This window comes from Pogona vitticeps, chromosome 4, assembly GCF_051106095.1.
Source record: "Pogona vitticeps strain Pit_001003342236 chromosome 4, PviZW2.1, whole genome shotgun sequence".
Taxonomy (NCBI): domain Eukaryota; kingdom Metazoa; phylum Chordata; class Lepidosauria; order Squamata; family Agamidae; genus Pogona; species Pogona vitticeps.
In genome coordinates, this window is record NC_135786.1 from 62,139,074 (window position 1) to 62,381,181 (window position 242,108).

General features: G+C 40.7%; 7 protein-coding genes and 1 long non-coding RNA gene across 28 annotated transcripts; 5 read left to right on the forward strand and 3 right to left on the reverse strand.

Annotated features, from left to right (window-relative positions):
• The first annotated feature begins 282 nt into the window (after positions 1–282).
• HPDL (4-hydroxyphenylpyruvate dioxygenase like) lies at positions 283–12,608 on the forward strand. Of its 4 annotated transcripts, XR_013544876.1 has the most exons (4): positions 283–501; positions 3,407–3,567; positions 4,636–7,094; positions 12,263–12,608. XR_013544876.1 is itself a non-coding variant. In XM_072997554.2 (3 exons), the coding sequence occupies exon 3, from the start codon at positions 4,794–4,796 to the stop codon at positions 6,000–6,002; it is 1,209 nt and encodes a 402-aa protein (XP_072853655.2). In that variant the 5' UTR covers positions 283–501; positions 3,407–3,567; positions 4,636–4,793; the 3' UTR covers positions 6,003–9,102. The 4 variants fall into 4 exon arrangements, 2 of the variants coding, with proteins under 2 accessions (XP_072853655.2, XP_078248965.1); XM_072997554.2 differs by lacking the exon at positions 12,263–12,608 and having other exon boundaries at positions 4,636–9,102; XM_078392839.1 differs by lacking the exon at positions 12,263–12,608 and having other exon boundaries at positions 344–501; positions 4,633–9,102.
• Positions 8,587–24,011, reverse strand: MUTYH (mutY DNA glycosylase). 9 transcript variants are annotated; one of them, XM_072997546.2, is made up of 17 exons: positions 23,852–24,011; positions 23,227–23,342; positions 22,324–22,445; positions 22,164–22,203; positions 21,652–21,725; positions 21,477–21,518; positions 21,287–21,358; positions 19,413–19,460; positions 18,006–18,119; positions 16,727–16,824; positions 14,274–14,418; positions 13,292–13,379; positions 12,638–12,829; positions 11,694–11,836; positions 11,026–11,187; positions 9,997–10,044; positions 8,587–9,230 (listed from the first exon to the last, which is right to left on the reverse strand). In XM_072997546.2, the coding sequence occupies exons 2-17, from the start codon at positions 23,333–23,335 to the stop codon at positions 9,111–9,113; spliced, it is 1,617 nt and encodes a 538-aa protein (XP_072853647.2). In that variant the 5' UTR covers positions 23,336–23,342; positions 23,852–24,011; the 3' UTR covers positions 8,587–9,110. The 9 variants fall into 9 exon arrangements, 8 of the variants coding, with proteins under 8 accessions (XP_072853647.2, XP_072853646.2, XP_072853648.2 ...); XM_072997545.2 differs by having other exon boundaries at positions 23,820–23,932; XM_072997547.2 differs by lacking the exon at positions 23,852–24,011 and adding an exon at positions 23,430–23,553.
• Positions 24,012–24,461: 450 nt separating this feature from the next.
• On the forward strand, positions 24,462–36,231 carry TOE1 (target of EGR1, exonuclease). The gene is made up of 8 exons (XM_020783300.3): positions 24,462–24,575; positions 25,676–25,796; positions 27,586–27,626; positions 29,207–29,303; positions 29,561–29,719; positions 31,253–31,512; positions 33,995–34,169; positions 35,073–36,231. The coding sequence occupies exons 2-8, from the start codon at positions 25,680–25,682 to the stop codon at positions 35,832–35,834; spliced, it is 1,611 nt and encodes a 536-aa protein (XP_020638959.3). The 5' UTR covers positions 24,462–24,575; positions 25,676–25,679; the 3' UTR covers positions 35,835–36,231.
• A 10,921-nt stretch (positions 36,232–47,152) lies between these two features.
• On the reverse strand, positions 47,153–143,644 carry TESK2 (testis associated actin remodelling kinase 2). 4 transcript variants are annotated; one of them, XM_020783302.3, is made up of 11 exons: positions 143,252–143,644; positions 129,056–129,363; positions 93,205–93,326; positions 86,100–86,148; positions 76,565–76,711; positions 71,267–71,349; positions 68,979–69,054; positions 65,755–65,838; positions 61,349–61,435; positions 56,651–56,798; positions 47,153–51,218 (listed from the first exon to the last, which is right to left on the reverse strand). In XM_020783302.3, exons 2-11 carry the CDS (start codon positions 129,275–129,277, stop codon positions 50,203–50,205), a joined length of 2,034 nt encoding a protein of 677 aa, XP_020638961.3. In that variant the 5' UTR covers positions 129,278–129,363; positions 143,252–143,644; the 3' UTR covers positions 47,153–50,202. The 4 variants fall into 4 exon arrangements, with proteins under 4 accessions (XP_020638961.3, XP_020638962.3, XP_072853645.2 ...); XM_020783303.3 differs by having other exon boundaries at positions 143,274–143,457; XM_072997544.2 differs by lacking the exon at positions 143,252–143,644 and adding an exon at positions 138,697–138,825.
• Positions 143,645–143,961: 317 nt separating this feature from the next.
• LOC144589031 (uncharacterized) lies at positions 143,962–150,574 on the forward strand. Its single transcript, XR_013544878.1, has 2 exons — positions 143,962–144,069; positions 150,467–150,574. It is a non-coding gene; the product is annotated as an uncharacterized LOC144589031 (long non-coding RNA).
• Positions 150,575–157,221: 6,647 nt separating this feature from the next.
• LOC110073758 (uncharacterized) lies at positions 157,222–179,163 on the forward strand. The gene is made up of 5 exons (XM_020783311.3): positions 157,222–157,544; positions 172,246–172,638; positions 174,642–174,950; positions 175,531–175,697; positions 176,366–179,163. Exons 1-5 carry the CDS (start codon positions 157,460–157,462, stop codon positions 176,408–176,410), a joined length of 999 nt encoding a protein of 332 aa, XP_020638970.3. The 5' UTR covers positions 157,222–157,459; the 3' UTR covers positions 176,411–179,163.
• Positions 179,164–180,588: 1,425 nt separating this feature from the next.
• LOC110073757 (uncharacterized) lies at positions 180,589–197,171 on the reverse strand. Of its 6 annotated transcripts, none has more exons than XM_020783309.3 (12): positions 196,945–197,171; positions 196,222–196,288; positions 193,818–193,851; positions 191,725–191,885; positions 190,818–190,899; positions 188,475–188,655; positions 187,902–187,969; positions 187,683–187,759; positions 185,621–185,721; positions 184,785–184,879; positions 183,578–183,706; positions 180,589–182,852 (listed from the first exon to the last, which is right to left on the reverse strand). In XM_020783309.3, the coding sequence occupies exons 1-12, from the start codon at positions 197,154–197,156 to the stop codon at positions 182,716–182,718; spliced, it is 1,344 nt and encodes a 447-aa protein (XP_020638968.2). In that variant the 5' UTR covers positions 197,157–197,171; the 3' UTR covers positions 180,589–182,715. The 6 variants fall into 6 exon arrangements, with proteins under 6 accessions (XP_020638968.2, XP_020638966.1, XP_078248966.1 ...); XM_020783307.3 differs by having other exon boundaries at positions 197,013–197,123; XM_078392840.1 differs by having other exon boundaries at positions 196,222–196,389; positions 197,013–197,073.
• Positions 197,172–223,487, forward strand: MMACHC (metabolism of cobalamin associated C). Of its 2 annotated transcripts, none has more exons than XM_020783312.3 (4): positions 197,172–197,446; positions 217,350–217,544; positions 220,092–220,244; positions 222,441–223,487. In XM_020783312.3, the coding sequence occupies exons 1-4, from the start codon at positions 197,366–197,368 to the stop codon at positions 222,750–222,752; spliced, it is 741 nt and encodes a 246-aa protein (XP_020638971.2). In that variant the 5' UTR covers positions 197,172–197,365; the 3' UTR covers positions 222,753–223,487. The 2 variants fall into 2 exon arrangements, with proteins under 2 accessions (XP_020638971.2, XP_072853658.1); XM_072997557.2 differs by lacking the exon at positions 197,172–197,446 and adding an exon at positions 199,304–200,297.
• The last annotated feature ends 18,621 nt before the right edge of the window (positions 223,488–242,108 follow it).

Sequence of the window (242,108 nt, forward strand, 5' to 3'; positions counted from 1 at the left end):
CAGAGATGCGCGCTCACATTTTTCACCGCACACCACCTCGCGCATCCCTCTCGCCTTACCCACATTTCCCACCGAGAATGTCCACTCCCATATACAGTACTAGTCAGTGCACGGCACGGTGTTTCAAATTTTTTTTTTTAAGCTTACGAAGGCGAGAAGAAAGATTCCTCTTCCAAGCTGTCCTTGCCACACAGCTTGCGCCACCACAGCGTCTCATTTCCCCACCTCTCTCTCTCCCCCCCCCCCGCAATCTAAGACTGCCTGCTCTGCGTGGGGTGACTCATCAAGGACTCGCAGCTGGGGCGGAGTGGCCCACGTGTGACTTCACTCGCCCATTTTCCGCTTCCGACCGACCGCGTGCTGTCGAGCTCCTTCGTTACTGGAAGCTCAAGCTAGTGGCTCCCCGGCCCGCGTGAAAAGTCTTTATGATCTTCAAAAATACTGGATTCACACAAGACGCCGGAGGCAAGCTATTCAAGGACTGCGGGGAGAGGAGAGGAGGTAAGGCATGGAATCCAGCAGTAGGAAAGTCACGGAAAAAGGGAGGGAGAGAGAAAGAACTCATCGACTTATGACGACCCTGAGAGGTATTTTAAGGAGTTTCTATTGCCAAATGGGGATTTTATTTTACTTTCAGGGCAATCCCAAAGCATCAGTTTGTAAGCCTATTTTCAAAGGAACAATTTAAAGACGTGTCTTTAAATTCGGAGAACAAGAATGGTATTACTGAATTGTCCAAAATGCCCCATTTGACAAAATTGTTGCAATTTTATCCCACAGTGGCATGTGTAAGATCAAGCCGCTAGACAACAATATTTGAAATAGGAGATTCTTGTAATGTTAAACCTTCCACAGCAAAGCCGTTTGTAAGTACTGTACCAAAAAAATTAAAATAAAAAAAATCAAAGTGGTATCCAAGTCACAACACAGACACGCTGAATTGGATCAGTATTATGTCCAAACAATCTGGAAAGGATTAATATTTCATCTCCTGTAACAGGCAGTGAGATAGTGCAGTTGTACAAAATGGACACACCCTGTTTCCCCTAAAATAAGACCTAACCTGAAAATAAGCCCTATTACGATTTTTCAGGATGCTCATAATATAAGCCCTACCCCAAAAATAAGCCCTAGTTAAGTGAAACCCCACCTTCCACCATTGTGCAGCATTGTGCAGCACCCAGAAGATGACATGACAGTAAAATAAAACATCTCCTGAAAATAAGCCCTAATGCAGTTTTTGGAGCAAAAATTAATAAGACCCTGTCTTATTTTCGGTGAAACACGGTAAAATAATCAGAGGTTGGCAAAATACAGTCATTTGTGCAGCCCCCCCCCCCGAAGCTGTTTTTGTGTTCCCCATCCTCAGACTTGTCCACTGCCCCTCCCCCACTTCTCTGAGGGTCTGGAGTGTGATTTGCCATTTAAATAGGTTGCAGCCAAAAAAACCAACTTTTTTTTTCAAAACTAACAGTGGCTCTCTGAGAATTTAGGGCCCCCTCCTTAGTTCTTTGGCTCTCTTGCACACTTGGAGGGGGACAGCCTTATTACATTTGCTTGGTCCATTGTAAACCAATCCAAAAAGTACAAAAGATGCGATTATAAACAGTGATTTGAACTTCAAAATTTCCAGAGCACATTGGCTCCAGTGCCCTTTCCATGCAGTAGGTGGGTTTGTGGAATACTGATTTGCAAAATATTATCCAGTCAAAATTCACAGTTCTCACTAGATTTTGTAACTCACTGCATCATTCCCCTTTGAGATATCTTAATCATGGTCCACACATTTGGTTTCCTTTGGAAGTCAGCACCCCATGTATACTCATGGCAACGTCAATCAAGATACAGGACTTTATCTTATACTTTATACTTATACTTCATTTTATACTTTATCTTAACCTCAGCCTTACCAGTTCTGTTTGGATCTAAGGAGGAAGAGCTGGACACCACCCTTGACCTTGTGCTTTTTTTTTGCATTTCCAATGGGTCTTGCACACTTTGCTTCCTTTTCTTTTCTTTTCCCCCTTCAGCCGGAACGGATTAGTCGCGTTTCCGATGGGTCATGCAGTGGTTTGTGGGGTTTTTTGGTGATTTTTTTCTTCGGCTGGAACTTATTAATTGCATTTCAATGCGTTCCTATGGGAAATTGTGTTTTGACTTATGATCATTTCGAGTTATGACCGGAGTTCCGGAACCAATTAAGTTCGTAAGTCGAGGCACCATTGTAATGCCAATAAAGGACAATATTCCATCAACTTCAGATCTACCAAAGTGTAGTTCAACTACAATGACAATCTGCACTCTGGCCTTAAATGGAAGGTTGGGATTTGTTGTCCCATTCAAACTGACAAGTAGATTTGTAGACCTCTAATGGTGGTGCTGTGGGTTAAACCGCAGAAGCCTCTGTGCTGCAAGGTTAGAAGACCAGCAGTTGTAATATCAAATCCACACGATGGAGTGAGCTCCCATCACTTGTCCCAGCTTCTGCCAACCTAGCAGTTCAAAAGCATGTAAAAATGCGAGTAGATAAATAGGTACCAACACGGTGGGAAGGTAGCGGTGTTCCATGTCTAGTCACGCTGGCCATGTGATCACGGAAACTGTCTACGGACAAACACTGGCTCTTTAGCTTGGAAATGGGGATGAGCACTGCCCCCTAGAGTCGGACACGACTGGACCAAATCTCAAGGGGAACCTTTACTTTTACCCAATTAAGCATAATAATCATAATACTCATAATAATGATGGCACAATTAAAAGTTGCACAGGGCATGACTAAAATTTGGAAAATTGGAGCAATCCTGTTTTTGCTTAAAATTTTCTTGTATTTGGTGTGATTTATTTTATATACCAGTTGAGCAATCCTTCCATTCACATGGGAGACATTTGTTCTCCTGTGAGAAGGATCCAAACAGCTCTTGGGATTTCTCCAATTTGTCCCCCTTTTGATTGATGCCCCCATCCCTGCGCACACATTTTTTCATGGCCATAATTTCATGGGTCATGGCAACATTTAAGGTATCCTTTATTCATCATACAGAGTGTCTAGCCACTACTAAGACAGTAGATGATGCTCTAATGACTAAAGAAGCAGTTTCTTCTACTTTGCATAAGGTGAGATTGGATCTCTTTTTCATGAGGATCTTTCAGGATGGGGGCAAAATAGCTCTCCTTGGGAGCCACAGCACCCAGAAGCAAGGCAGTGACTGCCAATACTAGAGCATTTCCATCACCTCAGGAAAGGACATAAAGGTTTCAGCCATAATGTTGCTCTTCCTACCTTGTAACAAGGAGGCTCACTTAAGGAAAATACTGGGGAATGGACTTCCTAGAGGAAACTTTTATATTCTGGAAGCCTGTGAAGTATTGTCTAAAATAACAAACTGTTGATAATTTTGTTTCTTAGGTTGGAGACGAAAAGCAATAACAGCCTTCATGAGGGAACAAATTGTCAGCACTCAATCTGGTTTTCGTGGACTCTTTAGGCTGCTCTTGGTCTAACTAATCTGCTTCATTCTTGCCATACCATTTATTAGGAACAGAAAATTGGAACAAAACTAAATCAAGGTCAGAGTCTTTTTTGTAATGTTTTGCAGCCACTAGGCCTGGGTTTGAATTGTCAGTAGTGGGAGTGTACTGAAGGGGGATTTGGAGTTTGAAGGGTTTATAGACTGGGATGAGGACTGGTTGAAAAACAGCAATGCAAAATACAGCAGCTAGCTGTGAGGAAGGACCAAAGGGAAAATCCTGGTTGCCCTGAACCCAAAGCCAAATTGAGCAGCTTATTGGCATCTCTCACAACTCCTGCCTGCTTCACTTGAATCTCTCTTCATTAAGGAACTAATCATTTAATGATTGAAGTAGGGATGAAGGGAGAATGAGAGGAAAGAAGGACACAAACTGATGTGGAAAGTCAGATTGCCCAGTACCAGTCTGAGAAAGCACAAAATGGGTGCACTCATATATGGTTGCAAGAAAATGCTGCCCCAACAGAAGGTAGGAAACCTTCAGAGGTTAGAACAGCTGTAAGATTTTGGTGTGTTTTTTCATTATGCTGTACCACAGCCATGCTGGGAACCTGTTCACTGTCTCTAGTCTCTGGGAATAGGATAAGGAGGCAAGGCACCTCTTCAGTCATTGTCTGAATCATCCATTTCAACAACCAAGGGTTGATCTGTCTCATTGCTAGCAAGAGGAGCTGAGGAGAGATCAGAGAGCATATATTTGAATTATAGCTATCTCTAGAACTGTATTTCACTGTCTTCATTGTCAACGTTAATGTTTTGTAGTTCTTCTGTAGTCATAATTCTTAAAGTTTAATTTCAGTCCTGCTTTGGAATTTCTTTCACTTTCCCTAACAGTTGTTTCAAGTCATTGAATATAGTAGGATATTGTTACTATGATGACTCATGTACTGCCCCATAGTGCTAGAGAACTTCCTGAGCAGAGGATAGTGACTACAAGGTACTTTTAGGACAATGAAGAACATCAGCCCCTAAACCTCCTTTGTAATTTATTGCCTGTGTTTGATTTTTTTAATGTAGGGAGGAGGTATGTGGAGAGTATTGTCCTTTGACAGGGCTCTTACTTTGCATGTCAGTTCTGGCTTTAATGTTTGTGTTTATGTTTCAGCAGAAGAGTGGTGATACAGAGCTTTTTCCTCCTGCTCTTGACATTTCCCTTGGAGCAGCAGCATAACAGGCTCTGGTTTGCATTCCATTCTGTTCCTCTCTCCCAAACTTCATAGACCTTACCACAAAACTGTATACTGCAACTAAGTTTCACATCCTACAATGGCTCTTTTGAACCGGTTGTGCCACATTGGGTTCCATGTTCCTGAGAGACAACAGCTGGCCAGTGATCTGGTATGTAAGTTTGGCTTTGAGCTGTTTGCCACACGAGTAGGAGAATGGAGGAGACAGCTGGCTTTTCGAAGAGGGGGTGCCATTTTTGTTGTCAATGAAAAACTGCAGCCAGTGTCAGGAAAAGCTCCACCTATTTCATCATCAGGTCACAGCATGGATGGAGGGATGCTATACGATGTGGATCCACAGCATGCAGTCAGTACTGCCTCTAACATCTGCTTTGAGGTAGAGGATGTACCTGGCATCTCCCAAAGTCTCCAGGAACGTGGCTGCCATATCCTAATCTCTCCTACCACTGTAGCAGATGAAGATGGCTCTGTCACTTACTCTGTGGTGAGATCCATTGTGGGCAACATCAGCCACACGCTACTTGACCGAACACAGTATTATGGACCATTTCTGCCTGGCTTTCATGTTGTAAAAAGTGCCCTTGAGAAGCTCCAGGGGGCAAAAGAGAACACATATTTTGACCATATCACCTATGCATGTCCTCAAGGTAGTTCACAAGCTGTGCTGGAGTGGTACAAGAACTGTTTTGGTTTCCAGCGCTTCTTCGTCCACTCACAAGACAAAGCTGCGGAAGGCTACAGAATCCAGGGAGGTGGTGTGGGTCTTCAACTTAGTGCTATGCGACATTGTAGGAATGGCTTGACTCTGCTTGATCAACAAGACTGTAAATTTGTTCTGGCTGAGTCACTGCCAGAGCAAAGAAACAACCAGGTGGATACTTTCTTGAAACAGCATGGTGGAGCTGGCATCCAACATGTGGCACTCTACACCACAGACATTGTAGAGACTATTGCAGCCATGACAAAGTCTGGGGCAAGCTTTTTCAAACCACCTGTAACATATTACACTGAGAAGAATAAGGAGCAGGAAATACAGCAAGCTGGGCAAGATCTTCAGCTCTTGAAGGACCATGGCATCCTTCTAGATGCTGAGGTGGTTGGGGAAGGAGATAGCAATGGCCCTGCCCATCACAGGAAGCAATACCTGATGCAGATCTTTACCAAGCCACTCTTTACAGAGGAAACATTTTTTCTGGAATTCATAGAACGACATGGGGCTGAAGGTTTTGGTGAGGGAAATGTCCGTGCTCTCTGGAAAGCTGTACAGAATCACATGGACCAGCAATAGAAGGACACACCTCTGTTCCTTCTGAACAAGCTCTGACAATCCTATTGATGTGCATCATGAGCTCAAGGCATACATTAACTTTAGCATCAGTACTACTACAAACCTACTTGTGGCATAGGCTCCTGTGTTCACAGTGGCACAAGTGGGGTCAGAATTTGCATCTTTAAGGCATAGAAGGGTTAACAAAAAAATTTAAGTAGAGCTCACGTTTTTAAAGGCAGCTATCTTGTGATGAACATTTTGTACAAAGATGGACATGATAAAGGACAAAAATGGGAGGGACCTAACAGAAGCAGAAGACATCAAGAGGTGGCGGCAAGAATACACAGAGGAATTATACCAGAAAGATCTGGATGTCCCGGACAACCCAGATACTGTGGTTGCTGACCTTGAGCCAGACATCCTGGAGAGTGAAGTCAAGTGGGCCTTAGAAAGCCTGGCTAACAACAAGGGCAGTGGAGGTGATGACATTCCAGTTGAACTATTTAAAAGATGATGCTGTTAAGGTGCTACATTCAATATGCCAGCAAGTTTGGAAAACTCAACAGTGGCCAGAGGACTGGAAAAGATAAGTCTACATCCCAATCCCAAAGAAGGGCAGTGCCAAAGAATGCTCCAACTACCGTACAATTGCACTCATTTCCCACGCTAGCAAGGTTATGCTCAAAATCCTCCAAGGTAGGCTTCAACAGTATGAGGACCGAGAACTCCCAGAAGTACATGCTGGATTTTGAAGGGGCAGAGGAACTCAAGACCAAATTGCTAACATGTGCTGGATTATGGAAAAAGCCAGCGAGTTCCAGAAAAACATCTACTTCTGCTTCATTGACTACACAAACGCCTTTAATTGTATGGACCACAACAAACTATGGCAAGTTCTTAAAAAAATGGGAGTGCCTGACCAATATGAATTTGATTTCAAGTGGAAGCTAGGAGGGCCTGGCGTGCTCTGGTCCATGGGGTCATGAAGAGCCAGATACGAGTTAACGACTAAACAACAATCTTCTGATTATGGTTTCTTGCTACTCCACAAGCATTTTTCTAATGCAAGTATTATGGAGAGTTCAAAATTTGCTCCAGTAGTTGCATGGAGTAAGTAGTATTTAATCTAATTATTTTGATGCTCCTTGATTTCTCTTCCGTACTTAAGAGACAGCATACCTTATTGAGAGAAGGCAGGATGTTATTACTTACTTATGAAGTAGTAATGTACGATTTATATCTTAACATAACATACAGATCTGCTGCTACAGTACAACATAATCAAGGTGGCAACTGTGGTTCCTGTGTTTTCTAAATAAGCTGTTCTTTTTTCAACCATTTCCTTCTATGAAACACCTGTTCTTGTTTCTTCTGTTCGAATATGAAGAAGAGTATGTGTGTTTCTGCTGGGTAGACTCTGGAATACCATATTTTTCTCAGAAACAAGCTTCATTTATATTCCTGGAAATACAGGCACATCTCCATCTGCAGTCTTTTCTTGGTTAAAACAACTAAAATAAATGCAAAAAAGAAAAAGACATACAAGAGCATGTCTGTAACTCCTATTTGGGCCCCCAAAGACCAGGTGTTTTAGGAACCTTGACATGGAGAAAGAAAAATTTTGGGGTGTATCATAAATATAATGGAAATATTTTGATACTGTTTAGTGCTGTCTCCAAGCAAGGAGACCACAGCATGTATGAAATCCACCATGAGCACAGCAGATGCTTGTCTGTCTTTCTTAGCCTTTAAAACTGTTTCTTGAATTGACAACAAGGTTTAGTTGTTAACGTTTCTCAGTTTAAAGTCCTTTACATCTGAGATATTTAGAGGCAGAATGAAATATTGGAATGCCAATATCTACTAAACACAGTCTGCCGCATTTTTTTGAGCTTGCTATTTCTTCAGTTTTGGCAGATAATGCAGTTTAACTGCACATTATACAGCAGCAGTTGGCTACCTTACTAATAGTTGTTACTGAGAACACTACCAAAGAGGCCTTTTTTGGCTATGATGGTCAGGACCTTGGGTTTTTTAAAAAAATGTTATTTGCATACAGGTATTTGCTTTTTAAAGCCTCATGGCACAGTGGTTAAACTGCAGTACTACAGTCAAGAGTTTGATCCCAATGGGTTGAGGCAGCCAGCTTAAGGTTGACTTAGCCTCACATCCTTCCCAGGTCAGTAAAGTGAATACCCAGTTTGCTGTAGGGAGGACAATGTGTAGCCTGCATAATTAAAATTGTAAACTGCCCAGAGAGTGTTTTAAGCAGTATGAGATGGTATATAAGTGGCACACTTTGCTTTAAAGAGGAATAAACATCTTTTATGCATATTTGAAATGATGCATATTGGCAGGTGTGGTATTACCAAGGGAAAAATGTCCTCATTTGTATGAATAATAATGAAGTGCATATGTTTTTAACAGGGTTGTGGTCACATAGTTTTGAAAGCTCTTTTGGTTTTTTGCCAGTATAGTTACCATCACTGTATTAGGCCTTAATTTAAGCATTCCAGAGACAAACTCACTTTACAACACTTTAGTAAGGATACGGTGATGAATTTTGGAGAAGCAAGCATAAATACTTTTCACTAACAGTATCTTTGTAGAATTTCCTTTAAAATTTTATTAGCCAAACTAAAATTAAAATGGGTAACTGTAACTAATAAACCGGCCCATGAGCTAGAGAAATTCTGGCCTTTAGGACAGCACTAGGTGCTGATTCACAAGCATGCCAGCCTTCATGCAGTGATAATGGTATAATTTAGTTGCCACATCTACTTGCATGGTGCACTTGGGTGTTCAGTCTTAGATGGTGCATTTGTAGCAACCAAAGTGGTTTCGCACCATACCTGGACCTGTTGATAAACAATTTGTTCCTTATCGGTCAAGCTGTCAGAGAAGGCACCCTGTAGATGGCTAGGAAATGTAGAGGAAACAATGCAACTGACAGCACAGCAGTACACCTCATGGCATGGCCAGATAGATCAAATACGGAATCCCCAGGTCCTAGATGTTCATCATCTAGAGGAGGCACCAGTGGAGTTTCCAAGTACAGTATAGAGTTGCTGGGAGTAGATATGCATGTAGCCTTCCAGATGTAAAGTCAGGCAAGGTAGAGAGACTTTAGTTCTTAGGATTTGTTGCAAGAAATGAATCCAGAGAAAGCTGCTTCTTAGAAAAGCTGCCATCTTCTTCAGATTTTGACTGGTTGGTACAAAGAAGGTCCCGTTTCCGCTTCACAACCTGTACATTTAATAGGGAAAACTTTGAACTGCTTATATATCCCATCCTCCCACCTGATACTGAGAAGTACTATCTTCTAGGTCTAGGTTAGGTGAGGCCTGGTTTTCAGATTGGTTGGCTGATTAAGGGGGCACAATTGGAAATAGGTTTGAACAAAGGGAAAGGGGGCTTGGGAAAATGGCTAATTAGCTATTCTCTCCCCCCCTTTGTTTTCAAAATTTTTATCTTACATAATTAATTTTTTAATGTCTGAAAATACTATTCCTTACAAAATTATCTTTTCAGTTTACATGGACTCTCAACTTTAGATACCTTTAATTATTAAGATAAGTAGCAAAGTTATAATAATAAAACTTAAATTAACACTAAGAACACCTTGCTTATTACCTTATTGGGGTTCCTTTATAATATTTAGCAATTTGCAACAAACGTTACTAGAAAACTGCAATCTTTTTTGCTTTTACAGTTTTTTGGAGAAACACTGAGGAGAAACACTGAGGGACAAGGGGAGGCAACGAAGGACACATGCAAGCTGTGGGTCATACTATCTGTGTTCTGCACCATGGAATCTAGGGGCAAAACTGAACAACCAGTATGATTAGAAGCATGTGTAATTGCCAGAGCTCAGGTTATCTGCTTTTGATACATAAAATCAATTCTAGTGCTCAGAAAGATGGGTAAGAGATCGTTTTGTTTGAGAACATTCATGGAGAATGTTCTTAAGAGAATGATGAGATGCTGAGCACCAGCAAAATGTTGAACTCACCTTGGCAGAACTAATTTTGGAGCTCCACTCTTCATATGCTTTGAAGACCTGAAAGAAATACAGAGGAGGGGCAGGATCTGTTCTCAATCATCCCTAAGTGCAGGACACATAATAAAGGGCTCAAATTACAGGAAGCCAGATTTCAGTTGAACACCAGGAAAAACTTCCTGTTAGAGCAGTATGACAATGGAACCATCTGGGAGGTGGCAAGTGCTCCAGCGTTGGAGGCAGTAAAGAGAAAATTAGACAACCATCTGTCAGATCTGCTTCGATTTGGATCCCTGCATTGAGCAGGGGGTTGATTTGATAGCCTTATAGACCCCTTTGAACTCTATTATTCTATGATTCCATATTCTAAGACAACACTAAAGTACATAGCAACCTATGCTGTCATTCAGCTGCAGATGTGACATGGCTGCTGCTATTGCATATGCAAATCAATGTCCCTGTGCACCTAACTCCTGTAGAAATCTTTGTCCACTGAACATGAAGGTGTGTGTGTGTTTATGTTCAGCTGAAACAATATGCAAACTTACTTCTGACTGGGAACATTGGTTAAGGAGTCAAATGTGCTTATTCTCCCTTGGGAGACCTTAGTACTAAACATGAAAAAGTTCATAGTGGCATCCAGTTGTGCATGCCCTTGTCACATGTGCAGGCCGAACACCTCTGTAGGGCTGTCTCCATATATAGGGAGCAGGATTCTCTCTCTCTCTCTCTCTCTTTTTAACATGCACTAAAGTTGTCCTTCACTATCCTCAGGAGCAACCTATTACTTGGGCTAGCAATACAATGAAGTAGTGTTCACACAAAATGGCGCAAAATGGAAAGAGAGCAGGTGTGTCTTTTGCCTGACAGATATGCACTGTTTTATCCACTAGTGCCACTGAACATTTAACTTTTCCCCTCAGATTTTGTGGCTAATATTCTCTATTCTTCTGTACAGTATTTACCATGTGCCACTCTTTAGAGGAAAACCTGGCAAATCATGGGCAGGTGTGAAGTGGCTGAGCCATAGATTCTCAGTACCTTCTTCATGGCTGTGGAAATGGCTGAGTTCATGAATTCTGTTTTGGTCACCCATCGGGATGGTGGCAGCTCCATCTCTCTGTTCCAGCTTCCCTCACCCTTCTCCAGGTTCAAGAAATAGATCACATATGTTTGGCGGATGTGGGAGAAGATATGGAGAACCTAGTGAAAGCAGAGATGTGGGCAAGATCCTAGAAAAATGCTCCCCTCCTCCCTTTTTGGCAGTCAGGAGTTCATGGGCCAGGAAGAAGTGGAACCAAAGAGATGCTTTTGGACAGGGAAACCGAACACCAGGGTTCTGAGCAGAGAAGGACCTCTGGATTTCTCCTGCCACTGCTTTGAGTCCAGCAGCTGCAGGTACTTCAGCATCATAGTTTTGGAACAACAAATGGCAGGGAGGAATTGTGGAAGCACAACTTGTGCCAGTCTAGAGATAGTCAGCACTGAACGTTTGAGAGGGACATTACTTTTGAAGTCAGCATCTTTTGGCAATGGCCAAGATTTTGAAGTCTGGAGAGTGGCCAGTCCCACCTCAGATACAGGTAGGCTGTAAATCCCATGCATAGCTGAGTATGGGCTGGGAGGAGTTTGTGGAGAGAGGTTTTGACTAAGCAATGACAGATCTTGACGAATCGTTCTGCTGCCATTCTATCTGGGACCCCATTTACCTCTCCGACATGCTGCAGGCACCCCACTGCCACGAAATTGCCAACCCAGGCCTGGAGGTGATGTGCCAGTGCCACTTTCTGCTGCTTCTCCTGCCCTGGTTCAAGGATGAGGCTGGGAAATTCCCACAGCCCTGCCAACAAACCTACAAGGAAATGTATCACTGTCAACACAAGCTAATGTAGCAGTTTGCTTATGAGTTTGAAATAGGAATCCCTGGATCAAAAAATTGTTTCGAGGCATAAACATGACATCTGTAAGAATAACTATCCACTCTCAAAAATGGGACAGTACAAGCATTCTTGATAGGGTTCCTGAGGCAATCATTATAAAGCAATTAGAAATGCAATATAGAACAGAACTACTGTTACTACTATTGTTATTGTTAGCATTTAAATAGAGCCATTACCTATCAGATAGAAAAATCAAGTATTAAGGAAGTACTGTTTTCTTAGTAACTCAGCAGTGTTCCCAAGGAGTATGTCTGTGTCAGGGCTGAATGCTCTCTGCCTTGTTTAATGGAGAGGAAGGATTGCTTTAATAACCAAGTTTGTTTTTTCTTTTCTTTCAGCTGCAGTAGGATTTTTCAGCTGCTTAAATAATGTCCAACAGAGTGTCAGACAGAGCTGCATAGCTGTCCCATGGAGATTGAAATGTTAAAACAGAAAAACACTGGATCTGACCTGGCTTTAACACTATGGACGGCCACGACCAATACCTTCTGCTCAAAGTCATCAACATGCTTTGTAAAAAAACCCAACTGTTTCTTTCATCTATCTTAAGGAAAGCCCCTGAATACTCACCTCACAAAAATCATCTTTCTTTGTAACAAGGGTTTATTGATCAGACAATGTACATCTGCATTTGCCCAGCTATGGGTGAGGCCAGAGTTAGAGAAATAAAGAATATGAAAATACCCCCACTGTCTTATATCCAAGTCAGTTACCTGAGCTGGGTCTCTGCACAATAAGGTACTCTAGTTTCTCGTCAGCGCCTCTCCGTTGTAGCAGACATATGGCTGTGTGTTCTATTCTGGGCCGCTTCTTTGTGGCTTTCCTAGGGAAATTTGCGACACCAAGACTGGGATCCCATGGGTCTGAGGGAGGCAGGCAGAGGGAGCAACTCCCTGTGACGGCAGCTGCAAATTAGAAGGGAAATGCCTTGTGTTTAACTTCTGGCAACACACAGCTGCAGTTCCTCCATGAACCTTTTTGTGAAGCTGGAGACCATCCTTACGATGTAAGCTGGGTTTCACTTAATGCCGCCCATCCCAGGGATGGTCAATCACATGCGTCAAATTCAAATTCCTCCAAGAATTCTCTCTCATTTCAGTCCCTCCCTCAGTGGTGCCACACGTTAAAGCAGATCAGTGCTAACGTGGCTGTGAAACACACCTTAATTAGAGCAGAACAATTTTCTTGTGATGCTTCTTCCAATTTCTTCAGCCACAATCTTGAATAATGGGCATTGGTGCAAACAGAATCAGAAAAGAGGTTTGCTGGGGATGAAGAGCCAATGATTTTTCCTCTTCTTTGATGCCTTAGTGAACCCAAACCATCATCCTTCTAACATGACAGTGCCAACTCTTATCAACACTTACCACATTCTTCAACATCTAGGAGCTGAAAGGACTTAGAGCCAGCTTTTCCCAACAGTTTCTTGGCAGAAAGTAACTGATCCTTCTTCACCTGTGAGAGAGGAAGTTTTCAGCCATCAGGAAATACCAGAGATGTTCTGCCATTTCTAGTTTCTTCAAGATTCCCTTTTCAGCATCAAACCTCATGCTAAGATTACTAATGTTTCCAAGATTAAGATGAAGTCCAAGTCTGATGTATCCTATGTAATATCAACTCTAAAAAAAGTCATAAATGCAGCAGAATTATGTGATGTCTGTCATTTCACCTACAATGAAATATAAACACTGCAATAAAACCACATTAACTAGCTTTGTTAGATTAATAATGCAGACCTATACTTGTTTACACAAAAGTAAATCAAAGTATACTGTATGCAATTAAGAATTATTTCTCGGCAAATATGATTAAAGCTGCAATTCTAGACACAGGTGCCAGGGAATATACCCCAACAAAACTATCTTGAGGAGACTGCAGTCTTGAGAAATAATCAAAATACTGTGTGAACACAGATTTATTTCTGAGTAAATGTGCCTAGGGTTGGACTGCTAAAAACCCTCCCTGCCAGCAGCATGTATACGGTTGAACAGCTGGTTAGAGAGGAAGAGCCTTGGAGTTCAAATCCAAAAGAGCCTTCTGGAAGAAGAACCCCATGTAACCCCCAATCCGTGCCATTTATGAAGTCTTGGCAGGGTATACACTTACAGAATCCCATCAGAAGGAGGGACGTCTGAACAAACCACTTTACATCTAGAAAACCTTGGGAGGGCTGCCATAAGCGAGAACTGATTTCCCAGCACTTACATGTTATTCATCTATATAAACAAATGAAGGTTTTTGCTCTAGGATGTGACGTAAACTACTCATCGAATGAAGTAACTTCTCCTTCTCCCCAGATGAACAACACAGCCTCAGCTGGAATAAGGAAAAAGAAAGGCGCCCACTTACCATGTGGTAAGCTCTGCAGTGCCGCTGTACAGGACATTTCGTGCACAGTGGGGCCTTAGGGGTGCATACAGTTGCCCCCAATTCCATCATAGCTTGGTTAAAGTCACCTGGATGGGCCGGATCCACCAGAGTGTGCGCTAAAGCCCTAAGAACAGGAGCCATTAAAAACAGACATGTCCAAAGCATCAGGCCAGACAAAAACATTCTTGAATTCTCAGTGTCTCCAACTACACCTGTGGGAATGGACTGGGAAATATCTGAGTGAAATAAAGGCATGGAGGAGAAAAGTATTTGTTTAGTCTAAAAACTGCCTTAGGGATGTTGACTGTGGCTGTGTTTAGTAGGAAGGCATTGAATGAAAGGTGAAGATAATCTCTGTAACTTTAGAAAAAAAACTCTTGAAATTAGTCTATATTTAACATAAAAGCAGTATCTTGCTAGCTGGATGGATCAGTGAGATGGAACACTTGGGGCTTAGGAGTCCAGTTCCTTATTGTGCCATGCAGGAGGGGCACTGGTAAAACCATTGCTAAATCCTCTATATTTAGGAAATCTTGGAAAGGGTTGCCATAGACTAGAAGCAACTTGACAGGACATTATTATTAACACAAAACTGAACAACACTGGTTACATGATTGAGTTTTTCCTTTCATTTCAAGGGTAAATTTGTAATCCACATCATTGTGAACAAATACTGTATTTTCCCTTGTATAAAACAACACTTTTTCCTAAAATAATTAAGAGGAAAAATTGAGTGTCGTTTTATACACAGAAGGAAGCAGTCGTGCGCACACTCAGGCGCCTCTTGCTGCTGCTGCTACCCAATTGCCTCTTCCAGAGCTCACGGCTTGTCCCCTCTGGTGGCCCCAAGGCAGCAGGAGGTGGAGGCGAAGGAGCATTCACATGCACTCGGGTGCCTATTGCTGCTGCCTTCCCCGCCCACCCGATCACCACCTCCAGAGGGACTGATGGGCTCAGCTCACATCGTTCCCTTGTCCCCTCTGGTGGTGGAGGCAAGAGGAGGCAGAGGTGGAGGCAAACAAGCACTCAGGAGCCGCCGCCAGATCACCTCCTCCCACAATCTCCTTAGGACAGGGGACAAGGCGGCGATGTGGGCTGGAGGTGAACCCCAGCAGTCACACTGGAGGAGGTAATCAGGTGGGCAGCGGAGGCAGCAGCAGCAGGAGATAGAGGTGGAGGAGCAGTTTCCCATTAACTGCTCCTCTGCCTCCATCAAGGGTCAAAATTAGGGGGGCATTTTATACATTGGGGTGTCATATACACAGTAAAACACGATATTTAAAAGATGTGAGCAGCAGTAGCCAGAAATAGCAATCTGAAGTGTCATAACATGAGGCTTCCACAAAAATAGAAACAGTATTTCTAAATAATCTGTATTCTATCACACTCTAGAGCAGCCATTCTCAACAGGGGCCATATGCCCCCCGGCACATTTGAAGGGGGACAACAGACTGGAAGCAGTTCTTCACACACCACCTTATAAGGTTTGTTATGTGACTTGTACAATCCCGATTTGGCCTATATTTCTTTCATATTGTGTTTATGGCTGTGGCCAAAAAGGGTTGAGAATGGCTGCTCTAGAACAGTGGTTCTTAACCTTTTTGAAAGAAACGCCCCCTTGAGCCATTGAGGAAGTTATCGCCCCCCTCCCCACGGTGATATCTTGTTTGTTTGTTTGTTTGTTTGTTTACTTATTTATTTACTTATTTACTTATTTATTTATTTATTTATTTATTTAAGACACTTGAATCCAATGACCCCTGAAAACAAAATTAAATTCCAAGAAAATGAAATGCCCCCCAAAAAGTAACACTTAATGATTTAGTTGCAAGTTAATTTTAAGACACAAAAAGAAATATAAAAAGGGCATAAAAACAAATGCAGGAACTAAAAATTTCAAGACAAAAAGTTTGAAACTAAATTAAAATTGGAGGAAAATATATATTCATGTACACTGTAAAAGGCTGCAGCCATCTTCACAGGTTTGGCTTGCTCCAGCGCCCCTGTACCGCCCCCTTTTGCTCCAGCGCCCCCATGCCGCCCCTTTTCTTTTTACCGCCCCCCTGAAAAATGAAATCGCCCCCTGGGGGGCATTATCGCCCACGTTAAGAACCACTGCTCTAGAAGAAAGACTAGGAGCTACAGACTAATTCTTAACCTCATCTTAAACCCATTTACTTGTAAGCTCCAAAGATCTGGATGGGATCTACTTACACATAAAGGACTACATTTCTCTCCAGTCTTCTATGGGTCTCTTACCCCAACTGTCTGGGCAGAAATTAAGGCTAGCTGCAACTTGCCAGACAGTGTTGTTCTCCACTTTGGATTTTGAATGGGTCCAAGATGGATTTCCCCATTTTTGCTTCCACAAATTATCCTCTTTTCACCATCCTCATGTCAAATAAGTGTGATGGCACAATTGCTTTCCTTACCATAGTCTGTCCGCAACAGCTGAACTGGTGGGATCAGCACCAATGGCTCTTGAACGGCATAAGACTCGAATGACGTTCCCATCTACCACACCTGTCACCTAGGTGCATTTGGACAAAAAATAAAATAAAAATCTCTTCACATACTTGTAAGGACTTATGTTCAAGCACCGGATGAAGGGGTCTTCTGCCATCTAACAACAGAAGACATTTTAAAGAGCAGAAGCATGACCAGACACACTCCCGGAGTCCAGACTAAGACTCCATGGCAACTAAGTTCAGCTAAGCGGCCAAGTGACAAGTGAGTTAGCAATGAGGAAGACCTCCAGGGGTGGCATCTCAACTTTCCTTTCATCTCTGTTATGAAGGATAACCCCAACAGCCGTTGAAAAGATTCTCATTCTGGTCAAAAGGCACTTTATCTTGTCATACTTGGAACTCTCTTGTATGAATTTTCTCTTGTGAGAAAATTAGAACCCATTTCACTGTCTTTAAGGGTGTCAACAACACAAGAGTGGCTAATGTGGGTAGGTTGGTGGTCCATGCCAATGCTTAAATGTACACCCTATTACTACATGTGTCCTTCCTTGTGTACACATGACCTGTCCCCCTCTCCAGTGCAAAAGGATCAGGAGAAAGTTATGCCTCTCTGTCATACTGCCCTAGCCATGTCCACAGGCACTCCTTCCTCCATTCCTTGATTCATGGAAGAGGGCATAGAAGTTTAAACACAAATAGGATTTATTCTAATGGGGTAAGGTAAAGGTAAAGGTTCCCCTTGAACATTTTTGTCCAGTCGTGTTTGACTCTAGGGGGCGGTGCTCATCCCCATTTCCAAGCCATAGAGCCAGCGTTTTGTCCGAAGACAATCTTCTGTGGTCACATGGCCAGTGCGACTTAGACACGGAACGCTGTTACCTTCCCACCAAGGTGGTACCTATTAATCTACTCGCATTTGCATGCTTTCGAACCACTAGGTTGGCAGGAGCTGGGACAAAGTGACGGGCACTCACTCCATCACGTGGATTCGATCTTACGACTGCTTGGTCTTCTGACCCTGCAGCACAGGCTTCTGCGGTTTAGCCCACAGTGCCACCACGTCCCTTCTAATGGGGTAGGGGATACAAATAAACAGTCACTCAGCTATCCTGGACTATTTTAATTCATTTCCCACAAGTCTCTCTGTGAATCCATCAACACTCCAGTTAATGCCACCAGAAGGGGCTTTAATTTGGTGCAGTATATTTGGTGGGTTGCTCATTCAGAGTGTGGCCTTATTTACCTGGCCAAATGCAATGGATGCAATAGCTCCTGCCGTATATTTCCCCACTCCGGGCAACAATTTTTGCAGCTCCTCTGCTGTCCTGGGCAAATGACCTGCCATCTGGGACACCACCTGCAAAAGACCAATGAAGCAGAGCAATCAGAAGCAAATGAAATGGAATAAGAATGGAAACCACGAAACAAGCAAACTTGTCATGTAAATGGCAGCAGCAGGCAGCCTAGTGATGGAGTGACCAGGACTGCTAGCTAAACCACAATGGTAAGCTGTATTACCATCTGTCAAAGCAACCCAAGGGCGTTTTTACTAACATGTACCATCTTTGGAGGTACTTATATAGACACTGGAGAAACTTCTAGTAGCCCTTTAGGAAGGAAGTGTCCCTTCTATTACTAAAATCCAGTGACGTTAAAATGTTATTCTGAATTTTGGGGAACTAAAGGATGCAAATGTAACAAGTAAATATCAGAAACAGGAAAGCTAACAGAAAAAAGTCAGAAGTTCCATTAACTGTTAGTGGGCTGAAAAATCACATTCATTTTAAGTTTCAGTTGTGAGGGGGGGGATTTGTTAACAGTTACGTTTACACTGAAATCAAATGGCTACAATAAAGTCTTACCAGAAACACAAAAATCCTATCCACAATTTAACTGTTCTCTCCCCCATCCTAGCCTGGAACTTCTGAACTCTCTCATTTCCCATTCACTCCACTGTAATTTACTCAGATTTAAACAGGAGGAAGTACTAGTATGTTCAGCAGGCCTTATACATTTATCTGTTTATTATATATAGTCATGTGCCATCAAGTCAGTATCTGTTAATAGAGGAAGCAAATAAAAAAAAAATCAAGCAAGGGACAACCAAGGGTATGTGTGTGGGGGAGGGTTGTTTTTTGTTGTTTGGCCAGATACATAAAATTATTGGTAGCCTATGGCCTTTAATGTAAAATCTGAATTGTTCTGCAGTTGTCAACAAGGATAAGGTTGCAACAGACAGCATGATGTGACTGATGGGCTTTGCTATCAATCCTGCTGCCTCTTTGCTCACATTCCTAGGAAACTTAGTCCAGTGAGTCACTAGTACAGAATTGCATCAGTTCTCTGTAGTGATTATATAGAGGACTGTAGCCCATTCATTACCTTTGCTATGATCTAGGGGAAGGGGTCTTTTTAGCAGACAGTAGAACATGCCCAGGTGAGTAATTAAGCAAGGGATGCTTAAAGTGTATGAAGGATCCTAGGGTTCAAACTATCCTGGGTGGGTCCTGGAAAGCAAAATGCAGGCACCTTCACATCCACTTCCCCCTATTAGTATTTTCCTGGGGAAGAAAAAATTAGATGAAACTTTCAAAGGTGAACTACACTCTCAGATTTTTGTACATTTAGTATGGCTACACACAAACTCAACTGGGATCATTTGTGGGGCTGCTGTTAGCAATCTGTCTGCCATCAAAACCTACAACAAAGAAAAGAAAAACTATTTGCTGTCGAGATTAAAAATTGTTCTGCCAAAGCACGTTCAAACTATAAAAGTTGTCATAACTCCTTTGCCACTCATAATTTTTTCTTCGTTTTTTGAAAGAAGAACTAAGTGAGTTTGGCACTGAAAACTGCAGTCTTTGCTGTTATGATAGGGTGGGTGGGAAAAGCATGGGAAATCACAGCTTTGCTGTAGCTCACACTGACATTAATTTGGTAATTTTAAAGATATCACAAGACTAGTTTTGCCTTTGTTTTCTTTTGTATTTAAATAGGTAAATATTTTGTGTTCTTCCTTCCCCTCCTCTCCCATGTAGCCAAGAGTAGATCACTCTCCCATCTTAGGGGGGAAAGGGTGTGTGTGCATTTCCTTTTTTTTTGGTGGGGGTTGCTAGAGGTAGCCAAAGGTAGATGACCCTTCCTTCTCATTTCTTATTTCTCTGATGGGGTCCTATTTCTTCTTTTTCCTCATTCTTCTTCCTGCTTAGGAACAACTTGTTCTTCAATACAGTGGACCCTCGGCTTACGAAGGTCCCTACTTATGAAAATTTCGAGGTACGAAAAGCTCTGGCCGCAAAATTTTGGTTTGATTTGCAGCCAGAGCTTTGACCTACGAAAGGCAGGGGGAAAGGGTGAGAAATTCAAAGCTGTCCCCGCTGCCCTCTGCCTCCCCCACTGCCCTCTGCCTCCCGTCCCCATGGGGATGGGAGACAGAGGGCAGTGGAGGCAGCTCTGGAAGCCCAGGAAGCCAAAAGCCACCCCAACCTCCTGCGGGGATGGGAGGCAGAGGGCAGCAGGTGCAGCTTTGGAAGCCCAGGGTTATTTTTTCTTTGGATGGAACAGATTAAATGGTTTTCAGTGCATTCCTATGGGAAATGGACCCTCGACCTACGGACTTTTCGACCTGCGGCCACCATTCCAATACGGATTAATTCCGTAAGTCGAGGGTCCACTGTACTTCTTCTCCACTCACATGACTGTCTGGATTAAGTCAGAGTTGACAAGTTCCCATGTAACAGAATCAGGAAATCACAGAACTAAACAGCTGGAAGGTACCCAAATGATAATGAAATCCAGCCCTCTGCAGAAGCAGGAAATCCACCACTCAAGCAACTCTGAAAGATAGCCAAACAACTTCTACTTAAAAACAACTTGTGAAGGAAAATCCATTGCTTCTGGAGGTCTTCTGTTCTGCTGTTGAACAGCTCTTGCTGGCTGAAAGTCCCTCCCAATAATAAGTCAAAATCACAGAATCTTGTAATTTGGATCCATTACAGTCTCACTGTCTGGTGCTGGAGAAAACAAGCTCTCTCCATCTTCCACATGACAGCTCTTCAAATATTTGAAGACCATGTCAAGAAATTTTATTTTCCCTCAATCCTCCTCCTTTCATGTTTATAAATGACAATGTTTAGAAATGACCACGTTAACAGTTTTGCAAACAGAGGCAAAGTAAGCTAGTGTTTTTTCCCCAACACTACTGGAAAATTCTACATGTGACTTAATTATGTTAATCTAATGTTTTGTGCTGATTTCTGGGAGGTATATCTTGGCTGGTTTTTGACACATCTTTCCCGAGAATCTTACTCCCATTGTAGAGGCCTCCAACTGTAAACTGTTTGGGGAACAGCAATCTTGAACATAGAAAAATATTTACAGTACACAGACATTTGATATCTGTCATTTTCCAAAGTGGTTAGTTAAGGACAGCTCTTCGTAGAAGGAGAGCTGTTTTCTTATAGTAAGTTAAGCATCACAAGCCCAAATGCACACTGATTAACCCAATGCTACTCTATGTAGTACCTTACATGCACCTTCCTGAAGCCGCTTTCCTCGGGAATAGTAGCCAAGTCCTGACCAGAGCTCATTCACCTCCTATTTCCAAAGAGAAGAATTTCAGGAAACTCTTAATATTGAATGGAGATGGGAGAAATCAAAGGATTTATATATACATGCATGTACACAAAACGTATTTCTGCATTCTCTTTCTTACCTCTAGTGAAGCTTTAGCAAGTTCCTGCAAGGTTGGCCATTTCTACATTAGAAAGAAAAGTGCAGATTTACTTACAGGCTTTGCAAAGAAGAATGGTATGTAACGACGTAGTAAGTAAGAAGCTTACTAATATAAATAAAAATGTACCACAGAGAAGAAGGAAAATCAGCATCACCTGCATCCATTGATTGTAGTAGCTGATCACTGAAGCCACCTGGGTCTGTTGGAGCATGATCTCTGATACCCACACTACAAGATAAAAAGAAGCAGCAAAAATATTAACTTTCTAAAACTTCTCAATTTTACTTGGAAAGCATAAAGTGCCACTAAATGGATGTAATATACAAGTGTAAGGAAACCAGCATTCTGTATATATTTCCCATGTCAAAGAAGGGACATGCAGCTGAGGAAGCCTTATTTTCTTTGATGTTCCCTCCTGCCCTTTTGAATACTACACTACAGCCAAATTAGTGCCATTCACAAATTTACTATCTTGCTCTGCCAGAGACTCTCTAACATGCTTAACAGATTTTAGCATAAAATATTTTTTCTGTGTAGCAAAAGTGATGCCCCACAGTGAAACTGACAACAAGGCAGTGTCATGCATTATCTATGTAATAATATCCTCATGGGCCCTTGGAAGTAGACAGATCTTGGTGGAAGTCTTTGGAGTGTTCTCTTTCTCACCAGCATATGCTCGTCTGTCAGCATCTGTTTCACCTGAAGCCTGTAAAAAGAGTGGTCAAGGGATTTTGATAAAGAGAATGCAACAGGACTATCTTTTTGAAAAACAAAACAGTGTGTTTTTTTTCCCTTAACATCTTACATTCTACACATTACACCATACCATTTTTCTCCAAGGAAGGTCCCGTTTGCATTTATTATACCAGGTAAGCAGGCTTTTCCGGAAAGCTCTAATTTCAGTTTCATTGCTGAAGGTATGGAATAAAGATTGTTGACTAGGCACATCTGCAACAAAGAGAGGCCTGTTAAAATTTTTGCAGTAGCCATTCCTATGTGTAGTGTGAAGGAGACAAAAATACAGGGCAGTGAAGAAATGTGTCACAAACCCTAAATGGCACACATTTTTGAGAAACATTTGACTAAGGGCATTCCTCTTGGCATCATCTCTATGTTTTCCAACGATCAAGTTTTGCTGCCATTTATAACAACACATACCCTCAATAGATATATTTCTTATTTGACCATGAGAACATGCCAACACAAAGGAGAAAAATGAGACACTGTGACTGGAAACTAGCATCTAGTCTGCTTCTATAAACTTGTCACAAAACAGAAAGTATTTCTGTTGGTATCTCAGATAACTGTGCTGACATTATATATTCCAAATAAATATCTTTTGTGTGTGCGATTACACATCGCTAAATCTGCCAGGGTATTTTATTAACCTTGATAATTATGTGGAGCAGTATAAGAATGGAGACTAGGAAAGTACACATTTTCTGCTTCTGTATTGTTAACTAAACAACTTCACACATTTCCTTGCCTAATTTCCTTGTCAGGAACACTGCATCTTTACTGCCTGTCACAAAGTCAAGCCCTAACTGATGAATCAGTCCAGAATTTTTGTAGTTTTTGCAACTCAGTCTTTGAACATATAAACAAAAAAAAAGTTGAGAGAAGTTATCAAAAAAGATGGTGGCAAAAATATTATCTTCAGCTTCCTTTCACGCTAAATTGATTGCAATTGTTCTGCTTCTTGGGCAATATCTTATCCTAAACCAATTACCTTTCAGAAGTGCAATACTTTCTTCCAAATTCTTTGGTGATTTCTGTTGCCTCCGAGTATCCTGTTGTGTTCTGAGCTTGCTTTGTTTTACCAGCCGGTGTTTACTCATGGTCAGGCTAGGAATATCATAATATGTGTTACTATCAGATTAGAAGCACCCTCCCAACAGTCCATAGCCCTGATTAAGTACTGTATTCATATACCTCTTTGTGTGTGATGCCTTGCATTATATAAACCCAGGATGTAAAATAGAAATAAGAAATACAAATAGAAGCCCCATTTCTATGTTGTTCCTTAAGTGATGTACAACAAAAATACAGAGTTAATAACAACAGTTCTGGAGAGTATTTTTAAAATGGTAACCTCTATCTTCACATCGCAGCTATATCTTTAATGCCATTTAAGAAATCTCACATTAAAGAGTTGTGGGCAAGTACACAAACTAGCGTACAAGGGTGAATATTTTCTCCAAGCATTATGGCATATGTTCTATTTGCATTAAGCCTTTCTCCGACTCAGGAGAGCTGAATTCCAAAATGAGATCCTTTTCGTTATGATTTTTTCGGTGGCACAGTCTCTACCACCTTATTTACCAGGGCCTCCTCTTCTCGCACGCAGGACGTACCATGAAAACTGGAGAAGCCTTCTATGCTAGTCAGAGCGGCAACAAATATTAAAAGAAAAAGTGCAAGCTTCTTCACTTTCTACCCGATTCTACTACCGGAAAGCCTCTTTGTGTTCTTTTTTTTCCGCGCGTCTGAGTTGGACCCTCCCCCCGGGATTGCGGAGAGCCAATCAAAGCGAGCCATCAATTTACCAGCGCGAGCAGCAGGAAAGAAGGAGTGAGTTTTATGACGCTATAGAGTTAGGAAAAGTATGTGTTCTACCGGCTACTTCCTGGTTCCCTATAATGGTGTGTCTGAGAAACATACACAGGATTGCGCTTTGAGGTCTGCGCAACCTCACGGATTTGGGAATAAGTCCCATTGAATTCAGTGTGGTTTATACGCAAGTCAGCATTTCGTGATTTGACTTCATTAGAGCTTATTCCCGAGTAATTGCACAGGGTTAGAAAGAAAGGGATTCATAGGGACAGCTCAACCCGAGCACCGCATAGAGAAGAAGGACCCCCAAAGAGAACGACGGCCCGGAAGTCACTCTACAGGAAATCTGAGAGGGCTATTTTGACGCGCCGGAAATCAGTCTAACAGCAAGGCCGATGTTGCCATTTTAACGCACCGGAAGTCAGTCTAACAGTAAGGCCGATGTCGCCATTTTGACGCGCCGGAAGTCAGTCTAACAGCGAAGTCGATGGCGCCGATTTGATTATTTTCTGACGGTAATAGAAGGTATGGAAACGTCACTTGGCATCCGCTGTAGCTAGACGAAGGGGCTTAGGATTCTTTCTCCATAATATTGCAATAATTTAAAGGACACTCTTTCATTTGAAGGGTCGCGAAAGGGCAATGGTTCTTTTGAAGGTCTTCAGTCGTAGGCCTGTCCAAATGAACTCTGATTTTAAAGTACTGTAATTAAATCTTAAAACCAGAAGGAAGTCATTTAGAAGTCTTTAAGTTGCTGATCTACAGGAACATCTGTTTGGCAGACTAAGCAGGGATGGGAAGTCCCTTGATCACTATCTCACCCACATCAGGCAAAATCCAAAGAAACAAGACAAAAACATGTGACACCTTAAAGACTATTATATTTTAATGGCTCAAAACTTACATTAAAATATAATAGTCTTTAATGTGCCACATGCTTTTGTCTTTTTTTTTAGAATTTAACCTGATACGCTTGCACAGACTAACACAGCTACCTCTCCCAAAACTATTTCGCCTACTTGAATGACATTGTTGTACTTGTGTTTAAATTATAAACATCATTTCTAATATTGTACCTATTCATATGGATCTGTATATGCAGTGTTATGCACATCGTTGCCCTCTTTTGCCCTCCTTAGAGAGTTACATTCTCCTTTTTTTGGCAATGTTTAACCAGTCACCCTAAATAGGAGGCAGATACAAGGACAATGGAGAAGCACAAAACAAAGCACAGTCTCCCCATTAAGCCAGATGTTGTGTAGATACTGTTGTAAATTATTATTTCCATTTAGGATTTTTGTGAAATTCAGTGGTAAGCCACGCAACTGGTGTCCATGGAACTATTTGAATGTGTGTGTCCAATATGTACTACTTCATGTATCTGAAGAGAACTGTGAGCTGCAAAACCTTCGGCCAAATACGATTATAAATGGGGGGGGGGCACAAGATTCTTCTTTTGTCTTGGTTTCTTGTAACATGAAATAGCTTTTTATTTTTATTTCTGAGTTGTTACTCCATGAGTACTCAGTTGGTGGTTTGTGGGATGGTGTCTGTCTGTCACTGGTTCCCAAAAAACAAAACTATTGTCTGAATGTTTAAAATAGTACATGTATGATGTTTAACAGCTGTATGAGAATGACTTCATTGAAGGTGCCAGTCATTGATGTCCAGAATGACAACTTCAAAGAACTGTGGCCATCCATGCTCTTGGCCATCCAGACTTCTAGCTTTATCGCTATTGACACAGTGAGTAGAGTGTTCTTCCTTATATTCTACCAAAAACATTGGAGGACATTTTGTACAATAAAATTCTTGAGGGTTATGCCACAGATGAGACTTTGGATGGTGACTGGATATCTGCTTTGCCTGAGGAAGTGGCCGTGATATTCTTTAACTGCTTGTTAGAAACAAAGGGACGAACTTTAACTTCCCTTATGTAGATTTTCTTCTGGCCCCCTTCTAGTTAGTAGATAGTAGCATTTTGGAAAATGAAGAACAAAAATAGTACTTAAATTCAGATTTTAAAATACACATATCTGTTTCTTCTGATTATTTGGGGAGAGAATTTTCTCTCTCTATAAGCGAGGCCGTAATGTAATTACCACTGGTTGATATTGCTATGTATTGTCTAAGTCGGAGGTCGTCAATGACCAGTCTGCGGCCCATTGCCGGTCCCTGGCTTGAGCCCAACCGGGCCACCAAGACAGACCTCCCCCTGCACCCCCCCCGCACACACTCCTCTCCCCATAGCTGCTTTGCACGTGCGGACCGGCGTGAGTCCTCCCTCACCCCTTCCCGCAAGCCCCCGCGGGCACAAAGCAGCTGTGGGGAGGGGAGGTTGTGCATGGGGGGGCGGGGAGAGGTCTGTCTTGGTGGCCCGGCCTGGCGGCGGCGACCAAAGTTGGCAAGAGCCGGGAGGGAGAGCAAGGCCCGGGTGCTCTCCTCCCAGCAGCAGCGGCGACGGGGGTGGGAGTTTGGCAAGAACCGGGAGGGAGAGCAAGGCCTGGGTGCTCTCCTCCCAGCAGCAGCGGCGGCAACGGGAGTGGGGGGTTGGCAAGAACCGGGAGGGAGAGCAAGGCCCAGGTACTCCGGGTGCTCTCCTCCCGGCAGCAGCGGCGTCAACAGGAGTGGGGGGTTGGCAAGAGCCAGGTAAAATAAAATAAAAATAAAAAAGACTCACAGGCTTCTGCCGCTGCCGCCGCCAGCACACACTCCCTCACCCCTTCAAGCATGCGCCAGCGCGCAGGACTGGGGTGGGCGCGGGGGTGTGCAGGCACTCCTGCGCATGCATGAAGCAGTGAGGGAATGTGCGTGCACTCCCCAACCACTGCGCGCGTGCATTGAAGAGGGCAAGCGCAAAGGGCCGCCCCACCTCCGTCAGAGACTCCCCCGGTCCGCACTAGTAAAAATGTTGGGGAACACTGGTCTAAGTGATACTTGGTGATTCTCTAGTGTTTCCAGAGGAAGATGCTCTTTAGCCTTACTTAGAGCCAGCAGAGATTGAAACTTGCAGTTCTGCTTGTAAATGTATCCTCTGCTACTGAGCCGCTGTCTGTTCCCATCTATCTATCTATCTATCTATCTATCTATCTATCTATCTATCTATCTATCTATCTATCTATCTATCTATCTATCTATCTATCTATCTATCTATCTATCTATTTGACTTATATGCTGCCCATCTAAACAATGTTTACCTTGGGCGGCTCACAATAGAATAAAACAATAGTGATATTACAACAATTTTACAAGTTTCACAACAATAGACAGTCATTCAAGATGGAAAGTAAAAGGTAAATTAAGTAATGTCCGGAGGGAAGGCTTGCCTGAATAGCCAGGTTTTAAGTTGGCTTTTAAAAATGCCCAGCAAAGGGGCCAGACAGATCTTGGAGGGGAGATGAGGCATGATCTGTGATCAAAACTTCCTGCATCCTGCATTGCTGGTTGGCACCATTCCTCACCTATCAAGATGGAATGTTGGTAAGTAACTACATAATCCAATCCATCAGGAAGTCTAACTTTTTTTTGTCTGTAGGAATTAAGTGGGCTTGGAACAAGGAAGAGTCTACTGAATCAGTAAGTAATAAACTAGTTCAACTAATGCATGATCATCTCAAGTTCTTATCATTCAGTTCTTCATTGTAACTGCACCCAAATGGAACCAGAAGCCAATTAGCCAATTTTTCCATTGTAGCAGATCTGGGAAAGGGGCAATTTCCTGGGTGGTGGACCCTGTCTTTAAAAGTGTTTCCCAAAAAGAATTTGATAGGATGCCATCAGCCAGGATGAACTCCTGGGCACTCTAGCCCAAGGATAGTAGATGTGTGGCTCTACTGATATTGCTGGAGTGCAACTGCCATTAGTCCTAATCAGCACAGCTAAAAGTAATAGAAAGTGATGTTCAGCAACATCTGCAGGGCTGTATTTCTCTTTCCCATCTGTCCAGCTGGGGAGTTCTGAGTTGTTTTGCCAAGACACTTACCTTCAGCCTGGCACTGGTGGGGAGGAGGTAGCCAAACTACTGTTTTTGTTTCTTTGCCCAAAACCTACAGTCCTGGTACTTAACATACTGTATGAAAATCCTGTAAAGACAAACTGTAGTAGCCCTTCATTTGGAGAAGAAATCAGTGAGAAGCTCATTTTAAAAAACTGTTGCCAAATATAAAAATATTTGAAATTTATTGGTGGGGTGAGAAACACAGGGGATGACCACAGTCAAACACACGGAATTCTAAATAAATCAGTCAGACTTAGCTAGTTACATATTACCTTGTTGAGTAGAGTCTTGGGCATCAGAACATAGCCAGGGTTCTTCAATAAGGATGGTCTGAGAGAAGGCCTCCAGTTAGATATTTTTAGAGTGAACAAATTCTTTTATGGAGATCTGAATTCAGTTTCATAAGAAACAATGACTATTACCAAACAGAGCAACATTTTATATTGTTGTTGCTAGTGGTCTAGTCAGCAATCTGAAAGTGTCTTAATGGCTAAATCACCTTCATGAAAAATTCAAATATATCTTTGAAAAACTGCAAGTTTAAACTAGTCTGTAACAAAAAAGAGCTTAAATGCTAAATAGAATCACAGAAGTTAGTTGGAAGAATATCTAAAACAGAGCAAAATTTGATAAGCGTATTTCAGCATAATAAGATGCAGTAAGAGTAGGCCTGCTTGAATTAATGGAACTTACAAAGCAGCTGAATCATGAAATCCCCAGATTAATGAGCCTACTCTACTTTGATTTACTACATTAAGTAATAGATTTTGGGCAGTGTTGTAGACATACTAAATAGAACGTTCTGTGTTCTAAATCTCTACCACTTGAGGAGGGGGAAGCTTCAGAATCTCTGAAGCTTCCCCCTCCTCAAGCGGTAGAGACTTGGATGAGTGCACTTTATCATGTGGACATTTGTTGGTTTTAAATTCTAGACAAAAGTGTTTAAGGTGTGATTGCTTAATATTAAGTACTCACTCTGTTGAAGAAAGAGAGTATGATAGCTGTAGAGATCAGACCTGCATACATCTAATACTTCATTGGAATTGTAGAGTGTTATTGAGAAATATAACCAGTTTAATGGGGGGAAGAAACTAGGGAATCTATGGCCTCCAATCCCTTTGACTGAGTTTGCTATTAAGTTTGATGTTTCTTTCTGCAGATGTATTGAAGAACGATACAAAGCTGTTTGCAATGCTGCTAGAACACGCTCCATTTTGTCTCTGGGAATTGCCTGTTTTAAGCAGCTTCCTGATAAGGTATGATGCTCAGCTAGTTGTGTTCACTCCATGGTTTGTGATTCTGTTGATGAGTTAAGGACATATTCCGTATGGAAGATGGAACATTGCCAGTTAGCTGTAGCCACTGCATATGCATATGGTGTGTATATATAATTGGCCAACAGTGGTTCTAAACCAATAAAGGGGACTTTTATAAAGATAATTTCTTGTATATTACTAGTCTCTATTTTCATATTGTGCTGTTTTCAATTTTGTTCTTCCGCCTGCATTTACAGACAGAGTACACATACCTCTCCCAGATATATAACCTGACTTTGCTGTGTATGGAAGATTATATCATTGAACCGCAGTCAGTTCAGTTCCTGGTGCAACACGGCTTTGACTTCAACAAACAGTATTCTCAAGGCATTCCTTACCATAAGGGCAATGACAAGGTACGAGGGCTTCTTACCCTAGGCATATATTTTCATTTGATCACTTGAGTGATTTTTAGCTGTCACTGCGTTTTTATTACTTTTTTAAAAAGAAAATGTATTAATAGGTAAGCAAAATGTGAGTACATGCAGAAAGTGATTGTGTACTAGAAGTGATCTTCCTAGTCTAAACACCTCAGGAGAAATTTATCTGTAATATCAGAGCTATCATATGGGAATCAGCATTAAATCTTGAGCTCATAGTGATACAAGTATTTTGAGTGAAAAGCTCCCTTCTAAATATATAAGACACTTGTTCAAGAATGCTGAGAGAGCAGTGAGAGTCTTGCTGAGCCAAAAAAGATCCCTGGTATTGTTATCCTTCTGAAGGAAAAAAAAAAGACATTATTGATAACAATTGAATTGATCTGTGTTCTTCATACCAGTGGTTTACCCAATACTCAGCAAAGACAGATAAGAACAGCCCTGCTGGATCAGGCCAAGGGCCCATCTAGTCCAGCTTCCTGTATCTCATAGTGCCCCCCCCCCGATGCCTCTGGGAGCACATGAAACATCTAGATACCTGTCTCCTGATACCCCTCCCCTGCATTGACAAAGTAATACTTTATGCCAGGGGTGAATGTTCTCTGTGGGGATGAGTACCATTTTTCAAATTTCTTGCCAACCAAAGGGTCACACTTTCAAGGTGTTAAGACCAAAGAGGCTACTTTATATACTTATTGGCCAAAATCCTGTTGCTTTGTGTAGTAAATTGCACTACAGTAGGCCTGTTGAATCAATGAGAATTTGGTAAGTTATCTCTGTAAGTTTTGATTCAATGGGCCTTGTTTGAGTGCATCTTACTATGTTAAAGTAAATTGTAGTCAGAGTAGGCCCATTTGAATTAAAGGAAATTTCAGAGGAGTTGACTCATCAAATCTGCATTAATCAATGGGCAAACTCTAAGGCAGTTTATTAGGCTGAGCAAAAAAGATTTTGTCCAATATTTTTGTTTAGTGTTGTTCTTATGTATCCTGAGAGTTGTTACATTAGGTTTTTGTTAACTCAAAAATAGGTTCAGCTAAAGGGAGAGAGAGAAAGAGAATTTTTAACTGAAAAGGCCCCTTTGTGCCTCTGATGGTTTTTTTTAAAAGAACGTTTTGGAGATGCTGGAGGGGCCTTTCAAGATAAGGCAAAACCACCATCCACATCCCTAGAAGACAGAGTTTTTAAGCAATTTTTTCTAACTTTTTTTCAAACAAAAAATTGGAGGAGGTAAGCCACAAAATGCCTGAGGCTACAAAAATTCTCCTGGTTACCTATGGGATACACGGGTTACATGTTGCTCATTTCTGCTTCATGCCATTCATCACATTCTGGGTTGGATTGTATTTATATAACATGTAAGGAGTGGATTCTGCTGCCTCAATTTAACTTGTGAGGGCAGGGTTGAGCTCTCTGGCAGAGGAGCGATTTCACTGGTAGGGAAAGTAATTGCAGGTGTTCAAAATGAGTTAGGTAACTTCTTTTCCTCCTTCCTCTCTCTGCTCACAGGGAAATGAAAATGTGAGCCAGAGTGTCCGTACTTTCTTCATGGAGCTTATCCGAGCTAGGAAGCCCCTCATTCTGCACAATGGCCTGATTGATTTGGTCTTTCTGTACCAGTGCTTCTACGCTCACTTGCCGGACAACTTAGGCACCTTCACTGCAGATCTTTCAGAGATGTTTCCTGCTGGCATCTATGACACTAAATATGCCGCTGAGTTTGAGGCACGTTTTGTGGCCTCTTATTTAGAGTATGCCTATAAGAAGTGGTATGTATCCCTTTCTCAATAAAGTTGCAATAACCTCGGCAAGAATTCCTGGACATAAGCGAAGGATAATTGCTGGACATCAGACTGCTCTTCTGTTGCTTATTATTTTGTACAAGAATAGTGTCTGATTTTCATATGACTGGATAGGAAGAGGGAAAAAGTAGGATTTAGTCTTGTTTGTCAGGAAAAGAAGTTTTTTTCATATGGGTTATTCTTTTTACGCATATTCTTGGGTCAGTGTCATTAATGGCTCAGGGTCTCATGAAATGGCCCTTATCCATTGCTTGGCCTTTGGAACGCTAGCAAAATAAAATTATTATCTGAAGCAGTAAGGGGAAGCAGTCGAATTTCTGAATCCTTTCCTTGACTTTGTTCTTGAGAGTTGGGGTGTGTGAAATATAATTTTGTCAACTTCTCTGCTGGCATTTGTGACACCAAATGTACCTCTGAGTTGAGGCTCTTGCAGTCCTTTTGTGCTCTTGCAAAATGTTTTCAGCAGAAACTTGTGGTATAAAGTTCTGCTAGGTTAGGAAACCCTAACAACCATAGCTGCTTGAGAAGACTTCTGGGAACTGCAGTCCCAAGAATACTTTGGTTACCCAGGCTGGAAACCCAGACACTGATCGTGGTTAGTACTAGGTGCTGGATTGTGAGTAAAGCTGAAATCCACAAACTTTTGATGGCTATATTACCTATTCTTATCGTTGCTACTTGCTAGATTTCAGGATGGATTTGATTTAAATCAATTTGATTTAAATCCTACTTTCAGAAAACATGGATATTTTTAATGATTTAAATTTTAATTTTTTTTAAAAAAAATTAAATCAATTTGATTTTTAGAAATCATTTTTATTCACCCTGCGGATGCTGAAAACAGTATGGAAAAATAGTCTCTTGGTTCACACTGCCTTTAAGACACTTCATGGCAGGAGAGATTCTAACAGTGTGGAATTAACACTATCATAAGAACATAAGAAGAGCCCTGCTGGATCAGGCCAAGGGTCGATCTAGTTCAGATCCCTGTATCTCACAGTGGCCCTACCAGATGCCTCTGGGAGCATGCAAGACAACTAGATAGCTGTCTCCTGATACTACTCCCCTGCAATTTGAAGTGCCTTCCTTTTAAGCCTGGAGATTATACATCCCCATCATAGATTGCAACCTGCAATGGATTTTTCCTCCAGGAATCTGTCCAATCTCCTTTTAAAGCCATCTAGGCCAGATGCCATCATCACATCCTGTGGCAAGGAGTTCCACAGATTAACAACATGCTGGGTAAAGAAATATTTACTTTTGTCTGTTCTCACTCTCCCAACTCTGTTTGAAGGGATGTCCCCTGGTTCTGGTATTGTATGAGAGGGGAAAGAGTTTATCCACTTTATTCATCCCGTGCATAATTTTATACATCTCAATCATGTCCTCCCCCCCTCCCCGGCGCCTTTTCTCTAAAGAGCCCCAAACGCTGTAGCCTTTCCTCATAAGGGAGGAAAGCCCAGTCATCATTTTAGTCGCTCTCTTCTGCACCTTTTCCAGTTCCACTGTCTTTTTTGAGATGCGGCAACCAGAATTTTACACAATACAGTACTACAGGTGTGGCTCTACCAGTGTTTTGTACAATGGCATTATAATGTTGGCTCTTTTATTTTCAATCCCCTTTTTAATGATACCTAGCAAGTGCCACCACACACTGGGTTGACACTTTCATTGAGCTGTCCACCAGCACGCCAAGATCTCTTTCCTGATCTGTCACGGACAGCTCACATCACATGAAGCAAATTACAGACCCTCCCTTCCTCCAAATTCTCTGTATGTGGCAGAAAATTGGGGGGGAGGGACAACATTAGCCTCTCCTGCCTGGTATTGGGGGAAGATTCTTACTGTTTCACTTCTCTGTTGGAAGAATGGAGAAGTAGAATTATTTGCTTTGGGTTTGTCGACAGGGTGGGGAAGATGATCACGAAGAATAAACGTGTGACTGCTACTGGCAACCTCATCTATGAAACTCTGGCTTATACATTCCCTGCAGTGTTCTGGGACTAACTGCTATTCTCCATGCTTTTTGCTGCCCACTTGAATTAATTATTAAAGGAGATGTGTGTCTGTTACTGAAAGAAATCTTGGAGATTCTTATACTCTGTATCTATGGGTCAGGTAGCTTAGCAGGAAAAGAAAAATGCAGCTACTCTAATAATACATTTACATTACTGTACATAGAATTAGTCTAGAGGAAGAAATAAGTTTTAATCCCATTTTCCACACATAAAGGGCTTTTTCTAGAGTAAGGGTGGGCAGCTTGTGATTCTCTTAATGTTGCTGAGCTTCAGTTCATGTCATCCCTTACCACAAGCTATGTTGATTAGGGCTGATGGGAGTTACTGCCTAACAACATCTGGAGGACCACAAGCTGCATTAGATTTGGGAGAGAGGGTCTGATTTCTTGGCTGTGCTCATCTTCTCACATCCAAATTTTCTTCCATTCCAGCAAGCGAGAAAACTGCAGATTGAAAGACTCCCAAAAGCAGCACCTCATCATAGAGTTCTGCAGCTACCCTGCCAGCATAGCTTCCTATGTTGACTACCGCTTTTGCTCTCTGTCTGATGCCAACCTATCTGGGACTGACACTTCAAACAAAATTGTTATCTGCCAGACTTTTTCGGTATTTATCACTTCTCTCTGCTTTCTATAGCTTAAGAAATGGTTGGCCAACATCTTTAAAACACTGTTACACAGTAGCTGCCACCACCTCTTACCATTAGCAATGTTGATTAGGGACAATGGAAGTTGTCCATCTTTGGTTTAGGATTGGAAAAGAAAGACAATGTAGCATAGGAGCTAAAAGAGTTTTGGACTGAAACTTGAAAGATCCATGTTCTAGTCTTGATTGATCCGTGAAACTCAGCAAGTGACCATGGAGTAGTTGTTTTCTTCCATCTCATCTAGATGAAGGCTTTCCATCTCATCTAGATGAAGGCTGTATGTGACCCGGTTGATGCATGGGCTGCTCTCAGCTTCATATATAAGTCAAGTTTAATTTCTGAAGCTAAATGGCTCTTAACAATCAGGTTACATGTACGTGTCACCTGGAGCTATTTAGAGACAAAATGACATAAATGTGATAACATAGCCTCTCAAAACTGCTGCTTTTGTCCCTTGAATGTTGTAAGATAACTTATGGGGACAGTCCATCAAAGATGATAGAACTTTCATGCTTGGTTCTTTCTGATAGCTCTTTGGCTATACATTTGTGCTGACTAAAGGGTGTGGTATACTGATTCTAGGGTGGATTACTTGGAGAGTGGTGTTGCCTTTTAATATGAGAGTAAATTTAAAAAGGTGTAGGTGATCCAGAATATTATTTAAACACTTGTTCTATATGGAGGTCAGCATGTTATGATTCCAGATATTGCAGTGTTCAGCAGTTGAAAACCGCTCTAGGAAGACTAGTCTCACTGATTCATAGGGACCCCTCCAGCTCAGCAGTTCTATGATGACAATGATAATGAAGACTTAATCAGGACTGTTTTTAATCTATACTAATGGGTTACTTACTTTCTTGCAGGCCTATGGCTGGTGTCCAGATGGGGTGAAGTGTTCACAGTCTCACAATATTGATCTGATAATCACTGAGGATGAAAACCACAAAGAGGAAAAACGGAAGAGAAGAAAGCAGAAATGGAAGCGTCGTAAGAATATTGCTGAGCCCTCAGAAAAACCTGAGCTGGGAAGTTCTGAGAAGGATGGAAAGGTGTCTTGGAACGTGGAAGATGGTCCTCCCTCCAAGCTTTCTTGTCCTAACAATAATACTCCTGTTATAGATGGTGTAGTAACAGAGACTACATCTAGTAAAGAGGACAGTTTTATGGATGTGGAACAAGAAGTTAGTTCTGACAGTGCAACTGATGCCAAGACAGATGAGGAACAAGCCAGTGCTATGGACAGTCAGTGCATCATTTCACCATCTGAAGATGGTCAACTGAAAGGAGCAATAAGATCAGAGCAAAAGGCCCAGCTAGAGAATGCAACTGCAACATTCTCCTTGCCTGTCACAGAGAAAACAGTGACACCATTGCCTAGCTGTTCAGAGGGAGGCATTCATAGAGCTGGCTTTGATGCTTTTATGACAGGCTACATCATGGCATATGTACATATGCTGAAACATGGTGAACACAGAAACTCAGGTGAAGGGCCTTGGTTGCCAGACTGTCACAACAAATTGTACCTCAGTGGAAAGTCTGTGCCACTTCAGATAGTGAAAAGTGTGTTTTCAAAATCCTCAAAAGCCCACAACCAGAAGATGAAATTGGCTTGGGCCAGCAGGTAGAACCAGTAGTTTTGCTGTATGGGACTCCTCAGAACAGAACAGTTTCTAGCCATAATCCAGAAACCAAATGAGGACTGTAGGATTCCAAGCAGCTCCTTGGACTAAGTAGCACAATAAAACAGTCTGTGGGTTAATTTTTAAACATCTGAATGATTAAATTAGTCTGTTGATAGATCTTCTCATTCATTTCAAGAGAGAACCTTTACATTCATAAGATCAGACAACTGTCTTCAGTAAAAAGTCCTAATTTGCAGCAGCTTAGTTTAGTCCACGTGTTCATCCAAACAGCATGAAAACTAGCACCTCATTTTTGTAATGTCCATGGATACTCTTGGTACTTCCACAGAATCATTGGCAGGTGTAGATAATACAGGAATTAAATTAGTACAGGACCTTATACCTTCCGTGTTTGTCATGTTTCTGTGTTTTACTACAAGCAAACAGAGCTGAAGTGCCAGTCGTTACGTGAATAATACTAACATGCACATGTTTGGTGTAAATAAGAGGTGAAGGGGGAAAGAGTGACTAGCACTGTGTCTATAGTCTGCCAGTGGAAGTTGCTATTAATATCCAACCTAAATTGATTTAAATCAAGATTTAAATTTAAAATTGGATTTTTAAATTATTTAAATCAAAAAATCAATTTTTAAAATTTAAAGTATGATTTAAATCAATTTGATTTTTAAAAATTGTTTAATTTTATGCACTCTGCATATCAGACAAGAAGGCTATGTCTGAGTAAGCATGGTACACTGGGCACTCGCGAGTGGGTGTGTTCCATTCTGGCAGGTAAAAAGAAGGAATCCACTAGAATGGGTTTATCTGATCAGAATCTTTTATACATGCAATTCTGCAGGAAGAAAAAAAGTACAGACAAGGAAGCCAAAAAGAGAAAATCTGTCAGGTGAACATCTTAGAGGTGGCCTCAGATAATCCTGTAGTGGTGAAACACTTTTTCCTCCAAAATATACATCTTGCCATCCCACTTATACTCAAAGCAAGAAGCAGAGCCAGTCTGTAGTGAAGGGACCCCTGAGGAAACAGGTCCAGTAAAGATGGGAGAAACCAAGGTGGGGACATGGCTAGACAATGGATTTCTGAAAATCATGGTCTCCTCAGCCATAACGAAGCTACTAGGTCAGCCTGTTCCTGTTCCACAATTCTCTTGCAAATAACTTATGCCAGAAGCAGAAAGGGAGGAAGGAGGTAAGAGAGCTGAGGATCACATGGGCTTAAGAACACTGAGTCCATGGAGGGTCACTGATGGCCTGTGAAGAAATTCCACAGCTTCTTGTTCACCAGAAAGGCAAACATTGAGTTCTAGCAGGGTGAATATTTGGCAAAAGATGTCAACACCATAGCTCTAATCCCATGGTAGAAGCTGCATTCTAAGGAAGTCTGCTTATGTGTTATGGAGTCCCTGCAGATGCTGAGCAGAGAGGAAAGCCAAGCTGCATTTCAGCCACTGGAATAGCAGCGATGCTTCCTTGAGCAGAAATGGACCTGGATCCCCCTTGCTCTGCAGCGTAGGATTTCAATTACTTATTGTCATTTCTCACTGTTCTCACTTAGACCAGGATGCCCCCTGAAGAGGGTATTTTAAAATGTTAGAAAGCATTACATGCTGCCTTGAATTCCAGCCAATTTGTGCTGTGGATGACTTCTGAAAATCATAAACCCTGCATAATGTGACTTTTGTAAAGGACTTCCCATCACAACAGGCACCCAATGTAACTAGGAACTTCTTTTGAACTACAAAGGGAAAACCTCTAGAAATGTTTATTTTGAGATTCCACCACATGTGGGAGAGTTTCACTTATTTGGGAAGAGGAACTGGCACCTTGAGCTTGTGAGTGATGCGGCTAAAGGAAGAATTGTAGAAGCTGGTGAGAAATCTGGCTCAGAATGATTTGGATAGAGAAGATTATGAGCCCCAGCACATGTGTCTGGGAAATGAGAGGAAGGAGCCTGGAGAATATAGTCCTCTCTACCTTGGCAGGATAGAGGAAATTCTGGCTGGAAAAAAATTATAGCTTTCTGGGTATTGATTCTGGCACCCAGATGAACAAGCTGTTGAAATGGAGAGAGAAGAGCACTTGCTAAGAAATCACAATCATGTAAGCATTCGGTGTCAGATAAATATTTTCCTCAGCCTTGTCAACACAAAGGGTACCCACACCAAGAAGTTCTCCAAATATGGATAAACATGCAACCCCTGAAGGGGAAAAGTGCTCCCATGAGTTTAGTGAATACAGTGATGCTTAAAGCCAGGTCAAAGGTTACTGCCCTGAACTGAAAGTACTTTGTATTCTAAGCAAAATGAAGGAAACACGTGCACCTGGGAGCAATAAACATCTGAAGATGCACTTTAGTGAAATCCACTGAGGATAAGAAATTCTCTTTTTGAAGAAATCCTTGAATCATATAGAGCACTGGTTCTTAACCTTGGGTTACTCAGGAGTTTTGGACTGCAACTCCCAGAAGCCTTCACCACCAACTGTGCTGGCTGGGGTTTCTGGGAGTTGCAGTTCAAAAACATCCGAGTAACAAAGGTTAAGAACCAGTGATATAGAGGATCTCCATTCAAAAACATGTGCAGGCTATGAAGTAAAGATACTTTAGATTGAGAAAGTAAGCTTCAGTCAACCCCAGCGCAAGAAACAAAAGATGGAACTGCTCTAACGAGCAGGCACTGCTGAAGCCTCTGAGAAATAAAAACTTATTTTTGGTGTGCATGTGGCCAGAGAAGAACATTGGAAAATGCTACTACGTAACCTTCAAAGAGTATTTGGAGGACCCACTTGTCAGAGGTACAGTAGTTGTGGAACAGTTTTGCACAAAGAATAGAAGCCAGCCCTATTTTTAGAGCTGGAGTATTGAGTCAAAATTGGCACTTTCCACCACAGGAAAAATGGGTAGCATTTTTTCTTCAGATGGGAGGCAACTGATCTCTTACAGGAAAATGGGACTTAGACTAGGAAGGCCTGCTTGCAGTTTTTCAAAGTTCTGTTTATTCCCAGAAAAAAAAGGAACAGGCCTCTAACTCTGATATTATTTGTTTAATGAACTATCTGAAGGATCCACAAGAGCTGTGGTACGATACTTGCAACTTAAAATGGCATAAAACAGGGCCCATTTGCTGCCGTGTATAAGATCAGACTGACTAAGGCCCCCAATCCCAAAGAAGAAAACAGCACACTTAGGGCCTATGAGATTGCTTGCGGGGGATCTGACTGGAGAGGGTGGAGAAACAACACCAGTTGAAAACCCATGATGGGAATAGCTTGGTAGAACCATGGTTTCTGTATCTGCCAATGTGAAACAAAATCAAAACGGCATTATATCTGTAGGTTGGAGAAAGTGGTGGGAACTGTAGGGGAAAAGCATTTACTTGGTTGACTTAGAGGAGCCTTGTGGCACAGTGGTTAAACTGTAGTACTGCAGCCAAAACTGCTCAAAGTCAGAGTTTGATACCAACATATCTGACAGATGGTTCGTAGTTCACTCAGCCTTCTGAGTTTGGTAAAATGAGTACCCAGCCTGCTGAGGGAGGGGCAATGTGTAGCCTATATAATAAAAAAACTGTAAACTGTCCAGAGAGTGCTTTAAGCACTATGGGGCCATATAGAATCAGCACACTTTTTAAAGGGGGAAACTGCAGCCTCCCAGAGGTCTCCTTTGTCTGACTTACCTTATTTTGTGCAGGGTGGAAAGTGCTGCTGCCTCAAAAATTAAATGGACAAGAAGGGCTGGTGCTGGTTTCCATCACAATCTAGGGAGAAAGCTAGGGAGGGGAGCCTTGTGGATCCATGTAACAAGCACTGCAGCAGCTGTTTCAGTGGCTGCATGTTGTTTCTCAATGTTAATGTGAACTTTGATTCATCAGGTGCCTTCTCACGTTTGGTGGGCAGGGAAGTCCTGCTACCTTCCTCAGTCAGAAACATCTGAGAAGGGTACCAGAAGGAGAAAGGTTTTCGTAGAGAAAAGAGGATGACCACAGAAACTGAGAAGAAAACTGAGCTAGAGGAAAGACCAAAAAGAGAGAGAGAGAGAGAGAGAGAGAGAGAGAGAGAGAGAGAAATCAGAAGGGCAAAACTAAGGAGACACATATGACAGAGCTTGCATTGAGGATCTGACTTCAGGAGAGCCAGGAAATGAGACTTTTGGAAGAAGTTTGAATCCAGTTAAAGCTCTCAATGTCACTTGGTTCTGCCTCTTGATCTTGACAGTGGTAGGATTAACCCATTCTATGGACTCCTTTTCTGCACTGTCCAGAGAACAGGAACAGGGTTCACCAAAACCCCGAAAGACCACATCAGAGTATGCTAAGTATACTCTATATTCTTTTTCTTCCCTAAGCTTTTCCTTGTTTGAGTTCAAGCATGTTCAACATGATCTAACTTTCAAAACTGAGATTTCATAAAAAGAAGAAATATTTCTGAACAGAAGAGCAAGTGAGCAATAAACAGGACTTTAGAAACTGGAGGTCCTGTGATAAACTTCTCTACTGTTCAAAAGGCAGAAAAAAGTTTGCAATGTCTTAGACCACTGCAGTGTTATTATTACTGCCTTCCTCAGTCAATTTTTGCTCAGAACACCATCTCTTGATATCCCTGCATCAAGACATGTAGTACATGTCCCCCTGCCTTAATGAAAGCTAGTATATCCCCCTGGCTGTATTTACTTATTAAAAGCTTTGATCCTAAGTGATCTTCTTCATTTAGCCTTTCCCCCTTTGTTTCACTTCTTGTTTCACTGCTTGCTAATATTAAATCCTGGGATATACCGCTATATTACCTGCTAAAGGTACTTCAGTAGCCAGCAGATAAGAGTGTTCAATTATTTCCTGCTGTGAGATTAGATCACTGGTAAATTACAAGTCTTTCCCCCGAGCTACTGTATCTCTCTTTTTATCCCCGGTGCTTCATTTGCATGGCTGGGTACAGCATCTGGGCTTGCTTAAGAAAATCCACAATTGTGCAAGGAGGAGGAGTAGAAGACACAGCTCATTAACCCTGGGATATAGAAAGTGATAGGTTTCCTTTAGGAGTCTGTAGAAAGTCTGTACTTTCCTGACTGTTGCTTCCTAATTCTCATGAGGGAATAATGCTAAAGTGCCTGGAAAATGTAATAATGCTAAGATCCTTTCCCCAGTCCAAATGCTAAAAGAGAAATTAAAGGTTTGGGGACAGAGAAAAAAACTGTAGGGAACTGGAAGAAAACAGAGGAATTTTCTCTAAATGTCAAAGCAACTTCTAATTAGAATCAATGCACAATCCAGTCCTTAAGATGGAAAAATGATGCACCTGAAAGAGTCCTTGGTCAGCTTTTCAGTAATAATTTCAGAAAGAAGGAAAACTTTTTTAGTAACTACTGTATAACTTTCCTCAGAAGAATAATGTTTTCCTTTTAGACTTTGTTACAACTTAGATCCTCTTCATGGATCACTGCCTTGTCCTGGCGAAGGGGCTCAAGTAACTCAGAGACGCTATGGGCTATGCCATGCAGGGCCACCCAAGCTGGACAGGTCATAGTGGATAGTTTTGACTAAATGCGGTCCACCTGGAGCAAGAACTGGCAAGCCATTCCAGTATCCCTGTCAAGAAAACTCCATGGACAGAAACGAAAGGCTAAAAGCTATGACACTGGAAGATGAGCCCCTCAGGTCAGAAGATGTCCAGTATACTACTGAAGAAGAGAGGACACGTACAAGCAGCTCCAGCACTAATGAAGCAGATGGGCCAAAGCTGAAAGGACACTCAGTTGTGGACGCACCTGGAAGTGAAATGAAAGTCCGATGCTGCAAAGAAAAATACTGCATAGGAACCTGGACTATAAGGTCTATGAACCTTGGTAAGCTGGATGTGGTCAAACAGGAGATGGCAAGAATAAACATTGACATCCTGTGATGTCATCAGTGAACTAAAATGGACGGGAAGGGCCAATTCAATTCAGACGATTATCATATCTACTACTGTGGGCAAGAATCCCGTAGAAGAAATGGAGTAGCCCTTGTAGTCAACAATAGAGTGTGAAAAGTTGTACTGGGAAACAATCTCAAAAATGATAGAATGATTTCAATACGAATCCAAGGCAATCCCTCAACATCACAGTAATCCAAGTTTATGCACCAAACACCAATGCTGAAGAGGCCAAAATTCTATGAAGACTTACAGGGATGTGGTGGTGCTGCAGGTTAAATTGTGGAAGCCTCTGTGCTGCAAGGTCAGAAGACCAGCAGTTGTAAGATCGAATCCACATGACGGATAGAGCTCCCAGCTCCTGCCAACCTAGCAGTTCAAAAGCATGTAAAAATGTGAGTAGATAAATAGGTACCATCATGGTGTGAAGGTAACTGTGTTCCGTGTCTAGTCGCGCTGGCCATGTGACCACGGAAACTGTCTTTGGACAAACGCTGGCTCTACGGCTTGGAGATGGGGATGAGCACCGCGCCCTAGAGTCAGACACGACTGGACTAAACGTCAAGGGGAATCTTTATCTTTACCTTATGAAGACTTACAACACCTTCTAGAACTGACACCAAAGAAATATGTTCTTCTCATTATAGGGCACTGGAATGCTAAAGTAGGGAGTCAAGAGATAAAAGGAACAACAGGTAAGTTTGGCCTTGGAGTGCAAAACAAAGCAGGGCAAAGGCTAATAGAGTTTTGTCAAGAGAACAAGCTGGTCATCACAAACTCTTTTCCAACAACACAAGAGGCGACTGTACTCTACACATGAACTTCACCAGATGGGCAATACCGAAATCAGATTGATTATGTTCTCTGCAGCCTAAGATGGAGAAGCTCTATAAAGTCAGCAAAAACAAGACCAGGAGCTGATTGTGGCTCTGATCATCAGCTTCTTATACCAAAACTCTAACTAAAGAAAGTGGGAAAAACCACTGGGCTAGTCAGGTATAATCTAAACCAATTCCCTTATTAATACACAGTGGAAGTGAAGAACAGATTTAAGGAACCAGATTTGGTGGACAGAGTGCCTAAAGAACTCTGGATGGAGGCTCGTAACATTGTACAGGAGGCAGCAATAAAAACCATCCCAAAGAAAAAGAAATGCAAGAAAGCAAAGTCGCTGTCCAACGAGGCCTTAAAAATAGCAGAGAAAAGAGAAACAAAATGCAAGGGAGATAGGGAAAGTTATAGAAAATTGAATGCAGACTTCCAAAAAATAGCAAGGAGAGACAAGAGGGCTTTCTTACATGAACAGTTGAAAGAAAAAGAGGAAAATTAAATGAACAGTTGAAAGAAAGAGATGAAAAAACAGTTGAAAGAAAGGGAAAAACCAGAGCTCTGTTAAAGAAAATTGGAGATATTAAAGGAACATTTTGTGCAAAGATGGAACATGATAAAGGACAAAAATGGAAGGGATCTAACAGAAGCAGAAGACATCAAGAAGAGGTGGCAAGAATACACAGAAGAATTATACCAGAAAGACCTGGATGTCCCGGACAACCCACATACTGTGGTTGCTGACCTTGAGCCAGACATCCTGGAGAGCGAAGTCAAGTGGGACTTAGAAAGCATGGCTAACAACAGGACAAGTAGAGGCGATGACATTCTAGTTGAACTATTTAAAATCTTAAGGTGCTACCGACTACTGTAACAGTCTCTACGTGGGGCTTCCCTTGAAATTGACCCCAAGACTTCAACAGGTGTACAATGTGGCTGCCAGACTGGTGGTGGAAGTGGGTAAATTTGACCACATCACCCCAGTTCTGGCCTGCCTGCTGTGGCTATCTGTGGTGTTCCAGGTGAAGTTCAAGATTCTGGTGCTCACTTACAAAGCCTTTCACAGTTTGGGACTTTGTTACTTGCCAAAGCACCTTTCCCCAAGATCATCCACCTGCACTTCCAGATCTGCACAAGCAATACTCCTGCAGGTGGCCATGTCAAAGGAAGCCACAAAATCATCAAGAACAAGTTGGGCATTCTTGGCTTGGAATTAACTATTGGATCTGCCCCCCTTCTTGTCTACCTTTAAGAGGTTGCTAAAGATGAAGCTCCCATGATTTTTCTACCATTGTCCTGCCATATAGCTAGAAAGTACTCAGAAGCAGTTTATCTTTCCCTTCTACTGGGAGCATCTTTTACTTACTTTACTTTACTTTATTTGGACTTATACCCCGCCCCTCTAGACAAAGTCTACTCAGGGTGGCTACTCTACTGTGCAACTTGCCCAAGGCCACACAGGCTGGCTCTTCTGAGATCAGAGTGGGGAACTGAACTTCCAACCTCTGGCTGTGCAGCCAGATACCTAACTCACTGAACTATCTAACCAGATCAGCAGTATTGTAGTATTTCATGATATCTAAATGTAAATATTATACATTGCCAACATGCACAAATTATAAGGTTCAGTTTTATATTATCTTGACAAATTAAGGCCCTCTCACATGTTAGCAAAAGTTTAATGATACATTATTTCCCATGTGAATCTAATAGCTCTGTATCCCAGTCCTATGTAACTGACAACAGCGCTGAAGGACCTCTTGGAAACCAGGGAAATGACAGGCCTGTTAGTGAAATGCCTCCTTCAGTTAATTGGGAAAAAGTATGATAGAAGACATAATTAACGACACAGGAGTAAAAGTTTTAAATATGAAATAACATACTTTGTAAAAATCCATTCTGTTTCACTACACTTTGTTCCTTCCAGTGTGCCATCAAATTGGATAAGGGTCTAATTGTACATTTTGATTTCCTGAACACTTTAAATAAGCTTTAAGAGTGTTCAGATACCTTTACAACTCAGTAGCCAGCTGAAGTACAAAATCTATACAGCAGCTGAACATTAAGTAAAAAATCATCACCACAAGAGAACTATGTAACTATGTAATGTTGTCAGTGAAGGAACTGAAATTGTGAAGGATGTTTAGTCATCAAACTACCTGGAGACTGTAGCCAGAAGAAGACTGAGACTTGTAACAGCAGCTATAAAGGAATTAGAAAGGATTGTCAAAGTGTAAAGATGTGACACTGGAGACCAAGGCCAAGATAGTCCATATTATTATATTCCAATTACTATGTATAGATGTAAAAGCTGTACAGTGCAGAAGCAAAGGGAAAAGGCTGTTTCATTGAAAATACAGTGCCAGAGGAGAGCTTTACAGATACAATAGACCACCAGAAACACAAAGAACTGGGTGGTACATTAAATCAAGCCTGAACTCCTTCTAGAAGCAAAATAGTAAAACTGAGGCTGTCATACTTTGGGTGCACTCTGAAAACACAAAACTCACTGGGAAAGACAATAATGCTGGGGGAAGTTGAAGGCAGCAGGAAAAGAGGAATACCAAATAAGAGACAGATTGACTCAAGAAAGGAAACTAAAGGCTTGAGCTTGTAAGGGTTGTTAATGATAGGAAGTCATTAATTCCTAGGTCACCTTAAGTTGGGGCAACCTGACAGCACACAATTAGTTAAAGAAAATAAAACAGTTGTTAGATATTAAACCATTCTGGTCTCCCAAGGCTCTATTAGTGGAGTCAATGATGCTCAGCTGCGTCATAACTGATGTGAAATTAGGAATCAGTCTGCAAATGACACTAAATTAGTCAGAAAAATGAAAGCCCAAGATGACTCAAATACCTCTAGTTAGTTACTGCCAGTCTGGATAAACAGGCAGTGAAATGTCAAGCTTCCACTTACCCTCCCCTCAACCTCAGATGCACACTGATAAGTGCTGAACTACTTGTGTTTGTTTGTTTATATTCAATTTATACCCCACCCATCTAGACTGAAGTCTACTCTGGGCAGCTAACAATTCATAAAAGTACTGTAAAAACAATATAATAAAAACACCTGTAATAATATAATGCAAGATCGCAAAACTAATTAGGTGATGAGAGGAGGGAAAGCCTGCCTAAAGAGCCGGGTTTTAAGTTTGCTCTTAAAAATATCCAGTGAGTGAGCCAGGCAGATCTCTGCAGGCAGACTGTTTCAAAGGTGAGTGGCCCGATTTCTTGTTCTTTCTCTCCAGGCCTCCCTCCAAAAAAGGGAGAAAGGGATCTTGCAGCTGGATAGATATTTTCATTAAATTGTTAGTTTAGCAGCAGCTGCAAGATAAATTGTGATGTTAAAGAATTTAATTTTTGAAAGAATATTAGAGGTGATGAAACCAAGATGGAAGTATCTTCTGTATGAGGAAAGACTAAAGTATTTGGGGCATTTCAGCTGAGTTATATTTTCCCTAATAGGGACTGGAAAACATACTTCTCTGGACTACAGTTCCCAGAATACCACTGCCAATGACTATGTTGGTGGGTATATTCTGGGGCTTGAGTCCAAAAAGTAATTTTTGCTTTCTTTGTAAGGCCAGGTAGAAAAAGAAGCAACAATCTTGTTTTTTCCTCACACCAAAACTCAAGATCGATGACAGTGACTGACAGTTGATTCAGGACAGTAACAAAAAAGTTCTTTATATATGTCACTGACTTTGTAGATGCAAAACGTGGCAGTGATCATTATATTAGGTAACTTTTGGAACATAGTTATACAAATCAAAGGAACCCAAAGTCCAGAAGCATTATGCCTTTTCACTCACCCCCCCCCCCCAAATCCTTTGTCTGTCTAATGAGCCTATTCAGACCACGGGGAAGTGAAACCAATGTGGAGGATGCATCAGGGATCTCCTACCAACTCTCCTCAGACTGAAGAAGCTACGGATGAGTATTGAAAAGTTTCAACCTAATAAAAAAGAAGTCCGGTTGCCATGACTCAACTTCCAGATTACCTCACTTGGATGACTGAGAATCTTCACAGATATATGCCTCTGAGTTCCAGCTGATAGGGAGGACTATTGTCTATGTCTTGCATTTCAATGTGCTTTTCAGCTGAAACCATCTGACTTACCCTAGTAGAAACACGTTTATAGTTTGATACAGCACGGTTTTTATGAGCAACTGTTTATAAATATATTAAAAGGAAAGAAAGATTGCTATTCTAGGGAAAAAGTATTTTTCTAAGCAGCAGAATTTCAATTTGGGTACAGAGAAATGTGACAGAAATGCTTAGAAGAAAAGCATCAGGATAATCCACCAATATTGTACTCTCTTTCCTACATGAAAAAATATGATTAGATCAGTTGCAGAACAGGCGAAACTACCTATGCAATTGCTCATGAAATCAGACATTTACCCAGGAGGAGAAGCCTATCATCTTAAAGAGACAGAAGCTAGCACATAATAGTGAAGAACCACCAAATAATATAATTTTTGCTTTTAAACATACATGTTATAGTACAGTACTAATATTCCTCCCTTCTCTCTCTTTAGCTTTATCTCTTCTCAACCACAAAAGTAAATTTATTTGTTTTTATTTTGAAAGCAAATTGGGAAACAGTTAACAAAAGTTGACAAAGAAAACATATGCAAATACTTTAAACTCAATTCATCTTTGGTTGCTTAGTTCAGTTCCAGTAAAACATTCCATTCCATACTTCAGGAAAAAAAATCAGACAAAATAAATCAATATAAAAACCAAGATTTGCTTTCTTTACACATTCATAAATACCTGCAGTTTAGAAAAAATGGTTTGCAAAAATTCTTTTCTGGCAGTGTTAAATTATGCACAGGCTACAAACTTTTTTCCTAAGCTTTAATGACAAAGTTTAGCTATTTACAGACTGCAAATATTAAGACATAAAATTCCTTCATAAATATGAAAATAGATCTTGCACAGACCTTTAAACCTTAATCAAATATTTGGCTGCCCCAAAGGTTATTTTTGCATAGAAATGTAGTGACATGCAGTATAAACAGCAGCATTAAGTGCAAAGAGGAATTATTCAAGTGTCTGTAGTTAAACTGGCAAGAAGTACCAGTGTTCTTGGACAAGATACAGCAACCAAGAATAAACCTATCATACCCCTGTCTTCTGCTGGGGCAGCAATTTGTTATGTACATCTATTCACACAGGCTTCTTTCATCAATCAGCCACAAGTATACCTTCTAATATATGTTTAATAAATGCAATATAGAAAGATCAAGTGAATTAAAAACAGATAGGGGATTTTAGAAGTGTCTGCAGATGGCTTATAAAAAGCAAGATGCATCTCCATCAGCGAATCAAAAACATGATAAAAGCAAAGCTACTCATTAATGTATTTGTACAAAGCACTGCATTTATATGACCACATTCTGTACTGAGCACAGCAAATGGCCAACACCTGCTCTGAAATACTGGCTTTTAGATTGCGTATGTGAGAGACTGAGGTCTCTTACATGCTGCACAATGGGACGGTATACATTAAATTTTCACCATGTAACAACAACAAATGGCTTTCATCTAAGGTTTTTTTAAATAAGCTAGCCCCTTTTCACTCCAATGTGAATAGAGAAAACTTCATATTTTCTGTAATGGCTCTTGCCCCAGCATTCTGTTAAAATGCAGAGTACCACATAAACCCTTGCCACACTTCCCTAGAGAGGCTACCACCCCTAGTCAGATGTTGGCAGAAAGCCCAGAAAGATTGCATGTAAGCAGGAAAAATGGACAGAGGAATTGTGGAGGCCTTGCATTCAAAGGTGTGCTTTTTGATCTAACATTAAACCATCACATCCATTAAGAGCACAAGTAAAGCATACAAAGGCTACACAGGGTTGTTGGAGGGCCCACAGGAAGAAAACACTTAGTTCTCTCACCAGCCATGCACCAACCTCTTTCACTTGAGGATGGGGGTGTAACACCAAATCCAAAGTGCATTAGAAGCTGGTAATTCATAAATATTTGTCTTTCAAATAAAAAAGAGATGTATATGGGTAACTGTTATATTGGTTCCTCCTAGTAGAATATAGTATTGCTTTAGAATAATCTAATGGACCATGGGAGGATAACCATCTATCTTTGCCCTAAAAGAAGCTGGATGGTTTCAAGGGCTTCTACATGTGTTGCACAGGTTGCAACACATTTTTACTACTTCCAATTGTTCAGTAAATAATTCTTAAGCAGGAAGCTACTTGCTCTTCAAGATTTTAGTATCATTCTATGATTCCCACATTATTGCTTGATACTTCTGGGAGTTTTCCTCCTTTTTATTGTTCATTTTTAAGAAGTGGATATGAGGAAACTTATGAACATCAGGAGGCAGCACTGCTTTTGATTTCTTCCCCACAGGGGAGTTCTCACTAGTTACATTATTAAAACAAGAGATTAGAGATGGCCCAATTCCTCTCACATCATCTATACTAACCTCTCTACACTTTCAAGCACACATTGCTGGTCTGGATGGTTCAGAGGGAGGTTAATACAAACAGGCAACAGCCAGAATGCAACATGCAAATCCCTTCAATCTGAGGAATTTCAGGTGCAATACACACAGAAGTTAAACAAACTGAACATATAAACCAAGGTTCTCTGTGTATATCTATCTGATGTGCATGGGCAATGACTGAAGGAGCTGCATTGTAAGACAATGTTGCTGAAGAGTGGCTGGCCTACCTTTAAGATCTCTCATATCAGAGATCTACATCGACATATGCTTCATTTCTCCTGAAATGCAGAACCAACAGGGATACAGAAGTGTGATCACTTGGCCACTTATCCTTTTTTACCCAATAGAAATCAAATTTATTAAATAGCCATTTGGTTAGAATTTCAATTGTGGCCAAAGGTAAGCAGTAACTGGTCACAAAATGCTAAAGTGGGAACCTGAAATGTTCAGTTCCAGTGTTTTTAACCAAAACTGGAAGAACTAGGAAACTTAAGCTACTAGAACCAGGTCTGACCTTGTTCAAGAAATAAAGGAGTACTGTACATTTCAAACTAGCATATTGAACTTGTCATTGCATCAAAGAAAGAAACATTTACACTTCCTCCTGTCTATCTAGGGCAAGCTGGAGAACCAGTGGCCACCCAGTTCCCAACATCATGGCTAACCATGATGAGATGATAGGAACTGTAGTCTAACAACATTTAGAGATTGTTTTCCCCACCCCCAATCTAGGATATCAGAGCACTGCCAGTTTGTTACGGATGTTTAAAAATCAAAATTATGTTTTCATGATTTCCGTCCACAGACCCTGAGAACTTACTGAACGAGACAGATGAAGAAACAACAGGAGAGGGCAAAGGAGACTGAGAAAGCACACTTCATCCTCATAAAGTATGGCCCTGCACTGACTCAGCCATTCTGCAGAAATATGGCTCACTCCTTTTGCCTGCAGTAGCTGCCTCCTGAGGTAAGCCAATAGTTGATTATTTGACAAATTTAATGTGTGCAGTTTTCCAAACACATTCTGCAACCTCCAAAAGTATGAGTTTGTTGCTACACTTTCCTAGAACATTTTGACTGAGGAGTTAAAATCAAAGAAGATGGAAGGAGTTTATCACCATGGTACCATGGCTAGAATTTAAATATCACATTTTGCCTGTTCACTTACTGGTGCTGGTGCATTTGAAGATGGCAGAGAAACAATGTCTGAGACATTGGTATCCACTGCTTCAAAAAGAGAAGATTCTCTGCCTGGCTGTGAGGAAAGATTAGCACTGAACGATAGTTTGGAAGACTCCAACCTAGTAGAAGGCATATTTCTTTGAGTTTCATCTTCCACCTCCATATCTTCAGAGGTGGTGCAACTTACAGACATCTCCAAGGACTTATCTTCTGAATTGTCTAAATTCTGTACCAAGATAACATCAACATTCTGGGCATCTTGCAGAGGTTGTCCCATGGCCTTTCTGAGTTCCAGTTCTTCAGGTGAACTTTCTACAGGACAGAAACCATTTTCATCTTGGGGTTCCAATTCATCTGAACAGTCCATATCTTCCTCTGGCAGAAGAGGTGGTGATTCCTGCCTCTGGTGTTTGGCCTGAAAAGGAGGGATCTCAGACACACTATACTTACTGCTGTTCAGTAGCTTCTGTCGCACTTCTGCTCCTAGATGACTAGGATCACATCTACTAACAGTTGAAGAGAGATCCCCAAATGTGCTGTAATCTTTATGCATAAGTTCAGGAGAGACTGGAAGGGATCTGCTCCGTTTCCCAGAAAAGAAGGAATTTTCTTGCCAGTCAGTACTATAGGTTGGCCTGAAAAGAGGCTGGCTCATCTTCAAACATCCACCTGCCTCTGGGGAGTGCAAGTCGAATACAAGTGATATCACTGATTTGCTTGGCATATCAAAAAATTTGATCTTTCCCCCTTTCAAGTCTTCCCTAGAATTGAAGGGGTTAACTTTACGGCTTGCCCCTTTGCTTGGTGTGTAGTAGGGGTCTTGAACATTTATCTTGCGGCAAGGCTTACGAGAGAAGATGTCTGACTGACTGCGTGATAACCAGATATTGCGTCGTGGACGTGGTGACTTAGGTGGAATTTTGTCGTCAAGTGAACTTAGCCTTTTGACTCCTTGTCCTCTCTCCAGTAAACCTAAAGATGAGATAATTTTAAAAAAGGAAGGATGACATTACTGACAAAGCAGGAACCATACCGGTACAGAGAAACACCACCAACACATGTGTGACAGCCTCCATTAACACAAACACTTGGGAAACGTATGAAATCTCACATGGAATTCTCCATCAAAACAGATGCATCTTCATCCCTGTGAGAAGACACAGGGAATAAAGATCTATTACAGCATATTAATACCAACTAATAATGTAGAATTTCAAATATTCCAAACAATGAGGCCTCTAATTCCTCAGTCACTCAAAATCTTTATACATTGTTCTCCGTTCTTGACATTGACTCTGCATAGGTTGTTATCGTGGAATATATCCAATTATATGATCATTATATGTTTTTAAAGTCTTGTACAAGTGTTTTACCATGCAACTGTATGCAGGGATGACTGATATTCAAATATCCATATCTTCCAAATTTGTGTGTGTATCCTGTGCACTAACAGATTCTTCCCAAGCGTAGGCATTGAAGAGGATACTCACCATTTAATACAAGTATAGTATGTAAAATAACAGATTCATGCTCCAATGTTTCCAAGAAGTGTGTTTTCCCTTGAATAAAGACACCCCCATGCTGTGAAAGGTGAATGCAAACAATAATACTTCCCTCTGGAAGAGAAGGACTATATTCCAAATCAGCCTTGAAACAGCCCATTTTCCAATGCAGAAACTAGGACACACAACACTTGGGCTTGGGGGAAAAATCTGTTAAATACATTTAAATATGACATCACTAAACAAAGCTATTACAAATATTAAGATCAATGGCTTGTCTAGTTATGTGACCTCTAAAATTTCAGAACAGAACAGGTCAATGTTTGAACTACCACTTCATTTTCTCAGGCACACCAGGTGGCACTGTGATGCTTTGCAAAAATATCAAATGCAATCCAGATAAGTCTGAGGTTTTGTTGAACTTTCTACATCTTTCCACTTCTGGATGTTCTGAAAAATTTGGAATTAAATGACACCAATTCAGAAGCTTCTTAGATCTCCCACATGTCTAAGAACCTCCTGCTTCTATGCAGTGTTAGAAGAAAGTCTGCTCATATCCCTCTACTGTCCCTACTAGTGCAATGAAGGAAGGAGCCAATGTAAACTCTGGCTCAGCTCTGTACATAGATAGCCATTACTTCTGTCAAATAAAGACATACAGCACAAAGGTGGTGGCATAATGTCAAAAAATAAACAAACAAAGCAAACGCAAAACAAAAGCAATATCTAGTTCCTAGGATGGCTCCACCTGTGTAATTTTCAAAAGCAACACTGAAACAGTTCCCCCCTTCCTTAAACTGCAAGAATACAAGCTGATTTTAAATAATCTACAGGAAATAATTTTCAGCACTCAGTATCTGGTTAAAGGTCAGATCTTCCAAGCAAGGAAGAGCTTAACTTGGATGAAGTTCTTGGAACCTGTTTCACAAGGGTACATCAGGCACCAGAAGCCCTGGACACTTCTAAAATTAGAACTAAAACTCCAAAGGTGCAAGCCACAGAAAAAGCCAGGAGCTATGTATATAACATTTCCCCTCTGAGGTCTGTAGTTGGAATTTGGGTACTAAACTGTCTTTATAACAGAAGGGGAACTAATTAGAAAGGGTCAAAATCATATGAAAGGACATTCCCTTTGAAAAATCAACATCAATGCTAAGCAAGAAAGTAGTTTTGACAAGTGATCTTCCAAATCTTATTCTCTCACAGTACAAGATATATTAAAATGATGCCTTGATAGATTATTAGATGCCAGCTTGTATCTTTGACATATCCTGTGTTCCCCAAAGACAGTTTAAATCTGACACCCACATCACAATTCATTACACATTTACATGGGAATAAGGCACTGAAGAGAGTAGGAAAAACCACTGGGCTACTCAGGTATAATCTAAACCAAATCCCTTATGAATACACAGTGGAAGTAAAGAACAGATTTAAGGAACTCGATCTGGTGGACAGAGTGCCTGAAGAATTTTGGATAGAGGCTTGTAACATTGTACAAGAGGCAGCAACAAAAAACATCCCAAAGAAAAGGAAATGCAAGAAAGCAAAGTCGCTGTCCAACGAGGCCTTAGAAATAGCAGAGAGGAGAAGAGAAACAAAATGAAAGGGAGATAGGGAAAGCTACAGAAAATTGAATGCAGATTTCCAAAGAATAGCAAAGAGAGACAAGAGGGCCTTCTTAAATGAACAATGCAAAGAAATAGAGGAAAATAACAGAAAAGGAAAAACCAGAGATCTGTTCAGGAAAATTGGAGATATTAGAGGAACATTTTGTGCAAAGATGGACATGACAAAGGACAAAAATGGTAGAGACCTAACAGAAGCAAGCAGAAGACATCAAGGAGAGGTGGCAAGAATACACAGAGGAATTACATCAGAAAGATTTGGATATCCCGGACAACCCAGACAATGTAGTTGCTGACCTTGAGCCAGACATGCTGGAGAGTGAGGTCAAGTGGGCCTTAGAAAGCCTGGCTAACAACAAGGCCAATGGAGGTGATGACATTCCAGTTGAACTATTTAAAAGATGATGCAGTTAAGGTGCTACATTCAATATGCCAGCAAGTTTGGAAAACTCAACAGTGGCCAGAGGACTGGAAAAGATCAGTCTATATCCCAATCCCAAAGAAGGGCAGTGCCAAAGAATGCTCCAACTACCGTACAATTGCACTCATTTCCCACGCTAGCAAGGTTATGCTCAAAATCCTCCAAGGTAGGCTTCAGCAGTATGTGGACCGAGAACTCCCAGAAGTACAAGCTGGATTCCGAAGGGGCAGAGGAACTAGAGACCAAATTGCAAACATGCGCTGGATTATAGAGAAAGCCAGAGAGTTCCAGAAAAACATCTACTTCTGCTTCATTGACTATGCAAAAGCCTTTGACTGTTTGGACCACAGCAAACTACGGCAAATCCTTAAAAAATGGGAGTGCCTGACCACCTTGTCTATCTCCTGAGAAACCTATATGCGGGACAGGAAGCAACAGTTAGAACTGGATATGGAACAACTGATTGGTTCAAAATTGGGAAAGGAGCACGACAAGGCTGTATATTGTCCCCCGGCTTGTTTAACTTATATGCAGAATACATCATGCAGAAGGCTGGACTGGATGAATCCCAAACTGGAATTAAGATTGCTGGAAGTAATATCAACAACCTCCGATATGCAGATGATACCACTCTGATGGCAGAAAGTGAGGAGGAAATAAAGAATCTTGTAATGAGGGTGAAAGAGGAAAGTGCAAAAAACGGCCTGAAACTCAACATCAAAAAAAAAAAAAAACTAAGATCATGGCCACTGGTTCCATCACCTCCTGGGAAATTGACAGATTTTACTTTCTTGGGCTCCATGATCACTGCAGATGGAGACAGCAGCCACGAAATTAAAAGATGCCTGCTTCTTGGGAGGAAAGCAATGACAAACCTCGACAGCATCTTAAAAAGCAGAGACATCACCTTGCCAACAAAAGTCCGAATAGTTAAAGCTATGGTTTTTCCTGTTGTGATGCATGGAAGTGAGAGCTGGACCATAAAGAAAGCAGACCACCGAAGAATTGATGCCTTTGCATTGTGGTGCTGGAGGAGGCTCTTGAGAGTCCCCTGGACTGCAAGGAGAACAAACCTATCCATTCTAAAGGAAATCAACCCTGAGTGCTCACTGGAAGGACAGATCCTGAAGCTGAGGCTCCAGTACTTTGCCATCTCATGAGAAGAGAAGACTCCTTGGAAAAGACCTTGATGTTAGGAACGTGTGACGGCAAGAGGAGAAGGAGACGACAGAGGATGAGATGGCTGGACAGTATCTGCGAAGCAACCAACATGAAATTGGCACAACTACAGGAAGCAGTGGAAGAGTCGGACACGACTAAACAAACGGACGAAGGCACTGAAAATAGTGGGATTTTAACCCTACATCTATATATGTGTATTTGGAAATTGGCAAAGAATTGTGCATTTTTAGAATTCTAGTTAAGTGCCAACAGATTTTTCTAATGTGGAATAAATTAAATTTGATCTAGAGAATTTCCTTTTTCAGTATATTACAGGCAAATTTATATTTTAAATATATGTTTATTTATTTCAAATATAAAAATCAGATGGTTTCTAAAATAAGAATGAATGGGATTTTAAGGCAAAAAAGATTTTATTTTATTTTTTTGCTCCTGAGCACTACATCATCATAGGAATAAATCCTGGAACACTCAATTAAGGTAATCTTCATTTAATATTTACTAAGAATGCAGACGTTTTAGACTATTCTGCAACTATCAAAAACTGAAATACTTTGGAGAGGCCAAAAGTATTATTATTAGTAGGCTTTACTTATCATTATTTATTTGAAGTAAGACTTATAGAGGGAACTAATGGCCAAATAGGTAATAATGGATTTATTTAGAGGAAAGAAATTCAAACACTTAAACAGAAAACAGAAATATTAAGATAATGCATTGTCATGAAATATGATGCAAATTAAGGTCTGTTCAGGCATTCTCTAACTAGAGATACTCACCATAGGTAGAGGGGAACATTCTACCCTTGTCATCTCTGTTTCTGGTTCCATAGCCCTCTTATATGTGGAGGGCAATGTGTCTGAGAAAGGGACTTTCCAGGATCCCAACTTGCATGGAGAGCTACCATAAATAGTGAAGAATTCTGCTTTTAAGTGTTTGCCCATTTCCCCTTTCATTCCAGGGCAATGATACTGGAAATGGAGAAGGTGTGGCAAGAGTGCTCGCCTCTACTCGTGGTGATTATACTCATTTAAGAGACCACGTGCATAGGACTTTATGATATAAATGGTTGTGGTCTGGGGGGAGGGGAGTAACTGCCACCTGCAAACATGGTAGAAAATAAATGTTGGAAAACTTTCACTGCTATTTAGAAATTTAAGTAATGGGACTTAGTGCACTCATTGTTGTGTAATTTTGTGCATGGCACTGTTCACATTGGATGCCAAAAATGTGTATCTTGCACTATCTGTTTTCGGTTTCAAGGCTCCCTTTTGCTCTGGAAAAGCCTCATAACATGAAGGGGAAAACATTTAAAAGCCAAGAATTGCTGTCAAATCAGTGCTGGAGGTCCCAATCTTAGCAGCAGCAATTTTTGACTTTTAAATGCTTCTCCCCTTCACTATCCCAAGACTTCAAGGTAAAACAGAGCCCAGGGAAGCCTCAGAACCTAAAATGCAAAGTTACGCAATAGGAATTTGCCTATTAAAAATTACATTTATAATAAATTTTGTTATAATACTGATTAAGAGAAATATATGTGTTCATTTAGTAATAAAAATGTAAACTCTAGCTTACATTCTTCCTCAGAAATTCAAAGGAAAGGCCCTATAATGTACTAAACACACTGCCCTTGCTCAGTAATCAGGTTTGCCCACCATCCTGAAATCCTACCTTTGGAAACAGAGATTGATTTTCGGTCTGTACTATCCAGAGTTAGAAGTTTCCGTTCCCTTTCATCTTCCTCGCTTCTTAAATTGCTCAGAATCACTTCCAATGTCTTGACAATGTCAGAAAATGAGGGACGTAACTTTGGGTCCATCTATAAATAGAAGAATAAATGATGTTATAAATAGGCTCAAAAATGAAGCAAACCCAGCATACATTTACTATTGCATGAAAACATGTAATTTTACAAATCAGTCATACATCATTTGCACATGTTGAGCAATATGAGACAGCTTAGAATGTCAATTTTAATGAAACATGAAGAAAACTTATCTAATGTTTCATTTCGGTAACACCATGACTGAAATCCTATCATTTAGCAATGTAAATTGCACTAGAGTATGCCTTTTGAATAAAAAGAGGTTACCTACTTGTAACCATAGTTCTTCTAGTGGTCCTCTGTGAATTGACACAAATGGGTTGTTCTGCACCTGCGCTGAATGTCTCGGAAGATTCTAGAGCTAAAAGTAACAATTTAGTGGGACATTCCCCTGTGGGGCACATGCTCCTCCCACCTGCATTTCCCCTCAGTTTCTAAAATTTGTCCACTGGGCAGAAGAGCCATTTAATATACCCATGATGGAGGGGAGGATGGGTGGGATGTGTGAATTCACAGAGGACCACTAGAGCAGTGGTTCTTAACCTTTGTTACTCAGATGTTTTTGAACTGCAACTCCCAGAAACCCCAGCCAGCACAGTTGGTGGTGAAGGCTTCTGGGAGTTGCAGTCCAAAACTCCTGTGTAACCCAAGGTTAAGAACCAGTGCACTAGAGGAACTATGGTTACAGGTAGGTAACCACTTTTTCTTCTTTGTGGTCTCTGTGAATGCACACAAATGGGTGACTAGCAAGCTCCACTTACTGGATGGTGGGACGTCATGGTAGGAAGGATGCCAAAACAGCTCTGCCAAATCCACCATCATTGCGTGCTGTCACATCTAGGCGGTAATGACTGACAAATGTCGATGGGGTCGACCATGTTGCAGCACGACAGATGTTAGAAATTTCAGTTCCATGCTGGAAGGCAGTAAACGTTGACACCGCTCTAGCTGAATGTGCATTCAAATAATCAGGAGGTGGTTTGCCTGATAGTTCATATGCTAGAAAAATGGTTTGGACAATCCATCTGGAAATGGATTGTGATGAAGCTGGGCTTCCCTTGTCAGTTCCATGAAAACATAGGAAACGCCTGTTAGTTTTCCTAAAAACCTTAGTTGTGTCAATATAGAATGCCAGAGAGTGTCTTACATGTGGAGCATGTGCTCTAAAGGGGTTGATGGTGATGGGAAGAATGATGGTAATATAAATGGTTGATTTAGATGAAATTCTGCTACAATTTTAGGTAGAAAAGAGTCATCAAAATAAAGAGTCACTTTGGGTGGAATTGGATAAAAGGTAGATCAGAATGAAGAGCAGCAAGTTCATTGGCTCTTTTAGTAGATGTTATAGCCACTAGGAAAGATTTCTTCAGAGAAAGTAATTTAAAATTTGAAGATGCCATTGGTTCAAATGGTAGTCGCATAAGAGCATTAAGGACAATTTGTAGTGACCATTGAGGTATAATACATTGGCATGGTTGATGAATGTTACTGAGTCCCCTTAGGAATTTTTAACCATAGGATGAGATAAAAGTTTAGCTGATTTGGAGTTATCTGGTTGATGGGCAACGACGGCTGAAATATAGACTTTTAAAGTAGAATAAGAGAGTCCAAATTCAAAGAGATGTAGTAAGAAGGTAAGTAGTGTCTTCAACGAAACAGGAATTGCAGGTAAGTTATTTGATTCAGTGTAATTAAGAAAAGCTTTCCATTTGTTTGCATAAAGGAACTGAGTTGAAGGCTTTCGAGCTCGGTTCAAGTCTCGGTTCAAGGCGGGAGTATCCTCCACGCTGTCAATTTCAACAATGGGAGATCTGGATGGTAGACCATCCCATTGCTCTGTGTCAGCAGATTGGGAACCAGAGGGAGTTGAAAGGAGTCCATCAACATCGACCTGAGGTGGGTGAACCACGGCTGCCTCGGCCACCAGGCAGCTAGGAGGATCGCACTGGACTGGAAGTGCCGAAGTCGAATGATTGTTCGTTGAATGAGTGGTATTGGTGGGAATAGAGTAATCCCTTGTTCCAAGCCATCATGAACACGTCCCTGACAGAGTTCTCGCCTGCTCCAGCTCGAGAACAGTAGAGCTCGCACTTGTTGTTTGCACTTGAAGCAAAGATATTGATGGTTGGTGTTCTCCATCGGTGGCAAAGCTGGTCGAAGATTGCACCACTGAGAGACCGTTTGTGAGTTCTCGATGTCATACGGCTGAAGTGGTCTGCTATGTAATTCTTGTCAGTGGAAATGTGCACTGCTGTGGGGAAGATGTGATGTTGGTAACACTATTCCCACAGGTCAATGGCAAGGTATAAGAGGGATAGAGAATGTGTGCTTCCCTGTCTGTTTACATAATATAGTGCAGTTGTATTGTCCGTTGCCAGTTGCAAAACCTTGATGATTGGGAGGAAAGCATGGAAAGCTCTGATGGAGCTTGAGATGGTTGACATGGAATAATTGTTCTTGTTTCGTCTGTAGTCCATGAATTTTGTGATGGAGGCAATGAGTTCCCCATCCAGACGGGCTGGTGTCGGTGGGGACCTGCACCATTGGCTGGAAGAACATGAAGGGTTGTCCTACCAGGAGGTTCGGTGTCGATGTCCACCAGGTGAGTTGTTTGGCTAACTCTGGTGTTACTGTTAACCTCATGAATGGGTGGTCTGTCATTGGGTTGAACACTGGGTGAAATATGCTTGTTTCTTCCGATGCTTCCGGGGAAAACGGTGGGAAGATTCTGAGCGAAATAACTGAATATCGACTGCCCGCCCTGATGCAGGGCTGGAATGGGCCGAGGCCAGGCTGTACAGTGACTCAGCCACAGATAGGCCATCATTAGGAGATAGGCTGCCTGTTGAGACAAGAGCCTGAGGCACTGGTGATTGTGACTCCTCTCTCTCAGAAGTTGAGTCCTGAGCCTCCCTAGAAGATTCTTACAGAATTGGTGATTGTAAAATGACCTGCGGGGGCTCGAGATGGACAGATTTGGTTCACTTTGTTTCCTTAGCAGTTGTGACATCCTCCCTCGTGCCCCTTGCTTGACCTTCAAGCCTCTGAGCACACAAAGGCAAACACTCTCTTCTTTTACACTTGCTGCCACCAGGTGATCTCTAAATCACCATTTACTTCAGAAAGATTCAGGTCCACACGTCAAGTTCTTTTAAATAAAACTTTGGTTTATTGATTGCATAGATTGATTCATAAATATCTTCAGCAACTAATCACACCTCAGAATTTCCCAAACTACATACTCTATTACACTCTCTGACTCTTACTCTCTACTGCCTGACTCTTGTTACATTTCTCTTACTGACTTAAACTAAACTCCATCTGCTGACTCCGCCTCTTACATCATCTCTCTTGGCTCTGCCTCACAGCAATATGAATATTCATAAACCATTACATAATACAACAAGAACCATAGATCTAGTAAATGGAGAACGCTACAGCAGTCAATTTCTTTTTTCTTTTTAGACAGCTTGTGGGTTCGAGCTGAAGGTTTTGACATCGAAGCCGACCCTTGTTTCGACGCAGGTTGGACTTATCAGCACTCTCCTTAGGTCGAGGAAATTGAGTCAGTGGAATGGGAGCTAGCTGTTGGGATTGCCGCTCAACCGAAGGTGATCTGGCCACTTCCATAGAGGCTGTCAATGGGTTCAAGGATCTCTCCCAAAGGTAAGATTTCAGCCATTGGAGCCTCAATTTGAGAGCTGGTCTGGTGAATTTTTTACAGGCGTGCAGGAGTGAGTGGGGTGCTGCTCCCCGAGACAAGATAAGCAGTGTTCATGTCAGATGATGGAATTTTATTCAAGCACTCAATGCACCGTTTGAATGGAGCTGTAGAGGCCGTAAGTGGGAAACCAGATGGAGAGATGGTTGAAGAGATGGGGGAGCAAAAAAGGTGGGAAAGGCAAAAACAGAATGAGCTCACTGGGGGAACAATGATTAGATGACTGAAAAAAAGGTGTAAATTTAGACATTAGAAGAGGAAGTTGTGATAATCGCATTTAGTTGCTCAAGAGAGAAAAAGGGCTCTTTTCTTCCGAAGGTCCGATCTGCTCGGTGGAAAAAAAGGGACTGAGGGGAATCGTGGGTGGGAGGAGCATGTGCCCCATGGAGGAACGCCCTACTAAATTGTTACTTTTAGCTGTAGAATCTTCCGAGATGTTCAGCGCAGGCGCAGAACAACCCATTTGTGTGCATTCACAGAGGCCACGAAGAAGAATAAGAATTTGGTGAGTCAACTCCTCTATAGATTCCATTGATTCAAATGAGTCTAGTTAAGACTTCAAAGCTAAAGAATAGGATTTCAGCCACTATGTGTAATGCAGTGTGTAAAAGATAACAGTGATCATTTCTCTCCACCCCCACCCCCACCCCCCACATTATACCTAGTTCCAGTAGTCTAACACTGAACTGGAGAGATAACCTGCCTTTGGAACCATTCATGAATCAGACATTTGAACTACAAGAGGTTGCAGTGTGCTATCTTTGCTTAACACAGAAATGGATGTATGAAAGCCCTTCATGTTGTTCTTTTTGGATATACTCACATTACAGCAGTTGAAGGCTAACTGGAGGAAGTTAGGGGGACAGTCTCCCACCATGTGCTGAAAGGCATCATAATCTAATCCAAAATTCTACACGGAGCAAAAAAAGAAAGAAAGAGAAAGAGAAAAATGAACTGTTCATCACAAACAAATGATAAAACCTTTGCACTAAACAACTAAATAGAAAAGTTACTAAGACCGAGTTCAGAAGCAAATTTCAAACCTTAGAGAAGGGAATTCTCTATGTTGCAATATACTAAATTACATGTGTAGGTGCCATACCAATACTGAATCGTATCTAGAGATGGGGGTAGTCGTATTCAAATACAAATACCCCACACAGCTGGAATTCACTCATACATCCACCGCCATTGCTGGCCCCGCTCATACTTCCCATTACTCTGGAGCGCACGGTCGGCTAGCCACTCCTGACAGGAGGGAAGATGAGTCTCGCTCCAAGGCTGGCGAATGGCTAGCCTACCAGACACTCCGGAGCGATTGGAAGGAAGAGTGGGGCTGGCGGCGGCAGCGGGCCAGACCTTCATTAACGCCAGCTGTGCAGGGGTATTCATATTTGTATATCAATCGCTTATCTAAGTCTGCAGTGCTCTAACAAAGAGACCTATTTGTTTATATAATGGCAAGGGAGACGAATTTCTTCTTGTTGTCTTTAGTGTTGTTCACTTTCTTTTTTTTGGACAAGGAAAAAATGACACCATTGAATAACCTGTCTTGCATTATATGAACCAGAGGACAAATAGGCCATCTCTGTACATCCCTAGAGACCTCAACGTTTGTTTGAAATTAAGTAAATTCAAACAAACTCACTGATACCCAGTGCAGTGTAATGGACTAGGACTCTGGAGACTTGAGGTTCAAATCCCCCACTCTGCCATGGAAACTTGATGAGAGTGGAACTGATAAAACTCCTCTTTAAATATCTCACTTACTTTGAAAGCCTTATTATAAGTCAGTTCAAATTTGACAGGACGTAGCCACAACAGAGACCTATTTCAGGTTCCCATGTTCTCTTCACTCTGCATGAGCACAGGTGGTCTGGATGCTTGTCAAATATCTCAGTCATCAGGCAATGAACTTGAAGCAGTGACATCAGAAATACTATTTTTTTCAAATTCCAGGTTTTAAATGTTTTAAAATTGCTTTTATACTTATTGTTTTAATATTAATGTGGGTTTAATTGTTTTTAAATGTGATGTTTATATAGTGTTTTAAACCTTCTTATTTTACCTGTTATGAGCTGTCTTGGGTCCTCTATGGGGAGAAAGGCAGCATATAAATAATTTTTAATAAATAAAAATAAACATTGGTTTTGTCAATTATACTTTACATGAGCATCTGCAACTCCATTTGGCTAAAAAATGTTCCACAGACTTGTTGTACAAAGGAATCGAAGACAATGTTGTTTCTTCCTGCTTTCAAAAACTTATCTGAATTGCCTTCCATTTGCAGGGAAACATGAACTGATGCAGAAGCAATACAAAGTGCTTTTGTGTTTATCTACTACTCAATCCTGGCACCAACCCAGACATGACACATTTGCCTTTGTGCTTAAGTTGGATACAAGTGCTACAGTCATGTGACAAAGAAAGAACACCCTTTCCGAATTCTATGTATCAAGACATAATAAAAATCATATCATCTTAGCAGGTCTGAAAATTAAGTAAATACAAACTCAGATGAACAACAACACTTGACATATTATACCATGTCATGATTTATTTTACAGAAATAAAGCCAAAATGGAGAAGCCATATGTGAAAAACTAAGTAGACCTTCAATGCTTGTAGAATCAACTTTAATAGCAGTAACTTGAAGTAATTGCTTCCTGTATGACTTTATCAGTCTCTCACATCGTTGTGGAGGAATTTTGGCCCACTCTTCTTTGCAACGTTGCTTCAGTTCATTGAGGTTTGTGGGCATTTGTATATGCACAGTTCTCATAAGAGCCCAACAGCATTTCAATCAACTTGTGGTCTGAACTTTTTCAGCCATTCTATTGTAGATTTGCTGGTGTGCTTGGAATCATCGTCCTGCTGCATGACCCAATTTTGGCTAAGCTTTAGCTGTCAGATGACTTCACATTTGACTCTAGAGTACTTTGGCATACAGAGGAGTTCATGGTTGACTCAATGACTGTAAAATGACCAGGTCCTGTGGCTGTAAAACAAGCCTAACTCATCACCCCTCCATCACCATGCTTGACAGCATGAGGTGTTTCTGCTGATATGCTGTGTTTTGTTTTCGCCAGACATGGAGCTGTGCATTATAGTCAAACATCTGCACTTTTGTCTCATCTGTCCCAAGGACATTGTTCCAGAAGTTTTGTGGCTTGTTCAGATACAACTTTGCAAACTTAAGCTGTACTGCCATGTTCTTTTCAGGAAGAAGAGGCTTTCTCCTAGCAACCCACAAACTATGCTAATTTTCAAATTGTACTGTCATGAACGTTACATTTCACATGCTAGCTGAGGCCTGTAGAGTCTGAGATGTAACTACTGGGTTTTCTGCAATTTCTCTGAGCACTGCATAGTCTAACCTTGGGGTGAATTTGCTTGGATGTCCACTCCTGGAAAGAATGGCAACTATCTTGAATGTTTTCCACTTGTGAAAAATCTCCCCTACTGCAGAATGATGGCATTTAAATTATTGGAAATGGCCTTTGAACCCTTTCCAGATTGATGGGAAGCAACAATTGCTTCTCTATGATCACTGCTGATGTGTTTCCTCCTTGGTATTGTGTTAACACACACCCAAATGCTCCAGATCAGCAAACTGCTAAAACTTCAGGTTTTATAGAGGTGGTCACACTTGCTGATGATTAATTACTTAAGGGCATTTGGTTAACAGGACCTGGCTGCTACCATGTTTCCCTGAAAATAAGACAGGGTCTTGTATTAATTTTTTGCTCCAAAGAATGCATTAGGGCTTATTTTCAGGAGATGTTTTATTTTTTTCATGTGCAACCATCTACATTTATTAAAATACAGTCATGTCATCTTCTTCCAGTTGCTGCACAATGCTGCACAATGGGGGAGGGCAGGATTTCACTTAATTAGGGCTTATTTTTGGGGTAGGGCTTATATTACGAGCATCCTGAAAAATCATACTAGGGCTTATTTTCAGGTTAGGTCTCATTTTTGGAGAAAGAGGGTAGTTTTAATACAATATTTACTACAAAACTTCATTCCTCCAATGAAGCCTAACATTCTGGAACTGCGCAGGAAGTCTGGTATGATCAAACCTATAAGAAGCAATGTTCATTTAATCAATTTTTTCTCCCAGCCACACACTGTGTTTGGCCATCACCAATTCAGTACATGAAAACAACTGCAAAGCCAATCTGTGATGAAACAGAAAACTTCTAACTTTTATTATCATCCATCTATGAACAGATTTTTGTAGTAACTTTGAATAGAATCATCAGTACTTTTCCCCTCAACTTGGTGCTCTGGTCTCATTAACCCCAACAAGCCTAGCTAATGGCTGAGGATGATGGGAACTGTCCTACAAACATCTGGAGGACAACAGGGGTAATGGAGGGTAATGGGCTTCACAATATCTCAGGTGAGAACATTTGCCACCAAATTTCCCTTCCCAAGAAGTCAACGTCTTACAGAGCCAAAAATACTTCAAAGCTGCCTTCAACCAGGTCAGACATATTTCAGTAGCATGTAGTCTCCCAGACAACAACTCTCATGGATCACAACTCTCAGAAATCTTGCCCAATAAACTGCTACCTATTCCTTTTAACTAGAGATGGTACTTAATGTAACAGCTTCTGTATGCAAATCAGTCTTCTTCATGTCAATGATCTTCCAGGGCCCCCAAAAGCAGGACTTTCTCAAAAAGATGGAACCCTACCCAATCCATTATTTATTAGAGTGGATGGGAGATATTATTTGCATCCAAAATTTGCACGATGAGTTTTTAAGAAGTGTAAAAGGCGTTATGATAGAATAGGGATCATAAATACACTTTAATTCTGTTTGCCTGTGAGAACGGAGAAATGAATCTGAAGTAGTCAGACATTTAATATCTACAGTTAGTTCTGACTTAGAAGAGAAAAACAATTCCTTTTCAGACTGATCTTTTTCAGTAAAAGAAATAATATAAGCTACCTGCTTTCTGTTATTCCACTCCATTAACAAGGAAGCCTGTGAGATGCTGAAAATTTAGCACTCACCAGCAAAATATAATCATAGGTTTAGAAGGGGAGTAAGATCTGTGCCACTCCTTGCATATTATAACAGTAAATTAATGTTTTATTAGAAGCCTTAGATCAGTGATTCATCAACATGTGTTCAGCATCTCTATGTAAATTGTTAATCAACAAGTAAAGCTCTTCAACATTCTTCCCTTACCAGCCCTTGTCAGTGCACTTTGCTCACCTCTGTGCGAGGGAGAAAGTCTGGGTCCGCCTGGATCCGGGCAATGATCTCACAAAGAATGATCCCATATGAGAATACATCTGCCTGAGGTGGAGAAGGAAAAGATGGCCATGTTTTTATTGTGAAAACACCTCAGCTGCATCATTGCACAAGATATGCCCTCTCTTGTCCCATTAAGACAATCTTTTGTAACTTCTCTCCACCATTCAAAGTTCCCATGTCCCAAAATTGGCCAAGTGCTAGGCTGAGCCACTACAAATGCAGACCTAGAGTACACCAGGATCATGTCCTTTTTCCTCAGTGATAAAGCATAAAAATAAATTTACTGAACTGTCATCTGAGGGTGAACGATGACGAACCTATGGCACGCGTGCCACAGCTGTCATGCAGAGCCATAAGTCACTGGATCACTAGCCTCAGCAGCCAAACCTGAGGAGGCAACTGCAGCCACAGTCCTAGCACCTTGACAGGTGGTGGATGCTGGCGGGCCAGCTGAGCTATAGGCAGTGATGGGGTTGGGCACAACTGGAGGTGGATCCAGAGTGGGGTCTGGAGGCACCTCCATGCCCAGGATTCCCCCTTCCACTGCCTCTGCCACTACCACCCGCTGGGGTTTTATTTTTTTTAAAAAATTGGGCACTCGGGATCAAAAAGGTTCACCATCAGTGGTGTATACAGATGTATCTGTGCACAGGCCTTATGGAAATTTTCACTGCTTCCTCATTTCTTCAATCCTTAAAACTCAGATATAAACTTCTCCATCAAACTGTTATTGCTCTTTCTTGTTCTCCTTCCTCACCTCTATGTTTCAAAGATGCTGATGAGTGTGCTACTTTATCTGTTTAACTGTATGCCTGGTGGTGGTTGTCAGATGTTTTGAAAGTTACCCTAAAACTTCTCTTGAGATAGAGGAAATGGCTTCTGGATAGGCAAAGATCAGCTAATTAGTACATGTTTGGCTTCAGTTAGCCATAAGAACAAAGTTACCCTGAACCAAGTCTAGGAAAGAATAATGTTGAAAATGTGGTAAGTACACTTCCAGACTGGCCTCAGTAGTAAAAGATCATCATCTACATGAATCCTAAAGTGAAGTTTCACAATAGTATATTTTCCTAAGCGGTAAAAGTAAGGTGATTCTTATATCAAAACACATCTTCAGCATTACTATCTCTTTAAGAAAGTCTACACATTACAGAAGTGTAGCATTCAGCAATACAGAGCAGTAGTAAATAATAATATGTCATCAAATCAATTCTGACTTTTAGTGACCCTTTTCAAGATTTTCCACATACAGTATACAATTTTCAGAAACGGTTTACCATTCCCTTCTTCTGGGGGCACCCTGGGACTGTGCACCTTGCCTAAGGACAAAAAGGCTGACTCTTCTGGGATGTACACTGGGGAAATGAACTCCTCTGGCTCCACAGCCAGATACCTAACCCACTGAGCTACTCAGCCAGCTATGGAGAAGTAAAATGAAACAGTAATTTAAAAAAACAAAACTTTTTTTCTGGGCTAGGACATTAATTATAATCAGGATCATTTTTTATTTAAATCAAATTGTTTTAAATTGAGATTTGAATCATGATTTAAGACTCAGAAAGATTCAGTTTAATCATGTTATTCTATCCTCAAAATACTTTTGCTTGTTAAAACTTTCACATGTATTTTTCACAGTCTTTTTGCTAAGACTGACTTGACCTCCAAGAATCCTCTATTTGCTGACACTGTCACTGTTTGAAAGTGTACATTTCCAAAGAAAACATTAAGGGCTTGACTTTGTCCACACAAGGCTGTAGCGGGATAACTAGGGTTGCTACTCTAAATAAACATCACTCAAGGAAATGACTGAAAGCAATCCTGGAAATTTTAAGAGGGCTTCAAGCATTTCTAATGTTATATCATGTGAACATGACAAAAAAGCTCCAGGAAAACTTCAGTTGGAGTTGGAAAACAGGAAAAATCACATATGTTTTCCTGCATCTCCATATGCTACTACTGATACGTATCTTTCAATAGGCAAACCCAGCCTGAGAACTTCAACATTTTCTGATTTTATTTTCTAGACTGAGTATTTGGGGAAATAATAGCTATGCATCGTCAACTCAATTTTGACTCATGGCAACTTTTTCAAGGTTTTTTTTTAGATATACTTAGCAGTGACTAGGGACATAGGTTGATTTAAATAATATATACTGAGGTTTATTAAGCAGTTTAAAATTGAGCCCCAACTTAAGAACTGTTGGGACCTTTTCATAAAGCTTTTAAAAAAGCTTTTACTGATATACTGCATCATAATATAGAATTAAAATGTATAATCAGTATATAGAGCTTTGACCTATAACTTATTGGCTGAAATCCTGTTTGGTAATTACATTTTCATAACTTGACAGTATGCAAACTTTAGTGCTCTTAGTGCCAAAGTGGAAGCGCTATTTATGAAGCACTTTTGCAAGCACACTGTGCAAGTGATTGCACAATCCTTCTTCCCAGGGCATAAAGCCCAGCACATTTACACAGGCATAACATTATGTTTTGTCTAAACAAATAGGATTCTTGCCATTTTAAATTAATCATATTGGCCCTTATTTTAAAAAAGCATTTTAAAAGCAAAATATAAAAAACCTCAAGTTTAAAATATAAACATCAGGTATTTTTAATTGTTTTATAATCTACTTTTAACTTACAGAGTTGATTGTTAGCTGCTTTAGAAAAACAAGTTATATTGGAATTATTCCATAGTAGCTCCTATTGCTTATAGAAACGCCATGTCCATTCCGACAAGTGTTGAAAGCAATTCTTAGACTTCATCTGTGCAAGCTGTTTGGCAAGCTGTTCCACAACTGATTACAATGTCATTAGTAATCTGTTATCTGTGATACTTGAGCAATTACTAGCAGCTAATTCATGTGGTTTGTTGCTAGTTTAATGTTGGATACAACTCCTCCCCATTCCTCTACATACAGCAAATTAAAACATGGCTGTTCATTCCGCTTAGCAAAATCTGTCATTTTATTCAACTGATTTTACTTGTAAGTACAAAACTGTAAAATCAGGTCCAGAAAACGGTATAACCCTATCTGATTTTTAAAATAAAAGCCATTTAAATGAAACTGTTTAATAACTGTAATCATGTCAGAGCATGACATGCAGATGCTCACAAGTCCCACCCCAATCTCAGGGAAACACTTTGCTGAAATGATGGAAACGGAAAATATACCAACCTTTTCATTATACGGCTCATCGCGCAACACTTCAGGTGCCATCCAGTAAGGAGAGCCCACCACTGGCAGTTTCTCACTTCATAGATTTAGAGGAACAAAGAGGTATTTATAAGCAGTGCTTCATAAGCACTTTGCAAACCCTTTAACTTTGAGGATGGGAACAGGCACCATCCCACACTAATAAAAATATTTCAGATCTGTTTTGGCAATTTTTAAAAGATGTCTCTTTAGATAACAGAAGACAGGTATAAAAAGTTTTTTTAGTTTGAAGAAACATATTTTTAATAAGTAAAGTTTTATTGATAAAAAAATATAAATTTTACCATTCATCTCTTTACTTCCAAATTTCATGAATTTTAATAAATATTTCACAAATAATATTAGTGCATTAATTTGCATTCATTCTTTTGGAGATTTCAACTGAATGTCATCACAGCAGCTGTGATTTTTGGAAATTCAACTTCTTAATTCTGTCCCACAGCTTCCAAATGATGAAAGGGATTACACGGGAGTTGTGGAAACCACAGAACAGAAATAACAACTGTTTAATTTCTGTAAGTTACCTCCTGCTGATAACATCATTTGCCTTCTACAGGCATAGTTGTGTGAACATGATTTAAGCATGTGAATGGTTTGGTCAAATATTTCCAGTCTCTAAGAATATCTATTCTTGGTGCTATCAACAGTATATTAATCAGTCTCTTGTGCATCAGCTTTTAATCTTTTTTTCCTGTAGACTCAGAGAAAAGAAATAGTACACCATTATGCTCTGTTGATTCATTAGTTATTTCACTGGTCTGTTTTGTTACTCTTGTCAATAGTTTCATGGGTCTCTAGCCACATATGAACCAGAGTGCCATCGGCCTTGCACCCTCTGCAGCACAAGAGTGACAGTTCCTATACTGACAGACTGTGGTACCATCTAGAAACTCTGCGCTCCAGAGTTCTGACTCCTGTTCTCTGAAGATGCTGGCCACCGAGACTGGCGGAACATTCGGAAGAAAAACCTTAAGAACATGACCAAACAGCCCGAAAAACCTACAACAATCCTATAGAAATTAACCAACTTATTGCAGCATTAAATTTGTTACCGAAAATCCACAGATGCATGAAATGTCACCCTCAGTTGGTAGATCTATTCTATATACACCCAGGTGTATACAGTGGTGCCTCGCATAACGAGCGCACTGTTTAACTACGAATCCACATAGCAATCTATTTTTTTAGATCGCTAATGCGATCGCATTGCGATGTTTTAATGGGCAAAACATCACATTGCGAAGATCGGTAAGCGTTTCGCTTACCGATCTTCGCATTGCAATGTTTTTTAAATAGTTGATCGGCGGTTCCAAAATGGCCACTGGGTGCCCAAAATGGCCAGCGCAACCATTTTCGCACGGTTTTCTCGCTTACCGAGGGCGCGAAAATGGCAGCGCTATGGAGGATCTTCGCTGAACGGTGAATTTGGGCCCCATAGGAACGCATTAAACGAAGTTTAATGCGTTCCTATGGGTTTTTCCGTTCCGTTTAGCGATGTTTTCACATAGCGACGATTAATCTGGAACGGATTAACGTTGCTATGCGGGGCACCACTGTAATTAAAAAAACAAACAGTGAGATTTAAAGAGCCAAGAAAAACAGACTTGAAAGCAAGTGTGATTTGGTTCTTTCTTCTCTCCTATGGTTTTACAGGTTTGCTGCTGATCTAAACATTGCTATAATGTTTAAACATTGCTATAACATTTCAAGGGGAAACCCGAGCACAGCTGGATTACAACTAATAAGAACTCTTGATTATGTTTGAATTTCAATAGAAACAAACCATGTCCTATGACTGATACCAGTGCAATCAGCTTAATGAATTTTCGTAAATTACAGTAACTGGAAATGGCCACTGCCTGTTTTCATACATTAAGCTTTACGGAATTGTTGGGTTATATATTTCACAGCTTTGAAATTTTATCTCCATTATTCATATTCCCTTTGCCTCTACATGAAAGAGCATTCACAACTGCTAATGATAATAACTAATCATTTGATCAATTAAATTCCAATTCACAAAAGCTTATGTCATAATGAATCTCTTAATTTGTAAAGTCTTCACAAGACTCTGTCATTCTTTCAAAATCAGCAACTTAAAAGGCTAATTCAGTGGAAATAATCAGAAGGGCTTTTCTCAAGCTGAGTCTGAATGTTAAAAAGAATGTATCCATAGTCCAACTATCATTCTACTTCAAATGACAACAGCAGCGATTCTTCGTTTTGATCAGTTCTGCAAATATGCTTACCAAAAGTCAGGGATTTTCTCTGCCAAGCCGAAGTCACCAACTATTGCCGAATATCCATTCTCATCATGTTTTATTAAACAGTTCTGAATGAATAAAATAGGAAATTGACATCATCCATATCTGTATTCTACTAGTAGAAATTTAAATATATGAAGCCAGATTCTTTCAAATACACATGAAATATATCTGATGTAAGATATTAGTACATGAGCAACCAATCCCCTAAGGCTGTCTCATATATTTTGCAGTTAGGCCATCTCCCTCTCTCTCCATCCATTCATCCACTCTTTTACCCTATTCCTTCTAATTTCCCTGCATAATTCAGGCAGGCTGACAGCAAATTAAGTCACAACTATAATAAAACAGTATTTGCTAAAATACAGTGGAATAAGGGAAGATTTGTGTGGGATCAGTATAAGAGAGGCCAGGTCTGTGGACACAGTAGATAATGAAAAGCACAAGTGTGCTACAGCTCTGTTCTTCTGTTTGCTTTGGTTCGCTCCCAATAAATAATTTCCTGTACAACTGCATTTCTCAGTAAGTTTCACATGTAAACATAAGTTAGCAGTAGGCAGTAGGAGGCTTCTCTTATATGGCTCCCTGTAGTATCAACAAGTTTAGGTACTCCAGTTTGTCCATATGAATAACAGTTAAGAAAGAGAAGAGGCGGCACATTCATATCAAATCTTCACTCACGTACCTGGTTAGTTATTTGATTCTCACTCCCAGCTATTATTTGCTTGAACCTGAATCAGTTATACCACACAAAGTTCACTTTGGGATTTATAAATTTACACAAGAACAACTGAATCAGGCCAACCCAACACACACTAAAGCTTCTCAATTACGGCCTTTGTTATCTCTTGTCAAAGAATGCATTCATTCAGTTTGCTTGTGGTTAAATATTTGTTCACTGCAAACTACAGCTAAACCCTAGAGAAATAACATTAATCATACTGCAATGTTAAAACCATGGTGAAAATTCAGTACCTTTGGTGCAGAAATAACCAAGTACTAGCAACAGGCAATTAACAAAGCAAAGGTTCTCTCTCCAGCTGGTATCAAATGGTAAGTAATTTTTTGAGGTACAGTACTTAAGTGGCCTTAAAACATAATGTAAAATGTTGAGCTTTCCTCTAAGATGTATGAACTTTAAAAAGTTCTATCTCTATTTTTACAATAAACTTGCAAGTGAGCAACTGAAATATATTGTTTACTTTCCTGTAGCACATCAGCATTTATAAATATTGCTGGGGAAAGTTTTAATTCAGACTAAGAATTGTTTTGATTCAGATTAAGAGGAGAATTGAAGCATTTTTATATTTTATATACAGGAAATGTGAGAAAACCAAGTTAGTTTCATGCTCCCTTAATTTTTTGGGTGTTCCACACAGCTGGCAAATCCTGTTTGTTCAAGCATAACATCATGCCCATGTAGCTGTGCCGAGTATTACTTCTCACAACAAGGAATCTTGCAATTTGACTGCACAATCAGCTGTGTGATTCCCACTGCCACTGCTGCCCACTGAACTGGCAGAATGCTTCATGGCTAGCACTTCTGCTTTGGTGCTTTTGTAGCTACTGCACACAAAACAGAGTTATCCCCATGTGGCTAAGCAAGAGGGTTTTGCCCACTCTCTACCCTCTCTGTCACTGAGCAACAGAATAGATACAGGCTTAGCTTGTTATGAAAGGTATTGTAGTGGCGGTGAAAAACAATTTTACAATTGCTGTTGATCTGTTTCCAGTCAGAATTCAAATGCTGGCCATTATTTTTCTAACCTTAAATGGCATGAGAGGAAGCTATTTTAAAGTGCTCTTGTCTTTTCCCTATCCACTGAAGTTATTTAGAGAGTTCTTTTTGTGTGCCCCTCCCATCCCTCACCTTCTGAAAGAGTTTATGAGAAGAACCATTGTTTCAACTAACTTATTACTATCTCCTCTGACAGTTTTTAAGCAGAGTGTTGTCCTAGACTGGAGATACCAGAATGAATGTGACACGTTCTGTATGCAACTCAGATGTTCTGTATATAGCTACGGTTCTTCCCTTGACAGATTCTAACTCTTCTGAATGTATTGCTGCACTGCTTCTATAAAATGGACTAATACACAAACAAATCTGTCAAAGGAAATTTCTTCATTAGAGAGACTTTTCTCTTTCTGGAGGTTTACACAATTGAAGCTGTAAGTTACAGTGAAATCTCTCCTTCAAGCTGTTTAAAGCAGGTCATTTTGAGCTACAAAGAGTTAACAAATGTTTATGCATAAACAGATGTGAACGAACATAAAGCTCCTTTTGTGTATTGGAAGTGCTTAACATCTGCTTTGCACAGTGTAATCCTAGTAAGGAAGTGCAACATTTATTTTTTCTCTCTCACATAAAAAGACATCTAAAAGAATAATGTGTCCAGGCCAGTGTATTCACCATGTATTTCCAGCAAATTTTCAGTGTGTTACAGAAAGAAAATTCCTCTGAGAGGATTGCTTTATATTCAATGTGAATTAGCTAAAAAACGTGTTTTGCTAAAAAAGCAAACAGCTCCATCAGCTGTAACAGGTGTAAGTTGTTATTTAATCATCACTGGCAATAATGAATGAGGTGGAAAAATATATAGTTTAGAACTATATATTATCCTTGTGAAAATATATAACTAATTCTGTAATGTAACTGAGAGAAGTGCTGCCATCTAATAGCACTTTTTTGCTAACACTGGCTTTTAATATATTCTATACTACTAGGATAAATGCTGGAAAATGAAGACTTATGTACAGTATGTCCCATATAACTGGGATGGGATGGGATTATTCTTTTGTAAAAAAATTAGAAAATGGTTCAACAAGAAACAGCACAATATGCAAACCCATTGTTAATTTTGCACTGTATCGAAAACATTTTTGCTAAATCTCATTTATTAGTTCCAACTAGATTAGACCCATTGAATCAATGACTAGAATCCTGTTGGTGCAGCTCCACACATATAAGATTGATGTTGCTACCAGCTATGGAATTTAATCTTTAAAGTTTCCTATCTCAGGTTCCAAGGCTTCCTTGGGATCCATTTTGACATGGGAAGCTCCAGGGTCATTGGGATGGAGTAAAACCATTCATAATGTAAAATCACATCTGTCACTCATCAGCCTTATGCACACAGAACTGGACAAACAGGATTCCAGGCAATGGGTCAAATTATGTAAGTAATTTGCTAAGGTCCCAGTGATTAAGTGGATCTACTTTAGTGGGGCTAACAATTAGCTGTAGGCAATTAATACAGCCCACTGCAAAACATCAATGTTTTGCAAACTATAAGGTAAAGGTAAAGGTTCCCCTTGACAATTTTTTGTCCAGTCGTGTTCGACTCTAGGGGGTAGTGCTCATCCCCATTTCCAAGCCATACAGCCAGCGTTTTTGTCCGAAGACAATCTTCCGTGGTCACATGGCCAGTGCGACTTAGACACGGAACGCTGTTACCTTCCCAGCGAGGTGGTCCCTATTGATCTACCCACATTTGCATGCTTTCGAACTGCTAGGTTGGCGGGAGCTGGAACAAGCGACGGGCGCTCGCTCCGTCGCGTGGATTCGATCTTACGACTGCTTGGTCTTCTGACCCTGCAGCACAGGCTTCTGTGGTTTAGCCTGCAGCGCCACCACGTCCCTTCTTTGCAAACTATACAATAATCTAAAAGGTATAGATCACTTCATAGATGTGGAGAGAAGTAGGAACATAAAGCATGGCTACCCTAAGGTCATTTTTGTCTTTTTTATTTGTTCTTTTATTCTTATTTTGTTTTTACCTGTAATGCTTGCACAGACTAACACAGCTACCTCTTCCACAACGGTTGAATGAAGTTTCAAAATTGGGATTTCATGATTTGTAGTTCAGTCTTGGGGTCCAAATCCTGTTGCATAGTTACACTGGTAAAAGTGAACAGCATTAACTCACAGTAGCAAATTGCTACGAATTAAACAAGCCTTGGCAGGATTCCTAGCTCCACGTGAAGCCATCCAACTGTTGTAAAGAGGGAGCCAATAACTAAATTTGCTGCTGTGATTTGCCATTTCCTTGCTGCTGGTGTAAATACGCAACAGGTTCTAGCCACTGAATACTATAATAAAGGTGTAAGCCACCACGAATAGAAATCACAAATTATCCTTTTGTTTATCATTAGTGCAACTCACAGACTCTTAAGACTATCCAATGATAGTAATGCAGCTAAAATAATGTTCAGTTAAAATGCCATCTTATAACATTTCAGACATAAACTAAAGGCTTTCATGGCTAAGATGAAATGACCAGTTAAGATGTGATGCTTCCAGTGAGTTTCACAAGGACCCAAGGTTTGACTGCAGAATCAGTTTATGGAAATCTGAAAGACTCTTATAAACATGAGAAATGGCATTTTGACATCTTGCTTCTCAAAAACAGATGATAACTCTTTATTTCACTCTGTCCAATCTGTACAGAACTAGAAGACTTAAGAGTGTATTTGAGTTGATTATTTGCACTTTTGGCATGTCAGCCTCCATTGTTAAACAGATGCATTTTATTTATGACATATAGTAGTTGAAAAAAGTCATATTCACTAATAGTTTTTATTTTAATCATGTCTTGTGTTTTATACCAATGCCATTTGGGAATTTGTGCCATCCAAATGCATCACTTTCAAGATAGTAAATTTCTGATTGCTTCTCTACCAGTTTCTATTTATATAAAACTTAACATCTAAAGAAAGACCTGTAGAGAAAATATTTTTTTCATACAACTACAATCATAAAAAGTAATAATAACAAGGCAACATACCAGAGTTTAATCAGCAATCTGTACTTATGTTTTGTTCACTGGTGAAACAATGTTAATCTTTTCAAGTTATGGGGAGCACTTAGATATACAATTCTAAACCTTTAGGATAAGTTGCTAAAGCACTAACATAAGCCTATAACCTTTTGAAGTTTTATACAATTTAGCTGTTTACTAATTAAGAGTTAGAATAACTTGCTCCAAAAATGAAAGATGTTGTGCAATCATTTCCCCATAATCCCAGCTCATTTATTTGTGACCTCTATTTCAGGTTAGCTTCCTCTCAGACATCTACACAACATGAGTTGTTCTGGGAAAATTTAATCCACTAAACTATGTTTTAGTGTTTTCTCAGAATCCTTTAAAGTGACCTTTTACATAACAGTTTTAGTGTTTGAGGTACTGAAAGGGGCTGGGGAGAGCAAAGCTATCAAAAAACATTAGCTGTTCACAAAGCATAACACATCTATTGTTAAACAGTTTCATTTGATAGGTACAGTACCTTGGATGTCAGGTCCCGATGGAAAATGCCTTTATAATGAAGGTAACTGAGTCCCAAGGCAATGTCCAATGCCAACTTCACTCTTACTGTCCAGGGTAAGTGCTGATTACTATCTAATAATTGTTCCAGGTTACCACAGTTGATATACTAGGGAAGAAAAACATTTGCCATTAAAAAATAAAATAAAATAACAGATATGGGAGTTCATAGCAAAGTGGTTCTTGAGAAGAGCCAGTGACTTTTACAACTGAACTTGATTTTGTGGTGAGCTATTCCTGGGTCTAATGTGCCAAACAACTAACTGTATTAATAATATATTAAATCGCAACTCCCAAATGACAGTTTTGCAAGACAAAAGTACTGTATCATTATCTTTTAGAGCTGTTCAGATAACTCTCACAGGCCAAGCAGAAAATGTAGTCGATGGCTGTCTCTATTTTATTATGTGAAAACTAAAAATGCAAAAATAAAAAGGCAAGTATGTCACTACTGACCCCCATTAAACAGAACAGCTCTATTCAGGGATTCAGAAAGGGGTTAGAGTGAATGCATGAATATGGAAGATTTTTAACTCCATTCCCATCTGCTGTTATCTCCAGAAGAAAAGGGACTGTTTGGAAAACTGCTGCTCCTGTAAAATCAGGATTTCATGGAGATATTTCATTTATAGTACACTGTCTCTTTAGAATTTTCTCCTTCATATGGACATACCAAAAGCCAGGTCACAAGGTTAGAACTTTCCTGATTATGGTTTCAGATTTTTCTCTTGCTGAACCCCTGAATATGGTTTTTGATAGCAACAAATGTAAATGCAAAACAGCAATTTTGACTTTCACTATGTCAAATTCTTTAAAATGTTCATCAAAGCATTATGTTAAGAACAGTAGTCCAATGTAACAATTCATAATACAAAAGACCCCAGATTCCCATTACAGTGGGGTCTTGACTTAAGAACGGCTCGAGTTAAGAACATTTTGACTTAAGAACCACTCTCACAGGAGAATATTGACTTGAATTACATACTTAGATTTGAGTTAGGAACTTAAAAAAACCACGTGGGAGGCAGGGAAAGTGCAAAATTTGAACTTTCAGTTAACTGTTGGCCAGTGAAAAGGGTGCCTGTCTGCTTCCTCACTCCTCCCATCGTTTAGAGAGTGGATTGAGAGACAGTCTTCAGACTGCCTGGTACTGTACTGCCTGGACTGTATTTTCCCTGCCTTCCCTGAACCTTTCTTGACCTAAGAAAAAAAGAAACAAAATTTCCCCTCTAGTGGTCGAAGGCAGAACAGCAGCTTCCCATTAGTTTCTATGGACGGAAAAGAGCAGATACGGATCAAATGGTTTTCAATGCATTCCTATGGGAAATGCAGATTTGACCTGAGAACTTTTTGACTTGAGAACCGCCTTCCAATACGGATTAAGTTCTCAAGTCAAGACCGCACTGTACTATGATTATTTTTACCAGGAGAAAGTATTATGAAGTAATTCAAGGTTTATCTTTCCACCTATATTTCTACAATAAAGAATTTTTGACTTGCTCATTTTCCTGAACACTAAGGTTACAGACTGCTCAGCACAGAAAACTATAGTGAAATATGTATCACCAACCCAGACTTTAGAACTACAAAGAAACAAGATAGAATTATAAATCACAGTTGTTAAGAGTAAAAACTCAAAAACAAGGGCACAAAACATGAATGCCCAAGATTCCTTCTACCTACACACCTCTTTCAATGCATTCAGACCAAACAGTGATATCAGAGTGCTCTTGTATTAATATAAATCAGTGACCTAGCAACTGTATTTTTGACTAAATTATAAATCAATGATATGTTAATTTCAAGCTGTCTAAAATAATCAAGGATCTAAAGATGATAAAAAATGACAAGTTCTTTGGCTGGATACCAAACCACTTGGGCCAGATTTTAGAAGTCTGCTCAGGTTTCTCAGTCTTTTATGCCAGTACAATTCAAGGCCATCTCACAAAAAAGTGTAGTTGTTACTTGTGGGCCAGGACTCTGATATTTTGCTAACTCTATTAGGGGAAATTAATTCTCCATATTAGAAAAGTATGCTACTACTGTACATTGATTACTACCACTTGTCCCAGATATATACAAAATTCTGCTAAGGTACAGCTGCTTTCATTGTGGTCCAGTGTGATATCTGTATGGCAAATACTGTGATAATTGAAAAGGACCATACACTAACTCTGGTTGAAACTGATGTAATTCCCCACACCCTTCACCACAGTAAAAAAAACAAGAAAATTGTTATCTTTTAAAATCTTTTAAACTAGGGAAGTCCCCTTGTGCCCTCTAGTACCAAAAATAAAAAATAATTTAAAAAAGTAATGAAGGGTGGGGGTGGTATTCAGGAATGCTAGGGAGATTCAGAACACGGTTAAAATGGTTCTTCATTACCTGCAGCAGACTTTTGAGTGCCCCCCCCAAAAAAAAATTTACAGGGTGTGGAGTGACCAGGATGCTGCATTTAGGCTCCTGGGCACCACATATAGCTCACAAGTTACAGGTTCCCAACTGTGTTTTAGAGATGTGCTTAACCATACTGATTTGTTGGCTAACAATCCTGATTACATCATTCAGACACAGTCTGGCAATTTTTATTTCTATTATTTATTTATTTATTTATTTATTTATTTATTTATTTATTTATTTATTTATTTAGTCAGTCAGTCAGTCAGTCAGTCAGTCAGTCAGTCAGTCAGTCAGTCAGTCAGTCAGTCAGTCAGTCAGTCTCTTGGTAAGTAAAGCAAGAAAGTCCCTATCTCTAGCTGACAGAATTGAAATTGGATTTACCAGGCATTCTTTGGTACTGCTTTTCTTATTGGACTTAAAACGATATTTGTACATTGCATTTTTACAAGATAGTTTCAGGTGTTTCCCTTTTCCCTTCACACATAATTGCTGTCGGAAACATCAGTATCAACAACAGTGTGCATAATACATAGCAAACAGGTGCTGTAGAGCCATCTTGACCATTGACATTATAGCAGCATTAATTATACTTCTGTGTGGAAGCACAAACTGACAATTCAAAGATCTTTCTATCTCACACTGATTTGCCATTTGGTTTGAGAGCATTTTGTCCATTATGACTGCAACTGAATCTTACCTTTTGATGCTAACACACCCCAAAAAAGAAGCAAAAATCCAGTTGCTTTGTTATATAGGTCAGAAGACAAATGATCTAAGATTCACTTGCTTCCAGTTGGCAATGAAAGATTTCCCACTGAGATTCTCGAGTGTGTACTAACCAAGCAGGCATGGGTGCCCCCCCAAGAACTGCAGTGATGGCTCTTCAATTGCTGAACAGAAACTGATGTTCTATCAACAATCAACCCAAAAAGTACAGAAAGCACCAAAACTGCACAGTACCAAACATTAAGGCAAGAAAAAGAATATGGAAGCAAGGTTAGGCCATCTTGCTCCTCGTATTACTGTAGTTTCAGTAACTGAAATTTTTCCAAAAGATTTTTTGTTACCAATCTAAAACAATTGTTAATAGCTACGAATTTGCTTCCTGAAACTCAAAATTCCATGATTTTGCAAATATGTCATCTTAACCTCAAATTTTTAGGACTTAGGTCCTAATTTTTAGGTTTGATCCTTTAGTCCTCTCCCACACACCATCAAAGTTTGGAAATAAGATTGTTGTTGTTATGCCATCAAGTCACTTTTTACCCAACTGTTCTATCATTCACCTAGAAAGGAAATATTTGAAGATGAGCCTATTCTTTAATTTCTCTTGACTATGCAGAGTCTGAATGTCAAATACATTTTAAATTAATGCAGTCATGAAACAGGGCCTTACTCTACATAATATTATAAAGCTGTGCCCAGAATCCTATTACATACTTATGGCAGTGTAACTTAAACAGCATAAACATCAGTGGTGATTTCTTACTAGTTAATTTGGTGCTGCTTTCCTGTCATGCACTAAGTCATGCAACTCCTATATGACCAGAAAAATAAGTCGTGGCTTCTTAACTGGCAACAGATTGCCACTGAAATTTACATCACTGAAGCTATGTTGACATGCATAGGTAACAAGATTCCAGCCAAGCGTTCCTAATAAAACAATATATTAGTGATGCAATACATATACGCTCCATCTTTTTTATTACTGTCTGAAACAGTGTTCCAAAACTTGATTTAAAAAGTTAAATGTGTTAAGAAATGTCTCTATAATTGTACAAGTCTTGAAAGATTTAACCAACTCTTTTTAAACCAAGGTTATCATTTTAATAATTTTAATTTCCAATTTGATGATAATTTTAATTTGAAATTTTGCAGGAAAAAATATGGTCATATACCCACTCTTATTATATACAAAACAGAATCTAGTGGAAAACGACCAGAGCACATTTTTCATAAATGGAATAAAGATTAAGGGCACATTCAATGACACTCAGGAATTAAGACCAAAAGGACTACTATTTCAGTGTAAGTCCCACTAAAAATTTAAATGTGTGCTTGTAGAGCTGCATGGGGAGAAGGGGTTAGGAGGGAGTTACTGATTGGCTCAGCTGAGCATTTTGTTGCCTTCTCCAATACAGTATTTGCAGCAATTTATTCTAAGAAGCACTAAAATTCTTTAAACACATCTTTTCTGCTTCATGAAATATTGGCAAAAATATCATACAATCCTCTGAAAAGCAGAGAATTAACATTGGAGAAATAATTTCTATTCAGGATCAGGGAAATTCACAGAGCTGGCAACTGCTTTTAGTGTAGTGAAGCAGTCGAAAAAAACTTATATTTGGTTCCAGAATAAATCCTGCACAAGGTCACTCATCTGCAAATGTTTCAGAAAAGGTTTTTTAAAATTCTGAGCCATATTACCTTTCTATTTTTAACTATTATAACTACTTGCCTTGGGAGGAAAGGACAGAATAGGCAGTGGATTCATAATCTGTAGTGTTTGTTTGTATGCAACAAGATGCAGTCCTAGCAACTGGCTTACACATTATTGACCTGGCCAGTTAGTTCTTCCACTGGATCCCAATCATTCTTGCCAATGTATGAGGAAATCTGTGTAAAGGAAGCTGCACATAAACCAACTTTCATAGATCAAAAGCACTATTGTAGAAACAGGTGCACTTTTTACAGTTGCACAAGCACATGGTGACTATTAGGTATCTGACCTTTATGCCAATTGATTCACAATTAAACACCGAACACATAAGAACAAGGTTCAATAATATGAATGTTTCCCTTTTAGAAGTAATAAATTGGAAAGTTAATATTTCTGGATGTTCATGACCCAACTAAAGCAACCTACTGCCTTGTATATATTCTTCCTCTATATAAGAGCACACAGACAATACCAAACCAAACACAAGTCTTGGTCTTCTTTTCTGACTTTTTCCTTTGATGATCAGCTGTTTCCTTTTCTGCTTTAGTGACACAGAATTTGGTCAGGTCCAATTGAAAGAGCAACTAAAGTCTGCAGAAACCACAGACTCCCATAGCCTGCAAGATCTGTGACAGCAAGAACCTATAGAATTTTGCTAAACCAGGAATGGAAATATTGAATTGCTACGTACAATGGGAAGAAAGGGAACAGAGGAAGCAAGCACGATTTCAATGCTTTTACTCATAAAATTCTACTATAGCATTTTGTCTGAATGCTTTCACAAAGCCCATAAGAATCTGATTTACTCAGCATGTGTTTTGACCTTGCTTGACTTCATGGTGTGAGCAGGACAGGAGATGCTGCAACACAAAACTCTGTGCCTTGAAAATATAGACATTTTGCCCTACTACTGTTTTCACAATGACAGTACAAAGACATGTAGAGTCCATATTTTAGTGTTTCCCTAACAATGTACAGTTTCAAAAAAAAAATTCCAAGGTTGTTTTCCCAGATTAACAGAGCAATTCCAACATAATGGTAATGGGAAGTGGAGGGACTGCTACTTCTCAGTCTAGCTAGCTCATGCTGGTCAAGACAGAATAAGGATAGGGCACCATGTTTTCTACTTTTTGTTCTCCTTTTGCTTCTAAGGGAAGATAATTTAATACAGTATACCACTTCTCAGACTGCTGTAATTGGGGATATGTTGGGTGACTGAGGATTAAATTCATTTAACACACTCTTAACTTGCCCTCAAATTTCAGCACTCCCAATGGGGCAACCACAATAAGAGAAAAAACTGCCCTCATCCAGAGAAGACCTTCTTCTCTAACTGAGGAAGAACAGGTTTGGAATATCTAATAACTTCCAAGGTGCCCACTCATGGACTTTAAGACTTCAGGTTAAGATTTCAACTAGTTATTAGAAAAAACTGAAAAAATATCAACAATACTTTGATAAAAATATATATTAAGCAAATCTGTTTTGGATTTTTTTAAAAAAACCAGAACACTCACACATACAACTAATGCATATTATGAACAGCTTAATTGTTTATCTGTGCATAAACATAAATAAAGTAAAACTTTCACATATAAAGTAACAAAATATCTGTTTTATGCTCACTTAAAACCAAATTCAGTTCAAGTTTCTCAAAAGTCTTGGCCAGTTACTAAAAATAACTGCATAAAATATGCACTGGGCTTTCAAGAGACTTCACTACTGAATATGTGAATCAGTTAAGGGCAGCTCCCAAGTCAAAAATTATTTCATGCCAATGTTTGCCTTACTAACATAGCATGTTTATATCAAAAAGAATGCTTTGATACAAGAATGAAAGGTATTTTATTTTTACACTTTTGCCTATACTATACAAATTCTAATTTCCCTGTATTCAGCACTGGTTAGGCCTCATCTTTATTGTGTCCAGTTCGGGACACCACACTTCAAGGAGGATGCTGACAAACTGAAAGAAGTTTAAAGGAGGGTATCAAGGATCATCAGGGAGCTGGAAACCAAGCCCTATGATGAAAAAGTGAAATAACTAAGCATGTTTACCCTTGAGAAAAGAAGACCGAGGGGAGATATGATAACACTTTCCAAATACTTGAAAGGCTCTCATTCAGAGGAAGGGCAGGATCTGTTCTTGATTATCCCAGAGTGCAGGACACACAATAATGGGTTCAAGTTACAGGAAGTGAGACTTCACTTGAATATCAGGAAAAACTTCCTAACTATTAGAGCAGTACAGCAATGGAACCAGTTACCTCCAGAGGTTGTGAGTGCTCCAACACAGGAGGCATTCAAGAGAAATTTAGACAACCACCTGGCAGATATCCTTTGATTTGTACTCCTGAACTGAACAGGGGATTGGACCCAATGGCCTTATAGGCCCCGTCCAACTTCATTATTCTATGATTCTAATCTGAAAACAGCACAAAGTGAGCAAAATATAGTCATCACGCAACAAAACATCTAATTCAGAAGGGAGAAACTATGCTTCACCTGCATTTTCTTCCTTTACTAAAACAACTGTCACCACAGAAATTTCAGTCAGTCACTCTTTTCCCTATAAGGAGCACCTCCTGTTCCATTGCTACCATTGCTCTTCCTCCCCAAACACAAAACATTCTTCCATTAACTGGAGCTCTGGCCATCCACTACCACACCTCACTTTGTGTGCTCAACTGTTCATTGTTTTCTCTACAAGCACCCCTGCAATAAAAAACAAACAAAAAAGCCACATGGCCCTTGTACACAATTCTAAGATGAGGGTGGGTAACACTTTTATTAGACAATTACAAAATTACAAACAGAAGCTGATTTTCCATCTTACAGATCATTAGGCTAGGCACCACAGAAGTTTGCACAATGCAGAAAAAAAATAAAGGCTTCAAAAACTGTGGCCACCTATGTGGTCCAGGCTTCTCTAAAAACGGAAAATACAGGTATTGCCCTCCGACCACTAGATAATATTGATAATTTGGCTACAACTGGTTTACCTACTGCATAGAGTGAATATTATTTCAATGTCTCCTAAGCATCTCAAAGTGTTTAAAGCATCATAAAACAAGAGGAAAACATCAATGTAGAAGGGTCAAGAACACAGGCGATGTCCATACAAAACAGGAAAACCCTAGCTCATTGAGAAAAGCCCAGCAAACAGAGCGAACAAATATTAACCATACAAGTTTCAGCCAGCCAAGTCTCTTTAATACAAGCCAGATCAGGATGCTCCTCCAAGACTGGGTCTTAAATGGCTGCTGATTTTTCCTTCAGTGATTTAACATTAGCAGCAGAAGCAGCAATTTTAGATTAGGGGATCTGCTGCCAAGATTACCTAGGCTATTTTAAACAGGGGACAGTTTGGGGGCAACCAAAACTCAGTTTTACTCCTTTCTCACAGAGTAGTGATCATGCTGTTCCCCTCTCTCTATATTACTGCCCTGTACAGGTTTAATGTCAATCATTAATAACATGGATTCTGTAACAGCACAAGATGGCAACAATGCAGTTTATTGCAAAATTTATTTCTCAAGGAAGAAAGTCAAAGTAAGATTGACTTCTACCAATCCTTCCTTCTTTGGAAAAGAACAGATGTCTTAGCTTTCCTCAGACAAACGCCAATATCTTCCAAATGTTCAAAGCAGGCATGGGCTTCTCAGTTCTCAGGCTTATAGCATTCCATGTCTTTCAATTCTGCACTGCTACAGAACACAGAAACTCACAGGCAGAAGATGGATTATAAAGTTTTCTAACAACTTTGTAACACTTTGTTTGATTTCCTGCATGTGTAAAGGACACAAAAAGGACCCACATAAAATAACTAGAAGGGTCTAGCTTTCTTTATTATTGACTAGTCATACAAACAAAGCAAAAAACAGATGTAGAATTTAAGACTATGGAAGCTAAGTTTGTATTTCATATACTGTACTGATCTTCCAACAGATGTACAACATACTATAGTTCAAATTCAAGCAATTCAGATTAGAATTCTTATTTCACCTATAGCAAAAAGGAATGGAAATTACAAGAAATAGTGCACCCTTCAAGCATCCTGTCTGCAACTTGCTTTGATCTCAAGATGGTTCATGTGCCCGGATATGACAGACACAAACACAGATTTATAAAGCAGGACAACTGAATTTCAATTATGAAAGTGCCACTGAAAAATCAGGAGATGTTCTTAATGCACTTGGCTTGTAGGGCAATCATATGCCACAGGATTCTCTTGGCGGCGGCAGCCAGGCTGAAGAACGCAAAATCAGAAAAGACCTGGTTCCCCTTCTTATTCTTCTCATTAGACACCAGATATAAATGTATTTTGTTTGCACAAGCTTTTTGGAGATAAGCAAGTGCTTCTTTTGTTAGCTGTTGATTATTATGACTGTTTTTATTATAAACAAGTGATTTTAGAATTATAATTTTAATGTTTCTGTGTTGTGCTACATCTCATGAATGCCAGCCCCTTTGAGTTCTTTATGAAAGGCAGGATATAAATGAAAGTAAATATATGAATTTTAAAAAATCTGGATCAGATGTTCTTTATTTATATCTGCTCAGCAAACAATGGTCTTTAGCACAGTTATTGGTAATCTAAGTAGCCATGGGCTGTACATATGAGAAACAAGTTGGTAAGTAATAAATACAGTCATACCTCAGTAAGAGCATGCAATTGTCCTTGATGTACACAGACACCCATAAACCTACAAAACAAAAGCAAACAACTTTAAAAAAAAACAAAAAATAGGCAGCACATTTTGTCAACTTAGCTCTCTGTGCATTTGAATTTAATATGACATGTTATAGCTCCTATCAATTTCTATGTACAAAGTATTTGAAGACTGGGTGCCAGTTCTTAATTCTGCCTACTCCCAGACACACGTGGGACTTGGGGATCAAATGCAACTACTGACATTTTCATGTGCAGACAATTACAGTGTGGGGTAGTGTTAAAAGAATTAGTACTTAATTTTGATGTTGAAAACATACATAAGGTAAGTGTTTGGCATTGCTTTGGCAGTTTGTCCCATCAGTGCATACAGACCACAACTACTATAGCTAGGACCTTTGCATGTGAAAGGACTACCCAGCGGGCAGCCACAGATTTGCAGATGGATGAGGTTTGTCGTATAAACTGATACATATAAAACTTTGCATTTTTAGCACAGTACCACACGAATGACAAAAGCCTAAAAATCAGTTTTAGGCAAGAACTAAACAGATTTATATTGAACTCAGAATCATGCACTTGTTTCAACTACAGTATGCATATAATTAATTCCAAAGTGTATTTATTTATTTAAAATATTTTTTAAACCACCTTTCTCCTTAAAAAGCATTCAAGGCAGCTTACAACAATTAAAATACAGTATTTAAGTTAATAACAATGAGTTACTAACAGGATCAATGAATAGAATACAAAAAAAAGACAAAAAGACAACAAATTCATTAAATGTAGTGAGGCACAACAATCTATTTAAAAAAACCCAAATCAGCAGCTATTCGCTCAGAGAAAGCCTGACTGAAGAGAAAGGTGTTTACTGGCTTGTGGAAGTACAGTAAAGATGGGGCCAGTCTAGCCTCCTGTTGGGAGTGAATTCCAGAGTTGGGAGAAGCAACAGAGAAGGTTCTGTCCCATTTCTCCACCAAATGCACCTGTGGAGGTGGTAGGACCAAGAATATGGCCTCACCTGACGAGCTTAACATTCAAGCAGGCACATAAAGGAACATGCAGTGTTTGAGATAGCTTGGGCCCAAGCCATTTCAGGTTTTATAGGTTAGAACCATCACTCTGAATTCTGCCTGAGAACAGATTGACAGCCAGAGAAGCTGCTGTAACGGGGGGGCAGGGGTTCAGTTAAGCTCCTGATTTAAAATGTAACCTAAAGGTAACATCAATGATGATCAGCCTATTGATTGAACAAGTTACCATTCAATAAAGATATGGATGCCATGCACCATAAAGGTTCAGAAACCTAGTTGACAGGACTTCATCTCATTCATCCCTGGATGTCCCAAGTTTAGCAATGACCAGAAGTCATTTGCACAGCTAAAACTGATGTACCAGATGAGTCCTTACATAACGTAGTTACATCCCAGCTGGATCACTATAACATGCTCCATGAGGGACTTTCTTTGAAGCCAGTTAGCAAATTTCAGCTAGCTCAAAATGCAGCTGTCAAATTATTGACTTATTAAGTGCTCCTTTATATTCTCAAGTACCTTTCTGTATAAAGTCCTATATGATGCAAGACACATATTAAAATAATCTATTTCCAGTGAATTTTAACAACAATTTGAAAAATAAACCACTACACGAACATCTGAGAAATGCTGATGGAAAGCATGATAATAATTCAACATGGTAATGGCTAAAACTAGGGACAAAGAAATCAAAGGCTTGATTTTTGCTGCACAAGAACAGGCACTTCAAACTACAGTAATGTTATGAAAGCTAAGATTCAAGGAATCAGTGCTAATGGCAAATGTTGACTCTTCCAAGAAAAACATGAAACTGTGTCACACCTAATCTGTGAATGTCCAATGACTGCACAAATAGATTACAAAATTAGACATGATAGAGTGGCAAAATTAGTGTACTGGTCATTATGCAAAACATACAACTTTTCAGCCTCCAAAAACCCATGGGAACATCAGGAAGAAAAGGTGTCAGAAAATGACAAAGTCAAGATCTTGTGGGATTTCTGCATCCAAACTGATAGATACCTCAAACATAACACACCAGACATAGTAGTAACAGAACAGAGAAATGTCTAGATAACAGACATTGCAATTCCAGAGGATGGCAAAGTTGAAGGTAAAGAACTGGAAAAAAAAACTAACCAATACAGAGGCCTAGCAACTAAAATATCAGGCTTGTGGATGAAACACACTTCAGTGGTCCCCATAATCATTGGGGTTTTGGGAACAATATCAAGAAATTCCATATTGTATTATAAGCAGTTGTAGATTTCAGAAATAACACCATCAGAGCTATAAAAATTGCAATACAGTATTAGGAACAGCATGTATGTACTACATTGATATTTAACAGATACTTAAGTTTTTGGTTAAAATTTGTGTCTGTTATGTAATACTAGTCAATGTTTTTATAATTTTGAGTGACTGCACCTGTTGTTGTTGTTGTTGTTGTTGTTGTTGTTGTTATTTTATTATTTTATTATTATTATTATTATTATTATTATTATTATTATTATTATTATTATTATTATTATTATGAAGAAGAAGAAGAAGAAGAAGAAGAAGAAGAAGAAGAAGAAGAAGAAGAAGAAGAAGAAGAAGAAACAGCAGTAGCAGCAGCAGCCATCAAGTTAATTCTGACTTATGATGTCCTTTTTCAGGATTTTCCAGGTAGAGAATACTCAGAAGTGTTTTACCATTCCCTTCTCTGGGGGTGCCCTGGGACTGCGTAATTTGCTTAAAGCCACACAAGCTAGTTCTACTCACAGGAGGCACAGTGGGGAATTGAATTCTCAACCTCTGCCTCCACAGCCAGATACTTAAACTACTGAACATCCAGATATTTAATAATAGATGGGGTAATAATTGTAACTGGACTCAAAGAAATACAATAAAATAAGAAATCTTTGAACATAAAAAAGAAACTGATCGTTAACAGTAGAATTAAGCAGACATGTTCTATCTTATCCAATACATGAAAGTTTTGCCTTAAAGTGGAACACAGGGCCAAGGGTGAACATGCTTGGTTCATTATAGCATATGGCATCAAACATGAAAACAATACCCCTCAAAGGCTTGTATTACATCACTGGTTATAGCAACCTGTACGGATATCAGATTATTTCAAAGGAAAGGTTATTAAGTTACTGAATACAAAGCTTAGAACCTCATTGAAAAAATTAAACTAAAACCATACATTTGACAAACCATTTTTGTCCCAGAAACTTCTTCATGAAAAAGAAAGTGTGAAACGTGTGAAAGAAATTATGAAACCCTGTATCTTCCTGTTCAGTGTTTAAGAAAAATCTGTCTAGAAATAGATTTCAAAGATGCATTAAAAAGCAAATTTATCATCCATACTGGCACAGACACAGACACAGAAGTCTGAAAACCAAAATTAGTACCAAAGAGACCAATGTCAGGCAACCTTCAGAAGTCCAGGGCCACACAAAACCACCACTGGGCCTTAGAGGGTCTTAACCACTCCCATTACTCTCTTTAAAAAACAACTTCCAACAAAAATTGGATTTATGGTGGAGGGGTCTATATGTGTTATAGAGTCCCACAAATACATTTTTAAAAATGCAAAAATACTGTGCAAGCTTTCAGGTTCTTTAGACCTATTTATGAAGCCTCATATGCCCTGTAAAAGTAGACTTTTCCAACTATTTTCTATTACATTTTTTTTAATGAACTGCATTCCATTAAGTGCTGGGGACTACATTTAGACCTCTGGAGCTTCATGTGAATGAAAGGCTACATGTTGCTCCCTCCCACTGTAGAAACTTACATAAATAAATGTAGCCCTCTCTCACTTTTCATTTAAGCCTGTAATCAAATGCAGATTCCATGGCTTTCTCATCAGCTATTCTTCCTCTTGCTCCCTCCGTCGTCAGTCAGTTTACCATCTAGCTTCATAAATAGGTCTGAAGAACTGAAAGCTTGCATAGTAATTTTTCACTGTGTGATAAAAGTTCCTTCCCCTGTTCGGACCAGCATGACATTAGTGGAGATTTTTAAAATTACTTTCTCTGTTTAGGCTACCTTGTCAGATAGGATAAACTGATGCTTTAATTCTCCCTAGGAATCCTTTATATATCTCTAGGGGGAAAAAATCAGAAGTCTGTGTCACAGCTGGTATTATCCCAAAAAAAGGTTAATTCCAGAAATCACTGACAATAGTATCAAAATTCACCTGAGTATCAAAGTATAAGTCTTTTTCACTGTTGCAATAATCCCATGCAATGTTGGCTTGTCTATTCCTTCATTTCTCTACATTGCTTCTATGTTCCATAAGCGCAAAATACTTCAGAGTTATAAAAATACAAAACTCTTACAGCTATGTAAAAAATATAGGCACAAATGCTTAAAAATATATCAACACTAAAGTTAAGTCAGACTTCAGTCCAAAATACAGTAAAGATATCTTTTAAGCATAAATAAGAACAATGAGAATGGTTGTTGTAGGTTTTTCAGGCTCTTTGGCAGTGTTCTGAAGTTTGTTCTTCCTAACATTTCACCAGTCTCTGTGGCGGGCATCTTCAGAGGATAGGAGTCACAACTCTGTCTTGTGTTCTGGTGCAGTTTTGTGGGATAGTTGAGTATTTATAGCTGTGGGATCAGCTTTTGTCCTTTTCAGGAAATTGGGTGATTGATGGGTGTCATTAGCTGGTCTTTTGTGTGCAGTGATCACCGGTCCTTGTGGCTAGGTAGAGTCAGATGACCTTTTGCAGGCTGTATTTTTCAGTGCTGGGAGCCAGGCTTTGTTGCATTTTAGACTTTCTTCTTTTTCATTGAAGCTCTGCTGGTGTTTGTGGATTTGAATGGCTTCCCTGTGCAGTCTAACATAATGATTGCTGGTGTTGTCCAGTACTTCTGCATTTTGAAATAGAATTTCATGTCCAGCGTGTTTCAGGGCATGTTCAGCTACTGCCGATTTTTCCGGCTGTTGTAGCAGTGACAAATCATTTCTCCCCCTTATCACAACAATACACCCACAACAAAAGCATGCTGATCATCATAATCACCCAATCTCCTGAAAAGGACAAAAGCTGATCACACAGCTATAAATACTCAACTATCCCACAAAACTGCACCAGAGCACAGACAGACTTCTGATTCCTATCCTCTGAAGATGCCGGCTACAGAGACTGGTGAAACGTTAGGAAGAACAACCTTCAGAGCACGGCCAAAGAGCCCAAAAAACCTAAAGCAACCATCGGATCCCGGCTGTGAAAGCCTTTGTGAATACAACGAGAATGTTTCTACATTCCAAAAATGCAAGAGCTTACAGCCTAAGAACACATTTAAAAACAGAACACATATTTTAAAATATCAAATTTGTTAAATATATATATAAAAGAGAATAATTTCCTTAGCCTCTAAGCATATTAAGAACACACAGAGGAAAAAGAGCTCTCCCCACCAAGCCAGTTGTGTGCCAGTTTGCATCAGTGCTATTCTTTAATGTTTGGTGCCCAAAGTGATGTGCAGTTGTGATTATGTACTTAATGGAATGCCCGTTACTTCCCTATATATACATTATTATTTCAGTGATTGAAACCAATCCCCAATTTGTAAACAATCTCTTTCTCCAAGGCCTGGAGTTCCACAAGTCTTGCTCAAGGAAAAAAAAATTAATGGGAATCTTAATTGTTGTTCATCTATGGTAACTCCAAAGTTTTTTAACTTTGGCAACCTGCCACTATGCTGATAACATTATTATTTGGACTAACAGTTTTTGCAAACCCTACAGCAATGGTTCCCAAGCTTGGGTCCCCAGATGTTCTTGGACTAAATCTCCCCAAAGCCACCACCACTAGCTGTGCAAGACAGGATTTCTGGGAGTTGCAGTCCAATAACATCTGGGACCCAAGCTTGGGAACCACTGCCTTAGAAGAATAATACTCTAACATAAAGCACTTGTAACACTAGATTCTTGATTGCCAGGATATTGTCACCCTAAATCCTCACCATTGTGTTCACCACTGAACTCAAAATATTATAATCACCAAAATACTGCACTATAAGACTTACAAGCACCACTTCATGTTTACATTGTAATATAAACAATTTCATTATGACATTAAAAAGTTCATAATAAACTGTGAAGAAATGTTATTTTAGAATGATCTTGCTTAGCTGGAGAGTCAACTATTTTGGTACACTTTAAAATGTTGTGCAATAACTATAGTGACCTATATTATTCAAGCTTAAATTTTAAAAGTACTTTAATTTTCAGAACTATTTTTCACTTACTCCTCTTTATTATTTTCACATTCTAAACACAAAAACCTTGATAACCTACTCCAATATAGCTATTTGCTGAACAAGGGTAAATATAGATATCCATATGCTTTTGTTTCTTCTCTGCATTAATATATTGTTTTAGGTGATATTTTTGGCAAGGGGAGATTTTCAGTAATTAAAAGAGTTCCTACCTCCATCCTGGAGCTCACACAGTTAGCATGAATAAGACTAATAAAATACAGTGGTGCACCGCTTGAGGACAAAAATGCGTTCCAGCAAAATCGCTGTACAGCCAAATCATCGTCAAGCGGAAAAATAAATATTGGAATGCAATGAAAACTGGTCAATGCATTCAAATGGGGGAAATACCTGCTCATCCAGCGAAGATCCTCCATAGGGCAGCCATTTTGCGATGCCCGTGTAGCAAAAATAGGTTCGGAAAACAATGGGGAGCCATTTTGCGAACCGCGATCAGCTGTGTTTAATCGTCATCTAGTGAACAATCGGTTCGCAAAGGAGGGTCCAAATCATCATGTATGTGAAAAAAAAACCCATTGAAACCATCATTTTGCGATCGCTATAGCGATTGCAAAAAACTCATCGTTAAGCCATTTCGTCATCAAGCGGGGTCATTGTCAAGCGGGGCACCACTGTACGACATAAACTCTTTTCTCCCCATGCCAGTGCCACCATCACCCTTACAAAGGTGTCATTTGTAGAACAGGATTTTAGCCAATCAATTCTAAATAGACCTGACCATCTCCAGATACAAACACTCACACACACTTTCTCACACACACCTTTCTTACTTTAATATGTTTGGATGTGAAAGTCTGTTCATGAGCTGGACTTCTTTCAGCATATTTGCACGGTTGCTGCTTAGTGTATTCATCTTCAGAGCCATAACCTGATCAGATACTTTGTGCCGTACCTAAAGAACAAACAAAAGAGAAAATATGAGATATCAGTATAGTGTAGTGTAGTGTAGTGTAGTGTAGTGTAGTATGCATTTAGAGCATTTATATTACACACAACATTCTGAGATCTCACGGTAGAATACAACAGCAGCACTGAAAGAAACAATTCAGTCGAACTAATTAAACATCGAAAGCTAAATACAGTACATTAAAAACAGCAATAGAGAAGCCTCCACAATCTATTAAAGTGATGATTCTTAATCCCTGAAGACTTTGGTGCACAAAGAAAGATGAACTGGGTCTATCAAATCTCAAGGAAGTAACTATGCTCTCTAGCATGCAGTCTGGCCAGAATAATAACCTTATACATATTCCAGGACTTTTCAATACATACCTGACAAGAAAGTTTTCACTGCTTTCTTTCAACTTCTAAGTGGCATATGTTAATGCATATAATTAGTAAAGCACAGGACTGTCAACTTTGCAAGATTCTGCATAAATTACCTTTTTGTAGGTGTGCCTGTGAACCAGGAGGCAAAATGGAGTCACCTCTCACTGGAGGGCCGTTCATTACCACAAAGAATAGAGAGTGAAAGGGATTATCGACTAGCAGCTCCCTCAAAGAACACTACAGAGGATTCCCTCAAGTGGGCAAAAGGGGAAGAACTGTCCCAGGGCCTAAAGGGGGTGGGAAAGTTAAGAGAACAGTTAGAAAAATTGGGAAAGACAGAGGAGGAGGTAGAAGTGGGGGAAGGAGAGGAGATAAAGGAGGAGGGAATACTACCACCGGGTTTGGAGTGGATCTGGTTAGAAGACCCTTGGACTCACAGGTGGGAAAGACTGAAAGTATTCAGGGAGGAGGCAGATCATAGAAGAAGAGCAGTGATTCCCCCAAAACCTTCATACCGGGGAGTGTCCAAAACAAAGGAGTGGAGGAGGAGATTAAGGGAAGAGAGGGAGAAAGTGGAACAAGAAAGAAGGGAAAGGAGAGAATGGTGAGTGTGGGAGATGAAGAGGAAACCAGAGCTGAGAGCGCCTGGGAAATCATGGAACCCGGGGAGAGAACCAAGTGGGAGAAATTTTTGAGGGAGGAATCCGTGCCCGTTGCCTGTATCAACGGGGACGACCATAAAGGACTTGAACCGGCTGAGCAACCAGGTCCCTGGAATTCAAGTTTTGGTAACACTTTCATTCAGGAAGAGTGGAAACCCTTTCCAGCCCAATTGGAAGGAAAGGAGAAAGACTATGTTCCAGTTGAAGTTAATTGTAATTCAATAATTCTAAAATAAATGTTCAACCTTTGCAACTAAGATTGGTGTCCATATTGGAAGATGCAGGAATACGAGAGGAAGGGAGATAACTCAAGATCCAACCTGAACCATCATAGTGTCAAATTTGAATGTGCTCAGATATATTTAAGGGCATGGTTACGTATCTTTAATCACACAAGCCTTCAGATGTGTGTGTGTGTGTTTAGTCGTTTAGTCGTGTCCGATTCTTCGTGACCCCATGGACCAGAGCACGCCAGGCCCTCCTGTCTTCTACTGCCTCCCGGAGTTGTGTCAGGTTCATGTTGGTTGCTTCGCAGACACTGTCCAGCCATCTCATCCTCGGTCGTCCCCTTCTCCTCTTGCCATCACACCTTCCTAACATCAAGGTTTTTTCCAAGGACTCTTTTCTTCTCATGAGATGGCCAAAGTACTGGAGCTTCAGCTTCAGGATCTGTCCTTCCAGTGAGCACTCAGGGTTGATTTCCTTTAGAATTGATAGGTTTGTTCTCTTTGCAGTCCAGGGGATTCTCAAGAGCCTCCTCCAGCACCACAATTCAAAGGCATCAATTCTTCGGCGGTCTGCTTTCTTTATGGTCCAGCTCTCACTTCCATACATCACGACAGGAAAAACCATAGCTTTGACTATTCGGACTTTTGTTGGCAAGGTGATGTCTCTGCTTTTCAAGATGCTGTCAAGATTTGTCATCGCTTTCCTCCCAAGAAGAAGGCGTCTTTTAATTTCAGGGCTGCTGTCTCCATCTGCAGTGATCATGGAGCCCAGGAAGATAAAATTTGACACTGCCTCCATATCTTCCCCTTCTATTTCCCAGGAGGTGATGGGACCAGTGGCCATGATCTTAGTTTTTTTGATGTTGAGTTTCAGACCATTTTTTGCACTCTCCTCTTTCACTCTCATTACAAGATTCTTTAATTCCTCCTCACTTTCTGCCATCAGAGTGGTATCATCTGCATATCGGAGGTTGTTGATATTTCTTCCGGCAATCTTAATTCCGGCTTGGGTTTCTTCCAGTCCGGCCTTCCGCATGATGTATTCTGCATATAAGTTAAATAAGCTGGGGGACAATATACAGCCTTGCCGTACTCCTTTCCCAATTTTGAACCACTCAGTTGTTCCATGACCAGTTCTAACTGTTGCTTCCTGTCCGACATATAGGTTTCTCAGGAGACAGATAAGGTGGTCAGGCACTCCCATTTCTTTAAGAACTTGCCATAGTTTGTTGTGGTCCACACAGTCAAAGGCTTTCGCATAGTCAATGAAGCAGAAGTAGATATTTTTCTGGAACTCTCTGGCTTTCTCCATAATCCAGCGCAAGTTAGCAATTTGGTCTCGAGTTCCTCTGCCTCTTCGGAATCCAGCTTGTACTTCTGGGAGTTCTCGGTCCACATACTGCTGAAGCCTACCTTGCAGGATTTTGAGCATAACCTTGCTAGCGTGCGAAATGAGTGCAATTGTTCGGTAGTTGGAGCATTCTTTGGCACTGCCTTTCTTTGGGATTGGGATGTAGACTGATCTTTTCCAATCCTCTGGCCACTGTTGGGTTTTCCAAACTTGCTGGCATATTGAATGTAGCACCTTAACAGCATCATCTTTCAAGATTTTAAATAGTTCAACTGGGATGCCATCACCTCCACTGGCCTTGTAGTTAGCCAGGCTTTCTAAGGCCCACTTGACTTCACTCTCCAGGATGTCTGGCTCAAGGTCAGCAACTACATTGTCTGGGTTGTCCGGGATATCCACATCTTTCTGATATAATTCCTCTGTGTATTCTTGCCACCTCTTCTTGACGTCTTCTGCTTCTGTTAGGTCCCTCCCATTTTTGTCTTTTATCATGTTCATCTTTGCGCAAAATGTTCCTCTAATATCTCCAATTTTCCTGAACAGCTCTCTGGTCTTTCCTTTTCTGTTATCTTCCTCTATTTCTTTGCATTGTTCATTTAAGAAGGCCCTCTTGTCTCTCCCTGCTATTCTTTGGAAGTCTGCATTCAATTTTCTGTAACTTTCCCTATCTCCCTTGCATTTTGTTTCCCTTCTCCTCTCTGCTATTTCTAAGGCCTCGTTGGACAGCCACTTTGCTTTCTTGCATTTCCTTTTCTTTGGGATGGTTTTCGTTGCTGCCTCCTGGACAATGTTACGAGCCTCTATCCAAAGTTCTTCAGGCACTCTGTCCACCAAATCTAGTTCCTTAAATCTGTTCTTTACTTCCACTGTGTATTCATAAGGGATTTGGTTTAGATTATACCTGAGTGGCCCAGTGGTTTTTCCTACTCTCTTCAGTCTAAGCTTGAATTTTGCTATGAGAAGCTGATGATCAGAACCGCAGTCAGCTCCAGGTCTTGTTTTTGCTGACTGTATAGAGCTTCTCCATCTTTGGCTGCAGAGAATATAATCAATCTGATTTCGATATTGCCCATCTGGTGATTTCCATGTATAGAGTCGCCTCTTGTGTTGTTGGAAAAGAGTGTTTGTGATGACCAGCTTATTCTCTTGACAAAACTCTATTAGCCTTTGTCCTGCTTCGTTCTGAACTCCAAGGCCAACTTCCCTGTTGTGTCTTTTATCTCTTGGCTCCCTACTTTAGCATTCCAGTCCCCTAGAATGAGAAGAACATCTTTCTTTGGTGTCAGTTCTAGAAGGTGTTGTAAATCTTCATAGAATTGTTCAATTTCAGTCTCCTCAGCAATGCTGGTTGGTGCATAAACTTGGATTATTGTGATGTTGAATGGTCTGCCTTGGATTCGTATTGACATCATTCTATCATTTTTGAGATTGTATCCCATTACAGCTTTTCCCACTCTTTTGTTGACTATGAGGGCTACTCCATTCCTTCTACAGGATTCTTGCCCACAGTAGTAGATATGATAATCATCTGAGCTGAATTCGCCCATTCCTGTCCATTTTAGTTCACTGATGCCCAGGATGTCGATGTTTATTCTTGCCATCTCCTGTTTGACCACCTCCAGCTTCCCAACGTTCAGAGATCTTACATTCCAGGTTCCTATGCAGTATTTTTCTTTACAACATTGGACTTTCCTTTCACTTCCAGGCATGTCCACAGCTGAGCGTCCTTTCGGCTTTGGCCCAACCACTTCATTAGCTCTGGAGCTACTTGTACTTGTCCTCCACTCTTCCTCAGTAGCATGTTGGACGCCTTCCGACCTGAGGGGCCCATCTTCCAGCGTCATATCTTTTAGCCTTTTGTTTCTGATCATGGGGTGTTCTTGGCAAAGATACTGGAGTGGCTTGCCATTTCCTACTCCAGGTGGATTGCATTTAGTCGGAACTCTCCACTATGTCCTGTCCGTCTTGGGTGTCCCTGCACGGCATAGCCCATAGCTTCTCTGAATTACTCAAGCTCCTTCGCCACGACAAGGCAGCAATCCATGAAGGGCATGGTTACGTATCTTTAATCACACAAGCCTTCAGATGTAGTCCTTCCAAAATCACATACATACGCTATGGAAACACCCAACATTTAAGTTCTGCATGTACATGCTCCCCCAGAGCTCCACTGAGGCTGTTGCACAGGCAGACGGCAGCAGGTTTGTTTACTTCCCATTTCAAATGAAGTCCCACACAATACTCTGCATATGGAGCAAGGCTCCCATGCAGCAGAACAGAAAATTAGAGGGAAAATTGGCAACACCTAAACATTATGGTGCCAAGACAGATGATTCATTATGTAAACAGAGTTTCCACTTATCTTCAACATACTGAACATAAGTTTCAGATCTGATCTGGAGAACCAGATCTGACATACTTGCACAGCAATTCTACATTGTTTATATCTTTCATATAGGTATTTTCTGGTATGCACGAGTAATGCGTCTTTCTTCTCAGTGATAAGACAAACTGATAAACAGAAGTATTCAAGCAAATATTTCAGCTTTTTCCTTCCTCATTTGCTCTCTATGTATGCACAGGATGTATGTTAGAGAGCAGCTCACTTCAATTCCAGTTTAGTTAGTTGTGTCAGAAATGGTCAATAGAAGATTTGTGTTGGAATGAAGTCTGAATCTAGAAGTAAGAATTGTGAGGTAGGTACCGTAGATAAAAGCTGGGCTGCAATCATCTATCTATCTATCTAAAACAACTCTACTTAACTATAAAAAAGAAAAATAAGTAATGAAAGAGACTTAAGTAAAACTATTTCTATTGTATGATTAGAATTTAACAGGTTCTAATATCAAAACTTTAAAACAAATTATCTTCTTTCTGGAGTATAAATCCTGTTTATTATTTCTGAAAATCAGTAATATCAATAATTACAAGACATTGCACCATGCACACTGGCCAATGTTGGGATGCACAGTCAAACTTGTGTTAGTGAAATAACATATTCTCTGTTTTAAAAAGGGAAGTATAAATTTAGCTCTTAGCCGTAGCAGTGTTTAATCAACAGAGAAAACTGCATGTTTGCTTCCTTTTGAAAAAAAAAAAAGAAATATTCCAAGGAAAAGAATCCCTCTTACAAGTTATACAGCAATCCCATGCTTGGTTGAGTTATTTAACTCCATTTTCACTTGGTTATGGCACACATGTAGAAGAAGGTGGAATGAGCACCACAACTACAAATCAATACGTATTCTAATTTACTTCTTATTTGGAGCCCATTTTCTCATGGTACGGTTGAAATGTGGAAGGCCCGCAGAAAAGACTATTTATTTATATGTTATTTATAGGCCATGCTGTAGCAAAAGTCATCAGGGTGGTTTGTGGAACAAATTAAAAATACAATATAGCACAAGACAACATTAATACATCCAATAAGTCAGATTAAAAATGCAGCACCCCAGTGCAGCTATTCTGGTCATACAGAGTGAAGGAAGATGGAAGGCATTAGTGTATGTTCCATAACATCCATTTAATAACTTAATATTTGAAATCTTAAGGGAAGGGACTTAGACATTATTGACAGATCAGGTTATTCTCCAAATTCTGTTTTCATGCTTTTGTTATCTTAACATTTCTGAATTGTGTTAACAGTCCCAAAAGAAATCTTCAGCAGAAAAATTTGAATACATTTTTCTCATCCCTTAAAAAACTCAAAACATAACTAAATGTTAAACTTTCAAAGATGGGAACTATATGTGTTCAATTTTTTTCTCAAGATCTCATTTGACCATATGAACATAAGGGCTATATGCTAATCATATCAGCCATCTGCAGAAATCAGGAACAACAGAGAAGCGAAATTATATAGCATTATTTAACACAATATTAGTAATTTTTCTCACCCTTTTCTCTTTAGAAACAGAAGGAAAATATTGGTATCTTAAACTGAAAACTTTCATACTAGTTAATAAAACTTATTTTTTAAAGGCTGCAACCACTGGGTGGAGTAAGTACCACTGACATTGGCAAGGCATGCTTCTGAGTAAGCCTGTTCAGGACGCCATTGTAAATGTATAACCAAGAAAACAATTGTAATTAATGTTTGCAGTTTATGAACTGTTAACATACATCAAGGAATACAAAGGTCATTGCTAGTTCAATCTTTTATTTACAGGGAGGATTTTCAATAGGAACTTTTTGTAGTATATGTACTTATAATTTGGATTAGTTTTGTACAAACAAAATTATAGAAAATGATAAAACAGCTCGAAAAAGGTTTGCTAGACACAGAGCAACTTCCTATATATTTTATATAGACACCAATAAACGATCCAGAACTCTTCTGAAAACTAAGCATTCATTAATGCATCAAAAACCTGCTCAATTTTGAGAAGCTAGTTAATGCTAACAAAAGCTTAACATTTAAGAGTGAACTATAGACTGGCTTGTGGGCTGCCTTCCTCCTATGGCATTTTAGACCAGCAGTTCCCAATCTTGGGTCCCCAGATATTCTTGAACTAAAAGTCCCCCAAGCCTTTACCACTAGCTGTGCTAGCCAGGATTTCTGAGAGTTATAGTCCAAGAACATTTGGATGCTTAAGGTTGGGAACTACTGCCTTAGAAGAACTGAGAAACTTTCACTTGTACTGTATTTTAGATGAATCAGTTTGTTATATCATACTGCACCAGGAAAAATCATCATTAAACTTTACCATGATCAATGAAACAAGCCAACTTCAAAACATAGCTTGCTTATTTCTACCAACCATAAATAAGAGTAACCAGTTTGAGGTTCAAAATGAAAATCTGAACTCTTAGTAAATAATGAACAAAATAAATGCCTGCTTATCTTTTCATGGCTGCACAGTAGTGGTAGAAGTGAATAAACCCATAGCTAGTTCTCAATTATTTTTTATCAAACCATCACTCTTTAGTATTACACTTGAACAAAGCAACTAGCAAGTTTATCCAAGATAAGAAGAAGGGAAGTGAGAAAAGTTACACTGTCTACAAAGAGAAAACCCCAGGTGTCTCAATTTGAATCTCATCCCTCCGCATCCCCCCATGCACACAGGGCTCCCACCAACCACTGGGGGCAGCTTCCTTTTCTAAAAGCAAACTACTGTATATTAGGACTCCCTGTCCTGGGCCATGGCACTTTCCAGCCCAGTCTTCCTGCAGATAAGAACAATCTAGGTGTCTGTCTGGTAGGTGGAACTTCCAGAGTTGAGAATTCTGGGATTTAGAAACTAAACAAAAATAAATGCACATGAGTAACAACTCTAGGACCACTGCATTAATTTCTCTGGCAAGTATAATGATGCTCATGGTGTTGCAATAAACACTGGAGAAGAGGCAATAGAGATGATACCACAAATATACTTTGGCTACCAACGTGTACTACAGAATTTCAGAAGATGATCAGTCTATGATTTATGAACTACAGCAAAGCCTTCAACTACCTGGATCAAAAAAAGCTACTGATTGTCTTAAAAGAAACAAGTGTGCCTCAACACTTTATTGTCCTAATGCATAACCTATATCACAGAGAAGCAGCCATTGTTAGGACACACTATAGAGAAACTGAATTGTTTTCCATTAGTAAAGATGTCAGACAAAGATGGATTTTATCACTCTATCTTTTCAATCTGTATGCCTAACATGGAAATCTAAATTACGTAGATTCAGATGAAATGAGTAGAAACTGGGGAAAGAGACACCAATATTTAAGGATTGCAGATAATACTATATTACAGCAATGCATCAATGACATGAAATGACTTATGATGAAGGTAAAAGAAAGTGTAGAAACTGGAATGTAGTTTAACATTAAGAAGACAAAAATCATGAGTCCAGAACTGCACAACTTTAATGCTGACAATGAAAAAACTTGAAGTATTAAAGACCTTTCATACCTTGGTTCAAACATCAAATCAAATGGAGACTGCTAAAGACTGAAACCTGGAAGGGCACCTATAATGGAACTACAGTGATGCCGTGCTTTATGATTGCCCTGCATTACGACGATCTTTTTGCGATTGCAATTGCGATTGAAAAACGATGGTCTAAATGGGCTTTTTTCGCTTTGCGATGATCGGTTCCCTGCTTCGGGAACTGATTCTTTGTAAAATGACCTTTTTTAAACAGCTGATTGGCGGTTTCAAAATGGCTCCCCGCTGTTTTCTGGGATGGATTCCTCGCAAGACAGGCAGCGAAAACGGCTGCCCTATGGAGGATCTTCTTTGGATGTTGAGTTTTGACCCCATTGGAACGCACTGAAGTGGTTTCAATGCGTTTCAATGGGGTTTTTTGCATTACGATGTTTTCGCTTAACGGCGATTTTCCTGGAACAGATTATCGTCGTTAAGCGAGGCACCACTGTATAAAGATCATCAATTGTAATTACATGTAACTGGAAAAAACAGAAGAGATCACCAAGTGTATAGATGTTAATCTGAGGCCAAGACCAAGTTCATCATATTATTGCACTTCCAATCACTAGGAACAGATATGAAAGCTGAACATTGAAAAAAATTGTCAGAAAAAAAAATTCTTCAAAATGTGGTGGTGGATGAAAGCTTTATGGATTCCATGGACCACCAAAAAGACAAACAAGTGTGTCCTAGATCAATGATCCCCAACCTCAGGCCTCCAGATGTTCTTGGACTTCAACTCCCAGAAATCCTGGCCAGTAGAGATGGTGGTGAAGACTTCTGGGAGTTGTAGTCCAAGAACATCTGGAGGCCTACGGTTGGGGACCACTGTCCTAGATCAAATCATGCCCATATTTTCTATAGAAGCAAAAATGGCAAAACTGAGGCTGTGGTGTTTTGGGTACCTCTACCAGTATGGAGAAGCTTCTTGTTGGTTCTGGAAGTGAACGCGTCAATGTTTGGTTGACCTCATATGGAGAATAGCCTATCAAGAACATCTATTATTGTGCTTTTTATAAAGTCTGCTCAACAGGTCTATCAACTGATTCAATATCTCTAACACTGCCACAAGGGAAATGATGTGGAAGATACACCAATGCCAGAGACACAGGGTCAAGTCTACAAGATCCCTAGATCTGGTACATCTTGCCACTTTATTTACCACACTGTACAGTAGTTGGCAGAAGCAACCTTCACCACAGAACCAGTAATTATCCTGTGAAAAGCTTTACAAGGCTTTAACTCTGGCAACCTTTCAAGAAAATGTATATGATATTTGCCACTTTCTGAGACGAGTGGCACGGAAAATGTTGTAGATCACTGGTTCTTAACCTTGGGTTACACAGGAGTTTTGGACTGCAACTCCCAGAAGCCTTCACCACCAGCTGTCCTGACTGGGGTTTCTGGGAGTTGCAGTTCAAAAGCATCCGAGTAACAAAGGTTAAGAACCACTGCTGTAGATAACGGATTTCCCAACTTCTTCTTAAGAAACACTGGTTATAAGGGTGATCATTGATTGAGGAGGTAATAAGGTAATGCTTTGAAACATGTTCTGATGCTTGGTCCCAACATAGGGACAGGATCTCTAATGGTATTGCAAGCTACATTCATTTCAAATCAAAGCCTGGGCTGAAGTGCTTCAATACCCATGCTGCAGAGATCTCATATGGCGTCTAGTGAATCAAAGCATTGATGCTGTGAATGCTGTGACTTTGAACAAATTCAAAACACAGATCACTCTGCCTCGAATCTGGTCAATAATATCCTTCAGTATAGCTATTATTTTCTAAACTTGGTTGTTTGATACTGTGGTTAGTACCTTAATGCAGTGGTTCTTAACGTGGGCGATAATGCCCCCCAGGGGGCGATTTCATTTTTCAGGGGGGCAGTAGAACGAAAAGGGGCGGCGTGGGGGCGCTGGAGCAGAAGGGGGGTGGTAGGGGGGCGCTGGAGCAAGCTAAACCTATGAAGATGGCTGCAGCCTTTTTACAGTGTGCATGAATATATATTTTCCTCCAATTTTAATTTAGTTTCAGACTTTTTGTCTTGAAATTTTTAGTTCCTGCATTTGTTTTTATGCCGTTTTCATATTTCTTTTTGCGTCTTAAAATTCACTTGCAACTAAATCATTAAATCTTACTTTTTTGGGGGCATTTCATTTTCTTGGAATTTAATTTTGTTTTCAGGGGTCATTGGATTTAAGTGTCTAAACAAACAAACAAACAAACAAACAAACAAACAAACAAATAAGATATCATCACCGCGGGGAGGGGGGCGATGATAACTTCCTCAATGGCTCAAGGGGGCGTTTCTTTCAAAAAGGTTAAGAACCACTGCCTTAATGGACTGCACTAGGTGATGATGTCATTTCTTTCTGAGTGATAAAGAGAGTCACTTTGCAAAAATGCTTCAGCAGGGTATCTATGTGGTATCATATACAAGCCTTGGTATGGGCTACAACCAACCAGTCATCTATGTAAGGAAGTAAGTTTATTCCCTTTCTCCTCAGAAATGCTGCCATGACTTTGGTAAAGCCACTCACAGCCACTGAAAGGCCAAAGGGAAGCATCTCTGCCAGAACAAACAAGAGATATTTCTGATAGGAGAAACGAATGGTGATGTTATCAAAATTTCAAGACTATCATAACTGTCCTCCTACAAAAGGGGAAGAAGACTGAACATGGTTATCATGAGAAAATGTTTTGTAGTGATATAGGTGTTGAGACCTCAAAGGTCTAAAACAGGACAGAGTTCACTGATTTCTTCAGCACTGTAAAATACTAAAAGTAAAACCCAATAAGTCTGAACTGTCTCAGTATCAGTTCTACTGTACTCTTGCCCAGATGTTTATGTATTTCCTGGAGAAATACCTCCCATGGTAGCCAAACAGAAAACACTGGTTAAAGGATGACAGTTGAACACTATGTAATATCCCTTCAGGATTACAGCAAGGACTCATTAATTTGTAATTATGTTGTTCTAGACTTGAAGCTATTGAGCAAGCCTTGCACTGAAGATGACTGGTTCATTATGGGATGGGGCAGCTCAATGTCATGGATCTTCTGTAAGTGACTGTATCCACAGTGAACGTTGAGGTGACAACGTGAATAGTCCCCTTGAAAACCTTCTCCTTCCTTCTCTAGAATGTTTGAAGGCAGTAGAGGATTGCTCAGCCAGATGTGTGGAGGTCTGATACTTGATGGAGGAGTGTCAAAGTCTCACAGCAGAAGCAAAGATTTATCAATACTTACAGTAGAGTTGTCATCTATGTATGAAGGAGAGTTGCACTGGGAAGTGGGTTGGTGGATTCCCATCCTCCTCACTAGCAACATCAATTTCTTACCAGATTTGGATAAGAAAAGGCCCTGGGCAACAAAAGGCATTATCTGTCACTTTGGTCTTAACTCATTCTAGACTCTCTGGAGCAAGTTTGTTGAGTTCAACAGCCATGACACCTCAATAAGTTGGTTCAAGCCAGAATCTTTGCCAAGCAGTCTGCCAAGTAATGGATGGCACTAATCCATTGCTTTGGTATGTTTTCAATTTCTGCAACAAACTGAGGCCACCTGCTTGATGTTCTGAGACAGATATTCCATGCACCTGTCCCACAGTAACATATGGTAGCATCCAAGGTAAGCTTGCTGCTTGGCTATCTTTCAGTGAGTAGCAATTTCTTCCAATACCTACTATATGATTCAAGAATATTATTGTGTATGGACAAATGCTTATCTTCTATATGCTAAGTATTATTTAGCATGCTCCACAAAATGTGTCACAAGCATTTGTAGCTATCAGCAGGATTAGCATTTGTATTAAGCTAAATTAAATTAATGAATCTTGCCATGCTACCTTTGCAATGCATGAGTCATTCTTACCTGAAAGGTGTTTCTAGAAGGGCTGCACTAAGCATTCCTTGGATTTAATTTTGAGATTGAGTGTAGCACTTTGAAAAGCAGAAGTGTTTTCACTGAAGTCTCTAAACTCACTTTTAAAATTACTATTCATTACTAGTTTTTATCTGCTGCTGCAGTACTACTTTTCTCTTCTTCTAATTATAACACTAGCTACAGTACTTCTCTCAGGTAGTTAACACTAGTCATTTAGGGCTTCCCACAACATAACCCTTCTTAACATGGTAGCCTTCAGATGTATTAACCACAAGTGCCACATACACAGCCCAGTATGGTCATTTGATCAAAGATACTTGAGAAAAGACAATACTAAAACAGGCAAATTCAGCTATTTCAAGCAACAGGTCTAGGATCAGGGTGCTAAAGGAATGTACTTGAGGAAACTTAATATACAGTGGACAGTAATTTTAAAAAGAGATTTAGAGATAAAATCTATATAATTTAACATTCATAAAAGTATATACGAGTTTTAGCCTCATGTCCATTTATGCATCCTGCCAACCTAGCAGTTCAAAAGCATGTAAATAAATAGGTACCACCATGGTAGGAAGGTAACGGCATACCATGTCTAGTCGCGCTGGCCATGTGACCACAGAAACTGTCTATGGACAAACGCTGGCTCTATGGCTTGGAGACAGGGATAAGCACCGCATCCTGGAGTTGGACACAACTGGACTAATTGTCATGGGGAACCTTTACCTTTCCATTTATGCAAAAATATTAAAACACATTCAGTTTGTACACATAAAAGTGATTGCACAAACTTAACAATTAGATATAACAATCTGTATTTAAGTGTATACCTGAACAGTTTCAGGATTATGTTCTCACTCCCAAATTAATTTTTAAAATAATGTTCTCTAGCTATGTTTTTAAAGATAGGCTTAAGTCACAATATTAAAGCAGTGTTCAATTTTAATTTGTTTGGTTCAAATACTGTAGAAGAAATGATTCCAAATAGGCTTCACATACACCGAGGCATGTGAAGTACTACAAAAAGCACTAGTGATTGCTTATGAATTTTCCAGATCCTTGGAAAAGCAAGCTTAGTTGGTTTTCTTCTTAACCCAAAAGTAACAGATCATGCCCAGTGGCAATCATCCCATGCTGCTCTGACCTTTTCAGATGCTTATATGAGAAAAGCTATTAGGATAGTAACCCATTTACCAATTTTACCAATCCAGCAATCAGAATCCACACCTCAACAACCTTGCTCACTAGAATTTGAGTAATGAATAAGCAACTTGTCAGACTGTCTCATAACAATTTCAGTTGGCCAATGTGAACATCTATTGGAAAAAAATGTGAAACAGATACAGAACTTTAAAAACAACTGGATCCAGAGTTTTGCTTGCTCAATTAAAGCTGTGCCTCCTTTAAAAGGGGATGGACTTGATGACCCATAGGGCACCTTCCAGCTCTGCAGTTCAAAGATCATTAAAAAAAACAATTAAACTGAACACTAATTAAAATATGATTACATAATTTAACACAAGCAAACATTAAAAACTACCTTAACTGTAACTGTAAAAAGGCATCCAGAGAGTCAACCATGATTGAATAAATGCCTGCCTAAAAAGATGGGTCTTCGGTTGTTGGTGGAAGGATAAAAGGGAGGCAGCCAGCCTGATCTTCTGAGGGACAGGATTCTGTAACTTGGGAGCTGCCACAGAGAAAAGCTCTCTCTTATGTCCCCATCAGCCATGCCAGCACTGGCAATAGGACAGAAAGGAGGGGCTCCTCTGACAATCTGAAATGCTGAGAAGGATAAGTTATTATAACTGTAAAGGCATGATATAGAACCAATTGATGCAGCAAATTGAAAAAACTTATCAGAGATTATATTATTATTAGATAGGAATTTCTTTGGAAATCTGCTGTTCTTCATTTTATTTTCCACTAGATTTTTAAGTACTACAATGCTGCATATAAATTTTAATTGATGGCACACAATACAATCATGTGATTGCAAAGCCGCTCCCTTGGGCGAAACCTAAGATCAATGTCTATTAAAGAAATCTATCTTCTAACCGCACTCATTCATTCTTACTATTTAGAAAAGCTATAGTTTTTCACATGAAATCTAACTGATTTAGAAATGTGCTGTCATTTATATAACTGAGTGAAGATTCAGAAATAGGCACAGAATGTGTAACAGCAACAGAGGCACACAATGCAAACAACAAAGGTGGAAAGTAACTTTTTTTTTCAAATAAAGCATATACTGTACCTGAAAACGGATGAAACAGAAAGCTATTTGATCTGTACATATAGATGAGCATTATATTAACACAATTGGAATTGTGCCCTCAAAATAAATGGGACTTGCATAAAAGTATAATTCTAGTTTTATTTCAATGGAAATTAAGTTCAACTATCTTAGGGTAGATCTAATCAATATTTGATAAAGCCGATAGTGCTCAGATAAATGAATCCTCGCTTTTACATTATGCTGGACATAAAAGGAAACTACAGCATAGAGTTCAACTTTTGTGAAACAATCTACTTCAACTTGCATAAGCAGTACGGGACAAACTGTGGCTGCAAGAAGTTTACAACGTGTTCCAACTGTCGAAATAATTAAAACCACCTAATTAGCTCATCCTCCCATGAGCAGTTATGATGCAAAACATAATTTAACAGGTGGTGATGGGCTACCAACTTGCTTTGAATATAAAAAGAATGTGGACAAACTGAATGACATACAATGGAACCAGCAATTGTTTGCTAGTTAAATTCAACTCATGATCTTACCACAAGTTAGTTTTACTGTAATCCAAGTCTTCATATTTTAGGTTTTCTTTTCAAAACTGTACCAAAAGCCAACATATGTAGTAATACCAATATATGACATCCAGGTATGTACAGTGGTGCCTCGCTTAATGGCGATAATCTGTTCCAGGAAAATTGCCGTTAAGCGAAAACATTGTAAAATGGGGGAAAAAAACCAATTGAAACCCCTTCAATGCATTCCAATGGGGTCAAAACTTACAGTCCAGCGAAGATCCTCCATAGGGCAGCCGTTTTCGCTGCCTGTCTTGCGAGGAATCCGTCCCAGAAAACAGTGGGGAGCCATTTTGTTTACCCGGCGGCCGTTTCGAAACTGCCGATCAGCTGTTTTAAAATCGTCATTTTGCGAAGAATCTGTTCCCGAAGCAGGGAACTGATCATCGCAAAGCGAAAAAATCCCATTTAGACCATCGTAATGCGGCTTCATCGTAATACGGTGCAATCGTAAAGCGAGGCTCGACTGTAATCCTAAATTGTATTTTCTAAATATATATTTACAATGGGGTCGATCATCTCCCCAATGCTGTTTAACATCTATATGAGGCCGCTGGGTGGGGTCATCAGGGGGTGTGGAGCCCGGTGTCATCAGTATGCCGATGATACTCAGCTCTACATCTCCTTTCCACCTACCGCAGGAGAAGCCGTTCTGTCCCTTCAGCGCTGCCTGGGGACCGTACTGCAATGGATGCAGGAGAACGGGCTGAGGCTGAACCCGGACAAGACGGAGGTACTAAGGGTGGGTGCCCCCACAGTCGGGAACTTGGGAAACTCCCTCTCTTTTGGGGGGGTGACCCTTCCCGCCAAGGATGGGGTCCGCAGTTTGGGAATCCATCTTGACCCGGCGCTCACTATGGAATTCCAGGTGACGTCGGTGGTCCGAACCGCCTTTTACCATCTCAGGCGGGTGGCCCAGCTGCGGCCCTATCTTGATGTTGGGGCGCTCACCACTTTGGTGCACGCGCTCGTAATCTCAAGATTAGACTACTGTAATGCACTCTACGTGGGGCTACCTTTGAGGCTGCTGCGGAAACTTCAGGTGGTGCAGAACGCAGCGGCCAGACTCCTTAGTGGGGTGAGAAAATTCCAACATATCTCGCCCACTCTGGCCGCATTGCACTGGCTGCCCATCCGATTCCGCATCGACTTCAAGGTGTTGATGCTCACGTACAAAGCCCTAAACGGTTTAGGGCCTCGATATTTGGCGGAACGCCTTCTACCACCAAGTTCTACCCGTGTTACTCACGCGAGCCAGGAGGTGAGGTTGAGGAGCCTAACGCCGAGGGAGGCCCGGAAGGAGAAGACAAGAAATCGGGCCTTCTCGGCGGTGGCTCCTCGCCTCTGGAACAACCTTCCCCCGGACATTCGCGCGGCCCCCTCTCTGGGTATTTTTAAAAAGCAATTAAAGACAATGATGTTTCGGCAGTCCTTCCCCCCACCCCGCCTTAGCTAATCCTGATTTTCCTTTTTTCTTTTTCTTAGTTTATAATTTCATGGTTGAAAGTTTTCTTCTTTGTAAATTCGTTTTTAGTTATTGTTGTACCCCTGTTGTGAGCCGCCTAGAGTGGTCTATTGACTAGATAGGCGGGATATAAATAAAATAAATAAATAAAATAATAAATGGGTTAAATCCAATGTTGTGTTAGCAGACATCTACTATAGCAAAAGGACTCGCTCCTTCTGTCTCCCCAGGATTTTTGCAACCCTCTACATGGCTCAAAATTCTGTTCCAGCAACTTTCTTAGCCTTCCAAACCAGATAGATTGTATGTGAAGGGCACTGATAGAATCATGCCATTGGATTCAAGCAGAAGGTTTTATCCTGTTTATAGAAAAGCTTTTTTTAAAAGTAGTGAATTCACCACTGCTGAAAGAAGACTGAGTACCAGAGACCTATTTCTCATGGGAAGAATAAACTTTTCCACCTATCCTGCTGTGCTGTTGTGCAGCAACTTTCCAACAGGCTTTAATGGTCCCAGGCGGAACTTCTTTCTGTGGCCTTAAACACTTTTCTTCTTCTTCTTTTGCTTCTATCTCTATAATAAACAGCAACCTGTCAAAGATCACCTTATGAACCTTGATTTGGAGCATGGTACCAGCTGTTAAGTACTGGACCAATTCTCAGTGGATCTCTTCAAACATATAAAATTTGTCTTACACTTTTATAAGCCATGCAATCATTGAGCAACTGCTGTTCTTAGGCTTTCCTTTATTTGTTTCTGGTTTTGTCTTATCTTTAGCTGCCTTATTTCCTCTGTTAATTCAGACTTCCATCTCTTCGCTTCTTTTACACAAAAGTCCAGAAAAAAGTGGTTTACATGAAATGTTGTGCATGGTTGATCTAAACACGAAAAGGAGGCATAGGCAAGCTTACATGAAATGCATATACCTCTTTAATGGACAAGCTATACAAGAATCCCCCTTCACGGATTGCTGCCTTGTCGTGGCGAAGGGGCTTGAGCAATTCAGAGTAGCTATGGTCTATACCGTGCAGGGACACCCAAGACGCACAGGTCATAGTGGAGAGTTCTGACAAAACACGATCCACCTGGAGCAGGAACTGGCAAGCCATTCCAGTATCTTTGCCATGAAAACCTCATGAACAGAAACAAAAGGCTAAAAGATATGACACTGGAAGACGGGCCCCTCAAGTCGGAAGGTGTCCAACATGCTACTGAGGAAGAGCGGAGGACAATGACAAGTAGCTCCAGAGCTAATGAAGTGGTTGGGCCAAAGCCGAAAGGGCACTCAGCTGTGGACGCGCCTGGAACTGAAAGAAAAGTCCAATGCTGCAAAGAAAAATACTGCATAGGAACCTGGAATGTAAGATCTATGAACCTTGGTAAGCTGGATGTGGTCAAATAGGAGATGGCAAAAATAAACATTGACATCCTGGGCGTCAGTGAACTAAAATGGATGGGAATGGGCGAATTCAATTCAGATGATTACCATATTTACTATTGTGGGCAAGAATTCCATAGAAGAAATGGAGTACCCCTCATAGTCAACGAAAGAGTGGGAAAAGCTGTACTGGGATATACAAGTGGTGCCCCGCAACACAATGTTAATTCACGCCATTGAAATTGCAGTCATGTGAAAACATCGTCTTGCGAAAAGCATTTCCCCATTGGAATACACTGAAACCCATTTAATGTGTTCCAATGGGGAAAAATCGTCGTCGTCCAGCAAAAATTGCCCATAAGGAAGCTGCTTTGCGAAGCGCCGATCAGCTGTTTTAAATCACTGTCTTGCGAAAAACAGGTCCGAAAATACCCATTTTGCGAAGATTGCCCCTAGGGAAGCCATTTTGCGAAGCCAATGATCAGCTGTAAAAATCGTATTGTGAAAAAGGTCCGTGAAGCACGGATCAAATCGTCGTCCAGTGAAATTCCCCCATAGGAATCACTGTTTTGCGAAGCAAAATGACGGTCACAAAACCTCGTTGTCATGCAGATTCGTCGTTTTGAGGGCTAATCGTCTTGCGAGGTACCACTGTAATCTCAAAAATGATAGAATGATTTCAATACAAATCCAAGGTAAACCGTTCAACACCACGGTAATCCAACTTTATGCACCAACCACCGATGCTGAGGAGGCTGAAATTGACCAATTCTATGAAGACTTACAACACCTTGTAGAACTGACACCAAAGAAAGTTCTGTCAAAAGAACAAGCCGGTCATCACAAACACTCTTCTTCAATAACACAAGAGGCGATTCTACACATGGACATCACCACATGGGCAATACCAAAATCAGATTGATTATATTCTCTGCAGCCAACGATGGAGAAGATCCATACAGTCAGCAAAAACAAGACCTGGAGCTGATTGTGGCTCTGATCATCAGCTTCTCATAGCAAAAGCTTAAACTGAAGAAAAGTAGGAAAACCATGAGGCGAGTCAAGTATATTCTAAACCAAATACCTTATGAATACACAGTGAGGCCTTACAAATAGCAGAGAAGAGAAGGGAAACAAAATGCAAGGAACATAGGGAAAGTTACAGAAAATTTAATGCGGACTTCCAAAGAATAGCAAGGAGAGACAAGAGGGCTTTCTTAAATGAACAATGCAAAGATATAGAGGAAAATAATAGAAAGGGAAAAACCAGAGATCTGTTCAGGAAAATTGGAGATATTAAGAGGAACATTTTGTGCAAAGATGAACATGATAAAGGACAAAAATGGGAGGGACCTAACAGAAGCAGAAGACATCAAGAAGAGGTGGCAAGAATACACAGAGGAATTATATCAGAAAAATTTGGATATCCCGGACAACCCAGACAATGTAGTTGCTGACCCTGAGCCAGACATCCTGGAGAGTGAAGTCAAGTGGGCCTGAGAAAGCCTGGCTAACAACAAGGCCAGTGGAGGTGATGACATTCCAGTTGAACTATTTAAAATCTTAAAAGATGATGCTGTTAAGGAGCTACATTCAATATGCCAGCAAGTTTGGAAAACTCAACAGTGGCCAGAGGACTGGAAAAGATCAGTCTACATCCCAGTCCCAAAGAAGGGCAGTGCCAAAGAATGCTCCAACTACCGTACAATTGCACTCATTTCCCACGCTAGCAAGGTTATGCTCAAAATCCTCCAAGGTAGGCTTCAGTAGTATGTGGACCGAGAACTCCCAGAAGTACAAGCTGGATTCCGAAGGGGCAGAGGAACTCAAGACCAAATTGCTAACATGTGCTGGATTATGGAAAAAGCCAGCGAGTTCCAGAAAAACATCTACTTCTGCTTCATTGACTACGCAAAAAAGCCTTTGACTGTGTGGACCAGAACAAACTGTGCCGAGTTCTTAAAAGAAATAAGAGTTTCTGTCCACCTTATCCATCTCCTGAGAAATCTATATGTGGGACTGGAAGCAACAGTTAGAACTGGATATGGAACAACTGATTGGTTCAAAATTGGGAAAGGAGTACGATAAGTCTATATATTGTCTCCTTGCTTATTTAACATATATGCAGAATTCATCACGCAAAAGGCAGGACTGGACGAATCCCAAAACGGAATTAAGATTTCCAGAAGAAATATCAGCAACTTCAGATATGCAGGTAATACCACTCTGATGGCACAAATTGAGGAGGAATTAAAGAACCTCTTAGTGAGTGTGGAAGAGGAAAGCGCAAAAAAAAAAGTCTGAAGCTCAACATCACTGGTCCCATCACCTTCTGGCAAATAGGAAGGGAAGATATGAAGGCAGTGACAGATTTTACTTTCTTGGGCTCTGTGATCACTGCAGATGGTGACAGCAGTCACAAAATTAAAAGATGCCTGCTTCTTGGGAGGAAAGCGATGACAAACCTAGACAGTATCTTAAAAAGCAGAATCACCTTGCTGACAAAGATCCACATAGTCAAAGCTATGGTTTTTCCCATAGTGATGTATGGAAGTGGGAGCTGGACCATAAGGACCACCGAATAATTGATTCTTCTGAATTGTGGTGCTGGAGGAAACTCTTGAGAGTCCCCTGGACTGCAAGGAGAACAAACCTATCCATTTTGAAGGAAATCAATCCTGAGTGTTCAGTGGAAGGATAGATCCTGAAGCTGAGGCTCTAATACTTTGGCCATCTCATGAGAAAATCAGACCCCCTGGAAAAGACCCTGATGTTGGGAAGGTGTGACAGCAAGAGGAGAAGGGGACAACAGAGGACGAGATGGTTGGACAGTGTCATTGAAGCGACCAACATGAATTTGACTCAACTCTGGGAGGCAGTGGAAGACAGGATGGCCTGGTGTGCTCTGGTTCATGGGGTCACGAAGAGTCGGACACGACTAAACGATTAAACAACAACATACAAGAATCTAAAACTACACTGCTCCAAACTATAAATTTTCCCCATCTGATATGTCTATCAATAAGGGGAAAGGAAATGCATCATTAAAATGTTGGAAGAAACACATGCTTTTCTAAATTGTACTATCATTTTGCTGATCCTTCCCACCTCAAATTGCTATTATGTTTCCTAATTCTAAAGAGACTATGAACAATCGTCTGCTGGGAAGATTGAGCATCTGGACAAAAACTCTTGAAAACCTTACACTGAAAATTAATCTAAAACCACAGAAGGTTAATATTTTCAACTAGAAAGTTTAATTACATTAATAGAATTACATACAGAAGTAAACTAAAAACAGAATTAGTCTAATTTTTAATGTCCTGGTAAGTCCATAGTTGGGAAATTTTAATATGAAAGACTTTAACTTAATCACATTTTGACAACAACGTTTAAAATCAAAATGATAATAATGTATTCTTGAAGGATTTCACAGCCAGGATCTGATTATTGTTGTTGTGGGTTTTTTGGGCTCTTTGACCATGTTCTGAAGGTTGTTCTTCATGATGTTTTTTGGGCTCTTTGACCATGTTCTGAAGGTTGTTCTTCCTGATGTATTGCCAGTCTCTGTGGCCAGCATCTTCAGAGGAACAGGAGTATTTATTTATTTATTTATTTATTTATTTATTTATTTATTTATTTATTTATTTATTTATTTATTTAATTCATACCCCGCCCCTCTAGACCATGTCTACTCGGGGCGGCTTACAACATAAAATAGGACAATATAAAATATAAATAATCATAAAATACAATTAATATATTAATACAATTGGATTAAAAGTTAGCAAAATGAAATAAGAGAGAAAGAAAAAAATAAAAGACTTAGCTGACTGGAGGGAAGGACTGCTTAAATAGCCAAGTTTTTAACTGTTTTTTAAAAACACCCAGGGAGGGTGCCAGCCGAATTTCTGCTGGAAGGGCATTCCACAGGTGAGGGTCCACCGCCGAGAAGGCGCGTTTTCTAGTTTTTTGCTTCCGAGCCTCTCTCAGCATCAGACCCCTCAGCCATCCCTGCTGGCAATGACAGGTGATTTGGGTAGATCTGGGTGGGAGGAGACCAAATATTGAGGTCCCAAACCGTTTAGGGCTTTATAAGTGATCATTAGCACTTTGAAGTCGACGCGGAAACGGATGAGCAACCAGTGTAGTGCAGCCAGAGTGGGGGAGATACGTTGCTGTTTTCTCACCCCACTAAGTATCCTGGCTGCCGCGTTCTGGACCATCTGAAGTTTCCGCATCAGCCTCAAAGGCAGCCCCATGTAGAGTGCGTTACAATGGTCTAATCTCGAGATTACGAGCGTATGCACTAGAGTAGTGAGGGCCCCCCGATCAAGATATGGACACAGCTGGGCAATTCGCCATAGATGGAAATAGGCGGAGCAGACCACGGACGCCACCTGGGTTTCCATGGTAAGTGCCGGGTCCAGATGTACCCCCAAGCTGCGGACCTCATTCTTTGCAGCAAGGGTCGTCCCCCCAAAAGAAAGGGAGTTGCCTATGCCGCTGACGGGAGGACCGCCCACCCTCAAGACCTCCATCTTATCCGGGTTCAGCCTCAACCCATTCGACTGCATCCATTCCAGTACAGTCTCCACGCAGCGCTGAAGGGACGGAACGGCATCCACTGAGGTAGATGAAAAGGAAATGCAGAGCTGCGTGTCATCAGCGTACTGGTGACACAAAGCTCCATACCCCCTGATGACCCCTCCCAGCGGCCTCATGTAGATGTTAAACAGCATTGGAGAGATGATCGACCCCTGTGGGACCCCACAATTAAGGCTCCACGGGGTCGAGACCCTCTCTCCAAGCTGTACTCTCTGGGGCCGGTCCTCCAAGAAGGAACAGAGCCAAGCAACCTATTCCTAACTCAGAGAGCCTCCCCAGGAGGATACCGTGGTCAATGGTATCAAAGGCCGCTGAGATGTCAAGGAGGACCAACAAGGACATATTGCCCCCATCGGCCTCCCTCAACAGGTTATCCATCAGTGCGACCAGTGCCGTTTCCATACCATAGCGCGGCCTGAAGCCTGACTGGAATGGGTCCAGAGCATTGGTTTCATCCAATAGTGCCTGGAGCTGATCTGCCACCACCCTCTCGACCACCTTGCTAAGGAAAGAAACATTGGCGACGGGCCTATAATTTCCAATGTCATCTGTCGCCAAATTTGGTTTCTTCCTGATGGGCCTAATGAGTGTCTCCTTGAGAGCAAGGGGAACCTTGCCCTCCTGGAGAGACCCATTAATTATTGCAGTGGCCCTTTCAGTTGTTAGAAGCCTGGCTGCTTTTATTAGCTAGGCCGGGCAAGGGTCGAGAGAAGAGGTGGAGGCCCGACAGCGATCAAGCACCTTGTCCACCAAATCTGGCATCACAGGCTGAAAGGAATCGAGAATAACCGGGCAAGGCAGAGCGCTGGACATCTCGGCTTGATCCGTTGTATTTAAAAAAGGAGAAAGGTCCCGGCGGATGGCCTCCACTTTTGATTTAAAAAACGCTGCAAATTGGTCAGGTGAGATGCTAGTGGGAGGCCCTTCACCCAGACCAATTCCGGATAGATCGCGAACTATACGGAAGAGTTCCGCCTGCTGATTAGAAGCATCACTTATCCGGTCAGCGATGTAAGATCTTCTAGCATCCTTTACCTTGGCCAGGTAACAGTTAGTTGCGATCCTGACAGCGATTTTGTTATAGTCCGTCGGTTTCCTTCTCCACACGCACTCTAGCCATCTCCTTATTCACTTCATTGCTCGTAGGTCCTGGGTATACCAGGTGTGACAAACCCAGACCTACTGGGATATGCCACAGTTTCACTAAGCTGCCACCAACCATTCCCTATAAGAAGTCACACAGACCAGGGATGGATTTTTAAACAAATAAAGAATAAGGTTTATTTAAAACAACACACAGGGAAAATAAATTGATCAGGTGAATAAGATTTAGTAACGTGGCTTAGTTTCACTCATACATACACACAGTTTGGTTCACACAGAACCCTTAACTTGAAGCACAGACCCTGAACCTATCAGTTCTGGCTAACCAACAGACCCCTGAACCTATCAGGTTGGTACTCTGACACACAGTAGTACCCTGTCTGACACACAGACTCCCACACCAGCTTCTTCTTCCCAGCTGCTGCTTCTTCACATCCCAGCGTCTTCTTAACTTCACCACACAGGCTTCACATATATATATAGTACAGCCCCTCCTCCTGATGTCCCGCCTTCCACTCCCCATAGGATGGAACTTTCCCTCCAAACCCATGACAGACAGGTAACATCAGTGCTGTATGTAACACCTCCCCTCTTTATAAGTTGTTTTGTAGGGGGAAAGCTAAGGTGCTTTTTCCCAAAAAACAACCTGGATAAAACACACAACAACAGTTATACATACCATATCATACTTACTTATACTTACATTCTAAGTTAACCATAGCAATTAGGCATTTAAACATTTACCATATACATTACATCAATCTACCTTTATTCATACAAACCAAGTTCAAAAAACAGGTACATTTAACTTTTTGTCATCAATATATACACATAGTCCATGTTTCTTTTGCCGTCTTCATTCTTCAGGTCTTCTTGACAAGGCGTCAGCAACACAGTTCACTGACCCTCTGACCACCTTCACTTCAAAGTCATAGTCCTGTAGGTTTAAAGCCCACCTCATAAGTTTGCTATTGTGGGTTTTCATTGTCTTTAACCATTGCAGTGGTGAATGGTCAGTGCACAGAACAAAATGTCTTCCCCAGATGTAAGGCTTGGCCTTCTGGATCGCGTAGACTATGGCCAAACACTCCTTCTCCACGGTTGCCAAATGTCTCTCACCTTTTTGAAGTTTCCTACTCAGGTAGGACACCGGATGCTGGTCACCATTCTCATCCTCCTGGCACAGAACTGCTCCTACCCCGCTGTTAGACGCATCGGTGTAGATGATGAACTCCCGGTCGAAGTCTGGAGCACGCAGCACTGGATACTGGACGAGCGCCTCCTTCAGCCTCTGGAACGCCGCTTCACAGTCGCTGGTCCACGGGATGCGGTCATCAGTCTTCTTCCTCGTCAGATCGGTCAGCGGAGCCGCAATCTCGCTAAACCTCGGGATGAACTTTCTGTAGTAGCCCACCAACCCAAGAAATGATTTGACTTTTTTCTTGGTGTTGGGTCTGGGCCAATCACGAACTGCTTCTATTTTGGCCTCCAGGGGTTTTATCACTCCTCCCCCTACCATGTGACCCAAGTATTTTATTTCTGGGCTACCCAGATGACACTTGCTGGCCTTTACTGTTAGCCCTGCTGCACTTAACCTCTGCAGCACTAATTCCAGGTGTATCAGGTGATCTTCCCAGGTATTACTGAAGATCCCTATGTCGTCAATGTAGGCCACTGTAAAGTCACTGAGCCCTGCCAAGGTCTGGTCCATCAGCCTTTGGAATGTGGCTGGTGCATTTCTGAGACCAAAGCTCAGGACTCGAAACTCATAGAGACCAAAAGGGCTGCAAAAGGCAGTCTTTTCTTGATCCCTGGGATCAATTCTTAATTGCCAATATCCCTTTACCAGGTCCAATGATGAGATGAACCGACAACCCCCTATGGTTTCAATCAGGTTGTCTAGCCTGGGCATTGGGTAGGCATCAGGTGTGGTTACACGGTTTAATTTCCTGTAATCGACATAAAACCTAATGCTCCCATCAGGCTTGTCCACAAGGACTATCGGAGAGGACCAAGGACTAGAAGAGGGGACGATTATGTTCTCCCTAAGCATCTCGTCCAGCTCCTTCCGCACCTTGTCCCTATAGGGTCCCGTTACTCGGTATGGGGATACTGCCTGCGGGGGTGCATCCCCTGTGTGGATCCGATGCATCACTCCCTTCACTATCCCCGGCTTGTTGGAAAACACCTGTTGATATTTACTAAGCAGCATTTTTAGTTCTTGCTGCTGGTCTTGGGTGAGTGCAGGACTGATCTTTACCTCCTCTGGGTTGTATTTTACTTCCCCTCTACCCTCCCAGAAGGGTAATTCCGTTTCCTCACTCTCAGCTGCTTTTATCGCAAATAAAACCCTCTGTTCCCCTCTGTAGTAGGGTTTTAGGGCATTCACATGAACCACCCTCCTTGCTTGGTTCTCCTCCTGCTCTATAAGGTAGTTCAGGTCTGACATCTTGGAAATGACCCTATATGGTCCTGCAGGGCCTAAGCCAAAGCACTTCCTCCCCTGGGTCAAAGTGCCTCTCTCTAGCTTTGTGGTCATACCATGTTTTCTGTCTGACCTTCTGAGCTTGCAGGTTTTCTGCTGCCAGCTCTAGATTTCTCTTTAGGTCATTCATCAAGGTGTCTATGTATGTCACAACGTCTTGTGGGTCATCCTGGGTGATCTGCTCCCAATTTTGTTTGATCAAATCAAGGGGCCCTTTCACCCTTCTCCCAAATAAAAGTTCAAATGGACTGAACCCGGTACTGGTTTGTGGCACTGATCGATAAGCAAACAAAAGGGATTGCAGCTTCTGGTCCCAATTGTTTGGATTCTCTGCCAAGTAAGCCCTAATCATGCGCATTAGAGTCCCATTGAACTTCTCAGTTAACCCATTACTTTCAGGATGATAGGCAGTAGTTTCCTTGTGCTTAATTCCACAGATTTGCCATAAGCGTTTCATGAGCTTTGATGTGAACGATGCGCCCAAATCTGTGATTATTTCTGAGGCAAATCCCATCCTGGACATATACCCCACCAAGGCATCTGCCACTGTGTTAGTTTCAATGTTAGTCAAGGGTATGGCTTCAGGGTACCTCGTGGCATGGTCCACAATGGTGAGAATGAACCTGTTCCCCCTCTTTGTGGCCTTGGGCAAAGGTCCCACAATATCCACCCCTATGCATTTGAACGGAGTGTCAATCACAGGCAAAGGGCACAACTTTGCTTTGGTCCTGTCACGGCTATTCCCCTGCCTTTGACACACATCACATTGTTTACAGAACTCCCTGATCTGCTTCCCTATGTCAGGCCAGTAAAAATTCTGTGTGATTCTCTGCTGTGTTTTGTTCACCCCTAAGTGTGCAGCAAACATGTCAGAGTGCCCCCTTTGTAAGATCATGGGGCGATACTTTTCAGGTACCACTAGCTGACTTCTGATTCCATCTCCCCCTTTTGAGATATTCCTCAGGGTCTCTCTATACAAAATCCCCTTTTTCTCTAGAAATCTCACTGGGGTTTCAGGTGCTAGCTGGGCGTCAGTCACCTGTTCAAAACACTTTTGGAGAGTGGCGTCTGCCTTTTGCTCTTGTCCAAATCTGCTGTCTGTGGTTTCCACCACAGCTTCTGAACTCCCCTCTGCTTCCGTCTCTGGCTTATCATTACCCCCCTGAACTGTCCCCGTGGTGGCTTGTGAACGTGTAATCACTAGCACCCGTTTCACATGTTCAGCCAGGTCATTTCCCACGAGCACGGCTGCTGGCAGAGTCGATGAAATCGCTAGCCGCCAAACTCCCCTCCAGCCTTGAAAGTTGACAGGTACCTCCGCGACTGGCAGTGAGATTACCTGCCCCTCAATCCCTGCCACCTTCATGCTCTCATTTGGGATTACATACTCCCTAGGAATAATATCTGGATGGCACAGGGTCACCTGGGAACAAGTGTCCCGCAGCCCCCGATACTGACGGTCAAGTATTCCTACGTCCACCCCTGCTGTCTCAAACAATTGAGAATCTGTTCTCACCAGTAGGCAGCGCCTGACCTCTACAAGAGGACCATTTTCCTCAGCCTGATCAGCAGATGTAGCTGTTTCAGATTGAGTAGCCATGGCAACAGGCTCCCTCAGTGACAATGAGCCTTGCTCTTTCTGGACACAGAACACAGCTTTTGGCTTGGTTCCACTAGAATCCTGAGGCACAATTCCTTTTAGCTGCTTTAATTTCTCACACTCTGAGATTAGATGGCCCTTTCCCTGACAGAAATAACATTTTCTGGTGTATTTTGATTCTCTCTCATCTTGTTTTGGTTTTCCCTCCAAAATCTGAGGTCTTGGTTTCATTTCTGAGGGCTTCCCTGCACCATGGGCCCCTCCCCCTTGCTGGTTTTTCCCTGGTCCCTGAGAGTACTTGCTGTAGGTTTCTTTAGGTTTTCCCATTGCTTTCCCCTCACCCAAGGGCTTTCTTATTTGGGAAATAAAATCTGCGATCTCGGCTGCTTCTGCCACAGATTTTGGGTTCCTTTCCCTCACCTGGAATTTCAGTTCCCCATGCAGGACTGAATAGAACTGTTCCAGCGCTATCAAGTCTTTGAGCTGCTGAAAGGTCTCTGTCCCCTCCTGAGATAGCCATTTCTCTAGCAGCCTCACCAATTGAGCCCCCACTTGGGTAAAAGTCTGCTCTGGTTTCTTTGTGAGGGACCTGAATCTTTGCCTCAGCTGTTCCGCATTTATCCCATGTCTTGCAAACACCAGTTTTTTAAACTCTGCAAAATCTTTCATCAGTCCCTCTGGCATCTCTGAATAAACCTCAGCCAGGCTACCACTGATTAAAGATTGCATGATGGTCATCTTCTCAGTTTCCCTCACTGAGAAGTCCACAAACGCTCTTTCCACTAAGGAAAAGAACACCTCAGGACAATCTCCCTTGTGGTACACAGGGAATTTCTTTAGGTCAGCTTTAGACAATTGGCCTCCCTCAGAATCCCTATTGTTATTATTGTTCTGATTCATCAGTTCCAATTTCCTTAGCTCAAACGCCATTTTCTCTCTCTCCAATGCCAATTCAAATTGTCTCTGTTTCTCCCTTTCCTCCCTTCTTTCTCTCTCTAATCTTTCTTCTCTTTCCCTTTCCTCCATTTCAAATTGCCTCATCCTCAGTTCATGCTGTTGGGCTATGAGCAATTTTCTAAGTTCTGGGTTCTGTTCTCCCGTGCTGTCACCCTGCACTGAGCCAAATTCATCCTCAGAACCTTGGTCAACCTGGGGGTCTTTCACTTCACCCATTTCTGCCATTTGGCTTCGAGTCAAGGGCATAATCCCCCCTCAGAACAAGCTGCTTTAAAAGTCAAGCCTCAAAATAAAACGACCACTTTTTTTTTCTCTTTTCTCTTTTGCCTCAGAACCAGCTTTCCCTATAGATTGCTGCTGTCCTTCAGCACTACTTGCAACTGTAGCGAGTTAGAGTCTACCCCCCTCTGCTGGGCCTCTCAGCAGACGAACTAGCTCACTGCTATTTCACAGTTTTGCCTCAGCTTTTTTCCCGCCAAAAACAGGCTGCCTCAGAGCACCCTAATCTAGTCTCCCCAGTTGGCACGTTCTTCCACTAGTGCACCTCCCCGTGAGGTACACCTAGAAGATTACCTACGCGCCTCAGATTGTCCCTGACTAGACCCCCCTTGCTCTGGGCACACTTGCCAAGGCTTTGCTGGACCGCTGGACAACTGGACCAGTCGTATCCCACACGCTGGACACCAATCAATGTGACAAACCCAGACCTACTGGGATATGCCACAGTTTCACTAAGCTGCCACCAACCATTCCCTATAAGAAGTCACACAGACCAGGGATGGATTTTTAAACAAATAAAGAATAAGGTTTATTTAAAACAACACACAGGGAAAATAAATTGATCAGGTGAATAAGATTTAGTAACGTGGCTTAGTTTCACTCATACATACACACAGTTTGGTTCACACAGAACCCTTAACTTGAAGCACAGACCCTGAACCTATCAGTTCTGGCTAACCAACAGACCCCTGAACCTATCAGGTTGGTACTCTGACACACAGTAGTACCCTGTCTGACACACAGACTCCCACACCAGCTTCTTCTTCCCAGCTGCTGCTTCTTCACATCCCAGCGTCTTCTTAACTTCACCACACAGGCTTCACATATATATATAGTACAGCCCCTCCTCCTGATGTCCCGCCTTCCACTCCCCATAGGATGGAACTTTCCCTCCAAACCCATGACAGACAGGTAACATCAGTGCTGTATGTAACACCAGGGTCCTGGCCGAGCTCTGCTCCTGAGAGGGCGTTTGGGTGCAATAGTGTCAACAGCCCTAGTAGCCGCAGAGAACCAGCCGTCTACCAGAGCTTCAGCAGGAACTCATCCATGCTCTGTTGCTGTTTGTTGGGTGGTTGAGTATTTATAGCTGTGGGAACAGCTTTTGTCCTTTTCAGGAGATAGGGTGATGATGGTGATCTGCGTGTTTTTGTTGTAGATGTATTGTTGTGATAAGAGGGGAGAGATTATCTGTCATTGTGATTGATGGGTGTATTTAGCTGGTATTTTGTGTGCAATGATCCCTGGTCCTTGTGGCTGGGTAGAGTTAGTTGACCTTTTGCAACCTGTATTTTCCAGTGCTGGAAGCCAGGCCTTATTAAGTTTTAGACTTTCCTCTAGGAATCATTATGTTAGACTGCACAGGGAAGCCATTGAAATCCATAAACACCAGCAGAGCTTCAACAAAAAAGAAGAAAGCTGTTCCCACAGCTATACCCAACCACCCAACAAACAGCAACAGAGCATGGACGAGTTCCTATTCCTGTTCCTCTGAAGATGCCAGCCACAGAGACTGGCGAAACATCAGGAAGAACAACCTTCAGAACATGGCCAAAGAGTCCGAAAAACTTACAACCATAAAATGATGATATATAATTTCTAACAGTTTTTGTTCAAGATCAGTGGAGAAAATAAGAATGGTACATTTGTAGATTGATTTCAGAAATCATATACAGATTACAAATAGATATTCCTATTCAAAAAGACTATCTGCCTTTTTAAAAAGAAAGGAAAATCGGCTGCAAATAGTGGAAGCAGTTCAGGTCTTTATTAAACAATAAGAATGCACTAGATAATATTTGACTGATCTTCTGCATTGGTTTCCTTCCAGGTGCCAGTATTAATTGCTCCACTTTGATTTATTTTTCTTGAATTAATCAATGTACAATGATAGGGATCCAAAATGTCATGGGAAATATTATTATTTTACAGAAGTAACAGTTCTGATCTTCTGGCAGTAACCCTTTCCCGCTTGACAACTTCTTATAACCCGGTGACCCTTTGGAATAGGAATAGTTTGTGAAGATTAAAGCGCTGCTGCTAAAAGCAAATACTCCCTCCCTCCAAATATGCAACAAGATGTCTTCTGGCTTCATGCATAAAATTAGATGGATTATTATTCAGACTTGGCAAGAATAGTAATCTTTATGTGTAATAGGTTCCTAGCATGGCATGGCTTGCCATTTCAATGGAAAAGGATCTTAACACAAAACGCAAGACAGAAGCAGCCTCATGCACAAAAATCTATGTATGTTATTGGATACAGTGCTGTTGAAGTGGCTTGCCTGGATGGCCTGCATTGTCATGTGTACGACCCAGAACATCTTAAATGAAAACCAGTGCTGAAAAACCATATATAGAAAACCAGATTTTTATTTTTCCTTGAAACAAAGTAGGCAAATGGCAGTTCTTTAAACTCAGGCATTCTTTTCTTTTTTTAAAAGAAACTTGAAACTCCACATACATTCATTATCTCCATCTCCACAATAGCATTTCACTTTAAATATGGTTAAGTTCTAGCACTGTATTTCCTCATCCAATTGTCTAGCCCAGTGGTTCTTAACCTTTGTTACTCGGATGCTTTTGAACTGCAACTCCCAGAAACCCCAGTCAGGACAGCTGGTGGTGAAGGCTTCTGGGAGTTGCAGTCCAAAACTCCTGAGTAACACAAGGTTAAGAACCAGTGGTCTACCTCCATACCCAATTCCAGTGGAAGCAGGATTTTATTCCCTTACTTGTCCCATTGCTGTACTGTTCTGTCAAAAACTTGCTACAGAAGGCTTCCTCTGGAGTGTGTTGAAAAGCACATAAATGTGGCCCACAGGGTGCATGCTCTCCACCTTTGTCATACTCACTCTTAATCATCTATGCTTAACAAGAGAAGGGAGCAGCATACATGCCTGCACACTGAAGCTGAAGAGGAGCACATAACAAGGAAGAAGGTGGAGTGTGGAAACAGATGCTGTAGGCCAGTGGTTCCCAACCTAGGATCCCTAGATATTCTTAGACTACCACTCCCAGAAATCCTGGTCAGCATAGCTAGTGGTAAAGGCTTCTGGGAGTTTTAATCCAAGAACATCTGAGGAACCAAGGTTGGAAACCACTACTCTAGGCCATGCCACCAGAGCTATCTTAGGGGGAAAAAACAGCTCAAGTAAACATTTAACTGATGCTAATGGCACACCCAGCCCTAACATTATGGCAAAACACAATTAAATGATAGCTCTTTGTACCTTTTTAATAACTTTTATTTATTTCAATGTATTCTTAATCTATGTGTTTAGATTTTGTTGTAAGCCACATTGGGATTCTTCTTGGAGAATGACAAGACGTATACAAAGTCAACAAAGAAACACCAAATTATGAATTTACTCAAGAGTAAGTGAAATTGTTCAAGTTGCAATGGAGAACTGCAGCTATTAACAGGTGACTGACCTGTGACCATCAACTTGTTAATTATCTGTAATTTGTCACCATGATGGATGCTATTTCCACACAGAAACACACAAAGTCTACCTTTATAATTTCTTTTCTTCCTGTCATATCCACTTTGAGAATCCTAAACAGAATGTTCTAGGAGGCTGAAATGTTCTGAAACTGATTTTCCTATGTTGTCATTTCTACAGACTAGTTAATTTAATCAAATCTATTGCTTTATTGCAGACATCCTCTATTTAAGCTCTGAATATATAGAGCTTAAATAGAGGATGCCTGCAATAAAGCAATAAATTTGATTAAATGAACTAGTCTGTAGAAATGACAACAAAGGAAAATCAGTTTCAGAACATTTCAGCCTCCTAGAACATTCTGTTTAGGATTCTCAAAGTGGATATGACAGAAAAAAAGAAATTACAAAGGGAGACTCAAGATAACGACTGCAGAAACTAACTACATAAACAAGTTACAGTGCATCACCAAGGTCCTAAACAGAGATTGAGATTAAGGCTTCTCAGTGCGCGCATATATATATATATATATAATATATATAATATATATAATATCTTATCAGTATAAATAGTTGTCTTCCTTGCCAAACTCTTTCTGTAATATCTTATCAGTATAAATAGTTGTCTTCCTTGCCAAACTCTGATATCTATCCTAGGAACAAATCTCAGAAGTTTGTTACAGCTAAATCCACCTGGCATACAGTTTCTCACCCTGGCCAGAGCAATTAAGATTGTGATAGTTCCACTGCTTTATTAACAAAGTACTGTCACTTTGTCTATTATTTGTATTGACACTTGGTCATGATTCTCATCATGAGGATATGTATAAATATAAAGAACATTATTTGCACTCATTGTTTCCAATGAACTAGATTTTGAACCATGAAACTTCACATTGAAATAAACCTGTTAGTCATTGTTATCACAATATTTTGCCCTATTCTCTCTTTTTCCTTTTGATTTTGGAAAGATACAGAAAACCAATTAACAACTCAATCTTCATGATAATGAGACATGAAGTACAGTGGTGCCTCGCATAACGTTTTTAATTGGTTAAAAAAAAAAACCTTATGCGAAAAAAACTTTATGCGAAACACCATTTCCCATAGAGATGCATTGGAAACCGGTTAATCCGTTCCAATAGGCACGGATTGCCGTCCTTAAGCGAAAAAACCCATAGGAAACATCGTTAAACGATACAATGTATCCTCCATTGGAATGTATTGTAGCTGACTCAATAGGTTTCAATGGCTTTGCGAAGTCAATTTTTGCAAAATTAAGTGTGTCATAAAAGGGTCAAAAATGGTTTTAAATGCTTAGATTAGCTTCTGCACCCTCTAAAACGGATGCAAAAGTTAATTTGGCTTTGATCTGACTTTTCGTTAATTAATGGTGAATTTTTTCCCCCCAACTTTTGACAGCTGTCAAAATCTGACAGCTCCATTATTTCCTATGGGGGAAGAAAAAATTCACAAAAAATTAATGAAGACTCAGCAACTGTTCTAAATTCTTGGGTTCGTTAGAGGACCCCCTAAGTTGTGTGCAAACCTGATTTGGCTTTGATCTGAACTTTCGTTAATTTTTTGTAAATTGTTTTCTCCCCCATAGGAAAGCATGGAGCTGTCAGATTTTGACAGGTCCATTGGTTCCTATGGGCCAAAAAACAAAAATTCACAAAAAATTAACGAAACGTCAGATCAAAGCCAAATCAGGTTTGCACATGACTTAAGGGGTCCTCTAACGAATCCAAGCATTTAGAACCGTTTTGGACCCTTCTAAGACACTTTTTAAATTGAAAACAAAAAAAAACGTTAAGCGAAGCAGGGGACCTAAAACCAAAAACGTTAAGCGAAGCATGGTCCCAAAAACGCTATGCGAAAATCGCCCATAGGGAAAAACGTTATACAAAACATAATCTGCCTCTGAAAAAATAAACGTTAAGCGAAAAAAACGTTAAACGAAGCAAACGTTAAGCGAGGCACCACTGTATTGTCTCTCACCTCTACCATGTCTGAACTCCTGAAGAAATAACCCTGTTAGCCTGTCTTAGCATGGCAGCAAAACCAGAGGGGAGAGTTTAATTTGTTAACATAAATGTCTTGCTTTTTTTGTAATTAAATAGCAGTTGCAGATTTAAAATGTCTTAAACTTTGTCAGATGTCTTCAGGGAGTAAATGCAGGTATCAGTTACCATATTCCATTATTCTGACCACCGCAGTGAAACAGAATTTTATTTCTTCAGCAATTAACCACCTTCATTTGCTCTTAGGATCCATGATAAAACTGGGTAGCTGAGAGCTATTTGCAAACAGATGCTGTTGCAACACCTATTTTGTGGAGGTTTGTCTTCTTGAATACTATGTAAGGTGCTTTCAAAATGGTTGAGTCTAAAAAGAGATAGCTAAATGTTTAAAGACCAATTATTAATTTCTACAAACATTCCAATTCATATTTTTAAAGGTAAGCATTATTTAATGCAATCTTTGGGCACGTTAAAGACTAACAAATTTTATTTGGCCTAAGCTTTTGCTGATGATACTCCACTTTCATCTGCTACATGGAGTTTGTCTAAATTGGAAGAATATTATGGATATATACAGTACTTGAGTGATTGGGGCAATGCATGGAAAATAGAATCAGAGAAATGAATGGGAACCCAACTGCAAAATGCAAACATTGTTACCTCAAATATTTAGCTCTCCCTTTTCAGACTGAACCACAAGAAATGGCAAGTCACAGAAAGTATATGAAGTGGAAGCAATATATTAAAATACTCTGGTAAAACTAGTACTGTTATTTGTATATATAAACACTTTCTACAGGGTTCTTTCTATATTGCTTTATAAAGACACAAGTAAGACTAATAATCAAACATTACATTGGTCCTTTTTCTGAATGGACTAACACAGCTACTTCCAAAAAATGAAAATACATAAGACATTAAATGACAAAACAAAACCTTTCATTCCACTGTGCTTTATAATTCTCAGAAGAAGTATTACAGGTATCAAATTAATATTCTGAAGTCCTTAAAACTCTGGTTATTGAGTGATCTTAGTCAAAGCACAGCCAAAAGATCCACAAAGCAAACAATAATAGAACATTCATTTAGCATTTTCCTGTAATTACTACATGGCAATTAGGAAGAGGGGAAAATTAGTTACCTACCTTGAACACCTCTGAAAAGAAGCCAGATCCTATTTTTTCACAGGAAAAATCATCAAGCCGTGTAAGTCTTGAAAAGGCACTTATCAAGGCCTTGTATGAAGAAGTCCAAACTCTGCCCATCTGGGACACAGTCCCATCTCCTCCGCCACCCCCATCAAAGTCTTCAACACGATCCAAACGTGGTGGAAATCCTGCTATTGAATTTCGCTTACTCCGATCCATCTTGCCAACAACACAGTTGCTTTAAAGAGGAGAGGCTCTGTCACATTCTAGGTGCTCAATCTGTTTTTCTTCTCTCTGGCTGGATACTAAAAACAAAGGACACATATTTGAAACTTTTTATTCCCTTAAATTCTTCTCATTTAGAGTAATAAGTAAGTAATAAAACAATAATTCTACATTGGGTGTATTTTAATGGAGAGAGGGTTGGGGAAAAGAGTCTATCCCACTTCCAGGTTGAGGGACCCTTTGCCAAGAGAGACTAGGTTTGCCCCTCTTTGCTGTCCTTCTGCCAGCAGACAAAGACCTTTTCATTCAGCCTGGTCTTTGGCAATTAGCCTCAAACTGTAAGCTTTCAGCCAATGTGCTATTTTATCTCTCTTTTTTCTAAAAAATTGTATTAGTATTTTAATTAAGAGATTTTTAAGTGTTTTAATTTTAATTGCATTTTACTAACACAGTGAATTTAATTCTGTTTTAATGCATTTTAATTTTCTGTTTAAACAATGTTGTACGCTGCCTTTCGTCCAAATTCTGGAAGACAATCAGCATATATATGAAATAAAATAATAATCCCTTCCTGGGTTTGATGCAAGAAAGAGTCTGCTCCAAAGTACCAAAGAAATAAGGTACTAATTCTTAGCCTGTTTGTTCTTTGTCCAATGTAAACCACAAAGAAGAAATAGAATTCAAGTCAGCCTTGTAAACAACTTTTACAGCAAATTACAGTGGTGCCCCGCTTAACAATTACCCCGCATTATGACGAATCCGCTTCACAACGACGTTTTTGTGATCACTTCTGTGATCGCAAAACTATGGTCTAAATACGGTTTTTTTCACTTTGCGATGATCGGTTCCCTGCTTCGGGAATCAATTCTTCGCAAAACGATGTTTTTTTAACAGCTGATCAGTGGTTTCAAAATGGTCACTGGGTAATTAAAATGGCTCCCCGCTGTGTTTAGGGACGGATTCCTCGCTATACAGGCACCAAACATGGCACCTGCTTTCAATGCGTTTCAATAGGCTTTTTATTTTCGCTTAACAGCGAATTTCCTGGAACGGATTATCACCGTTAAGCAAGGCACCACTGTACTAGCCTATCTGGTTGTTGCATGTTTTTCAGGCTGTTTGGCCGTGTTCTGGAGGTTTTTCTAACATTTTACCAGTCTCTGTGGCTGGCATCTTCAGAGGACAGGAGTTAGAACTCTGTCTGTGTTCTGGTGTAGTGTGTGGGATAGCTGAGTATTTGTAGCTGTGGGGTCATCTTTTTGTCCTTTTCAGAAAATTGGGTGATTATGGTGATCAGGGTGTTTTTGTTATGGTTGTATTGTTGTTATAAGGGGAGATGATCTGTCGCTGTGATTGAGGGGTGTCGTTAGCTAGTCTACTGTGTGCAGTGATCACCGGTCCATGTGGCTGGTTAGAGTTCGTTGACCTTTTTGCAGGCTGTATTTTTTAGTGCTGGGAGCCAGGCTTTGTTGAGTTTTAGAACGTCTTCTTTTTTGTTGAAGCTGTGCTGGTGTTTGTGGATTTCAATGGCTTCCCTGTGTAGTCTAACATAATGACGGCTGGTGTTGTCCAGTACTTCTGCGTTTTGAAATAGAATTTCATGTCCAGCATGTTTCAGGGCATGTTCAGCTACTGCCAATTTTTCCGGTTGTTTTAATCTGCAGTGTCTTTCAGGTTCTTTGATTCTGGTGTGGATGCTGCGTTTTGTGTGCTGAACCAGCAAAAGAGGAGAAAGATATCAAAGAGGGTGACATAGGAGGAATGACAAGAGTGTAAAGGGGAGGGAAGAAGAACACAGAAGTCTGCTTAGTGGAGGAGGAAGAAGAAAAGGGAGGAATTAAAACTATATTGGGGAGGATAATATAAAAGAAGGGGGAGAAAGGAGGTTCGGGAGCAGAGTAGTGGAGAAAGAGAGTCGAGAGATCAAGACAGAATCAGAATCAGAGAAAAGTAATTAAAATACAAGAAAGCACACAACCTACTTAAAGACTTTCCCAATCTGAAAGTAGGAGGCTTACTTCCAAATCCAGAAGTTCCAAGGGAAGGAGAAAGGGTCTACAAAACCCAGGAACAGACTGTGATAGTGTTTCTGCGTGGGCAAGGACATGGAAGAAAGGTGATACGCCCCAATCCAGTATACAACACCCCACTGAAGGAGGGAGATTGGGCACTTCACCTCTGCTGTGGGACGGTGTGCGCAATGTGGAGTGCTCCCCTGAGCAAGATTACCGATCGTAAATGGTTTGGTTCAGCCCCAGTGAATACACTATTGTTGGGAAAAAGGTCCACGTTGACCAGTTATGGACATTTACCAGATTTGTCTTGTTTTGACCCTGATGCCATTATAGTTGATACTCCGCGTGTTAATAAAGTAAAAAGTGAGAATCCTTTAATTCAGTCTCAGCCTCTTCTTCCTGCCAAATGTGAGGAACTGCCATTAGTTTCAAAAGAACCCAATCACAATGGCAGCCAATGTGGGGCAGTTCCAAGCGCGGGAGAAGATGAAATTTTGAAATTGCAACCTATGATTCAACGATATGGGAAATTGATAGAGAACTTAGCCGAACAACAGATGCTACTGACAAGAAGAATAATGAAGCAAGCTTTATAAGAATTAGATCTTACATCGGAATGCATTAGAGTACAATACAAAAGACCAACCGATGACCCCAAAGCCTATTTATACACCTTTGAGAGGGTAGCTGTGGCAGCCGGATGGCCAAAAGAACAATGGATCATGATATATTAGTTCCTTGCCTCACTGGACTATTGCAAGAGGTGGTAGACACCTTATCGCCTAGAGAAGCCGCTCAGTATGAGACTATAAAAATGGCCATTTTATGTACTTTGAATTTGACACAGGAAGCATATAGGAAAAGATTTAGAGAACTAAAGTTGAGAGCCGGGATGCATCCACGTCCTTTAACACAAAGGATGAAAGTCAATCTAATAAGGTGGTTGAAATCTGAAGAAATATCTAAAGAACAGATATTAGAGATACAGTACAGTGGTTCCCAACCTTGGGTCCCTAGATGTTCTTGGACTAAAACTCCCAGAAGCCTTCATCACTAGTTGTTACGGCCAAGATTTCTAGATGGTGCAATCCAGTAACATCTGGGGAACCTAGATTGGGAGCCACTGAGTTAGAACTTTGAATTTTCTTTGTGAAGTTGCACCAATGTGTGTGAGATTTTACATGTTAAGTACTGTACAGTGTACTATTATGTTTCCAATTTTTCAAAGCATCCCAAGAGGCAATTTGCTTTACCTAATACTATTCTGGTTCAGGCATAGCACCCAAGCTGTACTTGTACCTATTGGAAATGAATGTGTGCTTCACAATAGAAAGATTAGTGTTTCTAAATTTTGAACATATTGGAGTGTATAAAAATAGTCCACAAACAGTTCCTAAAATTGGCTTGTTTGTCTTTACTATCTGCAAGCTGGTAACTTTGCACAACTAAAGTGCAGGTCCCCCTAAATACTCAGTATACCTCATCATTACCTACCCAAAGTTCTTCCTACTTGCTTTGCAGGCCCTTAACCCAAAGGAGATAAAAATTAATGATTTATTTTATCATGCTTAAATAATCAAAAATTTTAATTGTTAAAAATACTTTTGTGGTGGTAATTTTAATTCAAAATGGCCCAAATTCTATTATTTATGCTTGCCAGTGTAACAGTTAGTACAAATCTTGTTAGTAAATTCCCACAAGTTAAGAAGCCAATGTAAGCATTTGCACTGATGGTTGTTCTGGGTTTTTTGGGCTGTTTATCCATGTTCTGGAAGTTTTTCTTCTTAATGAGAAAAGCATCCAGAACACGGATACACAGCCCAAAAACCCACAACAACCATTGGATCCCGGCCATGAAAGCCTTCAAGAACACATTTGCACTGAGTTGCACAACCCCAGCATGCAACAGCAAAAGCCTATATTAATTTCTTGACTTGCAGCATTTTGTCATCAAGATTTACACCAACTGTATTATCTTTCCTAAAATTCAAAAGGTTCTTGGATCAATGTGTTATGAAACATGGAATAAAGTCTATAAGTGTTAATTCTACATTATGAGACAAGTTATTTGTAGACATTTTTTAAGCTTTGGGTGGACCCGATTCAGTTTTATCAAGTACCATGAGTTTCTGTACAGATTATTAATTTCTCTTTTTATCTCCCATAGTTTTCATGCTATATATGCCACCCAAAAAAGCATATATATATATATAGCCGCCCGGAGACTCTTGCAGAGTATGGGCAGCATACAAGATATATATTTATAATCTCCTTGTGTAGATTGACTGTCTCTAGCAATCCTCTAATCTAGATAGAGATTATGAAAAATATATACAGTACTGTATTAAGATTATTGGAAGAAAAAGTAGACTTTTTGGAGGGGAAAAACAGACACAATTAAATAGAGTTTGACCAGTGATTTAACTCATGATTAAAACTGATGCGATTTATATCAAAACCACCCTGCCTTAAATGGCCAGATGAGCCCCTCCAGAGTCATGTCCTCCATGTCCAGCAGGAGAGGAACTGCCAAACCTTGCAGATCCTGGATCCTTGGGAGTCCCAGGACACTGAATTCCCCCAAAAAAGGTTGTTCTGTAGCTGAGTCCGAGAAGACTGGACTGTGTCCCAAAAGACTGTAACCCAAAAGGCCAAAAGAATGTCATATGATAATGACACATGTTCTAGTGAAGTAGCTGGCTGCAGGAAAAGCCTCCTTAAGAGAAAAGGCTTCCTCAAGAGTAAAGGGACGCTGACAAACAGGTGTCTCCCACAGAGACCAGCAGACCAAGTAGTAGAGCTGAGTTCTGGATGGGACACTAACAGTTCAGCTATATAAACCTTGGCTGCAATGGACACTGAGAGACCACTGCTTCTTCTTCTCTAGACTCTGCTTTGCATCTTGATTAGAGATGAAGGTATTTGTAGATGAATACAAATACCTACTGCAGGTGGAAATAATGAGGGTCCAGCCTCACCCTTACATACAAACCTACCTGGCAACTGAAATCTACCCAGAAAAGCCATCCCTCGGTGAGGTGAGAGGGATGGCCTGTAGGCGGAGGGCCTTTTTGGCAGCTGCCCCCAGTCTTTGGAATGCCCTCCCAAATGACATCCAACTGGTGCCGATGTTACTGACATTTCGGTGCCAGGTTAAAACCTTTCTGTTCTGGACATTTTTTAATTGAAGTTTTTAACTGAAGGATTTAATTTTAATTAATAGAGTCATGGATCTAGATTCTTTTTGTTTTTGCTTTTGTAGAGTGGATGTGGCCATATTGGTTTTTGGTGTCTGTTTTTAACTGAACTGTTTTAATTGATGTTGGAAGCCACATGGAGACTCTTGCAGAGTGTGGGCGGTATACAAGTCAAATAAATAAACAAATAAATGGAGCTGAACTGTCCACTCATAGTTCGGCTGCTGCCGTGGGCACAGCGGCGTCTTCCTATCGAGCTGTGCTCCACAATGGATTCTCCATTGTGCGACCTGGCAGAGAGGCTGAATGGTGAGTGGATGGTCCGGCACCATGGGGCTGGACCCTCATTATTTCCACCTGCGGGGAGATATTCATATACGAATACCCCCATCTCTAATCCTGATCTTTGCTGCTAACTCCTTGCCATGTAAGCCTTTTGTATTACATGCTTATACTTCTTAGACCCTCTCCATTTGTTTTCTGACATTACTGGCCTGGCTTGAATTCTACAGTTTTATAGACTTTCACTTCTGATCTCTCACTTGGCTTGTATGACTCATTGGTAGGACTCTGTTAGATCTTAGCCCTAAGTACCTCAGCCTGCAGGGACTTTGCTGCTCAGGCCAGCTTCCTTAGGAGCAAGAAAGCCTATAAATCATGACAACTACACAGATTTTTCATGATTTGAGACAGTACAGTGCAGACAAACAGTGCTAATTTCAGGGACTTTCCAGAGGCATCTGGAAAATGAATGTCGTAATAACAATGCTGGACTAGGTAGAATACAACGAAGAAAGCCTGAACTCCAAAAGTCCCCCTTAACCCTATACATACTCTTTCAGCGTATTTCTTCTTAACAGATAAGCTAGTGAAATCAAGAGACAAGCGATTTGCCCAAGACCATAAAGTAAGCGCAAAGAGCATAAGGCAGAAATTGAGTCTGAATAGAGAAAATAAAACTTGCTATTTCCTCTTCCGTTAATTTCCACTCTGTGTCTCTTCACACATTACACTTCCTATTACAACCTATCCATCTGTCCTCCCCATGTTTTCTGAGAGGGAGAAGGAAGAGCTGTGAATTAGCAAAGATTGTCACTGGTGAAACGTTAGGAAGAATAATCTTCAGAACACAGCCAAAGAGCCTGAAAAACCCACAACAACCATTAGATCCTGGCCGTGAAAGCCTTCGTGAATACAGTGAGTGGAATGATTGAAACTAAGAAAGGATATAGGTACCAAATATCTGCTAACATCAAGTAAGATCATCCCCAGCCACAAGCAAAAAAACAGCAAGTTCACAGCTGAAACAAGTGAGCTTATGAATATTTGTTCTTTTTAAAATATCTTTTAAAATGTATTTACAGCCAGACACAGAATCCACTTCCCAGCACGAATGCCTGTTCAGCCAGGAAGGAGTTGAAATGTTCTCCTGAGAGTCCGCTGATTGAGTCTGGAGTGACAAGGTCAAAAGTTCAGAATGCCCAAGACATGCAGCTGATTTCTCCTTGAAAACTTGTGTCAAGTATCTTGTCTTAGAACTCCTGAGAAAATGTTTACTGGAAACATTTAGGACTGGGATAAACAGAAATAATTTGTGCTTTCATAATGCAGGAACATTTTGAATGTGACTTACAAAATTGTATGCTAATTCCCTGCAGATATGTCGCAAAAGTCCCTTTCTATAGGACTGTCACTCATGTTCTTAAAACCAAACCTGTATTTTTACTCTTCAAATAAAACCTGTATTTTTACTGTTTCTGTTACCACATCTACTGTAACTTCCCTGTCCATGAAGCTGCAACAATGTATCTACTTTGCAATATTCTTGCTGGTAAGCCTGTTCCATGCATGCTCAGTCTTATAATAAAATGATTTTGTCCCTTTGAAAGCATTTTTGAGAATCAACATTTCAGTCCCTGCAGCCTACCATCTTTCTAAATAAAAAAAGAGGGTGGGACCAACCATTCTCTTTTAAGATAAATAAGAATGGTCTTTTCTATTTGCATAAGCTATTTGTTTATTTATTCTATTTTGGTTTGGAATTTGACTATGCATATGAATGTTCCCATCCCAGATAAACTAATTTTACTAAAGGAAAAAATGTGTCAAAGGTAAAGTTGGAAAAAAACGTTTTGAAATGTAATATATCATTTATATTTCACTTGGTTAAATGAGTTTGCTGAGTGGCCTTGGCTGCCAGATGGGCGGTATATAAATCAAATAAAAATAATATTATAATTTGATAAGTACAGTTATAGTTGGTACAGGAAATATACGTTAAAGTTGTATGAAGTATATAATAATTGTGAATTGTTTATATATATATGCTCCAAGGTACATTGCTTGTTATGGAGAACCTTCAGAGGTTCTCAATCTGAACCCTGACGAAAAGAGGGGGAGGAATGTGACAGAATCCTAACTAATTTTCCATAGTAACAGAAGAAATAGAATGATTGGCTGGGATGATATGGAAGGTGAGCAAATCCAGGAGAGCTGGTACAGGTGGAGCCAAGAAGAAGAGCTGGAGAGAGAGTAGGTTAATTTGTAAGCAAGGAGGGAGGTTGAATTTTTGAGAGTTGAAATGTACCATACCTCAAGATGAACTTATATTGAACTCTGTTTATTTTACCAGTTACATTGTAATAAAGAATATTACATATGTTTCATTTTAAAACCCTTTGGGCTCCTATGTTTATGGCTGAAAGCAAGCCTTTTAAAGGAAGGGTAGTTTAAAAATAGCAAGACTGGATGAAAGCTGGTCACACCACTCACCTAGCAAACTGCTACTCTGGGCAGTATACACAAAGGAAAGCAAAAATCAGAAAGAAAAACATTCTAAAACACAAAGATCAAAAAGATCAAAAAAGACAGGTGGCAAGAAACTGTTAAGCAGCAAAGGAAAACCTTTCTTCCTCCACACATTCAGTCAGGTGAGGAAAACCTCCCCCAAAAGCTTCTTTAACAGCTCTGCTTTCAGTTGTTTTTTAAATGTACGGAGAAAGGGTGCTTGGCATAACTCCTGTGGCAACACATTCCATGAGGAAGGTGCCCAGCTGAGAAGGCCCAGCTTCTGGTTGTTGATTTTCAGACCTCTTGAGGGGTTAAGTATTTGTAGGTGAATGGTCTGTGAGGATCTGGTCAGATGGGCACTCAAACCTGGCACAAGATGTTTTAAATCTGTGGATGTTTAGGGTCACTTGTTTCTTCACAGAGGGAGCAATTTTACTTTTTAAAATATCGTAACTCAAAAACTCTTTGCCCAAACTCCCCAAATTTGGCACAGAGCAAGAGCAAACTGTCTGCTAAATCTGTGCCAAATTTGGTGCTGGTCCAAAGTCCATTTTCAAGATTATAAGTTTTTGTTTGGGCTTCCCCCATTTTTGGAATTGTCCTGCAGAATATCAGGGTGGATTTGATTTAATTAAAATTGGATTTAATTTTTTAAAATGGATTTTAGGATTAAATTTTTTAAATTATTTTTAATTTAATTTGTGATATAAATCATTTTTAAAAAAAACATCACTGATTTTCATCTACCCTGTAGAATATTGATCTATTCTGCTGCAAAATAACATATAATAAATGGATTTATCTTAATACTAGAGAAAAGATAGAAGTTCTAAAAAGGGAAAGTAGCATTAGAAGCCTATTTAATCCTGTAGGCAAGAAAATTAGACAAACAGTGCCTGTCATTGACAAGGAGCAACCATTGCAAGCTTTTATTTTTCAGACTGCAGGTTATCAGGGGTGTTTGAAGCATTTCTGCCCTATTATATTACAGCTAAAACAATGCAAATGTGGGCTTTTATCAAATATTCATCATCAGTGACCCTCAGAAATGGAAACATATTAACATATGCTATAACTAAACACTTTGACAATGTGCAGTACATCAGTCATTTGCAGAAGCAAAAAATGCATTAAAATTGAATAGAAAACTTCATACTATTTAATCATAAATGTGCAACTTTACTTGTCATAAAAGAGTTTTAATGGAAAGCACGATGTAGGTCAATTAACGCCAGTTTAAATTCCACTGTCAAAATGGAGTAAGACCACAAGAACCTTTTGGACAATTTTTTGTGCACAAGGATTAAACAGTATGACTTCCCAATAACTGAAGCATTCCCTACAGAAAAGGAAAAAATGTCACAATATTTTATCACTGGCAAAGATTAATTTTATGAAGTAGTCCACCTACTGGTTAATGATCTTAAGATGGCTGGTGATAGATTTACATATATTCATAGCTTTTTTACTCTTTAATTTTCAAACATCCAAGATGTGACTAATAAACTGAACAATCCTTACTGTATTTTTCCAGAGGTGGTCATGTCCTTTTAAAGATTAAGAATACAAGAACATTAATTAGTTCCTTCTATTCCTTACCATTCTCTGCCTTTGAAAAAAATATATACTTTTACCTGTTTTCCTCCTCAGGCTCAAACATCTATTTTATACTCCATTTTCTCTTCAGATCATATAAGTGTTTTGCCTTTGGTGAAAATCTCTGATAAATCTTTAAAAAAAATCAGTGAGAAACTAACTACAGAACTGCTGCTCTTCCATTTCAACAAAAAAAGTATCATGGGTGCTGGACATAAGCTGGCATTATTTAATACTTAGAATCAAAACTGCTTTTTAAATACACAAAATGGAAGGGATTCCACATCATACAACACAAGGAGACTTGGCTACAAATGTGAGCACATAAGTGACGAAAACAAGCCACAATAACATAGCTATTTAAGCTATTTTAACTATTGCCATAGTTACACTATCAAATACTTACCTATATGTATATCAATGAAACTAGCTCTAAAAAGCCCAACACTAGACCTCTATACAAAGACAACAGCCTTCTAGATTCTAGTGATAGACAACAGGAGATGATAATTACCATCATGCTCTTTTTGTGGGCTTCAAAGCAGCACCTGGTTGACTACTATGAGAGACAATGCTTGACTAGATGTACAGTATTTAATCAGATTTAACAATTGGTTTTAATATTCCAATCTTATACAGTGAAATTGCATAATAAAGATTCATACACATTACTCATGAAAAAAGTTCCAAGTATGCACTGACACTCTGTAAACTTAGAATATTTCAGTAGATCTTGCAGGATTTCCTTTAATAAAGTCATTTTACACGTTAGATCACAAAAGCCTGAAATCAGGCTACCACTGGTTTACATTATTAAACCCCTGCATTGGCATCCTTCATGTGCTGAACTATAACTCCCAGCAGGACAGGTTTACAGGTTGAAGATAATAAAAATTGTAGTCCAATATATCTGTAGAGTACCAGGTTAATAAGGACTGTTCTACAAAAATTTATTTCCCTCTTCATAAAATATGAACCTCTTATATGTTTGCATATTCAAGAAATGAATTCAGCAGAGAATTAAAATATGAACAGATAATGGACATTGTTCCTCTCCTCATTCTATCATTTATGCAAATACAATACTTCTTTCTTGGTTATATTACACTTTAAGCTTGTCTAAACCAACAGTGGTTGCTTCTATTAAGAAAAGTTAAATAATCATATGTTTATTCAAAATAGCTGACTGGAAAGCTCAGTGGTTTAGGTATCTGCTGTGAAGCCAGAGGTTTGGAGTTCAACTCCCCATTGTGCCTCCTATGAGTACAGGCAGCCTCTGTAGCCATGGGCAAGCTTCACAGTCCCAGTGTGTCCCCAGAAGAAGGGAATAGTAAACCCCTTCTGTGTATTCCCTACTAAGAAAACCCTTGAAAGGATAATCATAAATTGGAATCAAGTTGATGGAATGTGATGATGATGATAATTTGAACCATCATCATAATCAAAACACCAGGCACAGGCAATCAAAATTATAAAAACATTGACTGGTATTATATAAAAGATACTGTACCAAAAACCTAAGTATCTGTTAACTATCAGCACAGTATGTATGCTGTTCCTAACGCTGCCATTTTTGTTAGCCCTGACGGTGTTATTTCTGAGATCTGCAACTGTTTATAGTACTGTGTGAAATTTCTTGATATTGTTTCCAAAGCCTCAATGACTACAGGAACCACTGAAGTGTGTTTTATCCACAAGCATGATGTTTCAATTGCCAGACCTCTGTACTTTGTGGGTTTTTCCAATTCTTTATTTTCTACTCTGGCATCCCCTGGAATTGCAATGTCAATGATTCAGACATTTCTTCATTCTGTCTATGTCTGGTGTGTTATATTCAAGGTGTCTATCGGTTTGGATCCAGAAATCCCACAAGACCTTGACTTCCTCATTTTCTGACACCTTCTCTACCTGATCTTCCCACAGATTTTTGAAGGCTGGCAAGTTATATTTTTCCAAAATGACCTGTGCATGATTTTGCCACTCTATCATGTATAATTTTGTAATCTGTTTCTGCAATTTTTGGACATTTGCAGATGAGGTGTGATATAGTTTCATGTTTTGCTTGGCAGAGTCAACATTTGCTTTTAGCACTCATTCCTTGGATCTTAACTTTCATCATGTTGGTTTGGAGTGCTTGTTCTTCTGTAGCAAAAATTAAGCCTTTGGTTTCTTAATGGTCCCCAATTTTATTTTTTTATTATTATTATTTTATTTATTAAATTTATACCCCGCCCTTCTAGACACAAGTTTTAGCCATGCCTGTGTTGAATTCTTCTTCTTCTTCTTCTTCTTCTTCTTCTTCTTCTTCTTCTTCTTCTTCTTCTTCTTCTTCTTCTTCTTATTATTATTATTATTATTATTATTATTATTATTATTAAGAATATTGTTTTAAAATAGGAACAATATTACACAATCTTTACATACTGCCTGGTGACCATGCTTCAGCCATGCTTATTTTGTAGGAAACAAACATACTGCAAAGCTAAACTAAACCATCTATTCTCATCTTCCCTATCCTCATTCCAGTTTGCCTCTACATAAAAGGAGGTATTCCTCTACTAAAAAATTGGTTAGATAAGTACGTAGTATGCCCTCTCCGAAAAACAATGCACTTTATGGTAAGAGATTTCAACAATGTAGCAAACCTGATACGTTTCTTTAAATTCAAAAGGAAAGGCATCTCATACTGGGTGAAAAATGAATTCATATCTGTCACTTCATTTGAATGGCCAGATATATGACCATGTTTTATTCACCATTACACAATGTTCACACTTCCATGCCAAGAGCAAACAGTGGAAGTATTTATGATGCATTCACTAATGTAAAAAGTCTTCCAATAAAAGCCTTATCAAGGGTTGTAAAATGGCAGTCTTCTTTAAATTTCCATATCAAACCGGAACTGGAATTCAGGTCTCATCATAAAAACAGGTTTATTTTTAAATAAATGTTCATAATGAATTGTATGTTTTTACTAAGAATTGGAATATTAATTTGACTAATAATGAATTTTGCAAGAATTAGAGAAACAATTCAAAAGTAAAGTCAGGCATTCTTAACTTATTAGTAATGCCACACCAATTATGTTGTTTCTTCCTCTGTCATCTATAACCTGCGATTCCTTTACCCATCACCCACTGTCAACTTTTTACAGAACAAAGCTTCAAAAGAACAAAACTGAGTATCAAGCCAGCATCTTAAGTTATTTTTGTGAAATGCCACACCGATTCACACAATTTGCAACTTGTATCTACTAACCAACCACTGTCGCTTTATCTTGGGGTCATATATAAATGTTACCATGAAGTCTCACTCTTATGGCTGAGGAAGTGGTCTGGATTTACAAATGCTCATAATAAAATGCAGCCATTAGTCTTTAATGTGCCACAACAGTTTTGTCTCCTATAATTTGTTCACTTTTGTTTTGTTTCATTTCTTGTCTGATTAGCTTGCACAGACTAATACAGCTACCACTTTGAAAACTACAAGTCAGAAGGTTGGGAGATTAAATGGCACTTGATATTCTTGACTGCATCTTCAAATGTCAGTACTGTATAAACATGCTCAGTAAGGAAAAGTAGTCCATTATTCACAAAACTGCTAGGACTGGTGCTCTCAGAGGAGATAAAGATGAGGAAGATATCGCCCCTCCCCTTACACTTCATCCTCTTTATCCTACACCCTCAGCCAGGTGGCCAGACGCTCCTCCATCTTTGACCCTTTCCTGCTGCAAGGAACAAGGCAGTTGCTTCGAATTAAACTTTCAAGGCATCACCCAGGGGAAAAAATGAGAGAGACACGTTTCTGAAAAGCAGAGTCTGTGAAAGTTTCTTCCCCGCGCGCGCCGCCCCCCTCCGCCCCGCCCCGCCATATTTCTGACCGCACTAACTATGGGATTCTGGAAGTTAAGACTTTCTCTCAAAGTACTGTCATACTACAAGAATTCCTCCACCTTCATCTCCCTACTCCCTACTACAGGACGTAGATGTTTTCTTCCCCATACTCCTCCCCCCCCCCCACACGCACTTTCGGGACAGCCTCCCATCCTCCTCCTCCAGTGAAGCCTGTCTGGTTCCTCACGTTCTTCCCCTCCGGAGAACGACACCCCCGTCGTCACGCTCCCCACCGCGAACCCTCAGCACAAAGGGAGAGGCGGGCCCCCCCTTTTCTCTCTCTCTCTCTCTCTCTCTGCCTGCCTCAGGGGAACTCGCTGCCGCTCGCCTGGGCTCCGGTCCACAAATCCCACTCCCCTCCGCCATGCCCCCCCTCACGCCTTGTCACCCTTCGTACAGTTCCTCCTTCAGAGCTCCGGAACCAACCGCTCTTCCCTCCCTTCGGCCCCGCAAGAGCTAGAGACGTTCCTTACTCACCGCTCCATTCGCTCTTCTTTACCTGCCTCGAGGAGGAGGACGAAGGCGAGGAAAAGGGGAGACGGCGGCGGCGGGTCCCGCACACCAGGGGACGACTCATATTCGCACTCTCTTCAGGAGTCGGGCGGTCGCGGGGGGGGGGGAGACGCAGTCTAAAGCCCTTTGGTGGACGTCCGGGAGAGAGAGGGGGACATCGAGAAAGGGGGAGCTGGACTCCTTCCAGCCGCGAACAGAGGAGCTAAGCTGGGCCGCAATGGCCTCGGGGCCCTTCCCCCAACTTCCCTCCGCAGCACCGAAAACAGGACACGAGCACCCAGCTCCGTCCAGCGGCCGCCACAGACCAACTGAGTCGCCTCCCTGGCTGGAAGCCACCACAGGACTTGGAGAGGGAGGAGCCTGACTCTCCTGGCGGACGTTCGCCAATCGGCATAGACCTGAGTTTGATGGACGACCAACGTGACTAATCGTACGGAAGATACCCTTTGCGAACTGATCTTAGGTGCCTTCTGATTGGAGGGAGAGAGCTTGAGTGACAGGCCAGCTTGACTCAAGGACAACAAGAGCTTCAACTGAAGCCAAAGAAAAGGGCGGTGAGGGGAGTAAGAAGGCGGGTTGCTAGGGGCGCCTGAAACCTATTGGCTAGCACCCGAAGGCGGATAACAAATACGGCGTCAGACCAATGAGAACGGGCTTGCCAGTTACTGCGAAGTCTGAATTCTAAACCACTGAGACGGGTGTGGGGGGGAAATACAGCTGTCAAGAAGACTGTAATTAATAATTGTTGCAGGGAAAGTCGGGAACTATCGAGGTATGGTGAGGTATGTATGAGGCCTTTTGATACATATGTAGATAAATTCTTTATTAGGCATCTTTCAATCTCGAGAGACTATGGTAACGTGCTCTGTATGGAGGACTTGGAACAGCGTCTAGTGTGGCTGAGAAGGCCAATTCGAGAGTGACCATCCCTTCCACACTGAAGACAAATATAGTCTTTTCCCCTGTCCAGCTCCCTGGTTTTGCTGCTTTTGGGACTGTCTCTTTGCCTTGGCCTGCTGGACAAGAGTTTCTTCAAATTGGAAGAGGCCATGATGCACCGCCTGCCTCCAGGCTGAACGCTCAGATGTCAGGGTTTCCCATCTGTTGAGGTCCATTCCTAAGGCTTTCAGATCTCACTTGCAGATATCCTTCTAATGTAGATAAAAGTAAAATAGTAATAAAATATATAAACTTCAGTAAACAATATTATCATTTGTGTCAGTGTGTTATCAGAAAGTATGAATCTTGCAGGTTCTATCAGGAATTCTCTGTAATGGTCTAATTCTTCCAAAGTTTTGTGATGTACAGGCTAAACATCAGAACAAATAACATTCTGGGAGTTTTTATGAAGGTCTTTAGCTGCATTTGACTGGCTGGAGAGGTCAGACGTTGAGGTATCTGGCTGTTGAGCCAGAGGCTGGGAGTTCAACCTCCAACTGTGCCTAGGGACGTTCGTAAGTAGAGGTTCCACTGTAAAGCCAACCTGTGTGACCTTGGGCAAGCTGCACAGTCCCAGGGCACCGCCAGAAGAAGGACATAATAAACAACTTCTGTGTATTACCTACCCAGAAAACCATGAAAAGGGTTGTCACAACTCAGAAATGACTTGATGGCACAAAATTATCAAATTAGTATCATTTGAGCAGGTTATTGACATGTATTGCTTTTTTATCAGATGTAAATGTTGCTGTGAAGAGGGCATTACTACATCTTGCTTAGCAATACAGTGAAAGGTTAAAGGATGGTGACATCTAGTGTTCAAAAAGTTAACCATTGCCATTATTGCATGTACAGTATATATACAGTGGAACCTCTACTTACGAACTCAATCCGTCCCAGAAGATGTTTGTTAGTTGGAATGTTCGTAAGTACAGTAGAAGCAAAATTTCCCATAGGAATGCATTGAAAACAAATTAATCCATTCCGGACAAAAAAAATATCACCAAAAAATAAAAAGAACACAGCAAGTGCGGTTGGAAGGCACTAAGGCATTAAGAAGGGGAAAACACTCCAACAATAAACATTAAACCCAGCTCCGTTGCTGAGACATTAAGAAAACAACAACAACACAGCACAGAAACATATCCGCCCCAGCCAAAACCCACCCAGAACAGTTTTTAAAAGGAGAAAACAGCAGCCTACCTCCCTGCAGACACACACACAGGCTCACTCCGAAGCAGGAAGCTCTCCCAAGCCTCCACCCTATAACTGCCGAAAGAGCTACAGCACAAAGAAGCAGCCTCGGCGCCACCTACAGTTAGAAATTTGAATTGGCCGCCTTTTCCCCCCTGCCTTTTTCTGTTCCTATCTTGAAGCTCCATTCGCAAGTAGAAGCAAAATTTTGCGAACGGAGCTGTTCATAAGTTGGATCATTTGTAGCTAGGGACGTTCGTAAGTAGAGGTTTGACTGTAATTAAAATCTCTGAAAATTTATACAGCACTTCTACTTTTTCTTTAGAAACAGTTAGATACTTAACATCCACAATGCAAGAAGGAGAATTAAATGGAAAAAATCAAACCACTGGATGGAACCAGGTGCAAATTAGGCACGTCTAGCCTATACTGATCTCAGATATCACCAGTTCACAAACCATAGTTGTAGTTTTAGAAGAGGGAGCCGTCTGTGCTAGCATGTCAGGAAAAAACAAAGCAAACATTAAAAAATAAAGAAGACAAAAACACTGTGGGACTTTAAAGAGTAACTGCTGTATTTTAATATGACAAGTTCATAAAAGCGCACATTCAAATATAGCAGTTATTCTTTAAGGTGCTACAATGTTTGTTGTCTTCTTTATTTTTTCATTTTTCCTTTGTTTGTGCCTGACAGCTCCTAAAGCGGTGACATTACTGTAGGATACAGCACAACAACCGCTGTTTTGTTTTGACCTCAACCACCTTCAGCTCTTTTGCAGCACTGAGCCTCTCATCATCTCATATCTATGCCATTTACCTAGGTGAGATGTCTCCTACATTATGTGATTACTCGGAGTGCAGAGAATCACAGTCATTTTGAATAGTCAATATACATTATTTTAAAGTTTCTTTCTTTCACTACATATTTAATCTGGCAATGGTGTGCGCACGAGGTCTGTGGCAGTTTACATGGACTTAAATTATTTGGACCAGCAAGTGTGTGATACTGTTTATAAGTATATTCAAAATCAATTAAATTATCAGCTGACCACAGGAAAACCAAAATGTGCATTCTTTTCTTTCTGGGATACTGACTATATCAACTATAACTGGGTTACTATTTCATCTGAAATGTAGTTAAAGTTCAGAAGATACTCATAGCATTGCTCTGTCAAGGCCATATACTGCTACTGCATTAATAATAATTACTTTCCATGAAGTCCAGGGATTTTTAAGTACACTCAGAAGGGGTTTACCGTTTCTTTCTTAAGGGCACCCTTGGGATGTGCAGCTTGCTCAAGGCTATACATACTGGCTTTTCTCCTAGGAAGCACAGTGGGAAATCCAACTCCCATTCTCTGGCTCTGTAGGCAGATACCTAAGTCAATGAACTACGCAGCCATTATTCTCAGGCAAATATCAGTATTTTCCATCCTCCAGACTTTTGTCACCCTTGTGGCAAATATAAAACCAGTTATTTATCAACTCTCTAGGGACATCTTGTGGAGCAAATTCAGAATTACTCCCTGTTCAGAAGTCTAGAATTTGTCACACTCGTTGAAAATTGGAAAGAGGCTTTCCAGATTACACTTTTTAATGACCGAGGAACCTGTGGCTCTTTTTTACATGTCATAATTTGAAATTATTGCAGCACAACACCTGAAAAGATAAGGTGTTTGATTTTGTTACTTAAATTGTCAAAAAAAGAATGCTGGAGAAATGTTAGCAGATTATTCACATGTTATTACACTCCTATTGAGTTTAGAAACTGTCTGGATAACTCAGTGGATTAGTTATCTGGATTCAAAGCCGAAGGTTGGGAATTTGATTCCTCATTGTCCCTCTAGCAGAGTAGAGCCAGCCTATCTGATCTTGGGCAAGCTGTACAATCCCAGGATGCCCCCATAAGAAAGGAATGGTAAACACATCTGAATACTCTGTACCTGGAAAACTCTGAAAAAGGGTTGCCATGAGTCAGAATTGACTTGATAGCTGTGAGGCCTCCAAAATGGAGGCCTTAGTAGGAGTGCCGTCGCTCTCGAAGAGAACCCTTCACACTCAAACATCCCCACCTCCGTCCCCAACGCGTCGGGAAGAGAAAGGCGTGGAAACCCCATATTGGGAACAAGAGGTCGCCGAACCCCTTACCTTAAATAAGGGGGTAGATACGGGAGATTTGGAGGTGACTATGAAAGGGTTAACCCTTACCCCGGAACCCGGGGGATCTTTGGCGGGAAGACAGAGGGAGGAGATTGAGGCAGCGGCGGGAGATATAAGAGGGAAGCCGGCGGAGATACCGGGGGGGGGATGGGAGTGGATCTGGATGGAGGATCCCTGGACCCACAAGTGGGAGCAGGTCCGTGTCCCCCATGAAGAGGCAGAGAAACGCCGTCAGCTTAGGCTAAAGCCTCGTCCTTCGTATTGGGGCGAGACAGAGGCCAAGGAGTGGAGAAGGAAGCTCCGGGAAGAAAGGGAAGCTGTAGCCCGCGAGCTAGAAAGGAAAAAACAATGGCATATCGCCGAACTGAGGAAGCTGGGGGGTTACCCGGCCCCTGGGGAGTCGAAGGAGGAGACGGGTCGTCCTGGGGTGAGTGGAGCGGGGATGAAGAGACTTTACCGCTGATATCTCTGGACGAAGAATTGGACCCTGGGCAGGGGACTGTGCCATTATTAACAGGACCTTGGAACCCAGAGACGACAAACCCTTTTATAAATGGTTTATGGACCCCGTTAAAGCCGAGCAATATGTTGCAAGAATCTTTGAACCCCTTTTTAGGGGTGAACCCTGTTGGAGTTGATGTTGCAATAAATACTGAACCTTTTGATTTACCTCAACCGACTCGTCCTTTAATTGAAGAACAGACAGCCCCAAAAACTGAACCCTCACAATAGCACACAATTATTATTAAATTGTGTTTAGAGGCTTTGTGTTTAGAGGCTACCATCAAGGATATTGGACGTTAACTGAAAGTGGGGTTTTGAAATGTATTTTGCCACTTTAAAAAACGTTTTCACTGCTTTCTGAATTGTTTCCCAGCACAATTAAAGAGTTCATCTTGATCTACAGTAGGACCCTCATATCAGCTGGGAATAGGTTCCAAGCCTCTGCAAACCATGGATAATAGCAAACACCATAGGGACAGCATGGTAAAAACAAAAAAAAGTTTCACATGCCTTACCAGAACTGGCCACTAGAGGGGGATAGATATCACGCCTTGTATTCTTCACTAACAAGTACAGTGGGGTCTCGACTTATGAACTTAATCCGTATTGGAAGGCAGTTCTCAGGTCGAAAAGTTCTTAAGTCGAATCTGCATTTCCCATAGGAATGCATTGAAAACCATTTAATCCGTATCTGCTCCTTTCTTCCATAGAAACTAATGGGAAGCTGCTATTCCGCCTTCTGCCACTAGAGGGGGATATATTTTTTCCTTTTTTCCTTTTAACCTAAGATGACTTAGCTTTAAAAAAAGGAAAAAAAGAGTTCGTAACTCGAATCTAAGTTCGTAAGTCGAGTCCATATAGGCCTATGAGAGCAGTTCGTAAGTCGAAACGTTCGTATGTCGAGACCCCACTGTACAGTATTCATAGCACAATCTCTGGCTCCCGCCCTCCATTGGCTGGTTCTGAAAATACATGTGATAATAGTTTTTTTCTGGATTTTTAAAAATATTTTTAATATTTTAAGACTCTGAATAAGTGAATCAGTGAATATCAATTCCATGGGTAAGGGGGTCCTATTGTACTCTATTGGCTGTGACATATCTGAAAATTTCTCTAGCAGTTTGTAACACCGCCCGTTGATTAAGATTGTATTAATTTATCCAAAGTTACTCAATTTCTATAAAATCCAAGGTAAGGAATTCAAATGATTTTTTTCATGTGCATGTATGTTGCTGTTTTGCACAATTTAAAATGTATCTTTAACACCTTTCCACCACTATGTAGCTAAGAAAAGTAACTGTGCCAATACCTTTTCAGAAAAAAATGATTCCTGTGCCCTAGAGACCCTCCCTACCTTCCTTATACACTGGGGTCTTGACTTGAGAACTTAATCCGTATTGGAAGGCGGTTCTCAAGTCAAAAAGTTCTCAGGTCAAATCTGCATTTCCCATAGGAATGCATTGAAAACCATTTGATCCGTATCTGCTCTTTTCCGTCCATAGAAACTAATGGGAAGCTGCTATTCTGCCTTCGACCACTAGAGGGGGATATTTTGTTTCTTTTTTTCTTAGGTCAAGAAAGGTTCAGGGAAGGCAGGGAAAATACAGTCCAGGCAGTACCAGGCAGTCTGAAGACTCCCAATCCACTCTCAACGCTGGGAGGAGTGAGGAAGCAGACAGGCACCCTTTTCACTGGCCAACAGTTAACTGAAAGTTCAAATTTTGCACTTTCCCTGCCTCCCACGTGGTTTTTTTCAGTTCTTAACTCAAATCTAAGTATGTAAGTCAAGTCAATATTTTCCTATGAGAGTGGTTCTTAAGTCAAGACCCCACTGTATTCCTGTACCACGTCAGTCTGCAGAACTGAAACCTAGTGTTTAATATTTTGAGGATGGCTGTGTGCAGGGAAGAAGACTGGCAGCTGAAAAAGCTTTGAGTCACTTTGTTTCACCTGTCTAAAATTATTTATTTGTATCTACATGTGCCACTGAACATTAGTTTCAGTTAGTCCAATGTAGTATTCAATAAAAGTAAGGGGACATTCTTATTTCTCAGTTCCTGTGTAATGGGCTATTATTTCAAGTGCCCAGTTAGGACATGGCTAGAACTCTATCCTCAATCAAAGAGACTGTGTTTCCTGTTAACTCCCACCTAATCTTTGAAAGCAGGAGGATCCACAGTAGAGCCTCCAATAAAAATCTGCATATTATTTTTACGTTTTTTAATTCTTTATGTTGGGTGGGTACTGAAAATGCAAGATTCTACAACACTGTTTCTGTTTAATCGTATCTATGTGTATCTGTGTATCATTGGGGTTACTGGATGTTTCTTTTGTTTGGTCTTTCTAACTTCCTTGAAACATTTATGATCTGTCTTTTTGCAGGAAATATCTCAAAGCCTGCCATGCAACTTAGAGAGCAATCGGGGAAAATAAATTCCATGCAGTTTCATCTGGCACAAGTCAAACACTTTATAACAACCCCTGAGGTCCCGGCACAAACTCCCCAGTTGATTCTCCCATTTGAAGCCTTAATGCTGACAGCAACCAAAAACTCAAGGGGCCTCGCCTCTGCACTATATTCATTCCTCGTGCATTGGCTTTATGGGTCCTCACAAGGTGCCAAGATATTTCAGAAAAATATGACTCTTTGTCTTTGACAATGTCTGAAATTCTCAGAGGAATAAATTCTCCTTTAAATTCAATGCTGCTAGTCTCAGAGGACGTGATTATAGATAGTACCTCAGTCCTACAAATTAACAGCAAAATGAATTTGAAATGTTGGAGGGAATAGCAGGCACTGGATTCTTATACCCATATGTGGTGATTTTTGCCTTTCAGAGATTAATAGTTTAAAAATAGAATCTGACTGTTACAAATTAGAAAACCATACTAGTGCCAGAGCTGGACTTGTTCTTTTTGTTTACCACCTTTTGCATAAAGCCCTAATGCCTGTTTTATGTCTTGTGTCTTGACTAGTCATAGCAGCTAAAACTGGAAAAACTGTAATGAATTAAGTCTTATCCAGTGGTATACAAAAGTATGGTGTACTGCACTTATAGGAAAACCGAGAGACCAGGTTCAAATGACTAAATCTGTGAAAAATCACATTATTGGGCACATTGTGTCCACTTTATAAACTCTCTTAATTGGAACAGTGATCCCATCCAGACTCCAGTATCTGAAGTCAATTTATTGATGGACCTATTTAATTAGTTATACCATAGAGGCAAATTAACTCTGCAACATCCTGTACTATCCTTGCTCTATTATGAGCTTAGTTTTGTTACAGTTTTCATTTTATTGTTATGATTGTGTGTGCATATTCATTTTACAGAAAATGCAAACCTAAAGAATATTTTTTAAGAAGAGAAAGCATTTATGTGGCAGTTATGCTACAAATCGGTCTGATAAATATATTTATTGCATGCTTACAGAATTTGGCTAGGTTTATTACTATTGTGACTATGACTAGGCTTCAGGTATCCTCCCCATACTCAGAAACAGTTATTTTCCATTGTTGTATATCTATTTCCTTACATGGTTCATAATTCACTTGTAGGTGTATGTTTAATCTGTGCATGGTTTATTTCTTTCTTTTATGACAGCCAAAAGCCTATTGGTGTAAATTTATGCTAGTGGAAGCTGATAATGTCATTGGCTGGAATGGGTAAAATTTAATTTAAATTAATTGAAAATTTTCTAACTCTCTAGCAAAGATTTGACAATAATTTTGGCAATTAAAGCCCCCTCCCCCTGCCTGAGGCTTCCAAAGGTTTCCCTAGGGCAAAAGGGAACCTTAGAGAACCTCAGAACCTAAAATGGGGTGATAGGAATCCAGCTAATGACATCATTAACTTCCATCAGCATACATTTATTCAACAGAATTTTCTCCATTATGCATGCCATTTTGTTTCACTGCTCTATTAACATCAGCCTGTTATTATTCTATAAAATACCATATAGAACATTATGCAGGGACTACCACTACTGTCACGAGAGTTCTAAGTTCTGATTAAAAGTCAGTAGGAAAACTTTATTTTTTAATTTAATCACTTCATATCATGAGATGGAGTTTTGCACATTTGAACAGTCTCCCACTGGAAAAAGAAAAATATTTCCTGATGAGAGAAAGACCATGTTGTCTATCTCCGGGAAGACATACCTTATGCTGTTTCCAAATGTCTGAACTTTTGCTCAGTTATGTTCTAAAGTAGCCATTCTCAAAGGGGGGGCATATGAAGGCACATTTGTAGGGGGCGACCAACTGGGAACAATTATTCACACACCACCTTAAAATGTTTGTTATGCAATTTATACAATCCAGATTTGGCCTATATTTCTTTCATATTTTGTTTATGGCTGTGGAAAAAAAGGTTGAGAATGGCTGTTGTAACAGGTCTTCCTGAGCCATACAGCCAGAGTAATAATCTATCTATGCTTTGTTGCATGAAAAATTGCCCAATTTCCCCCTCCAGTTCAGGAAATGATCTCCATTTTCTGTGCTTGAAATAGCAGCACCACTAGTAACAGTCATAAAAATAGCGTTGTATGTGCTTCGGAACCTAAAGTAAATGACAAGGACAAGTGTGAGGGGAAAGGATAGGAACTGGTAACAGTGGTAAGGCTGAGGTGGAGGAAAATGACCACTGACAAAAGTCAGAGATGGCTTGTACATTGAGAAGGAGAGACCCTCCACCGCCATTCTGCCATCCCTCCTACCCACCTTGGTTCACAAGCTGCCTCCAGTAGAAGGCATGGAGAAGTTTATAAGGGACTACTTTGAAAGGTATTGCAAAACTTCAGTTCATCCACCATGTTGCTGCCAGACTGGGGTCAAATATAGGAAGCATACAACTGCCTTGTTACAATAGCATCACTTGTGGTGGTGGCGTTTCTAAGCAAAACAGAAAACACTGGTTATGATTTACAAAACTCTACATGGTCTGCCTATTTGAAACACTACATTCTCCCATATGAGCCTTATGCAGTATCCTTTCTTTCTGCCCTGCCATTACCAGAGGCACATTTGATCTGAATATAGACCAGAACTTTCTTGGTAGCTGCTCCCAGCCTTTGGAACTTACTAAAAAGGCCAGATTAGCACCATCTGTTTTTCCTCCTGTCAGCAGAGATGTTATTCATACAGATTTCCAATGTCAAAATAAAACAATTTAAATATATTGTGTAAATTAATTGCGTAAACTATTTTTTCTATTATATATATATATATATATATATATATATATATATATATATATATATATATATATATATATGTTTTATATTTGTGTTGTAAGCCGCCTAGAGTGGTTGCAATGACCAGATAGGTGGGGTATAAATGAAATGAAATAAATAAATAAATATTTTTTAAAAATCCATTGCTACTGTACCCTGTTTTCCCCCTTCCTATCAGTATTTTTTTTTAGTTTCAATGGACAGAATTCCATTTATTCCATATTAACTAGAATTTCAGCTAATAAATAAGGTGCCTGATTCTGTTGTCAGTCATGCTAAGATACTGTATATCATTTATGTTTTATGGTTAACTACACTGAGTGTTAATGTTAGTGGAAAGGCAGAATCCACTTCAGCAAATATAAACTCAATAAATAGGACAAGAGGGAGGCACAGTGGATTTCTTTTAAAAAATTAAACTTTTAAAGAAAACTATACAGTATGGGGAAGAGATACTATTTCCACTGTCCAACTGCACAGCATATACCAGAATTTGGCCAACAAGCCAGACAACTCATAGATGTTTTCATTGCTTCCTGGAAGGTCTAAAACTAGCCCTGGGAGGAAAGGATAAAAATTAATGCTTCGCCACAGCCACAGTGCTTTATTTATCTTCAAATGCATTCAGGAAGGCCAAAGACAGCAGGCATCCTGAAAACCATACTTCAGGAAGTTGTATTTGTTTGCTGCGTATCCTGGACTCCTGTCCCTTCCATCATCAACCCTTCATCTAATTATACCAGTTCAGTTCTGCATATACAGTATCTGCAAACAGATCATTAGTCCTTGCATTACATCACAGAAACATTTGCTCTAAAAAGGTTATGTAGTGCTAGATTGGAGAAAACATTGACTATCTTGATCCATACATGAGATTTCCTCTACCATGCTTTTAATTTGCAAGACATTTTATTACCTGGAAGAGCCAGTCTTTTTACGGTATATTGTGCAAATTATTCTTTCCCAGTACTGTAGTTACTGACTAAAGAAATCTGCTCATTAAAATAATGTGGCATTCTACTGTTTAAAGGTCATCTGTATAACACAGTTAAAGTGTTGTGTACACTAATACATGACCTGGGACTTTCTACGACTGTTTAGGCTGCAAATTCCATCATCTTCAGCCTACACAGCTAATTGGAAGATCTTTTGGTAGTCACAAGAATGTCTCTAGGATTCTGTAGGCTGAACTCCAGCCTCACCAAAGAGAGCTGAAAAATGCAGCACCTACATATTCATAATTCTCCATTTAATTGGAGAGTGGAGTGGTTCAATTTATATAAACTTTATCTGAGGTGACTGAAACTATCTTTGCCTACTTAGAAAGGTTTTCATTGGTATAATTTAGAGATCTTCTCTCTGGCATGGTGTTAAGATCTCCAATGAATAATACTATTGGAAGAGAGACATTTATAATATTAAATACAGCACTTCAAGTTTGCTGGACATATCTTATTGTTCATTTTATTTGTTATTTGCCAATACCCCATAACCAAAGTTTTCAGGACAGACTTCCTATATAGATGATAAATAACATAGGTTTCATTAAGCCTACTTATTATTTCTTCTTTCAGAATAAACTTAATTTAATGGTAGATAAATTTCATACTTCTGAAAAAACAGAGGTGGGTCAAGACATTTTGCATAGGAAACAGCCTGGTTGGTAGTTGAATTTCATTTCAGCATCAGCAATGGAATAACTTCAGTTTTTACTGCAGTTAGAAGCCACCCACTAATCAAATTTCTTTGGGAGATGTACAGGCACTTGACAATAAACAGGTTGTGTAACAGACATACGTAGCTCTGTCCTCTTAAAACTTTTCTGCACTCTCTCAATGTTTCACCTTATAGTTGTCCCATATTGTTTGCAATATAACTCTGCATTTGTTTTACACATGATCAGAAAGATAAACTACTAGTTTATTCCAATTATTCCCCAAGCACTTCCTCAGTCTTGATTTCAGCCAATCAATCACATTTAAAAAATGTGATACGCACAAAACTAACCCAAAACAAACTAAAACTAAAAAATAAAGAATACCAAAACATCGCAACACTTCAATAACCAACTGCTATATTTTAATGTGAGCTTCCATGGGCAAGTCTACTTCATCCAACATAAGAGTTGGGACTACATGGCAAATATTTATACATTGCAAATACTGTATTTATAACAAAACCAAACAGCTTTAGAGGCTGGTCTCTTAAGCAAAGTGGAATCACTTCATATTTAGGATACTTGCCAAACAGCCTTTATTTGCCTGTCTCCTTATGTTTTTCAACACACAAACATCCCCCCATCTAAGGGTGTGTCTGCAGATGAGTGTGAGAAAGAGATTTGAGGGTGGAGAAGGAGTAAGACAATAAGAGAATTAACATGAACAAGCAAGCTACTTGCCCACTTTTGAAACCAGGCACAGGAGGAAGGAGCAGCAGGCAGGAATGTACAGTATCTAATTTGAGGACTGGGTGTAGACCTCTTTTCCTCAGCTGAGGTGTTATGTGAATGAATGGGCTTGGGGTCAGAAAGTATCAGAGAGAGAGAGAGAGATAATGTGTATGGCAATAGAGATGGATATGAATGTTTCATTGTCTCCTGCTTCTGTGTATATATGTACTCCTAGACTCTGGAACTCCCTCCCTAGTCTGGCTCCATCTTTGCAGTCCTTCCACAGACAGGCAAAGATCTTTCTCTTCAGGCAGACTTTTCCTTAATGACTGGTGGTCTGAGAGAGGTTTTAAATGGACTGCTATACTCTGTTGTTTTAAATGTTTTTTTAATATTGATCCTAGTTACCATTTTAATGTATTATTTGTTTAGGTTCCCCTTGAAATTTAGTCCAGTCGTGTCTGACTCTAGAGTGTGGTGCTCAACCCCGTCTCCAAGCCGTAGAGCCATCATTTGTCCACAGACAGTTTCCGTGTTCACGTGGCCAGCGCAACTAGACACGGAACACCGTTACCTTCCCACAGTGGTGGTACCTATTTATCTACTCAGATGTTTACATGCTTTCAAACTGCTAGGTTGGCAGGAGCTGGGACAAGACGGGAGCTCACTCTGTTGTGTGGATTCGATCTTACTACTGCTGGTCTTCCGACCCTGAGGCGTCTGCAGTTTAACCCGCAGTGCCACCATGTCCCTTTTAATATTTTTGTAGTTCTTTTTAAATATTTCTATACTTACTGTTTTAGCTTTTAAATGTTTTAATGATGTAAGCCACCTTGGGCCCTTTTGTGGAGAAAGTGTTTGTGTGTGTAATATATGTAATATGCACTTAATAAATATATATATAAAATAAATAAATAAAATACATACACACACTTACATATATATTTAAGTAAGGTGCTTACAGAGTTAACGGATGTCACTCTCTCGTGCCTTCTCGGGTCAGAGAAAGTGAGTTTTCTCTTAAACAGTTCCTGTTGTGTGACATGTTCATTAACATTTAACAGCGGAGGTTCAAATGTTGTTGACCAACCACTACTAACCGAATTGCGAAGGTACAGAACTAAACCCTGACCCACTTGACTGAACACGCGCTCTTGATCACATTCATACTCGCCACAGAACAGGATCTTGCCTTTGCCCCACTCCCTGGAGCGAGGCGGCCCAGTCTGGCTCTCGAGTACCAACCAAGGCTGTGAGGAAGATGAGGGATGTTTATTACCCTGCAGGAAGAAAAAGATACCGATATATATATATATATTTGGCCGGGCAAGAAACAAAAAGCAGCCAATCACCGGAGAGTTTATCTAATCGAACTAACTCTGACCAATAGCAGGGGGAGAAGATGAGGGGTTTTAGCTGAACCGGGTGGGACGGAGCGAGTTATTGCCGGGGGGGGGGGGACGCGCGCGCCCTCGGAGTGGGCGGGGGAGCAAGTCGGGGGGGGGGGGCCGAGCCCGGCGGGCTGGTGGGAGTCGGGGCGGGATAGAAGGGGAGACCGCACGCTCCGACTAGTCTCGCCTGTGTGTTTTGTGAATGAACCACGTGGCAGTGACTCACTCGGTGTGTTTCCAGACTTTTGCAGAAGCTGCTGCTGCTGCTGGCGGCGCCGGCGTGTGGCTCCCTTTTTTTTTTTTTTTTTTTGGGCGTTCTTGCTCCCACCCGTTCGCCAACTAACTGGGACCCAGCCCAGCATGGCGGGAACACGTCTCTCGCTAGACAGTCTCGCCGCCGCCGCCGCCGTCTGCCTCTTCGTTGGCACCTTTCTGCCGCCACCAGGTAAGCGTTGCGTCCTCGCCCCCATCCCTACAGGATGAGAGGGGGCATGGAGGGGGGAGATCGCCGGCATCCCAAACCTCGGGAGGGGGGGAAATCCAGAATCGCTCCAGGGAGGGCACGCTGGGGGACCCCGGGAAGCCTGAAAAGGGGAGCGTTGCCGATCTTCTCAGCCCCGAGCCGAGCTGCCCCCGGCTCCCTAACCGCTCGGGCCTTCCTGGCGGGTTTGCCCTCCTAGCCCGGTTGGCGTGTGCTGGCGCCCCCAAGGTCTCGGCTCCCGCTTTCCTGCCTGCTACTTTCTTTCTGAGGGCCGGGCCGTCTCTAGCTTCCAACTTGGACGTAGAGACGCGGATGGGTGAAGGAAGCGGTGTTAGTGAGCCCGTAGGGCGCAAGGGTGCTCTTTGGAGAGGGGACGAGAAACTTTTGGCACGAGAGCTGGGTCCGAGGGTCATCCACTTGGGGCGGCGGCGGCGGCGGAGGAACCCCGGGGCTCAGCCACTGGACTTCGCAGCCTCTTGTTTGTGGCTGTTGCCTCGTCCTCCGATCTTGAACTTGGGAATGCTCAGCCTGTGTCTGAGAGACGTGTTTGCCTTTTGTTCCTACGAGCGTTGCTTCGTCGTTTTGAGTGCTGCTGACTTAACTTTCGAAACAGTGTGTGTGTTTGTGTGTGTTCGTGTGTGAGTGAGTGAGTGAGACCAGGCACAAATGAAGGAGGCTTGCGGGGATAGATCTTGCTCGCCGGCTGCTCCGACTCCGGCCCCAGCGTGTCGTGGAAGCTAGCAGGGGTCCTTTCCCACCCTCGCCTCTTCTTTTCAGCCCTCACCTCCACCCCGGTCCTCTGGTAAGAGTCAGAGTCTCCTTCCCCCCCCCGTGCGTTGGGACCAGTCCTTAGGCTGTGACGTCTGAACAGCTGGGGCGGGGATTATGCCTCTTGTTTCTGTATGTGGAGAGAGAGAGAGAGAGAATAACACCTGGAGCGAAGAGACGGTCCTCTAAGGTTTCATCCCTGGAGTCAGGCTCAGACTAGACATGCCTGTGGTAGATCTGATAGTTAGAAATAATCTGGGCCTGTCCGTTCACATATACGCATATACGTAACTCGAAAGTCAATTTCAAAGCAGCATAGGTGGGTGAAGGGATTTGAACATTTTTGTCCCTTAACACGCCTAATCAGTTGACTAGCCCTTTCCCCCTTTTGGCTCAGCTTTGATGGTGAAGAGATGAGGAATTTCAGTGTCAGTGCAGAATATATGAGGAGGAGTTTCTGTGCTCTTCCTGCTTTGCACCCACTTAGTAGCTGGCATGCTTTATACTGCAGGGTGGGCAGAACAGGTAGATTGATATTTACAGAGGAGTCTCTTGGTGATTTGTGGTAAATATACAAGGATTTCTAATTCTGCTTGTTTAATAATAGCAACCCACCTGGACTGGCCAAGTCCAGTAAATAAGTAAGTGAATAAAGCTGATGAAACTAAGTTCTGGGGGAAACCAATTCTTGAAGTACTATTAGTTCTCCCTTGTTCTTTATTCCTGAGACTTGCCTACTGGAAACCTGCTTCCAGATAAGCATTCTCAGAGCTATGCCACAAGTGTCTGAGTTTTTAATCCCAGACACTGTTTTGATAACCTTGGGCTTCTAGTTAAAAACTAAGTAGATCTTACAAGCCTGAAACATGCTATTGTGGGAGACCCAGGTTGAAATTTGTTTATGGAACAATGAACCAATCCTCTGTGATTTTTGTTTTGTTTTGGGATGCTGTGAGCTTGGTGTTTTATAATATTATTAAACATACATTGTCAAATGATAATATTAAAGGTAACTTTCTACCTTAAGGTGAAAACAACCTAGATTGTTTTGCTGCAAAATTTCTTTCATAAACCAACTTACAGTCTGATACTAGGGATGCAGGGAATTCATTAACAGTGCAATCCATGCATGTCAAATATTTAATTTAGTATTTATTTTTTAAAATCCATTATTTTTCTGATCCCAAAGAAAATTACCTCTGTGTGACTTTCATAGACTCAAGGTACACATATAAGTTTGTAAACAGAAAAAAACTGTCGGTTAAATTTTCAGTATCAGAACTGGATAACAAACAATAAACCTCCAAGATTTATAAGTTTCATCTGTTAAGCTTTCATAAACTGGAAATCTTGTTCACAGATTTCTTTTAGTCATTGTAATCATATACATTAGAAACCACTGGTTGTTGTGGAGGGCTGTTTCAGGAATATAACAAATTAGTTCTGATTATGTATATACTGTATGTAGTGGAGTATCTTTGCTGTATTAAATGTTCTATAGCACAATACATTATCTGTTGTTTTCCTTCCCCTCTGTAATGGGAGGAGAGGGTTCAATAACCAGAACACCTGCTGTTGAGGTAAGATGAAATATTGGTTGAATTATTCAAAAATATAGGTTAAAAACTCCACTGGAAAACTGGTTGTATTTTTCGTAGCTGGACATGTTTGGCATAAATATTTTTTAAAATTACATGCTGGTTTAAAAATGATTTTATGTCTTTCTCGGCTACTTTGCCAAATTCAGTTGTTTTGGAAGGACTTGTGGTCTAAACATGTAAAACTTGGCTACTAACCCAGTACATGTCCACACAGAAGTTCTATGGTGCTCAGTGGGGCTTGTTGACAAATAATAGGAGCACAGTGTCAGGCTGTAGTAATAAATACTTTCATCAAAAAGGAAGTCCCGCTGAATTCTGTGGGATTCATCTTTTAATCAGTATGCTTATAATTCCAGTGTAACTGAACATTCTTGGATTGTGGGTTTTCTCAGGAGTATTCCTCAGTTTGGGAAAGGGCTAAAAGAATCAAATACAGGGAGGTTCTCCCCAAATTGTCAAGTAGAAATCTCCATGGTCTCTCCTGTACAGTTATGAGTTCTCTGAATTGTGGCTGTTGTGTTTAAAGGGCTGTAATCCTAATTTAGGGACATGGTGGTGCTGCAGGCTAAACCGCAGAATCCTGTGCTGCAGGATCAGAAGACCAGCAGTCGTAAGATCGAATCCATGCAACGGAGTGAGCTCCCATCACTTTGTCCCAGCTGCTGCCAACCTAGCGGTTCGAAAGCAAATAAATGCGAGTAGATGAATAGGGACCACCTTGGTGGGAAGGTAACAGCGTTCCGTGTCTAAGTCGCACTGACCATGTGACCACGGAAGATTGTCTTTGGATAAATGCTGGCTCTATGGCTTGGAAACGGGGATGAGCACCACCCCCTAGAGTCAAACACAACTGGACAAAAATTGTCAAGTGGAACCTTTACCTTTTTACCTTTCATCCTAATTTAGCTGGTTGGATAGCTCAGTGGGACCAGAGGCTGGGAGTTCAATTCCCCACTGTGTATCCAAGAAAAGCCAGCCTGTGTGGCCATGGGCAAACTGCACAGTCCCAGGATGCCCCTAGAAGAAAGGAATGGTAAACCACTTGAGTGCTTTATACTTACGAGTAGAAAATCCTGAAAAGGGTCACCATAACTCAAAACTGACTTGACAGCACATGATTATTGTTATTGCTAGTTCTAACTTAAATTCCAACTGGTTAGCTGTGGTTCACCCTTTTTCTGTTTTAAACTTATCATACCTTTGAAAGTTCAAATATAGCATTTACTTACATTTCTAGGTAAATGACACTTTCATTTTTAGACTAGAAGAGAACCATTGCCTTTATAACTTGGAACGAAAACAGAGGCTTTCTAATGCTATAGAAAACTAGGTAGTGGAGGCATTTGTGGCAAATCCATCAGGTGGTAGATCATTAATATAACAATTTAATGTGTTTGAAGCATGTCACATTAATAATTTCAGCTAGTCCTTACATCACTTCTGCAAAGTGGGTCAGTATAGTTACACACATATTTAAGAATTTGCTTTCAATCTAACGTGGCCCACTCACCCCATTTGGGTAGGTGAAGATTTGACTTTCCGTCATGTCACCCATTGCCGGAGATCCAGATGTATCAACAAAGACATATGTATTTATGCTAATATTCATGGGATTCAGAAATCACGCTTAATAGCATTATTTTAGTAACATTAAAATTAGAAACACTTAATAATAACGGTTATAGGTAAAGGTAAAGGTTCCCCTTGACAATTTTTGTCCAGTCGTGTTCGACTCTAGGGGGCAGTGCTCATCCCCGTTTCCAAGCCATAGAGCCAGCGTTTTGTCCGAAGACAATCTTCCACGGTCACATGGCCAGTGCGACTGAGACACGGAACGCTGTTACCTTCCCATCGAGGTGGTACCTATTTATCTACTTGCATTTGCATGCTTTCGAACCGCTAGGTTGGCGGGAGCTGGGACAAGCGACGGGAGCTCACTCCGTCGCGTGGATTCGATCTTACGACTGCTTGGTCTTCTGACCCTGCAGCACAGGCTTCTGCGGTTTAGCCCGCAGCGCCACCACGTCCCTCTAATAAAGGTTATGCTCTTGCAAAATGAAGGTGTGGTTCAGTGGTTTTGCAAGATCTTTAAATAGCACGTAGAGCACCAAAATAGATGAGAGTAATTTACTGGAAAGTATTTTAGAGCGTGTAAGTTAGAAGATGGATACTCAGTGTGGTATAGCAGATATGAGTGAGGACCTAGGACTCAGGAAGCCTGGGTCTGAATCCCCACTCAACCATGAAAACTCACTGCAGGTGTGGAAATGGAAAGGCTATTCCTTAAGTATTTCACGTACTTGAAAGTCCTATTAGGACCATTATAAGTCTGTTCTGACTTGATGGCACACAACAAGTCAGAAGATACTTGGCAATTTTTTATCCTTTTGGACTGTATGTGCCACAGTTAACTAATATAGACTTAAGGCCAAAAGTAATAGGAACCATTTGTGTTTGTCTGTAAGTTTGATATGAGCAAGCCTCCTCTCCTATCCCTGCTGCCTGCCAAACTTCTACAAAGTTTGCTGACCATATTTCATTTGACAGGAATATAGATAGTCATCAGATCATTTGTCGCAAGTTTTCTGGTTATGCTAATTTTGCACAGGAAAATAGGTAAGAGATTTGTGGTCTATAAATTTTTTTGAGCCTGTAATCTGCCTTTATGAAGACATGTTGTCTTGGAGAGAATGCAAGAGATGGTCCAGATGAGCTCCCATGTTATGACTGAGAATAATATGGGTATCAGTCCAAGTGATTTCTTTGAAAAAAAATTTCACCTATCTAAACTGCTTCTAAATCCAGCTCCAGAGACCTTGAGTAAAGCTGCCATTAGGGTACTGCTCAGACTATCTGCCAGCTCAGTCCTGATTAACTAGGTAAATACTTCAGTAAATTCAGCATTGCTCTTTTCCAGCTGTCTCTAGAAATGTACTTCTTTCAGTGGGTCTCAAGAGTATTTTTGGCTTGGTTTTCCCTCCCTAATGCCTCTGGCTGTGTCTGGGGGAGCGGTAGTAGATGTTTGCTTGACTTCCATACATACACGTAGCCCTGATCTGCAGAGGTGCATAAGGCTTAGATTGTCAAAAGTCCAAGCCTTGTTCTATTGCCCTGAGGTTGCATATACACTGGAAGCAGTGTGCCATGTAGAGTTGATGTGACTGATGTGTATCCCTCACCCCCATAACCTTACGCCGTCTTACCAGCTTTGAAACTTAAATGGGGCCGTTCATTACAAGAAGTCTTGTGCAGAGCACAGACTCCAAACAAACAGGCTTACTGACTACTTTCTCTTGTGAACAGAACTTCATTCTGTGTGGAAACTTCACTCAGAGAGCAGAAGACCAAGGGAATGTGAAGAATATACAGTATGTCATATCCGAAGCCTCTGGTGCGAGAAAGTAGTGTTACTGTAGCTATCTCTCTCTAGGTCCCAAATACTTTGGAACCCAAATGAGACTGTTTTCTTGAATCTGCTTTTTGGGTAAATGTTCTTTCATATTTCGTGGCAGTGATTTTGGTACAAAGGTCCCAGAATTATTTAACTGTTTTGACTTATGGATAATTAGGTTTTATTTCATTTATAAGCTTGTCTTCCAGGATACTTAAGAATTAAAAATCATAATCAATGAATTGATGTCCCTAGTAATAAAATATGTGTGTGTTTTGGTTTGGTAATATTGATCAACATAGTTGCTGCTTGCTGGTTTGTTTTAACTGTCCTTGGGGGCATGGGGTTGGGGAGTGCAATTATGGGTACCTGCTCTTCAAAATTTATAATCTGGCTACTGGTAAGGTACATTGACATTCAGATCAACAACATAGAAACAGCTTCCTTACAGCCAAATTTCATCACCTTCCTTCTGCTGGCTAAAGAACTAGCTTTGCTTAATTTTTGTCTGCATTAAAGAAATAAACAGGTGAACTGCTGAGGGAGATGAAGGGAATGAAGTTGTTCATTTTCTTTATACAAATTTCAAATGGCTGCTTCAAATTCTTGGTTGCTGTTTGTGGGAGTTCAATATTTTGCATCCAAGCTGCATATTTATTCTCAGACTTTAGGCATCCTATTCCATGATTGGAATAAATGAGCTGGATCCATGCACTCCGAACTTTGATGTAAATACATGTACTGGGATGAATGAGAGTATTCATGGGTCTGAAACAGCTTGGCGAGAAACCAGTCCCCTCCCTCTCAAAGTTGTTGCATACAAAACTTTGGTGTTCAATGATTCTTACATAGAAAAAAAAATCAAGTAGTATTTGGACCTTGTTATTGCACTCACACGAACATACACTACCTACCTACGCACACACACAGAGGCTGTTTAAATAGCCAATATGATACAATTAATTATTGATTAAAAGACAAAGCAGTGAGACAAGAAGCCCTTGTCAAACTTTACTGAAGTCATAAAGATGATAAGTTGTCTTATAAAAAAATAAGCAGCCAAATAAGTATCTGCGATGACACGTACGTATTTAATCAGGGCCATTTCAGAATCTGTTTACAGGTCTTCTATCATTTAATCAGTTCGACTGATTGATTTAACGTTGCAACCCTCATTTTAGGTTCAATTTCTTAAAGATCTCTTCTGGGGCCCATTTAGGGAACATGTATTTATCACTTATGTCTAATCTGCAGTCTGTTAAGTAGCAAATGCTGTGTATAAAGGGAAGAGAAAAGAATTACCTGCAGTTTCTTAGTAGCCAGAAGTCTTTGAATGATGGTCTTTGCCATGCAGCTTGCTCTTACATGGCTGTGTTCTAGAAGGAAAGATCATGTTTGTACAGAATTTCAGAATGGGGCACTTTCCTATGATGATCCAGCAGGCTGCAAATAGGAAGAACATCTTCAGAGCTATCATCATGCTTGCTATGAAGCTAGGTCTATGTCTTGAAGTGCTTCTCCTAGGCCCGGTTCAGACACAACAGGAAAGCATGGTTTCCTATTACATGTGTAGGTTGCAGTGATCTGTGGATTTATCTATCCCTGCTATTCTCTCTTCTTCTGCACCTGTAAGGAAATAACAAGCTTCAGCTTCTGAATCTAAACAAACCACAGCTTTCTGTTACATCCAAACAGAGAACTGTGGCTTGTTTTAAATCAGAAGCGAAAGTTTGTACTTTGTGAAAGAGAAGGGAAGGAGAATATGTGCTTGCAGTGACTCATTCACATGGCGGTAAACCATGGCATTTTATTAACCTATATAACCTCATTTCAGATAACTGCTTTGTAAGCTCCTTTCCCCTCTCTATGCCATGCAGAATAAATTATACACAATAAAGGTATACCTGCGCATTTGATGGAAAGAAGCTGTCCTTTTATTAAACATTAAGATTTCATCTACAACCTGTCCACTCTCTTGCTGCTGCTGCTGCTGCTGCTGCTGGCCTTTTAGAATACTTTGGAAGTGTTCAAGTGTGGAGTGCAGGTCTTGCAGGGTGCAAAAAGGGAAAGAGGTTGGGAATCCTGTTGTCACATCTTTGAAGACAAGGAACTCAAACACTGTTCCTTTAGGTGGGACTCTGTGACCATGAAAAGATCCCAAGCTGCTGGCATGCCGGGAAGATAGCTAGAGCAGAGTTCATCCCAAGTTCATACCAAATGTTCCACATTGAGGCTTCCCATCTGGTCTCTACTGTTGGAGGTGAAACGGGCTTTCTGGCCCCTAGCCAGCAGCAATGGGAACAGAGATTACCCTCCAGAGCATATGATTTCTGAAATGACCAGTGCCCACATTCACGTTGCTGATCAGTCTAAGCTTGGTTCTCAGTTATTATGGAAACACTCTGGGCAAAACATGCCTGTTTTGCTTGTTTGCATGATTTTTCTTTCTTTCTGCAGTTATCTTCTATCTTGCTGTAGCCTCCAGCTCTTGCATGTCAGGAGCAATAGCTAGTAAGCTGGGGGTAGTGGAAGGATGGGAGAGTCTCAGTAGATACTGAATTTTTAAAAACTGAGATTTCCAGTGAAGAAGAAAAGTTAGGTTTCAAAAGCACAGGTTGTCTTGTTCTTCAGAACTCAGCCTGTGGACCAGAGTATCCAGGCTTCAAAACAATACCATGGTATAATGCAAGAGGCTTGGGTAGAAAGTGTGTATTTGGGTTCTTTATCTCTCTTTTTAACTTTCTGTTTGCTCAGATCTGTAGAAGAGAAAATTTTGTGCTTATTTCTTAGGAATAATTGCACACCCTGTAGTGATGCCAGATTCTAGAATTAAGGGTGAATGGAACATTACAAGAAACACAGGACTTGCCGCTAAAATGGTACCTCTGTATCAAATCACCATATATCTTCCTATACTGTATTATCCAGTTCAACATATTTCAAATCCTGATATTGTTGCAACCTGCATTTCTTTGACTTGAACCGCATGATATGACTGTAGCTGGGTTGGGGAAATTTGTGGCACAAGGTACAGATATTGCAGTCATTTTGAAAGCTACTTTGTGAATTTTGGGAAAAACAATGCCGGGTATCATGCAATTTAAAATATAAATATTTTAAATGTAGTCTCTGTGGCAAGGAGGAAGTGTTGCCAGCTTTGGTGCATGAGTTAGCTCCTCTGTTCCTAGATTTAGGTAGCTTGGCCATAATGATTTATGCATCAGTAAGCCTTGTGTTTGGACAGCACACTTCATGTGGAGCAACTCTTGGTTTAGTACTTGAACTAATGTGGAAAGCAGCAGCCATGGTGTTGCATGAGATAGGAGGTGTTTCAGGACCCTTTAGAGACTCACCTTGCCCCCTGGGTGTCAGAGGGGACAAAATCGCCACCTTCTGGGACTCTTCTGAAGCTTCTCAAGCCTCAAAAGAGTCCCAGAAGGTGGCGATTTTGCCCCCTCTGACCCCCGGGTGGCAGGGTGAGTCTCTAAAGGTCCTAGGGTGTGTTCCAGGACCCTTTAGAGACTCACCCTGCCCCCCCGGGAGGCCAGAGGGGGCAAAATTGCCACCTTCTGGGACTCTTGAGGCTTGGGAAGCTTCAGAAGAGTCCCAGAAGGTGGCAATTTCACCCCCTCTGGCCTCCGGGGGGGGCAGGGTGAGCCTCCAAAGGGTCCTAGGGTGTGTTCCATAAGATGGACCTCTCCATAAGGCTCACCAATTTTTAGGAGAAGAAAACAGATTATTTTTTTCCTGTTTTCTTCTCCTAAAAATTTGGTGTGTCTTATGGAGAGGTGCGTCTTATGGAGCGAAAAATACAGTATGTTTCTTTGGGCATTGCCTAATCACTAAATGCCATGTCTTGGTTTTTAATTCTTTGTGGTGTTTAGTTTGCATTTATTTTAAAATGATTTGGAGTTAAATATTAGAAGTTACAAGGGTGATTTAACATGGCTTTACTGTTTTCACTGGCAGCCTCATGTCCTTATAAAGTTTAGTGGCACCCTTAGCCAGTCCATATGCAGTGGCATTCATACATCCTCTAACTCTCAGATAATAAATATGAGAGGGTGCTGGTAAGTATTGAGCCTTTCCCAGAAAAAATTGAGCTAGGAAGCTGTAACTGCCACACTATTCTACATATTCCCCCAGGAAGTCAATGTACAGTACTTGTGACATCTGTCCTGCAGCTTCTTATGCCCCTGTAAATGAAATTCTTCTGACTGCTGGTGTAACCACTCCTTTGCAGCATTAGATGCCTCCAGGACACTCCCAAATCATTGTCTCTTTAGGTGTTTTTTTAGTTTGGGGAACAGATAATAAGGGAATATGTAGAATAGTGTGGATAATGGCACCAACTCTCTCTCTCGTGATATTCCCAGATATAGCAATACTCTTGGCTGATATTTGGCGGTCCTCCATGATCATGTCATGGATGGCTTTCACATTTGCATGCAGAGAGACAGAAACAGGCCTTCCACTGGGTCTCTCACTTTCAACACTGAAATGGCCAGTTAAAACTTTTTTTAAAAAAAATTGACAAAACAACATTTAACTGTTCCATATGAAGGGCCACTGTCACCCATAGTTTGTGACATTTCATCGTGGATCTGCTTTGCACTTTTCCCTTGGAGAAACAGGAACTTGTTTATGGTCATATGCTCTTCCACATTGAACTTTTCTGGAGGTGCTGCCCTGTTCACTTTGGACCTGAACATGAAAGATAAGTTAAAATCCTAGATAGCTGATTTTTGCACCATTGAATACAGACAAATTGGTCAATAACACCCTGCAATTTATAGCTTCCTAGCTCATTTTTTTCTGAGAAAGGCTCAATACTTATCAGCACCCAGGTTGCTGGAACCTGAAACATATGGGTGTGAATATGGATATAGCATGAAACTGACTTATTGTCTGTGGTCTCTCCAAGGAACAATTCTTGTACAAGATTTTTATTACTACTGCTGAAGAGTTAATTTAGCTCATAATTATTAGTTACAGTTGGCAGGATGAGATGGCCTTTCCCCAGAGTCTGCTACAAATTGCATGAGCTGGCAGAGTCCCAGTTTTAAAACTCAAGATGACCAAACTCTTCTGGTCAGGCAATAAAGGCTCAGCTATGCAGATGGCTACAGAAAATCTCACCATCTTGCAAGCTACAAAGAAACCCTCCAATTAAGAGCTCTAAAATGTTTGGTCTAAAACTCTCCATGTTCTGGAAAAAAAAGAGTGTTTGTTGCTAAATTTTGCTTCCTTTATTCTGACAAAAATGTTTATGTCTATAATCAACTCCTCCCAAAGAATATGATGTTACTGAGTGAAAACAAGTATTTATTTTATGTATTTATTTAAAATATTTTTCCTGCCTTTTCCTTAAAAGGACATAAGGTAGTTTGCATCATTAAAAGACAATACTTGAAGCTAAAAATGGTAAGTATACAAATACTAAAAAGGATCAAACATATACTATTCTAAGAAATGGTAAATAAAAAACAAAACCAAAAAACATATTGACAGCAGAAAGGCGCAACTGTCCATTTTAAAACTCAATTAAGACAGCCTGTCACTGAAGCAAAGCTTGCCTGAAGAGAAAAGTATTCACCAGCTTATGGAAGGAGAGCAAAGATGGGGCCAGTCTGGCCTACTGTGGGAGCGAATTCCAGAGTCTGGGAGCAGCTACAGAGAAGGCCCTCTTCTGTGTCCCCACCAAACACACCTGTGAAGGTGGTGGGTCTGAGAGAAATACTTCTCATTATGTTAACATCTGGGTAGGTTCATAATGGGAGAGGCAGTTCTTGAGATAGCTTGGACCCAAGTTGTCTTGGGCTTTATTGGTTAGAACCAACACTTTGAATTGTGCCCAGAAACGGATTGTATGCTGTGTTTAGTTGCAGGAGACAACTGAAAAAAAGAATTGAGTTCCGTGAACAGAGATATGGACTTATCTAAGGTGCAGAATGCATACCTCACTAGTCAAACCATTTTTAGTGCTTAAAAAGAAAGGATATCCATGTTGGGGCAATATGTGTGTTAGACCAGATCATATGATTTGTACTGTGACGCAGTGGCTAGAATGCATGTTTCAGAACATATAGGGGCCTGTATCTTACTTAGAGATTGGATATACAGTATTCCTTTTTTGCATGACAACTCCCAGAATCCTCCAACCCACACTTACTATAGCAATTGGAGGATGTTGGGAGTTGTAGTCAGCTAAACGATTTTTGTTGCTCTTGCTAATTCCTATCATCAACAATCTAGCACCCCGTCATCCCTACTAAATGCTGATAAGATGTTTTGTGCAAGCTTTTGCCATCATAAGGGGAAATGTGTTCTGGTGGTTTGCCCAGAGATAACTGTCATTAAAATCCTGCATACATCTAGATTAGGTGCATCTTGCAAATTGAAAATGAGCAAACTGCCATATACTTAAAAGCTCCATGCCTCTCTTGCTCTAATCCAGTGTGATTTTCTGGGTGAGCCAAAGCTGATGCATCTAGGATTACCAAATAGTAAATGGATGGGATTTGTTTTGCCCTCAGTTGCTTTATTTACTATATATATCTATTCTGACCAATGATGACAATAAGACTGTTATGTAAGTCCACATACAATACAGCAGAAGAAGAATTAAAAGAAAAATAACAAATCAAGGAAAAAATCACTAATCTTAGAACTCCAGAAATACTGAAACATCTATAGTTCACTGGAGGGTAGTTAAAATTAAACATTGCAGGTGTCTGGCTGTGTGCTAGAAAGGAAACAGATTCATGGGGCCTAGTTGCCTTTTAGAAGGAACACCATGGAAACTGGCCAAAGACAACAATCAGTCAAGCCCCTGACAAGATTTTCAGGACATCAAATGAGAGTGGATCCTAGTTGCTTCTTTGCCCAAGCAGACAAACAGACTTTATTTCAGAATGTTCAGAGACTATCCTCTCTTCTCTTGAACTAGTCATAGTCCAGTGCTGTTATGTTTGAAGTGAATACACCTAAACATTTGAATTAAGTAAACAACCTTGGGCGCCATCTTGGAATCAAAGCATTCTCACATTCCATATGGAGAGAAACAGTTTTTGGCATAAGGAGTTAATGGCTTGAGCTTTCCATTATTCCTTGTCCCAAGTGTATGTGTGTTGTTGTGTCTGGAGGAGGAGGCCAATTTAGCTAGGCTCATGTGTTTTCCTTCTGCAGTACAAGAATAATTGCAGGTTTGCTATGAATGGCTGCATCAGCAGAGACTGAACATTGAAATATAGCAAGTAAAAAGTTTATTGGGAGACTGTAATTGTGTGGTTTGTTGCAATGGATGGAACTGAGGAACTGTATGAGCTGATTTTCTGTGGCTTCTTCCTTTTTCATGTTGATACCTTCTTTTGTTGCTGCTGGATATTTTTGGATTTTAAGCACTGTAAAAGAGATCGGAAAATTCTTACATCACTAAGGGAACTTTTTTAGTTGCGCTGTTGTATTAACAAGGGCCGGCCTCTACTATGCTGAGGCTCAATGTCAGCATGAACAGAGACACAGTTTTATGAAACAAACATCTTGTGTTCACCCTTTGGCAATCAAATGGGTGCTAGAACTGTGGGTACAGTGTACCATGATAAGGTACAAACTAGTGGATGACTGTTTCCTGCCAGCATTGCACATGTTCAGCTCTCCCCTGTCATCTTGTTTGCTATTGTCTTTCCTCATTTTGCTGCACCCTCAATAGTTGTGCTGTTACAGATAAAGAAATTCTGAGCCTGTCACCATCATGGCTAGGCAAGTGCTGAACAACCTCGTGTCCCTTCTTCACAAATATCTTACCAGCAGTTGCCTCTCTTATCTCTGATTCGTAACATAGCCTCCTGTGTGTATAGATATAAACAAGCGCTTTGTAGTGGTTTTTTTATTTTTTTGTTTTGTTACTTGAAAGGAGTACCTGTTTACTGAGATTATTTTATTGTCCCGTGTGGTTCCAGTTGCGACCCTCGGAATTTTTCTAACATGAAAGGGTGACCTGCTACAAAATGTATGTATGTACAGTATATTATATTTTAAAATGGTGCAGCCTGGAATGTTCTTTTTCACAGTGGCAGCCAATAGCTATGCCTTCTTTCAGGTTATTAAACCTTGCACCCCTTCACAACAGACAGTCAGTTCTTTGTACCACTGGGCATACCAGATCCTCATTGGCCTGTTTTTGGTTTTGCAGCCTCTACTCAAAACATTTTTTGCGCATCTGTGGATCTTGGTTTCCTTCTGCTGTTTGGCTGCATAAGCGTCGGTGCTCAGACGGGTAATTTGTTATCAATACACATGATTCCCTCTCTTAAGACACAAGTTTATCATCATGAATAAAGCTTTGAGAGATCATGAAAATACCTACATCCCATCTCAGGGCTCTTATAAATTATTTTGAAATCAAACCATAGATTGTATTTGTGTAATTACACTTTTTGACCCCTTTATTTTATATTTGGCAAGAACAAAGAAAGCTGCTCAGAAAATGTTACAGTCTGAGCTCCACCAAATCTACAGCTTGGTAAGTGTACCAGAGTCTCCTTGGTGCCCAGCAATGACTGTCAGCAGTCACACATACCATGATCCCTTTTACTGGAGAACGACATCCTAATAATGCTTGGGTTTTCAAAGCAGGAGATGCATGTATGAGTACCGAGGTTTGGAATAAATTATTTCAGTTTTGCAGAGAACATGATGGCTATACTATGATTAGAAATGGAAACTGAGAAGAGTTACTCCTCTGCCCTACTTTTCATGATTGATCTGTCCTGTGGGCTGTGTTCCTTCTCTATTGCTTTTATTTCCCCTTGCTGGAAGCAGCTGACTTTCTAGGCAAGGGCATGTGTTACAGTTGATGCCAGTGATTTCAGCTGTACTCTCTGTGTTTTCCCCTTTGCATTAGGAAATGGACAGAATTTGTCATCAGCTCCATCCAGCACTGTGTCACACTTTTTGCCTTCCCATGGTGAGGCTGGAAATTTTAGCTCCTGGACAACTACCCCTGTTGCAGCCACCACCACCGTGGATGGCAACATCACATTGACATCAAATGCCAGTAACTCAAACCTACCTGAACCTCTAGCTCCTACCACAGTTGGTTCTTCAACTACTGTAAGACCTCAGAATACAACCAGTGTCGTCAACGGTAGCATTGACATTCTTCCTACCCCAACTGCAAACCAAGTGGAAGGTACCCACAATAGCCTGGATGATGCAAACCCCATCAATACCACCTCCATGGTTAGTTCAAGCACTAACTTCACAGCTACAGAGACCTCACAGTCAGAGGCACAAGGTAAGACTGAGTAGTCCTCAAACCATAATTGACTCTTTAAGCAACAGGGAGAGAATTTCCACAACAAGCTGCCTTTTGTGAAACACCTGAAAAGCGCCTTTGGATTTAATGTTGCATTTTTATTCAGTCTCACATGTGAGCTTAATTTTAATGGGTTTGCAGTTGAACATGTACCATCTTCAGTAACAAGTAGAGATGAGGGTATTTGTATACGCACAGGTGAAACTAACGAGGGTCCAGCCCCATGGGGTTGGACTGTCCACTCACGATTTCACCACTACTGCTGGCTCCGCAGAGCCTTCCTATTGTGCTATTTTCTGCAATGGATTAGCCACTCTCTGACCTAGCAGAGAGGCTTGGCGTCCCGCCTCCTGCCAGGAGTGGGTAATTGATTGCGGACAATGGCGCATGATAGGAAGGCTCTGCGGAATCCCTGGGAGCGGACCCTCGTTATTTCCACCAGTGTAGGGATATTCGTATACGACTATGAAAACCCCCATCTCTAGTAACAAGCAGAGGAACTATTGCAAGGTTATTTTTCTCAACTGATATTTCCATTTTAGGGAAAGGATAATATTTTGTGATGCTTAAATCATAACTGACTAGAATAAAGAAAATTGAGAGGCATGAAATAGATACAGTTTACTTTAAAAAAGAGAGAGAGAGAAATAAAATTGTCCTACTTTTGATACTGTGCCTACTCAGAGGAAAAGACTGCCTTTGCCTGCTTCATTGAATTATGTTTGGAACTGAGGATATTTATTATGTATGTGGCTGAGTCTTTGGCAAGCAGAAAGGACATTTTTTCATAGTGACTGCTGTATGTAATTCCTTGCTATTTTAGTAGGAATGGCTGTTGAACTTTTTTCCGAGAATTCTTGTGGGGTTTAACAGATACTGAAACTCACTTCAGTGTAAAAAGTAAAGCTCTTTCCTATAAACACAGGGGGCAAGTAGAAATTTGATGCGAGACTAAATCCGTAGCAAAGACTCCTGAATGAAAAACAGGAAGATTAGGGTGTTCCTCTTTTATAACTGTGTTTGAGAAGGTAAGAGACATCTGCACTCTTGCCTAAGAACTACTGTACTCTCGAAACTCAGGAAAAATGGGAAGGCTAGAAGTCATGTTCACCTGCTAGCATCAAAGGATAAGAATATTGCAGTAAACTCTGCTGCATAGTTGCTCACACTCAGTAGCAAATCTTATATACTGTGAACCGAACTGTCCAAAGGCACAAAACTGTTAGATCTGGCCATTTTTGCCAGTCCTATTCATTTCAGGAAGGTCTCTCTGAGAAAGAATTCATTGGTCTTTCTGGAGGGAAAAAGGCTATGCCTGATGTGTCAGATTAATGACATAAAGTCCATATTGATGTAGACATTGATCTTGATGACACTCATCTCGCTGATATGTCTAGGCAGCCCATTGATTACTGATGCTCTAGTGTCCAAGACTGTACAACTATGCACACCACAAAAGTGCATGTAAACCTGTTTGGCCCATAAAGGGATAACCTGCCCCTGCATGTCTCACTTTTGAGTCACAAGATAACATAAGAGCTGATCTCTGAGCCCTGGTTTGATTAAAATCCTCTTAGAACTAAGGAGTTGGTCCCAAAGATTTAAATGAATCCCTTCCAGGGTGACGGGGAGGCAAGGCTCACCGCAGATATCTAAATTTTTATTCCCTGTATTCCCACTCTCTAGATATGAGAAAGCTTAGATTCCATGATTGGAATAAATTATCCAGAGCTCTGTTCCAGCAGAACATGCATGCTGCTGCATGTATGTACAACTGTCCAAAATATTAGACATCGTAATCCATATAATGGCAGATAAGCATCCCCTGGTGCTCTAGGTCAAGGTTTGCAAGTGTTTAGTATTGCTGTCCCTTGTAGAACCTATTGTACCCATGTGGGTACTGCCGAAACAGTAAAAGACAAACTAGTCAGGGTGGACTAGGCTTTATTACTCTTGAATCACTTTTGGCTATATCTCTGCAGGATCAACAATTGTTCCTCAATCACAGTCGTCCACATTCAGCACCCTGGAGCCCACAGAAAAGAGACCAGAAAGCATACCAGTGACAGACCATGGAGCTATCACAGAGGAGAATGTAACAGTTTCTACATCAGCTCCAGATGCCACTAGTGGAGAAGTACTTGTGTTGAATGCATCCAGCACTGTCACATTAACACCTGGGTTTGTCTCCAACACACTCACAGCTCACAGAGTCACACCAGTGGAAACAGAGCAGCCAGTTAACCATGTACAAAAGTCATCTGTAGCTGATGTGGGAGATGATAATGAAGGTACTCACTTAAATACTCTTAGCCTACTCCAGGGAACAGGAAGAAAAGAGTAGACTGAAGACTAAATATGAAGAGTTATGCAGTTTATGGGTTCTACAGGTTATAGAATCATGCTGAGGAAGTGTGTGTTGCATAGAAACACATAAACCTATTGTGGCAGAGCAGCTTTTGGAGAGGTTGTGGCTCAATGGCAGAGCATATAATCTCATCAAAAAGATGGTTCAGTGTTTGGTGTCTTCAAGAAAAACTGGAAAAGAATTGTGCCTGGGCAACAAGTACTGCTCCACATAGTCAACACTGAACTAGCTGGACCAGTGAGCTGGTAACTTAGTATATAAGAAGAGTAGGCAACTGTACCTCTGCAGATGTTTTTGGGCTACAACTCCCATTATTCCTCACCAGCAACTGCTGGCTGTGATGAGTTGCACTCCAACCACATTGGAAGGCCACTGTTCTTTTAGTGAGACAGAGCAACTTTTATGTGCTGGAGGTTGATCTTTTACATACAGTAGATGGTAGGGTAACTGAATATACTTCTACAGCCTTGATTCATAGACTGTGTTTCACCATCTCTGTGCAGATCTGCCTAGCATGTCAGAAGCCAGTGCAGTAGGTGAGGACCCCCTGGTGATTGCTGTCATCTTCATCTTCACTGTGACGGTAGGGATTCTGGCTCTTATGGGCTTCTTAAGGTACCGTCAACATAGCAGTCGGCTACAATTTCGGCGACTACAGGATTTGCCTATGGTAAGTACCCACAACTAAACCTCATTGATTTGTCCTGTACCCCTGTCTTTATAAGTTGCTGTCACCAGCCCTTCTCCCTGCCTGAAGTAAGCTCTGGCCTGGGAACCTTGCTGTGGACGATAGGATGTGGTCGTTTAAAAGATACTGCTCAAAGGTCATAATGAGAAATATGCATGTGAGCAGGAGGTACACTCTCTACTACCAGTCACTAAGCTGAGAAAGCATAATTCATGAGAGACTAGGCGTGGAAGATGGAATACTAGTCATTCATTATACATGACAAAGGGACATATTACTTCTGTTTGATTACTGGAAACTGCCGGTTTGCATAGAGAAAAGCTGGAAGCTCGCATTATGGACTTCTTCACACTGCACAGATTAGGAAGTGTGGGCATCTCACCTGTTGCAGTTACCCATTTCACTGCACCGTAAAATAGAATTGACATACTTCACTTGAAACTGTCCATCTCTTCCTGAAACAGCAATTCTTTGCTATTGCACTGACTTGGTACTACTTTGGGATGGCTGTGGGTTCTACAATCATACTTAGGATGTATGTGTTTTACCGCTTGTCTTGATTTCCTTTTCCAACTCCTGCTTTTTCAGTTCTGCACAGAATTAACAGAGTGTTTTCTTTTTCTTTTTCTTTTTTTTTTTTTTGTACACAGGATGATATGATGGAGGATACACCTCTTTCCCTCTATAGCTACTAAACTGCAAAACAGCGTTTTTGGTGCTGGTAAGTCAAGGGAGGCACAAAACTTGCAAAGGATCCTGACCTGGAAAGAGACTCCTATGTAAGAGTTGGGAGCTGTTGTACTGATCTGCAGATGACTGGAAAGCTGTGAGTCAGGTGACTCCATAAAGTCATGTTCTCCCCCTTATTTTTGAAAATTGAAGCCTGGCCCAGACTTCTTCATGGACTCCAAGAACTTCTCCACTTCTTCTTCTTTGGACTCTGTGCTTGGAGGCTCTATGTTCGGGGAAGTTTTTCCTAGGCTTTCATTGAGTGGCTGCATTCACTGGTTTATTGCCAATGGAGGCGTTGCCTGGAATTAAAGTAGGTGCATTGCAGACTCTTATATAGCAAGAAGATTAAACAAGCCTTTTCAGCACAAGCCATAGAGTGTTTTACTTGTGGATGGACATGCAGGCAGATTCTGACTTGGAGATGTTGTTGGCTTCCTTCTTGAATATAAATTTTGTTTTAATTGCACTTTTATCTTTACATTTTTATCCATAGGATCTAAATATGTTCCAAAGGATAGAGCAGTAAAATGGAAAATAGTGATCCTGTCCTTGCTACGAGACCCCCAAAGCTCAGCTAATTCTTGGTAATGTGCTCACCACAGCTGCCAGTCAGATGTAACATGATTCCAACTGGACTTGAAGGCAAACGTTCTCTACTGTTGTTGTTTTCTAGGCAATGGTATTTTGAGGCATATGACATAACTTGATTCTGCTGAACCATCTCCTCCTTAATATGGTTACATTAACTTCAAGGAGAACTAATGGTAGCTGCAATTTGGGTAGGGCTAGTCTGAGAAAGTAGTTTATTCTAGGTATTTGTTATGTACCCATCAAATCACTTCCAATTATAATAACCCGAATAGGGTTTTCAGGGCATGTGAGATGTTCAAGAGGCAGCTTACCACTACCACCCCCTCTTCCCATGTGTTTCTATGGCTGGGTAAGGATGTGAACTCTAGTATGGCACCATGATCCACTACACACTCCAACTCTCATATTCTAGTATTCTCATCAAATTGTGCTGCTGTGTTGAGCAACAAGGTATGGCATGTAAGATGCCCATCAGTTATTTTGTGTCCAGTCTACTAGTTCAGATCAGCCAGTACTGTTAGCATCCCCTCCATGAGCAATGGTCCTCTGATACCTGTACTTAGTAATGTCACTGGAGATTATATCTAGCTGTCCCTGCTATGTGCTTGCCAACTGGCTATGGTAGTTAGCTATTCGGCCCTGTTTTTTGGGAAGAATCTTAGTATTAACTATTAGCAGACACCTTCTATTCACACAGAACCCTCCTTCCCCACTTCTTCTTTCTCATGTATGAAAAACAGTAAGTTCTTTCATACCTTGATTGCAAAATGAAGTCCAAATCATTGCACATGTAGACACAATTAATTTGGATTCATTCGCTTCCAGATTTGCCAAATTATTCTCCTGGGTCTTCATTGCTGTCTAAAGAGATCTCTATCTAAATCTTTGTATTGTGCTACCCTCAGTCTGCAGCAGAACTGTTTGAGGGGGGAAAAGGAGTTTACAGTTATAACCTGATGCATCCAGCTATCTAACAAAACTCAAAAGATGGTAGGAGAGCTTTTCCTCCTTTTTTGCACGCTGACTGTCACACTGCAGATGGCTCTCTTCTAATGGACCCACCCACCTGACCTTCACTAAAGGGAACGGAGAACCTCAAATGTACTGGAGGAGAATGTATAAAAGGAGATTTGCGTGTGAGTGAACTCCTGCAAAGCTGCTCTTGCCTCATTTGCAGTTGAGTGGATTGTCATTCTGCTGTTTTCCTGGAGTGAGACCAGAAGGCTGTTTGAGGTTTCACTGCAAAAACAAGCAGTCTGTTTGACAGCATCACAATGGGCAAAGTGCCAACTCCTTATATGTCCCTTTGAAGATATCAGAAGCCTTTGAAGGTTTCTCTGCCTTGGTTTTATTATTATTAATTCCAGGCTCAGGCATCATTATATTCAATAAAAAGAGACTAGAGATCAATCTGAGTGGTTACCTTTGAAGCTAGAAAGGGGTGGAGTATATTCAAGCAAAAAAAAAAAAATCAGTACTACTGTGGCTAAGCCTCTTGCCCACTGGGACAGTGGCTCCATGAGTCTATGATAAGGCCACAAAATTGCGGGAAGATTTATAAATGCAAGATGGAAGGGAACATAGCCAGCCAGTGCCAGAACTTGGTTCCTTGGAGAAGAAGTGTCTAGACCTCTGTGTTCATTGGAGACCTTTTGTTGGAAAATATTCTACACTGGGCTGGGGAGAAAGTCCTATTTTAATAATTATTATTCTGATCTGGCTACAGCAGTACAAATGCAATGGACTTCAGGTACATCCAGACAATATAATGGCCTCATCAGTTAAAAATCACAAAGCTGTAGTGGTTGCCCTTGTAATGCCTGAGGAGCAGGGAGACATCAGATTTCCATGCAGTTATGAAACCTCGCTGTGGTATTTGTGCAGTCTCACTCTTGCCAAAATTAACCCATCTTGAATAGTCATTGTGAAAAGAGGATGACTTGAGGGAAAAAATATGTGCACCTTGAAGGGCACTGTGAAAATCTAATGAAAAGACTCACGTCTGATTGCGGGTTTTCCCAAGCTTTGGTCAAACATTCACATTGAAAGGTCCCTTTTTTTCTGTATCTTTTCTATGAACATCTAGAAATGTAATGTATAATAAATTTGTGTGTTGTATACATTATAGAGCTACAAGGTTTCTGGGAGCTTGGAACAGTTGTGATTCCTCATTGTACATATACATGGCAAGTGTTGATACCTGCATAATGTGTAAAGTAGCAATAGCTCAGTGGTACTGTAAAAAATAAGGGCTGTCAAGGATATTAGCATTGTAGTGTAGTAATATTTTAAGAGCTAGAGGTTCTTAGGCTTGAGGCAAAGCCATTCTGTCAAGACAGAAGACCATCCTGGAAAATCTCATGTTTTATGCCTGTCTGTCTGCCATAATTTTCCAGGAGATGCTGGTTTAACCCCATCAGCTTATGTACTGCTTATTTACCATCTCTAAAAAATTTCAGTTTGCCACTTGGCCTGCTTATATAATCAGGCTAGCCATATTAACAAGCAGCCATAATAAAAGGAATATTGATCCTGGGAGCCAGAAGTATATTATGAGATCACAAAAATATCTATGGGTGAGATGGCCAAACTAAGACTAATCACGAAATCTTAACAGTAAAGAGGATGGTATACTGTTCTGCACAAGAATATTCTTCCTTATTAGTCAAGTAGAGAACTTAAAACATAAAGCTAGAAGACTCTGCTATCTCAAGCCCAAGTTCTGTTTCTCCTCGTTCACTTTTAAATTAAAGGCAGCCAAAGGATTGGAATGTAGGACAGCTAACCTCATGGTGTTATATAAGAGCAAAGCTATTATTATGACATTACTTAATAGAAGCAACCACAGGGTTTTATTTCTAGACCATATGCATCCTCAAAATCCAAGTATTTTTTGAAAAATAAATGATTGAAAGGTCACACTAGGTACACTGAAAGCTTGGCTTCCCCTCTCAAGTACAGCCTCAGTAACTAGAGGTTTAAACGAGAAATCTCCCTGCTGCATCTGCAAATCTTATCAGTTTTCACATCTTTTTATCTACCACAGTTAAGCTACATTCAGATGTGCTTTTTAGGTTCTCTTTGACAAGATCTTCCAGAGTTGAGACACTTAGAACATTTAGTACTGGCTACTAGTTTTGTATTAAGGGGCACTGCTTCTAGCAGCATTTCCACAGTGAAGTTGTGTTTGTAATCTTTGAGCGATCTTGTTTCAACATTAGAATAGCTCAGCATAGAGGCTAAGACAGCATCTTATTCTGCTTCTCTCTTCAACTCAACAGACTGGAGCTCAGACTGCATGGAAGTATGTATAATGCACCATGAGCTGTCTCCAAGGAAGTACATCACCCTTAGTTAATTCCTCCTTGGACAATAACAATGTCTCTTCTCTTTTGATAGACTAAATAGCAACGTCCTGTGCAGCAAGTCATTACAATTTATGTCATGGTATAAATTCTACCCCCTTTGAAGGTGGCCTCTATCATTCAGCACTTCTGGCAATATGAATAATTTTGGTTTAATCATGGTGCAAAGACTAAATCAGAACATATTCAAGTAACACAATGAATTTTATTTTATTTTTATTTCTCAACCCCATCCCATTTATCAAAATTCCAGCAAAACCATGACCTTCTGCTTTAAAACCCAGCAATACTGTATATTAAAGTCATATTTGTTGGCAAATGCATACAGGATTTACCTCATAACTACAACAAGGTACTTTTATTGTTCTGTCCAGAGGTCATGAATGAAAACTTTGCAGGCTGTATTTCCCCACCTCTGAAAACAAGGTAGTGTGTGATAAGCAATCCAAAATTAAGCTCTAAGAGCAACCACTGTTGGCTTGCATTCTTTGAACTATAATGGAGCATCTGTTGATTTAATCCCTTGTGGGCTAATTTCCTCCATTATCCCTCTGTCTTTAATCCCTTTTGTTTCTGAAGTAGTTTTACCCTGAAATTGGACATGCTACTCAGTAGTGACACACAAAACATGAGGTACCCACCTGTCAACATAAAACTGTAAAGGGGGGTAGGGGAAATTGGGGAGAAAGAATCACAATAGCTGGAATCAAAGGTCAAGACAATCTTGCAGGCCCAACCAAGGTGCTACAGAGGAAATAAATCAGGAAGAGGGTTTACAATGTGTTGCTTATAAAGCCCTACCATTAAATTCTGCATCACGAGACTTTCAAGAATTCTGGATCAGCAGATAGAACTGCATCCACGCCAATAAATGTATCCACCTGTGCTTTTCCCTATTACTCTAAAACACTATCCAGAGGCATAAGAGATGAACAAGCCAACAGTCCACTGAGGTACTGGGGAGAAAGATGCTTTCTGCTGCAAGCTATTATTTCAAAAACGGGACTAAAAGTTTGCAGGTAATTCACTCAACATGAACAAGCCTATGGGACAAGACTACAAAAATGCAGGCAATGGAGTGCTGACTTTTTAAGCAAGGGAAGCTGCACTATTGAGAAACACAGTGGGAGGCAGGCTACCACTGACTTACTTGCCCCTCCACCATGCATCATCACTTTTTGCACTCAGCATTGCTCTCCATGAAGTTCCAGGAACAGATCTGCTGCATCTAGAACTATATATAAGTGGAGGAAAGGAGCTTGGGAACATTTTTAACATAAGCAAAACTAAGTAAGAGTTAAGCAGGCCATATGTGAACAACCTTCTCCTCAAACCTGCAGTCCAACAGGACTCCAATATATAAACATTAACTATACTGTGTAGTTTACCTCTGTACTCATTGGCCATCTTGGCTTGCTGCTTCTTGATGGGCCTTATTGTATGTGAACATCCAGTACAGTATGAAATGTTATCTATATCAGATTTATGAAAACTAGTTGTACACTTGCCTGGCAAGAACAATTAAGGCCTATTTCTGAAATTCACTGAAAAGTTGGACTAAATGGACCCTGATCTATTGTTGCACTGACCTCTTTCCTGCTTCGTTCTCTACCAAATACTGTACAAGAACCCACAGACTGTACTAGCATGCAAGCAAGCAGATATGGTTCTGAAAAGCCTAGTTCACTCCAATTTGGACACTGGAACAAAATGGGCATGAAAATAGAGGAAACATCCTTTCCTGTCCCCAAAGACAATGCTTGCCACATATGTCAGCTCAGCTATCATCTCAGGAAGTGTTAATTTGGCATACGCACCACCACCCCGCTCCTCAGAGGACTGCTTCCTTCGTGTCTGGTTCTACTTTAGAAGTGCTGAACTAGGAGAGCCAGATGCTCTTGTGTGGATATGCACAAGGAAACAGATGATTTTCTATTTAAAATGGATTAATTTCCAGAATGTACTCAGCTTTAACATTTGGCTATAAACTATTTTTACACTTATGAAAATTGGGAATGACCAGTTCATGAAGAGAAGCAAAGCATCTCTGCTCCACACGCAGCAAGACTAACAAGGCCCCAGTTCCCTTCCAGAAAGGGATGCTGGAGATTCCTGAAGAACGGAGGCAAAGTCTCAGCCTGCATATCATACTCTTTGATGTATTGTCTTCACACACACACACACCAGGGTTCCTACCTCATGTCACATCTGTACAAAAAAGCTGCCTGCATGTAGAAAAACAGTCTATACATTTCTGTTCTCTTTAATTTGTTTCCTCGTTAGAAAGAATGAGGCAGTCCTCAGGTGAAGCTTTAAAGGTCGCTTAAGCTGAGGTCAGGCAAACTGGAGGAATGATCACTGCCAAGCTCTGCTTTCTCCTGCATGCCACCAGCTGCTCCACCAGGTGTATTCTCCTCCAACTCCAAGTTTGGCATGGAAATTTTGTCATCTAGAAACACAACACAGTTGTTAGCCCACTACTCCGATCCTCTGATTAAATACAACATCACCATACTGCAGTATCACAACAATGTTTTTACAATTTCCTGCAAGTGTTGTTGAGTATCTAGCATGAAAAGAGCCTTCAGACACTCGCTACTGCTCAATTAGTTTCCTACTATAATATGAAGGAGCATATTTAGCTGATTTTGTAGACACGTAAGATTTTAGGCAAGGGGGAGTGACTAAAGTTACAAGTGGATACAGCTCTAAGAAAAATCCTAAAAATATCTTTAGGGCATAGAAGAGATTTACACACAAAGGGAATTTTGACAAGTTTCTCTGGAAAAATCAAATCAGCAGGATTACTGTACCATTAAAAATAACTCTAAACATTAAAGAGTTTTAAGAGACCCCACCTGTCCCTGGCCCCAGTTCATAAGAATTTTAAGCATCTTAATGAAGTAGGGCGTGAATTTCCTATCAAGAATGTTAATCCTTTCCTTTCCCTAAAATGGGGTTTCTGCAATGTGAAGCAATATGGGCCTTAATGTTCAAGTGGAGGGACTCCTGCAAACAAGCCATTGTCAGCCCCATCATCCTTCTCATTAGTCAGACAATGTCAGATTTCAAATAAAAAATCAAAACCAAAGTACATAAACCTCAAGACTATAGCGAAACCAAGCAATCATTTTAGAAAATATTTCCAAATGTTACCTTTGCATCTAGACTCACCAGCAAACTGTTCAACCTCTGGTTCACTGAAGAGTTCATCTGAGCTGACATCTGTGAGGCTGAACTCAGAAACAGAATCATCACTCAGAGAGAACAAGGCGTCTTCAGACAACAATTCCTTCTTTTTTTCTAGAAGATAAAACACCCAAACCAATTAGGGAGAACAGCAAGCTCAGCTTCCTGTGGCAATATTAACCATTAGTAACAAGCTGGAAAACTGCCCTTCAGCTGCCTGAAGCCCTCAGGATCCAACACAAGCACACTCTTTTAAGTTAAGATGTTTTTTAATTCTATAAATGTAAGAGACAGGAAAACTCTGAGTCTCCCTGCATGTATTCTGTTTATTTACAGTGGTGCCTTGCATTAACGACGTTAATTTGTTCCAGCGAAATTGCTGTAGAACAAGAACGTCGTAAAGCGAAATTTAAAAACCCATAGAAACATATTAAAACCCGTTTAATGCGTTCCGATGGGCTGGAAACTCACCGTCCAGCGAAGATCCTCCATAGGGCGGCCATTTTCGCTGCCTGTGCAGTGAGGAATCCATCCCAGAAAACAGTGGGGGGGGCATTTTGTTTACCCGGTGGCCATTTTGAAACTGCCGATCAGGTGTCCGAAAATCATCGTTTTGCGAAGAATCGGTTCCCGAAGCAGGAAACCCATCATCGCAAAGCGAAATTCCCTCATAGGGAACATCGTAAAGCGATTGCAAAAAGTTCTTTGTAATGCACTTTCGTCGTTAAACGGAGCGATCGTAAAGCGAAGCCCCACTGTATTACATAGTAAAATGAAATGCCTTTCTGACCATCTGTAATTCCACAAGGAGAAAATTGCTCACAACCAAAGGCAAAAGAGAAGCTGGAGTAAAGGCACGGTTTTGTTTTAGAAAGGGATTAATTAAGAGATGCACACATTTGTGGTTTTGGACTAAAGCTCCCAGAATTCCCCAGGTAGCATAGCCAGTGGCCGTGCATTCTAATGAAATAGCACTTACAGAATGAAATTTGTTTTCTACTTACGTCTTCCTGTAAAAAGATAATTTATACAGGATAAAAGTATGCTTTCATATAATTGAGCGCATATTTTACCAGAAACACTGACGGGATTCGAGTTTCCAGCAAAAAGGATAACTCATGTCACGTGAGCCCACAGGGACCATTTTTCCTAAAATACCTCCATGTATTATGTTATATAAATCTGTACTTACTCGGACATATGCTTTCCTCCTTGAGTGGCCCTGGGTATAGCTTGTCCTCCAAGTGAAGAATATTCATCTGCTCTTTTAGGTTGGATATAGCAGATCTGGTTAAAGAACAAGGAGATACAAACACGTAGCCATAATTTGTTCCATGGGAAGAGTGCAGGTAAAATGCAGCATGAACTTTATTTTATTTTATTTTATTTATTTATTTGATTTATACCCCGCCTATCTGGACTACTCGTCCACTCTACGCGGCTTACATATAGGACTCTTGTGCTGAAGCAACAGGAGGCAGTGAGCCTAATGCAGGATGAAGATATTCATACACATACATACCTGCCAGGGTACTGCAGACAATGTGAAACCCACAGTTAAGTTCAGAACAACTCTAGGCAATTCTCTTACAGACAGTGCATGGGAATGGATGGACTTATAATTTCCAACGTCATGATTCTATGAAAGGGGCCAGAGACTGAAAAGACTGGGGAAATGAGGGAGGCAACAATGGTTTAAAGGCATAGGTTTGCAAAGAAGTACAGGCAGACAGATAATCTTACTAGGCATCCCTGTCTAAGCAGTACCATCAGTTTCATTGAGTGGTCATGGCAACAGCAAAAGTTCAGCGTTATATCGCACCTTCACAGGCAGATTGCTGCCTGACAAACTGCTTTTTATGGCCTGCACTGTGATTAGGGGGCCCTCTGGTGGATAGCAGCCTACTTCTCACCAGGTTCAGCTTCCCCCTGTACATCATCATGGTGCTTTCAAACTTAACAAGCACGCCTACAAACAATAACGTGTATGCATATGCATTTGAAGCATCCCAACATGGGTTTCCCTACTTGACATGATTCAGGTCCTGCTGAGTGCTCTGGGTGTCGATCCTGGCTTTCTCCAAATCACGAGTTTGAGCTTCATAAGTGTTCATCAGGTCTTCTAGCAACTGGATAAACAAACAGGGATAATATTGCTGGTTTTGCTTCATGTTGTCTTTAAAAGACAGTGGCCTAAATCCCAGTGTTAGTCACACTGAGTCTATTATAATTACAATTAACAGGTGATGTTGTTATGCACCATCAAATCACCTCTGAATTATAGTGACCCTGTGAATAAGTGATCTCCAAAATTTCTTGTCCTCAACTGCCCTGCTCAGCTCTTGCAAACTGAAACCTGTGACTCCTTTTATTTTAAACAATCTATCTTGTATTTGGGTTTCCTCTTTCCCTCCTACCTCAAATCCACATTATTGTCTTTTCCAGAGAATCCTGCCTTCTCATGATGTGCCCTAAGTAGGACAGCCTCAATTTAATCATTTCTTCTGGGCTTGTCATTTCCAGAGTAGAACGTTTTCTTTGAATGAAATTATACCAATCCAGTACAGTCAACCCTTGACTTACGAACATCCCTACATACGAAGTTTTTGATTTACGAACGGCTCCATTCACAAAAATTGGCATCGACTTGTGAATGGAGCCTCGACCTACGAATGAGGGCGAGGCCCCGTTCGCAAGTCAATGCCATTTTTTGCTAACGGAGCCATTTGTCGCCTTCAGAGGTCTCAAAGGGCTTCCCTCCCTCGACATTGGAGGAAGCCCTTTGATTGCTCTGAAGGCAGGCAGGGAGAAAAGGCAGGAAATTCAAATTTTCCGCCCTTTCGCCCTGCCTTTTTGCCTTCACAGGTCTCACAGGGCTTCCTCTGATGTCGTTGGAAAGCCCTTTGAGACCTCCGAAGGCAAAAAGGCAGGGAGAAAGGGCGGAACATTTGAATTTTCTGCCCTTTCTCCCTTCCTTTTTGCCTTAGGAGGTCTCGAACAGCTTCCTCTGATGTCGGGGGAAAGCCCTTTGAGACCTCCTAAGGTGCTGATCGCGGTGGCGGAGGCGACCCTCAGGGAGGTCTCCCAGGGTTTGCCCGCCACCATGGGAGACCTCCCTGGGAGTCCCCGCCACTGCGATCTGCACTTTTGGAGGTCTCAAAGGGCTTGCCCCCCCCCCCAACATCGGAGGAAGCCCTCTGAGACCTCCAAAGGTAAAAGGGCAGGGAGAAAAGGCTGGAAATTCGAATTTCCCGCCCTTTCTCCCTGCCTTTTTGCCTTCGGAGGTCTCAAAGGGCTTTCCGCCCGACATACTGTGATAAACCACAAAATGAGCAAGGTGGATTGGACTGTATGCTCAGAGCTCACTGAGTCCTTATCTTGTCAGGAACGATCCATGGACATCAGATTAAGTCTCGAGAAACTATGGTAAAGCTGGAGTGTCTTCTCCAGAGCACGAAGCCTGGGTAAAATAATATGGAAGACAGGCTGTTACTCAAGCAGCAAATCCCCCCTCTTTACGTCACTGAAATGGTCCAATGGAAAGGCAAGAGCCAATACAACTGGTTCCAGCGACATCGCAGGAGTTGACAGAACGACACGAACTGCCTCCGGGACTCCGGCTCCAGATTTTGCCTTGAGGTTAACTCCTGAAGCCTTTTCCATTAGTGGATATAGCCACAAGGCAGTAGAAGTTTGAAATCGGAGTTTTCCTTCTCCTAGATGGGCTGCCTTCCAAGGCTGACAAGCCCCACCTACTTGGTCTGCTCCCTAAGCGTGCGGAGATTAGAACACAGGCCTCCAGACCTTGTGAACATATAATCACAGTGTATAATTCATTGTATGGGTTTCCTTTAGTGGTATTAGTTTTATTCCATACACCACTTTGGTTAAAATATTTTATTTATTTATTTGATTTATACCCCACCTATCTGATCCGAATATTCTGTCATTTATCAGTAATCTGCAATTTCCTTGACTCTAATAATATAGGTCATACAGCACTTTGAACAGGGGCTAAATCCCCCTTTATGTTAGCACTGTTAGCGCTGAATGAATGGGCAACAATGAGCAAATGTCTTAAAATGTGTACCTTACAATAGCGAGTTTGGGTCTTCTTAATCTCATGCGTTGCAGACACTTGGTTGAACAGATCTTCTCCTTGTTGATCTAAAAGGAACAGGAAGTCATGTTATTTTCCTATCTGCACACATCTTCCCTCTTCAAGCTCACAAGTCAAGAGATCTTTCTTCACTGCAATAGATATTCAGGTACAGTGGCCAGGGAAACAGGAGTATCAAGAAGTACTTGCCAAGTCTGTGTTTCAATTGCTCAACCTCTCTTCTGATGTACTCATACTCTTGCCACAGAACTTTTTTGCTAGAATAAGGAAAACAGACCATTGGCAACAAGACCAAAGGGATCATTTCTCAGTATTAACTGTAAAATCCTCTAAAAGTTTCTGATGTTGCAACTTGTCTCTATGCCATTTTCACGCTTATAAAAGGGGGCAAATTAGAGATTAACTACATTACACAGTTGGTTCTTCATATGCTGGAAATGTATGGAAACCAACTTACTTCTACCCTCTAGGTACACAGTTTAAGTAACATGATATAAGACAGTGGTTAGTGAGGGAAAACTTTGTTCTCTTTGATGCAATAATCCCATTCAAAGAACTGGGCAGAAGCTACAGTATATTCAAGTCTTTGAAAAGATGCCCAAACTTTGAATCATATACTGTGAACCTAATTTTATTGCAGCAATTGTATTCCTGGTGCCAGCAGAAGTAAAACCCTTTGTTCCCTGTCTTCCTGCCCCACTCAGTGCTATGGTCAGTTGTGGAAAAGCCAGAGTGCTTCTGCTTGACGACTCAAACGCTGACCTTTCCAGCATTTCTTGCATGATGCCTGGGCTGGAAAAGAGGTCAGGAGGGCAGTCGCCATTGGACTGCTGAAAGACATGTTGCCGAAGGCTGCGGAGCTCACTCTTCAACCCTTCCATCCTGCGTCCTAGCACTGCTTCCAAGGCACCTTGCGAACTCTGCTGCAGCCGATTTACTTCTTCTGCAACAGTAAAGAGGGCAGGAGGAAAATATTAGCCAACAGGAATCCCTTTAACTGCTAGTAACAGAAAAAACTGAAGCAATATTGGGATCTTGATGTCCATTCATTAGTGCTGCCAGGCACCCCACTAACTGCATGAGAGAAAGACATGTCTCCTCCTTCACAGCACAGAATCAGCAAAAATATTTGCAGCAAGGAAGCTTTCGGCAATCCCTCGTAAGCAAAGGAAACTGGTTAACCCAAGTGAGAAGTAAACAGAGAAGCCAAACCTTGATGTAAATGGACATGAGCACTCAGATGTAAGGAAGGATGTGTTGGGGAGAAAAGTCTAGTAGCATCCTCCATTTGGCTAATACTTTTTACCTGGCCTAAAATACCTACAGTACATGGACACCTTCTCAGGGCTCTTAAACAAGTATGTATTTCAAGCCACCGACTCAAGACACATACAAACATACAACACCGACAGGAGCCTAGGTATGGTTACTTCATATTTTCATATCTATATGTGGAAACTAGACCCTATCTACACTTTCAGATTCATTGCCCTCTTAAGGTCACCCATACAGAATGCTACAGTAACAGTATATTTACTTCAGTTATATCCTGACTTTTCCACCAATGCCAGACTCAGGTGGATTACACATTTAAAAACAGATAGAGCTAAAAATACAATTTGATAATATTAACGTTCATTTTAAAATGTAATAATATTAGAAGACCACCAATTTAAAATAACTAAATATACTCTAAAAGTGCATCAGCAAAGTCTCCCCTTACTGTGACTTATTTTAGCAGAGAAGGTACAGTTAGGGTATGCCCATTTAAATCAAGGAACCTTACACAGAGGTTGACTCACCAAATCTCTGTTGATCCAGTGAGCTTGTGTGTTTTCTGTGCTGTCAAGCTGGAACTGACTTACAGCGACCCTAAGATGGCTATCAAGGTAAGTGAGACATTTAAGGAGTGGCTGGCTTTACCAGTTTCACTCCCCTAGTGAGTTTCCATGGCCAAGTGCAGATTCAAACCCTGTTCACCAGAGTCCTGGTCCATCACTGTATCTACTGCACCACACTGGGAAGCCCCAGTGGGCCTACTTTACTACAATTTACTATGCTAAGCAACAGAATCTGGGTCGCTATCATGTAACTGGAATAAAAAGGGGCCTTACTCAAGTCTCTTAGTCAAGATTAAAACAAGATTGAGTTTCTACTATTCACAAAGAGTTATAGGTTGAAATTCTCAGAGTATAGGTAGAGGAGAAGTGCTACAGAAATACTGATGCATGCATTCTCCAGTTACAGCTGTTTTACGTCTTCAGCAGGCCTTATTTCAATGGTTGACGATCCCTTTCTGCTTCAAGTTCAATTCAAACGAGCTCTCAAGGGCCATATTCTAGTGGGGAGCAGGACCAAAGACAAGAGCATATTTTAGCTCAAAGCACCTGCCAGCTGCTGAATCTTAGAAGAGTCATTTCAACCTTTCAGAATGGGAGAAATCTGTACAGAAACTGGGAAACCTCTCAGTGAGGGTATCGTACAAAAGAGGATATGGCCGCCCAGCGATCCCAAGAAGACTGGAGTCAACACCAAGGTCCGAGTTTACCCACCCTTATCTCTTATATGTTCCCTCATCAGTATGGGGGAAAGGACCATAAATAGAAGACATTTGGAGGTCCCTTTGGGAGCCAAATGCAACCAACAGAAGCCTGATAAGCTTTTTCCATATAAAGCTTATTTGCTCACTGGTACCTGCTGGATAGCTCTCCTTCATGTCCCAACACTTCATTTACATTTGGATGGAATGAAATCTTAGTGGCCCCAAATACCCATCAGATTCCCTCTCAAGGGAGTCCTGCCTTGGCTGCAAACCAACAGAAGGCCAAAGACCTCTCAGCAGACATTGTGCCTGCCAAACAGCTGATGCTTTAAGCTCTCCAGTTTGAGGTTTACCTGCTGCCTCATAATGGCCGATTATATATTGCATATTTCTTAAAACTGTTTTTGTAAGACACCTTGAATGTTAAGGAAACATGGGATACATGTACCTTGAATAGGGTTGAGCAGCTTGTCATGTTTTAAGATTTACAAGCAAACCTTAGTTTCAAAGACACCAGTGGAACGAGGCAGCAGAGCAGCGCTAGGGGAAAAATTGCCTTGTACCTTCTAGGAGGTTGATACTTTGCTGCTGTACTTCCTTCTCCTGTTTCAGCCGCTGTACTGACTGGGTGAGAGACTCTATAACCTAAAGAGGAAAATAAGAGAACCAGAGCTTCAGTAAGAGTAAATTCCACTTAGCGGTACTTTGCTTGGAGAAAAATTCCAGCCAAATGCTAACAGAGGTGAAGCTTGAAACTGCATTCCCCCACCCACCCAAAAAAAGGCCGTTTGCAGACAACATCAGAACTCACCTCTGAGAAGCAGACCTGGCACAGCCCTCTGCCATAAATTTTTGGGATCCTCATTTTTTTCTTTTGTGCTATGGCTTGCAGAAGTGGAGATGACCCATGAGAGCTTGCTTTTTGTTTGTTTTTAGTGGTCCAATAAAAGTATCACCTACTCTTGCATTTGTGTAATTTAAGGACCACCTAGACTTTTTCTATTTTTTTTTCTCACCTAGTTAAGGACCCGCAAAACCTCCAGCTGAAATTTAAGAAGTCAGAAAACCCTGATCGAATAATTACATAGAGAAGTTATTATTTAATGGACACCTCCTCCCTCATAATTTGAATGCCATCCTTCGCTATGGAGCAAGGGGTAGCTTTACAATATTTCCCACTGTTCTATCACCACAGTTTTGTGAGATGGGCTAAACTGACACCGTGACTGATCCAAAAGTCACAAACTCCTATCTTTCACGATGTGCGCAATTTTGCATATCATTTTGCTGCATTTATTGGTGTCTACAGCTGTCTACCTGATTAATCTTGAAACCTCTGACATTTTACCTCACACTTTCTCATGCCACTCTCTTCCAAACATGTTTACACAAATAAAATAGTATATACAACCAGCTGCAATAAGAAACCCTTCTCCAACCACTGCAGAAAAGACACATATCACAGATTACCTGAGCTTGTGAATGCAACTGCTTGCTAATGGCTGAAAGCTCCTCAGTAGCCATTCTACAGCATGGGTGAGCGCCACATGGGATATTCAGGGGTGCAGGTCCAGTTTGTTGCTCAGCAAGAACAGCACCTTCAGTATGTATTCTGTCCAATAATAAATCAGCTGTAGGGGTGGAAAGCAGCAAATCTGACCAGTCTGTGAAACATGAAACCTTCTAGGGTCCGTCCTAGCCATTATAGATGTAGAGTCACTTTACACCAATATGTCACACAACGATGGACTCCAAACCATCAACAACACCATTCTGAGTGGGGCTATGGCACAGCTATGCACAAAACTCTAACTTTGTCCATAGACATACAAATTCACCTTTGATAATAATGTGTATTTTCAAATCAATGGCAAAACTATAAGCATGCACATGACATCAAAATATGACTGATCTGGACAGAATGGATGAAAACAGAATTATTTTAAAATCAGACTTTAAAAATGCAAGTTGGATTTTCAAATCTTTAAATAACATTTTCTTTGTTTTATTATTACAATATCATTTTAATACATCTACTGTATATATTTAATTCTATGTGATTTTTAATTTAAAGGTGCTATGTCTCAAAGATCTAATTATGGAATACGGATAATAAATTCTACCATTTCCCTGAAAATAAGACTTAACCTGAAAATAAGCCCTAGTATGATTTTTCATGATGCTCATAATATAAGCCCTATCCCAAAAATAAACCCTAGTTAAGTGAAACCTCACCCTCCACCATTGTGCAGCAACCAGAAGAAGATGACATGACTGTGTGTGAATAAATGTAGATTGTTGTACATGAAAAAAATAAAACATCCCCTGAAAATAAGCTTTAATGTGTTTCTTGGAGCAAAAATTAATACAAGACGCTGCCTTATTTTCGGGGAAACATGACAATTCTATATTATATGGCATCGTATTCATATAATTTTTTTAGAAGTTTTGCAAATTTAACAGGGATTATTTAAGTTAAACTTCCCATCTTCCCTAATACTTATTATAGTAGATATCAGAAAAATTTGCAGTTCTTGAACTTGGCTTGTGTCCTAAAGATACATACTTATGAACAACAGTGTATTGAAATAGGGGATAATTGAAAAGATTGACCTTATGAAGACATTCCTAGAGCTTTTCTCTCAACATTATGTAGTGTTGAAAATTTTTGGCAGCCCTGTTAAATTATCCAGAATTGCTTTCAATAATTTCACTGAGGTTGTTGATTCATTTAGAGTGGCAATCTTAGCTATTGTCACTCTGCTATTTTATGTAAATGAAGTGAATTTCTTCAGCTCTTTCCAGATGTGCTATATACAGTGGTGCCTCACATTACGAGCGCACCATTTTACGACGAAATTGCTTTACGTTGAAAGTTTTGCAATCGCAAAAGCGATCACAAAACAATGTTTCCTATGGGGGAATTTCGCTTTGCAATGATTGGTTCCCTGCTTCAGGAACCGATTCTTGTAAAACGATGATTTTCGGCCAGCTGATCGGCGGTTTCAAAATGGCCGCCAGGTAAAAAACATGGCTCCCTGCAGTTTTCTGGGATGGATTCCTCGCTGCACAAATGGCCGCGCTATGGAGGACCTTCGCTGGACACTGTGAGTTTCAAGCCTCTAGGAACGCATTAATCAGATTTTAATGCGTTTCTATGGGCTTTTTAATTTCGTATTACCACGTTTTAGTTCTATAGCGATTTCGCTGGAACGAATTAACGTCATAATGCGAGGCACCACTGTATTATCTCTATTCAGAGAATATCCCTGAAGAATGATCCATAATAAATTCAATCTCAGCACAAATCCTATGGTAATTTTAGTCTGCCAGAACACAAACAGCATAACTTTTGGAAGCAAATTGCCTCAAGTTGAGAAATCACCATAGACAATATCTGTTGTGCACTGAGTTGGATGACTCAGTAAGCAATAGGTAATGCCTGCGCTGATTTGCCTCCAAATATAATGTCATTTGTTTTATGCTTAATTTAATGGCAGTTTCAATTTATACTTATTAATTTTTTTAAGAAAAGCAAAGAAAAAACACATAGTAACTCTTACCTTTGGAAGCAATGCTGACTGTGTTCAGACGCTCCTGTTAGAAGAAACAAGACACAGATGAGACAATACAATATATAATGCATTTCAAATGCTCTTGCTAAAACATTACATGAACTACCGGTATGTGGCTACATATTGTTTCCATTTCACCAAATGCAAGCCAGCATGTTCTGTATGAATTCTTAAACAGCAAATGGCACGACAAAATGCTCTGATCTGCTTTCAGCATGGTTATATAGCCTGAGCAAATTAGCACCATCTCCAAATGCCATATTTCCCAGGCAGTAACTACTGTTACTTGCTAGCTTCACCAATATGAAAAACACAGCAATGTTCCCAGCAGACACTATCTAGAAGTTTTCAAAACAGATTTAACTACCACTCTCAAAGCAGTGTACAAAGTAGTCAAAACAAAAGCTCTTTAAAAACTAAGATAGTAAAACAGCAGCTCAAATCTATAAATTAAAAAACTCAACAGCAAAAAAAACACACAGGAGGATCAAGTTCCCAAAACAGAATAAAACGAATCGTTTTTTTGTTTTTATGCACTCCATAAATGTCAGGAAAGAGAGAGAACAAGCCAAATGAACAGCTCTTGGAAGTAAGTTCCAAATCTGACTGGGTGGCAAACAAAAATCCCTGCCCCTTTCCGGAGACCAATATGGCTTTCCCAATAAGACAGAACTTACAGTAGGGCTGCACTAATAAATTTTTTATTACACAAAATGTTCATGCAGGAGGCGCTTTCTCCAAGATGCCCACAATGTTTTTCATCAAAGTATGAACAACAGTGATAAGTTCTATCTCCCAGCACAGAACACAGCTGGGATGCTAGCTGAAGCTTGTTTATATACATATACAGAAATTGCTTCTTAAAGTTGCAGATCACTAGCTGTTGCTCAGAATATATATTCTGAGCAACAGCTAGTGATCTACAACTTTAAGAAGCAATTACTGTACTTTCCTAATTACATTTGCAATCTATTTTTTCCTCCTGCAGCATATATTGTTCTCTTATTCCCTCTCTTATCCTTACAACAACCCTATAAGGTAGATTAGGCTGAGAGAGGGCAACTGGCTTAAAAGCACCCATTTTCAGACTCAATGACACCTGGAATCTGCATCTTCAAGCCTCATCTGAATACTCTACAATACACTGTTTGCTGATCAAGTAAAAAAATTACACTCACCCCTGCACTCTTGCCAGCCCTTGCTAGCAAGCCAGCAACCAGTTGCACAAAACAAGTTAGATGCCCTGACCTCTCATCATCTGCCTCAGGTCAGTGGGAAATCATCCAGTTTTATTATGTTAGTTGGAGACAGTGTGAGCACCTCTGGTTGCGGCTGTGCAACACTCTCTCCAGTGCTCTTCCCATTGGTATTAAAATCCCTTGCCTACTTGATTTTTCCCAACTGGAAAGACTGACAGGAGAGTGGCTGGTTGGTGCCACTGCATAAAAGTGCTCAGAGTGCAGATTTCCAGTTCTTTTTGTATTCCAGAAGAAAGGCCTACTGGGTGAGGGATGACCTTTTCCCTGGTTTGGCCCTACTGGGGCAGATACCTGACAACTGGATTTACTGATGCCTAGCAGCCATCACCAGATGCTGAATTATCCCCAAGTGAGGAATCTTGCCTTTCAACTTAACTGCAGGTCTATGTAGAAAAGGCCTTTCTCCATTCTAGCTGGTTATTTTAGTATGACAAGCTTAGTGTCTGTTCTGTCTTGTCTACACTGAGCTTAATTTTATAGCCAAATTTAAATAGGTGCTTCTGCAATCACAATTTGGCAACTGCCCCATCCTTTGCTGATTATTTAAAGGCAACGTGCAAACCATCCAAGAAGAGACTATGATATCAGCTGAAGTAATCCCACGTTGCATAGCATGCCACAGTTTAGGCAAGTTGTAAGAAATCCAACAAGGGCTATAACAGAATAGTGTCACAGGAGGAAAAGTTTAAATGATGACAACATCACTGAATTAAGATTGCAGAGATTGCACAGTTACTACTTTACCATTTCTAAAACAATGAAGCAGTAAATTGGAGTCGACTCTCCTTATATCTTAATTCAGTACCTTATCTGAAAGTATGCCACATTGCTTTACTATTCATTGAAATACTGACTCTGCTACTTCTTTATATCCCATTTTATCCCTGAAGAGGTTGTAGTAGAATAAATATCCAACTTTAACAATCAATTACCAAACAGGTCTGCAAACCCTGGAAATATACTACCGGAGGCTTCTTGAAACTATCAAAACATTTTTTTCTCAAAGAACATGCCACTGATATAACAGCATATCAGCACAACATCTAACAACATTTTTATTCAAAGAGGCCTTGCCTTTCCCCTCCAAAAAGAGACTGGAAACAGTTCATGAGTATCTCTGTAGCTGAACTTGCCTTAATTTTGGCCATGTTGCTGTCTGCTTCAGTTAGTATAGAGCTGAGTTGCGAGTCCCAATCCATGCTGTAGGCAGAAAGATGATTTTTACAATTCACTGGCTGCCACTTTGCCAGCCTGGGAGAAATCTCTGACTACCAAAAAATCACAGCAAGACAGAAGAGTGCCTGCAACAGTAGCGGGAAATATATATACACAGGGTAAACTAAGTCTAGTCACAGCAACGAGGAAGGAATAACAGAAGTTAAATGTGGAGTCACTCCTACATTAAATCTGTCTCCACCTTTTGCTCGACATAGCGGAGTTGTTCCCCCAAGCAGAAAATGCTCGTAAAGAGAATATATTACTTCACATATGTTACAGTAACTCTTGCATTGACTCGCACGCAACTTTTAATCACATGATGAGAACCACACTGGAAAATGCACACACTCAAACACTCAACGTTTCAGCAAATCTTTAACCCTCTCAATAAGAGGAACACAGAACCATCCCAACTTAAGGGTCTCCGACCACAACTAAGCACGGAGGTCTATTAGGATAATTAAGACTCTCACGCTATCCAGTAATAAAGCAAAGCTTTGAACCCCACTCAGCCTCTGCCGATGCTCATAATTCACACACAGAGTCACTGCCAAGGACCTCCGCCATTGCGGTTCTAGCTACACAGACAACAAGGCAGCAAACAAACGGAGCCCGAGGAAGGTTAAAAAAAAACCCACCCCAAACATACGCCGGCCGCGGCCGAACCCACACTCGTCTCTTCCACGGTAAAGATTCGAACACGCACCCCAGAGACCGCTAAAAGCCAGAGGACAGGTTCCGCCTTCCGCTCCACCGCGGAGGATTCTGGGGAGGAGAGTCCATCTGTCGTACTAATTAGCATGACCCGGAATGTCACTGGGACTACACGTTCCAGCAGGCATTTCGACATCGGGGGAAAAATATGCTTGGTTGGGGGAAGCCCTTCCCTTCTTGCCATGCGTCGACGCGCGGCCTTCCGTGGGCGGTTACACACAAGTGAAGCCAGAGCGCGATCCCTGCCAGAAGTCGCGGCGAAGAGTTTCTCGTGAGACACATGGCGTCTTACGGCCCCATCTAAGGAGAAACTACAGCTCCCACAGTGCTCAGCGATTCGGAACCATGGAAGTGCGTGTGGTGCAACTGGAGGACAAAATCCGAGACTACTTGGGGGACCTGGGGTTTGAAATTTATCCCTTTAAGGTACTGCATACGTGGTGAGCGGAAGAATCGGTGAAAACAAAGTAGAGAATAAGGAAAAAAGAAAGAGAGAGGAGCTTTTTTTTAAATGCCATGTGTCTAGTCTCCAATATGGTCATTGCCTTAAGGTGTTAAAATACAGTTGCATTGTTGCAGTTTGAGCTACCTGTGACCCTAATGCCTTCCCACGTGCATGTATTACGGTTTGTTTATGATGCTGATTCATATGCAGATACCGCATGGAGCTGTGGTGTCCTTACGCTTCCTTGTACTGTGACACTTCTCCATATGGCTATACAGTATTGCTTTTCTCTGGCGTCACTGCTGCATTTCTCTGTATCACATTGCTTGGAAAGTCGAATGGGCGGTTGGTAAGAGTTCCTGTATCATTTGACATGTTATTTATACTACGTTGTTGCTTGATTTCAAACTGGACCATTGGTTGCAATATTCTACCCTCACATCCCAGTCCAGACCCTCTCAAGGAGGCACAGTGGAGGCTGAATTCCCAACTTCTGAATTCCCAACTGCAGCCAGAGATGTAACCCAATGAGTTATCCAATAGTTCTCATGTGTATTAAACAGGAGTGCAAGGTTCTAGCACACCCTTTAGAGTTCTCTTGTGAAAGCACAATGACATCAACACTGAAACATCATTTTGCTGCATTGTAATTTTGTTCTTTGGGGATCTTTAGGCTCTAGAGAAAAGGTGCCTAAGGGGGGACATGATTGAGACATATAAAATTATTCAGGGGATGGATAAAGTGGAGAGAGGAAAGCTCTTTTTCCCCTCATGCAATACCAGAACCAGCAGACATCCACTCAAAATGAGTGTTGGGGGAGTGAGAACACAAGAAAAAAACATTTCTTTACCCAGCATGTTGTTAGTTTGTGGAACTCCTTGCCACAGGATGTGGTGATGGCATCTGGCTTAGGTAAAGGTTCCCCTTGACATTTTTTGTCCAGTCGTGTTCGACCCTAGGGGGCGGTGCTCATCCCCGTTTCCAAGCCATAGAGCCAGCATTTATCCAACGACAATCTTCCGTGGTCACATGGCCAGTGCGACTTAGGCACGGAACACTGTTACCTTCCCACCGAGGTGGTCCCTATTTATCTGCATGCTTTCGAACCGCTAGGTTGGCGGGAGCTGGGACAAGCAACAGGCGCTCACTCCATTGCGTGGATTCCATCTTACGAATGCTTGGTCTTCTGACCCTGCAGCACAGGCTTCTGCGGTTTAGCCCGCAGCGCCACCACGTCCCATATCTGGCTTAGATGCCTATAAAAGGGGATTGGACAGATTGCTGGAGGAAGTCCATTGCAGGTCACAAGCCATAATGTGGATATATAATCTCCAGTCTTAAAAGGAAGGTACCTTAAAATGCCAAATGCAGGAGAGGGGTATCAGGAGACAGGTATCTAGTTGTCTTGTGTGCTCCCAAAGGCATCCTGTGAGACACAGGAAGCTCGAGCAGATGGGCCCTTGGCCTGATCCGGCAGGGTTCTTATGTTCTGGGGTGAGGCATCATGCAAAAAAAATAACTTATATTTGTTTTCTCAGCATATTACAGGATGACACCTAAGCAGATTGATAGCATATGACCTGATATAAGGGTACAGTGTTTCTTGACCATATTCAGCTTGCAATCAAATGAGTCTATCTTTCTTAAAATATTTATGAAGACAGGCTTTGAAGTGTTTTCTTATCTTTCATTCTGCTTGAAACCTGAGATTGGATTGCTTGTGTTTTCACCTACGTTATCCAATTCATTATTTTTCTGGTTGTTGTTGTTGTTGTTGTTACGTTACGTTACGTTACGTTACGTTACGTTACTTTATTTATTTATTTATTTATTTATTTATTTATTTATTTATTTATTTATTTATTTATTTATTTAGCTTCTCTCTAATCCATAATATTGCTTGTCATTTGTGAGTACTGTTTTGGGGGCTATGTGCAAGAGCATAAGATATTTATTAATTCAGTGCCTGAACAAATGAGGAGGGATCAGTTGCCTTTTAACCTATGTTGAAACCTTTTTGTTGTGGACAAAAGCTTTTTTTTAACAAGAAAAAATGCCCCATCTCTTGTCCTGTGGGTTGGTTCTCAGAATAACATATTCTGTCTCTGTGTGTTATGTGTAGTCAAGCTGGAACTGACTTATAAAGACCTCTGATAGGGCTTTCAGGTCAAATGAGATATTTAAGCAGTGGTTTTACCAGTTCCACCATCTAAGTCTCCTAAACCCTAGCCCATGACTCTGTTTGCTACACCATGCTGGTTGTTAACATTCTGTTACCTCAGAATGTAAAGTAGACCCATGAAGAGAAAAATTATATATCTGGAGCATAGGAAGACAGTATGATGAAGTACATATAAACAAGATTAGCCAACAGAAAGGAAAGAATCAAGGGAAACAATATAAAAAGAATTGTGTAAAGCCATCAAAATTACAGCCTAAGCTGGATATCCAAAGTGGAGTAAAACTAGAAATGTGGTCAGTAATATAGATAAGTACAGAGATGAATGATACAGCCAAGTTCATTTGACTTGGAAGTTAAAAATTAACACTGAACAGATAGAAACACTAGCACAGAAGTGAAGCATGTCTCACTTGTGACTTAAATATTAACCAAGATAAAGGGGGAGGTAAAATAAACTTGTTTAATACTAGCACAAGTATTCCCAAATAACCCTTCCATGTCTTCAGTGCTGCCTGGAGTCCGTTCTGCGATGGATGCAGGAGAATGGACTGAGGCTGAACCTAGGGGGTGGGGCTTTCTACTTTAAATGAGGGTGTCCCAGGACCCTGGGCCCTTTTCCCTAGGAATCTGGGTTGAGACTGAAGGCCAGGTATGCTTGCATGGACATTCTGCTGAATTGTGTGTGTGTGTTATTTGTGTGTGTGTGTTTTGCTGGGCCTTCTTTTGGTCTCCCCCACCGCATGACCTGGGGGGTGGGGCTTTCTGCTTTAAATGAGGGAGGAAATTCTCTGATTCTATCTCTTACCCTAATATGGTAAATCGGAAAGCCAATTAGAATTCCATTCACCTGGGAGGCAGAAAGTTTTAAGGGTCGGATCATACTTCTGCACTATTAGAGAGCAGGCTGGGTAGGCAGGGCTCGTCAGCCATGGAAGGCAGCCCATCTAGGAGAAGGAAAACTCTGATTTCAAACTTCCACTGCCCTTTGGCTATATCCACTCATGGAAAAGGCTTCAGGAGTTAATCTAGAGCAAAATCTGGAGCTGGAGTCCTGAAGGCAGTTCGTGTCGTTCTGCCAACTCCTGCGATGTTGCTGGAACCAGTTGTATTGGCTCTTGCCTTTCCATTGGACCATTTCAGCAATGTGGAGAAGGGGGATCTGCTGCTTGGGTAACAGCCTATCCTACATATTACTTTACCCAGGCTTCATGCGAGACAGAGAGAAATGTAGCTGACATTTTGACAAAACTCCTGAATATACAAAAACACATGGAATAACCAAAGAATTGTGTGTATGCTCTGCTCAGGTGTAAATTAGGAGGGGTGTCAAGGAAAATTTCCAGGCCTGAGCAGAACAAGGTGTATTAATGAGTAGCCATGATGAACAAGTGTGTAGTAATGCTGAGTCATGATTCATGAGTGCTGACTCATGCATGATGCATTGTCTAATGTGATTGGCCACAGGCAGACGTGCATAAGTATATGTGTGAACCTGTATAGTAGATGTATCTTCCTGCTTTGTGATGAATGCTGCCTGTTATGCTGTCAGACTGAACTTCTGTATATATCCTGTAAATACACGGTTGGTGTTGGGAGAAGCTGCCTGCTTGTGTGTGATTTATTTGGACTTCCTGGACTGGACATTACTCTGCTGATTCTACTGATTTCCGCGATTTTGCGCTAACAATTTTGCTCGCTGAAGTTACACTTTTAACAAATCAAGTTTTGAAAGCCATATGTTGACTTATACTGTAGGATGTTTTGTTGTTGACATTTTCTTTTGCTTTCTCAGTCTCAGAAAAAGGATTGCCTAACATAACAACTATTTTCAATCAATCAATCAATCAGACCTTTATTGGCATAGACAAGACAACGTATAAAAGGAAAGTTAAAAGAGGAGTACAGTTTGCTGGTCTTTGTTACACAGGATTGTAACATAGTGTAGAAAGGATGCTACACTCGCAGATACATCCTGTAAAGAGTCACTCAACATAAAATAAACTTTGTCGGCTTCAGAGAGGCCTGATTTGTTTTTTAAAATTGGTTCTAAAAATTGGATACGAAGGGCAGTATACTTGGGACACCCTAATAGGATATGGGAAATTGAATCGATACAGTTTTGTTTGCATGAACAAAGCCTATCTGCGTGGGGGGTCCTTAAAAATCTGCCCGTCAGGACTGCAGATGGCATCACATTAAACCGGGCCAATGAGAACGCCCTCCGGTGCTGGGGGTTACTTAGTGCAGAGAGGTATGAAGCTATATGTCCAAATTTGCAAGGAAGAGACAATTTCACTGGTGAACAAGTCTTGTTAGCCGCATTGTAAAGGTTTTGTTGCTCAATGTCCAGGACTCTTCGTTTAATTATTTGAAACGTTTCAGAGGCAGACAGCATATAGAAGGAGTCCAAGCATAGACCCAAAGCACTAATTTTTTTTCTCGATGATGGCAAGCCAGTTGGAAGAGGACGAATCTTGAAGTAGTTGAAAAATGAGACTATTTGGATCAGGGTCGTTGTGAATTCTCAGCCAGTATTTGAAGGTAATCAACCAGGCTCTAGATTCGATTGAAGTCTGTCCGGTTTCCAGGCAAAGAGCAGCGTATGGGACGCAATTAGGCAGCCCTAATATTTTGCGAAGAAATTTTGACTGGATACACTCAATAGAATGGTCGAATGAGCTGATCCATATAGGGCAGCCATATAGAATTTGGGCCTGAACTTTAGCGTTAAAAACCTTTATGGCTGCAGGGATGAATTGGTTGCCAGTATTGTAGAAAAACCGGGAGACTGCAAGGGTGCTGGAAGTGGCTAGATTTGTAACAGAATTACGGTGTTGTGTCCAAAATAAGTTATATTGAAAGTTGATACCAAGGTATTTGAAATGCTTAACCTGTTCTATTGTGTTTCCATTGATTACCCATTTTAAGGGTCGCCAGGATTTGGAGAAAACAAGAATTTTTGATTTTTCGCAGTTTAGTAGAAGCTTGTTTTGGTTAAGATATTCGAGGCACCTAGTGAGTAGGCGTTTCAAACCCACACGGGTGCGGGAAATTAGAACGGCATCATCCGCGTAGAGGAGCAGAGGGACTTGTAGGGAGCCGATTTTAGGAGAGTGAGCATCTATTTCAGCCAGGAAAGGGGCCATATCGTTGAGAAACAGGTTAAATAAAGCGGGCGCTAGGATGCAGCCCTGTTTAACGCCTTTATTAACCGGGATCTTTAATGTTAGTTTTCCAGCGGGGGAACACTTGACTTGGCAAGTTGTAGAAGTATGCAATCTTTTGATGAGGAAGAGCAGCCTTTGGTCAATGTTCAGATTGTATAGTTTGGACCAGAGGAGATCTCTGTCAATAGAATCAAAGGCTCCCTTCAGATCCAGGAAAGCAGTGTAGAGTTTACAATTGGGCTTCTGTGAATATTTGTTGGCCAGATGATAGAGAACTAGACAGTGGTCTGTAGTTGACTTCCCTTTAGTGAACCCAATTTGTTCAGGCCCAAGGATTTTGGACTGTGCCATCCAGGAGGCAAGTTTGGCCATTAGGTGCTTTGCATAGAGTTTCCCGATGATGGACAAGAGACTAATTGGCCTATAGTTGGAGGGGAGTGAGCGGTCTCCCTTCTTGAAGATGGGAGTTATAATGGCATTCGTCCATGCTTCTGGCATTAAGCCAGTTTGGTCAGCCATTGAAAAGGTGGAAGCAAGAAGGGGGGCCCAGAAGTCCGAGTCATGCTTTAGCATTTCAGCTGAGATGACATCGGGGCCAGGGGCTTTTCCATTTTTGAGTTGGGAAATTAACTCACGGACTTCGTCTGGTGTGGTCAAGGGCCAGTTGGGTAAGGCGGTCAATGGGGGATCTAAAAAGTTTGGAACATCAGTTTGTCTTTCAAAGAACAAGGCTGAGAAGTGTCGAAGCCACTCCAGTGATGAAACTGTGGAAGCCTCTGGATCAGCTTTATGAGAAGACCCAGATACTATAGACCAGAAAAGTTTAGGTTTATTATAAATTGTGGCTTGATATAACTGTTCCCACTGGGAAAATGAAAGGTCTTCTTTCTTTTTCTGGATAAGTTGTTGGAGTTGTTTTTTGAGGTCAAAGTATCTTAGAAGTAGAGATCTGTCATTGGAGTCCCGGTATTGGCGGTAAGTGTCACGGGTGAGACGTTTCAGTTCACGGCACCCCTTGTCTATCCAGGGAGAACTATAAGGCGTTCTTAGGTTCCTTTGAGATCTTGGACTCTGGATCAAGGAATCAACTATGTGGAGAAGTATAGCCTCGTATCTTTTAATAAATTCGGGGGGGTCGTCAGATGAAGTACAGTGTAGCCGAAGTTCTAGCATGGTGTGGGATTTGATTAGGTTAGAAAATATTTGGATTGAGGCCTCGTTCCAATGGATTTTGCATAGGGCCTCGGTAGATTCAGCAGGGAATTGTTTGGCTAAAAGAGAGCTAGGCTGGTAATGAAGCTTAATTTTCATTGTTAAAGGGACGTGGTCGCTATCTGTACGGTCGCCCACTGCAAAGTCATAAACGTATGGCAGAAAAGAAGAAGAGATCACTATATAGTCGATTACGCTGCAGCCTCTGGGTGACAGGAAAGTGAAATCACCGGAATTGGCGAAGTTTGTTGACCCATTAAGCCATATTCTGTTAAACTGAAAACAGAATTTTGTTAAGCAAATACCAGCACGGTTTAGTAGTTTGTCTTTTGAATGTCGGCTTTGTGAGTAAGGAGGTGGTAAAAAGGTGTCGTGGTCAACATCAAGAGCCTTGTGGAACAACAAGGCATCGTTACCAACCCTTGCATTGAAGTCTCCTGCCAGAATAATTTCTGAGGAGGGAAATTTTCTTTCCAGGTCCTCCATAAGAGAAGTTAAGTGTGACCAATGGTGATGAAGAGAGGCAGAATTGGGAGATGGAGGGATATATATATTAAGTATGATTAGCGTTGTTTTAGCAATGGTGAGTTTTATGGCTTGAATTGAACAAGGAAAGTCCGACAGTAGATTGACAGCTTCAGAAATTAAATGCGAGGCCACCAGACTTGCTAGACCGGCTTGTGGGCGGCCTCTGTTGTTAGTTTTTAGGGCTGGAGAACAATAAGAGTTGAACCCTTCGACGTTGATTTGCGTTAACGCCCAGGTTTCTTGGAAGAGCACGACATCGAAGGATCGAAGGTAGTTCAGGAAGTCTTTGTCCTTGGACTTACTCCTCCATCCTGAGAGGTTCCAAGAGATTAGCTTGATAGGTGAAGTGGAGGAGGAGTATGAAAGGGGGTTGACCAGTCAATCAGATTCAGTAAGTAGGTCTAGAAGGTTGTTGGACTGGGATGGGGCGCAACCATTAGCAATCACCTCAAGGTCGGAATTGTGACCCACGAGAAAACTAGTAGAGTCTCTGGTTTGATGCAGAGCAACATTAGAATCCGTTGTCAGAGGGCTCACTGTAGTTCTGCTGGGTTCGCTAGGAGGGACTGCAATGGGATCGGCGTTAGAAATTGTAAGACACATATGTTGGGGCGGAGCCTGAGTATTCGTTACAATGGCTGCATCAGCCCCAACAGACTCAAGCTGCAGGAGTGAGTCTTTTGAGGTAGGTTTAGAGGCTGGGAGATTTGCCTTTCCTGAGCTTGGGTCAAAACTTGCAGAGTTTTGAAGGGAGTTTGTCAGGCTAAAATCAGATGTCCTAGCTTGATCCATTACTGAAATGATCTCTGCTTCCGGCTGAGGTTTGTTATGAGAGTTCGTTAAGAGGTCAAAAAAATCATCGTGGCCAGGTGGTAGAACAGCTGTAGGGGCAGCCCTTCGATCGTCTTGGTGTCTAGGGTCAGCCACTTGATCTTGCTCAGTTCCCAGGAAATTCTCGATCTCCATCAGGAACTCCTGGGGGTTTACTGGGCCAATATTCCGTAGCGTATCAGAGTTTCCTTGCATGCCTCTTTTGAGCGAGGAGCCTCTGATGTTGTTTAAGGATTTCTCTAGGCTGAGAGTCAAACTCTGTAGGGCAGACTGCTCTTTTTCAGTGAGGATGTGACTGTGGGGATTCACCTGTTTAGTTTGTGAGTTAATTGCAGAAGGCTTATCGGAAGTCTGGGAAGCTGGCCAAGAGATATTTTGAGCAGCTCGGGAAAAAGGGAGGCTTACCAAGGATTTTTTTTCCCCTGTAAGCAGGGGTTTTAACCCTGTGGTTGCAAAGACTCTTTTAGTTCTTATTTGAAAATTTTCTAGAAACCTCCCCATGCGCAAGAGCATTAAAGGTAGTGTATTTGTAAAGAAGGTGAGGTGGATTCTTTCTGAGTTAGGAGATCCAGGAAGCCATTCTATTTTGTCCAGATCTACTTGGCTGATCTCTGTACGAAGAAGTTTGCTTAAGGAAATGAGAGCACATCGTTTGTTAAGCCATTTGTCCTTGTTAACAAATGCATTTTGAATTTCAAGGACTATTTGATTGGATTGGAAACGTTGCGAGCAAGCAGAAAAGTAGCTCGGAGTTTCAAGTTTTAATTTATGTTCTTCATTCCCTTTGTCGGGTGAGTCAGCCGGAAAAGGCTTCTCTCTGTTTCGACTGATGCATGGATCTAAACAGTGAAGAATTCCAGAAGCATTTTGCGGGACACTTTGCTTCATTTTCTTCTGGAGAGTTTCAATTTGGGATGATATTTCTTTAAGCCGGTGAAAAATAGACATAACTGTCCTGCCAGAGATAATGCTGTGTTCTCCTAAGAGAGACAGGAATTGTTCATAGTTTACTTCGGCATTCTTACACAGCGTTTGATGGGTTTGTTTAGGGTTTCCCACCGAAGCTGCGATTGTTGGGAGGGAGTGTTTGGTGAAGAGCTGGCCGTTTTCAGAAGAAGGGAGGTTAGCTAAGGTTGAGCAAGTATCACTCTCTTCCCCTTTATCATTCACCATCAAGGCAGAGTTTTTAGAAGCAGAGTGGTTGTTAAAATCACTTACTGGAAGTAGTTCGGTCCATTGGTCCAGCTTCTGTTGTTTTGGAGCCTTGCTAGGAGAACCACTGGAGGGACGCTGTCTTTTCTTTTTCTTGCCCATAGAAATGCAGTAATTTTATTTATAGTAGCTTCAGCCACAAACAAACGAATAAATAAATTCAGTGCTGATTCTGCTCAGATTGCAAACTCACATAAGACCTGGAGATGGCTTATTTCTGGCGAACACCTAGGCAGCTGCTTCCATGATCCTCTAACAACTCCACTCAACAACTATTTTACTATTTTCCTCCCTCTTCAGAGAATCCAACAATCAAAACAATGATATGGTCCTTCAGATAGTCCTTCAGATAGTCTATCAAACAATGATATTGGATCCTTCAGATCCAAGCCATATAGAACATTATATAGATCATAGCCAACAATATGAATTGGACCTAGAAAAGGACTGGTGGCCAGTGGAGCTGCCAGATCCTTCATCTGTGAATGAGATACTTCTGCCATACTATCTTATCACTAGATCTATTCGCAAACAAGCTGCTTGTTTTGGAAAGCAGTGAACTGCTTTAAAAACAGCTGGTACTTTTACCTTACTTTCACTTTTATGCTCTTTAAAAGCTTTTCTCCTGCACCCCACGGTCATTTTACTACAGTATAAACTGAAAAGATTTCAAACCTTTTCAGAGCTGTTGTAACAGAGATATTATATGCTCTCTCTAATTGGCTGTGGTCAGGTGAAATTGAAGTTTCCAAACTGTCTTCAAAGAAAGCCCCATGTAGAGCATGTTGCAATACTCCAGAGGGATGTAACTAAGCATGTTTCACCATAACTAAATCCAATATCTCCAGGAACGGGCACAGCTAGTTGGCACACTGGTCACCACTGACACTTGAGTATTAAAGCTGAGAAATGAGTCTAGGAGTGCACCCAAGCTGAAAGTCTGAGTTGTCAGGGTCAGTGCAACTCTATTTAGCACAGGTTGAATCCCTTTTCCCTGACCTGCTTTTGGTCAGGGAAAAGGGATCAGGAGCACCTCTGCCATGTCTTTAAGTTTCATCACAGTGGGCTTTAAGTGGTCAGCATTTTGTGGCTGAACATGTAATAAGTCATTTGCAAGCTGCTTTGAGTCCCTCTACAAGGCAAAAGATAAGATATAAATTTAATAAATAAATACTATCTTTAAACATGTAGACCTACATGTTTAAATATAGTATTTATTTATTTATTAAATATTATTAAATAAAGAAGCATAATAAATCATAAATATTTATTAAATAAAGAAGCCGTTATAACACATGTAGACCTACATGTGTTATAAGCCATTAGAAGAATTGTGATACAGGATATATATTCTCTCACTTGGATTGCCTTTGTATCTACCATGTCATCCGCTTGCAGCCGCGCTCAGCACAATTGTTTGCTTCAATGCTTGGGCCAACTGGGTGATGCCCTGGCACCTCCTTCTCTATGGCTGTCCCTACTGGTAAATTCCACAGTTCATCTCAGCAGTAGTAAATGGGAACCAGCCCCTCTGCTATCACAGAAGCTCAATTGACTGCAGGATGAAAATAAAGCTCCTGAAACCTCCTAAGTAGCAGGTGAAGCCCTGGGCTCCCCTAGTTCAGGGCACAAACATTAGACCAGCTGGGATGAATAAGAACAGGGGTGTTGGAAGTTAACCCCCATTGAAAGAGAAACAACAGCTGCTGCAAAGTGAGAGCTTTTATTGAACAGCATTAGAGCTGGAGTGAGTTGTGCAGTGAGAACAAATGGATAGGATGGCCAGCCATAGTGTCTGATGTGTCTTTGAAAGCAGTAGACAGCAGAAGAACAGGTGGATATTTACCTAACTCTATGGCTTCACACTTGTTTTTATAGCTGCCTGTTAAGAGGCTTTAAAAAACAGAGCAAGAGAGTAGATAGAACCAGAAGGCTGGCAAACCCATAGACAAGCAGCTGAAATTGGACTAGCCAGTGTTTCATCTCATTGTAGGCATTTCTTGTGGTCTGCATTTTACTGTGGGTGAGGAATGCCCATGTGCCTGTCATGAAAGCCAGGACAAATATAGGGATAGCAGTGATTAAATGTTCAGTGGGCATAGCATATGATCTTTGGACCTCAATGAATTTCAGGTGTTTGGGAGTCAGTGATTTGAGAGACAGTATTGCTAGCTATCACTCAATAAAGTGAATGGTTTCATTCAGGGATTAGGAGTTCAGTTCCCCACTGTGCCTTGAAGGAGAGTGTAGCCTGGGCAAACTCCACAGTGCTCGAGTGCCCTCAGAGGCAAATGGTAAACTATTATCTAGAAAAGCTTGAGAAGGATGCCATAAGTCATAACTGACTTGATCGCATATAATGAAATTACTGCAACCTTGATGCTTTTCCAGTGGCCTTGCACATAATGTTAGGGGACAAAGTATAAAGGCACCCTAGATGTTTTGGACATCAACTCCCAGAATCCCCAGCCTATAATGCTAATGATAAAGGACTATGGGAGTTGTAGTCCAAAAAATCTGGCATGTCAAACATTTGCCATCCCTAGATAGTCACTGAAATGAAACTTACCTTCTTTCCCTATGGGGACTTATAGTGGAGTTCAAGATGGAGTAGCTGTTTATTTTGTTCCATGTGTCCAGCTGTGATCTTGCAAGGGAAATAGGTCAGAAGCATTTGATCAGCATTAGTAGTAGTTGGAGAGCTTTTCAGTTAGGGGCCCACACTACACAGTGTGTGCTTATTCTTAGAATGTGGAATGTTGGGTATAAAAACAAGTTAAACTTTGAAATGGGGAAGTTAACTCATTGCTTGTTGTGGGTTTTTCGGGCTCTTTGGCTGTGTTCTGAAGATTGTTTTTCCTAACGTTTTACCAGCCTCTGTGGCCGGCATCTTCAGAGGACAGCACTTCAGAGGACAGCACAGAGGACAGAGTTCTGTCCTCTGGAGATGCCAGCCACAGAGACTGGCAGAACATTAGGAAGAACAACCTTCAGAACACGGCCAAAGAGCCTGAAAAACCCACAACAACCATTAGATCCCGGCCGTGAAAGCCTTCGCAAATACATTTAACTCATTGCCATTAACACTTAAATGCAGAAGTTTTAAACTAATTAAATTAACAATTATTTAATGCACTAATTGAAAGAGTTTGCATACTATTCGCAGTGGATATGTCTTATTTCCAAATACACCCCAAGGTAAAGAGGCCTGTGTTTTCTGTGCATAACCCAATACAGTGGCCCTACAAATATACAGTACAGTATTTGGACTATGACACCCAGAAGCTGTAGTTAGCACAAGCAAGAATCTAGTATACTTGTTAAGATATTTGCACATTGTAGTTTCAAGACTATTAGGAATTCCAAGGTTGGAAACAATTATTCTCTGAAATGATGGTTCATCACATCCAATTTACATTTCTCTATCATAACACTATTAGAACCAGCAAGTCGTTCAGAGCCTTGCTTACCAACCCAGGTGACCAATTGTGTTATGGTGACCAGTTCCTGTAGGGCAACTGGGGGAAAATACTGGAGCAAACCACCATGCAGAAACCTGTGGTGTGATTTTTAGGGCTCCTCCCCTAAAGTTCTCTGTACTCTTGGAAAGAAGGCCAGGTCTACGCTAGAAGGTGGGCAGACCTCACTAAACTGGTGGCTGCAAATTGGCCAGTGTGAAAATTACACCAAAAAGGAAAAAAAAAACCAAACAAAAACACTTTATTTGTGCACATAGGGCTCTTTTTCTTTTATAAATGTAAAAGAACTCATCTGGATTAGCGCACCACCTACATAGGTGTCCCTTACTGCTCCAGTGGCCGCATATAAGCCATTTCTTTTTCATTTTTTTAAAATGTCTCTTTCATTCAGAAAGACAAATTTGCAGCTGCCTCTAGATTAGCCAAAGAGAACTGGATTCAACATGCAGAATTTCAGCTGCCTGTGTTTGCAAGTTTAACAGTAGAACTCTGCAGCGTCTGCAATAAGAAATACAGCCTCGATTAACACAAATAGAGACTTTGTTTTTCATTTTTTATGTTCCTTAATCAGTCATTTCATTTTGAACAGTGTCATTGTTTGGCTACCTGGTATGAATTTTAGTTTTGAAAAGAACATACTGGTTCCTTTCTCTTTGAGGAGGAGAGTGTGAATTGAAATGTGCCTTCTGGAAGGAATGTTAAGTGACATTTTAATGAATAACATTGTAGGTAACATTACATTTTAAACATTAATTTTAAGGATTATATTTGAAAGCCTCTTTCTGCCATTGACCCAAGGTAGATAATTTAATGTTTTTAAAATTAATTTAGACAAAAATAAACAAAAATTAAACAAAAACACATACCTACCAAACTTAATAACACAAAATCATATAAACAATACTTTTACACACAACCTGCTCCCCCTCATTGGGACCATTTGGAGATACAACCTTTTTTCCTTTATTTACAGAGTCTCCTTCCCCCTTCCAAAACAGCATTAATTCTTACGAAGGTGTACTACTCTTCCCCTTTATTAATACAAAAAAATAATGTTAATTAGCTAATTACAAAGCATAATTTCCAAGTTCTGCTTATTCTGTTCCCTCTGTGTGGGAGATACTGCTAATGGAGAAAGGAACGGATAAGTAATATCAATATATCAGGAGTGGACAATTTTGGCTTTCTAGATGTGGCTGGACTGCAGCTCTCATCAGGCCTATTCAGCATATCCACTGGCGATGGACTGTGTGAAATACAAAAAAATCTGGAGCCCCACAGTTGCCCATTTTGGTAATATACAGTTTTGACAGATTGCAAAGGACAGGGGAAAGAGAATCAGGGGATAAATTTGAATCAGTAATAGATTTCCATTTTCTTTATTTACCTGCAAAGGATACTTTGTCTTTGCCTCCACAGTTGAAAGATCCTGTTGATTTTTATGTGCATGGAATGCTGCAGCCGAGTCTCTGTAAGTGTTCTAAAAAGAGAAGAGTTAGCAATCAGCTCTTTCTTCGTGTGTGCTGGGCATGTGGAGGGTTTGTTTGTGTCCAAAGTGCCTCTTTTTTGTGATATATGTTGCTTTTCCTGTAGTCTCAATCCCATAATGGTTTGCTGTAAGCATGCTCAGCATTAGACCAGACAAGCAGAGCCCCATGCTATCCATGCATCATTTGAGTTCTGTCTCCCTAGCAGGGGTTTATATACAGTTGTGGGTGTGTTGGGTTTAGTCCCAACCTAGTCAGAATCCTATGCTCTGAGATAACAGTGTGTACAGAGCAGAGAGAAGTGAGTGACTGTCTTCGGCAGGGCTGGGCCTGAGACAAAGGATGAAATGGCTCCTGCCCCATTCCATACACAGACGCGACTATCTCATTTGGTAGTTGAATCCCAGTTCAATACTGGCAGTGGGGTTAACTTCTGCACAACATCCAAGGGCAGCAGGCTAAATTATAAGTGCAGAAGAGGGCATGTGGCACTCATAAATCTGTCCTCAACAAGAGGGGAATGGTCAGGAGATTGCCACCACTATCCCATAGCACTTGATGCCTGAGGCAGTGGTTGCCTCACTCTCCCTAATAGTGGGTCTAGCTCCGGGTTTTGATTCCCAATTGACCACAATGATAGAATTTGGATTTTGCTCACCCCTTCCACTGACATCATTTCAGTGGTATATGAACAAGAAGTGGGCTGAAGCAGTTGAAGATTCAGGCTAAGGCCATTGTACTCTCAGCAACCCTGTATAGTACCTGCCCTTTTTTTGGACCTGCATTGCCACAATGTTCTGCCACCATATCCCTAATACTTTGCTGCTGTGGGATCAGATTTCAAAGCTATGCTGGTATAGATGCCTCAAACTAGATCTGAACCTTTTCAGCCAGCATCATTTAAACATAGTTTTGTTGTCTAACTATAGATTAGGTTCAGGAAAATTTAAACAACAAGCAAGCAAGGTGCTATATAGCAAGTTTACTTCAGTTTTAAAAAAGATTCACTTTCGCAGTGGAATGTCCTCTTGTCTTTTAGGGGAACATGTCAGAAACCACGTGTATTTGGCTACATTGTTCCCAGCAGGAGAAATATCTGTGCTTTTTATAATTAAATGACCCCAGTGTCATGCCTCATCTCTTTCACTCAGAGTTGTTTGTCATCTACTTTAATTCATAACTTTCTAATTTTACCATGAATGAAACTACAGAGTGCACCATAACTAAAGTTTATGCAGCATTGCTGTTCATTGTTTCCCCCCACACCTCATTAAAGTATTATAATTGCATACGCATGAATTTGCTACCATAGCTAAGTGTTCACTCTTCATGCACATTATTGTGAGCTGTTTTACTGGTCACAGTAAATGCTAAGAATAACACATCTAAAAATTTGTTCTTATCTCTGTCATCATATAGTTGCTCCTAGAGAAAAAAATCCTTCCAGGTACCTTCATAATAATCAGATATTTGACAGCAGCTGATGTAGAAATCTTGCAGAAATGCAAATTTCCTTGAAACATTGATGCAAAAAATATTTTAGCTATCCAGAGCTGTTGGGTTGGCACCATGAAATAAAAGTAAACCTCCAAGAACCCTTTGAAAAGAGAATGCTTTCTGGATTTCAAAGGCAACCTTTTGCTGATATTATTATTGTTTTTCACAATATAAATTAGTTTGTGAGGAAAGTAGCGCAGGCACATTAGGCTCTTGGTTTTACTGTTAGGAAAATGCTCTGATCTGTGAGCCACTCACTGACCTCTCTGGGAGTATAAGAAAAGTACATCTTCCTTTGCAACACTGGCAGAAAAATCTTCATCCAGCATTATAACAGATACAGGTATATTTGGCATTTAGGATTACAGATTGGTACACTTGGAAGTGTCTCCCAGATGCTAAATACTACATATCTTGGCGATGCAGCTAAAGCATCCCTTATAAACCATCCAATCTCTGTTTAAACATTTTGACGGAAAGTTCACTATGCCTTGGGGCAGCCCACTTTGTTATTAATAGCTTTGTCTATCAAAGAGTTTTGCCTAATGTTTACTGGAGGGATTGAGAAGATCCATCAGTGGCAGCCAAAGGCCATTCTGCCTACTTGCTTCCCTGGATGAACTGCTGTGAGGTCACAAAACACTGCTGTAGGCTTCACCACTGTTGTACAAAATCCCTTACAGCGCAGTGGATACATAGCACTCTCCCTAAACTGACTTGTAGAGTTGTTGGGAGGATAAATGGGAGGATCTGTTTCTCTTCCAAGGATAAAACCTGGGACACATGCACACCTCTCCTCTTGGCACCTTTTGCTGGCATCTGCTAATGCCAAAGACTGAAAGGCCTCTTGAGAGATCCTGTTTACTTTTTGGGAGGCGCTTGGTGTTTTAGCTGTTGTTAACTTTAGATACTGGCTAAAGTACATAGACCATTGACTCCAGCTTGAGCAAGTGCAAAACTTTCAAATGTGAGGAACTAAATACAAGTAAGAAACTTTTCTTCTAGTCACACAGAGTACTGTAGAACTAATTTTACTATTTTTACCACCGGGAGGTGATGTATTCATGAAGTTATTCATAACAAATACGCCTGTTTTTCATTTTTCTTGCATAATTATTTTAGTAAAAGATCTCTGCATACCTCTGGATCTGGAAATGCTAGAATTCTAAATACATTCGGAAGCAAAGCCTGTTGAACTCAATGGGACTCAGGGACAAAGTGGATCTGACAGAAATAGGTTGATACATTTAAACATAGAAAAACCCCAGTCATACACATAGAGAGTGAGGGTACTTAGTTTTAATGGGAAAATGGATGTGTTGGTGAAGAGTACAAAATGTTTCCCCAACCCACAGCTGTTCACTGCTTGCATTTTTCCTATTGACTACGTGACCTTGGCTGCTTTAAAAGTACTTGAGAGAGAAGGGCTACAAAGAGATATGTGACAGATGAAGGGTGGACTCAATGTCTCTGCAGCCTACACCTTGGTTGTTGAAGTCAGACCAGACCTCCCTGTTGCTGCCTGACTGGGATGTTAGTATAATGAAATGCAAGATTGTCTGTGGGAATTTTTCTAGGAGTGGAGGAGGACAAAGTTGTGTAGTGGCATCTTAGCATAACTTGTGCGCATGATGCATGCCCCTACAACACATTGCACCTATGTGTCTATATTAAAATAATGAAGACATTTAGGTTTGAAGGAGGCAAGTGCTTTCTTACAGATTAAATGCCCCAAACTTGTGGGGTCTGCTGACTTCATTACAGCTGAGCAAGGAAGTCACGTAGGCAGAATGCATCAACCGAATGCCTAGCTTTTTAATACAGTTAATTTATGCATGTGTCAGTTGTTGCTAGGCAGAACGTACTTGATGCCTCATTGGTTGTAATGTGATTCCTGTGTAACCTAAGTTCTGAATAAAGGGAGGTGCCGGGCGTGGCCAAGTAAGTTCCTTTTCCTACAGGCACAACCGAGCATGCTTCGTTTTTGAATCCCTGACTGCAGTCTCCATTGCTTTTCTTCAGAGTATTCTCCCGTTTACTGATGTTAGAGCTGGACTCTGACACAAACTGCCACTGTCGTGCGTAGCCCATCCCTTACTTCTGAGCAAATATGCATGAGATCAGGTTCTTAAGATTCATATCACTGTTACCTATCTCCACGTTGTACTTCCCAATCCTCTTCTGTATTCTTCTGCTCATGACCTCTGTTACTTGTTCTACCTTCCAGGTCTTGATATTTGGTCTTGAATCACATAGCTAAACTGAAGAGCCCAGTCAAGCTTCTGGCTTGCTGCTGTTCACAACCCTTATGACATCATAAGGAGTTGAGATATTGTGTCATTAGCCTGCATCAGAGGATGGATCATGAACTCTAAATTAACTTAATTCAGCCTTTAAAGTTTCATCTTCTGGCAGCAGAAATCAAACTCATCCTGATGGCTTCATTCATTATTAATAGTGTAGTTGTTTTGTTGATCCTGGCTAGTTCTAAGGCTGGTAACTGTAGTTTCACATTTTCGTAAAATGGGAAACCATGTTCAATGAGAGACTTTCTAATTTTATTCAGGCATGCTGCAACGGGAGGAGATAAAGGGCTGCATGCATATTCAGAGGACTCATTTACAACTTATTAAAGTGAGATATAACCATCTAAACTTGAGCTAATCTTGGAACTTGGCAAAACTGCCTAACTCTCTGCACTGTGACTAACACTGCCTGAACACAGAGATGTTTATATATAAAGTGTATATATATATAAAGTGTAAGAAGGTTCGTTGTTTACTTTAGGCTGTTCCTCTTCAGGCAAAATAAAAGATGAGTCAGGATTATTATTAAAGGGACTTTTATTAATACAACTTGTACTTTCTTCCTTGTTTAACCCAATAGAACTGTGTAATGCCAATTGGGGAGGAGAACACTCCCAAAACCACATAAGAGATTTTTCGTTATTGCTATCTTTCAGTAATACGTTTTTGCTGACTTCTCCTGCTCAGTGGGTGGTTTCAGGTATGCACTGCAGACCACATATATGGTCCCGCAACATGGGTGGCAGGCCCATTCTCCTTCTGTCATTTTCTCTTTCACTGTGGCTGGATCTACTCGGAGTACATGACGCTTCGGACCCCTGCCCTTGGGGTAGACTAATACCGTCCATTCCTCCGGGCTTAGTCCTGGTATTATGGGTCTCGCTTTCTCTTTGGCTATTCTCTCCTTCTTCATCTACGTTCATTGATGTTCTCTTTCTAGGTACAGAGAATACCTGAGTTTCTTTATCTTCTTTCTTTGTTAGGTTTTCATTTATAACGGTCACTTTCTCAGTCTCTTTAGACAAACCACCTTCTTCAGTCGTCAGAAAGACGTCAATCTTTTCCCTCACACCTCCTAGCTCCTTCTTTTCTCCTCCCTGGGCTATTTCTAACGTATCTAACCGCCTTTCACTCTCGTGGCTTCCTCTGTCTCGTCATCCCTATCTCCTCCGTGCGATCATCTTCCTTTCCTCCAGCACGTCTCTCTGTCTCTTGCTCTTTCCCTTGTTCATCCCCATTCTGATTTTAATGTCTCCCTTGTTTGTTCTACCCTAGGTGCTTGAGGGGACGGCTCACTCTCTGACTCGTCCTCACAATCAGTGAAACAATATAAAATACAGTGGTGCCTTGATTTACAAATGCCCTGACCTATGAACGTTTTGAATTATGAACAGCTCCGGACGCTAAATATTGCTTTGAGTTATGAATGGAGCTTTGATTTATGAACAACAACAAAAAAATCTTTCCTGTCTTTTTTTTGACCTAAGTCCATTTTAGGTCAAAATAAGAAAAAAGAAAAAAATCTCCCCCTAGTGGAAGAATATGGATTAACTAGCTTTGCATTAGTTCCTATGGGAACTAATGCTTTGACTTATGAACCGTGCCTTGACATAAGGACAAAAAACAGCTGGAACAGATTAATCGGTTTTCAGTGCATTCCTATGAGAAACAGTGCTTTGACTTACAAACATTTTGACTTATATCCACCATTCCAATACGGATTAAGTTCGTAAGTCAAGGCACCACTGTAAAGTCACAGAGCTATTAATGATTTCCTGCAAATATTTCTATGTTGATTTGTGCTTCTTTCGTAGACCCAGAACACCAAGTTGTGAGGTTAGGATGGCTGGGACCTTTTGCTTTTGAAAATGATATCTTAGATTGCAGTGCTTTTCTTTGTGCAAATAAAGGCACATGTCCATTCCACTAGTTCTTGTTTCCCGTTTTAATTCTCATGCTTTTTTTTTTTTCATTTTCTGAAGGTGGGATGGTACAATGAAGCTGTTCCTCCAGCTTTTCATTTGCCATACTCAGAGAACACATTGGCGTTTGTGGTGCTCAGCATTCCTGCCATGTTTGACAAAGCCTTCAAACCCTTCTTGAGGAATCAACTGCTGAAAAAGATTCAGGACCCTGTGGATCAGTGTGTTTCATACCACCTCTCAGTGGTTAGACAGGTAAGATAATTTAAGGCATCATTTCATTTTGTGGCCCTGTGTGAAGGAGCAGAGAGTAGAAGTGTGCCGTCCTTAACTGTAAAAGATGTAGTAAAAGAAGAAAAGACGAATGAAGGGGATCAGCAAACAAACACAATGACAGTTGCAGAAAAGACGGGAGAATTGAAATTGGATGATGAAGCGGCAAAGACTGAGGTTTGCTTAGCAGAGGGATTGATAGAAGGAGAGTGGGCGGAGCAAGAAGTAGCGGTTTGGGAGGAAGATATAAATGAAGAAGGGGTTAGATGGTTTAGTTTGGTAGTGGAGGATTATGAGAAAAAGAAGAGGAACGCAAAAAGGTGTTCGAGAGAATTCGCACCCAGAACCTTATGCAGGACTTCCCGAACTTAAAAGTGGATGGACTCTTGCCAGACCCGGAGGTAGAGAGAGAGAAACCAAGCAGATATGTAACGAAGGAATGGACTGTAATTGTGGCACCTCGCGAAATTGAACTGCAGCATGAATGGGAAGCCTCACAACATCAATTCCCTGAAGGACCGGATGAGAGAGGATGGGTACGCCATACATGTTATGGGACAATTTGTGTGATTCGGAGTACCCCTCCCCAAAAACCAGAACCCAAGGAATGGCATGGGGACTCCCACCATTGAGTCCATGGGATTACAATAAGAGTTTTACTTCTGACAGTTGTGGCCTGTTGCCCGAGTTGAAACCGTTTGACCCTATAAGTGATGTGCTGGTGGATGGATGTTGGTGGAAATAAAGATGAAAGTTTGAAAGTTATCAAGATGCTTTATTATTTCCCGCCAAAAATGAGGGGCAGTCCCAGGGAGAAGAACCTGTTCACACCCTGATTGACACCAAGGCAAAACTACAAGTACTTCAGCATCCTGTTCCCAACAGTAACCAGATGGCATGCTTCTATTACCAAGACCTGAAGGTAGCAGCATTCCCCTGTTGCCCGCCCATAAGCATTCAGAGCAGAGCTTGAGAAAATTTACTATTTTGTTGTTGTTGTAGATGTTGTATTTTCCATGTTCTTTCAATTAAGATTCAAGAGAGAGAGAGAACGTTGCTTTCTTGGTCTCCGGCTCCCAAAATACTCCAGCGTGTGTGTATGCACAATATATATAAACACATGAAGCTAGCATATTTATAATAAAGTACATCCCAATGATGTAGTAGTTTGTCACATGCAGGACATTTTCTATGTAGTGGAAAATTCAAAATTAACACTTACAAACCTTAATTTCAAGAGTTTTTCTACCTCTACTGCCTCTTTTTGTATCATAATAAGATGGTCTTTAGTAATTATTACTATAGATAATTGCAAAAATGTAACTACTATTATACTGTATGCTCCTGCTACCTTTGTTTGGAAGTGTGTTTTGTGGGCAAGATAGCTGTACCCAGAACTTGCTTCAGCTGTTGCCTCTGCAATAATCCTGTTCCTCACTGTGTTAGGTGAAACATGCTCAGGAATGTATAATCATAATTGCGTGCCTTCAAGTTGATTCTGACTTATGGCAACCCTCTCCAGAGTTTTTTAGGTAGAGAATATACAGAAGTGGTTTACCATTCCCTCCTTCTTGAGGCATCCTGGGCTGTGCAACTTGTCCAAGGTTACACACAGAGGCTTTACTCACAGAAGGCACTGTGGAGAATCATACTTCCAACCTCTGGATCTGCAGTGAGGTGCCCAAACCACTGAGCTATCTAGCCAACTCCAGGTGATCAGATGATGTATGAATACTTTAATGGTACTGGATGAAATCATTCTTGAAATTCTAAGGCAGAATTTGAGAGTACCTGAGAGAACAAGATGACATATGCCTCAGATCTTCACCAGGGGGTTGCACTGGAGACTACAAAACCAGGGATTTAGATGAGGAGTTGGGAGGCAAGAAAATTTGGCTCCACGCCTTTCAACTTCCGTACACTTACAGCTAATGCTCAGGGCTTGAAAAATGCAGTCATCCACTTGTCCGTGACAAGTGAAAAATGCTGCTCAATGAGTCACAGCTCCCTCCCTCCCTGCCTCCTTCCCCTCTGCCTGTCTCTCTCTCTCTCTCTAATCCTGTAGTCCTCCCCTCCCCCCTTCAATTGTAAAAGAAAAACTGCCCTCTTCTCACAAGAGAGTTCGAGCGGTAGATAAAGATATGGCTCTGCAGAAGAATGTAGAGTAGTCCCATGCTGGAGAATATGGAGATTCCCTGCTCCCAATTTCAACCAGACAAGGACACATCCTGGGGTGAGAGGGAACCGTGGCTCCTTAAGAGGCCGGGCACTTTTGCTTTCAGTTTTACTTTTGCTGGAGACATTCAAAATAAAGGAATTCAAAATACAAGCTTGATGACCCCACAGGCACGCAGGTAATAAAGCAACCCAAGTCTGAGGGTATAAATCAGTGATTCCCAATCCCAATAAATTGCAAGGCTATAGTGTTGACTGGTGAGATTTTTGACTGACTGGTGAAATATTCTAAAATTTTTCAAGCCCTGCTCATTCCTGTGCAGGCTCAGATCTAATAAAGACTCTTCTTTACAGAACCTTGCAGATGAGCAGATGGAGATCATGTATGACTATGAGATGCTGCCCAATCGGAAACCTAAATTCCTGGCCCAGACAGCAGCACACGTAGCCGGTGCAGCATATTACTACCAAAGGAAAAATGTACAGAAGGATCCGTGGGGAACAAAGGTGATCTTTCTTCTTTTTTTTCAAGTAAATTGAACTATATGCCAGATCTGAAGTATTTAAAGAAATGCTGCTCAAAATCTATTAATTAGGTTAATTATTCTAAGGATGCAAACAAGTACAAACGTTTTTGGGCATAACACCACTAAATTAAAAAAGCTTATTTCCAAGTAAACATGCATAGGACCAAGTTGTAAGGTTCCATATGGAAAACAGAGCCACCTTGTTCTTTGTATAGGTATTCCTCTAGTGGTGAAGGACATTTGTTTGTTATAGTATGTGATTTTCCTTACTTAGGTATCTTGCACTTAGCAGGTTTTGTTTTATGACTGTTCTTTGGAAGATATTGTCTGGTCAGGCAATCTGGCACCTGAACATCCTCGCAAGAGCCGTATAAAACTTTGTAGACTTCTAGTGGTAAACCACTTCTGAGTATTCTCTACCTGGAAAACCCTGAAAAGTCAGAATGGACTTGACAGCACATGATGATGAGAAAAATTGGAAGCCTGTGTTTGTGACAGATGGCATTTGTTCCCAAATAAGGATTAATTCCAGAATTAATCCAGACAATAATTGACAATCATATCAACATTAATCTGAGTGTCAAGATAAAAACTATTTTCATTCTTGCAATAATTCAGTGCAAAATCAGCTTGTCTAATTCTTCAAGCTTTATTTATCTGCATTGCTTCTAGCTTCCATATCCACAAAATACTTCAGAGTTGCAAATATCCAAAGGTCTTACAGCTATAGGAAGAAATACTTTTAAAATTAATGAAAACTGGACTTAAATTTCAGATGAATACTAAAGTCATAATTCAGTCCAAAATGCACGAGCAAAACTATAATAAAATATCAAAAATAGTGTTTTAAGTTACATTATAAAAATGCTAGAGCTTATAGTAAAAATGCACATTTAAAAACAAAAGACAGTGCATACTTCTAAAAAAACATTAAAAATAAAACACATTGTAATATTTAGCTTTTAACCATATTAAAATGCACATATACAATTATGCTAAGTGCTCACTCAGCCAAGCCAGTTTCTATGGAGGAAAATCCATTGATTGTCTGCTCTTGCTGTTGCTACTACTAATTTTAAATTAGAGTGCCATGAATTTGTGATGATGTGGTGAATTCTGAACTAGTGTATGTGTTTCTTTTCTCCCTATATTTATAGTTGTTTCACTTGTCCACACCTCCCCCTAATCTGTAAACAGTCTCTTTTCCAGAGATTTCTTGGAAATCCAAGAAAACAATTTTTAGTGATTAATTGTTGTTGTTCCTACTGTAGCTCCAAAGTTTGCAACTTAATATGTGGCAAGCTACCACTATGGCAAACATCTCATTGTTTTAACTTAAAAAGTTACAGAGCCTGGAGTAACAAAGGTCTGTATCATAAAAGGTCTGGAACCCCAGAATATTACCACAGAACCTTGTAGCTCCAAGATACTGAAATTACAAACAGTGTATATTATAAGACCTGCAAACACAAGCTCTTTATTTATAAATTTTAACATAAATAATTCAGCTGCCAAGGTCTTACTGTTCAGTAACCTTGCTCAGCTGGGGAGCCAGCTAATTGTTTTGAAAATACTATACTAACTAAACTATTATTCAAGCCTCAATTTTGAAAGCACTTTCATTTTCAGGGCTATTTTTCGCATAATCCCTCTTAATTTTTTTAAACATTCTATACACACAAAATTTCAAACCTTGACAATGTTAAACACTGGCTTAGTTTGCAAATTTTATTTCTAATGCACTTACTGTATCTCTGAAAAGATATAAGTGGCTGAAATCCTGTTGCACAACAGTGCCAAGTGTAAATGGGACTGATGTCATTTTTTAAAAAATTTAAAAGTTCTTATCCCCCTCTTCAGGTTCTGAGGCTGCCTAGGGACCTCTTTTGCTCCAGGAAAGCTTTTGGGAGCCTCGGGATGCCAGGTTGTGGGGCAGGTTAAGCCTTTAATATCAGAAAATTGACAGTATTCCCACTGCTGGCAATGTAGCAGCAATTTGATAGAAACAGAATCAACCCCGGCCCAAATCCTGTTATTAAGTGTGCATTAATCTTAATATGGAACTTAGTAAATATTCTGGCTTTATTTGTTTATTACGATACCTTGCCTTTTGAATATTAACAGATCTTTAAAGAGTTGTGCTTTCTAAAGCTCAGTCTGTTTTCTTTCTCTCCAGAAGATCTATGGCGTCTGTGTCCACCCCCATTATGGAGGTTGGTTTGCCATTCGAGCTCTTCTGCTTTTCCCAGATGTTGAGGTACCCTTCCTGCTACAGACCAACCCAATTGACTGTGTTACAACTGAGGAAGAAAGAATAGAATTGCTGGAGAAGTTCAATTTCCACTGGCGGGACTGGAGCTACCGGGACGTTACTGAAGTGAAGGAGAAGTATTCAGAAGAGCAGAAAACCTATTTTGCAACTCCTCCAGCTGAACGGTTAAAACTGCTGAAACTGCTAGGAGGTTTTCAGAGAAATGCAATACACTGAGTTGCTGTTTTCAGTGTTCAAGAGGGACACACAGCTTACACTGTTATGCTCCCTGTATAGGGACAGTGCTTGATGGTGTACTTGGTGACTGAAGCTGAAATTCAGAATATGCTTTTTGCAAGAGGAATTCCCTTTTAACACAGTAAAAGTTATTTCTGAAGAACTGAGCTGTAATATTAGTAACAATAGAAGCCTGCCAGTTCAGGAGTAGAACAGTACTTCTCCACTCCCCCTCCACTGACTGGAAACCTCTAAGAAGGGTTTAGAAATTTTATTCCTTTTCCTTGAAATTTTCATTTACTGGTAGTTTGGGGATGTTCTTTTGTGTGGGTGTGATGCTTTGGCGGTTATGTAAAATCAATTGCCTTTTGTTGTGAGGTCAGGAGACATTGTTATGTAAATTGTACTTTTGTTATCCCTTGGGAGAAATTTTCTAGAAAGCAAGTGTTTTGAAGGAAATTATCAAGTCATTTTTACAGTTTAAAATCACTTCAGGTGCTTCATTTCTTGTTTCTCAATACACATTCTGAGAGTCTATATCCCTGTCTTTCTTTTTCTCCCCTCCTGGATCAAAGCACTGGAGATGCTAACCTGTGTGGTGAAGGGGAGCTGATGGTTGTAAAAATGAAGGGAGCAAAAAAGCATGTTTTTTTCTGATTAAAGTATTGTGCATCATTCATATTGTAGTGCAAGGCTTTTGCTGAAATAACAGGAATTAAAACGTTAACTAGTCTCTTCCTGCTTAGAGCTATATTCTCTATTATATGCAGAGTAATAAGTAGTTCTGGAAGAATTATTGACAAGGGTATACCTTGCTGTTAATGTATGTTAAGCAAAAGAAAATACCAACAATGCTAAATGAAACTTACGATGATGATAATGATGTACCTTATCTAGGCTATATGTTTACAAGCCAGTAGCTGAAGTCCAATAGCAAGTTGCAGCTAGAGCAAACCAGTTGAATCACTGGAACTTACCTAGATGTTGAATCATTAAATCTCTTTGGATTTAATGGGCCTGCTCTTGTTGCTTACTACTGGATTTCAGCCAATGTCTACAATAGAAAAGGAAACACTCTTAGGAAGGGTGCATCAAAATACTTATATGGAAGCCCTAATTCTTAATAAATTACATAACCATTTCATGAGCAGGTGGAATGGCTACTGAGGGAAACAGCTTTGAACAAAAAGAAGACAAATGGCAATCAGCCTCATTTGAGATATAAGGTGGGCCTTACTGTTGTTTTATGTCTTTGGTACCAATAATGCTATTTACTTGCAATACATGTTTGTAGGGTTAGGCTGATTAGAATTTAATGTAATTTTTTAATCCCAAATTCACTGTTTACATCCATGCTTCTTAATGCCATTTCAGCATTTGTGTTATGTTGTTTGCAATTGCCTGGATGCATTTGAGTAGTCTTATCATTTCTGGATGTGAATGTTAAGTTTAAAAAGTCCCCACATCCTATGTGTGTCCCTTGTTTTATTTCAGACTAGTCTGTGTGCAGTGTGGTTGAGGGACTTTTGTTGACCATAACTCAATATACTAGCATGCAACTGGAAATAATTGCCCACACCATTTTATGGATGAGTTGCATGCTGTGCCCATAAGATAGCTGTATAGTGTACATCACTTAATTCTTTATTATTATATGCAAAGTGCTAGGTAGTTCTGGCAGCAAAGGGCACCTTTCAGAAGAGTTATATAAACATTAAAAATGAAGAGTGGAAGGGAGTTGTGAAGGTGTAGCATAGTTATCCTCCCATGGCAAGGAAATAAGCTTATTAAAATTGGATTGGCTACCTTTCTTTTAGACTGTAACTTGCAGAGGTTCCTAGCCAATAGGATGGTGGAATTCTGAGTAATCCAGTCCTAAACAGCAATGTTCCAATCTCTACCACTTAATATAGTTACATTATGATACCGCAGGCAAGATAGCATAGCACTTTCCCACAAGGAAGAACATACATTGTACTGTGCACCACAGTCCTGTGAATGCAATGGAAGAGTAAAACCAGAACTGTGGAATTTGTTCATCCATAGATTTTGTCATTCTGTATACTAATTGTGAATGTAGTCTGCAATAGCTGATCTTTATATTTACTTTTTACTTTATTTTTATTACATTTTTACCCCGCCCCCTAGACAAAGTCTACTCGGGGCAGCTTACATACATAATAAAACATCAAAATGTACAAGAAGGTGGTGCTAAAAAGCACGCAGGAACCTGAAGTTGTGTAACTGAGCCAATAGAAATGTAGGCATATATGTTCCTAAAACATGTCTTTTCTAATCATCAGGGCCAGCCGTGCCATTAGGCAATGAGGCATTTGCCTCCCTATGGCTGCTGTTAAGACCAACAGGGCAACCTCTTGGATAGTTCTTCTAAAATCCCCAGCTGTGTCCCTCTGTTGGAGGACAGGATGGTACATGGCACACAGCTTGTCCTGAGCCACTAAACTAGCCTGTCATTTCAGGTGTGATGAAATATGCTTTCTTCTCACCAGTGTTGAGGGAAGAGTTAACTGCCAGTTCAGCTAACCGTCCCACACAGAATGATTTCTGATTTTTGCGTCAAGCAACAAAGTACATTGGGCCTTCCTTGCCTACCATCGTCCCCATCATGCATTTACTATATCATCACTGCTCAATATTTGCCATAGTGACTATGGAAATTGCTGATCAGGTCTTATAACTTATCCTGTCTTTGAGCATAGACTGTATTGTCCAGTCACTTCAGAGCTCAAGAAAATTACTTTCTGCGATTATTTTTTTTAAAAACCTGCAGCAGTGATCATGCTGGCTGAGTGATTCTGGGAGTTGTGTAGACCTGATGCATTTTCCTCAGTAGCAAGTCATGTCACGTTGAGAGCACCTCTTTGACTTACATGCAGGAAGACAGTCTCACAAAAACCATTTGCATGTGAAAATCTGGGATCTGCAAGGGTGAAATTGCACACCAATGGTCGGTTAGGTTCAATCTTCAGCTGTGTGTTTTTCTGGCAGCTGTTTGGCTACATGGGGCTCAAATCCATCTGCATTAAGTAGCAAATTGGGTGCTTAATCCCCATTTGCTGGCACCATAAGCAGCTGAGATTGGAAGACCATCTCTGAAAGATTTGTGTCTGCAGTCTGCCAGGGTATGGCTAATTTCTAAATCCCTCACAGCCTCCTCCCCAGATGGTCGTCCCTTTGCAAGTCACCAACTAGAGCTGAGAGGCTGCTGCCATGGAGTCCCAAGAGCCCTGCCATGCACCATATCATATTCTTGCATTCACAGTTGTTCACTTAAGAAGCAAGAGTGGATTTCTGTGTGGGTCAAGCACACCCGAATGAGATAAAGAAGTATTTGGTCATTGAGCTAGTGCTATGATTCTGAATGGCACATGGCCACTTCCAGATTTGTTCTAAAATAAGACCTATAATGGTTGCACTAGGTCTGTTCAGTTCCAGACAGCTGTGCCCACATTGCTCTTCGGATGTTTTGCAGATTTTTGCATCTGGGGGAAAACATTAGTTTGCTCTATGGCAGCATTATAGAGTTCTGCTATAATGAGGAACAAATTAGAAACTGTATATACACCCCTAATTCCCTGTGACAGAATGAACACATCAAACAATCCAAATAATTAAATGTATTTTATAAAGCTTAATTCTGAACGCTTCCTTCCTGTTTCAGTCATGGAGAAAACAAAGGCAGAAAACTTGGAGACCTCAACTAAAAGGGGCTACATGGTAAGCTAGGAAAGGAAGACTGAATGTTGTAGCACATTGTTAGCCATCTTATTTTAGGTTCTGGACAGCCTAGGATTAGGAGGTCATGTAGCTTCCTTGATTCTTTCCTTTTTCTGTCTTACATTAAAGACTGACAAAGCTATGCAAAACAAAACAATGAAATTTCTGTTTTTATTTATTTAAAATATTTTTACCCTTCCTTTCTCCTTAAAAGGACTCAATGTGGCTAACATCATTAAAGATAATATTAAAGCTAACAACGAGTATACCAGATACCTAAAAGAATAAAACAAATACCATAAAAATAGCTTGTTTCAGAAAAAAAAATCACCTGTACTGTAATGTGGGAACAACAAGATAAATTATTTCCAAAGCTTGTACTTTTTAGGATTTTGAACAAGACACATGAGGAAATAGTGTGCACAGTATAGGCTAAGAATCAAAACAAAGGCTAAAAACAGAACAAAAAATTAAATCATAAATGGCATTAAAATACACACAAATGCCATTAAGAAGACAATAATAATCAGCTGAGTAGTATTAAATTTCCTGTTCTGGAAATGGATAACAGAAATTATTTCCTTTCTTTCTACCTCGCTCATTGCACAACAACTGTGGGGTAGTGAGCAAAAAGCTGGAGAACTGCTAAGTGAAACTGCTTTGGAAATATCTCCTAAAAAGCTGCAGCTAAGCTCAAGAAAAAGGACAAGTGAACATGTACAATAGATTAAAAACCAACTCTGAATTCTATTTATATACCATGCTTCCCCAACATTGGCGCACCTATGACAGTTCAATGTGAGGGAAATTCAAAAAGGGACCGTTTGATTCTTTGTTACAGGCACAGCACTATAAACTGGATTTTGTAGACAAATTTCCCAAACTTATGTTAAATGTGCTACTAAATTTACTTAATTTGCACCAGATATCCTGGTTGCGCTCAGGACCATCCTAAGGCAGAGTGAGGCAGCTGCTTCAGGCAGCAGGTTGGTTATCATGAAAGGGTGGGAATTGGTTTATTTACTATATATCTGTTTTGTTCTACTATTAGGAAGAGGGAACAGATACTTAAATTATTATTTTTTACCTCTTGTACCAAAATAAATTAACTAGCTTTGGGTTTCATGTATCTTTCCTTTCTTGTCTAAGTAGTACAATCTGCTGCTGGGCTTGGGCCTGGTTGCTGTAGTAATAGATTGGATCTGTCTACTTTTTTGTTTAGTCTTCTTAAATCGTGAGTAATCCTTGAAACCTAGTGAACAGCAAGTGCTGTGACTCACCACAGTTCTGGAGCTAGTTTGAACTGTGGTAGCAGGGGTGCTGAAAAGCTAATTTTAAATGTCTTGTTTACAAATACTTTTTTGTTTGATTTATTCATGCTGTTTCAGGCTGGCAAAAATCATTCCCTTATTTTTATTTCTAATTAAATAGAGCAAGCATGAATCATTAGTGGGAGGAGTATGATTCATTTAGGGCTTCATTTTGCTGAACTCAGCACTGCTTTCAGCCAAGGCCAACTGGGCTAGTAGCTTGCCTTCCTACACTTATGAATATCATGCTGGATCTCAACTCTCATCTTAGCATTTCTATCAGAGAGGAAGAAAAGCCACTAATTTATTCTGCAAGAGCCCAGGTTTCACTCAGTGGTGTCTTGATATTTGTCATCTCATAAAATTGTTATTGGCCTCCTAAGCACATGGATTTGCAACAGAAAGTTTAAGTAATGGATTGGATGTACCTTTTTCTATTGGATTCAAAGATGTTTATGTGGGGAAGTTGGCCAACAGCTCACCATGTGGATTCCAGGTTTGAAAGGCAGCCCAATATGCTTACAGTTCAAACTGTGCTGACTGAAACCTCAAACGCAACATAGTTACTTATAGTAGTAGGCATCCTTCAGTCTCGGGAGACTATGGTAACGTGCTCTGTATGGAGGTCTTGGAACAGCATCTAGTGTGGCTGAGAAGGCCAATTCGAGAGTGACAATCTCTTCCACACTGAAGACAAATACAATCTGTCCCCTGTCCAGCTCCCTGGTTTTGCTTGTTTCAGGACTGCCTCTTTGCCTCGGCCTGCTGTACAAGTGTCTCTTCAAATTGGGAGAAGCCATGATGCAACACCTGCCTCCAGGCTGAACGCTCAGATGTCAGGGTTTCTCATCTGTTGAGGTCCATTCCTAAGGCCTTCAGATCCCGCTTGCAGATGTCCTTGTATCACAGCTGTGGTCTCCCTCTGGGGCAGTTTCCGTGCACTAATTCTCCATACAAGAGATCTTTTGGAATCCGACCATCAGCCATTCTCACGACGTGCCCAAGCCAAAATAGACAGCGCCGTTTCAGTAATGTATACATGCTGAAAATTCCAGCTCATTCCAGGACTACTCTATTTGGAACTTTATCCTGCCAGGTGATACCAAAAATCCATCAGAGGCAACGCATATGGAAGGTGTTCAGCTTCCTCTCCTGCCAAGCACAAAGGGTCCAGGACTCACTGCAGTACAGGACTGTGCTCAGGACACAGGCTCTATAGACCTGGATCTTGGTATGTGTCATCAGCTTCTTATTGAGCCATACTCTCTTTGTGAGTCTAGAGAACATGGTAGCTGCTTTGCCAATGCGTTTATCCAGCTCGACATCTAGAGAGAGGGTATCAGAGATTGTTGAGCCAAGGTCCACAAAGTCATGAACAACCTCCAATTCTTGCGTGGAGATAGTAATAGAGGGAGGTGAGTCCACGCCCTGGCCCATGACTTGTGTTTTCTTCAGGCTGATTGTTAGTCCAAAGTCTTGGCAGGCCTTGCTAAAGTGATTCATGAGTTGTTGGAGGTCTTCAGCAGAGTGGGCAACAATAGCTGCATCATCGGCGAAGAGGAAGTCCCGCACGCATTTCATTTGCACTTTGGTCTTTGCTCTCAATCTAGAGAGATTAAAGAGCTTTCCATCTGATCTAGTCCGGAGATAGACACCTTCTGTTGCAGTTCCAAAAGCCTGCTTCAGCATGACAGCAAAGAAGATCCCAAACAGGGTTGGCGCAAGGACACAGCCTTGTTTTACTCCGCTTCGGATGTCAAAGGGAGCTGCTGTTGAGCCATCAAAAACTACAGTGCCCTTCATTTTCTCATGAAAGGACCTGATGATGTTAAGGAGATGAGGTGGACATCCAATCTTGGGAAGTATTTTGAAAAGGCCATCCCTGCTAACCAAGTCAAAGGCCTTTGTGAGATCTATGAAGGCCACAAAGAATGGCTGTTGTTGTTCCTTGCATTTCTCCTGCAGCTGTCTGAGGGAGAATACCATGTCGGTGGTGGATCTATTAGCTTGAAATCCACACTGTGATTCTGGATAAACTCTGTCTGCAAGCACCTGGAGTCTCTTCAGCACAACATGGGCCAGCAGCTTCCCTACAACGCTGAGAAGAGAGATACCATGGTAGTTATTGCAGTCGCCCCTGTCGCCTTTGTTCTTATACAATGTGAGGTTTGCATCCTTCATGTCCTGTGGTACTCCACCTTCCCTCCAGCAGAGACAAAAGACTTCATACAGTTCAGTGGTGATGATCTCCTTACAGCATTTCAGCACTTCAACAGGGATGTTGTCCCTTCCAGGTGCCTTGCCGGAGGTGCTTTTATTTCTGCTAAGGTTGGTTCGCTGTCCAGTTCTTCCAAGACAGGCAGGCACTCAATGTTATTTAATGCCTCTTTGGTTACTACATTCTCTCTAGAATAAAGCTCAGAGTAGTGCTGCACCAAGCGTTCCATCTGCTGTGCTCGGTCCTGGATGATCACGCCCGTAGCAGACTTCAAGGGAGCAGATTTATTCTGTATTGGACCTAAAGCCTGCTTGATACCGTCATACATTCCCTTGATGTTATCTGTATCTGTTGCTATCTGTATCTGAGAGCAGAGCTGAAGCCAATAATAGTTGGAACATCTCCTGGCAGTCTGTTGGACTTGGCTACGAGCAGCTTGAAGAGCCTGCAAGTTGTACTCAGTAGGACCGGCTTTGTATGCTGCTAGAGCTCTCCTCTTATCCTCGATGGCTGGAATCAACTCCTCTGAGTGGGCTTCGAACCAGTCGGACGTCTTTTTGGTCTTCTTTCCAAATGTGGACAAGGCAGTGTTATAAACAGCATTCTTGAAATGTTCCCATCATTCAGGTGCATTTGCATCAGCTGGGCCTGGAAGGGTTTCCTCAAGCGCTTGGGCAAATTCCTCCACTTTTCTTTGATTGTGAATCTCGTTGATGTCAATATGTGGTGTTCCTTCCTTTTTCGTGTGATACAATCTCTTTGTTCACAGTTTTACTCTGCTACACACCAGGGAGTGATCAGAACATAGTTACTTATAGTACATTCACAGAATTAAGCAGCTGTGTAAAGAGGAGGCCAGTTTGAGAATATGCCCAAACTTAAAAGGGAGCAGAAACCTAGAGTCCAATTAACACTAATTTCAGACATAATTCATCACCTTGTCAATTAATGGAAGTAATAAAGGGTTTCACTAAAATATACTCTGTTACTTGTTTAATGCATTTGATGCCTCTGAACAACAGCCAAATTCTGTTAGAAGGTCAAACAGGCACCTTTCCCGCTGTTACAAGGAGTGTCTCACTGTATAACTGTACTGTGGTGCAGGCATTGACTTTTGTCAAGAACTCCTTCTTTCCTGACTGAGAGTGGACTCAGATGTAATACAAAACCATGATTTGTTTAGCTCCATGGATCCCAACCTTGGGTAACCCAAGTGTTCTTGGACTGCAATTCCCAGAAACCCCAGCTAGCACAGCTGATGGTGAAGGCTTTTGGGAACTGCAGTTCAAGAACACCTAGGTTACTCACAGTTGGGAACCACTGGTTTAGCTAATCTATGGTTTATTTTGATGTCTGAAACTGAGGCCAACAATTCAGGAGCTAAAGCAAAACTTTGAAGGTGATCTGCAAACCACAGTATCTCAGTCTCTCTTCAGTTTTTGCATTGTCTGTTATATTGTCACCCAGTAGGAAAAGACTCTGTTTTTAAAAAATAATTTCTAGTACTTTACACAGGATGATTATGATTTTATTAACATTTGTGAAGCCAATGTGAAGTATTGAGTATGCCATCTTGTCTTGTCCTTTCTGGGCAGGAAAATGCATTCAGATGGACCTGCTGCTTACCCCTGGTGCCCATCATTTCTCCCCAACAAGCAAGTTCTATTCTGCTTTGGTGTTATATCTTAAAATGCCTAGATGGAATATTTGTTGACACTGATCAAGCTGTAACTGTTTGATCAGTTGTGAAGACTGATGATGTTACAACACACATGTAAACTCAAAAAGAGCCAAAATTTGTCAAGAAACATGCATAAATCCAAACCAGGAAAGAGCACTTGCCATGACTCCAAAGTAATAGGACCAGCCATAGAGCCCGTCTGTTCCTGAGGATCAAAGAGGGTTCTAAGTTGAAGGCAGGGCAACATCTCATCCATTTGGAGAAACACTCCTTTCTGCCTTCTCAACTCTGTCAAATCAGATCTATGAGCTTGCTGGGTCCATCCATAGTAGCCCCATTCCCCAGACAAACTCTGGTGAATTCATCAGAGGCAGATGAACTCTGTGGGTTTTTAAACCATGTATTGTTAATGGCTGGAAGTTAAAGGCAAGTGACAAGGTAACCTTCCCTGGTCCCACCATGATGCAGAGTGAGGCAGCTGGTGTGTCATGAAAGGGCAGATAACTGTTAGTTATTTAATGTATTATAATAATACTGGTGCTATTAGGGAGATATACTTATGGAGTTATTTGGTTGGGGGTCTTTTTGGCCTCAATATCAGAACAACCCAACCAGCCTTGGGTGTTATGCACCTTCATTTGTGAGAACATCTTGTCCCTCTCCACAATAGAACATCTTGGGCCACCTCTAGGGAAAGGCCTGCTTATCCATTCATAATTAGAGAGGGGTATGCTAGCTGTTGAAGACAGCAGAAAAAGATAAAGAGCAAATATGTGATGGATTAACTCAATAAAGGAAGCAATGGCCTTGAATTTGCAAGACCTGAGTGAGGCTGTCAATGACCTCTCAGAGTTCACAAATTCATAGGGTTTCCATAAGCTGGAAAAAACTTGACAGCACATAACAAGAGTATGCTATTTATCCCCTCTTTTGCTCATTCTCCTTGAGAGTGCTGAGGATATTTATATCCAACCCCTTGCTGAGATGCAATTAATAAGACATTGTAGACCTCTCAAGATTATTGACAGAGTTATTCTGAATACTTGGACAGTTCTTTGTTACTCAGCTCTTCTCACCCATCAAAGTCACTATGGTGTGGGGAGGGAGGGAGAAAAAACAAAGCTGCTATTTCTTCAATGTGTTTTGGGGAAGGAACATGCCTTCAGAGACTGTGTATTGCACATTACAATTTGCAATCATTGCTTTAAACAGCATTATCTTGCGGGGGGGGGGAGTCTGGTCTCTTTTTTTAACAGTACTTAGAAACACATGTGCAAAGTCAGAAGAATTATGCTGTTCTTCTTGCAATGCCAGTTGGAGGGGGATTGCCTTGCATGGCCTGGTTCTTCACAGCAAATATCTTAGCAACTAGTACAACCGACAACACCATAATGCTAGAGATACATCTTTCATGTTCTTGTTGGAAATGACCTTTACATTGATATCCTCTTTTCCACCACAAGAGGGACCTGGAATATAAAACAGAATGCATATAACTTTAAACCGGATTAATTTTGCTGCAGGAAACAAAACAAAGTCCACACCTGGAATACCAAACAAGCAATGGATCATTATTACCTTTATGTTTTTTCAGACTTGACGCCAATCAGTCATGGAGAACAGGAAATATGGAAGTGTTTGAGGTTCTCAGATTAAATGGAAGGGGGCCATGTAATAAAGGGTAGAGACTACCTTTGGCCTCTTTGGCATTAATGTTTTAAAAGAGCTCATTAAAAATTACAAATATGAATGCCATTATTACCTGTGGATGAGTATTTCACCCAATATTTCTCCCTCCTTTCTTTTACTGTCATGAGCTGCCTTGGGCAATAAAGCTTAATAGATGCATAAATAAATCTGATCCCTCAGTCTCTATCCTAAAAGAGAGAGCATCTAATACCTTAAAAGTAACGCTGCAGGCTGTAATATATTTAATTGGCAGGCTAATAAATGAGAATACAGTAGTAGATTTCAAATTTCCTGCCCTCAGAAAATCCCTGTCCACAATTATTTGCTTGCAGAACCAGCCTTGCATACAAGCATGAGACTCCTCACATATTGCAAATTATTCAGGGGCAGTTCACTTATAGTGCACTTGGGGGTCCCAGCCCCTTGGCTGATCCATTTACTTTGCAACGTTCTTGCACAGCTGCATACAATCCACTGGCTGGCGTAGAAAATGTGCACAGAAAGTATATCAAAGCTGTTGTTTTTTAAAATTGTCTTTCATGAGCCCCATAAACTTGGGGCTCTTATATATATATGTCTCAGAACAGTGGTGGTCAGGTGTCATGTCTACTGTGTTACTGTTATTATTGTTGTTTTATTAAATCCCAAAAAGCAGCAACCACACACAATTGCAAAAGTCAATTATGAGTCTAGGAATTAATTTTGAATATATATATACACACACAGAGTCACCAAGCATGTATACATTCCCCAAAACATTGGGGACTGTATCCAACCAGAGAGAAGCAACCTTAAGTCTCATTGATATTGAAAATACATCAAGTAGATGGAAAAATTACTATTTTGGATTATAATTCCCAAAGTTCCCTAACAATGGAGGAAGGGGGATTATGGGAATTGTAGTCCAAAGTATAACTTTCACCTGTTTTTGGTTGAAATATGCTTCTAATTAACCACAGCACCAGCAACTGGCGCCCTTGGACAGCTGTTGGGACATTACAGCTGACACCTGCTTTGGGCCCCTATTCTGGAAGGCTGGGTTTGGCAAATGATTTTTAATCTCTTAACCCAGATGACACCAAACTGTGTGCATTATGATCCTGTACAAAGTTTTAAATGCTGCTTCACCAGAAGCACATTACTGCACCTTGACAACAGTACAGTTACAAGCTGGCAGCAAGCTCATTGCTTGCTGTGGAAAATGTTTGCTTGATTGATTGATTGATTGATTGATTGATTGATTGATTGATTGATTGATTGATTGATTGATTGATTTGATTTGATTTGATTTGATTTGATTTATACCCCGCCTGTCTGGTCATTGCTACCACTCTAGGCGGCTAATCCATAGTCAATCCATAGTCAACAACTCTAAAAAGCATTTAAATTTTTGCATTTGTATGAGGCTTTTCTCCATCAATGTAAGAACTACACTCCTGAGAATTTTAGTCTCCCTCTAGGTAAGGGCCATGGTTTAACTTCACAGAGAGAGAGAGAGTTATATCATATATCACGTGTTTCCATACTATTGGTTCTCAACCATTGGGCCGTCAGTTGTTTTGGACTTCAATTCCCAGCATCCTTGATCATTGGCCATGCTGGCTGGTTCAGGGAGTTGAAGTCCAAAACAACTGGAGGAACAAAGATGGGGAACTGCTGATGTAGAATGTACCAAAGGCAATTTTGCCAGCTGAACTTGGGAAGCTGACTTAAACTGAATGAGACAATTGCCTTAGCTAGCCCAGTAGAACTGACATGAACTAGCAGCTGCTCCCCGGATTTTAGACAGTTCTTTCATTCATATCTGGAGGTCCTGTAGAGCAAATCTGGGACCATCTGCATGCAAGGTCTGTCCTCTGTCACTGTATTTTTTTCTGTGACAGCTCTAGTCTAACAATTCATACCAGCCAACAGCAAATGTTTTCCAGATCATGTATTGCCTTTGTACACAATGTATCTAATGTGGAACAGCTAGGAAGACACATGTATGAAAGAATTATACTTTTAAAAAACAGCCTTCATATGGAATAATATTGAAAAAACAAAGATAGAATAAAGTTGGAATGGGCTGTATTTCCCTCAAAACTGTAAGTGAAACTTTATTTCTGCTAAGTCCTCAATATATAATATAACCCATGTGCCTGATTGAGGCAGGTGTTATATATTTAAAATGTTTCTGCTGGTAGTGTAAGATTCCATTTGATCATTCCTCACCTGGTATATAGCCTACACTTGAGAAGGCATGACAAAAGGGAGACAGCATTTGTAGTTAAGTTTACAGTAATATTCTGTTGATAATAACAAACAAGCCTAGGGACATTCTAAATTTTCGATCAGTTGCTTTTCTGGAAAGCACAAGAATTTTTGTGATTTAAACAGGTAATCATCATCATCTTAGCACTGTACACTGAGTGCTTCACAGTGTAACATTGAGATCCAGAGATGGAAGAGTTGCAGGATTTGATGGAAACTCACCAAAGTTAGCAGAAACCAAGACATGTGGAATGATTGAAATGGGGTAGAATTGTCGATTGGCTGTGAAATAGCACAGGCAGAAGCATATTTATGTTGCATCCTATATCCTTTCAGGCCACAGCTGTGCTTCCCAATCAGGGAACTTTACTTCTCACTTTGCTTACAGAAGAGTACAGTACTTGGATTTAGCTCCTACTAGAGCATAGAAGAAAAAAAATTGTGGAACCCAATCCTGTGGAGTATAAGAAATGTATAAGCTATTATGCTTTTTAGTCTTAGTTATGTCTCATTCCATATGATCAGACCACAGTCCTCCACGTGCATGTTAAAATCATCCAGATATATTTTAAAAAATGCTTAGTTAACACCTGCTACCATAACAATAAAGTGTTGTATATAATAGTAGCATCCTACTGCTGTTTGTATTAATTTTCTGACCCAAATTGCATTTACCTTGTAGTTAGTCTCACACAACTCTTTCTCCCATGATGTGTATAACTCGGTGGTTCTTAACCTTTTTGAAAGAAACGCCCCCTTGAGCCATTGAGGAAGTTATCATCGCCCCCCTCCCCACGGTGATGATATCTCATTTATTTATTTATTTATTTATTTATTTATTTATTTATTTATTTATTTATTTATTTATTTATTTATTTATTTATTTATTTATTTATTTATTTATTTAAGACACTTAAATCCAATGACCCCTGAAAACAAAATTCAATTCCAAGAAAATGAAATGCCCCCAAAAGTAGTTGCAAGTGAATTTTAAGACGCAAAAAGAAATATAAAAAGGGCACAAAAACAAACTGCAATGCAGGAACTAAAAAATTCAAGACAAAAACTCTGAAACTAAATTAAGATTGGAGGAAAATATATATTCATGCACATTGTAAAAAGGCTGCAGCCCATCTTCACAGGTTTGGCTTGCTCCAGCGCCCCCTTACCGCCCCCCTTCTGCTCCAGCGCCCCCACGCCGCCCCTTTTCGTTCTACCGCCCCCCTGAAAAATGAAATCGCCCCCTGGGGGGCATTATCGCCCACGTTAAGAACCACTGGTATAACTGCTTTACAAAGCAGCAGTCTTATGCTCACAAGAGGTTATTTTACCTTGAACTCAATAGCTGAAATCCTGTAGCTTAGTGTAATAAGTCATACCAGAGTAGACCTGCTAAATCAATAAGGATTTGTTGAGTCAGTTCTAGAGACAGGGATATTTGTGTTCAATATCTCACCATCTCAGCTGGATCTAATGTGGGTCTGCCCCCTGGGACTGCTGCCGTGAAGGTCCTGCTCTTCCTGCCAATGGCACCAGGAGCTCCACCGTCTCCCTGCTCAGCTGGCCATTCCAGGCAGGAGGTGAGAGGATGAATTTCCCCACCTGGCTGCTGAGTGGCCAGCTGAGCCCAGTCCTGGGGGGGCAGACTCTCATTAGGTCCTGTTAGGTCAGGGATATTCATATTCTCTAGTCAATTCCTGAGTAAATTCCATTGATTCAAATACTCTATTGCTACTCTAGTAGCAGTTTACTATGCTTTAAAAAGTTACAACTAAAGTAAGCCCATGTGGATCAAAGGAATTTAAAGAGTTTGACTCACAAACCTCGATTGAATGTGAATGCTCTAGTGTGACTTATTTTACCAAGCAACAGGACTTCATCCAAGGGCACTTAGCATCTGAGTACATATTTATGGGATTAAACTTATTGTCACATAAAATAATGAAATGCAAATTAGTTATTATGACTAAATGAAGAATTTATTGTTGGGGGAACTAGTAAATGCCATTCCTTTTTTAAAGAACACATACTAAAATTTGGAGGATACCTGTGAAGGGCCTTTATGGTGCAGTGGTGGTATATGGAATGGGCTTTGAAAGATTTGGCAAAGCAGAGTTTCTGAAACTATGTTCTGTTTACTTGCATGGAGGAAGAGTTGGCTTGCTTTGTGAGGTTCTACAAAATTAAAGAGTTGGTGTCTGTGCAAAATTTGGTCAGTCAAAAGGAGGTGATGGGACCAGTGGCCATGATCTTAGTTTTTTTTCATGTTGAACTTCAGACCATTTTTTGCGCTCTCCTCTTAGGGGAACCTTTACCTTAAAGTGTTAATCTACTTTTATTTACAGGGAATTGCAGTGGCCATGATCTTAGTTTTTTGATGTTGAACTTCAGACCATTTTTTGCGCTCTCCTCTTTCACCCTCATTACAAGGTTCTTTAATTCCTCCCCACTTTGTGTTATACTCATTTTGAGTATAATCTTGCTAGCGTGGGAAATAAGTGCAACTGTACAGTAGTTGGAGCATTCTTTGGCACTGCCCTTCTTTGGGATTGGGATGTAGACTGATCTTTTCCAATCCTCTGGCCATTGCTGAGTTTTCCAAACATGCTAGCATATTGAGTGTAGCATCTTTTAAGATTTTAAATAGTTCAACTGGAATGCCATCACTTACACTGGCCTTGTTGTTAGCCATGCTTTCTAAGGCCCACTTGACTTCACTCTCCAGGATGTTTGGCTCAACTGTCTGGGTTGTCCAGGACATCCAGATATTTCTGTTATAATTCCTCTGTGTATTCTTGCCACCTCTTCTTGATGTCTTCTGCTTCTGTTAGGTCCCTACCATTTTTGTCCTTTATCATGTCAATCTTTGCACAAAATGTTCCCTTAATATCTCCAATTTTCTTGAACAGATCTCTGGTTTTCCCTTTTCTATTATTTTCTTCTATATCTTTGCACTGTTCATTTAAGAAGGCCCTCTTGTCTCTCCTTGTTATTCTTTGGAAGTCTGCATTCAGTTTTCTGTAACTTTCCCTATCTCCCTTGCATTTTGTTTCCCTTCTCTTCTCTGCTATTTGTAAGGCCTCGTTGGTCATCCACTTTGCTTCCTCGCATTTCCTTTTCTTTGGGATGGTTTTTGTGTATTCATAAGGGATTTGGTTTAGATTATTCCTGACTAGCCCAGTGGTTGTTCCTACTTTCTTCAGTTTAAGCTTGAGTTTTGCTATAAGAAGCTGATGATCAGAGCCACAATCAGCTCCAGGTCTTGTTTTGCTGACTGTATAGAGCTTCTTCATCTTTGGCTGCAGAGAACATAATCATTTCGGTATTGCCCATCTGGTGATGTCCATGTGCAGAGTCGCCTCTTGTGTTGTTGGAAAAGAGTGTTTGTGATGACCAGCTTGTTCTCTTGACAAAACTCGATTAGCCTTTGCCCTGCTTCGTTTGGAACTTCAAGGCCAAACTTTCCTGTTGTTCCTTTTATCTCTTGGCTTCCTACTTTAGCATTCCAGTCCTCTATAATGAGACAAACATCTTTCTTTGGTGTCAGTTCTAGAAAGAGTTGTTAAGTCTTCATAGAATTGGTCAGTTTCAGCCTCTTCAGCATCAGTGGTTGGTGCATAAACTTGGATGACTGTGATGCTGAAAGGTCTGCCTTGGATTTGTATTGAAATCATTCTATCATTTTTGAGACTAGTACAGCTTTTCCCACTCTTTTGTTGACTATGAGGTCTACTCCATTTCTTCTACGGGATTTTTGCCCACAATAGTATATGTGATAATCATCTGAACTGAATTTGCCCATTCCCGTCCATTTTAGTTCACTGATGCTCAGGATGTCAATGTTTATTCTTGCCATCTCCTGTTCGACCACATCCAGCTTACCAAGGTTCATAGATCTTACATTCCAAGTTCCTATGCAGTATTTTTCTTTGCAGCATCGGACTTTCCTTTCACTTCCAGGCACGTCCACAGATGAGCCTCTTTTTGACTGTGGCCCAACCACTTCATTAGCTCTGGAGCTACTTGTACTTGTCCTCCACTCTTCTTCAGTAACATGTTGAACGCCTTCCGACCTGAGGGGCCCATCTTCCAGCGTCATATCCTTTACCCTTTTGTTTCTGTCCATGGGGTATTCTTGGCAAAGATACTGGACTGGCTTGCCACTACCTGTTGCGTTTAGTCAGAACTCTCCACTATGACCTGTCCCTGCACGGCATAGCCCATAGCTTCTCTGAATTACTCAAGCCCCTTCGCCACAACAAGGCAGCAATCCGTGTGCAAGTAGTTATCCATATTAAATAGCTATGCACTAACCATGAGATTAATTTTAGAATCTAATTTGGGCAATGCAGAAAGTGATTTGAATCAATTCAGAGGTTTACCTGGTTTGAGGCAGGTCTGAATGTGAATTAAAGTTTGAAAATCGAAACATTCAAGTCCACCATTGGCTGTAACTGGAAATCAACAAATGGCTATTACGTTTTATTTGTGTCAGAACTGTATGAACTTTAAAGCACTTCAGCTCCCTATGGGATTTTACTTGCCTTTCAGCTAAAAGTATGTGTTGTTGTTGTTGTTGTTGTTGTTGTTGTTGTTGTTGTTGTTGTTGTTGTTGTTGTTGTTGTTGTTGTTGTTGTTGTTGTTGTTGTTGTGCATTGCATGTCTTTAGACATTTAAATTTAGACATTCTTTAAAAGCAAACTGCCAATAACTGGATGAAATCAGAAGGAATAGTTGCTACTTCTTAGTGGATCAAGCTAAGTTTTATAAAAATTTTGTGTTGGAAGCTTTGTGCAAGAGTAGCTTCTACAATGCTAAAATAAGATTTGCTTACCCCTTCCTCCTCGTTGTGTGAAATTCTTATGTGTCAGACAGCACAGGATAGTCCTTGTTAAGAAATCGCCAGGATATCAAAAGGACTGATGTGGTGTTTTTGTTGGGGGCGAAGGGAGTTAAGTTTAGAAGGGGTGAAAGGGATTTGCATCCCCTTAATCTCTTACATTGTTAATCTGAGGTGGGCAGAGAGAGAATTCAATAGGAAAATGGCACATATGAGAAAGATATCTCTCAGGAAGAAATCTGCAAAATTTGAGAATAATAAGCGCATGCCCTAAGGAGGAGTGCTGAATTAAAAAGTTCCAGATTTTTTCAGATCATTCTTGTGACATAATATTGCCACATATCCCCAGGCCAAGGTAAAAATATTCATGATGATTACAGCGCACATTGTAAAACTATTCGCTGTGAACAGAAGATAGACCTACCAATCACAAGTCTGCAGCCCCCACTCTCCAAGACCTGTTTTCCTTACACAGGGGACTTGACTAGCAAATGGCGAGCCAATTGCAGCTCATTGATAAAATGCTTAGTTACAGGCCTTGCCATGCACCCCATTGTGCAGCTCATCACTTAGGTGCAAAAGACAGCAGCAAGTTAAGCAAACTTCAGATAAATATGAAGGGGATTCCAGCCAATGTATACTTTTCTGGGAGCAAGGTGGGGAGGAGACATGGAAACTGTGTTCCTCCATCTGCTAATAAATCTCCAGGAGTTTTCAGATTCAGTTTCCTGCTTCATTTTGGACATTCGGACATTAAAATATGACAATTCTGTAGATTTCTTGTTTCTTTTATTTTTCTTCCCTTTGCCGCTCCTGGATGAGACAGATTATCTACATCCATTTCAATCTGGCTTCAGGCCTGGTTGGACAGAGACTGCTTTGATCACCTTGTTGGATGACCTACACCAGGAATGACATGGGGAGAGTGTCCAGGTTGGTTCTCCTGGACCTCTCAGTGACGTTTGATACCATTGACCATGGTATACTTCTGGGCTACCAGAAGGATACCACTGTCCCATCCCCTATCTGGAATGGGACTTGAGAGGCACTGTTTTATGGTAACTCCAGTCCTTCCTGGAGATGTCAGAAGGTGCTGTGGGGGGACCCCTGTTTGACACCCTGACCGTTGGTCTGTAATGTTCCTCAGGGTTCTGTTTTATCCCCTATGCTATTTAACATCTCCATGAAACCGCTGGGTGAGGTTGCCCAAGTTTTGGGGTTAACTGTTATCAGCATGCAGATGACACCCAATTCTATCTCTCCTTGCCATCTAAATCTGAGGAAACTGTTTCAATTCTAGATCAGTGTCTGGTCACAGTAATAGGCTGGAAGAGAGCAAATAAAGTGTAAATTGTATACAAAACAGAGGTATTCCCAGTCAGTCAAAAGGCAGAAATATGGACTCAGACTGTGTTGGATGGGGTTGCATGCCCTCTTAAAACACAGGTGCACAGTTTGGGGGTGCTCCTGGATTAAATTCTGAGCCTGGATGCCCAGTTTTTGGCAATGGTTAAAACTACGTGTCAGCTGCGCCTGTTCCTTGAAAGGTCTGATTTGGTCATGGTACACACGCCTTAGTTAAATCTTGGCTTGATTACTGCAATGTGCTTTATGTGCTTCCAAGTGT

Bases quoted from the DNA above. Each gene is read 5' to 3' on its own strand.
- HPDL (XM_072997554.2), top strand. From the start codon at position 4,794: ATGGCTCTTTTGAACCGGTTGTGCCACATTGGGTTCCATGTTCCTGAG.
- MUTYH (XM_072997545.2), bottom strand. From the start codon at position 23,854: ATGGTACGTCCTGCGTGCGAGAAGAGGAGGCCCTG. The intron at 21,726-22,163 runs GTGAGAAAGAGA...TTTATCTTGTAG, and splicing joins TGACAGACGAGCATATGCTG to TGTGGGTATCAGAGATCATG. The intron at 16,825-18,005 runs GTAAATAAGGCC...AAATGCACCTAG, and splicing joins CATCCATTGCATTTGGCCAG to GTGACAGGTGTGGTAGATGG.
- TOE1 (XM_020783300.3), top strand. From the start codon at position 25,680: ATGAGAATGACTTCATTGAAGGTGCCAGTCATTGATGTCCAGAATGAC. The intron at 29,304-29,560 runs GTATGATGCTCA...CTGCATTTACAG, and splicing joins TTAAGCAGCTTCCTGATAAG to ACAGAGTACACATACCTCTC. The intron at 34,170-35,072 runs GTATTTATCACT...ACTTTCTTGCAG, and splicing joins TTATCTGCCAGACTTTTTCG to GCCTATGGCTGGTGTCCAGA.
- TESK2 (XM_020783302.3), bottom strand. From the start codon at position 129,277: ATGGATCGGAGTAAGCGAAATTCAATAGCAGGATTTCCACCACGTTTG. The intron at 93,327-129,055 runs GTAGGTAACTAA...TTTGTTCTTTAG, and splicing joins TCTTTTCAGAGGTGTTCAAG to GTACGGCACAAAGTATCTGA. The intron at 69,055-71,266 runs GTAAGCATATTT...AAATCTATGAAG, and splicing joins GAGAAAATCCCTGACTTTTG to TGAGAAACTGCCAGTGGTGG.
- LOC110073758 (XM_020783311.3), top strand. From the start codon at position 157,460: ATGGCGGGAACACGTCTCTCGCTAGACAGTCTCGCCGCCGCCGCCGCC. The intron at 157,545-172,245 runs GTAAGCGTTGCG...CCTTTGCATTAG, and splicing joins CACCTTTCTGCCGCCACCAG to GAAATGGACAGAATTTGTCA. The intron at 175,698-176,365 runs GTAAGTACCCAC...TTTTGTACACAG, and splicing joins GACTACAGGATTTGCCTATG to GATGATATGATGGAGGATAC.
- LOC110073757 (XM_020783309.3), bottom strand. From the start codon at position 197,156: ATGTCGAAATGCCTGCTGGAACGTGTAGTCCCAGTGACATTCCGGGTC. The intron at 190,900-191,724 runs GTAATCTGTGAT...TTTCCTCTTTAG, and splicing joins AGTTGCATTCACAAGCTCAG to GTTATAGAGTCTCTCACCCA. The intron at 187,760-187,901 runs GCAAGTACTTCT...TGTTCCTTTTAG, and splicing joins GCAATTGAAACACAGACTTG to ATCAACAAGGAGAAGATCTG.
- MMACHC (XM_020783312.3), top strand. From the start codon at position 197,366: ATGGAAGTGCGTGTGGTGCAACTGGAGGACAAAATCCGAGACTACTTG. The intron at 197,447-217,349 runs GTACTGCATACG...CATTTTCTGAAG, and splicing joins TTGAAATTTATCCCTTTAAG to GTGGGATGGTACAATGAAGC. The intron at 220,245-222,440 runs GTGATCTTTCTT...CTTTCTCTCCAG, and splicing joins AGGATCCGTGGGGAACAAAG to AAGATCTATGGCGTCTGTGT.